Below are 288358 nucleotides of genomic sequence, written 5' to 3'. Positions count from 1 at the left end.
TTTATTATTTTATTTATGTATTATTTTTATTTTTTGTCTTTCTTTCTTTCTTATTAAATTGTCTTTATCTCAACCCACATGTTCTTGCACTTTTTTTCTTTTTTGTATTTCCTCCCCCATCCCATTTGGGGAAGAATGGCTGCGTGGTTCTTAGCTGCCTGATGCATTAAACTACAACTACATGTATTCAGATCATTTTAGGAACGTAGCAGAAAGTATCTTCAGCTTTTTATAAAAAATAATAATATGGAAAAAAGACTCTGTGACAGAGAAAAGCACTTAATATCACTGTTTTCTAATGTGTTACTTTCCCATTGTTCTTGGGAGAGAAACCCTGAAGTCCAACCTGTTCAGCTATTTCCAGAGAAAGATCTACTTTCTGAAGTTTGGAGATAAAAGAAATGAAATGCAAAATATCTTGTGACTGTATAGGCCTGAAAAATATTTGTATGCTGTTTGTGTTACATTTCGCAACAAATACCGTCCTTCTCTCTGCCTCCTATTCCCCACCAGCTTGTTACTATTACCTGAACCACAACCACAAAATCCTCATAGGAATAAATTTCTCCCTCAGGGAAGGATATGAGGCTAAATTCCTTTATGCTTCTAAAGAACTTCAAAGTCCCCAGATTTAAAGTTCTAGTAAAGAACAACATTGTCTTCTCCTTAGAGCAAAGTAAAAATTGGGGTTATCTACAGCTGAGGATGAATCCCATGAGTCTGAAACGCAGAAGAAATATCAGCACAGAGGAAAGAATACATAAAGAATACTCAGGTCTGCAAAGTCATCATTCAGCTCCTACAGCTCCTTGTTTTATATCAAGTGGAACAAATCTGCACGATGGAGTTTATTCTGGGTCAGCATCATTCTGCTTTGTGCATATATGTTCCACATTGCTTACGTTTTACATTTAGCTTTGCAATAGTTTCTTGTTAAAAAGTAAAACCACTTCTATAGGACTGCTTGGAAACCAGTTCTGCAGCCTGTGCAAAATCTATTTGCAGTTGCGCCATAAATTGAGGCTTTGGGCTCTGCTTTTAAAACGAGACCTTAGATCTCACTCATATATATGTTCTGCATCCTCTGCAGCTATTTATCTTCACGTTTTAGCATTTTCACTCACATCACAGAAATGGCCTAATGACACCAGAAGCATATTCCATAGTATCTGAACATATTAAATATAACTGGGAAAACCTTACATGCCATAAAATGATTCTGGAGCTTCCAGAAGAGTTCAGGCTGTATAGTGGAAGAATGTTGTACTTTTTCCACCGGTTTCATGTGATGGGTATGAGCCCTGTTCCGATGGGGGCTCAGATCAGCTAAATGGTAGTGCTTGACCTGCCTGTCCTCCATCTCCACATTGCTGTTCTAGCAGTGCCAGTCAGTTAAAACTTATTTTTTGTGATGTCATATTCAGAGAAGGAAAAAAAAAAAAAATCTTCCTTATGGGAGTTCTTATGAGGAGTTCGGGAAAACCTTGATTCTATTAAGTCTCTGTGGTTTAGACTCAAGTTCCCCTTGCTGTATAATTGATGTAATTTTGTTTTAAGACTCTATTGTTAACTTTATGATTCACTTTTAGAGTCTGGGCTGTAATAGCAAATTTAATGATATATGTATTATAAATGCTTTAAACAAAGACAGAAATGAACAAATTATCTTTCTTAAACCATCTCTTATTAAACTGTAAGATCTCTATTTCTCATTTACACTAATGCACTTTTATACTCCACCAGTTGTGGTAATGAGATATGAGTTGTGCATGAATTACGTTTATATCATTTTTAGAAGAAATAAACGAGTGATCAAGTTTTCTTTTCTCCTTGGACTTTGAGGTAGAGACATTCATGCTGTGATTGGTCAAGTTTTCCTTTTTTAGAGAGGAATAGACATAGACAGACCTTATTACTTATTTGCTTTTTAATCTCAAAAACGCGTCAGCTCACCCAATTATTAAAATACAATACTGTGATATGCCCACCATTATCACTAATTGATAAAATGTCAAACAGCCAGTCTGCATAAAAGGAGTGACTACTGTGTGTTTTCAATGACTAAAGAACTGTACTGAAAAGCAACTGTATTTCCCTTCTGTCTGGGCAGATAAAAATGAGGCTATTTTTTTCCAGCTTGGACTTCCAAATGTGCTCATGCCCATAAGTGAGCAGATATGTAAGAATGAATCAGCACTGTGAAAAATCTCAGGCAGGGTTACTCCTTGTTAGAAAAGTGGGAGAGGGTGGATAATAACTTGATGTAAATATTGCCTCTTTCTTTCTGTGGCTCTGTTGCAACTTCAGAAATTCTTGTTGTGGTGCAGGGTTACAACTGTGTGAAATAGTAATCTGGACTCTTTACCCTGTGTATTTCTTGCTTTTATGAAGGAAGGTGGACTGTTTGGAGAGAGTGCTTGTCACCTTGATGAAAAACAACAAAAGTATTTTAAGTCTGACAAACCCTTGCAATGGTTCATGGTATTAATTTTAGACCTAAGATGAAATGCTTTACTTGCTGCTGGTGGTGTCTGTCCATCTCAGTGGACTATAGAGAAAAACTACTCAGCCAGTTTAGACTCAACACTCAAAATACAAGTTTAAAAGTAAGGCCAGATGAATTCCCACCACCACCAATAATCAGCTCGTCTTACTAGCTACACATGGTCTACTGCCAAGGTATTGCACTGATACTTCTGAAGAAGTCAAAGACATGAAGAGAAAGATACTCTAATAGAGAATCTTGTTCAGTGTAGGTGAGGAAGGAAGAGTGAAGATGCAGACCACTGCAAGAGGAAATGGAGAGGAGAGGCTTAAGCTTGACTGGGTACTGGCAGATCTCCCACTAAAGGCAGAATCGGATATGGAGAGAGGGTGTCTTAAAAAAAAAATATATATATATATTTTTAAAAAGGATTTGTTAACATTTCTATGATTATTTGGAATACTTTTAAAAATAGGATGACCACAGTTAAGAAATTTCCCAAGTACCTCTGTGTGTCTTAATTTTTCCTGAGGTTTCGCCCTAAAATGTTCAACTGAAAATGCCACTGGCATTTTGAAGGAGCACATACAAGAGACTGTGGTGAAGGGTTAGGAGCTCATGATCAGACAGGGTGACTGTGAACATTGATATTTTAGGGAAAGCTGCCAGGAAGTCAGTTGAAGCTTAGACATGTCCTCTATAGGCTTGCAGCTAGTCATAGTGACAACTTTCTTTCTAGACCAACTTGAAAGCATCTGGGAGTCAGGGAGCTGATTCTGTTCACAGTAATGTTCTGGGCACAGAGTGGCGCTTCACAGGACTGTGACACACATTGAGACATTGATTGGAACATGACCAAATACACTGGGAATAGGAAAAAAATAATTGAATATTTTAATCAGGTGTCTTTGTTTGGACACTTTTACTGAAGGGACTCTCTCCTGGTGCAGCAGTAGTAGTGCTGAGGTTTGCAGGGAAAGTCTGTCCAGATGCCTCTGTGCTTACAGATGGCCTGTCTCAACCACTGAACTTAAGAATTTACTTCTTCCCCTTAGCTGGGTACAGTGTTAATGTAATAACTTCCAGCTTCCACTGATGAAACCATTTTTGTGGCTGGTTCATCACCTATTAAATGGCATTAAAAGGATTAATTCTAGACCCAATAATTTGTTGTTTTGTACTGTTATCATTTCAATTAACACATTTTAATGCTTTTGTAAGGAAGCATTGTTTTACTCACGAACATCATAATTATGGAGTAAAGTAGTTGAACAAATGCCCACCATTTTGTGTGATTGAGCCTTACTTTTAATACTATTTTCCTACCCAATAAGTCCTCCCTTTATAACATCTCTCTTCAGACGACTGGAGAAGAAGAAAAGGAACATTATTGCATCTGTCTGTACAGGGGGGTTAGAGTTTTCTTTTTTTTTTTTTTTAATGAAAAAAGCATTAAGTCTTTACTTATTCACAGTTCCCATTCTTAAGTACTGTCCAACTTATTTTCTTTAACTCTTTTTTTTTTTTCAGCAAAACTGTGCGTGTAGTCAAATAAGACTAATTATTTTCAACAATTCCAAAAAGAAAAATCATTATTGATTATATAAAATGCAATCACGTTGTGCTGAATGCAAACCCGTTTTCTCAGAGAAATTTGTTCACAATCGGATTTTATGTCCTGTTGGTGTAGTTAATATTTTTAAAATGTTTCATAAAGTAAGATTTGCATACATCAGTGATTAGAATATCACCACATTTTTTAGCAGTATGTTAATTTCCAGTGAAGATAAGTACTTGGGCATCTTTGTAAAACACGTCAAAACAAAAGACAAAGAATTTTATGTAGAATATAGTGAGTTCTGGCTGGTAGGTTGTATTATGAAACAGGAGAGAATTAACTTTAGTAAACATATATTTAAAAAAAAAAAAAAAGACTTAGTAAGACCCAAACAACAAAACTTTTATTAAATTATTTTCCAATCTCCGTTCCATTCCCCTTTTAGTTTTTTTTCCCTCAGACATGGGAGTCATTTACTGCCATTCCACTCTTGGACAAATGGAAGGTCATTTGCATTGGTGTCAATTCAGAAAAGCATTTGAATATGCAAATTAAAACTGGAATTGTGTGAAAAAGGATGTTCATGTCTCTTTCATATTCAAACAATAACATCTAAACATTAATCAACTCTGTGTGCTTTTATTACCAAAACCAATTACATGATACTGAATTAAGTAGCCCTGAAAAGAAATTTAGATATGTTTCAATAAATGCATTCTGTAACAGTAATATGTTAGAATTATTGAAAACCATTGTATGCTATTTGTCACACAGGATTATATCCAATTTACTAGAAGTTTCACTGTTCTCACAGTAGAAAATGTGTATGGGAGTAATGCCATGTGAGCTGGCATGTTGAACTGTCCTTTTAAGAGCTGCTACTGAAAATGCATGAGTTTTAATAAGACTTTTTTTTTTTTTTTTTTTAACAGTAACAGGTCAGGAAGTGGGTGGACAGCTCTACTGTGACATTTTCAATTTATAAGAAAAATTATGTAAACAGTTTATTATGTCTGGTCATTTAGTTTGAGAGTTAGCAAAAAGTGCATCTTGGTTAAATTTCTAAAAAAAAAAAAAAGAAAAGAAAAAAAATAACCCACCACCACCAAAACAAAACCAAATTGATACACTTGAGACTGCCTAAGAGATTCATGTTGTGTATACCCTCATCTGAGGGCCTGATCCCAAGGCCAATGAAGATAATAGGAGGCTTTTTTCATAATTTTCATAGAGAATGTATTTGCAGATCCGCAGAACATCTCTGATAATCAGTTCTCATCCTATTTCTAAGCAAACCCTGTTAACGTAAAAATAACTCCTCAGGGACCCTGCTTAGCTGTGTAGTGCTGAAGTTAGACCACGAACAAAAATATTAGGTGTAAATGAATCTCCTGTGCAATGTTATTACTTTCATGTCACAGTAAACAATATGATGTGATACTACTAAAAAGAGAATTAAGCAGAGTATGAACCTGTAACTGAAAAGTATAATTAAAGAAATAGATATAGTTGGGCAAAGACAAAACTCACTCCAAACTTGACTCATCACCTGTCTTGGGACCAGCTTCTGCACCCACATCCAATAAGTCAGAGTCATAACATAGAGTCAGTCATAACAACCCATCCTGGATCAAACCTTGACTACCCTTAATCCAGTATGAACAAGGAACAAGGTAAATAGCTCTGTGTGTGCTGGAACTTATGAGCCCGTATGAAATATATGTCTCATGGCTCATTTCCAGGTCCATTTTAAGTTTTCTTGGAAGCTGGAATATTTACAAGTTTTTTCCCCATGCAAAGTCTCTAGGGATTAATGTTGATGCAGCTCTTCTCCCAAGTAAAGCACTTAACAAGGGCCTGCCCTTGGCCTGATGGCCTATTTTCATAAAAGTCACAAGATTTTTATGTCTCTGTTAACTTTGTTGAAGTTGGATAACTAGTTCAGAAGTTATTTGGGGATAACAGGCAGGCATTCACGTATACAGAGACTGAGAATTTCACAGTCTAATTTCTTAGAAAAACAGACTAAAAGTGATCCCCAAAGAACTTAAAAATTAACAGAGAAGGGTAATTTTATCATAAGTAAAATCTTTCTTTTTTTTTTTTTCTCTTTTTTTTTCTTATTTCTTTGTTTTCTTTCGTTGTTGTTGTTATTTTAGGATATTTTTGTATCAAACTTTGTCACTAGCTTCCATCAAACTAGTAGCTTATGGTGAGCAACACCATTCTTTGCTGCCTGCCTTAGCTATAACATCAAAAAACTGCAACCATAGCTTTTGTAGTCTTGCTCCATGTATACACCTGTATGGGTTAGTCTGACTGTCTAATAACTTTTAACCTACCAATTTAACTGTTCCCACCAAATTTCAGTAGGTGAAAGATATCTCAAGAGTAATATCAATACCTAATTCTGACTCATATTACCTCTTATTATCCTGACAACCCCATCCCAATGTGTGACATCAGCTTTCCAAGAGCCAAAGGTACCAAAGAATTCCTGTTGCTTCACTGGTAATCCATGTTGTTCATGGATCTGCTAGAATAGATCCTGCTGGAAGACAAAGGATTTTTTTCCCTTATTTTTAAAATGTTTTAGAGCTCCTCACAATCTTTGGGTCTGTGCATTCCCCAGGAACACCCTGTGGCTTGTAAATCCTAGCCTACCCACTATCCAGAGGAAAGCAGCTAACCAGCAGAATATCCATCTCTCAGTCATTTTAGTTCACAGTGCTTAACTTCTCTGACAGACATCAGTTAGCAGAAGACATCAAAAAGAAGTATGATGATGAAGGAAAACCCAAATAGCTATTTTATGACAGAACTATCATGCAGATAGTTCCACTTTTCTTTGTTTCAAGCCTGAAAGTGGTGGCTGTTGGTTTCTGAGTCCACGGTTTATTTCTTCTCTCCTCATCTCATTGTGTTCTATATCCTTAGCTCACATTGGCTTTTCTAAACTTGACAAATTGCCAGATCATACCAGATTAAACTTTTCATTGATTTCACACTCCAGCAGGAAAGCATTTAGTGACCTTTCTCAATCAGTCTTCCCTGGCTGAAAAATGATTTTATTTATAGGATTTGTTAGTCTCTAGCCATTACAACTACCCAGAGCAAGGCACTTAGTGAAATGCCTTGGGTGGTTAGCACATATTTTCTATATGATTTAGGTAGAAAGGAGGAGGAAAAATGCCCACATAGACCAAGGTGGAATGAACTGCCACGGCAAAGAAACCACACTTAATCCCAGTTTTCATGTTCCTAATAAACATAGACTTCTAAGGCCACTGGCATAGATATGGAAGTCAGTTCTATGTCAATATTTGTCGTAATGAAAAAAAGCTGTAGACCCTAAAGGCTGTTTCAGGGGAAAATAGGATGACGCATTGCTATGTCCACCTAGTTTTGGCCAACCTAAATACTTGCAACAGTTGTGAAGGGTAGAATTTTGTCTTCTATACCCCTATCTTGAGAATGTGCCTCGGATACAAAGCCCCAAAATGGCCTCAATTGGTTTGTTACCATACCTAGACATGGATGGCAAAGACAGCAGGCACTGTGACAACATCAAATATCCACATTGATAAGTCCTCAGGCTTCTCAAGAGAAAGCAGAAAGACTCGTACCAGTGTGGCTCAGACCTGGACTTATCAAACCAGAAATCCCCCAAGGAAAGTGCCAAGTCTGTAGAGACAGAGTGCTTGAAGTAACCGTTCACCTGGGTTTGGTCTTTCTAGATTGATAAGAAGCTAAATAGCAGTATGTGAGGAATATATGATCCCCACATAAATGGGGAGAAAGTTTTGTAATAGCCAGTCATGGCAGCAAACCACATTTAAAAATATAAAATCAGTGGAGATGTATCAGCACTTACCCTACAGTAAACAACTAAAATGAGTTAGATATGTCCTAAGGATGCTAATTTCTTCCACTGACTACAAAGTGGTTCCTGTGCAACTGTCTCAGATGGACTTGCATTACAAACACTTGAAATCAGGTAAAATGAATCTGACCTCAAGCATCTCATTGCAAGCATCTATAACAATCACAGATGATTTTATCTGTGTTTACAAAAAAACCCTAAAGCACCTTGGGTAGTATCTGGGGTGCACATTAACAGAAGGAACAAAGCTACAAACAGAGGGAAGGCTTGTACTAATAGCCTAGATCAATGCTCTATGATTGTCCTTTGTCAGGACAATAACGTCTCTTTGCAGAAGCAATCTGTCAGCTGAAATGCGACATTGTCACATAAAACTCAAAGGACATAACAAAATAAGACAAACATCACTACCATCGGGCTGCGTTAGACACGGAGAAAGAATATTCTTGTTTTCAAGCCTGGAAACAAATAAACAAACAAAAAATAATACAGAGAATTTATACTTTGCTTTCCAAAGAAACATATTTCCAAACAAGTTGATGATAGCTAGAAATAGACTCCATATGACATGTTTTCTTCTATAATAGCACTATGGTGAGTTACTTCTTGAAGGGTCTGAAAGTCAAACCATACCTTTATTTCATGTAATGATATTGGTTTTTTTTCTTTGATTTTTCTATGTGATTCTATTTCTTTGATTTTTCTATGTGTTCAACACAAAATATTTTCTGATACAGAGGATGTCTCTGGTAGTTTATATTTGCAAGAAATCAACCTTATGTGGCTGTTTAGCTGTCATCTTACTTAAATTGTTCTGTTCACATGTGCTGGCAATCTGAAACACTGGGAGTGCAAGGAACTCTGTGGCATTGGCCCTCTTCTACAACTTTCCTGATTTCTGCAGAAAGAAAGAGGGAATTGTTTCACCTCAAAATATCTATGTTAAATGAATTAAAGATATATCTGGAATTTGCCTTTAAGTAGAACCATGAGAAAAGAGAAGTGTATAAATCCCTTGGAAAGCAGTATAAAAAGTAAAATAATGGTTATAGATATGGAAATGACAACTTTTGGGTTAATTCATGTAATTAAACATGTTATTTATTTGATAAACAGCGTTCAAAAGTACCTCAGAGTGAAGGTATTTTTAATGCTACACATCTCTGGCATACAAAAATGACAAGAGAGAATCCCAGGGCTAGAAGCTGAAGTGACATGAAGTGATGCAAGACATCAGCTATACTTTTTTTTTTTTTTTTTTGTAATTAACCTTTACAACTTTTTATATAGGAAAAGAGTGAGCTTTCTATCATTCTCTAATTCTACAAAGTCAAGAGTAGGTATCAGCCTAGAAGAAGAAAAACAAATTGGAAGATAATGTGATGGACATTTTGAGGATGCCTCATCCCTGTTAGTGTTCAAGGCCGGGTTGGATGGGGCTTTGGGCAACCTGGACTTGTGGGAGGTATCTCTGCCCATGGCAGGGAGTTGGAACTAGGTGATCAGTGAAGCATTATTTTACACAGTAATTCTCTCATCTTGATGCTAAATCCTTTTCTCTGATCTGAGCACCTGACTCTACCTGACATTTAAGTGAGATGCATACCCACAACTGAAGGTGGGCTTTGGCTCTTTTAAACCAGGTTTGTCTTTGATTTATAGAGAACAGAGTGCAGAGAAGGCAAAAATTCAAAGGGATGATTTATGGACTACTCTCAACTGTTTTCTGCACTGACAAGTTTTCCTTTGACTTTCTTTGACTTTCTTTGTAAAGCTTACATAAAAAAATCCACAGATTATTTTTTTTTTTTTAACCGAAACCATCTTAGTTTTTTCTTTTAAGCAGTTCCAGCAATTTCTGTGTGCAGTTTGTTATGTAAAACAATTTTTTTTTAAAGTGGTTTGCATAGTGGTTTACATTGAGAGATTATCATGGGTATTCTGAAGATTATACTTTAAGTGTAAAGCAAGTCTTCTAAATAAACCAGGTAATTTTATAAAGTGTCTTGCTGCTAGATTTATGTATAAACTTCAGAGGCAACTCTCAGTTTTGCTTTTTACTTAAAATTCCCATTTTGTTGATGGAACCTAATTTTGGAATGACATCCAGGTAACAATATAATAATCCATTCTCACCGCAACAATCTTGCACTAAACTGACGGGATACAGTGATTTAATAATAGCATGGTTTGAGCACTTACATTATGCATTTATTTTTGAAGTGTGTGGACGTGTTCTCATCTGATTTCCTTGAAGGAGTTCCAACATTTTTTCTTATCGCATAAATATTTATAATAGATGCACTGAAATAGTCTTCAGAAAATACAAAGCCAGATGCTAATAGAAAAATTTTACACAGATGAAGGAAAAAAATATTGTTTTATTTTAAGTGTAGACGAATAACTTTTAATGTTTTATTCATAAGTGGAATTTCTGAGAACTTCTTATTTAACCCTCCTCCACTTCACAGATAATGATAAACTGTATAACCGGGGGCCAACACTGCAAACTGATAAGCACTGCAAGAACAACATTTAGAGCTCTGAACCCCGTCTGACTTAGTGGGAATAAGTTTCAGAAATTGAAAGAGCTCATTTCTGCCCTCAGATGGATATTCCAAAAGCCATTTGAAATCACTGCAGTTGATCAGACTCCAGACATTAATACTGCATGAACTCTCTCCGTTCAAATGATATTTTGCGTAACAAGAAATAAATCAAGAGACCAAGCCAGAAGTCTAAGCAAAATGAGTACTTTGATAAAAGGAGTACTTGATGAAGACTATCGTGAGCTGCTAATTACATAATGCTCTTAATATATCTGAGCCTTGGTGCTATGGAGTGGGAGGATAGAAAGAACTACAGTGTATCTGGGTGTTAGTCCCTTCTTGGAAAGGTTATCATTTGGAAACCCTTCTCTCTCCACAAAGAAAAAGCTACTCCACAGCACCCCACTTCTCTCATTTCAGCCTGTCTCAGAGCCAGAAGAGGCAGTGCCTGATTGTATGTACATGAATGCACATTTTACCTTGTTGCTAAGCTATAGAAAAGAAAGGAAAATCGTGCCACTTCCCTCTCCTGTAGTCCAGGAAAAAGCGACTTCCTACACCGACTTCTTTATTATAAAGCAAGACCAGTAGTCCAGAGGCCAGCTCCTGCTCTCTGACATCGAACTAGGCTATTACCAGAAGAAAAAGCACAGTGCAGGTGTCAAGGAAGTCACGTTACATTCTGGTAACTGTGAAGGCAGCTGTGGGCATCCCTGTCAGAGCCTATTACTTTCTACCTGGGCTGTCCACCAGTCAGCTGCGTTTTCCACAATTCATTTTTAACAGTTCTACTCTTGCTGCTGTGATTCATGGTCAAATGCTCGTGAGAGTAACTTTAGCGGAGTGCTTTTTTTTTCTTCTTTTTTTTTTTCCATATATATATATATATATATATATATATATATATGTATTTATTTCACAACTAGAAACACTGCATGAATGAATACATGGATGAAACAAAAATATGGTTTTCATAGACCTAAAAAACATTGGATATTTTCCCTCTCCAAGTCTGCAAGAGCAGAAGCTCTCAGTGAGCCACAAAATTACCACGCCCTGGTGGCTGGCTCACCTGCATATGTTGTTAGCACATTGGTCCAGTCTGTCTTGTTGCTAGCAATACCATATTTATGCATTTTTTAACTGTGCTGCTCCTTGTGTTCCTTTCAAGATACACTGCTAGAGGGATCTGTGAAACACAGATCTGCTGTATGGAAACATTTTTGCATGTTTTATGTATATGATACATGTGTATGTGATGCGTAGCTATAACCTTTTATATGTAATCTTGGTCTTATTTTATTTATATGAAGTATTTATATATATATATTATATATATAATGTATTTCTTGAGGGCCACAAAGATGAGCAGAGGGATGGAGCACCTCTTGTGACAAAAGACTGAGAGATCTGGGGCTGTTCAGCTTGAAGAAGAGAAGGCTCCAGGGTGAACTTATTGCAAATTTTCAGTACTTAAAGGGGGCTTATAAAAAAGATGGAGAGCAACTTTTTGCTCAGTCAGATAGGCAGGAAAAGGAGGAATAGTTTTAAACTAAAAGAGTTGATGTCTAGTTTAGAGGTTAGGAGGAAATTCTCTGATAATGGTGGTTGTGGCTGTCCCATCCCTGGAAGTGTTCAAAGCCAGGTTGGACAAGGCCCTGGGCAAACTGATCTAGTGGGAGGTGTCCTTGCCTATGGCAGGGAGGTTGGAACCAGATGGATTTTAAGGTCCCTTCTAACCCAAAGCCATTCTATGATTCCCCAATTCTATGATATAATAATACATCCAAGATGAATAAAATTCATATAGTTTATATATAAATATGTGCAACATATATATTTCTATCTCTAAGTTATATCTACAGCATATGATTCTCATTCTCTTGGTTGGTTTCACATTTGGTATGGCAGTGCTGAATTCTTGGAGCCAGAACTTCTCCTCCCGGATAGGCACAGTAGCTGACACAACAACCCATGAGCATTCTTGTATGAGGTCAAGTAAGTCATTGAACAATCCAGTTTTATGTCTGAGGAGGCCATTTCCACAAAGGGAATTTTATCCTAAATGGAAATGTCAACTAAAGAGCCTGCAGAGAACAGAAAACAGCAAATTGCTGAGCAGCAACCCCCATCCAAATCCTGTGTCTCCTTCTTGTTAGCCTGGCCCAGCCTCAGGGTCCCAAACCACCAAATATCCTTAGAATTTAATTTTAGCTTAGTATCTGAATATCAAGGCAGAAGCTGTGTTGATCACAGATTTATAATCAAAGCCAGCTTTGCAGGCTAATTCTCTATTGCAATCTAGCCATACTGGCTTCAAAACGTATCCCTTTCCCATGATGTGGTTGTGTACACTACTGAAAAAATGACAGCAAAATAAAACCATCAAATTAACATCTGTACCCTAAACTTGGCTGTGGGCATGGATTCTTGCTGGATTTGCACTGTCCCCTTGCCCAGCGTCAATGAGTCAGCAGAATTCCTTAAGAGAAATCTTGCGTTTCCTGGTACAGTGAGTCAGCAGAATGTGCTGACCTCCAGTTCAGTGAAAATGAAGGGAAAAAAAAAAAAAAATCGGTAGGAGGAGGAATGTTTAAAAATAGAGCTTTTTTCCTAGGCAACTCAATTGTGGCTCTGGCACTCTGATTTGTTGCCAATCAACAAATGTGAATCCTCATATTTATAAACCCTTCTGTATACAAAATCCCTTTGCCATCAGATTCATCCCTGGTACACATTGCAAGGGGAGGAAGTGCTGTCATGTTACCTTGTAGCTTCTAAAGGTCAATGGGCTCCTTTTGAGACTCAGTGAACTGATGTCTTTTGGGGAAGCTGTGTCTGAATCACTGCCTTCAATTCAGCAGGGACATAGGCTAAGTGGAGGGAATCCAGAATAGCATGGAGAGCACTACATGGGAAAATAGCTGTACACAGAGTGGTCATTGTTACTGATGTTCAGCATAATATGACAAGCTTCACCAAAACAGTAGCATTGAAAACTTGTACGTGGGCTGCAGCTTTACTGCTTTAAAAAGAGTACAAAAAGTCTCTGCTTACAGCATGGAGAAAGCTTTTAAAGATTTTTAAGGATAGTTTTGATGTTTAGTACTGAAGCAAAAGTAGCCTCTGTTACTATGTTGTGAGGTATGCTACCTTTCTGCTTCTTTAGCATCTATGTTTTCAGTTATCACCCATGTCTTTAGAGAGATTTAAGGTTGCCCCATCCCATCTTGTATTAGTCTTTCATTTAGTCTGTGCAGAAAGAGATGAATGCTAGACTTTCGCCTGAGTCTGAGGTTTAACTATTTAAAAGGTAATTCTTGGATTTGGGATGATTTTGACATATCAGACAATTCCTTGTGTTGAGGACCTCACAATATAGGGCCTGCAAAGAATTGGTTTGGTGCAGTCCTGAGAAGGGTTTGGACAATCTTTTTCCCCCGGGAGGAAAACTAGAAGACTCCAAATCTATTAGCAAAAAATATCATTTTGATATGGGTATGCAGCTCAATGACAGATGGCAGTGAGTGGTCTCACCTACTCACAGTGGATTACCTTGGCAAACCTCAGTGGAGCTCCTGATAGTCAATTAAAAATGCCTTCCATAAAATCAATAATAAATAAATAAATAAATAGATAAAATAAATGAGATGATCTCTTTGCATTGCTCCTGGTTTTCTCTGTACACTCGTGAGAAAAGCTTCTAAGATGTAGTCCTGAGATTATAAACCAAACTTAAATTGCATCTTTCCCAGTGAAACTTCCAGTTTATTTCCACTGAACACACACCCATGGCATCCAAACATAGCCACTCAGGTGCTAAATCACTGACAGCTCAGTTTTCAGTGCAGCTTTTTTCATTTGTTTGCTCTTGGCTTTCAATACTGCTGCATTCAATTTCTTTTTCTGTGCAAGCATCACTTATTCCCATCTGTTACCTACCTCCCCTCTCTGCACAGTACCCTTAATATGATAGGTGTTTTCCAAACATGTATGAATACCTAGATTTTTTCCTTTAGAGCTTCATCAAGCAAAATGTCAAATAATAATAAAATCAGATTTTGGAGAATAAGTAGTCATTTCACCCAATTTAAAGTCCCTGCCTCCCATGTTCAAAGTCTGTCAGTGGTGAGCAGAGACAAAAATCCAGGAGAACTTCTATTGTATAGAAATATCACCAGCATGGAGGTTTCTCTTCTGCAGAATCTCAAAATCCCAAGCCAATCCCAAAGGCAAGAGTTTTGCCAGCACTGTGATAACACCGCCTTTGAAGCTGAAGTCAGCATCAGCACCCACATGATGTAGATAGGAAGGAAAAGTTACTTTTCACGTGCCAGGCTCAGAGAGAGCTTAGAAACACAGTCTGCATTTCCAAAGTGGCACTAAGTCAGGGTGGTAAGGCTCACACTAAGAATAGTTAGGTTCAGAGCAGACATACAGGGGAGGAGAGGATTTAATCCCTCACTCTAAGGCACAACACCCACTCCAGAGATGTTCATTCACCTCTCCAGTTGGACAGGGGACTCTACATCTGCATACCACTGGCAATGAGGTTCTGGAAGGAGCATGACAATTCGATGATGACGGTGTTACACTTGTGAGCATTTAACCCTCTTATTTCCCCAATCTTCTTATCTCTCATCCTCCCAGACAGGAATTTCAGACAGGCCTCTACATTCCCAACAAATTGGCACCATGTCCCTGGCCTGCCTTGTGCCTTGCAAGTCTCATTACCCGTTGGAAACAGCTTGCTCTCAATTTGCTTCGCTCCAGTGCAATCTATGCTGCCAGATGGAAACAGCTTTGAAATTTACCTTTTCAAATCTCAGCTTCATATTTCTCTTTTGATGTTTCTTGTCAGGTTTTCCAGTTGTCCTCGCCTCTCTCGGCTTGCCACGGCTCTGTCTCTCCAGGCTGTGCTTTCCCCGGGCTTACGGATCTCTGAGCATCCTAACTTGCAAAGGCATTTCTGCCACAGGGTGGCTGTCGCTGGAGCACTAATTTGCACTGCTGCCAACAACGATGTGTGTCAGGCTCAGCGGCTGTGTCAGAGCTGGACAGCCACTGGAAAAAAAGACAGAAATGTTCTGACAAAGAAGCTTTTGAGGCTGCAGGAAGTTACAGTTGTTTGAATACTCATGTGAAGCTGAGGATCATGCAACGAACATGGAGCAACAGCTGGGAAAGCGCGAGCAGACTCAAAGTCTGCAAACCAAATCATTCAAGTAGGTCTGAAGATTGCATTGTGCCTCCAGGAATAGCCAAACTTAATAGCAAGCCGATCCTGATTCAAACCTCTTGCTTTGTCACTGTCTTTGGTATTCGTTTGTTAGGGTATTCGTTTGTTAGTCCTCAAAGCAGCACTTCTTTTTGTTACTTCATTATTGAATTGGAACCACACTCACAGGACTCAACTCAGACACCTGAAGAAGGTCCCTACTGAATTGTTTGTGCTACGTCAGTGCAAGGAGTAAATGGATGGTATTTCAACCTGTTTTTAATACATCAGGAAAGGCCCTGATGCCCTCTCACTCATACACAGTTGCTAGATACAGTATAGCATAATATAATCTGTAAGATTATCTGTAAGATTATCTGTAAGATTATATTATTCCCAAATATATTTATGTAGACATATATAGGTATGTATATATATATATGTATGTCTGCACTTGTTAGGGGGAATGTTTCCACAGCCTTGCACAGGATTCTTGCTTTCTCTGAACAATCAGCTACCACAGTTCATGTTTAAAAGACACCTCTCCAGGACTGGGAAAAGCAAGCAAGAAGTCTTCAGAATATTCTCTTAACCAAGCCCACCAAATGTGCTGGGACAAGTAAATGAATGCTAATAAATTGTTAACTTTGCTGCTGCAAATCAATCCTGCGTACTTGAAAAGCTCACCCAGAATAGGCTGCATAGTCTTAACAAATTTGGAAATATATAAACAGTCCAATTAAAAAAAAAAAAAAAAAAGAATCTTAATCAGCAAAAGTGGCTTAACAGGCTTCCAGGAGAGCTCCAAATGAAAAGCTTCTCCAATTTTCTGGTCCCCCACCTGCACACATCTAATATCATTAAGCAGAATGTGAGACCTGCTAAAACATGCTTCCTTGACACTGAACTCACTGAACTCACAAGTGCTAAAAGGATAAACATGAGCAAATTCCCACTTATCAAACTCTAGTTTCCCTCCTTTGTATGGTCCTGATGGCAGATTTTTTCCCTCCTTTATATATGTCATTCTGTGTTACAACCTCCGCAAGAAAGAGTAAATTTGGAAAAGAAATCTGGATTGTCAAAATGAAGGCACGAAGAAAAGAAATTATTATTTCATCCCTACCCCCATCCTCACACTCTCCTCCCTGTGCTGGGTACAGTCATGGTATTTGAATTTGGGACTGAACACGTGGGCTGGGGAATGGGAAGATCTTGAATTGCTTTGTACGGTTCCAGTTCTTTACCATTGTTTAGATCCAACTGGCTTTCCACTGAGGCTGCAGCAGTAGTGCCAGAAGAGCTGCCAGACCCCTCCAGTCTCTTTTGTTTGTTTCTATGCCTGCCTCTGAAAGGCTTGCTGAAAAATGTATGCTATTATTTGATAAAAAGAGCTTTCTGGCAAACATTAAGCTCCATCATTTTCAGTACAATGTAGGTATGAATTCTATCACCATACCTGGGATATGTTGCAGAGACTTATAAGTTTAAGAAACTTCAGCTGGGACACTGGGACATGAGCTTTAATTGATCTGTCTGGGAATGGATCTGCTTCTGATGTTTCTTAACTCCCTACATTGCCAAAGATTGCCTGAGTAAAGCTGTAGGGTTGCTAAACATGTCTATCTCCTGGTGAAGATGAGAGTTTTAGGTTAGAATCCCCAGGGATTCTTGGCCATCAAAGGAATTATTTGGATTGCAGTTTTTTGCTTTTGTAACATAAAAGAAGGTAAAGGTTTTAACCTGCCCAGGTTGGATTTACCTCTCGCTAACCTTGGTAGAAATCATATGAAAACACAAAAGCATTTTAAAAAAATTCTGTGGGAATCAGTGACTAAACTTTGAACGGAAAGGGCTAGAAAGGACAAGAAGAAAACAATGTGATCTTTTCTAGTTCTGATTTCTGTTACAGATGTTAATCATATTGAAACTCAATGTGAAACACAGTGGTCTGACACAGACTGTAGCCTGAGGTGATATGGTACATACACAAAGAAGTCTGAGTTCTGTATAATTCAGTATCAGGTAACCAGCATGGGGATACTTCATACTACCACTTAGGGAGAGGAACGGTTTATTGTGTTAAAATAATTGCTGAACTTGTTCCTGCCGGCTCCTTTTAGGTTCCCTGAAGTAATCTTTGCTCAAACACACTTGAGCAAAGAGATTATACAGTAAGCTTTCTTCTGTTAAAGTCTAACACTGTAAATAACATGGTCCACTCTAATTAGCTTTTGTAAACACACATCCAGCAGGCAAGTAAGCAACAGAAACAATCAGTGAGCAATGTAGCAATCCACTGCTACAGGCAACACATTTTGAATTATTTGCCCAAATTATGGCATTACAGTAATTTTGCACAGTATGAATTGCAATCACCCCTTTCCTCAGTACTCTAACCGAATGACAGATTTTCCAGGTGACTCACTGGCAGCAAGATGCACACTCATGCACCAAGTCTGCTCTTGGATAGAGAGACTCAGAGTGTGGACTTTCCAGCATGACATTATCAAGCTGTGAAAATATTTCCAAGCAAATATTTGGGCTGATGATCATGATCATGATGATTTGGTTGATGATCAGCCCAGCATTTTTCAAGCAGACACATGCTTCTTCTTTCCTTTCCTTTTTTTTTTTTTTTTCTTTTTTTTTTTTTTTTTTTTTACCTCCTAGGGATCTCAGTCTTGTACAGGTGACCCCAAAGTACTTTTATGCCAATCCTATTATTTTTAGCTTTGCCAGTGAAGTAGGTAGCCATCAAAGCTGGGGCTTCTAAAAAGACAGCTCTCTTAGCCAAATTTTTGAGTCTTTGCTCTTGAGAGGCAAAACTGCAGATATCCCCTCATTTGTAAGCATTTAAAGTTCCATCATGCAAAATCTTCTATAATTATTTTATTCAGAGTGAGTAATAACAAATCAAGTTTTCCAGCTTCTGAACCATGTCCAAAAATAATACCATTCTGTTTGGTGAGATACCTGAGGGTATGATAACGCATTTTTTCCCTTCTAAAGTTAAGTGCACTTTTAAGAATCAATTTAACAACCCCTTTTTTTTTTTTTTCTTTTTTTAACTTCAAAGTTTTTCATGTTTTCCCTCTTCCACAGCATGTAGCACTCTCAAAGGCAGAACTGCTACTGCCCAAAACACCTTTCTGGAGGAGAATAATCCCAGCTAAAGGCCAAAAAGGATTGAAGTTAGTGCCTGGTGCAGTGACAGTGGAAATCCTCCCTATGGCCTAGATTATAAGAGCCTGATCCTAAATAAGCTGAACTGGGGGAAGAAAGATAAGGAGGCAAAATCCAAGAGGCCAGTAAAAAATAAAAATAAAAAATTGTTTTATATTGGAAGAAAACATTTTGTCTGTGTAAGTTAAAGAAGTATATTTATATGATTATAACTGCTGAGTTGGATCCTTCTTAGAGCCCTTCCCTCATTATGGCAAAGACAACCAAGGAAAAAATCTCAGCTTGCTAATTATTAAAACTGTCTTCATTTCAGAAGAGAGATCCTTTAGCTTGGTTTGGCAATAACTAGAAATATTGCCTTTTCTTAATTTGCAGACATAATAATTTATTTAAGTTCTTTCTCCAGTTTCTAAGGTAACCGCACTTCCAGCTCCCGTATGATATCCTAACTTGTCAGCTCCCTTAAGGCATGATCCCACAGCCCAGCTCCTTTCAGTTGTATCTTACTGATCTTACTGAAACTTCCTCCCCCCCCCCCCCCCCCCCCCCCCATAACCCTCAGTGAGTAGATCCTCTGCCACCTTTTCCCAAGCCCTCCAGCTCTCCTAAAGTTATAAACTATTTATCCAGAACCACACCATCTCACAGGACATGTATCTCAGAGCAACAGCCACCCTGTGCACCTCCTTGGTGGTCATCTGTCTTCTAGAGTGGTGATCATCTCAGGATTTATGCATTTTTAAGCCTTTGAAGCATTTTTCCTTGTTAGTCACAGAGTTTTAAGAAGATACGTCTCTCCCCAGTCAGGTCTATTATTTTTATAAATGGTTGAAGGTTCCCTTGGTTGCCTTTAGGCCTTAGCAGTCAGTGTGGTAGGCCCTTTGGAGAACAAAGGTCTTCAACTGTCTTGCAACTGAAATTGTTTAAAAGTTGAAAACAGTGCTAATTGTCTTTCTACATCTTTTTAGTTTTAAAGGAAACATCTCAAATTTCATTTATCTGGGAACACAGCTACTGACAAAAACTTGTAGTTAGTTAGCCAACATTTCTAACATTTATAAAGTTATTGCAATCCTCTTTAAATACTCCATATCTTGAGAGCATCTGTCACAAATCTTTTTTGGCTTCCTTCATCCTTTTAGCATCAACAGAGTCTGCCACACCCCCGAAGCCATCTGTATATCTTGTGTAAAACCTCTACAAGGACTTTTGTTTCCCTTGACCACCTACATCCCACAAATGGAAAACATCACTTTTCTTTCTTTCTTTTTTTTTTTTTTTTTCTCATTATCCCCCACAGTATAACCCCCACTGTGGGGGGAAATAGTCAGCAAACCTATTTGGTCACAGCCTGAGGAAAAGGGATGCCTTCCCAGCAGTCACGTGCCCTTATAAATGGTGGAGAATGGATACCTGAAGGACATCAGTGTCTGGTCTGAGAGTTAAAAGTGTGTGTGAAAAGGCTGCTGTGGCAGGTAGAAGTGACACCATCCTGGACTAGAGTCACAACCAAATCACTTCATCAGGATGCCACTCCATATTGCTAGCATGATATTTTAGCATTAAACTGAAGTAACCCTCAAAAGCAAAACTATCATCTTCTTATGATGATAGTTTACTTTCTGCTAGAGGTATGATCAAAAGGGTGATTCATTTGTTTTTGCTGAATCTCAGTTTAATTCCACTGCATTTTTTGGACTAAGAAAATAATTCTTATCTTCATTGCCACTCAGAACTTAAACCAAAACTTTCTCTGAGATTTAAAAAGGTTTCAATTACAATTTCCCTATAAACTTTTATGGGGCTATACTTCACTGACACACTCAGCAGCAAATCTGTAACCCTAAAATTTAAGAAAAAGCTGTCCCTGGGAGAGCCTTGTACCAGTTCACACACTCATGAAATTTAGTGCCATGAGGTGAGAACTATCAGTATGTTTGGCTCAAGTCTCAAAGCCCACTGAGCTCGGCAGGACATTCTCACAAATGTCTATACTTCTTTTCATTGCAGCTTGAGGTAAGTAACCAAAAAATTGGATTTGTCAGCCAATTGTTTGTCAGTTTGACCACTGTTGATTCTATATTTCAAATAAAGGGACTATAGCCAAGAAGAGAAGAGGAGAATTGAAACTATTCAAAAAAACTGATGTGATCATCATTAAGATATTTATTCTCTGATTCCTTGAGGTGAGAGATTAAGACACGTTTTACAAGTGACTACAGCCAAGCCAGAATGACCCACCAGTTATCCCTCAGACTGCATAGGCTTGTGGCAGGCAGCACGCCTATTCCAGTGCTGGCCCTCCCTGGAGCATGGTAGCTGCTCAGCAGAAAAGCAGCCACTAGAGAGCATGACGAGACCACTAACCTCTCTGTGTTTGATCTAGATTAGGATTTGAACCCCGTCTCCGGAGGTAAAAGGCTGATGCTGTAAAGCATCTTCATCACTGAGGCCTAAATACAAAGACAAAAAGCCAACACAAATGCACATCATCAAAGGCAAAATGAAAGAGCGTTGACCTTCAATCTCAGTGTATTAAATGAAAGATAGCATGAAACTGTCTAATCTCTATTGGGTCTTTCATATGAAAATATATAAATGTCTGCATTATACATGTATTTGGAATCAATGGAAAGCCTTCAATACAAGATACATATAAGTATTTATATGTTGTTAGCAAACCTCTGAACATCACTGCTTTATGGTTATTTCTTTTGTATAAAGCAGCCTACAAGTCTGAAAACAAAGGGACACAAATGGAAGATGTAAGACATTTGCTATTTTGCAAGACAAAAGCAAAGCTAAATGATGAGCCAGCAATATATATAGTTTATTTAAATCATTCTATAGAACTTTATGATAGCAAAAGGAGAAATAAGATGGTTTTAGAATAACATAAAGAGCGCCAGAGCTCTTATCTTTATCTCCTATTTTTCATCTATAAATCATATTGGGAGACTGTCTGAAATAAGTTGGAGGTTATAATTTACTTCCTACTGGGACAGTGTTTCCTACTATGAAACAGGAGAATTTGAAAGTTTGACACTTTATCTAAGGACAGAACAGAACAGGAAGAAAAGGAAGAAATTTCATTCATACTGTGAGAAGAGCTGTTCTTTCTAGCAGTGAAGATATGGACTGCACAATCCTGCTGTGCCAAGGTCTTCTATGAGGATATATTAATCTTGACTGCTTTTATTCAGGGAAAATATAGACAGAAGGACACCTCGGTGATGAGCCTGGCATCTGGGAACATCCACCAATGGGCACCAGAATGGCCCCAGGTCTGGTCATCATCAGCTCTCATCAGAAATGTTGAGTCAAAAGTGTGTCAATATTTCATGGGACTGCTCCAACAAGCAGCGTCAAATGGAAAATAAAGAAGTAGGAGAGATGCAGAAACAACAACAGCAAAGAATGAAACTGAATCCAGGTTTCAATCCATAATTCATGGTGGCAAGATAGGTGCATTTCCAAAGAACAGCAAACTATTGCTGCGTTCAACCTGGGTAGTTGACACCAAGAAAATATGATGTTGCCTTCTTGTAAAAATCAGGGTTATTTCAGTAATCTTGCCCAGAAGCTTCTTTTTCATCTGAGCTCCCACCTATTCCAAATTCTCATGTATTGTTTCAGTACAATATTAAGTTTAAAACTTGTTGGCTCCATAAGTATATCAAACCTCCAACCTCATTCCAGGCTTCTAGGACCAAGGCATGGTGGCATGCTTTAACACCTTTCTCTGTTATTTTCTTGGCTCAGATTCTCCCTTTAAGAAACTTTTAGGTCACCAACTTTTAGGAAACTTCCCTGGGTCACCAAGGCTCTCCAGCATCCAGGCTAGAGAGAGAGCAATCATTTGTGTTTTGCACATTTATACTGAATGAGAAAGGTTGGAATTTGACCAAAGGAAAGGATATTGTGACAGAAGATAAGATTCACACTGAGAAGTACGATGAACTTTATTTCTTTTGAGTAAAATCAATTATAATCCAGTGTAAAACAGTTTTAACCATTGACCACAAAGCCAAGTGCAGGACCTCCACAGCCAATCAAACAAAATATAAAACTAAAAGACTCTCATGGCCTCACATCACATGATATTCTAGAAATCATCCTCAGCAGTTTACATAAGGGATTAAATTTCTTTTTTATTTATTTATTTTTCTTTTAATAGTGAGTTAAATGTTGAGCCAAATGCTTGCTACCAGGAAAAAGAAGGGAAATAGTACTCTCTGAATTAGTAGACAGACAGCAGTGGCTACCAGATGTGTGTGTGCATACTTGGGCAGAAAAACATGCTGAGTGGCTGGTGCCATCTCACATACAGATGATTTGTGGAAAGGCTGTGGCTCTCTGTCCTTCTGCATGTTTTCTAACCAAACTGTGGTATTAGGTACAACATGAGTGGGCACAGTCCTGCAGAGATGGATGCTGTAGCAGCTTTAGTAGATGGAAGTGACTCTTGCCTCATAACTGTGATAGTTTAGCAGGCTATACATATGATAGACCTGCTCGTGACAGCAGTTAGCATATGCTATAAATGTTATAAGCATTGTTGCTATAGAGAGAGTACAATGTGATGATTTGGATAGTGATGGGCAGTCCTCCTGAGAAGCAGGTTGGTACTGCCACACAAGGAGATAACGGATTAAATCCTGTGTGTCCTGAGCATTTAGGAGAGCCCAAGTGTGGCATATGGACACAGCCATGTGAGCTTTGCTTCCCGAAGTAAGATCTGGAAGACTAGCAGATGTATTTCAATGTCTGCCAGCCCATCAATGAGAGCCTTGGAGGGCACAGAGTGAGCCAGGTATATTTGAGACACTAGCCGGGTTCTTGCTGGAGCATCCCTGGGACCAGATGGGGAGGACATCAGTCTTATTTGCTTTTTTTGGAAGTGTAGATACAAGAGTCTGTTTTTGTGTGAATAGGGTATACCTTGTGTTCACTTGACACTGGTAAACATGAGTGTACAAAACAGAGGGGAAGCAGGCTTAAAAAAAAAAAAAAAAAAAAAAGGGAAATCCTGACATGCCAATAAATCCGCATGGGAGGTGAAAATAATTATCAGACTACTTCATGAGCAATCACATTTTAATTGGGTTCAATCCCGGGAAACCAAGTTGAATAAAAAGATCATTTATAGGTTGGTAACTCCTTTTGCTTTCAGTGGAAACAATATAATTGCCACCACTCATTTCCATAAATAATGCAGAGAGATATATGAGCTGCACATGCTATTGCACAATTCAGTTAACCCCAGAAAGTGCATCTTTTATCTTACAGGACTTAGCTACCATTAAGAGATAAAGAGAGTAAGGAAAAGTACAGAAGCTTTGCTCTACACAGAAGATTTTTTGTGGGCGTTTATGTGTGTGAACCTGTGCTAGAAAGAAAGAAATAACAGGTGAGACTGGAAAGTGCACAAGAACATCAGCAAAATGGAAAACTCTCTGTGTGTGTGTGTGTGAATGAGAAACTAACGAAGCTAGGAAAGAAGAAAAAGATCACAAAAATATCTAACTGCTAACACCTAGGGAGTTTAATGCTGCTACTGCTGTAAGACTGATTCAAAGTTTCAAAGACACGCTGAATGGAGCTGTCTAAAGCCTTTTTATGCCAGCTGTCCAGAAATCATGGAACTGAAAAATCTGAGAGTGATGTCTGAGAAACTGTTGGATTTGTAAAAAATGATGCTAGGGAATTTTGGGGTGATTATTTGTTTGCTTGTCCACTTCTTCGAAAACGTAAATTTTGGTATTTTTACTCTGTTACTTTTTTGGGTTATGACAACCTGAATTGACACATTTGGCTCATCACACAGAGCTGAAATATTCTGTGTCAACTCAGTATCTGCAGCCCTCTGGACATCTACCTTCATGGAAGTTAAAGGTCACTGATTCTTACCATTGATAAATATTGCAGGTAAGTTTCTTGGCCTGAATCGCATTCACAGTACACTACACTACACTGACCTGCTTTGTTTGAACCCTGGAGCAATAAGATTATCCTGGAATTGTTGTCCATCTGGAAAGACAGAGCCTCAGAAAGGATTAAGAGCCTGAAGCATTCAAACCGAAACTCCTGTAAGGCACTCCAGCTGTCAAGGAAGCTGATCAGTGTTGGATCATGGTGGAACAACATGTTCTGACATTTCCAAAGCATATTTTAATTGCACGTTCTTCAACACACACACATTTATATATATGTATCTATTAATCAATGTTGTTTCAACTGAGGCTAAAAACAAATGTGCAACTACTTAGATGAATCTTCTGATTTAAACCAGTTCGAGTTGGGTTGAAATATAGAATCATGGAATGCTTTGGGCTTTCTTGTAGGTCCATTTTAGGTACTGGGAGGACACTGTAAAGTCTTATAATCCCGGAGCCTTCTCTTCTCCAGGCTGAACAACCCCAACTCCCTCAGCCTGTCTTCGTAGGAGTTGCTCCAGCTCCCTGATCATCTTTGTGCCCCTCCTCTGGATCCATTCTAATATGTCTGTGCCCTTCTTGTGCTGGGGGCCCCAGGGATGAATGCAGAGCTCCAGGTGGGGTCTCATGAAAGCAGAGTACAGGGGCAGAATCACCTCCCTCACCCAGCTGTCCACACTTCTTTTGATGCAGCCCAGGATACGGTTGGCTTTCTGGGTTGCAAGCACACCTTGCTGGCTCATGATGAGCTTCTCATCAACCAACACTCTCATGTCCTTCTCCTCAGGGCTGCTCTCAGTCCATTGTTCACCTAGCTTGTATTTGTGCTTCGGATTGCCCCAGCCCTGGTGCAGGACCTTGCACTTGGCTAACATGAAATGCATTAGCTGTCATGTTGGATAATATGAAATGTTCTGTCAGCATGTTGTTCACTCTGTTTATACATAATTTCAGATAATTTTTTTAGTCAGACAGTAATGAGGAAAAATCATGATGGATCAGTATCCTTTCTCCATTTTCTGTCCCCCTGTCCCAAATGAATCGATCACTAAGATCTATGTAGACAAAGAGATATCTTCTTAATAGGCATTTATGCATCTCAGAAAACTTTGTTTTGTCCTTTTTCAACATGGGAAATATGTTTGCTGAAGAGGCATTCAGGGATTTCCACGAAACAATATGAACAAAACACCATGAGGGTGTAAAAAAGTTTAAAAAGATTCACAAATCTTGATCTCAATCAGGGAGCAACTGCAATGTCTGTATGCATCTGCCAAGTGCTATTGCATTTGCTTATCATTATAAGTTGACCTCAAAAGGTCAAAAGAAAAGTGTTTGTTTGCTTTCTTTCAGGATGGAATGTTTTGTTTTGTTTTGTCTTGTTTTGTTTTTAAGTTTGGGAACAAAACGTCTGCATTGCACCTAATTCTTTAGCTTGATATTTCACCTCTAGTTACTATTATAATAATAATATAAAAGAGTAGATAATATGATGTGTAGTTGGCAATATTTTGTAATAGAAAGTCCAATAATTACATTCCTAATAATTGTAATCTATTTTAGAGTATCTCTGATTTAATTTAATATCAACAGTGTGATGTTTCTTTGTCAGACTGACAATGATCAATGCATTTGGCTTTTTTAATGCATTCACAGTGTGCACAGTATTGACTGGGATGAGATAAAGTGTGTGGATCAGAGTATTATAATTCTGTTTGATGTGCTGTTCAATTGTTATCAATCAAACATTCTACTTTATCTAGTCTTGATATCACAGAAATAGTAACTCTGGATGTTTTGATGTGTTACTGAAAAAGATAGGAGGTGTGCTTTATATCAGATTTTTTGTAGTATAATTACAAAGACAGAATTAGTGAGAGAATATATATCTGACTCTGTGTGTGTGTGTTACTGAGAGAGAAGGTTAAGTGCAATGATGCTGTTTCTTATTGATTCCTGTTGCATCTTTGATAGTTCATTTTTGTTTCCAGACAGAATTTACCCAAAGGAAGAGTTATAGCGGCCAGTGGTGGACCATGCCCAGTGATTCTCAAGGTCTGACTAATTGGTAAACTAACAACTATTGTGTTTTTGTGGTGGGTTAGTGAAGGTAGGTATATGAAGAGGAAAGAGGGAAGCAATAGTTGTTAAATAATGGCTTCCCTTGTTAGATGTGCCATACAACTTGAAGCCCCCTACACATGGGGAGGGATTTATCTCACATAATGTAAGTATCAAAAATATTAGTATGGACCTCTGAGCAGGTTACTGTAGTCACCCTTTGCAGACAATGGAGAGCTTGTTTTCAGTTAAAAAAATAATGTTTCAGTTTAACAAATCTTAAAATAGTTGTTAGCATGTAGTCAGATGGATTGTTTCCTAATTTCCATTGACTGTGTCTTCAACAGCTGCAAGGAAAGCCTCAGCAGCTAGCTCTGATATAGTCGAGTCTTCACAATCAACTAAGAGGAATCCCATGCCTAACGTTTGCCAGGAGATCCAGGAGAAGCCAGGGGGCCTAGTGAGTGTGTGCAGAACACTCCAGGTCACGGTGAAGCCCAGTTTCACTCCATTATCTTGCCTGTCCTCAAACACAAACACATAGCATAAGCCAAAACCAGTTATGTTCAGATTTGTTTCATACCATGACACACGGGTGATGAAACACAGCCAGTGATCACCTTTTCATTGGACCTTGGCTTTCACTGCACTTGCTCTTTCACTGAGTGGGAAATCAGGGCCAATGCCCCCTATAAAAATAAAATATCCTCACAGGTGGTACCTCTCCTTGAAAAAAATGAAATAAAAGGAGCAGTAAAGCTGTCACACATTGCATTCTCCTCATTAAGCTACAGAAACAGCCCACATTCATCTATATAGAAGATATATTTGGAAAGCTGTTGAGTCAGACTTACAATTTAATTAAGGCAGAGACTAAATCAAAGGAGAACTATAATAAAATATTAGTTACAAGGTACGTACTCCTACTTCTTAATCACACTGCCAGATCTCAAGCACCACAATGTGACAGTGTTAAGAAATAACACAATGCTAAGGGTGAAAGATGGAGGAAGGCCCATCTACCACAGCCTGGATTAATCAGTATCTGGACTGAATAACTGTATATATTCTTGAGATTTCCCAACACATAGACTGCAATATTCCAGTTTGCTTACTTACAAATTACTCATAAGCATGTTAATCTACCCACGCAGAATTAATTAAAGATTAAATAAAGATTATAGAAGATTCTATCATTTTCTTATGATTTTACCTGGCTGGCAAATCTTCATAGCAATGAAAGGTTGGTAATGAAAGAAAAGCTAAAAAATTTCAAAGCCCTCAAAACTATCATGAATCTCTGGCTATCACCATTTTCTTTTTGATTCATTTGTTGTAAGCACCACTTTATTTGCCAGGACTCTTTCAAGAGAGTGAAAAGAAAAACCTTTGCACCCTGTGCCTTGTTCTTGGCACAAACAGTCCAGGAGGTTCCTACAGAGTATTGATGACAACTTTTTGACACAGGTGGTGGATAAGACAATGAGGAGAGGTGTTCTGCTGGACCTTTTACTAGCAATCAAAGAAGGACTGTTTGGAGATGTAAAGTTTGACAGCAGCTTTGGCTGCAGTAACCATGAGATGGTGGAGTTCATGATCCTGCGTGGAGGAAGCAGGGCAATATGTAGAATCGCAACCCTGGACTTCAGGAGAGCAAGCTTTGGCCTCTTCATAGACCTACTTGGAGGAATATCATTGGTTAAGAAACCAGAAGAAAGGGGGGGGGGGGTGAGGTGTCCAAGAGAAAGGGTTAATATTTAATCATCACTTCCTCCAAACTCAAAATCAGTGTTTGCCTTTGAGTAAGAAATCAAGCAAAGTGGTCTGGAGACCTGCATGGAGTAAAACTCAAACAGAAGAAGGAAGTATATGGAATGTGGAGAAAGGAATGGGGCACTTGGGAGGAACATAGGAACTTTGTCAGAGTATGCAGGGATGCGAAGAGGAAGGCTAATGCCCATTTGGAATTAAATCTGGCAATAGATGCCAAGGACAAGAAGAAGGGCTTTTTCAAATGCATCAGTAGCAAGAGGAAAACTTAGAAAAATGTGGGCACACTGCTGAATAGGGTGGGTACTTTTGTGGCAAAGGATACAGAGAAAGCAGAGTCAAAAAATGACTTTTTACTTCAATCATTACTGCTAAGGCTAGCCCTCAGGAATCTCAGACCCTGGAGACAAGAGAGAAAGTCTGGAGAAAGGAGGACTTCATCTTGGTTGAGGACTATTGGGTTAGAGATCATTGTCTATTAAAAAAAAAAAAAAAAGGCTAGAGAAAGAAAGAAAATGGCAAAATATTCTTCTCCCAGTGCAGCCTCATCAGTTTTCAGTGGAAGAAATCAGAAAGGAAAAAAAGTAACAATGTCAATATATCTCAGAGCCTTCTAGAAAGACGAAAGTCAATACCATCCCTTTTAAAACTTTCTAGAGGATGTGAGACTGGAGGATAGCACCTAGTAAAATTTGATCCCAATCTAACCTGAATTTTTGTTCCTCCTTTCCCATGTGTGTCTGCCCAATTTGAAAAGTGTGGTTTCTTATCCTGTAGCCGAGGAACATGTTTCTCCATGCCTCCACTCATATGCTCATATAGAATCACAGAATGGCTGAGGCTGGAAGGGACCTCTAGAGGTCATCTTGTCTAACACCCTTCCCATCCATGGAAAAAAAAAACAACAATGACAAACCAAAGTAAAGCAAAACAAAACAAAACAGAACAAACAAACAAACAAAAAAACAACCAAGACAACTAACCAACCAACCACAAAAACAAACAAACAAACCAAAAAAAGCAAACAAAAATAACCCCACAACAAGAGGAAAAAAAAAAAAAAGAAAAAAAAAGTTTTGTTTGTTTGTTTGTTTTTGTATTTAAATAAGACAACAAATCATACAATTGATTAGTTTGGAAGTGACCTCAGGAGGTCACCTGGTTCAGCCTCCTGACCAAAGCAGGGCCAGCCTCAGAGCTATGTTAAGCCAAGGTTACCTTAGGTCTCAAAGCTTAAATGGATGAGGCTCAGGGCCTTGAACAACTGAGTTTTGAATATCCTCAGGGATAACATCTTCTCCGTTAAGCCCAAGTGTTCTAGTGTTAAGCACCATCATTGTGGGGATTTTTTCATTATGTTAAAGCAAATTTTCCCTTGGTGTACCTCATGTCTATTGCTTCTTTTTTTACATTCTACAAAAAATTAAAGCAGTGTCAGTTTATACAGTTAAAATAACCACCAGTTAGCTTTGTATCTATTACCTGCCTGCAAAATTCAGGTTACATATTACACTTGTTATCACTCAAAACGAACTCTTGCATAAGCGTAGGATATAAAGACTTATTCACACCTTTTGCATGTTTTGGTACCTCTTTTCTGAGTGTATCTTACATAGCCACTTTTCAGTTAAGGTTAAAGGCATCTCTACTATACAAGTAAATGATTTACCTGCAATATGGTATTCAAGTACCATAATTAAAAACAATAGAAACTCTTAATGAATGTATCCAACCTGTCAAAAACAGTAGTACCTAAATTAATTTCTTCATGACTACACAGCACATTTACTGAAATTAATTTAGGCATAATGACAGGTGATGATTTATTGGTTTGATATTTATTTAAGCCTTTCCTTATTGTAAACATATCCCCTGGATCATAAAAATATAACTCTGTTAGAACATTAAAAAAACTCACTTGCCATTGAATACTTTCTTTTGCTTACCAAAGCTGACACACCTCTCCCTTCTGTTCCAATGACATTTTGTATTCAAACTTCTACTTGCTAGCTACAGACAAGAAGTTTCAATGAAGTAGGAGCAACTATGTCAAACAAATGGCTATTTTAAAGGTATTTTGTAAAGCAGCTTGTGAAGAAATGTACAGTGGTATTTGCCATTTATTTTCCTCTCTGAAAATATGTAACATTAATAAACCTTAACTGTATTGAAAATCTCCTAATGATGGAAACAACATATGGGAACAGTGAAAGATATACTAGAAACTATAGAATGACTTAAAATACTGGGGGGGGGGAGGGAATCAGCAAATCAGAAAACAAAATGAACATGATACCTATGTAGCTGCTGGTAGCTGGAAGCACTTTGGTAAATTATGCAACCTGCCTGCACATTGTTTTCCTTTATGTTTTCATCTTGTATTTTCCATAAACTGCTCACGTACTTTCATTACTTTTGGCTGGTGTGTTTATCTTTCTTCCTTTGTTCATTTTAAGATGTAACAGTGCGTTCATAAGGAGATGCTGATTGAAGGTCTGTGACAGGAATGCTCATCTCTGTGAACCAGAGAATAATCAAGCAACTAACCAAGTAAACAAGATCTCCTGCCAGAATTTCCGTGCAACACAAGTCATTTGACACATCTTTCTTACATGCATATTTCCAATTTGTGTATGTATATATGCACTGCTACCCCCCAGAACTCAGGAACTCAGTAACATTTATACAGTACAGTCAATGAAAGAAAAAGACAGAATACCAACATCATCGTTTTTGTGTGTGTTTTTTTTTTTTGTTTTGTTTTTTTACATTTACTATCCTATTTTTCATTTAACAAAGCTGTAAAGTTTCATGCATAAGACAAGTTTTGTACTCCTGCAATTCATCTATCTATAAACTTTATAGAAGGTCTTGTCTAAGGCACACTTGCTGCAAAAGAAAAAGGCAGGGGGAGGTCTGGAAGAACTCATTCTTTAAAGACGCTTTTTATTATCTTCTAGAAAAGCTACTAGTACCTATTTCCATGAACTTGAATATTTGCTACATTTTTATAGGGTGCCATGTTGCTTTCCATTGCTAATCACCATCTCAAATGGATTCATTTGCTTATTTTTTTCTCATTAGGCATTATCATTAGGCAAAAACTTCCTCAAAAAAGAACTGCTGTGTTCTAACCTCTTTTGTCACACTTATTTCCAAGGACAAATGGGCACTTAGCCATCCACTGGCTGTGAAAAACAGTTAATGGAGAGGCACCAAACTAATTTTCTTTCAGGGAGAGCACTTTATGTAGCCAATTTGTTTTATTTTGCTGCCTGTATTAATGATCAATCATCTCTTAAACAACTTCTTTTTGACAAATGTGTTCACCTGAGTAACAGATGTTACACTGCAATGTTACATCACAGAAATATATGAGATATTGTGTAATACAATATAGTTGCCAAACAACAGACAAACCCAAATATTCACAAGCTTCGTAAGGCCACACTGAGACTAGAGGGCTGAAACTAGATAACAGAAAAATAATATCCATGACTAACATTAATTACCCAAACTAACTATGAGTACTGACATCTGTAAGAATATATGGCATCACATCAGCTATGGGCATAACATATGCTCTTTCAGGCTTCATCAGATGTCCTATTTTCACCACCATTTACAGAAGGCTAGCAATATGATATTACTGTCTCTCTTCCTATTAAAAAACAACCTCACTAAGACTGGAGAGTTAGGACTGCAGGTTGTCTGGCCAGTGAAGCCAATGTATAAGGCAGTGTCACAGTGTACTCTAATGGAGTGTTGTTTCATATATATATATACTTATCCAGCCATCACGACACTTAAAAGCAGGGCAGTCCTGTTTTCCAAGAACCTCAGTACAATGCATACACTTTGTTGCCAAAGGAAAATTCTGCTTCAGGACTTTGTATCTGAGACCAAAAGAGAAGGAAAATTCCGATACTGCTTGTAGAAATTTTGTACCAAGTATGAATGCACGGAGTGTCTGAAAGCTAAAAATATTCACCATAACTTAATCATGAGGAACTCTAACACAGGCTAAGATAAAAAGTTGTGAACTGGTGCCATTTTATGATTGCTTTAACACTGCCTTCAGTTCTCATTTAATATTCAACTTATTCTTTAACTATATCTCTGTAATAATAAACAATTCATCACAAGAATAAAACTTTTGCTTCTCTGCTTCTCTTCAGCACTTTGAACACATGGTAGTTAATAAACTTAGCAGCTTCTGCTGACGTAGACATTATTTTGTGCATTTTATAGAAGGAAATCAAAACCAAAATGTTGGGTCATGCTCTTCATCTTGAATTTTGTGTTACTCTGGCAGCACAAAGAGACTCCATTCAGTTTAACCACCTGACTCAGCAGTCTTTTTGCTCATGGGTAGGATGCAACACACCAGGGAAATATGCTCACCAGAGTTTAGGTGATGAATTAATCTCAAAGCTGGAATTAGGATTTAACAGTTTCAGGCTCATGATTTCATGATTAGGTCTCAAAATACATCTGCTTTAGTGCTTTTACCTCCTGTTGACTTTAACCTAACATGACAGTGAAAAACTTTTGTAAAGTAGTTCTCAGCACCATACAGGACTTGATTATTTTTAGTCTATTTTTTTCTTCCACTGAAAGTGCATGCAAATCCCAACAGGAATATTTAATGCTGCGGCAGGCCACTGAGCAGTGCTAGGAGCAAAGCAAGGACTGTCTGTTCTGACAGAGCATGTTCTTACAAATGAAACTCCCTGCTCTCTTCTTCCCATTAAAATAAAAACAAACTGCTAATTTTTTTCCCACTAACAGGTCTGATGTTTTTTGTAAAATTTTAGAGTCTGCTTACAAGAAGCATCTCAATTAATACATTTCTATGAGATGTTAAAGCTTTTATTCTAAATCCTATTATTGGTACATCCGTGAGCATATCTTTCACCCTAACAACATTGGGAAAACTTGCATTTTAAAGCTTGACAGTAGTGAATATTTCAAAAAACAAACAACTTCACTTAATTGGTTCAATTAATAAACACTTTGTCACGTCATGCACCATCTTTCTAGTGTCCTCTACTGAAATTCTGAAAGGACTGTTGTGTGACAGCAGTGCCTACTAAATCCCATATGCTCAAATGTATGACAGAGCTGCTGCTTCACAGAGCCAAGTGCTAGTAAAACCCTCTGTTCCAAGCCACTGACAAATGGTAAATCACACCAACCAGAACTTACTCACTTGTGTTCCCCATTGCTTAGGTCTGCTCTGCTTATATTACACACTCCTTCGGAATGGATTGTGTTTTGTGCCTTGGCAATGTGTTGCTCAAGGGACTTCAGAGCAAAGACCAAGTCTTGTAGGCTCTGTGGTAGCACAATTAGTAATATTAAGGGCAGAGACAAGAAGTATGTCTTAAGCTTCTTCAGGACTCTATCAGGTAGACACCACCTCTTCCATTTTGCTTGCGTACCAAGGGACTTATTCTATACACAAGCACAGATACCTCTCTAGGGAATAGTAACAGTTCAGGCCACATCTGGCACAGACCATTCCAATATTTTCTTGTTGTTGTTGTTTTCCTTCTTCCTGAAGGGTATGGACATTACCAAAGGAGCAGCAGGACTTTTAAAATGGCTCCCCTTCTGAAGCTGCTGTAACTAACTCTGCATGCTATCACTCTTTCTAGCTCTTACATCTGAATGGTTTAATGATTTTCCCTAACTCCTAACCAACTTGTCATCCATATGAAAGGCTTAGTCTGCCACAGCAATTATAAGTTTGATAAAATAATTTCAGCTTTTGAACTGTCTCAAATATGTTAACATAAATTTGGAGCAAAGTGGAGGGAGAAACTGTTTCTCTGCAGGTTGTCCAGGTTTGGTTATCCTGCTATCATTTCCTATTGAAAGAACCACAAAAGAAGCAATTGGCAATCTCTTTCTGAAGGACACTTTACCACAGAAAAGAAACAGTGAAATGATTGCAATTAGTAAATCAAATCAGCATGTCAGAGTAAGTAGTCATATGAACAAACACACAGACAGCAAGCCATTTATTCAGATACTCATATGCCAGTTTTACAAAATTTGTAAAGAAATGGAGCCTCCCAACAAAATCAGGTTGGATGTTTATTTATTTTTTTGGTTATAATCTTACTGGATGGGAAATCATTTGATGTAAGTGCTATTACAGTTAATGAGAGAAAGAGAGTAGTTAATTTCATGCACATTTTATTGGGAATTCACTCCATCCATGAAATAATTTCACATAACAGTAGGTGGAATACAAACAAGCTAAATTGATAGTATGTGCATGGTGAAGAAGACCAATTAAAACCAGAAGGGAATATTTTGTAAAAATAATACTTTGACAGTATAATAGAAGTATTGTAGTTCCAGTTCAAGTGAAAACACATGCAATCTAGACTCTTATCTAATCAGAAAGCCTAATCCCCAATAGTAAACACACACAGCAGGTTGGACACTACAGCCCTTTCTATTAATTTTGAAATTACGTTAAAAAACAAGGAAACAGCTCTGCTCTTGGTGGTTGTATGTGGACACCCCTGTTTGCTTCTACCTTGGGTTCCTGTGCACTCCAAAGACCTAACCAGCAGAGCAAAACTAATGCCTTCACATCAGCCAGCTGTAGTAACCCATGCTGTGTATTTAAGGAGTGCAACTCTCTATAACATTTAGCCACAGTAAGGATAGGAGAACCACTTACTAGTTGTACTAGAAAGGAGTTCTTACAGGTCCCATGTGTATATAATCTAAGTGATAGCTGTGCCAAGCATCAGCATGCAATCTACTGGAGCATGGGCTTGGGTCCTCAGCCATGAAAGGCATATTCTGAATTGATTGTGGAGACCAGTAAGGGGAGGTAAGCTCATGCGACCTTGAGGCTTGTAGTTTTAAAAAGGGCAGTGAACTATAACTTTAATTTCAGAAGTCTTGAAGGCAGATGATAGTGTAGTTTATCACCTGGTTGTTAATCTGCTTCACCTTTTTCATATTGCCATCACAGAGACGTGCATGTAAAACATATTGTCCTGTTTTGGGCTGGAATAGAGTTAATTTTCTTCATAGCAGCTGATATGATGCTGTGTTTTGGATTTAGGATGGAAATAATGCAGTGGTAACACACTGATATTTTATTTGTTGCTGAGCAAAAAAAAAGTCCTCTGTCAAGGACTTTTCTGCTCCTTGTGCTGCCTGGCCGGTGAGGGGTTTGTGGGTGCACAAGAAGCAGGGAGGGGATATGAGGACAGCTGACCCCAACTGACCAGAGGGATATTCCATACTGCACGGCATCATGCTCAGCAATAAAACTGGGGGGAGTTGGCTGGGGAGGCTGCTGTTGCCTGGGGGCTAATTGGGCATCGGTCAGCTGGTGGTGAGCAATTGTGTTTTGCTTCACTTGTTTTTTTATTCTTTTTTTTTTCTTCTTCTTCTTTTTTATTATTAAACTGTTCTTATCTCAACACATGAGTTCTCTCACTTTTTCACCTTTTTTGATTCTCTTCCCATTCCACTTCTGAGGAGTGAGTGAATAGCTGTGTGGTTCTAAGCTGCCTGCCAGGTTAAAACATAAGAGATATGTATGTATGCTGAGGTGCCTAATGACAACACTCTAGCACTATTTTTTTTTTTATATGAATTTGCTTGTCTCAAAATATTATTGCCTTAACCTACTACACTCAAAATGCTCCACACCATTTCAAGCAAGCTGATACTGTAAACAATTTGTATGTTTACATCTCTCACCAAGCAGAGGCTTAATTTCTTTGGAATTATTCTTACTGCCCTTAAAGGAAGATCAAACAGCTATGACAGACATATCCAAGCTCCTTTATGCTCATTGTTCCATTGTCATACACTCCCTGTTCCATTATAGCCATTTCTTCAGGTTAGTAACATTTTCTTCTCTCTACGAGTTCATGATGGATTGATTGGACTGTAGTTCGTATAAACAGGAAATACCAGCCAAAATTTTCTATGTCTTATGTTCAGAAGTTGTTTGAGTACTTATTAATGAGCCTTTCTAACAAACTCATTTCTGTGACCAGTTAAAACACGTAAGCCTAATGGAAGATGTGAGTTTAAAGGAAGACTTTGAAAAGTAAGAAAAAACTAGTAGACTGGTGTATAAAAAGAAAAGGCTGACAGAGCAGCAGGCAGGCTACACAACTATCAGGACTTTTGTTGGGAAATTTTGTTAAGAAAAAAAAAAAAGAGAAGAGAAAGATTTGTCCAAGAAACAGAGAATGTGGGTGGGGGGGGGGGGGGGGGGGGGGAAGGATTTAAAAAAAAAAAAAGAGCAATAGCATCTGGTGGCAAGCTGATGGAAAAGAAATATTGGAGATGACTGTGTTTTCAAGGGTGACAAGGCTGAATGATGAGGGAGATTTTCAAAGGAGTAATAAATGGAGAAGGATGAATACATACATGTTTGTTTAATTTTGCACATAAAGGAGATAGATGAGTCAGGATAGGTGCAGGCATGAGAATATGGGACATGGACCAGTGACAAAGTCATAAACATCATCCCAAAACTCCAAACAGACTCAAGCTATTTTATAACAGAGTATCCAGTACTGCGGGTTTTAGGACATAACATCTACTTATCCTCCTGATAGCTTCTCTGGTAATTTGGAAATGCTACCTGACTATGTGAGAATACATCGTCACACAGACAAAAGGCCAAATAGCAAGTGTTGGCGACAATAGAGTTTGAGAACAGAAGAAATGATTGGTAACAGGATGTTTTTTAGGCTGAAGCAGATATAGAACTAATCTGAATAGTGGCAATGAATGTAAATTGGAAGATGACAGCTGAAAATCAAATTATATTCCTCATTAAATAACTATTTATGAAGAAGTTAAAGAGTGAAAAGTGAGTTGTGCACCTTAATTCTGCTCTTTGTGTAGTTGTGCAGTCACACAATACTGGTTCCAAACCAGTTGTGCTTCACTCTTCACCCCATTTACAAATAAAAGGACAGAGTGTACAGAGTGAAATGAAGTAGTTTTGCTGTACAATTAAAATAAAGACATTAAAGACATTAAGTCTTGTGCCATTTACCAGAATTAGCAGATAGGTTTGAGATACTTGGAAATGTAGAATTTTTATTTATATTTACCTATCTATTTAAATATTTTTATTATTTTTATGTATTTTTTCTTTTACTGTATAACTGCAGCACGCCTGGGTTTAGAGCTCTGTGTAATGCTGCTTTACTAGTTGTCCTGAAACTAATAATACATGTTTCACAGTTTCCACTAATACTTGGAAAAAAAACTGCTCTGCCTTCAGGTATTGGCAAATAAAAAAGCTTTCTACTTAATCTTGAGATGTGAATGAGTGTGAATTTTAAAATGCCAGCTGGGTTTATGGCTGATCAAATTATTACTTCAACCTGTAAATCTTATCAGGGATTGAAATTTAGATGAGCTTGTCCACAGCTTCCCCAACCTTAATTATAATTTTGTGATTAAAAGAGAGAATGGAAGGCAACAGCAAATGGTTATGTGGAGAGACAAAAGAAAATCAGAATAATATCTATTTCATTGACAAAAATCTCCTCAATATAGTCGGTAAGTCTAGAAGAAGCTTAATTTGGAATGCAGGTATTTCAAAACAGTAACTTTCCTCAGGAGACTGTATTTTGCAGGACCTCAAAGGAATTGTAGTATCATTTTAGTATTCTTCTGCTTACAAAAAGTTATTCAGCATAGAAATGATCAATGTATTGAAAGAACAGCAGAAGAACGTGTCAGCTTTCTAATTGCATAAATACTCCAGAAGCTTATTAGAAGAAAATCATTGAAGGAATAAATGAGCTGTCTGTGTCGTTATGAACCTTTTGTGTTAGGGTGAGGTGAAAAACGGAAACACCCCACTGCAGTTGTGAAAGTCCAGAATCAATATCTCTGTCTGGCTTTCAGAAAAATAGTATTAATAATGACTAGATTTATCAGCAAAGTGAGAGTCTTTGATTATGAACCCGTTAAAAGACGTGGATCTCCATATCATTTTTTTTAATTTACTTTTAAAATAGAAATGTATTTTTAAGCAAATACTTGTGCTTCTGTTAGTCAAGTACAATTCAGAAGAGTGATTTTATCAATATTTACTTCAACTTTCCTTTTTCCAGAAGTCAGAAAACACATAATAGCAGGAAACCACTACTCATGTCAATTAAAAGAAATAAAGGATGAATGAAGGTAACAGAATAAGCAAGATCTTGTCTCAAACAACATGTTTCAGTCTTATGGGCTTCTGTAGTTGCTTGTGTTGTAATGTTCTGAAACATAACTGTACAATTACCTATAGGCATCCCCAGGCATGTCAAAGGCTGTCAGTATGTACAGTTAGAGTTAAAAAGTTAAGAATCTGTCAGAGGGGATGCAGAGACCTTTGTCTCTCCACAAAAACACTCCTTCTTTCTTATTAAATTTCATATGTTTTGTACACTTCTTGAAGAAATTACTGGTGAAGTCTCCATAGATGTGAGCAAAGAAAATTCGTACCTTCTAGTTGGCTATATTATTCTATACTTCTCCGAGAAGCTGTGGATACCCCATCCCTGGAATTGTTCAAGGCCAGGCTGGATGGGGCTTTGAGCGACCTTGTATAGTGGGGCAGAGGAGTTGGAATTAGGTGATCTTTAAGGTTCCTTCCAACCCAAGCCATTCTAGGATCCTGTGACCTATAAATATACGTATTTCAAGTTCAAAATCTTAGCAAGAACACTGTACCAACAAACCTGTTCAGCAGGAGCTCAGGTCAGGCAGGACTGATGAATTTTACTTTGAAGGACAAAATTAGTTCAAAAATGCCCAGTAATGGCAAGGTGTTACTATCAAGTGACGTGAGTTTTACTGAATAGCTGTATATCACTGAAGTATGCATCATGGCAAACAAAAGTCACTGCCCACATACTCTGGATGCAACTGAATTTTTGGTGTAGAAGAACAAAATTTACAGTGATAGGAGCACTCTGCTGCAGTTAATAGGAATTAGGAATAAGGTATAAACCTAGGTTTTCCTTCTGTCTTCAGGTAGATATATGGAAGGCCTTCTCTGCTCAAAGGATATTGGTATCTGAGACTATAGATTTGCAGGATACCTATGGAACTGCCATACTGAAATATCTTTGTGTTCTACCATTACTCGAGAGAACAAGTACATGTAAGAAATGACTGATATTGCACAGCACTCATATATTTTGCAGGATGGATAAAGAAAAACTTATTAGACCATAGGTCCAACTCTTCTGAACACGAAGCCTTGAGCCTGTTTCTCCCTTTATAACCTGGACATAACCCCTGTTCACATTTTTGCAGGGAGCTACACCTCTCCTAGTTCAAGGATATTTTTACAATAGGCAAAGATAAATTACCAATGTGAAACTTGCATTTGAAGGTCACAGCTTTTCAAGGCATTCTTGGACTTAAACTAAGCATTCAACTCTCTCCACAAGTTCCTCAGCTTTCCAGATTGGCAAAATTATATAACACTTGATTCAGTTTTAAAAGCAGCCTCATAACAAATTTAAGAATGACTTGCATTTTATATTTGCACGTATCTCCTATGGGGTGAACATGTTTCATCGTGGTTATAGTTAATGGGGTAGTAGTTGGAACCCGTGAGGAAAATACCTGCTTGTTTTAGCATTCTTTTTAGGAGGGATCTGAATTTAAAGGTTGTAGTGTTTATTTGACAAAGAGGGTCACAGAAGGCACAGAAGGACCTTTTTTTTTTTTTTCCAGGCATATTGCTCCCAGGTGCTGAATCTGTGCTGACTGGATGTATATGTATTCTGCAGCAGTATTTCACTTTCAAAGGCTTTATTCATATTATTCTTCCCCCAGCACACACTACTAAGTCTCGGTTGTGGTATTTGGTTTTGAATTTGGTTACCATTCTTGTCATTTAATATTGCAAGTGTTCAGTGAATGAAATAGTGATGACAACAAAAATCACTAGCTTGACACATAACAAGGAATCAGTTTTGACTTTGCCTCCTACAGAGCTATACTTCTCCATTTTGGTTGTACTTTCTCCTCAAACTTCATATTATCAGCTAGTGACTGTTCCCTTGCCAATGAAACTGTTTGTGTCAAACTGTCTCCTTAGTTATTACCTGCTGCTGTACGTTGCCTTCTCTGTCTTAATGACTGATACAGACAACTAAATATGTCTGCTAAATTAGGGTTTCTTTCAGCACTATAGCACTGGCTTTTGCTTTTGGGACCAAACACTTTCAGTGTAAGCTCTGCTGTTAGCTGTGTTAGATTCTTGCAGCCAACCTTTCCTGGATATCACTGTGTTGTGTCAGGCAGACAGTGAATCTGTATTTTTCATTACTCCCAGGAAATCAGATATGCATGATGCTTACATACACTGATTTCTTCTTTCAATGAAAGAAACTATATATAAAAACAACTAGACAACGTTATTACTGGGAAACTCTCTGAACCCTTTAAAAAAATATCTAAAATAAGTGAAAATGGAAGAGACTATCCTCACAACAGACAAAGAGGAAACCACAAGGATGCTACACTTTCTTCTGGAAATCTGTATTACAGGACCACTTCTCCTTACACATGAGCACCTTCACTGATGTCAGTAAAGCTAATTGGATAAATAAAGATCATTCATTACATGTGAATAAGAGTTGCAGGGTTTACATACCGGTTAAGATTCTAGCATCCCAGATTGGTTTTCATGATAGGTAAAGTATGTAGCTGTCAACTCAAGTGTGAGTGAGAAACAATAAACCGCCTCATTAACACCAACCATTTTGTTTCCACTGGTGTTTATGAATTTTATGAAAATTGGCAGCTGGGTAAGAATAATAAGTCTAATTCTCTTAATAAGTGTGGAATTAAGGGGTGGAATTAGGGGTGTCCTTACTTCAGCAGGGCTGTTGTACCAGATGACCTCCAGAATCCCTTCCAACCTCATCTGTTCTGTGATTCTGTGAAAAAGGGCCCTGCCTCATCTAGAGAACATCTTGTGCAGATTACAGAAGGTCAAAACCTTTGTAGGACAAGACTCATGCCAACATTCTTGAAAATGAAGCATGTCATGATTTAAGATCTCAAAATGTTGTAATTTCAGAACCAAGGAAAGAATAGAAAGGAAAATATGTTTTATTTGGTTTTAAAGATATATGTTCATAGTTACAGCTGTTAGTATAGAACTCTCTTGAAGAAGAAGAGGTATGAAGACAATTCAGGAAATTATTTGCATGCCAAAAAGTTGTTCCGTTCTTCTCACCAGCAGTCAGTGTAGAATCTTCAAGAGAAAATAATGCTATAACAATTTTTAAGCCATCTTCTTCACTTGTAAACCTAGTTCAATGTTTATAAGGCATTTTTCAATAAAATAATTGAGATTATTTTAATGCAGTCTTAAGTCTCCCCGTCTGGACGCCTACCTGGGCAGCCTGCTCTAAGTAACCTGCTTTGACAGGGGGGTTGGACCCGATGATCTCTCGAGGTCCCTTCCAACCCCTACAATTCTGTGATTCTGTGAAATACCACAATTCAACTTATTAAAATGAAACCCCTCCTCTCCTTTAATATATCCTCTCAATATACCTAAATACAATTTAGGTGTATTGAGACCAATTCATCAAAGGAGGGAGGGAAATGTGTAGGATTTAGAGGAAAATGCTCACTCAGAAACGCACTCATAGCCATTCTGGGTGCTCGTGTGGCTCTGCTGAAGGCTCCCCAGGGGAGTTGTGGTCCTCAAGGAAGCAGCCGATAGCAGCTGATCCCTTGGGGTCTGGGGGACTGTGTTTTCTCATGGGAGAACTCAAACCACTCTTCTGTTTGCTGCTTCATTCTGACATTGGCCTGGTCTCTTGTGCCCACAACAGTGTTTATCTCAGCCAGCGTGACAATAGACAAGAAAAAATTACAGAAATATCTGAAAAGTTCAGAGTGCAGCTCCTGATGAGAGCAAGCCACTGCACAGGCATGAATGCCACTGCCATGGTGAGGGAAGAAAATGCAGAAAATGGTAACTCTAGTAAGAAGATGTTGCCTTAAGATGAGAAGGACTGGCATTTTGTATTGGATTTACTTTGGATAAGAAGACAGCAAAAATAACAATAAGAAATTTGAGAAAAGCGCAGGAGCTAATGCCCCAAACTTTTGAGTTAATTCCAGCTTTTTTCTCAGGAATATTTTCTTTGATTTAGCTCCCTAAATCCTATCTCTGCCTTCTCATCATTGCCAAAGTAGATACTCTGAGTCTTACCTCAGTTGCTCAAGTTCTTCTGCAACACAAATACAAACATACGTAAGACTAATCTGTAGATCAATCCAACATTATATCATTCCTACCAGCACTTTTGATTTAATATCACAAAGTTAAAAAATAAATTAAAATCTGCCAGACCAGACATACTAAATTTATTTAAAAAGAAATATATATATATATATATATATTTCAGTAAATCATTTCAACTACTCTTCAGTCTCCAAAAGAAGACAAGTCAAGCTAGAATATCATTTTAGAAACGGTAAGTCTTTGCAGTCACCAAGCAGCTAAGGTATCAATTTCATGTCTCATATTGTTATTTATTAAGTTTACTCTTAGAAACATTTTGACATAGCTTTGGAAGTAATGTTGCTGACAATACTGTTGTGTTTTTTTTTTTTTTTTCCCCCCACTTAAAGTATTTTCATGACAATGTAATAGTCTTTTTTTTTTTTCAGTAAAATTTAAGATTTTTACCCAGGAAAATCCAAGATGAAATATTATTTGCTTTGACACATTTCAGCTGTTGTTCAAATTTCATAAGACCATGGAGATGCAGAACTTGTGGAAAAAGAAACTCGCAAAAGAAAGGATATTGGTAGCTTGTCCAGCAGGGACCCAGTATTGACCAACATCCATGAAATGCTAATACTGCAAGAAGCAGTATATATGCTGCTACTTATAACAAAATGCCAGTTATTTTAGAATTCTGCCTAATTTTGAAATATTAAATCTATTTAGGATTCCTGAAGAGCTAAAATTTGACCATTAGCCCATTTTAAAGAGATGTTTTCACTAAGGACAGAAAGTCTTATTCTCTTTAGGATATGAAACCTGTCAAAGCAACATTTCCGTACTACATCTGTCAGCTATATTTCAGTATAAAAAAGATGCAGCAACACAGATTCCAAGTTAAATAGCTGACTTCAGTGTCAAACCTCTCTCCAGGTTTCTGGGAGAAGCAATTCTGAAAGTTATATAAAACAAATATTCCTAATTTTAGCATTATCATGGTCAGTAGAGCAGGTTCCTTGAAGCATTTTACCCCAGAAAGCTACTAAAGCTTCACAAAGTGAGCAACCGGTCGTCACAGGTGCTATATTGAGTTTTACCCTGCCCTAAAAAAAAAAAAAAAAAAAAAAAAAGAGCTGTAAAAGGGATGTTTTTACACACTTGGCAAGCTTCTTATGGGTGTTCCAGAGATGCACAGACAGAGACAAGCTGTACTATATCACAGGTAGGATATCCCACTCAGTAACGCAGAGATACACCATGAAGTGATTTATGATAGAAAAGCCAAAACTTGCAATGAAATGAAAAGTAATGACATTTAGTTGTCAGTTCTAATCATCTCCTTTTCCCCTCTCCTGAGTGGTACCATTTGGGAAGGCAGACTTCGTTTGCTAGAAGCTAGTCTAGACTCGAAATCAACCAGTCTTGTACCCTGCTATTTCCAGGAAATAAATGGCATGAGAGAAGCTTGCAAATGGGGTGTGCAGCACTTCTTTCTTCTTCCAGACCAATAATAACTATGCAGGAAGGGGAGGAAGCAACTGAAATCATAATGGGTATCCGTGGGTGCAAGAAAGTAAGAGGGAAAGTAAGAGGAAAGCAGAGAGTGCTCTCCAATTTCTCCCTGTAATGCTGAGGATTACTCAGGTATATCCTTAAAAAGCAAACAAACAAACAGTCTACCTCTCAGCAGTTCTATTACCAAACTTACCTGCTATTAGGTAAAAAAGTCCAGTGAAGCCCATTACAACTAACCTACCACTGTTTATCCAGCCTTTATCCAACAAAGCCAACGGTCAATTGTATTCACAGACAATTTACGTGATTTGTAGATTAGCTGTCCTATAAGGGAGGGGCTTCAAAGGTGACTCTAAACAGAGGGCTTTCTGCTCACCATGCTTTCCAACTTGAGAAGGTACTCAGTTTGTCTGTTACGTAATGTAACAAAGAGTTACTTTTCTTATTTTAGTGATAACATTTTAAGCATTCCTGAGCTGATCATTCCGTACGTCCTATAGGGAGAACTTACTGTCCTTGACTTGAATTCACCAAAGAATTCACGTATTTCAGTAGTCAGTCTTATTTTCCAGAGAGACTATGTCTGTCTTTTTATCTTTCTTATATGACTAGGTAGCAGTGTTTGAATCATAACCTCTTCCATATTTTGTCTATCCTTAAGATTAGACTTATCCAACATGCCCCCAGAACTTGCAGATTTCAGGGCCACCCAAGGGCATGTTGTTAGAGATGCATAGCAGGTCAGCACACCTGCAAAAAAGCATGTGTTTGGTTTGCCCACTGGCTGCCTGCTAGGAACAGAAGAAGGACACCAAGGCTACAATTACTAATTTGCTAAATATAGAGTTTGCTTGTTCTAGGCCTCAAGGCTGCAGTCACCTGTGTTATAATGGCACGGCTCCAAGATGTAAAAATATTAACAATTTTCAAGGCTTAATTTGCCAGGCAGATGAAATTATTGGTGATTAAGTTCATTTTCATAACTTCTGTTTTTGATTAATTAGTATTAAGATGTATTTGCTTGGCAGTATTTACTGGACCATCTGTACTTTATTTAATATCTTTTATTGATTTAGTTGGAAGACTGATGTTGTCTGCATGGTCAAATTCCTAGCTCACCTCCAATGCTTGTGTCTAATCTGACATTCTATTTTATAATTGGAACAACAGTTATTACAAACAAATTAGAGAACCAAGATAGGGTCAAAGCTTTTGTTAACCATCATTAACTATTACTGCTTTTACACTGTGTGCCTTCATATGGATTAGTAATCATCTGCTTTAGGATTAGGCCTGTTTAGGATTAGGGCCTGCTTTAGGATTTCAGAGACTTGTGGAGTGTTCCTCCCACAGTACTTTTTTTTTTTTTTTTTACTTTTTTCTCTGAAATTCTTGAGAAATTTCAGAGCATTGGTAAGATAAACCATTATCTAATAAAAGTTGTATTTTTAAGCCAGGACTCATCATTTTAAGGATCTTTTAACCTTGTCAAAGTTCAAGCACTCTTCTCTTGTACCTCTTTTGTTAAAAGAAAGAAGCCAACTTATTTTAAGTAGTAATGATTTTTCACTGGTGAAGTCTAGGTTTTTGAAACTTACGGTTCCTAGCCAGAAGAGACATTGTTCATCATGTGTTTTCTGTATCTACCCTTCAGCCTTGTCATACTGTATTCATTGTGGTTTGGTTTTGACAAGTTTGACACTCAGCTCTCGAATGAATCTTGGAGAGCAAAGGACAAGCTGCTTTCTAGTTTTAATTAGGCTACATACAACACAGCTTACTGCAATTTGACTCTGTGTAAGCTTTTGCTGTTATACTAGAAACCTTGTTATGGAAAACAAGAAACATTTTACATGCAAAACTGAGAATTCATTGCTTGCTTATTAAAAAAAAAAAAAAGCAATCTAATAAAAGCAGAGCAAACACTTGTTATTGGCCTAGTGATACTGACACTCAGAGACCAAATTATCTACAAATTATCTAATTAGTCCAGGAAAGTCTTAATATAATATAATTAAGATTATTATACACATTTTCCTAACACCACCCTTCCGTGAAGTTATGCTCAATCTTTCATTGTTCTTCCGGGTCCTACAGTCAATGGCTGAAATTTTCTGTGAGAAAAATGGAAGTTGGGTGGGTTGCACCAAGTCCTCAGTGCAAAAAATTATTTGCCAAAAGACTGTGATCTAGATGCTGGGAGCTTCTTTCTTCTCAACCTAGTGTGGAATTAAAGCAATTTTTATGCTTCTAATGTGTTCTGCATCCTGTCTTTCTTCATTGGTCAACAGTTCCACATTACCTCTGTATTTACTTTATATTGCATGTTTTGTGTATTTGGATATTTTATCTTTGAAAATCTTGTTATTCCTAAAAAGTTTTCTTAGTTCCTAAAGTTGCATTCCCTTAGCAGTCAGTAACTGAACACTGCTAGGTTGTTTATAACTTTAGGGCGTCTGGTGTTACACATTGTTTGTTCTTTCAAAGCCCATATTCTTTCTTTACACTTGCACTCCTCTGTACCACATCATTATTCTAGAGTCATAAATAGTTCATTCTAAAGAGATCAAGTATCTGTTAACACTGTCACATGTAATATGTCAAAATCATTTTAGCAATAGGCTTTACAATGCAGTTACACAAACCAAAGCTAAGACAAATGTGGCAAAAGTTACTTGCTCACCAGGAATTGCAAAAATCTAAACCAAAGCTTGAAGGATAGCCTAGATAAGCCCAGGCACAGCAAGAATGACAAACTCCAGTGCAGAAGCCTTGCAGTGTGCTGAAACCATACTTGCAACTTGGTATGACTCTGTGAATGTGAATGGCCAAATGCAGGAAAACAATAGCTCAGACCATGCCTGTTTGCACTGCGCAAGGACTATTGCTTGCATTTTTATGTCCAGCACCAGGAACGTAAAGGCACTACAAGATGAGACATATACTGTATTGAGAACAGAGGGGAGAGATATACATCTGAGCACATTGCGATTAGGTAATTTTTTAGTCAACATGGGCTGATCTCTGTATTAAGGGTATGTAAGGGCTTTAATTCAGCAAGATTTATGTTCAAATTTTCCTAATCTCTCCATGTCTACATATTTCATATACATGCTATCTAAACTTGGCAGGTGAGTGCAGGCATCCCCCGTGGTCTCAGGGCAGACTCAGATCGCTGGTATCTGAGACAATATTCTCTTGCTGCATATGCTAATAGGCTAATGGGTTTGTTATCTGTATGAACAGAGAAAACAGTTTAAAAGTTGTCATTATGTTGGCCCTCAAAGGTCATGAAGATGACTGGGCTGTGAAGTTGTGCCAGTGAAACAGGAACATAATATTTAGTGTTACTGTGGTGCTGTGACATAATGTTCTTTTGACAACATAATGTTCTTTTTCCAGCCAGTACTGCTCCACATGGCCTGGACTGGTTTATTGTTTAAAAAAATGTGGCCCTGAAAAGGTTAGAGAGAACTTTGCTATTGACTAAGTTCTCATCATGCTGCCTGAGGATATATGTGGGTGAAAATTACTGTTTAATTTGAGTCCAAGAGCCAAATTTCTTTCATATTATTAAAAAAAAAAAAAAAAAAAAAACATACAGAGGAACACTTAATATAAGAAAAACAGGATAGATACTTTATGGTCTCTGTTGCCTGTAATTCCAGCTGGTAGCAGTTGCAATTAAAAAAAAAATATATATATATATTTTTGGATAAAACCGTTTTGTTTTTGTTTTTGTTTTTGTGTGTTTTTTTTTTTTCAAATTATATCTTTTTATTCATTGACTTTTCAATACCATTCCAATACTTCCTAAAAATGTGTAGGAGTTGAAGTATAGTTTCTCATTCAAAATTTCTTGTATACGAGCTTCAGTGATCTCTGTTTATCACTCATGCTCAGTAGGTTTTGATTCTGAACATGAAAGCCACAAAAAAAAAAAAAAAAGTAACTTCATGCCATTCATGCTATAAAATGGCAATTATATTCATCATTATTACTTGGACTAAATATATATCTGTACCCTGTAAATCTACTTAACATCTGTGGATTTTGCAACATGCTGTAATTGAATTCACATTTTCTGGCATCTGTTAATAACCGTTCCTGCTCTTAGTATTACAGTGAAGGAAAATGCTTGTAAGTGGATGCACAATACAGCAAAGTGACAGTCTCCTCTGCCTCCTGTGATACAGATATTTCAGGCAATCTAGATGCTTCAGCAGGCATTTAGGGCTCAGTAGCCGAGGCCACTGTAAAATGATCCAAGCGTATCTTTGCATATCTTTTTTTTTTTTCTTCTTTTTTTCCCCAAGACTTCTACTGAGTTTCACTCTTCCAGAGCTTACTGATTTCTGTGACAGAACCCGACGTGGTTCCAGGGGTTTCCAGAGGGAGCAAGTTTAATCTGGAAGGTAAGACAAGTTCAGTGATGCAGACTGGTTCACTGATAAATGCTTCCAAGGTCAGAATGGCCTAAGTGACACTGGTGACTTTGTCAATTTAACACAAATGTCCACTCTTCCTTCATTTACTGAAGTAGCAAGAGAGATACCAAAAATGCGAAACTAAAAATAGAGTATATGTAGATAAATTGTTCCGATATTTAATAAGTGAATAAGTAGGGTTCTGGAAAATAGTATCTAACATGAAATCATATATTCAAAGTAGATATTGTATGGCCTAACATTATATTTGGCAGAACCCAGAAAATGTTCTGCATCATGCCATCTCTTAATTAATTCAGGTTTCCGGCTTGAATGCTTTGCCCTTTATGAATTGTATGGTAGTTTTGACACTCCTGGGGCACTATTTCCAGTTCTTTGCAAGTGTCCAAAGTTTCAGAGGGACAAGGCAACAGACAGGCAATTCCCAAAACATTTCTACCAGCATGTTCATGTACACAAGCTGCAGGACAAAAACTGGTGTGTCTGAATTTCATGTGTCTGAATTTCCATTTCCCCTGCTGGAGTACCTACATCATTGGTAGGTAAATATACTAGTAAAGTATCACAGTCTGAAAAATTAAGAAAAAAAGGTAACTGTAAATGATTTCATTGATAACCACACATGTGCTGCAACACAGTTAATAGCAACTGCAAGCTCAATTTTTACAGTTTCAATACAAATTCCGAAGTCAACCAGGAAAAAAAAAAAAAAAAAAGAAGAAAAAAAAAAGAAGAAAAGAAACGAATAAGAAGGGAAGGGAAGGGAAGGGAAGGGAAGGGAAGGGAAGGGAAGGGAAGAGAAGAGAGAGAAGAGAAGAGAAGAGAAGAGAAGAGAAGAGAAGAGAAGAGAAGAGAAGAGAAGAGGGAAGAGAAGAAGAGAAGAAGAGAAAGGAGAAGAGAAGAGAAGAGAAGAAGAGAAGAGAAGAGAAGAGAAGAGAAGAGAAGAGAAGAGAAGAGAAGAGAAGAGAAGAGAAGAGAAGAGAAGAAAGAATTCCAGTCCTAAAAGTTTCACAGAAGACTTGCTTTAAAAAGAAAGAAATGTGAAGGCAGTGGTCAGTTCTTAACCCAGCATCTCTTATTTATAGTCCTCAACTTCATTCCAGCAGCTTGTTTTATCTACCTTGTTATCTCTCATTTTATTTGAAGATTAAGCTTGTTGAAATAAATATTTTTCTCTTCGTGACCTCAACACTAACTGATACTTAGGGTCTTTCCTCTTCTCAAAAACTCTGTATATCATTTAAGAAGACAAAGAAGTATCAGGTGGTGAATATTTATGTAATTTATCCTGTTTGTTTTTTAATTTTTCCAGCACACCCATTCAGGGTAATGGTAATAGTTGTGAACCCCTCCTTTTTTACCAATCCTGCTCATATTTCTCATCTGAGCTTCAACTTTCAATTCCTGTAAATAGCTCAGTGATCATATTTTCCTATCAACCCCCCCTCCTGGAGCCAATGCTGTACTTAATGACTGCATTTCCCAACATTTCCAATAACAAGATTTTTATAGACAAAAATAAAATGATAACAAAAGGTACAAAAGGCTACAAGGTGGTTTCACATTGATATGTGGCTCAGGAGAAGGATGAACGAACTCAGAAAAGCTGTTTATGAATTATATGTTGGGCTAAAACATGTGTTAGGTACACATTTATGTCTCTTTTTCTAATACCCTTTACACCCCCACCTTCTATAAGGTATAAATTCAGATGTGAAGAGAAGTTTTACCTATTTCCTACTTTTACCTGATAAATAAATCTCTGTATGTCCCTTTATCTTCACCTGTGTTAATGCATACCATTAGTTACTCCTCATGGTCTCCGCAATTTTTATCTATGTGACATACACATTCAACAATATTTTCGTATTGTTTGATTTGAGGTGCTTTGTTCAAAATAAAGCAAGCTTGAGCAATATCAGAATTAATATCGAATCAGCAGTCGCAGGATTGCATGAATTCAGAAGTCATCTCCCAGATAGAACCAAAGCTCTGCAAGTCATCACCTTAACTTAGAAAAAAAGGAGTCAGGTTGGCAGGAGAATTTGTCAGTAATGGCAATGGCTGTAAAATGTAGAGTTTAAACCCTTGCATTCAGTTCTGGTAAAATCATATTTATTATACCTATCTACAAAGGTTACATGGGTTCCATTGGGCATCAGGACAAAATTAGATTTGATATTACAGCTAAGAGTATCTCCCAGAAGGCAAATGTTGTGACAACGAACTGTGAAAGGGCAAACTCTAAATGCTGATAGAAAAGGTTAACAGCATGCTGAAGAATGTAATACAAAAGGAACACCCTACACTCTACAAATCTGACATAGAAAGTGTGTAAGAACCAATTCCAGAGACAACGAATACCAAGAGAAAAAAGGAAACCCATATCATTAAGCAGAAAAATGAGCACATTTTCTGAGGCTAAAGAAGCCTTCTTAAAAAACATATGGGAATCTTGTGTAAATAACAAAATATAAGACAGATCTTGTCCAAATAAGACAGATGCCAGGTCTGGTGTAAATCGGAAATAAAGAAAGCCAAGAGAAGTTTGGAATAGTGGTGAAGTAAATGATAATAACACCAAGATGTTATCCATAACAGGAAGAGAGAGAGAGAGAGAGAGAGAGAGAGAGAGAGAAAAAAAGGACCCAATAAAATAATGTCAAGAGAAGAGTCATAACTGAGATTAAAGTAAAAGCAAAGGAACTTAATGTTATTTTTAACCAATCTTTACAGCAGATAAAGAACAGGGAAATTTTCAAACCAAAGGCTTTTTTGTATCCTTCTTGTATAACTTTAAACTAAAGTCTCTGAAGGGAAAAGTTAAAAAAAAAAAACTTACAAGTTCTCAACTTCAATAAATAGGCTGTCATAGCCTATTTCATCTGGGATCAGAATGAAATGAAGTGTGAAAAAGGTGACATACCTATGGGTCTGCTACTTCTCTCCTATGAAGGAACTTCTCTCCAATGTAGGAGAAGCAGTGTTTTATGTTCCTTGGTCTCCCCCTTTCACTGTTTTTTCTTTTATCTTGATGGCTTTTACCTCATATTTCTGGGGCTTTAACCAATTTCCTCCACCTCTAGAAACCAATAGGGTATTCATAGTGCCTCGAATTGTGCCAGGGGAGGTTTAAGTGGGAAATTAGGAGATATTTCTTCTCAGGAGTAGCAGCCAGGCATTGGAATGGGTTGCCCAGGGAGGTGGTAGACTCACCGTCCCTGGGGGTGTTTAAGGAAAGGTTGAATGTGGTGCTTAGGGACATGATTTAGTGGGTGATACTGGTGGTAGGGGGATGGTTGGACTATATGATCTTGGACGTCTTTTCCAAACTTAATATTTCTATGATTCTATGATTCATTGTAATCTCCCACCTTTCCCATTCCTCTCCTTCCTATCCATCTTCCCACGGTGCTTTCTGTAGGTTTTAAGTCTTTCCTTTCTAATAATCCTCTGCGTTTGTTATTTCACTTGTGGTTTCTTCCTGTTCTTCAGCTGGAAATCTGCATTGGTTATTTAAGTATGTAAACTCTTAAGGACAGGGAATGTGTATCTTTTTAGGAATGCTGCCTGGCAAAAGAAAGTGGTAGATGGTGATACTGTAGGTGGGTAAAGAAACACTATGAGTATTAAATAAATTTACAAGTGCTGAGAATGCAGTTGACTTCACACATTTTTTTTTTCACATTTTAGGTAGGTGAGAATCATTTTCCAGCTTTATCCATCCAGAAGTTGGGCATCAGATTTCATCTTCTTCACTATTCAAGAAAGAGAGAGAGGTTATTTCTGAAAACAATTGACCGAATCCTAAAAGACATAATGGTAAGGTGAAAAAGGGACAAGTAGTCTTCTGGAAGTGCCTATTTCTGTTAACTTTAAAAGCTTAGGTGGACATCTCAGAGTATGAGTGTGTTTTGTTGAGCTCACTGTTTTGTTGGGCAAGGTTGATTTAGCTTGTTGTTGTGACAATGCATAGTGCAGAGGCTCATGGGAACGAAGGGTAAAGTCAACAGAATTCTTTATTCTTCATGTTGATTTTTAATGAAGCTGTTAAAATAAATAACCTAATTAGTTTGAGCTGTCACTAAAATTAGAATGACTCCAAATGGAAAGAGAAGCGGTTTGGGTTTGAGGAAGATTTACTGATTGAGTGTGAACCATTTACTTATTCTTAATTTAAAACAAGAAAAAAAATATGCTTTTTCCTTCATTTCATAGATATCAGGGATCAAATTCAGAGTTGAGAAGTACCCTTGTGGGAAACAAATGAAGTGACAGCAGAGTGGGAGGAATAAGAGTTGTTATCCAAAATGTTCCTGACACCATCACACCCCTTCAAGTGTTTGTTAAATAATATATTAATAGTACATACAGCCTGGGAAAACGTCATTCTGAACAGATGCTGTGGAGAAGGCAAATGTTGTGATCACTGTGGTAACGCAACAGGCTGTGCTTTAACCACCGGACTGGCAGCAAAGCCTAAGAGCCAACTGCTATTAGAAATGGTTTAGTATTACTTTCTGTCTGCAGCCTTAGGTTCTTTATGGTTCCAAGTGCAGCTTTATGAAGAACACAAGTTCAGAAAACACTGCTGATGTTATATGTAACAATCATGAGTTCACTGTCTTGCCATCTTTCTTTTGCTCTCTCTCTGCAGAGATCTGCTCTGGCAGGCTGTGAGGTTATCTTTCAAAATGGATGAAACCTTAACCCCTCAAAGTCCTTGAAAACCTTAATATATGGTCTCAAGGAAATGCCAGTAATGATCTGCATTTAGCTCGTGTGCCTGTCTTTATAAAAAATGTTGGTCTAGATGTAATATGTGAAATACTAAAGCTGACTTTGAAAAGCCATCAGTCTGAGGTGTGAGATTTCCTTACCCACTAGAAAAGGGCATCATGCTTCACTGTGCATTAATGACTTGTTAAAAGTTTGGACGAACACAACAATTGTTAAAAGCATTCTGGCAATGTGGGTAAGACTATTTGTGCCAGATCCACAGGAATTAGCATCTTCAAGTGTAATGAAGAATTGCCAGTTCCTCTTTTTGCTTGGTTCAAATGTGTGGTTGAGGAAGTACAAATGATACCAACAGATGGATCAGAACAATTAAAATCAAGGTGTTAGAAATGTTTGGATTTGTCTTGTGTAGGCAATCTTAGAGTTCAGGTGTTGTTGAGAGCTGAAATTTTCTGCCATCAAAGCAGAAGACAGTCTGTCAGTGTATGAACCAAGGCATACAGGCAAGAGAAATGATTAGAGGCTGTCTGTAGCCTTCAGGTTCTCTCTTTCCTTCTTTTCACTTCTATAAATTTTGCTAATACATCTGTTTTGGATTTAGTAAACCTATAGCCCTTCTCTGGCTTGAATTAAATGTGATTTTCAGTGTCACTGTAATAATCTAAAATCAGGGCACTTCATACCTCCAAGTGTGGTGTTTAGGGACTGGAAGGTATCCAACTCTTGCATCTATCACTGTTGAATATTCAAGGGATATTCATATAAACTACACAAGCTACTTTGGAAAATGGAAATGTGGTGGCCAGGGCAAGTTTCTTCCAGTGAAAATTGATAATCAGAGCAATATTCTGACACTCAGTAAGATAGCGGGAAGCACACCTCAACCAGAGGTGTGATGTCACTTAATTTATAATTTTAGAATTCAGCAGTAAAAACAGGCCAGGAAAGCCTATGTAGGTGAAAATGGGCCTATTCTTTTAAGAGATGTAGCCAATCTAAAGAGACAGTTTGCTGCATGGACTTCAATGCATGATTGAAAAGATTGTTTCAGGAAATCTTCATAAGAATTTTTTAATCTGACAGTGGTGGGTTAACCTTGGCTAAGGGCCAAACTTCCACCCAGCCACTCTCTCACCCCCCTTCTTTAACAGGACAGGAGGACAAAACAAGATAGAAACGGACATTGGCAGGGTGAAGACAGGGAGATAACTTACCAGTTACCATCATGGGAAAAACACTTTCAACCTCAGGAAAATTAACCTGATTTATTGTCAGTTAAAATAGATTTGGTTGGTAAGAAAGAAAAAGTAAAATTTCCACAACACCTGCCTCTTCCCCAGGCCCAGCTTCACCACCTCACTCCCACACCCTCTCTCCCAGCAGCACAGGGATGGGATGGGATGGGATGGGATGGGATGGGATGGGATGGGATGGGATGGGGGCTGCACTCAGCTCCCCCAGCCCCTCTTGGCCATCCCTTCCTCCTGCTCCAACGGGGACCCTGCCCTGGGCTGCAGCCCTTCAGGAACACCCTGCTCACACGGGGGCTCCCCACAGCCACAGCTCCCTCAGGAAATGTCTCCCTGCTGCGGTGTGGGCCCTCCCCGGGCTGCAGGGTGGAGATCTGCTCCAGCGGGGGCTCTGCAGGGCTGCCGGGGGAATCCCTGCTGCCTGTGGGCCTGGAGCCCCTCCTGCCCTCCTCCTCCTGGGGCCTGGGCCCTCTGCTGCTTCTTCCTCACTGTGGCCTACTCCTCGGCCTGTGCCCGCTCTGCCCTTTTGGAAATCTGTTTTCCCCAAGGCTCTGCCAGCTTGGTACTGAGCTCAGCTCTGCACTGCCATGGAGCTCTTGGAGCCATCTGGAACTGGCTGGAACCCTGCAGCCCCTGCCAGCACCTGGGCAAGAGCACCCTGAACAATAACTTTAAATATATGGTTTCATAGGTACTAAAATAAGTATTTGAAAACATCTTTCCATTCACTGATTATTGCAGCACTGTTAATTCTATTTTAATCCTGAATCATCAGGAGATTCAAGGTCAGTATCTACTTCAAAAACTACACGGATGTGAACCTTCTTGCTTCTTGTTCATGGCGACACATTTACATCACTTACAGGTCAATCCCTGCCCACCTGAGATCTACCTTGCCCAGCCCCAGCTCCCTGCTGCTTTCCTGCCAGTCCTTCTCTATCCAATTAGTTCCCAGCTTGATGCTTCTGTTGGACCATCACTTCTACAATGCTAGCTCCAATTTTCAACCTTGTCTTGAAAGCAGACCTCAAACCAGGCCTCTTTTCCCATAAGGTACAAAACAATCGAGCCCTGTGTCATCTGGATGCTTTAGTTCAAGGGATAGCATTGTAAAGCAAGTGCTTAGCACTTGCATTTAGTTACTTTTTTTTTTTTTTTTTTAAACAGATCAAATGCCTGAGTCCATAAGAACATCTTCATTTCATCCCATTCCTTCCCTTGTATAACAGAAAAACACCTTAAGGCAGAAAATACTCTCAGATCCACTTGACAATAACAGAGGTTTTATCTCCATAGAAGGAATAAAATGTCAGTAGATAGATTGGAGAGCAAAATATGATTTAATAGCCTAAATCAAAGCTTAGTGATGCCAGTGAAAATATCCCTGTGAAAACACTGCAAAAGAAAAAGCAAGTAGATATGAAGACCATCAAATCAAAGGTTTCAGATATCAAATTTAGGTGATTTCTTTGGAGAGAGCATAGCATAAAGTTGAATACACCTCCACACATAAACAAACACCCTCACAGTCTTACATAAGCTTGTTTTAGTCCCAAAACAAGGAAAAAGAGGCAAATCTTAAAACTGCACTTTAAGCTCTAGTTGGAATTTTGCTTATCTTTTTTTTTACATCTGCACTCCTTCACTGTGTTCAAGGTTTTCCCTTTTCTTGCCTGTTGATGTGCAATTTTTCTGTCTGAGACTATTCATACAGAGAACACAAAAGAAGGATTTCTTGACCCTGACTTGAGAGAAAAAGTCAGTAATGTATTGAGGAAGGGAGTTAAACATTTCATGAACAGGAGAGAGAAAGCTGGCTGCAGCTTATACTCTGCAGAATGACCATTGCCTCTGAACATTCCTTGGACATGGTAGAAACCAGGAACAACTCAGTCATGCGTTGGTAGTAACTCTGCTTTCTGCTAACCTCCCTGACAATATAATAATTCTCCGTGAGGGAACACAGGCTGCTAAGAGGTGTTTAGACTTAACCGTAAGGTTTAGGTCATTTTTTCCACAGCAAAGCACAGTGTAGTGTGTTCTACAATCACTTGTCAGAGCTGTCAGTTACCCTGTCACTTTTGATTGCCTCTCTGTGAGTCCCAGAGTTGCTTGACATGGTTTCAGTCAAAGAAGTCTGGTGACAAACATATCAATCGCCTCACTAGAAACCTGGCAGGCCAACCACAGTGTAAAGCATATTCTTTATAGTCTCAGATTAAAAGACATAAACAGCAAACCATTTGAAAAATGAGCCTCTGTGCCTGAAATAATGCAAAAGATTTGTTAGCGTTTAAAGCACAGTCATTATAAAAACACTGGTTTGTTCCCAAAATGTTTAGTCACTTTAATGGTAGCTGCCACTAATTGAAATATTTTACATTCCATCTGCTTGGTATTCAAGCTGAGAGAGAGTGGAAATGAGAGTGCCAAGACAGTGCAGCATTCAACCTTTCCTCCCAAAATACTACCCTAATATAATGAATATTTCTCTTCAACGTTCTCTGTAATCACATTTTTTCTTCCCCTGCATTGAACTTCATTTGAACTTCATACAATTGTAGAATGATAGAATATCTTGAGTTGGAAGGGACCCATGAAGATCATCGAGTACAACTCCTGGGTCTGTACAGGACCACCCCAAAATCAGACTATGTGTCTGAGAGCATTGTCCAAAGGCTTTTTGAACTCTGTCGGGCTTGGTGCCGTGACCAATTCCCTGGGGAACCTGTCCCAGTGCCTGATCACCTCTGTGTGCAGAACCTTTCCCTAACACCCCGCTTGACCCTCCCCTGTCCCAACTCCATGCCATTCCCTCGGGTCCTGTCGCTGTCCCCAGAGAGCAGAGCTCAGCGCCTGCCCCTCCGCTTCCCTCGTGAGGGAGCTGCAGGCCACCATGAGGCCTCCCCTCAGCCTGCTCTGCTCTAGGCCAAACAAACCAAGGGAATTCAGATAATAAAAGATTTTGGAGTGTATGTATATGTTACCAACAGAGAGCACCAACTCTTATTTTTAATATCTAACATTTCATTTTTCTTAGAAGCCAGGGATGTTCCCAGAAAGGCAGTCCTCTCACATCTAACCACTGCCCCAGAAGTTTTCTGTATAGTGGTGGCAGTTTGACATAGGTGTTAGGGAGAACCTTTCTGACTTTAAGGAGACTCTTGTCTTTGGTCCCATTGTAAATTAAATATTTCAAGTGCCTTCACATACTCATCATCAACTGCTTATGGGTTCACTCATGCCTGTTAACTGAAGTTTAATGGAGTGTATGTTTGACTATCTCCACATCTGTCTTCTAGTGGTCTTTGAAATAGTGAGGATTTGAGTGAGTTAAATGCCCATTCCTAGCCTTGTTACAGAATTCTTTTGCATGTGTGCATTTTAATGTGAGGTAATAGTCTGTCCAGGGTGTACATCTGAAAGATCTTTAGCTTTTGTCTCTATGTAACTTTCCTTTGTCCTATGATTTTTCCATTGTCATTTCTGTGACTGATGGAGTTGCAAGTACCAATACCTAACACCATCTTGACATCAGATATTGTACAAAGCTGCTGTTAATGAATACCTTTTGTGACAGTGTTTCTACATTAAGAGATAGTCTGCCATAGATTTTCTTTGATGTTTGCAGCTTTCTTTAACAGAGCCTCAGTCATTTCAGCTGTTAATTCAGTGTTGACATTTGAATGGCTGTGGTATGGTGATGATATGTTGTGAGTGAATTCTCATCACTGGGTAAATTGTACAAACTGCCAGCCAGTAAGCTGCAGTTTGCTGTCTGAAACAAAACAGGATGGTGAACAAACCAGGGCTGGTGAAAAAGCCTCACTGCTCTCTCTGAGATGGTTGTTCTGACACTGTCAGACAAGTTGCTTACTGTGTAGAAAACGGAGTTATAGAATGGAATATTGAAGCAGTGAAAGAAGCTATTAGTCAAAGTATTTGTTTCTGCTTTGTTCTGTGTTCTGCTGGGTGCACAGTGCCTGGATATTACCTCTTTCTTTTGTTTTGCCTGCCTTTCATAGCTCTTATCAAAGCTGGAGACGATCATGAAAATTATGGGAGGAGAAGATAGAGCAGGCACAGAAGTAAAATTTGTCTGTGTCCTCTCATTGCTTTTGAGAGAATCCTTACACATCTCCAGTGCTCTCTTATGAACCCATAGTTTTTGTACTTCAGTAATATAAACAGACCTTGGTGGGTAGCTAAGATATAACTTTTTGTAAAATTTTCCTACTTGGAGTATTGTTGCTGTGCATTTGACTGTTCTAGTTGAACTATCTATCTTTAATACTCAAGATATGGTAAGGCAATTGCCCTCCTAATGAAAGAGCTTCCAATGATTAGCTCTTGCCAATGCCTGTTAATGGTCTCAAGCACCCCTATTTTGCATTGAACGATTGAGTTTTGCATTGTGATAGTTATTTCTTTGGCCTTTCAGTAGATACCCTTCTGCTTATCCAGCTTGTGTACCCACCCTTTAATGATTCTGAAAGGACTTGTTTTCTTCCATTAATTTCCTTCAGATCATTATTCCAAGTAAATAGTGAACTGAGCAATAAGTAATTTACAGGACTCCTAGAAGACAGTTAGAACTTTTCTGGTAGCCAATTAGCAGCTCAACTGCAAAAAATTCATAATGGATTCTTTGGGCTCAGTGAGTTTCCTCTTTCTGTAACTTTTTTTCTTTTTTTTCCTATTTCTGTCTGAATAGTTTATGTTTTGTGCTGGTACGTTAGTGCCATTCACAAGTTTTAGTTGCAACTAGATGTTTGTATGTTAACAGCATTTTAAGTCTTTTTTTTTTTTTTTTAAATTAACTTTCATTATTTCTTTGGTATTATCACAGTAATTATATGATTGGTCATGATATGATATTAGTATGACTCGATTGCCATATTGCTCCTTGTTCTGATACTGAACTGAGGTATTCTTTGTACTGGGCTCACAAATGATGTCTCTAACATTGAGCTTGTCATGATGCTTATCTTCACATTTACTGTCGATCTAAACTTCACAGAGCAGGGTGGCTTTTCTGTTGCTTTTCTAATGCGTTAATATCATTCAGATTAATGTAAAATGATTTCCTCAAAATTACTGTTTGCTTTCTTCCTATAACATGCTTTTTATTCAGTCTTGAGTGCTAAAAAATTCAAAATAATATTAATGGCAGGCACATGTAGCGTTTTTTCCTGCACTGTTCCCCAAACCTTCTTTTGCAGTTTGGTGCTCCTTTGGGTTTCTGTTGCTGCTATCATTTAGCCTTATTCAGGTTTCCACTCTTAGGACAGGTAAATTATCTCCGCCTGTTCCATTTTAACAAGTCATTTGAAATTTGAGCTCTATTTCCTCTATTCCTGCTTTTGCAAAAAACAGCATGGGTTTCAGAAAAGGTGACTTGATTCTAAACATTTGTACTCAAATCTTTTCTTCTTTCTACTAAACAGTCCGAAATCTGGTGATATATTGATATCTTTTCTTCAGTTCTCTTAAGAATCATTGGGATTTGACTGCAGCCATCACTTTTCACCCCCATCAGGCAAGGCTGTGTTATAGACCACAAGAGCCTTATGGACCTATCTGACATCTGAGGTCCTGATGTTCTGAGGTCTGCACCCTAGAGACATCCCATATACATCCTGGGGCATACACCAAACTCTCAGAGCCTGTGCCTATTTGCACAGGAATGAGAAACTGTTGCGCATGATGAGGCAGAGTCTGGGCAGTCCTTGGGTTGGGCAGTTTGGACATCAGGATTCTGGTGAAACACAGTGGTATGTGCCCACAGATGAGACCTTTTTTCCTTCCATTGCTGAAGAGGGACACAGTACCATTCAAGCAGGCACTGCTACTCACAACAGAGCTGATTGTTGGACATCTAGGTCCCTCTGAAACCTGCTGCATTGGATTTTCCCAAGGTTTCTATTTCCACTGGATTAAGGGTTTGTCCCATCCCATGCCACTCTCCTCCCAGTGGTGGTGGTCTAGTTAGACCATGTAAATGCTTCTGGGGCAAGGATGTTTTTCTCTTTATTGTTTTTTGTCCTCTGCTAGAGAAATGAATTGTCTGTAAAATTACACAGACTTCATTGTGTGAGGTACAAACTGTTCCTATTCACAAGGTTTTCTCTAAAACAAAGAATATGAGATTTTTTCTTTTTCTTTAACATGAGCTGAAATTGTGAGTATGCCACAAGCCTTAGGGTTGTTGTCCATGGCCAAAATCTATGGTTTAATCTAGTTATGGCTCATAGAAGCATTCCAGAACAGAATTAAAGTCCTTTGCTGGTGAAATCTTTAATTTATTTTATTCTTTTTTATTTAATTTTTTTCAACTACTAGTGGCAGAAGACAACATCCAGAAAGACAGGTGGCAGCATCCGTCTCAAGATAGAGATAATAGGAATAAAGAATATTTGCTGAGGAACAGGGGAGTGAAAAAATACTATAATGACATCATGATTCTTTCTTGTGGGGATATTACAATCATTACATTTTTACCTGTACAAATAAGTAGTATCCCCTGGTCCTCCGGTCTTGGTATTAAATAATGATAAGGCAGGGAAAATACATGAAAATAATGAAGCTATTTTAGCTGCTTAAAATTGGAAACTGAGGTCTAGAAGCAAGAAGCAATTTGGACTCAGAAATTGAATGACATAACACAACTGAAACTCCTGGGGGCAAATCCAACCACAATAAGAGCCATGTATTTAAAAAGCTCTTTACAAGCATTGACCTAACATTGGATTTGTTAAAATCCATGTTCCAGCTGACATTAAGTGTATTTTAATAGCAAATTTAGTTTTAATGAATCAAACTCTCCACTAGATACCTGATCTTTGATGGAGAAATAGAAATGGTAAAGGAGTGGGGTTGGATGATGGGAAAGATCTGAAAGCCTGTTTTGCAGAGGGTTAGAATGGACGAGCTCAAATTTTATTCTAGTCAGGGAATCAAAGATATCAGATTCCAGAAATATGCTTTCATTCTCAGGTCATATAAAAGTTTTTCTATAGTAACTGCTTAAATATTTACACTGCTTTGAAAAGTTTTATGTGTATGATACTGTCTATTATAATGAATGAAATGCCTTTCTCCTTTTCTTTTTTCTTCACTTTTTTTCCAGGGGATTTAAGTTTAACATTGAAAATATGTGCTTAAAGTTCCTTTCAACTGCAATTTATTTTACAGTATCTCATATATGTACTCAAATTTCTCTTAGTAGAAATCTTTCTTCTTTTTATAAAATATGCCTGGAGTTGGAAGAAACTTCTGGCCATAAAGATCACTTTTTCTTTCCTTTCTCCTCATTCTCATGCTCTCTGTATATCACTGCCTGTCTTTCTCATCTTTTTGAAGGCTTACTGCTTCTTTTAAAGCTGCTTTTGTTCTTTAAGCAGTACAGGACTCCACTGCTTCTGGCACTTTTTATTTATATATTTATTTATTTAGGAGCCTATTCTCTAGATTAGATTGCTTTCAGCAAATATTTCATGTGAAATAATAGTGCACAATTAAACTGATGTCAGATTAAGATAATGGCCCTCACTGTGAGTGCTGTTCTTCCTCTTTTCTTTTGTCGTCTTTGTTTCTTACTCTAAACATCCTTACAATCAGCAATTAGCAATTTTGATATTGCCAAATCTCTCTCTTTTTTTCTCATTTGGCCTGGTACATTGCATCATCCATTCGTCAATCCAAAGTTATTCTCTTGACTGTTACCTATGGTGCATTAGATATTCAATGTCATCTTCTGTCTCCCCAGGTAGCTAAGCTGAATGTGAAGTTTAGTTGTTGCATTTGATACAATTCTGACCTAGCTATTAAAAGATAACAATGGCATCTGTCTGCTTGCTGGTTCTGATGAGGTAGATTCACAATGCAAAAATTGCCTCCTAGAGCAATTTCTTTTCACTCCTTTTTTTCCTATTTGTCTTTCTCTCTTGTTTCTGGCTTTGTGCTCCTGCTTTCTGACGCTTACACTGCTGCTTAGCTTCTCCTCATCTCACACACGTCCTTAATGCATCTTTGTCCCATGTTCTGGTCCAGTATTATGTGCACTTCAACACTAGTACATTTTCTTTAGCAACTATGCATCAGTGTCTTCCTCTGTCTCTCACTGAAAGTCAATGAAGTGAACATTTCACAGTCAGTGCTTTCTAATGGTTTTCCAAAGCCTCCAGGTCACAGTCAGCCTCCCGCTTGGATTTCTTCAGCAAATTCTTTGTAGGTTTTGAGGAAATGAGGGAAGGCCACTTCATTATCCAGGAGCTTACTGAAGGGTAGGTTAATATAAATAAGTGTCTCAAGGATATCTATCTGTCAAGAAGTTGTGATGGCCCTGGAAGAAGGTGGCAATGTGATTAGCCATCTCTTCACCTACATTTGTCAAAAGTTACTGGAAAACATGGAAGGAGTCAAAGCTAAGGTCAAAACTGGGGAAATTGCTACCAAAGTTCAATTACCTTATCAATCTGGGCTGCATATCCATGGCTGTGGACTTCTAAGTTCACATATCATGAAGCCAAAGGTAACATTATTCTTTAACTGTCACTATTCCCTCACGGCTCTTACTGACTAGTGGGATCAGCTCCCATCTATAACTATTCTGTGGCATGCATCTGCATTACTCGTGTTTTATTCCCTGCTATATGGCACTCACACTAGCTGCCCAAGTTTGAGCTGACACCTAAATTTAGATCCCATATGTGGTCTGCCACTTCCTGTAAAGAAATATTTGTCTACAGCAGGTAAGAGCAAATTGCACTGAGCAGAGGATAGTCCTAGTATGATTCTTACTTTAAATATCTATATCCTATATTCTTCTCTATAGAAATTCAATAGATCTGATAAGGAATCACCAATTATCTTACTATAGCAATCTTCCACTGATTCAAGATATGAAAAACAAGACAAGAATATTTTCTGAGGGACATCCTCAAAGCCTTGGAAGTCCTTCAGAGTCGTTGGAAGCACCCTGGGAAACTTTGATGTTCAGAAGCTAGAAGAAATGCCAGTTTTTCATATATCTCTGAGGTTGCTCCATCCATTGTGCAGTCCTAACTAAGCAATTTCCATAATTCAGCCTTCCTGAGATTCATGTCCCATTTGCAAACAAGCAGATTCTTCCAGCTTCTGCTTGGGAGGATCTTTCCTTTAAACATATAAAATTTGAAACTCTGTTGTTCCTATCAGCAGAAGAATAGTTACAATTGGTACTGAGATGAGACTGAGCTGCTCAGTCTGCTCCTTTTCCTATCACAGTTCCTGTGCAACTCTCCTTATCTTCCAGACTTCCAACTCTATTTTCACTTTCCTGTTCTGGTCCATTGCCAAGACACATTGCTTTTCCAGCTCCCTGGCTGCACTGACTGACTTGATCAAGAGATTCTACTTCAAAAGATTGTGAGAAAGGTCTGAGGACTTCACCTCCTATAACAGTTACAGATCTTGATCAAATCTTTAGTTGTACCTCAGACTTTCAACTTAAGAATTCTTCTCCAGGAAAATTTGACATCACTTGGTGAAATGGTGAAATTAATAATTTTTTTCACACTTTTGCATTACTGCCTGTGCTACTGGCCTTATGTATTTAAAAAAAAAAAAAAAGTTTCATCTAGTGCTCATTGTGAAAAGAATTTTGTCCTCTTCTGTTTATCTGTGAATGATTCCTTAAACAGCAAAATTATTTTGAAATTTCTATGAAAAATAAGTTTTGTATCTGTTATAAGTAAGATGAAGAATATGCCTTTTTGGGGGAGGGTGTGGGGGTGGCTGAGGTGGAATCTGTTCCCTAATCTTAACCACATTGCTGCTAGGAGAATTATATTTAGAGAATTAAATCCCATGCAGAAAAGCTCAGGGATCTCTCTGCTCAGGGAACAATTATCATTATGTAAACAATATGATATTAAGCACAATTTATGGCATTAAAAAGGGCAAGCAATTCACCCTGAAATAATTAAAATGTGGTGACTTCTAAGAGTGCAGATATATGATTGCCTCCCACTACTCAGACCTTAAAATGTTTACTTGATTTTATTGTACAGTGGAAAAGCAGAAACGGCGGTCTGGAAAACTTTCTGTATTTCTCACACAGGTCCTCTTTCAGCTGCAGCATTCTTAACTCGCTTTCCACTTCATATACCAATTCTTATCCTCACCATATTCAACTAGTAGCTGGATAGTTCCTGAAGCCCATGACCTTTCCTTTCTCACATCTCTGTGTGAGACTGACCACACTGTGACACTACCTTTCTTCCACTCTGTCTCTCAGACGTATCTTGAAGATTTTTTTCTCTGCCTCCCCCCCCCTCCCCCCCCTCCCCGCTCCTTTTTTCCCCCCTGGAACCACTTCTCAACTATGGAGCTGCAAGCTAGAGAAGGTAAAGTGGTCCTCTCAGAGCCAAGTTGGTCAAGCTATTTCTAAGGATTTCTTAAAAATCCTAGGGAAGCAAAGTCTCAATATGGGAAAAGTTCTGTTTCTCCAGAGCAGAACAGTCAACTTGAGAAGTGACACCCCAAACAATGGGGTGTAATTCATGATTTTAAGTACCATTGTTGAAGAAAAGGAAAGCCACATAAACAGAGTGCAAGAAAATCAAATGGAAGGGACGATACCAAAACATTATGCTCAACTACAGAACAGAAACATCACTACAGTCAATTCCAAGGAGAGCCAAACCACTGAATTCTGCAGAAAATCTAGAATGAAATGAATCACTCCTCCTTTGGTTGTCCAGCAAGCAAATATACCATAGAATGTTTGACTGAACGAAGTTGTTACCAGTAACCTAAAAAGTAGAATTCACTTTCCCAAATTTTTATTGCCAAAAAAAAATAATAAATAAAAATGAGGTGCTTAAGTGTAAAGTTCATCACTTAGGCTTTGTCTGACTTCAATGAAGTGAGATAGTCACCTCCAAATACTGAATTATGTTTTATGATAGATACCTAGTTTAGCATGAGATGAATTCCCCCTAGAATGATAATGTTAGGTCAGCTGTATTCCACTCCATGATTGCTGTTTCTAGAATTCACAGTAAAACTAAATGATCGGTTTGTTTGTTGAATCATATAGCAGTGACGTTCACAAATATTTAGCCAATAATTTAATGATGAGCAAAAACATTTATTCAATAAAAAACGTACAGTAGTATTTTAAATGTCATGTGCTGTGAGACTGGAGTATGTATTTAAGATTTTTTTATGCAGTTGTACTTAAAATATAGTCTACAAACGAAGCATAACCTTCAACTCTCCCTTTACAAGTTCTGTGTTGTGAAACACTTGTCAAATTAGTAAGTCTCCAGTTAATTAAAATTAAACATACACCAAAATATTTTCTAATTTGCAGTTCTACTCCTTAAATCAGTATTTCTGAGCAGTTTGAACTATGTGGTTTAATTAACAGGGAATAGGGCTCTTCAGTTTGGCCCTGTATTACATCTTGGATAAAATAATGTTTCTAATCCTGCATTAATTTACTCCCTACCATGACTAGCACAGTTCAAAGACAAAAATTAATATTTTCAGGGCTTAGCTCTGCACAGTTATCTAGGCTCCTATCTTTTAATCTTGATATCCACCCACGCCACAGTTCCTCAAGCAAGAAGATTAGGAAAATAGGACAGTGAATGCACTATCACTGTACTGTAATGCATATGAAAGTTATTGGAGGATAATACGGTACTTTATCTAACCTCAGTCTACTCTGAAGTATGCTCTTCAAGTCACATTTAAATGTCACACTAGACATTCTATTATTTTGGCCTTGCACAGTCCTTGACAGCAACTGAAAATGGCTTGTGACTTTTGGTATCCACCTTTCTCAGAGAGAAGTGAACTGCAACATAAGGGCCAGGGAGGAGTTTTCCTATTGCTACCCACCTCACCCCTCTCAAGTCAGTCCTTACATGTGTCATCTTGGTTGGATGTGGTACGAGCATGTGGTTAGAAAAATGTCACTGCAGTTGAATATGAGTATAAACACTGGTTTTAATTTTCACATTATCTCTTGTTGGGAAGATACTGATCTGCACCTATAGATGCTGTGCTGCCAGCAAAAATGGTGTGCCTTATGGAATGGCTGGCACCACCCCACCCCCCCCACTCCACCCCCCTGCCGTTTGTCACAACTGGCCAGTCACAATTTTAGGAAAAAGAGAGTAAAACTCCCCTGGGTTGACAGTGCAGTGGTGATAGATTTCTGCCGTCTCTCTACTGGAACAATTAAAGCATGTGGTTTATCGGAGACAGAAAGGTAAGATGCCCAGTAGCTGGTTCTTCTCAGGACTTGCTCTCTAAACTACTTTTTTTCAGAAGATTCTTCCTTCTCAGGGGAAAGTGTGTCACCTGTGTGACTGTCCCTGCGACAGTTGTAGGCTGCTAACACACTAGCACGTATCTGGGCAGTGTTTGGTGTAGGCAGTGGAAAAAAAAATAATATATATATATATGTTTTTTCACTTCAGAAGAATAATGACTGTTTTTATACCTTCATTGCTGGCACTGACATAGTTGCATCTTGTTGCTGTTGTCTGGGTGGAGTATAGTTCAGATGCTCAGTCTCATTAAATTTAATGATGGCTCCCTAAGATTCTTCTTCCTACTATTCCACTTGGTGAAATGCTTAATTAAAGTCAAGTTCTCATTATTGTTTGATTCTTTGAAGTTGGTATTCTACTGAGATATGTCTCTATTATCAAATAAAAAATTAACATTTGTGCCTGTATGCTTCATTAAAGAACTGATATAGAAATGTAAACCCTTTGCCTGCCAAATTGCTTGTGCACATTCTATCGCATTAAAGAAATAGACTTAGATGGTATTTAGAAAAAGAGTGAAAAAAGGAAAAGTGCTACCGACAAGATTTGTTGGTATCAGACAACAAGTGTGGACTTTATTTTGTGATTTTTTTTTCATTTGGACACATGGCCATTGTTGCACCTTAAGAAGAAATGGAGGAAACAACATATGCAACAGTCCATTAGCATACTCTTAATTCAACCCATTCATAAAGTGAAAAGGGAGATAAAGCTGTTTCACTGATGTTTTGAGCTCTCTTTAGAGCACCACATCAGGCACAATATCTCATGAGGGATGACTAATGTGCAGGTACTCAGTTACTTTGCAGTTAAACATGGGTGTCTAGAGCCATTTGCTCTGCCACATTTTTCTGATTTCCAGCTCCTGCTCCAGAAAGGTCTGGCTTAAGCCTTATGGTATATCTGCCAGGCCCCTGAGGATCTCTCAGATACCATGGGGTATTTCAAATAGCACTATGCATTTACATTCAGTTTACTGAACTAGGTCCTCATACAAACAACTTTTAAAGCACAACTGGTGTGTTGTTTATATTTTGTTTATTTATTTATTGAGACATGGGGGCAGGAATATCATGCCCTAGAGAAGATGTAGGCGCACTAATTCCAGGTCTTGTTCCTGGATGATAACAGTCCGCTCAAAACCAATCTTTTTCAATGTAAGGTTAAGACTGTATTACTGGTTAAGCATCACTTTAAATTTATCTATACCGAATGTCATCTGTTGTTCTATTGCTTAGTTATTGTCTTGTAATAGCTTTCTTAAGCTCTCAACCACCTTATTTTTCTTACCATAAATAAATTAGTATCACCAGCAAACCAGATTAATTAATTATTCACAGTTTTCCAGTTCATATGTGAATACATAGAAAAGCACAAGTCCCTGGACTGGGGACCTCACGATACTGCAAGTCTAATTGCTTACTGCTGTCCCCCTTTCCTATCATTTAACAGATTGTTTCACCTGACAAAGAACTTCCATCTTATACCATAGCAGCTTAATTTTGGTAAGATTTGGTTAATTTCCTCAATGTCTTTCTCTGACTTTTTGTTAAATATCTTTTTTGGGGGAGTAAAAAAAAAAAATAAAAATGAACCCACATACTTGTTGATTCATCAAATAACCCCAGAAAGTATACAAGGTATGAATTTTTTTCAAAAGGCTGCGTTGCTACACCCACACTATTTTCCAATTTATCTATTAATTCTGCTTTTTATTACAGGTTCTACTGGACATCAGATTGTTACCCTGCAGTTCCTAGAATCTCCCTTGGAAGATCTATTGGTTTCACATTAACCATCTTCCAGTTCTCTGGAGCTTTTACACTTCCAGTTTGTTGATCATATCAAGCTTATTCAATTTGCTTTGTAATAATCCCATCAGTCTCCTTATACATGAAAATTCATGTAATATTTTTGTTGTGAAAAGAATATTAAGCTATACAAGATAGGATCAGCCATTAGATTCTGTTTATTGTTTCATTTTTACAGTAATTACAGTACTTCAGTGAGGAAAAGAAAAAACTTATTTTTAATGAAAATCTCCATTGACATAATCTCAGTGAGACTTTATTCTCAGTAGTTGTGAATTGTTTCTAGCTCATGGGCTACTTTTAAAATCAATTAGCATAAAATGGTATTTTCTCCTTTCATTCGCTACTCAGTGTTCAGCTTTGTCTTTTAATCAGAGAGAAAAAATGACAATGGATCCCATTAATAATATTAATTGCAAAAGCATAAAAAGCTGGTACAAAGAAAGACACATTCAAATATGTTTTAATTTGACTACTGTAACATTATCTTTTTCCTGTACAATAGCACATAGCCTGCTAACAAGTAAATGTTAATTTCACAACTAAACAAGACCCTTTCTATTTAAAACTATGAAATCATGTCTTTATTAAATCTGTTAGCACTGTACTTGCATTGGGCAACAGCATCAGAAAATGGGAAAATAATAACATTTTTTTCAAGTAGGGTAAACAACTTAGTCTTTCACAGTTGAAGTACATGATACTTTTGAAGATCAGTGCTTTCTCAACTTAACAGGTGTACCCAATGATATGGTATTAACTCTTACTCCAATTTGCTACTCTTACAAATGTGGAGAACCACCAGTACCATGATCGTTGATCACTGTGGAAATTTGACACACTAAACATGATTTTGGAAATCAAGCCAGATTCTGGTTTTGGCAATGTTTGCTAAGAAGATTTTTTTTAAGAAAGAGATGTGAAATTAAAATGAAACTTACTGAAAGACACCTAGAAGAATATTACTTTAAAAAAAAAAAATTCACCCATATTGTCTAGGTCAAAGCTGGGTTTTTGATATTTAGTCAACATTCTATGTTTTTAGTTTGGCATTGTGCTCTTTTTTGTCCGTATAGGTAGCCATGCTACAGATGTCATTTCATGAAATAAATAGTTTATAGTCTTTTATATTTTTTTTGAGAAATTAAATATCTTTTAATAAAGAATCTGTAAAATACACTGGAGAAAGTAATATAAATATATATTATCAGGTTATGTGTTACAAGGCTCATCTGCTTATACATGAAATAGACAGACTGAAATACCAGGCCTGCCAGTTGGCTACCAAAGGGACCAGGAGGTCCAAGCCAGCTACTGGAGACACTGTAAGGTCTGGGGATAGATTGAGAGACCCTTTTGCATATGTGGCATCTATGTGCATGAGGCAACAGGAGACCAGAGGATACAAGGGCCAGTTAGTAGGTAGACCTGGGTGTCTGCCTGTTACTGGAGGGCTCCACAGTGTGTGTCTGCATGTATTTGCATTCAGATGCACAAGCAGCTGGTGTGGAGATGCAGCCTCAGGGACTCTCGTGCTGAGAGTCTGAAGAGACTGGAGAGACTGGGACCCAGAGGCAGATACTGCCTCTTCATCCCAATCAGCTGGAAAAGACAACAAGATGAGGCAATTAGTGCTGCTTTTGTTTGTCCAAGCATTGACTGCATAAACTTGTGTTGATCTACGGAGACAGACATGTATAGATGTGTTTTATGTGCGTACTCTATATATGTGTAACTACTGAGAACACATGTTCAGGCTTGGACCTGTGGGCCTGAAGCTGCAGAAGTCTCATCTTTATCAGCCTATCACATTGAGCACTCCTAACTTATATATTGAACATGTTTCTTTGTTTTAAAATACTGTAAAAATAAATGGTTACTTCATTGGAAGACATTTTTACATCAGATTATAACTTTCATCAGAGAAGTCCAAAAATACAGGTATGTCCAAAAGACAGGTGAAACACATGTTATGGATTGCTTATATATCGCTTAGAAAATAAACATCGAGTCTAAACTATTCTTTGTGATTTTATTGTTTGTGTGTCAGCAGCCATATCCTAAAAAAATGGCAAATCTCATCCTAAATTGGGTTAGAGAGAGATAAAGTGAATTGTTATCTGATGTATCTCTCCTTCTCTCCTAAGATTGTAGAGGAGGCTGGACACTCAACTGTTAACTAATTGGACTTAGGTAAAATGAGTTCTTCCCAAAACAGCAGAAAAGTATCACAGTCTTTAAAAACTTTTCCTTCACTCTCCAATTTCCCAAACCAGTGATTTAAATAATGTCTAAGACTAGATTAGTACCAAAAGGTACTATCCTGTAGTGATACACTGCTGCATAAAGGATACCTTAACCTGTTCTCTCTTCCAGACCAGTGAACTGTCATAATGGCTAAATGTCTATTTAAGGTCCATATCAGGTAAGAAAGAATCCCACAGGCCTGAGCTGTCAGAGTGAATATTATATAAAAAAAATGTTTAATACTCACAAGAAAAGGGCTTGGATAAAAACATAATTCTTACATAAATGGTCATTTGGTGCATATGATGTCTTGGTGAATAAATAAACTCAATAATACTTTGTAAATGGCTAAAAAATTAAATTGCAATGGAAATTGCCAGAGAAACTTTTTTTTCTAAACAGAAACTTAAAAAAAAAAAACAACAGGTAACTGGTTTACTTTTAACATTGCAGAAAACTTAAGTCTTTGAATAACAGTTCAAATGATCTTTCACAAATCATCTTTGTAGCCCTCCTCCGGACTCACTTTAACAGATCCACATCTTTCTTGTGCTGGGGGCCCCAGACCTGGATGCAGTCTCCAAGTGGGGCGTCACAAGGGCAGAGCAGATGGGGACAATCACCTCCCTCCCCCGCTGGCCACTCCTCTGTTGATGCAGCCCAGGACACAGTTGGCCTTCTGGGCTGCAAGCATGCACTGCTGGCTCATGTCAAGCTTTTTGTTCACCAGCACTGGCAAGTTTTTCTCTGCTGGTCTGCTCAATAAGTTCTTCTCCCAGTCTGTGCTCCTGTCTGGGATTGCCCCACCCCAGGTGCAGTACCTTGCACTTGGACTTATTAAGTCTTGTGCAGTTCCCATAGACCCACTTCTCCAGCCTGTCCAGGTCCCTTTGGATGTCATCCCTTCCTTCTTTGGTATCAATTGCACCACTCAGCTTGGTGCCATCTGCAAAGTTGCTGAGGGTGCTCTCAATCTCATCATCTATGTCATTATGAAGATAAGAGCTTTCAGGTCTTATTCAAGAGATAGTAGATGCATTGCAATGGATGCAATGAAGATGCGTTATACATACCAGATGGAAATCTGATGAAGTAGGAAGGTTATCTGTGCTTTTCCTCTTAAAGCACTGTTTTAGGATGTGTGTGTTCCTGAATAACAGTAATTGAGCTCAGCCTCAATGTTGTGATGGCCTCTCATTCCCTATTTCAAATACGTCTCTCTGGGAATCCTTACCCCTAAAATATATACAACAAAGCAGACAAGAGAGAAAACAGATGTGAGAGAGGAAGCATCATAGAAATAGGAAGGTGACCTAAGTGAATTTCTGGTCACATAAGAAGTCTACTGCTAGTTGAAGATTTGGAATATGTGATCTAGACCATCAAATCTGCTATCTGAAAAGCAATTCTTCTCTGAACAATTACTAGTTTCAGTCTCATTTGTCTCTCCTCCATTAATACACACATCCACCTACAGGACACTGACAAGTATTATACTATGGAAGAAAGAAGTTATTGAGGAGAGAGGGTATTTTGGAAAGAAAATAAAGACTAAAACATGTAACTGATCTAATAAATTATCCATGTAGCAAAGGACATGAAAGGATCTAAAGGAAGTCAATTCCCTCCACAGATTATTGTGCTCTTCTGCAGTTTAGCATCCTTTGTATTTCACCAGAATGAAAATGCCAAAAGCCTACAACATTAGAGTGATAGGTAAAGAGGATTTAGTGTGAAGTGGTGCCAGAGAGGAAGATAGCTTCCCTTATCCAGCAAGTTGTCTCTCCAGCATGGTTTCACTTCTAGTTTCAAACTACACTAGCACAACCCCCCAGTAATACTCAAACATCTTTTGTTGCAGAATGACCAAAAGCAAGCTAATGGTGGGTACCAGTCTCAGTGTCATCCCAGATGGAAAAGGAAACAGATGTACATTGTCTGTGCCCTGGTAAGTCAAGCTGCTTATGCACATTCTGCTGAAGCAGAAGGGTTGCACCTTGCTATTAATTCCTGCATAGGCTCAGGCCCATTCCTAATGATATGTTGGCCCTATCTCATGTTGAATGCAATTTTGAAACCAACTTACTGTAAAATTCCACCTAATCTTTCACAGCAATATGTTGTCCTGGAAACTTGAATCAATCTAGTCATTAATAACTTTCTTCATGTGGGAATTTGAATGCAATATTCTTCCAGATTGAACGAAGTCACAGGTTACCCATCTGACAATAATATCAAAGAAGACTAGAATATATGCTTCATCAGTGGTCTGAAAATGTCATTTAAATATCATGTAAGAAACACAACATATGAAAACAATATGCCTCATATCCAAATAACTAGGTATCATAAGATGATTATATAATTTTGTATCTTTAATATATGCTCGTAACTATGTATTATATGACAATTATATGTTTTATATTTGTGTATGTTATATGTTTCTATGTCTTTTATACAAAATTAATACATAATTTTATATCATGATACAAGCACTTGACAAGAGTTTACTGACAATGATAGTTTGGCTTGAAAAATCTCAGTCAGTTTACATGAAAAAGAAGTATCTTCCATTCTTAAAATAAATTATATTGAAAAAATAATAAAAGTTTATTTTAATTACCTATATCTATTCATCCTCATCTTGGTTATATGGTGGCAAGTAAAAATCCCAAGAAAAGAAACATTTTCAAAGAAAGTAGGTAGCTAGTAACATTCAAAGTTGAAAACGATTTTTTGAGTCTTTGTGCAATGAAAACATGCCCATCGAAAATACTCAGACACCTCTCAGATAAACATCTGGGCTTTTTGATGGTAACATACACAACTTCTGATTCTTTATTACTGCTGTCTGTCATCACAACAGATGACTGAATATTTTTTATTGAAACTGAAGAAAATGAATTTTTGATCACTGATATATTTTTAAATATCTAACCTCTGTGGAAAAAAAAAAAAAAAAAAAAAAAAGATTAAAAATGAACTTATTCAGAACTCTGAATATTGCTGGGTGGAAGACAAAATTTTTATTAAAACTTTGCCATGTGGCTTGCTGGTGTCATTTTTTTATTTGCCTTCCTTCCTCTATTTTCCTTCTATATCCAGATTTACTTACCCATACATGTCTTCCATATGGTACCTCTGGCTGTGGGATTTTCCTTGCATATTGAAATAGCTCAATAAGAATAGGAGAAGAAAAGCACAGTGGACAAATTGGGTACCCTGATCCAAACTAAATTAAAATTCCTGAGGGAACCATGTTCGAACTGCAAATCCCATTATATCAGAATTTTTGGGTTTCAGCCAGATCTTTTGAAATAGTCTTCAGTTATTCACTATTTCTAAACCAAAATCAATATTTTTTAAAAAGGAAAAAAAGCACTTATCTGACCAGCCCTAGTTACTATAATAGTAACTTCCATAGCCAAACAGATATAAAAACATTGAGAATCAGAAAGCCTGGTTTTATTTTTAATTTTGCCAGCCACAGCTGGATATGGGGTACGTATTTCACATTGTCTCCACTTTTACTTCCATATTCAGCCTGTGTCTCCTGAATTGGACTCCCCTTTTCCTCTGGGTGTATATGAAAGGATGCAAGCTTCATTTCACAAAGCTGTGGATTTTGAAGAGGAAACACTAATTCAGTCTGAGCTTCTGCCTACCACAAACAATAGCTTTCAATAGCTTTTCACCATGGAATTTTTGTTTCTACTCCATCACTGTCTAAATGAAGTATGCATCTAGGGAGTTACCGGAATAGAAAGTCTCTTTTTTGTGTTTGTTTTAGTTTTTATTTTTTTGGGGGGGATGTCATTTCCTACTCAGGGCTTACAGCTAAGCCTTAAATCTAAAATTATATTGTCTGGTATCAGCTTCTAAACATTGGATCTTATTAACTTTTCTCTTCTAGATTAAGGGGAACTGTAGCATCAGAAATATCCACCCCCATAGATACTTCCGGGCTTTGATTAAATCTGCTGTTAAGTTTTTTTGCTTTAAACAAACTACATCCAGCTTTCTGAATGCTCCACTGAAACAAAAACAAACAAACAAAAGTAAAAGTCTCAGACCTCTAATTATCCTTGCAGCCTTTTTCTGAGTTTTCCAATCTAGCATCATTCTTACTGCAGGCTGGCAGTCAGTGCTGCACTATGTATCCAAAATTTCTCTCAGGTAACAGTTCCAGTCATCAGGAACAGACAGAACAGGATGTCCATTTATGACAGGCAATTTACATTTAAATAAGTCACCAGGCACCAAAGTTAGTTGAATATGGATATGGTTCAAAAAGGTGTATCACAATGAGCTCCAATCCCAGTGGCAGAGTGCAGAGGGAATAAGTATTACAAAAAGATGTGGTTGTTGCCAGAGTTGCGCATACCTGGGATCTAAGCAGGGCACAGAAGAAGAAAATGAAGCTGCAGGATTAATTCTTATCATTTTTCCCCCTAAACTTTCCCTGTTAATAGACAGTTTTTTGGGCTGGTGGTTAGAGGAAGAAAATAAGAATTAGGCTTTGTTCTAGTTCTGTTATCGACAGATGCCTCGCCTACCTTGCCTGTAAGTACACAGAGACACTACAAGGTGGATATGTTGAATTAATAGATAAAATGTGGTGTTACTTCATACAGAAAGGATGTGTATAAGTGTGTATAAAGAGATACAAGGGACTGAGTTCCTTAAAGAGTTACTGTCAGAGGGACTTTTGGACTCTAATTCCTCTAACTACAGGTGTTAGAGCGGCACCAAGAAATAGAGGATGTTATCCTGGAAAATGCAATGCTTTCCTAGGCTTCACTGAGGAAAATCAGTTCTTTATTAATCTTTCCTCTAAACTGTTGAGAAGGCACATTCTGATTCTGCCCACTAAAGTGAATTTAAAATCCATAAAAGCCTCCTAGTAAGAGCGGGGGAGGGACACAAAGATGATCAGAGGGCTGGAGTACCTCTCCTATAAAGAAAGGATGAGAAAGTAGTTGGGGTTATTTAGCCTAGGAAGGAAAGGCTCCCTCAGAGGGACAATCCCTAGTCCTGCTGGCCACACTATTTCAGATGCCGGCCAGGATGCCATTGGCCTTCTTGGCCACCTGGGCACACGGCTGGCTCATGTTCAACCAGCACCCTCAGATCCTTTTCTGCTGGGCAGCTTTCCAGCCACACTTCCGCAAACCTATATAAGTGCATGGGGTAATTATGACCTAAGTGCAGCACCGAGCATTTAGCCTTGTTGAATGCCATGTGACTGGACTTGGTCTATGGATCTAGCCTATGGATCTATCCCTCTGCAGAGCCTTCCTAAAATGTTTCAGTCAGCCCTGTAACCACTTTCAAGGGTAACACTGCATTATTGATGTTGTACCCCAAAAATATGGGGTGAATCACTGAAATATCTCTGAAGTTTCACTGCAGTAAAGGACAATGTGATTAAAAAAAAAAAAAAAACCTCAGCACTAACAGTATAAAAGGGTAACAGTTAATATTATTGCAATCAGTGTTACATTCTACAATCTCCAGTGACTATGCTAACATATTTTGAAAGCATTCTGGATAATGCCAGGCTTTACCTACAAAGATGCACAACAGTCCATCCTTGTTGGAGACAATATAACAGTTCTGGGACCATCCCTTGCATGATATTGATAGTTCATTCCTACCCACATGAATGGAGGAAGATAAGCACTTTCAGGTGGATGTAACAACAGCTGGTTGTCTATGCTGATGGATGCTTACAGTCACAGTGGGAGTCATGCTGCTGCTAGGGCATCATGCACTGCTCAAACAATTGTTTGCCTGCCTCTGACAGAAAAGCAGTGAGCCAGAAAGAAATGCACCTAGATGTTTCAGTTTCTACTCCAATGTACCCTCCTGGGAACTGTATTTCATTAAAGCACTGTATCCTAAAGACTGGCTCCCTCTAGTGTGAGCTGTCAATAATCGAATACTGTAATTTGAAACACTGTGTTTCAATTAGTTTTCTTGAATTCAGCATTTTTAGATACTTGTCTGATATTTCAGTAGTTACTAATCTTGCACTGAGTAAAACATCAGTGATCTGCTTTAGCGGTTAATGTAATACATACATATTATATTCAACTAAATGATTTCTACTTCTCAGTAGGGATTTGATTTCTAGATCTTACTTCCAACTGGAAGGCGCATGGTATTTTAATAGGAATACACCTACATACAACCGCAGCATCTGTCCACAGTTTATAGACTGCAAATAAGACACTCAGAACTGACATCATTTGTATTCTCAATATTCTCTTGATCACCGAAAAAGGGAAGGTTTAGATTAGATATAAGGAAGAAATTCTTTACTCAGAGGGTGGTAAGACACTGGAACAAGTTGCCCAGAGAAGCTGTGGATGTCCCATACCTGGAGGTGTTCAAGGTCTGTTTGGATGTGGCTTTGAGCAACATGGTCTGGCAGGAGGTGTCCCAGCCCATGACAGGGGGGTTGGAACTGGGTGATCTTTAAGGTACCTTCCAACCCAAACCATTCTATGATTCTGTGATTCTAATATATTATCTAAATAAATAAGAGCTGTAACTGTATGACTGTAAGTAGCAGTGGTTTCCCCACCCAGATGCTCTGACTTCCTGTAATTTTTGTTCAGGAGAGGTACTACTGCCTCTGGTACTAAGTGTAGATCTCGTTTATGATTGTCAAGAGGACTGTCGACAGGTGGTGGAAAACTATTAAGCAAATGGAAATTATCAAATGCCTTCACAGCAGCTATTGCAGATGATGTGATAGCTTCTGAGGACAGTTAATATAGAGCTTTACGTTGACTTTATCTCCTTCATGACTAATCTATCTAAAAAAAAGAAAGAGCTTGAAATGATGTAACTAGAGGGAAGCAATCCTTCTTCTTCAAGGCACAGAATGTTAATGGTTAGAATAGTAATGAGTTTTGATTGGACCGTGTTGTCTATCCCATACATTAAAATGTAAAATGGAGGAAATCCCCAGACTTCTGTAAAGAGTAATAAGGGTACAAACAAATTAGCCAACAACATGAAGAACCTATGGATTTCTCTACCTTTTGAGTGCTTTAGTGATCCAAGCAGAACTGAATATTATGACAAAAAAGTTCTCATGCTTTGCACACAGATCTGCTAGCAGTGTTGCACATACTCCAATAGCATGAAGCACCTCCATTAGCAAGACAACCAATACCAATAATTACTCTTCCTGGAGCAGTCATAACACATTTTCATAATCCTGACTGTGACAGTAATCATCTGACAGAAGGTCATAAGTTTGGCTTAATGTTAGGTGGAAGCAATGTAAAATTTAAATAACACATCCCAGTACCTACCTTACAACTGTATAAATTAGAACTACATACTACTTTGCCTCAGTATCACCTCTTTTTCATTCAGTCAGGTCAAATAAACCCAGCCTCTGATCAGCCACACAGGCAAGATAGAATGGCCATGATCCCACACCTGTTGTCTTGGAAGAATCCCTTGCACTCTGTTACAGTAATTTTTCAGTTCATTTCTGAAACTCAGACGATGTGTTAAACTTATTAAATTTATTAAGCCATGACAGTTTGTTAAGTCCTGGCTAGTCTAAATGGACTACATTACGCCTGAATATGGTAAATGAGATGATTTAGAGATTTATGTGGAAAGTTTTGGCTAAAAGAGGAATGTTGGTATGGGTCTTAAGGATGTTATTACTCACTGAAAGAGTTGTGCCAATGGATGGTCCAATGTGTGTCTATAATTTAAGCCTAATTCTTTTTGTATTGTTAATAGTGTTATCTATAAAATAGTATGGGAAACTATATCGTAATCATGTTAGACAGAACGGGTAAGAGTATGAGATTAGCATGCATGAGAAACACCTGAGGGAGTGCAGACCAACTAGTTAGGCTAAGAGGAAACTCTAGGAGTAGACATTATGAGAAGAATGAGAAAAAGCTGAGTCAAGACTTTCTATGGGCAAAAAGTTAGAAGAAACCACTTAATTGTCAAGCAGACATAAGCATAATCTTTGCTTTATTTAGATTGCAAGAAAATAGTATAATCATATACAATTACATTTTTATAGATTAAAATGTTTCATAGTATTGATTGCAGTAATAAAAGATAGTTTTGGCACTCCAGATATGTTCTTTTGTCCTTGTCACACACTTCTTGAAACTCAGTTGTTGAACTTAAGGTAAGTTAGATAAGATTTCTGCACTAAAAGAAGTAATTTTCCGCAGAAATTTTTCTTTTCATTTGGTATCTGTATGCCTTTGCATACGTTTCTTATAGGTCACAGCAGCACCAGCATTTGCTATGTCATATCAGCACGGCATAATTTTTATTTACTTACATTGCATGGTTATATTGATAAGTAAATTCTTTTCACCTTGTTTTCATAGAGACACAATCTCTCTGTGTACATTTTTATTCAGCTCTTGTGCTTTCCCAGATAATATCAGGAAGTAAACAAATCTAAACACAGCTATAAAGAAAAAAAAGAATACAGTTATTTCCTCCTTGTGGGTTCTTTTCCTTCAGTGGTAATAAACAAAATATTTCCAGTACAGCTGCATCCATACCATAGAAGCTTTGCTGCTATTCTATTACCAGTAAAGTGCTTCTGCTGTCCATATCAACTTAGTGTTGAAAGCATACATTTATGTGCCCTGTTTTAATTCCCTGTATACCTTGACTTTATTTAAGAAATAATGGAAAAATCATTCTCTGCATCTTGTAGAGCAAAATACAGAACAGGAAATCCCCATGAGGAAAGGAAAAAATAACGGAACTAAAGAATTGCTTTTAAGGATGTAACAAGCAAGGTAACATTGCTGAGGAGGTATAAAGCATATCTTTCTTGATTTCAGAGGTTACCAAAATTCAGCAAGAGGACATGGAACAAAAAAGAAACCAGAAACAAATGAACAAGTCTGAAAGAAAAACCCTGGCTTATCAAATTGTTTCACTGCAGCATAAGAATAGCATGGTCTTGTGGTCTGAGAAACAGTAATGAGCAGGGAACTCCTACGATCTCATGCTGTCTCTAAGTGCAACATCCTTCACTTCTGTGTTGCCCAAGTGGAGATAATAATTAATTGGGTCCAAAGCTCGAGAACTTCTTCTACAGTCTTATTTGTAGTGCTCAGATACACGGGTAATGAACCCACCAAGGAAGTGGTCACGCTAATTGACAGGAGGACACCTGCAAGCTGGAAGCCAACAGTTGCTTTGTAGAGAACAGATAAATTCCTCATCCAGACAGTGCTTATGACAAAGTTTACAAGTTCTGCCTCACAAGTTCTGCTCTGGACTTTCATATGTAAGTAACAGGTTTTTATGTTCTAAAATTACAGAATGCTGATCACACATTTTCCCCTTCTAAATTATTGAAAGCCAGGCCATACATTCAGACATCTCACATGCTTATAGCAGCTGTCCTCATGTGTGGGCTCCATGTGATTTAGGAATCTGATCCCAGCCTAACCGCACTGTGATTAACTAGGTGTGAAAGTGCCTCGACGGCCATCTCATCTGACATATGACTTCAGGCTCTGCTAGTAAGTCACAGCTCTTCTTCTGGGAACACTATAGCTGTGTATCCTTCAGAGAGCAGCAACACATGAATGCCAGAGGTCTAGAGAGTAAATTAGACCAGATGTCATGTATGGAGCTAGATTTTCAGAATCAGTAAGTTCTTTTAAATGTACTCTGATCATGCAGAATTCTTTAAAATTTAACATATGTATCATTTTAAGTCTCTTTTATAGAGTCAGAGAAGTGCAAAAGGACCTTATTGTAAAAAGCATCAGGTTTGAGAACTACATACAAGTATGTAAATTAAATGCAACAAAACCAAATCACATAAGCAATAGGGTGGAAAGAAATTTGAGCATATCAGATACCTCACCAGTGGAAAGGGACCTGTCAGATATCTCCTGATGTCTTGGATGCTCCTGTTACAAACTAGAATAGTCCAAAGACAACTCAGAAAAACAGTTCTCTTGATTTTTATTTTTTTTCCCTGATCCTGCTCCCATCCTCTGCTTTGTTTCTCCTGTCCTTTTGCCAATAAAATATGTTGCCGTTCTGAAAGAGTTGGTGTTTCTGTTTGTTCTTGTATTGAGCAGGGGTGGATGAAACAGAAAGGATAGGGCTGGGCAGAGAGCAGGGACCAGGGCCTATTTTGCAGGTTGCTTTTTTGGCGGTAGGAAAGGCAGGACACCCACAGAGCTCTGTTTTGTAGTGCAGGATGGCCAAGTCTGATTTCTAATGTTTCCTCCTCCACATGTTTGCCTTTTTCAAAGGCTCTTTTTTTGTCTTTTATGTATAAGACACCAAGACCATATTATATAAGGTGGGAATAGGTTCCTCCACCCCCTCAGGTTTTGAGGTTTTTGTATTGGATTTTATTTCTTATTTCAGCAGTATTTAATGGTCTCTAGCTTCTTCAAAAGAATTGAAGGCTTCTGTCACTCTTAAACAGAAAAAAAAAAAAAGGAAACAAGTAAAAAAAGCTCTTTGCGTAAGTGGAAAAACACAACAAAGCTTGCAAAGAATGGAGAGCAAAATTTCTTCGTGTTTGCTTAGTTGAGAAAATCTAAACTGAAAGCAGCTTTTATCGATTCAATAATAAGCATGCTCTGTATCCAATCCCATTTATGACCAAATTCTTGTTTTTATGTCTGTAAATCTAATAAAATTCTGAAGAAGGGCAGAATATAACAGTAGGTTAACTAAAAGTTTTATTTTCTACAGCTACAAATACATTTGGGAAGGCTAAACGGTGAAGAAAGATCTTCCTAAACTGTTATGACCTGAGGAAGTTAAGGGCAGATGTACACATACAGCCAACACCATATAACCTTCTATAATGCTATTTGAATAATGTTCTAATAACATTTGCAGCATATGAACTTCATGCCCATTGTCCACTGAACATTTATTCCTCCTCTGTAGATAGAACAAGGCTATCAAGAACATATATATATATATAGCTGTATAGAACGACAGAACTGTTCTATAGAGAAAACTATATCTAGAACAAGACAAGTCTGCTGATACCAAAACAGACATATGTAACAACTACGTAACAGCTGTAAAAAAGCCATTTTTCATTTTTTCTTCACATAACTAAACAAGCCCTGTTTCAGTAAGTGTTTCAGCTCAAGAACGATTCTGAGATGGACTTTTCATTGTTAAACAAGCGAAAATTTTTCCTGCTTCCCTGCAGGGAGATATTCTTAACTATGCTTTGCAAGAAACGAAAGAAGAGATTCCAGTGATGAGAAAATCCTGAGACATTAGAGATGAAGAAGGTGCTACCCATGTTTACCTGATTTTCAAAATAATTAATGAAGTCACTCAAGTTAAAGGGAGAATTTACATTAATTTTATTGGGGATTTATAGTTCACCACTATTGGTTCAGTAGTTTTTATGTCTCCCTGTGTGACAGAAGCACCTCCAAACTTTATTGCAGTACAGATGAAGAAGCTGTCACTGAAAGTATCCCCTTCTATAGGGAAGACAAAGAAATAGATTAACGATATGAGCTGAGATGTGTTGCCTTTAGAGAGAACCTCCAAATGAAATCTCAAGTGTAAGCCCAGTTGAAAGCTAAGAAACTGGGGTCCAGATCTGAGTGTGCCCAGCTTTCGGCATGTTGTGCTGTTTACACACTGGGAACATTTACCAAACTTCTGAAATAAAAAATTATCATCATAAAAGTGTATAGTTCTGCAACAACAGTCTGGCACAAGAAAAGCAAACAGCTCTGGTCACAAGAACACTTTCTGCTACTTTTATAGTGTTCATCATTTTTTCTTCATTACTGGTACCCTGTTAGAATGTTTAAAATAACTCTGCTGTCCTTTTTGTCCTTTGATTTTCTTTTGGCTAAGGTTGTCACCTTTCTATTACTGCTTTCTGTACACAGCATAACTCATCATAGCTGGGCTGTTTGCTTGCTTTTTTATGAGCATTGACATTACTGTCAACTTCATGCTAAGGACAGAATTTGCTTGAAAGAGATCCATGCTTTTTGGCACAAGGAAGACCACAGCATCCTGATCAAATCATGCTCCCCTAATTCACGAAATCTGTTTGCAAATGTCAGTGCTTGAAAGACCCTTGCAGGAAACACAATGTGACCATCAGAATTGGGAATCTATAGATGTATACTGTCATATTTTATTAGTGAGACAAAGGTGCTAGAATTTACAGTATCATAACCTCTCACTGATGAGACTGAACTTGGTGATGAATGAAGATCATAAATTTTTGCATACAACATAGATTTACAGATCAACAGCAATAAAATAAATGAAGTACAAACTTTGTACTGTGGGATTTATCCCTGCAATCCCTTCTCATCTTCTGAGATTTTTCATAAAACTAAGATTTCTTTTTATTGGACACAGAAAACGATCAGACTCAGAGAAGTTACATGAGGGTTCCAGAGATTAAAATTCATGGGTTTTTTTTGTTTTGTTTTGTTTTGTTTTGTTTTTTTACACCACAAACAAAGATGAATTCAAATCAGAATCAAAATGCAAATATTTGTTTTTATCTTACTCATACACCTTCTCTTGCCTGAATGAGATTCATTGTATTATTGCTTTTACGTGTTAATGTGCTCAGCATGTGTAAGACAGAAGAAACAGCAGTTTTGTCCCAAGGATCTCGCAACCAGTTCAGCCATGTCTGTATGCAAAAAAAAAGAATACTGTAGTGTTATAAATAAACAGTGGTTAATTACTTAAGCTGTAAGTAACTTTTAAACAACAAAGGAACATATTGAACACTAGCAGTAAATATACTATAAGACATTCCCTACTGGAATAAATCTGCTTACTGTAGATTAAGTTGTAGCCTCAAACTACCTGATAATTCAGCTATAATGTTTCCAGATTGACAAATTTTAATATTAAGTGTGTGTGAAATTTCAGCCAGAGGTAAAGCAAAGTTTCAAGACTAGAAAGTTGCTGCTAGCTAAAGAAAAAAAAAGTATGGAAACTAAAATAGGTTCTGGAAGTATTGGATGTTTTTTGCCTTGAGCATAAGCAGAAAGCAAAGAGGAAAAACAGAAAACCAAGAAGTGATATAAAGGAATTCTAGTGATAATGAAGGAATTATTGGGTCAATCATTTTGCCCTGCTTCAGATCAGGGGCTCAGAAACCTGCAATGGTCATTTAAGTATGTGCTATACACAGGTTATTTAGCTTAAGTTAGTGGTGCAGGATGAAATTCTGGCTTCATTGAATCCACAGCAAAACTCCCATCTACACCATTTATATTACACTACAATAATACCTCTCTTCCTCAAAATAGCTTATGAATTCACCAGTCCATCTGTGAGTGTTTTACAATAGGAATCATATATCTCTGAAATGATAGCTCTACGTTTTTCTTGTCAAGGTCTGCCAAGATATTCTTGCATGTCAGTGAGACATCAGCACTTTAAAGTCTTCTGTAGTTTTCAGCCAAAGGCATAAGGCCAAAATATACTCTTAAATGGCTACTACTATTTAAAAAGCTCCAGAAAGGTTGAGTCATTTCAAAATCCAACTGGAAAATGGAGTATGGAAACAGGCAAGGTATTTTTTCTATTAAGTAATGATCCAGTGTTTAGAGCATTTACACTAAGCATCCTCTACCTGAGAGGACTTGAATTCATGCTCCATCCCTCTGAGGCAGAAAGCATCAGAGGGCACTTTGAGTTAAGAACCTCTCAACTTATCACTTCCTCCGTTAACATCTGACCTATTTTATGTATCATATTCAGATATTCACTAGAACAGGGAAAGGAACCCCAGTAACCCCCTTTCTAGCTGTATGTCCAGATCTGGTTGTGTTGCTGTCACTACTCAAACTGCATTTTATGCTTGGGCACCAGGGAGCAAAAGCTAACAGAGATCTACCAAGATTTTGTAGTGTCAGTGTTTCCTAAATATTAGCATTAAATATTTTCAAGCATCTCTGTGACTCTAGACCTCTAACACATTATGGTAGATGAGTATGTATGGCACCTGGATACAGATGGTGTATTTAGAAATGGTGTGGAGTGACAAATCTGAGATCACAAAGGAAATCCTTGCCAACTAAAGAATTAATTTTATGATTTGTAAGCCCAGAACTTGAAACTTGGATGCTGAACAGTCAAGTAAGCAGCAAAAGCACTGAGCAGCACTACTGCTTCATCTGCCTGGTATATCCCTCTGTTGGGCTTTCTGGAAGTCTTAACTGGCCATGTCTTCATGTCTGTTTTTTATATGGATATGAAAATCAAACTCTTGCTACCTGTCTAAAGCTCTCTTTTAGCTGATGGATGGGAACAAGTTATCTACGCTAATTCGAATAAACCCACTGATAATTTTTGAAACTACTGATCACAAATACTTGCTAAGTAGCCTTCAAACTCTTGAGGTTGATAAGTTTGGATGGTGTTTTCAGGCAGGGCACAAAAAATGACTATCAGGAAAAAAAAAAAAAAAGCCTCTTTTTCATGATTTTCCATCTTGTTCTGTAACTAGATGAAACCATATAGAAGACCCAACATTTGGGGCTTCATTGCCATTCATATGTTACAGATAGATCTCACCATGACACCCAAAGCCAAATTTTAGTTATGCTATATTGGTAGCGCCTAGCAGCCACTGGGCTGTGGATGGAAGTGAACACAGCATGAGTCATCTTGGAGGAGAGGGAAGTGCTGTGTTGTGAGTGGGAGGAAGCATTTGGATGAGCTGGCAGAAGCTGTGACTGCCGCAGGATGCAATGATCAGTCATTACTCCTGAACTCACTAGCAGCAGTGGCTGGAAATAATTCTTGACTTCCCTGGCCCGGTGACTGTACCCTCTCTGGTAAATGTGGATGTCTTGATGGTCTTCTTTGAGTTAGTTAACTCCTGACCGTGACTTTGAATATGATCAGGTTAGGATAACCTCTGATGTGGCAGGTTTTATGGCACCCACGTAAGCCCTATGGCCAGTCAAGATCTCTTTGAATGCCTAAATGAACATCTATTAATATCAATTGCATGGACATGCTGTACAGATAGTATTCGTGTGGACTGACAGTCTCTGATCATGTCCATCAGAAATGCTTTCTCTGCAAGTGTAGATGTAGATCAGCACAGTGTGATAACCATATATATTTGTTGCTGTTTTAGGTAAGACCTTGCTACACAGCATGATGGTGACAAGAATCCCCTCAAATGCTTCCAGATGCAGGTTTGTGCCCAGTAATTATATGCCCACCACACATATTTTATGAAATAGAAGAGTGTATCTTCAACAATTCTGACACTGAAGAGAGGAAAACGGGCCTGCCATTGAGGCACCTTGGTTCAACTGCTAGGTCATAAGAGGGTTCAGGTTTGCACCTATTCCCATGCCATGCTTTATTGTGGCAACATTTGGTAGCAGGAAGGCTGCAGGGGTGGCCTCTTTGAGCAATCCAGCAGCTGCCTCATGTCAGAGAAGAGTCAGCTCCAGCTGGCTCCAAAAGGGACCAGCCGCTGGCCAGGGCCGAACCAGTGATTGATATTGGTGGTGCCCCTGGGAGAGCAGATTTAAGAAAGGGAAGGAAAAAAAAAAAAAAAAAAAAAAAAAAAACTACTGTGCCACAGCAGCTGGGAGAGAGCAGTGAGAAAACTTAGAGAGAAGCAGCCCTGCAGCCCCCAAGGTGAGTGCAGCAGGAAGGCAGGAGGTGCTCCAGGCACGCAGCAGCAGTTTCCCTGCAGCCTGTGGAGAGGCCCCTGGTGGAGCAGGCTGTCCCCCTGCAGCCCACGGGTCCCACATGGAGCAGATCTCCACGCTGCAGCCCATGGAGGAGCCCCCAGTGGAGCAGGTGGATGTGGCCTGGAGGAGGCTGCGGCCCATGGAGAGCACCCGCAGGAGCAGGCCCCGGGCCGGAGCTGCAGCCCGTGGAGAGGAGCCCACGCAGGAGCAGGGGGTCTGGGGGGAGCTGCCGCCTGTGGGGGACCCGTGCTGGAGCAGTTTGCTCCTGGGGAATGGACCCCGTGGGACGGAGCCATGTGGGAGCAGTTGTTGAAGAGCTGCTGCCTGTGGGCAGCCCCCGCAGGCTCAGTTTGGAAGGACGGCATCCCGTTGGAGGGACCCCAAGGGGAGCAGGGGCAGAGAGGGACAGTGAAGGAGCCATGGAGACGAAGTGTCAGGGACTGACCGCAGCCCCAATCCCCATTCCCCTGCACCTTTTGGGGGAAGGAGGTGGGAGAGGGTGGATAGGGGAAGGTGTTTTTAGTTTACTTGTAGTTTCTCAGTGCTCTAGTCTACTAGTGACAGGCAATAAATTATATTAATCTCCCTATGTTGAGTCTATTTTTCCCATGATGATAAGCATTGAGTGATCTCCCTGTCGTTATCTCAACCCTTGAGCCCTTCATTCCATTACATTCCCCTCCCTCCCCTCATTTTCTTTTGAGGAGGGGGAGTGAGAGAGCTGTTCTGATGGAATTCAGCTGCACATATGACACACATTTCCTTCCTTTGGCTGCACCTTCGCATCCCACGGGGTCTAGGACATCTCCTTTGAAGGTGGTGAAATCAGGAACCCTGGAAGCATCAGAAATAAGCAGTTCCCTCAGTTCAGGCCCTGAGAAAGCAGCAGAAATGCTGCTTTCATCCCTCTTGGCAGCTTGTCAGAATTAGAATCAAATGACCTTAAATGTGTTTATCTTTTTATTATGCAATTAGCCACATTACAGGGTCCTGTGATTTCTTTTTGTGACTTAATCCTTACAAGTGAATTGCAGAGCTCTCCTAGCAATAGACTCAATAGAAACTTGGGAATAGTAATAACTATAAGCCTCCTGAGCTTTCCAGTCTCACAAATTAATGTATGTTTTAATTAGCTATTGGTACTTAATTCACTACTGGAGGCAGTTCATTTAAACCATTGCAAAATCATTTTAAAGGTATTTCCATTTTTTCTTGAGAAAATGAAATCAGTTCTTAAAATATCTAGAAAGTTCATGCTTTTTACTCACATGTTCACAATGAGTTTCAGAGGGAAGGGGAAGAGAAAGAGTTTTCTTTTTACCTACTTTTTTTTAGTGCAGTACTAAATAAATTCAGTGCTTAACAGCCCCACCTCCTGGTGGAAAAGCAATGATAAAACCAAAATTGGATTTCTGCTGGGGACATATATTTTCTGACTTTTTTTGCTAGCTCTAGCTTACACAGTGGAAATGTGTATCTTTTTAACCTTTGCATTACAGTTCTGTAGCATGTTTAAAGCTTTTTTTTTTTTTTTTGACTGTTACCCTGTATTCCCTCATTCTTTCTCAGTTCACAGAGATAATCTATTTTAATCATAGATGTTGCTTGTCTCCTTAACGTCTCCTTTAAAATAGTTGAGAAATCCATTCTGTGTTCTTCTATGCCTCCCCATAGACAAATCCAAAGCTAGAAATCAGGAAAAAAAAAAAAAAAGAAAAAAAAAAAAAGAACAGCAGGATCTGGGAACTGGGAACTCCTGAAACTAATCTTGTGGAGCGTGTTTTCAGGATTTGAAGCACTAGACCACAGAGAATTCCAAGATGGTGTAAATTCTGCAGAATAAATCATTAGGTGTCAGAAAACCACTATGCACTCTCATAGATGAGGCTGTGTGTGCCCTTAGGAAGGACATTTCCCTTTTGGCTCTCTCCCCTGTGCTGGATTTTCTGTTCATTTTGTTTCAGAATAGCCTTGCAATTGCAACTACTGATACCTTTTATTCCCTTTCATCGATTCCTTGACTCCAAAGGTGGACTTACAGAAATTATATGAACCCCAAATAGTTAATATTGAGAAGACTGCCAACATTTTGGGAGATGAAACTAACCTATACTCATTCCTTGGAAGCATCATGAGGACAACAAAAGGGTCAGTGACTTCATTGCTAAACAGAGCATGCAAGGAAGGAGTGTGGCATGCACATGAAGAGGGGCTGGATGCTTCACAATGAGAGACAGCTTCAATATAAATCATGGGGAAGCTTGCTTCAGATCTGCCACATTTATTTTTCTGATTCTGTCTCTGCTTCAACCTCTGTGCCATCTTTAGGCTTGCCAGCACCTCTCCCCCAGCTACCTGTCAGCCCAAATCTTCCACAACTTCAGGATTCCCACCACTGCTGCTGGCCCTGCAGCATCTCACAGAGGGGAGACTGTGTTTTGCAGTGAACTGCCTTTTGAGCAGGACTTCTGAGATAATGAAACCTCACTTTGCCTCACATAGCTTGCTAGGCGGTTGGGGGTTGGTTGGGGTGAGCAGTGGCAACAGGGCATATCTTTCCTAGAATTAAATGTAAATTAGACCATATTAATGAGTGCATTTTAAAGCACCACAGGGACCAGGAATAATGTGCTTCTTACTGGCATTAGTGTATTTATAGAGAAAGCTGTCCAGCAAATAGGTGTTTTAGTTTCCTCAATTGTCTGTAGGGTTAAAATGCCTCTACTAATACTTTCCAACAACATTCCTTTAAATACTAGTCAACATAAAGCCTGAAGCTATTGACCCCTGTTGCAACACAACACATTAACATGCAAGGGAAATCTTCTCTGCCCATTTCTGAAAGGGGCAAAGCAGCTCTGGCCCAGCATTTGGCCCCGCAGAATCATTATTCCATTTGCAAGCTTAACAAAGCGCTGCATTAAATTTCAGGAACTATTGATTGCTCTCTAGGTGGTTATGCAAAATCAATTGTGGGGTTTTGTTTTAGGGAAGAGAATAGGAGAGGAAAAAGGTTTTGACAGGAAACATGCCAGTATTTAAAAGAAGAAGCATGTGGTTGAGAGGCATAGGAATGTCATGGGGTCACAACTTCAAAGATCGAAGCTCCATCCAGGTAAGTCCTATCTGTTGCTCAAATATCTCATCACAGGTTTCTTGAGGCTGTCTTGAAGGGTCTCCTGGCTTTGTTCACCTCCTTTTCATTGCACAGAGAGCTCTCTATGGTTTGCAGTTTACTATAGTTTAACAAATAAATTAAGTCACTAGGGAGAAGGGGAACGAGGATATCTGTGCATATACCTTGAGGTTACATTGAATCTTTTATCGTACTTAAAAGGTTGCCTACAGAAGGGAATAAATAGGAAGGTTATTTGGATGAGGATTTCAGTCTTTCCACTTTCCATGCGCATAAGCATACAAAACATTTTGGTGCTTAAATAATTTGTTAAAAATGGGCTACACTGATTCACTTCTCACAGAATCAAAGCCATAAAACATCCCACATCATCTGCTTTACCTACAACATTTACCACCAGTAGATAAAACAAAATGAAGCCCATGGATACACTTCAGCCCATACTGATGGAGAATATAAGCCATTTAGGACTGAAATAACAGTTAATGTTGATTACCTCCCAATGAGCATAACAAAACTTGTAAAAATTATACACCTTGGAAGAGTCATAAAAGATATTTAGGAAAAGGCACTGTAAATTAAGGTTGTACCTTCTCATCTATTGCTGGACTGTTCAGAGAGCTTGTAGTATCACTTCCATTCTGTACTTAGCCATATGTATAAAAAGGAGTTTGTTTTTCCAGGCTGTCAGGGAAAAGCCTCTGAGAGAGCACTAAATTCACACACAACCACTATGTCAGTGTCTGGAGCTGGTATGGGATAATAGTGGCACGACTCGAGAATTTAAGGAATGGAACCAAAGGCTGTATATAACTGAAGCACAAGAAAATGTGAAAGAAAAAAGAGCAATTACCAATATAGCTCATGTCTTAGAGCCTCTAGAACACAACTGGGAGAATTATTTATAACTAATAAACTGCTTTTTTTTTTTTATAGCATGTGTACAATCTTGCAGAGGAAACAATAATTAGTAAATTGTTCATTAGTAGCTCATTGCAATATTAGAAATTTGAACCGTATTGGATTACTACATGAAAAGCATTGGGATTACTATGGGAACCCCACCAAACTCAAAATTCAATCAAAGGAATTGCTATGTGAGTGAATTCTGCAACAAATGAACAATTCATGCATTTTATGGTTCTGTGCTATATACCTTTTAAGTAGCTGCTTTCCAACATTCACTTGTTTGGGCTTGCTATTCCATTCACAGTTGTTTGGTTTTTTTTTTGGTACATGTTCAAGTGGAATGTTGACCTACTGTAATTTTCCACTGAGAATATACATACTAAATTAATAAATATCAATATTTAATTAAAATCAATATTGATAAATGTTAATAAAGTAATTATAAAGCTGGTAAACAAGAATGAAAAGCACATTCAAAGTCAATTAATTCAAAGTGGAGAAAGTATTAGGAAAGATTAGGAGACTAGTGATGCCAGTATATCATTTTGGGATGTCTTTATTTTCCTTTTTACCTCTTCATTTCCATTGGCATGGAGCACACCACTGCTAGCAGAGTGCCTGGTGTGACAGCAGTTTTATCCCTGCAATGTTCCCTGGTCTCAGCTGACATCAGAGTAATTAGTGATATAATTACGGTTCGTCATAGACAGATGTTTCTCAGTGTGTAACTATGTCTTAATGATGAGTCTTTTCCAGCAGTCACCCACTTCTAAGCTGGAAATGTTACAGGTTTTTTTAGAGGATTCCCAAAATTCCAACAGTCTGTAAATCTAATCAGAAGGGTGGTGCTGTTGGTAGAGAAACTAATCGGCTTCCATCATGGAGAACAGACCAAGAGTTTTTGCTATGAAGTCCCATGGAAGCATGATCAAAGCCTGAGTTCTGCTTTCCTTCTAGTCTTTTTTTTTTTTTTTTTTTTTTCCATTTTTAAGATTACTTAATGACCCCTCCAGAGTTTCACAGTGTGAAAGATAGCACCATATTAAATTAAGCAATGTCTTGATGGTTTTAAGGAGTTTGGACATACTGGGTGAAAATTTCACCCTCTTTTCACAACTGGGCTGGAGGTTTTTCTTGGGTTTGAGAAGCAAATAATTTAGATAAAATGATCTTTCTTCAAACTGCTATGTATCAGATAAAAGATTCTTCAAGCTGTTTCAAGCTGCTCTGTGTCAAACCAAGTAATTATGAAGTTGTAAGAACTGACCATCTACCTACACAGTTGCTTTCCTCACAGGCTGTGAGAGGAAGAATCTTTTCATTCAGGAATTCCACATGCATTTTTCCACCTTGTTACTTCACATTAGTTCAATTTATTAACTAAATATTTAAGATTTTTATTAGTACTGAAGAGAGGAATCTTTCTCAATATGACCCTCTTCCATAACACTATAGAGAGAGAGGGAGTGGCTGCAGACTAAGTAGACAGACATCAAGGGTAGCAAATAGTGGGGAGAGGGAAGTATATTTGTGAAAGGCTGTTTGTAGCTCCACCTTCAGTACACATGTAAGGAATGGTTTATTCAAGCAAGAAATATCTCCTCTCACCACAGACAGTCTGAAAGCTTTTGCTGCTGCACTTGCTTCCATGTATGTGGTAGTGAACTCTTAGCAGCAGTTTCCACCTGCTTCTCAATCCAGCCCTGCCAGCATTAATTGTGGCCACGGCCAAACTTAGCTTTCCCAGGTCTCTCCTTCATCCCAGGTCATAGTCCAAGAAGAGTTGTTTTAATTTCACCTGTTGATAGGGGGTCCAAAATGCAGTGGATCCCCAGGCTGAGAAGCCTGGCTGTAGCCCTGTGCATCCTCTGACACGCAGCCAGTAGCTGAAACAAAAGGAATATAGACAATGAATACAAACTGAGAAGTGTATGTCTTCAAGAGAACTGCATCGGTATGCCCTGTTGCAAATGTAGACGAGCAAAGGAATGAAAGTGCTCTGTTACACAGCTTTTCCATAGCTATACTTTGAGGCTCAGCTAACTTGTTAAGCTGCACTGTTTGGATCTAAAGAGATATAAGTACTTAATTCTACTGCAAAATGATTTGTTTTAGGTTCCAAATTCAACCAGCAACTTTTGAAATTTGATCTGTGGAATCTTGCATTAGGAAAGGCAAGTAGCAGAATTTAGGTATAGTCAAGAGCTTTTGAATACATGAACAGAATGTGATTTAATTTCAGTTGAAATGAAAAGGACTCATTCAAAGTAAACAAAGAGAATTTCTTTGAGTTGGAGGCAACAGACCTGTGGAACTCTTTGCCAAAACAAGAGAACTAGAGAAGTGTGGAAGAGAGATCTATAAAGGATTCCTAAATGGAAAATCATGTCACGTTGAGGAAATCCCCTCAGCTGAAAACGGTTCCAGGCTGGGAGAATCAGAATTAATAGGTCTGCTGCTGTGGTCAAAGGAAGGAGGTGTTAAAGGAGTTGTAAAGGAAATTAAGTCATATAGTGACATAGAAGGATGGGGAAAAGACTGTTTTCAGTAGAATCAGAACTGTGTAACTGCAGTCATGCCCTTTATCAGCTCTCCCCTTCACACTTTGATATTTTGAAGGCTTTGGGACTTTTTTTTTCTTCCAGTTCTTGTATTTGCTTTGGTAGGATGCAGAATGTTGTGTGCCTTGTAGTCTGCATGAGTGAACATATTAAATCTGGTGGGCCACTTTATTCAAAAGCAGCTCTCATATATTTGCCTGTGATTGCCTGGATGGCACTCACCAGTGTGTGAGGTCAGTGCTCCTCCACTACAGCTGAGCCTGTAACCAGCAGGTGATGGATCCATCTGTCACTCCAGTTGCTGATGAGGGTCAGTAAGAAAGCAGCAGGAGGATTTCACCCCAGATGGCAGAATTCCCCAAATTACTTTTTTCCTTGGATACATGGATGTTTTAAATCTTGGCTCTCACCCTCTGGTTTTACAGCTTACTCAAGTTAATTTCAAGACCTTCCTTTTTTTTTTTTAGCTCTGAAGAAACTTTCCTTTCATAAACACACTCTAACAGAGAAAGTCATACTCCATTGTCTTGGCCTGAAGAATGCAGGTGTGTTGAAGCAGCTGCTGCTGTTTTTGCTAATGGCCAACTTCCATAGTTCTTGTTTGCATTTTGATTCATTATTCATATGGAGAGAAAGGAATTAACTCAAAATATTAAGAATCAGCTTATGCTTTTAACTGCCTTTTTTTTTTAAAAACTCTGCAAAATAGCTATTGTTATCTTAAATAAATTTCTCATTATTGACAATGATACTCAAAAATTAGAGAAGTTGATATATGTTCCTGTCCTGTTATTAAGAGAAATCTGTTATATTCTTTTTCCTTCCTACTGACTGAGAAGAGTAGCCATGAAGGTTAGCACTACATAGAAAATAGCCAAGCACACAAACATTGCAGCAGAGACAGAAAGATAACTTCTGCTGAACTTTTTTTCACCTGACTGTTAATCCTTCTTTCAAACTCCCAGGGAATCAGTAGGTACTTACTCTTGGAACAAATGCCACAAAGATTATGAGGATAAATGGGGGGTGTAAAATGCCCCCAAATAATTCTTTTCAAACCTTCCTAGAATTTCAGTGTGGTTGAATTAAATTTAAATAGACTTTCTGGATGATGAACAGAAAGGGCGCAATACCCTCTACAGTGCAGTAGAGCATGTTCTCTCACTAACATAAAAGAATAGCTCTTTGAAATGTCAGAGGCTACCCACAAACTTTTAGACAGTTCCAGACAGAAATACCTCTCTACATCAAATATTATTATTTTTGCTTCACTTATTGATACTGTCCAAATACATAATACAAGGATGACATGACTGGAAGAATTTGAAAGATACTTATATCGGTGTAATCTTAATGGCCTGGGTAAAAAAAAATAGGATGACCTCAAATCACCTCTCTAATCTACCGCAGGTATAATGCTCTGATGCAACAATAGAAAAGAAAAAAAAAAAAAAAAGAAAAAAAAAAGTATATATATGAGCAAACTGAGATCAGTGAGAGTTCTGTAATCGGCTATTAATGACTACGAGTAGTGTCCAAGATGGTGAACTCAGGCTAGAAGTGAGAGTATTAGTATTATTAGTAATGGTGTAGTAAGTAGTATTCAAGGTACATCACCTAACAAGCCACTTTTGAATGCTTCATGGAACCTGCAGCACATTACAGCTGTAGGTATGCATATTTATGGGTATTATTTTCGCAGTGTTAGTTGTTATTTACTGGAGTGTGATGTTATTTCTGGATGACTTGTTCCTTGAGCATCATCTGACTGATCTAGTACCAAAAAAGCATCCTGTGTTCCTGTGTTTCATACTTATAGCAAGTAAGCAATACTTCTTATAGCTAGATGCTCCCAATTTCTTCAGAGAAATAAACAGTTTTCTTTAGCTAGAGACATTTTTTTTTTTTTCCCCTCATGGTTGCTTTACAAGATCAGGATCATTTTGCAGAGAGGTCAAGGATCTCAGCTTGGTTCTCCTATCAGATGTTATTTAGGAAGGTGAAGGCTGGTCTCTCTGATATTGGTGTAAATCAAGACTGTCATTGCCCATTCACCTTCTGTATACTGAAGCAGCTTTCCAAGGTCGCATAGAAAGTGTGGAGCAAAATCAAAAATTTAATGCAAAACTAATTTTTAACCCCATTTCAAGCTCAGAAACACTAAACACGCACTTCTCTCCTCAAGGTTTTTCCAAACTTCAGGTCAATAGCTTGAGTTATTTCAGAAATACAACCTGAATTAGTATTCCTACTGCTTCTTTTTATTTCCTTTTTTCTTCCTGCTAGATGCAAGCAAATAAAATTCAACTTTTGCAAAAATATTTATTGTAAGGAGAAAACTTTGAGGAAAAGTAAAGAGAATTTTAACAGACAGCATTAAACCTAACTAGACATGTTTTCAAGTAAATTATTTGTAAGTTTATTAACTTCTGTGCAAGTTCCCTAGTGGTTCTAGTCCACACAAAACATATCTTCTAAGTAACTTTTGGACCAGCCTAATTATAATCTTCAGTTAGTTTTACCTTTCAAAACTTCTTTTTTTGATGTTGTTTTTGTTTTTAGATGAGTGTAACAAAGTGCAGTTCTCTCATATGAATCATGGATGAAAACCTGGCAACAATCATAGCTATTCAAATAATACCACAAATTCACTAGAAGGTAATTATGGATAGCACTGTTCTCTCATAAAAAAAAAAAAAAAAAAAAAAAAAAAAAAAAAGCTGTCAAATAGCCAAGATTTTAAGCAAGACATGGTATCTTTCACTAGCCCAGCTAGTACAGTTGGCCAAAAACCAAACCAAACAACAAAAAAATATATATTAAAAACCTATTAAGGCCCACAGCTCTTTTTTTGTGTCAGCTCTTCAGGTTATGTCAGTAACTTCCAAACCATTATGGCAATGATGTCACAGCCAAACTGGCCTAAGGATATTACCTGGCCAAGGATAATTATTGACATTGTAATGTAGTGCTCTGTATTCCAGCCTGGTGAAGGTAAGAAGTCTTATAAGAAAAATTATTCTGTTCTTGGTACTCTGGGGCCAGCTGGGGTTGATGCCAGTGACACAAGTAACTACTGTCATAAAGCAAAGAAAAGATTTGGAAGTGTGTGCATAGAAGAAAAACAGGAGTGCTAAAGAGATTTCCTTTCCCTTTTTCTTTCCTCTCTCTTGAAAGCAAAGAGCCCTAGAGAAACATTGAAGATCTACCATAAATCCATGTAAGCAAACTTTGATCTACATAGAAAAGAATTTGTATTTGTTAATGCACTTCCATGAGCCTAGCATCTGTCTCCAAAGCTTATCACTTATTTGTGTGTAGCTGAACTGACATAACTATTTCATTATTCAATTGTACCGTTTAAATATGTGGGTTGATCTCTTCTAAAAAAATCTTTCAAATATTCAAAACTGGGGGCACAGGAGCATTATTCTCTCCAAGTGATGTGAGAAAATTAGATTCAGTCCTATGAGCTTGCTTGCTTGCTTTGAATGAAACTCCACTGTAAATAAAAGCATCAAGTTTGTTGAAAGAGTGTTTTTGCTGCAGGTGGGGGCTGTTTTGTGGTTGTTGCTGAACACACGTAGGCAGGAGAACTCATACTGCAGTGCAGTAAAACCTCAAAAGCCATTAGAATACAATTGTGACAGCATGAGAAGACAGCAATAAACTCCAGGATTTTTCCCAGAAAATAAATAAATAAATAAATAAATAAAAATATGAAAATGGAACAGTTCCCAATATGACATAAATGACCTTTGCTTTTCCTTATTTACTTATGTATTTTGCATAGAATCAATGAAAGACATTGTTTTAACTCAATTATCCTCATAAAGATGCATCCCAGCAGTGCTTTATAACCTTTCTAATGAATACCTTCACCTGTCATTACAAAATCTGAGTCTGTCAAAGATTTTCCATCCCTATTGTAAATTTAAATTCTAGTTTCACCCATAGATTTTTCTGCTTTTCCTGTGAATCACACCAGCTTATTTATTGTGACTAACACAGTACTTTATTTTTGTGCTAATAAGTGAGCTTTTGCAAGACATGGCAGAAGCCTGGAGAGGGAAAAAGAAGCAAAAGAATGCTTCCTGAATGGAAGTTGGTATTAATCTGCGGACAGCTATGAAGGAACCTGAGGTGACTGCTATGCTTCAGTTTTTCGCAGCTCTGTGTCAAGCATAGACGTACACTAACGAAGCAGAAAGAAGGAATGATATGTTTTCTTGCCCTTCCCACTTGCTCCTGCACCTGCATAATTCCTCTTGCTATTGTTAACTCTGTCTTTTAAAATCACAGTATAGTTTGCAGGTGCCCTAAAGCTTGCTTGAATGATGTATAAGAGTGAGGCTGAGGCTGTTGTACAGAGCAATCTGTATTCCTAGCTAACCTGTGCCCATCCAAACAGACAAAAAGAAAACTCACTACAGCCAAATGTCAACCTAGGAAGAGGAATGAAAGTCAGAGCATAAGAGGGTGGAATTACATCCTGAAAAGTCACTGCTTCTGACAAGGATTTAGGCATTGTAATGCAGAAGTTGCTCAGCAGTATCTCCAAACTGGATGCATAGATAGTAGGTTTTTAAACAGATTGTGACAGAGGAGGAATAGAGACCATTCTTTCATTTGTTTGTTTATTTATGACTTCCATATATCTCATAGGTTATACCAAGAGAAGAACACTGCATCCAGATGTGGTAGCTAGACTGGGAAAAACTGAAATAGTTACAAAAAATGTTATAGAAATAATTAGAGGCCTGGAGTACATGCATTCCTATGGGAGACCTGAAGAACTGAATCTGTTCTGCTTATCAGAAAGATGACTGAGAGATGAATTGATTACAAAGTGTGTTAATGAGGGTAAAATAGAGCTCTTTTGACTAGTAGAGAAAAACCTAAGAAAAATTAATGACTACAAACTTCAGCCACACAAATTGAAATTGTAAATTTGGCACATTTTTCTGAGGTCAATTAGGCAATAGTTTATAACTCCCGAACGAGGTGCTACACTCACTGATTATGGTTGGATGATACACTAAATCTGTCTGTAGGGATACTAGTTGCACATGAAAACACCATAGTATGTGATCACTGAGCCAGGATATGATCTCTCTCTTTAAATTTATTTTAGTGTCTGTCCACCTCCCTGCTTTCTGAATCTCTGTTCATTTTTCCTAACAGTCCCTGTACTGGGATATCATTAGAATTGCTTAAAATACAAAATTGGAGGGCCATATTTGAGATTTCTCCTCAAACAAGTCAAATTTTTTTTTTTTGAACTTTGGAAATTCTCTTCCAGTTATACCTTTGCATTAGACTTTTGATTTAATCTTTGTTATTGGTACAAAAGCAAAGCCATGGCTTAGAATAATCACCCTTGTCCAAGCTGCAAGCCAGCGCCTTGGACACTTCCTTTGTCCCTCCAGTTCCATTTCTTCTCACCTAAACCAGACAAGGATGGAAATACTGGATTTTGGGTCATATGCAAGTTCTCCACTGGTATTACGCTCAGTGATGAGGTATACTATGCCAGGGATTTAGAAGTCCATTGTCAAATAGCATAACTCTCAGGCTCTGTCCTGAGCATTTACATTTAATAATTGCTAATAGGCTCTCCTTTATAGTGAACCAACAGAACCTTTCTGAAACAAAACATGCTTGTGTGGTCTTTAGGAATACTTCTCACAAGCAATATTTCTTAATGTGTATTGAGGATGAGACTAGGATTTACCTCACTGAACACATAATCTTCCAGCATTATCCCAGTAGTTTTTCCACCTTCCAGGATCATTACATGTTCTCATGCCACACTCCAGGGCAAAGAAAGAGACAACATTTGGTTTTATCCTATAAATACATCATTCTCACGGGATCCATCCTACATTATTTTTGACACTTTGTATTTAAAAATAATAATAAAAAAAAAATCAAACAACAACAAAACCCTGCAATACTAACAAGGAATAGTTGTGGCTTAGAGCAATGGGGACCTGTGGATCCTGGAATTTGTTCCAAGGATTATTGGATGAAGATCTGAAAGGAGGTCCTCACTATAGAGGACCAGCCCCAACCAGGTGCTGAAAACACTCTGTAGTACATGTAGTACAAATGGCCTGTCAGCCAGAGATTATTCCCCAGAGTGGACACATTTAAGAGCATATGTATAGCAACCTGTGCTTTGCTGTAAACAGGAAGATTTGGAACAGGCTACACCTATGACCAATACTGTGAATTGAGTCTGCAGGACAGGCAAGGTTGTTAGTAGCCCTGTGGTACTGTAGGAACTGTCAAGCCAACACTATAGTAAGTGAACCCTAAATAGAAAAAAACGATATTGAAGCTGGACATCACAATCATTTGTGTGAGACCAGTTTGTTTCTTACAAGAAAGGAATATCATCTAGATCTCCATGAAAAAAGAAAACCACCGAAATGATTACATGATTTATCACCAGTAAGGACTGCAGTGACTTGATCAGGATGGATGACGCTCAGGCTTTTTTGTAATTTTTTTTCAACCTCTTGCCAGTTCTTACCCAATTTTGGGCACTCAGCCAGATCCTATGTGCTTTGCCATCCTTGACCAATATGGCAGAGATAATAAACCTGAATAAAGTATTAGATAGCAATGTTGCATTCCCAGACATATCCCCAAATGGTAAGCTCTTATACTGGTTCTCCTTCAGATGCTTTCATGTCCAAGAAATCAGCATTTCCTTTGGATTCATTTGCTGTAACTCTGACAGCACGTAGTTACTGAGTTTCCCTTGATGTAATAAAATCCTGGACAGAAAAGAGCTGACAGCGTTGTGAAGTCAGCCAGAGGTAGAGTTGCTTATGAAATGATAGAGGTGTCACTAGAAGTGTCATGATTTCTGCAAACAGAATTTAAAGGAGCCAGGATGCCAGAACCTGCAAGTCCAAGCCAAAAGGACTATGGAGGAAAGCACTGAATTATATCAAGGAAGTGCAAGCTTTATTTCTTGAATCCTCCATACGCAAAATTTCAAATTATAGAAAACAACTATGAAAATTTTCCAGAAAAAGAATAGCTAGGGCTTCCTGTGGTTGCACAGTTCATATGGGTAAGTAAATGAACTGCTGCTGGTGAGAAGGTGTGGGAGGGGGTAGTTCCACTACATTTTCCCAGAGCCACCCTTTTGCCACCTGTTCCATTTTTATCTTGCAATTACTGTGCAGGAAAAAAAAAAAAAAAAAAAAAAAAGCATTCAAATGTGAAATGTGACTGCAGTAAGGAAGCTGGGGTCAGATTTGACTTTGCCATTGAGGACCCTACCTCTACTACCAAGCCACAGCTGCTGAGGCAGTAAGTTGGGAGGGTGCAATGAGGTATGAGGTTGCCTTTGAACAAGCCACAGCAGTAAAAGCCAAGTCAACAGGCCAACGGAAGGAACCGCTAAGTATTCAGGGTAGCATAGTGACACCATTGATCTCAAAGCACCAGGTCCATACAGGCTCCTTGGCATGGCTTGAGACCCAGCTGTAGAAGACACTGCTGCCATGAACTTAGCCAGATCAGCTGGTGTCAGCTGCAGTAAACCACTCTCCAGTGACCTACAATACTTGCAGTACAATGTAGTGAAGCCTTTCTTCCTGCTGACAAAGACATGGATGGGCAGAGAATATGCAGCCTGCCAACTACGTGGTGGGTAACCACATGCAAACAAAGCCTGTTTTCACCTTCTGTGCACTCTCTGTCCAGAGACAGCATAGGCTAAAACTAATATCTGTGAAATTCTGCAGAGTTATTATCTTGGAACTACTAACGGGCACAATGGAGGGAATTAAAGGTTACGGGATTACAAATTATCAAAGTAATCCTCTTTCTATTCTAAGCCATACTTTCATGTTGGTCACCTAACACATGATATGATGGGTAAGCCAGCACAGATATCTAGGAACGTTACTTTTAACTTTCTTCACCATCAGTCTTTCCTCATTAGTGGCAAAGATCCATCCATCATATCATGTTCTGATATCTTCAAATCAAGTTAGGAAGACTTTTTGAAAGAAACATTTTTGCAAGACATCTCTCTCCGAGGTGCACAGATAGGTAAATGAAACACTATGAAAAAAAAAAAAAAAAAAAAAAAAAGGATAACCCTACTCCTGCCTTTTAGTCTTATACTAAACATACCTTTAGCTTTTATTGTAGACCATGCAATATTTGATGTGTGCCTTTGAAACTTCATAGAAAAAATCAGAATCATGATTTAACTACTCAGAATAACACAAGCCCCAAATGAATCAGCGTATCCCAAATATCAGTATCTAAATAAAACCAGTGAGATATAGAATCATAGAATCGTTAAGGTTGGAAAAGACCTCCAAGATCATCTGGTCCAACCATGCCCCTACCACCAATGTCACCCACTAAACCATGTCCCTAAGCACCATGTCCAACCTTTCCTTGAACAACCCCAGGGATGGTGACTCCACCACCTCTCTGGGCAACCTGTCCCAATGCCTGACTGCTCCTTCTGAGAAGAAATGTCTCTTTCTAATTGCCACACCCCAAACTCGTCATGTGGAAAACTAAGTGGAGGAAACCAAGTAATGAGCAAAAAGAAGTTTTACTGTAAATACAAAAATTAAAGAGCGACATTACATCTACTTGAATTCCTCCTTTTAATATCTCACCTTTTGACTAACACAATCTATACAGACACTAACATGGCCTAGACAGACTACATACAGTGAAGCTCATGTTAGGGCAGGTAAATGACTCTGTAATAAGATATAGTCCTCATCCAAGATGAATATCTGCTTGCTTCAATATGAATGCTGACTGAATGTTATTTCAGCCCTATATTTGTTTCATTTCTAGGAAATCTTTCCACAGCTTCAAAGCCACATGTGTGACCTTGCACAGACTGTACTGTTAATGAAATCATTATTCTTGTCATAGCAGCTGATCCCTAGCTTACAAATATTTTGCTTTGATAAGTTCAGAGTCATCCATGAAAATGACAGTATGACATAGAAACCCAGTAGCTGTTTATCAAAAAATAATAGAAGAAAAAAAAAAGAAATAATAAAATAAGAGAAAAGAAAATAAGAGAAAATAAGAGAAAAGGAAAGAAAAGGAAAGAAAAGGAAAGAGAAAAGAAAAAAGGGAAGGGAAGGGAAGGGAAGGGAAGGGAAGGGAAGGGAAGGGAAGGGAAGGGAAGGGAAGGGAAGGGAAGGGAAGGGAAGGGAAGGGAAGGGAAGGGAAGGGAAGGGAAGGGAAGGGAAGGGAAGGGAAGGGAAGGGAAGGGAAGGGAAGGGAAGGGAAGGGAAGGGAAGGGAAGGGAAGGGAAGGGAAGGGAAGGGAAGGGAAGGGAAGGGAAGGGAAGGGAGGGAAAGGAAAGGCAAGGAAAGGCAAGGCAAGGCAGGGAAGGGAAGGGAAAGGCAAGGCAATGCAAGGCAAGGCAAGGCAAGGCAAGGCATGGAAAGGAAAGGGAATGGAAAGGAATGGAAAGGAAAGGAAAGGAAAGGAAAGGAAAGGAAAGGAAAGGAAAGGAAAGGAAAGGAAAGGAAAGGAAAGGAAAGGAAAGGAAAGGAAAGGAAAGGAAAGGAAAGGAAAGGAAAGGAAAGGAAAGGAAAGGAAAGGAAAGGAAAGGAAAGGAAAGGAAAAAAGAAAAAATAATCATAGTTCAAAAGAAAAGAAAATGCTCTGCTGATGTTCAGACAGGGTAGCTGGAGTCTTCTATTTATGAAGAATCTGCAGTAAGCTTGGATGCCTCCAGAACCGGCAGTGCATTTTCATGGGCCTGTCTTTCTTATTAGGGTTGTGTGGTTATTTGTAGGGCAGCAGCTGAGACTGGAAATCTAGTTTTTGTGAAATGGTGTAGCAAGGTTGAAAGTGTTGCATTTAAGCTGTTTGGTCAGAAGGGCTAATGGAAAACTGGATTTTCAACAACCCATTTAGAGGGAGGAGGTATCTTCTTCAAAACTGAAGCATAAAAAGTGTCAAAAGATGCAATAATTGAAACTTCTCTATTTCTAAATGTTGCCAGAGTACTTCATGATAACTATAATTCAGTTGCATCATGTCACCTTTATTTGCCAAACCACTTCTCATAATTCACCGAAGCTGAGAACATCCAGGTGATGCTGTCTGATTTTTTGATAAAGACCCTATGATCCATCATTCAAGATATACAATAACCTGTTAATATACAGAAAGGAGGTATGGAAATATGTAAGCTATGCTACCAGTGAAATACCCTGGAAATGTTCCCATACTGAAACATTTCAGGGCTCTGCACTTTTTCAGTATTTTATTTTTTTATAGTCAAAACAAATAACCAAAAAAAAAAAAATGACTGCTAATGTCATAGCAGGCAAAGGGCCTGAAAGCAGAGGTGCAGAAAGGTGAAGGGGTCTGCCCCAGAGACTGAGTTTATTTTCAGGAACTGGTCATTGCTTAGCACACTGTTGTGCTTCACAAGCACTAAGACTGGAAGCAAAGTCAAGGGAGACACCAGTGCAGGCTGTCAGAATGGAACAGTATTCATGTCATCAGGCTATGCTTAAATAATTCCAATGTGTGCTGTTACACCAAGTTACATGTACTGACCCTTATTTTCAGCTCTGTTTCATGTACATGATACCATTGAAATTAAGGAATTGAACTGCTCTGCTTTAGAGAATTAAGCCTATTTTCTTCATTAAAAAATAAAATAAAAAAAAAATGTAATTGGTAACTCTGTTGCTTTAAGCACATGGATAAACCTTTGTCTTTTCCTTGGGGAAAATAAAAACCAGTGTTTTCTTCTAAGTGCCTACAGTCATCTGGGAGAGAGAATCAGAGATCAGCTGTCATTACAGAGAATGTCAGAGGAGTTTGTGGCACCAAGCCATAGTGAGGAGGTTAAAAAAAAAAACTTCAATCAAGCAACAGTTTTGTTCACATTGTTAGAGTGAGATGAATCTTAGAATTAGGGGGACATTATGATCCTTGGGGAAAAGGTGTAAAGATCTAGATTACACTAATAAAAGTACCTACTGTAGCATCATATACACAGCAGAGCTGGCACAGAAATGTAATGGACTATGAGGGGAAAGAGGAATCGTGATCCAGCTGGGGTTATTTCCCCCCTTCTATCCTCGCATTTACCCCCACCTGCTTCCAAGATGAGAACAACAAGAATTTAGAGGGAAAGAATATGATTTTTTACAGTCCCAGCCAAGAAAGCTGGGAAATGTAGAGGTCACTGTGATGAGCCAGCAGAAACAGGATAGAGAAAAACTCCAGTGTCTCACCAGAGCACCCTCACCTCAGCTGTGGATGTTGCTTTCCCTCTGTCGTTTTTCTTCCCACTTAACAGCCATGTTAAATTGCTTACCCCATAGCCATTTCCTCTGCTCAGCCTTTTACATCCACATTCACATTTTTATTTTTTTGTTCACTTATTCCTGCCCCAACAAAACCCTGTCCTAAAATGTTAAAACTGACAGCCAAGTGATAAAATAAAAGGTCATCTGTGATGCAAACAAGGTGTTTTGCCAAACTTCTCTTAGATCATAATGTTTGTCTGCTGCATTACCTTCCCCAGCTCTGCTTCCGTCTTGACTAGCCAGACAATAAACTCCCTGTAAAATAGGCTCTCTCTTCTGTTTGTATAGAGCTGGATCTGGCTTGGAGCCTCAGATGCAGGTCTTTATACAAAGGGAGTTGCTAAGCTACAAAGTTTATCTGGTTCCTTAAATTTCAGTAGTCTTTAAGAAAAATATCTTGCTTGGGACTGATAAGACGTGGAGTCAGGTTCCCACTCTCCTTTATCAAGGGCCAGCTATGGGCAGAGGGCACCCACCACACAGTAAATCACAGCAGCCTCTTCTACACCGTGAGAAAAGGTGACATTCTGGAAACCAACCAAATGCCCCCTTATAAAGGTGTCAGGGGCAAAAAGCTGCACAATTATTTTCCCTTTTTCCCCCACAATACACATTTTCAACATACAACACAGTTCCACTGGAAGTGGACAAGACCAATAATTTAACCACAGATAAGGAGGGAGTGTATATTCTTTCAGATAATATGACAAAGGATAGCTAAGGCAAAGAAAACAGCTAAGATGAAGAAAGGCAGATGAAACCCCATGATACAAAGCTCAAGAAAAACAGTAACTATTAAGATTTAGAATAAGAACATTACTCAGGCAGATTATCATATAGCTGTCTCCTGCGAGATTTATTTCATCTTATTCTGAAGTATTTGGCACTGGTTGTAGTCCATGACTGGATAAATGAGCTGACAAATGTTATTTCTGACATTGTGGTAAATCTTATGTTTCACAAGCAGGGCAGCTGGCAGGGTTTGAGACAGTCTGCTAGATTAGACTTTGTTCACATAAATCATTGCAAAGAGGCTGTACTATAAAGTATTGCTATATTACACCTCTACTGTTATGCCAAGCTTCTGGAACTGTGTTTTGTTTTGTTTTGTTTTCTTTTGCCTAAGGACAGAATGCTGAACTCCAATGAATCTTGCATAAATTGAATGTGGGCATGATCCAAGCTATTAGGCAGATTTCTTTACTGAAAACATGGTAGAATGCTTGTCTCAAATCTTAATCTCAGCATCCCATTCGTGCTGGGCCAGACTTTCAAAGACACGGGTGAGGTGCATGCTAAAGAATAGCACCAGCACTGAGTTATCTGACAATAAATTATGAACAGCTTTCTGGCCAAGAAAAAGTGTATTTTATTGTAAAATATTAATTTAATTCAGCTACTTTCTATACCTGGGTTTCCACATGCTGTTTTTCATAACTGAGGTTCTTTTTCCTCTTTATTTTTTTCCAAACTTTTCATTTTTCTTGTTAAAACTTCAATTTTTTTTTGTCTCTTTACCATTTTCCACTCTTCCTACACTGGATTTTCTCCTGAAATTTACATTATAGTATGCCAGCTTCTTTGCTGCAACATATTTTTAGATCTTCATCATCAATGAGTTCTTTGCTAGTTTCCAACTCTGTGTTTGAAAAGGCATTTGAGGATTCTTCTTTTCTTTTCCACACTTGGTATAAAGGCTAAAAAGCACGGGGTCTGATCAGGAAGAAAGGTCAGTCGCTAATAGGGAAGGTTGCATTACAAATACACTTCTGTGCCGTACTGTCACACCAATTGTGGCAAAGGACACACCAGCATGTTGAGCACCACTCTTATTCTGAGGGAATGTTCCCTCTTGCTATAGAATCTTCCTATGCAAATGAGACTTCCTTGATGGTACAAAACAATTTCACAAAGACATAGGGACTGATAAGCATTTAAAAAAAAAAAAAAAAAAAGTTGGAAAATAGCTGGAGGACTGTTAAAGTTTCAATGGCTTCCCATGGAGGATGTAGACATTAAGAAATTTAGGGCATAGGATCATTTCATAGTGGATGTAGCAGAGGATGGGGAGATGAGATCTGGATTTCTTTTTGTTTTATTTGCTTGTTTTTGTTTTATTCTGTCAGCCAGCTGCTGTTTAGTTTTGGGTTGACTGAGAAACTTGCTGTGCCTTGGTTTTCCTATCCTAATTACTGTTTTCTGACAAGTTACCTAGAGCTATGATATTTCCAGAGCAAAACAAAAGAAAGGGAAATGGTGATTTGAATTCAGGATGTATTTTTATAGCTGTATGAGTTACTCTAAGCATTTCACCTTCAGTTTGGAGTTAGAAAGATGATAGAATAATTAAAGAAAATTCTGTTGAACTTAAATATTTTTTCCCTAGACTTCCAACCAAAATTACCTGTATCTGTAATCCAAGCTCATACTAGTCAATTTTTCAACATAGATCAACCCAGCAAAGAAATCTCCGAATTCAATAGCAAAATTTTTAGTACTTACAATATCATATACTCTTTTACCAGAAGTGGAAATTGGAAGGGGAGAGCTAGAGCGGCTGTAGTCCTGGTTCACCTTCCATTGCTATGGTGTAATGTGTTCAGAAACATGATATATGAGCAGCCAAGTTAGTGTGCAGCCCTGCTAAAATTTCATGCTTCAAAGTCCTCTCTGTTTTCTTCTTAGACTACAAGATGTTCTCATTGCTGATATATCAGCAACCTCCTCATATATTTTGCAGCACTTCATATTTACCAGATGTTCTTCAAGAATACATAGTGATGGATGGATAGATGGGTGGAAGGAAGGAAGGAAGGTAGGTGAAGGCTAGTTAAATAGAAAAGAATAAAAAATACTGGAACTCAGAACCAGCTTCCCAGGCCTAGTTCTGCAAAACACATGATTTTTACATGTAATTTTCCTTGATATCAGCAGCACTAGCCCAATGCCTTCACATATGTCTGCATGATGTCAGGGTAAGAAGCATGCACAAATTCTCCAGCAGTTATCTTCACGGTTTTGTAACTTTTCTAACAAATTATATTAAAGCACAGGTGTTAATCCAACTGCAAGAAATTATGTGAGAGTAGTGATCACATCCACATCTGGAACATTTCTGGCCAACCGCAGATGCACATGTTTAAATTTCAGCACACATGGGCTAGCTCTGACAGCTACAAGGGAGCATCGGTGAGAGCTGACAGCATGCATAAGTGACTGCTAAGTAGGGGGCACATGGAGAGTGCATGCAGGTTTGGCTAAGTGAATGACTGGTTGATGTCTATTTGCTTCATTTGGCTTTTGATCCTCCTCCTCCTCCATTCCTTTGCTTTGTTGAAAAATTACTATGGAAAAGGCATTCTGCAAGAACATTTAAAAAGTTATAGGAAAATTCTGGGGAAAGTAAACACTTTTGCTAGTTTGTAGGTGATTTGAAGAGTCCTGTTAAGTAGTAAATAAAAAAAATTATCATCATGGGAATCAGGCATTGTTAATGAGATTATTACTGAAGGCCTGGACAGAAAACTGTACTGTCCCAGACTTCTTAGATGTTCAGGGATTTAAAGGTTTTTTATTTCCTTATTTTGCCTTATGTTGGAATATCTGTGCTATTTCTCTTTTAAAATGCATTTGTAATCAAAAATGTGAATTTTCCACAGGCTAGAGAAATAGGTCATGAAAAGCTGGTCTATTTGTAAATGAAAGGTTTTGTTTGTTTGTATTTTTGTTTTGAAATAAAATTTAATTCTCATCACAGTCTATGCATGATGCTAACTCCATCACTTACCAAAAAGTCTGGCATAAGTAGAGTACCAGGACAAGTGGAAAATATTTCCCTGAGTTATAATAATATATTTTTTCTCAATTAAATTCAGAGTATAAAGATTTTCTTTATGTGCCTTTAAGAATCGTGTTATGGAAATTAAATTGAGTAAAGATGAAATGTGGGAAAGACTAATGAACACTTAAAATATTTGTAAATATATATGTTTATATTTAATTTTCATAGCAGTACCCTAAACAAAGAACATCAGGGGTTTCACCCCTCTAAGTGCAGCCCTTGAAAAGACATTTGTTTCACAATCACAATTCCTAATTTTGTTCCTCTCGTGGGCACAGATACACAGTGCTTCCCTTTTAAAGGTGTAACAGATTTCCTTTTTTGAGTCTGGCATGCTGTGGACAAGAGATGTGTGCAGAACCACATCTTACTGGTATTGTATATTCTCTTCTGTGCTCCTACTTAGTACCATGGTGAACCTGCTTGCAATGGTGTCCTTGGTGCAATGTGTACTGATTCCTAAAGAGCAGGAAGTGCTTTCGAAAATCTCAGTTACGGATGTTGGGGATTGGGAGGGCAGGATCTGAGAACTGCAGCAGGTAAAAAGGGAAAGTTTTAATGGAGCAGATACATGGGAATATCTCCCTTATCTCCATTTTGCCTGAGAATTTCATATCTGTTCCCCTGCATAAGATAAGGATAAATACAATTTTTAATATAGCAAGCAGCAGTTCACAAGATGTGGGAGTAAAAAGATCTTAAAGGAAAGATATATAAGACTTACTTGTATACACAATGTATCTTCTATGTATCTTCTATGTGCCTATATATGTACTGAGGAATAGATATATTACCAGCTTCTTTGCTCATTGAAAACACCATTTAATGAGCAACACTGAGTACACTACAGGCCACGGACATTCATACAGAGACTCCTACAATGAGCCTTAAGCTTCTGGGTGAGCAAAGCAGTGGGAACCAAACTTATTCACCTGTCCCTATTGCATCCAGCTCCATCATTGTTTTTTTGTGGACCACAACAGGAGCCGTGTAGAACTGCAATGTGCTCATGCCTTATGACAAAGCATGGACAATCTCCTGGTATGGGCATGTCTTCATCTCCCTGGATCCATGGCTAAGAATGGCTGAGCTACCACACACTTCTCAAAACACGCTATATATATATAAGCCAACGGTAACAATAAAACAAACAGGAAAAAAAAAATCTAAGGTTTAGAAACTCCATGGTTTTGCCTGCAGTCTTTCCTAAGACTTACTTGTCTATCTTTATGGCAATGATGCCATCATCTGTGGCACTCAGTAAAGAATCTTGAAGATGGATGCAGTGCTGTATGGCTACTCAAATCCTAGCAAAAGTCCAAGTATATCAATAACCTGTTATGTGGGTAGATAAGAAATTATAAGGGAAGGGCAGAGACTGTGAGGAAAGAGATGAGTCTGAAAGTAAAGATAAAAAGCCTCTGGGTAATTTTTTAATTAGTCTTATTTTATGCATAATTCATAATACCTTTTCTGATATACTGAATATATTCAGTTAGGACTATTGATGTTTCTCCATGGAAAGCATACAATTATAACAATGTTCATATTTCATCATTACAACTAATGTACAAGCACAGTTTCTGGTCATTGTTTTTCTTCTTTTATTTCTATTGACATCAGAAAGATTGTCACTCAAGACTAAAGAGCTAATGGTATGCAATAAAAAATTTATAAAAGTCACATGATCAGAAATATATGGAATTCACACATTTCACAGTCCCTTCTTTTCATTGTTCCTATTTTGAAAAATTGGATTTTAAAATATGTTAAGAAACTGCTTCATCCACTATACACTGGCTGTATGCAGACAAAACTGTGAGGAAAAGAACTGTTAACTCTAAAAAACCTTACTTCTTGCATTACCTGACAAAAAAAAAAAAAAAAAAAAAAAATCAAATTGGAAAGTCTGCACGTAGTCTGTGTAAAAATAATAAGAAACCAAGGACTGAAAACTAACAACTTTCTTGACACATGTTGGGTTTATAGTAATAAAGTTCTACACATGACTAACTTTCATCTTCTGTTTTACATATGATATAATCAATCGAGAATATTTTCCACTTATGATAATGAAACATACCTCTGGATATAAATGATGTGAGACTGAAAAATAAAATTAAATGGAAAGGGAGGAGTGGATGAGTCAGGAGATTTGTATTAGTGAAATGAAACGATGTTCTGCACACAGCAGGTAAAATTACTGCATAAGGCAAATACACAGCAATGGAGGTGAGGCGAGATATGTGCTCCTTGACTGGGAGGGGATTGCTCTATTACCTTAATGTTAGCCTTCTCTGCAGCAACTCACAATAGCTTTCTAAGGGCACAGGCAGGCACACAGTTACTATACTCCAAAGCCTTCACCTTGTGTAACACTGGTTCACAACTGACTACCTGTAAGTAATAACAGATAAGTTTGCAGGCAGACTGCAGCATGGTTCCAAGAAATGTGAACTGTCCATTTATTTCAGCTGTCTAAGGAAATGTGTCAACACTGGAAATAATTTCATTTCCCATGGAGAAAAGTGGCTTTTCAATTTGCACAAATAACTACAAGCAAACATCATTCTGAGTGACTGTTAGAGAATCTATCACCATATATTTTCCATTTTCAAAACTGAATGGAAAAAGTCCATTAACTTTTTCAAAGCCAAAAATGGAGAAGCATAGATTTAAGAACTCAGGGGATGGAAACAGCAATGACATCATATAGGGGATCCATAAAGTCCTTCGTGAGCAGTGTACTGATTAAGTGACTCATGCAATCAGAGTTTATTTCATATTATTTTTCTTAGGAAATGGCATCTTCTAGTTTACCCCAAATCTAACTGTGACTTGAAATGAAGAGATAGACTTGATCAGTGAAATGCACACTGTGTCAGTACAGTCTTGGTGTGTATGATGTCCACAATACAGTCACAAACTGTTGGGGCAGCAGGTAAAGGGTGGATCTAAAATCTGGGCTGACAGAAGGCAATATGGGATAGGCAGACCTGCAAGTGGTATTCTCACTCTTCTAGGTTTTTGTCTTAACCTGAGGGAGCACATCAGAAATAATTCAAGAAGTGCCAGTATGGAAGACTTTGAGAGAGAACCTCCAGTAATCTATGTAAAGTGCTATCACTTATCTACCTGCCTCATCTCTGTAGGAGGATAATACTCTCTAAATCATTTCAGTTCATAGTCCAACAGCCAGAAGATGCGGCTTAAGTCTCTGAAGAAGGTGTATTTTTACTGAGACACCAAACAATGAACTGAGATGGTTGGAGCTTAAGCATTTTCTCAGCACCTTCAAATTTGGGTCTAGAGAGGTCACTGTCCTGAGACTCTAAATGAGGTGCTATCATAGTCTGATTCATTTTCACTTATACTAAGTGAAATTATAATTAAATTAAATAAATAAGTAATATTATATTTTAATTAAATTAAATTATACTAAATATTCCACAGTAAAAATAAATAAAGCAACCAGAAAACTTAGTGGTGAAAAAATCATTCTACAAATCAAGCCTGGAGTGGAATTAGGAAGCACAAACAAAGGGGGAAAGGAGGAACTGAGGGGAATACAGAAGTTATCTGACATGACTGATGACTTTCAAAAAGCAAAATGAGTCAAACAAAAATCCTTTATCATCTGACCTTAATGAAGCCAATAATAAGGATGATAAAATACGTAAACAACTACTAAGTAAGAAGAAAATTAGGGAGGCCAAGATTAATTTCATAGAATAAATAGCTAATGGTGTGAAAACAAATGAAAATCAGGAAGTCTGTGAGAGATCAATAATTCCACTGAATCACCAGGGGCTAAAGGGATCTATGAAGGAATATAAGCACATTGATGAGAGGCTTAGGAGCCTTTTTGTATTTGTTTCATGAAGGAGACTGCTGGATAAATACTTACCTTGAACTTGATCTTTCCTGGCATGGAAAAGGAAATATTTTTGAATATTGAAATGGCAGGAGAAGAAATAGCAACTTAAGTGATAAAATCCACCAGACCCAAACAACACACCTCAGAATTCTTAGGGAGTGTGAGTACAGAAAGTAAATAAATAAATAGATAGATAGATAAATAAATAAACTCTATGAAAAAATGTGCAGTCTATCTTCGAAACAGTCACTCTTCCAAAGCCAAAGAAAGCAGTAAATGTCATATGTAAACAAGTGCAGCCAGAATAATAAATGTCTGCAGGGTATCTCAAGAGAGGGCCCAGCCAGCTTGACCCTTGCAGGAGAAAATTGCATCACCCTAATCCCTTGGACTCCTTTTTTATATGTCATTAATGTAATAGATAGAGGAAATATCACTATAGCAACATATATATTAAAACTTAACTCTTAGTGTTTTGAAAGATCTTTGAAAAATATTTGAAAGCAGGAACAAGCTACAGGATCCATAGGGGAACAGTAGGGATGGATGCTACTGTGCTTATGACTGTCTAAATCCAGAGTGACTATTTAGGGTTCCCTCATTTCTGTTGATGAAAACTGACGTGGATTTCATGGCTAGTGTGACTGACTAGTCAACACTGAGGTTGGGCTAGACCACACATGTGCTGCACACATGGATGTCACATCTGCACTAGGACTTCTGTGGGAACATGAAGTCAAGCATGTTTGGAAATCTTTGAACTCTCTGTGCTTATCCAGCATTTCTTTTCAGGACCTCTATATATCCCTGGGAGTTAGCAAAGCCACAGCTCTGACAGATTTTGGGACTTGCAGGATATGGTATTTTACTAAATGGTAATAATGAAAATCTTACAGTATTTTTAGTCATGTCAGGTATATTTATTCTCCCAAGCAATGTTCATTGAGAAGAGAAAGAGAAAGAGAAAGAGAAAGAGAAAGAGAAAGAGAAAGAGAAAGAGAAAGAGAAAGAGAAAGAGAAAGAGAAAGAGAAAGAGAAAGAGAAAGAGAAAGAGAAAGAGAAAGAGAAAGAGAGAGAGAGAGAGGAGAGGAGAGGAGAGGAGAGGAGAGGAGAGGAGAGGAGAGGAGAGGAGAGGAGAGGAGAGGAGAGGAGAGGAGAGGAGAGGAGAGGAGAGGAGAGGAGAGGAGAGGAGAGGAGAGGAGAGGAGAGGAGAGGAGAGGAGAGGAGAGGAGAGGAGAGGAGAGGAGAGGAGAGGAGAGGAGAGGAGAGGAGAGGAGAGGAGAGGAGAGGAGAGGAGAGGAGAGGAGAAGGAGAAGGGAAGGGAAGGGAAGGGAAGGGAAGGGAAGGGAAGGGAAGGGAAGGGAAGGGAAGGGAAGGGAAGGGAAGGGAAGGGAAGGGAAGGGAAGGGAAGGGAAGGGAAGGGAAGGGAAGGGAAGGGGAAGGGAAGGGAAGGGAAGGGAAGGGAAGGGAAGGGAAAGGGAAAGGGAAAGGGAAGGAAAGGAAAAGGAAAGGAAAAGGAAAGGAAAGGAAAAGAAAAGGAATGGGAAGGGAAAGGAAAGGAAAGGAAAACAGCGGAAAGGAGCGGAAAGGAATGGGAAGGGAAAGGAAAGGAAAGGAAAGGAAAGGAAAGGAAAGGAAAGGAAAGGAAAGGAAAGGAAAGGGAAAGGAAAAAAGAAAAGAAAAGAAAAGAAAAGAAAAGAAAAGAAAAGAAAAGAAAAGAAAAGAAAAGAAAAGAAAAGAAAAGAAAAGAAAAAAGAAAAGAAAAGAAAAGAAAAAAGAGAGAGAAGAGAAGAGAAGAGAAGAGAAGAGAAGAGAAGCGAAGCGAAGAGAAGAGAAGTGAAGCGAAGCGAAGCGAAGAGAAGAAAAGAGAAGCGAAGCGAAGCGAAGCAAAGCGAAGCGAAGAGAAGAAAAAGGGAAGAGAAGAGAAGAGAAGAGAAGAGAAGAGAAGAGAAGAGAAGAGAAGAAAAGAAAAGAAAAGCAAAGAAAAGCAAAGAAAAGAAAAGAAAAGAAAAGAAAAGAAAAGAAAAGAAAAGAAAAGAAAAGAAAAGAGAAAAGAAAAGAAAAGAAAAAGATATGATATTCAGAGGTGTTTCGTCTAAAGAGCAGTACAAATACAGGTTCAGTCTTAGGCTAAACAATATAAGTGTCTGTCTTAGCCATAGCACACCAAGACTTTTCAAAGTCTTCAAAGTTTACAGAAATGATCACAGGATGTAGGACTGAGATCTGCTTAAACAAGCACAAAAAGTGACATGCAGTAGGAAACTTCATGGTCCCCAGTGGCCAGGCACGGGTTTGTTATCTGACTGTTATTTGATCAGGTTAATAATTAGTGACCGAGTCTGACTTTTGAGTTTGTTCTTCTAAATCAATTATCTGCCTTGACAAGTAGTCTGCAGTCAAGTTTTTTTGTTGTTGCTTTGTTTTGTTTTGTTTTGCTCTGGCAAGGGCTGCAACTAAATTGTAATTCTGAGGAACTGGCACAGGAACACCAATAGATTTTTATGCAGATACTTTCAAAGCTCCTTGAAATCTACCCAGCAAGCTTCTTCAGCAGCAAAACCACAATATCTCCAGCTAAGCTATATGGAAGAAACTCAAACCGACAACCAAGAAGATTTCACTGAATGAAAGACAGAATGATGTAGGTTGGAAGGCACCTCTGAAGGTCACAGTCCAACACCTCTGATCAAGCAAGGACGCCTAGGTTTCTGAGGACAATGTTCAGGTGGTTTTGGGTGTCTTCAAGGAGGGAGACTCCACAGCCTCTCTGGGCAGCTTCCTCAGAGCTTTCTGGCTCTGCAATATGGTGCAATATCCAGCCCATAACTGGTAATTCTCATATTATAGTCTCTTTAGTTTCACTGCTTTCTGAAGGTCTTTTCTGAGGTGACACTGACCTCACTGTTCTTTAGATTGCAGGGTTACTTCTGTACTCTTAAATTAAATGGACCATGGCTGTTCTCTGGCACTGACACATTCCGGTTTGTATCCATGCAGCTAAACTTATTGACCCCGAAGAAGGTTTGCATCCAAATTGATGACTGGTAATGATCCCTGGTCTACAGAAGCTTCCCAGACACAGTCTGATAAAATGCAAGTTGGCATAGGACAACACTTCATTGCAGGCAATAGTGATAGTTTATCAATATAGGGGATGATATGTCAGAACTTCTTTAATGTTTAATACCCCTTTTAATTTACTTATATAGATGGAGTTGGGAAATACTCTGTGATCTGATGAAAAGAAATGCCAGGTAAACCAGGATCACCTGGCCAGTGAGCAAACCTGCCAAGAAAAAAGATGCGAAATCTAGTTAAATTTTCTTAAAAACTGACAAATAGGAATTCTGTAAATCTCTTCTCAAATACAAATGTGGATGTCTGAGTGAGACCTGTCAGTCTTACACAGAGAATACTCATCTCATACCAAACTCTTTCATGAGTAACTGTTTTTCAGAATAGTATTGCTGAAGAGACTACTAGCAGAGATACAAACTGAAGCTAAAGGTGAGAAGTGTGGGTAAAGACACTCACAGAAATGTTCAAAGGAGTGGTGAAAGAAAACAGGATCCACTGGCATTGAGGGATGATGTTGTATAGTAACATGAAGTACTTGCAGAATCACTGGAGAAGGATGAAAAGAGAAGGAGAAATCTGAGGTCAGGCAGTGGGAGAAGTGGACTGAGAGGACAGTGAGGGATGAAATATCTGCATAACCTCGGAAATGAAGGATATTTTTCTTCTATTTTGCCTATGAATAAGATTAGTAAATTTAATGCACTGTGCAAATACCCACCAAGCATAAATCAAATTATATGAAAAATGATATAAAGCTCCAGCGGTATAAAAAGTAGTTAATTGTGGAAGGGCAGACAGTGGTCCAGCTCCTTACCATATATTTTTTTTTATAATTCCTGTAACTAACTAGAAAGTAGTAACCACACAAATATTCCAGAAGGACTGCAAATATCGTGTTTTTCTTTGTAATTCCCAAGTCTAAACTGCCTCATAATATGATTGTGTATTATTAAATAATGATTGCTTTATACTGCAACAATGGCAGTAGCACTATTTACATATGAATTTTTCCCTTTTGCTAAAATGTCTCTAGACCCTCACTGTGTGGTTAGAGATAACAGAGGCAAGCAAGGTATTCCTGGAAGCAAAGTGTAGTTCATTTCTCTACATGTAGCCTTTTTTTCCATTATCTCTAACAAACTTACGTTGATCTCACTTGCCTGCAGTCTGTGCTGTATTTGTTCATTCTGTAGCCTCTTTATATGCACAATTACAGTCCCACAGAGATTGGATGTTTTACTGAAGATATTAAATGTTACCAGCAATCTCTATTAGTGTAAGAGACCACAGAGAGCTCCAAAGTGCCTTACATTAAGGCATTAAGTGCATTACTCCAATAGATGAGGTTGAAGTTTTCTGACTTGGCTGCTTACAGAGTGGCATCTACAGAGATGGACCTGATTTTCATGTCCTACCTGAAAATCCTCCTCTCTTCAGCGTTGTCTTCCATGGGCCAGGGTCAAATCCCAACCACATACTGGAGGATTTTCACACCCTGCACACCCACTCTGGTTTGCAGTAGCCCTTCTGGAAAGCAGGTTTTCTAATTTCCTAAACACCTAATCATTTAGGTATCTGAATATGGATGTTATGCCTCCATGTAGGTATCCAAATTTGAAAATTGTACTTCAAAGGAATCTATGGATTAATTCATTTATTATTTAGCTTTCTGTCTGAGCAGATCAGTGAAGCTGTCATACAATTATTTTAGAAATTGCACTGCATTTTTTCCAGATTTTATAAAATTATCTAAAAAATGATAGTATATACTGATCACTGAGCTGTTAAGGGATGTGCAAATTCAAAATCTTGTTCTCATGGTGGAAGTGGAAAAGGTTAACCCATGTTGTTTAGCAAAGAATTCATTAAATATTGAAAAGATCACAGCTGATAAAAAACTGTTTGGGGAGCCATGTTTCTGATTAAATCAGAGTATGTCTGTAAACAGGCTAACAAAAATTTGATCAGCATTAACTCATGAGTTTAATGTCAGATACGTAGGATGGACTTCATCTCATTTAACTCTAGAAGTCCACACCAACAAAAATGTCTATCTGAATTTGAAATAACTTAAAATCTTGATTTAGTCAGTGAAGAAACAGAGCACTTTTGCAGCAAAATTTATGTGTTCATTTTCAGACCTCTCCTTTTGGATGAGGTGTGCAAGCAGTAGAGATGACCAGGACAAGTGCAGATGTTTACTGTTGGTCAGTTGAGCCTTATACCAATAAACAAGTTGAGCCTTATACCAATAAACAAGTTGAGCCTTATACCAATGAAAAAGTCTATTCACGCAACCTCACCACAGACATCAAATTCAGTAATACACACAAGGATGCACATCCCCCTGTTTTCACGCTGTATACATAAACAGAGAAAAGTAATCTATTCCAACAGGTGATGCAGAGCTAGAGCCTAAAGTGTATGTATTCACTACCACCAATGAGTCAATCCATCTTCATACAGATGTTGAGATTCAAAGAAAGATGTTCTAACTTAAGCACATACAGATGTCTACAATTAGATGGTATGACTGCTTCCAGAGATGGGAGTTTCAAAGCAAGGATCCCCATTAGATGCCACCTCATTTTTTTTAAGCATTAGCTGAAATTCTACAGGGATATTAATTCCAGATGTTTAAAAATATTTCAGCCTATTTAGTTTTAGGTATTATGAAATATTAAAGTAGATTAATATTAAACTTACATATGTATATGGAAGTTTGCAGTGCTGTCTCTAAAGATAGGGCATTTTTAAGTATTTTTTTTCTCTCTTTTTTGAGGTATGATGTGGAGAAATATGAAACTAGCACTGGAAACGGATCAAAATTCAGACTAGAAAAGAAATCTGCAGTACATGCACATTGCACCAATACTTTCTAGCACGCAGCAGTAATTGTTTTCCAAAGTACATTTTCTCTCTTGCAATTTTCTTACCTAGAAAATAAACAGTCATTTAGAAGTTTATTTAAAAAAAAAAAAATCACCAAAAACATACACATGCAAATTTCATTTCTTTTGTTCTGACAATCTCATCTGCTTAGGTCCCAGACTGCCACTGGCCATTGCTGTTTTCTTCCTTGTTAAATCATTGGGACACAAATCTGAATGTTGTGTAGTATTGCCTCTGCTAGAAAAATCTATTAAAGACATTAAAGTGGTGAGTTCCTCTCTGCAATAAAGGTATAAGCAGCAGGTATAGGTGTGAGAAGATTCAGAGAACAAATGTGTATGGCTTAAGTCCAAGATCACATTTGATATAAAATAAGAACTTTAAATAAAGTTTTCTCTGGACAGTTTCATTTTCTAAGGACTCTACCGCAGGTCAATGGTCTACTGAAATCACTTTGTCTCCCCAAAGACAGAGTTTATGTCTGAAATGAGCCCCTGTATATATTGATTTACATTTTTTTTTATCACTTCGTCTTTGTTTAATTTTTACTACACAAACGGCATTTTGATAGGAAAAAAAAAAAAGATGTACTTTGGTCAAGAGGTTTGCAAAGAACACTGCCATGTTCATGTGCCCTTCACTGAAGAAGCATAAAAAAAGTAGACATATTATATGGATTCTAGGTCTGTTGTGTACATATATTATTTTCCTACTACATTTTCCTACTTTTTTTCTTGTGCATTTAATTCCTTTTTTTTTTTTTTTAATATATATATATATATATATAATATTTGCTGCCAGGATTAAAATGAGGCTGGTTTCTTCCAGATTGGAAATTTTATCCTTTTGGTACACTGCTATTAGATTTCACAGATTTCATTACAGTTCTCATTAAAGAATATATAATAATGAAAATGTGAAGGATTCAGATGACCAGCTCACTGGATTCTCTAGAGGGCGATTGGGACTTTGGAAATTTCACTTTAGCAAGTGTAAATTGCTCCTCTGAAGAGGGAACTTGGATGATCTGTAATGACGGAGTGTCAGCAATGGAAACTAAAAGATGATCAACTCAGTAAAACTGGGAAAGTTTCTACAAACCTCTGGTCACAAGTAGTGTTCTTCAGGCTTTGACAGCAGGAGCAATGCTTGTTTACCTCTTCTTATATGACAGAAACAGGAAGATGGAATGCATTCTCTGCATGCTGGTGGAGGACACTAAACTGGAGGGAGGGAGGTCGGTCTCCCAGGTCACTGGCAAAGTGAGGCAAGTTGAATGGATATCCACCAAGATGGTCAGGAGGCTGGAGCACATGACATGAGAAGGAACATACAGTTCTTTACAACCTAAATTACTCTGTTATTCTGGGATTCTAAGTGATCTGCAAGTGGCATTTCTCTCTCTGTTTCTTGTCAAAGGTTTGCTTTCAATGTTTCTCTTCCCAAATAATGAAAGAAAATAAAAGTAAGAAAGAAAATAAAAGTAAGAGAGAAAGAATGTAGCCCATGTGTGAATAAGAAACTCAAATACCGTGTAGGGAGATTGCTCTCTTGAACTAGGTACATAGTACAACATGATAAATATACCTGTAATGACATGCTAATTTCCCATTCATATAAGTGTTAGTGCTGCAGAGCCGTAAGCATTTGCATTCTCCCTCCCTGTGGATATTCAGGAACTCGGGCAGGAGTAGCTAATGCTAACCTGAGGGTTAGGACAGTATGCTGGCACTAAGAGAAACTAGAACTGAGTGAGAGTATGGGGTTCATGTGGAAAGAGTTTGGTAGCAGAGGGACTGCAGAGGTAGCCTTGCTGAAAAGAGTCCAGAAGTCCCATGTCAAAGGAGAGTCAGCTCCAGCCAGCTTCAAAAGGGACCAGCTACTGGCCAGACCTGAGCCACTGAGCAACATTTGTTGTGCCTGTATGAGAGGAAATTTAAGAAAGGGGGAAAAAACCTGCTGTGCCACAGCAGCTGGGAGAGAGCAGTGAGAAAACTTAGAGAGAAGCAGCCCTGCAGCCCCCAAGGTGAGTGCAGCAGGAAGGCAGGAGGTGCTCCAGGCATGCAGCAGCAGTTCCCCTGGGGCCTGTGGAGAGGCCCCTGGTGGAGCAGGCTGTCCCCCTGCAGCCCATGGGTCCCACATGGAGCAGATCTCCACGCTGCAGCCCATGGAGGAGCCCCCAGTGGAGCAGGTGGATGTGGCCTGGAGGAGGCTGCGGCCCATGGAGAGCCCCCGCAGGAGCAGGCCCCGGGCCGGAGCTGCAGCCTGTGGAGAGGAGCCCATGCAGGAGCAGGGGGTCTGGGGGGAGCTGCCGCCCGTGGGGGACCCGTGCTGCAGCAGTTTGCTCCTGGGGGATGGACCCCGTGGGACGGAGCCATGTGGGAGCAGTTGTTGAAGAGCTGCTGCCTGTGGGCAGCCCCCGCAGGCTCAGTTTGGGAAGGACGGCATCCCATGGGAGGGCCCCCACATGGAGCAGGGGCAGAGAGGGACCGTGAAGGAGCGTCGGAGACGAAGCATCAGGGACTGAGGGCAGCCCCCGTTCCCTCTTTCCCCGTGCCACTTGGGGAGAAGAGGTGGAAGAGGGTTGGGGGGGGGGAGGTAATTTACTTTTATTCTCTCACTGTTCTAGTCTGTTATTAATATACAATAAATTACATTAATCTCCCTTATGCTAAGTCTATTTTTTCCATTATGGTAATTGTTGAGTGATCTCCCTGTCCTTATCTCAGCCCTTATACCCTTTTCCATTGTATTTTCTTCCCAACTTCCTCTGGGGAGGGGGAACGAGAGAGTGGTTGTGGTGGAGTTCAGCTGCCCAGCAGGGTCATGCCACCAGAGCAAGCCTAACTAATTCTACTGATATACAACACGTTGCCTGGCTCTATTAGCTTCTCCTTGTCTTTGGCATCATGTCCATGGCATTAGAAAGACATCACTTAATCGTACCTGTCTGCAAGCTAGGATGACAAGTCACTTTCACAGAGAAATTGCAGTATTTATTGGCGTTTTCTATAGAAAGTAGCGTGGTTAAGTCATCTCTCTTAAATTTCCTGAAATTTGGCACCCCAGAAAGGAGAAGCTGTACTATTTTTACTCCTTCCTATATTGAGTTGAAGCCCTATGTACATTTTTATAGCTCCATTTTCATACAGTGGCATCCTCTCAAAAGTACATAACACTGTGTATTGACAGAAACTCATGACTGTGGGACAATCAGACTGAAAAAATAAAACTGGAAACCAGGCCCAAGGTCCTTTTTACAATTCATGTTTCTAAATTAAGAATGAAAATATATTAATAATTTCTTATGTATCTCAATGCAGCCTTCTGCACAGCTGATATTCATTTTGCCTGAGTGTTCATGTCCACAGATGATGTGGGACATTGGAACACTAGGACCAAGAAGTCTAAGCCCTGAACTACTTATAGGCTTTTTTCTGGCACACAAAAACTTTCCCTTGATATAGTTTATACTTACCAGTCCTCAAGGCAGAAGCAATTAATTGAGGATAATTTAGGAGACATTTCTTCTCAGAAAGAGTGGTCAGGCATTGGAATGGATCGCCCAGGAAAAGTGGTCGAGTCACTGTCCCTGGGGCTGATCAGGGAAAGGTTGGATGTGGTACATAGGGTTTAGTGGGTGACATTGGTGGTAGGGGGACAGTTGGACCAGATGATCTTGGAGGTCTTTTCCAACCTTAATTTTTCTATGATTCTATGGTTATATTCCCTTTCTGTACAGGAAGAACTCCAATAGGTTCATGTATATGGACGAATGCTTGAGGGTACAATGTAAAGCACTCAAAAAAAGGAAACTTCAGAGTCAATATGGCCTTGGAAGTAATGATTTGCGCATAAGCATTACAACACCATGTACCTAATTGTATATTATTTTGCTGCCTTGTCCTTGGATTGAGCTAAATTCACACAGCAGAAGCATTTGCTGGGTTTGTTGAAAGTATATCTTTTGCTTGTTACAATGAAAAGACAATTTTAATAAGATGACAAGTTGAACTAAGGAACTGGACCTTACCCTTCCCTCTGCTGTAGATATCATGAGATACCATACAAGACTACCTCGGAAATCATTGTTCCTCTTTTAATGGGAAGGTGCCAAACAGAAGACCCCAAGGCTAATTTGCACAAATGCTGAGTGCTCACAGCTGCTGCAAAATTAATTTGAAGCCGCGCTTTTAGCAGAGAAACAAACAAAATCATGTAAAAAACTCTGACAAAGTATTAAATTATTTTTTTTTTTGGGTGGGGGGCGGGGGGGGGAGGTTAACAGTCCTAAGGAAGATGGGTGACAGTTGTGCTTCTTACTTTACCAGTCCCTTTGAACTGTCCACAGCACTGCGGAGCAGTGCCCATTGTGGAGGGCATCTGAGCTGACCAGTGATTTGCAGAATAGCTTCAGCTGAGCCAGTGAGTAGTTTTACTTGGGTCCCCCTTCTTTCCATAATTTTCTTTTGGCTTATAGTAATACTCCTGCTCTTTGCCTCTCATGATATGAACAACCACTTGACAGTACCAAGTTAGCCTTCAGATACACAGACTGGCCCACTTGCACCAGGATTAGAAAAGAGGTCTTCAAGAGGGTTACCAAACTGCTCTGAGCTCATCTGAGCTCCTGAGCACTGTGGTGTGGTCTCTAGAAATGGGTGTAACACTGCAGAGAGGTATTTGAATACTCTAGACCTGTGAATCACCCTATTGCAGCTGAGATGCTGGTCCCTACTAGGGATAGATTTTTTAAAAAGAGTGAGCAAAAGAGTAGGCAGGGCCTACTGCCTGAAGGCAGTAAAATCCTTTCTTTCTGCCTCAAATTCTCTCTGGCAGTATTCTGCTTAAAACCCTGTTGGCATAAAAATAAAGGGTGATCACTAACGTTTTATTTTTTCCTGCCACTTTCTGATTTTCCTTCAGAATAATGCATATTCAGTTTAGGATTTCTGTGTCATCAGAATGGTGTATTTTTAAAATGACCATTAAAAGCTCAGCAAGAATTTGTGTCCTATTTGACCTTAGAGGGGCTGCCAGACAGTGGAGTGGAATTTAGATTTTCATCCTTTAGTGTCTTATGTTTGATTTTTCCTGTGCTTTTTCTACCTTTCTTCTTTCACTGTAAAAATCAAGTTTCTCTCTCCAGAAAATAATGAAGACACACTGTTATCACCTTGTTAATAGTGATGCACCTTGCTTTTAATGTTGCTGTATGCATTGACCATTTGTGACACAATCCACTTTCATGAGATGCTGTCAAATCTGTAAAGCTTTAGGAGTCCATGAGTGCATTGTACAGGGAATGTATAAAAATGGAACTTAGCACAATACACTATTTGATGATCACATTCATGTGATGATCACCACAGTGCAGTGAGGAAGCTCAAGGATTTGTCAGCTAAATTTTGGGGAGCATGTTAACATTAGCTTTAATGTGGTCCAACTCTGTTGCCAGCACTGTGGCACCTCTTTCCCATGCCCTCCAAACTGAACTTCCATAGTCCTCATTGCCTTCAAACTGTTGATTGTGCCATCTTGCTGAATCACAGGAAATTTATTTGATTTTCTTTTTCTTTTAAACTTTTAATTTTCCTTCAATCAACAAAGTGATGAAGATCACTCTGAAGGGAGACAAATATTAAATCTGAAGCAGGGCATGAGGTGGAAATCCACAGAGGAGAGGGAATGTGCAACCTGTTCTTCTTGTCTTTATATCAGGCGAAGTACAACATGAAATTACATATGTATATCCAGTGCAATAGCCTAAAAAAGGATATATTTCATGGCTGAGGTAAGAGGGGTCACAAATGTTCTTTCAGTGAATGAGCCCTGTAGCTGTCTGTAGGTGTGGATGAAGAAATAGTTACTAGAAAACAACAAACTTGAAAGAGGAAAGCAAAGCACTTAGAAGATTTTGTACCAAAGTCTCCATGGGCTGACAAGCTCAGCACACTAGTAGTCCTGTTGAATTTGCAAGAACTGATAAACTCACAGCACCAAGAATCTGTTGAATCTGTACAAGGATATAAACACACATTAATATCAACTGCAGGTTTTGTAACTCAGGCCACATACAAGAAAGGGTGGAAGCCATATATACAGTTGAAGACTACAGGATTATTTATATATACACCTGGTAAAGCAAAGGACCTTCTGACAGACTTGAACACTTGCCTAGAAGTTAAGATGAGTAAGCAGCTTGTGTTGTTTTCCCAGCTGTTTCTCCAACTGGGTAACTATACGGGAATATGCAAGTGAACTGACTGAATGACTAAGTGAATGTGTGAATCTGCTACCAGTAATAACAGATTAATGAATAGCAGGTATTGTAAAAAATATTGATTACAGTCTATGCATTTTCCCCCTACAGACAAAAACATATGCTTTATTCTCTATTAGGAAAAAGGGACCTTACAGGAGAAATAGGCAATGTGTCCATTTTGCATTACTGTACCTGCAGTGACAAAAATATGTTCATGGATACATGAAAATGGTAATATAAGCAGTTTTGGAAAAGGTAGATGTTTTTCTTGGATATGTGGCAGGTAAATCACAGAAGTAGGAACAGAATTCAGAAATCCTCACTCACTGTTTCCTGCTTATGTCATCACAATGAAGAAACATGAAAAGCAAGGGAGTGGACTAGGTTTCATCAGGGAAAAGTATATCTTGGCAACAGCTACCCCTAAAGAACTCTCATGGGAAGGTTTTGCAATTTCTAATATCCCTTGCTGCATCTCTGAATTGTTAATGTATCAAACAGTTGTTGCTCACATGGGACATAGAGCTCCCAATTTCATTTTGGTATTTTCTCTTTCACCCCACAAGGGTGGCAATTCTTACAGACTTCCATGAAGAATTCACTGGCCTCAGTTCATGGAAAGAACATTTAAAAGTACAAATATATACAGTTGATGGATTTTATAGGCTATCATTTACAAATGAAGGAAACTTTTGAATTTGTGAATAGAGAGAATCCTCTTAGGACAAAACAGGTTTTAGTAATTGGGAAATGCAGCTGGGATCATAACAACAAACTAATAAAGAGAAGGCAAGGAACCTTAGTGTATCATTGTGTCAAGATCTGGATCTACTGTCATATGTGAGATTAAAGAGTGTGTCTGTGAACCCATCTGTGAACCCCTCCTGTGCAACTGCCAGGAGAGAGCCTGTTTTATACATGGCCCCAGTGACCACTTCACAGCTACACAGCCTCCCCACCAAGATGTCATGAGAAGAGCAGCTGACACTTCCTGGCACTCATCTAGGACCATTCATGGAGCCTTTGGGTGCTCCAGCATGAGTAACCATTTTTTTCCTTATAGCTGAGGATAATTCTGTTTTTCCTTTATTCATATTTACTTTCCCAGGATCTTAAACACAATGGCACTTCCTTCAATTACTCACAGCTGCCTAATCAGCCTTGACTTTAAAAATTCTACTTTCCTTCTACTGCCAAAGGAAAATGAACAACTAGTCTCTTCTTGCATCATTGGTCAAGCATCAGAGACTACACCTCTACCCAATTTTCAAATAATGCTTCTCCTTTAATTTGTTTCCCTACATCTAAACTGCAGCAGAGCTCTCCGAACTTGAGGATACAAAAATTTTTGGTAAAACCAGTCATAACATCTGTTTCAAATTAGTTCCTAGTTAGTTCTGAAGTCAAGTTAGGAAAAAGCTCAGCTGAAATGCAGAAGCCCAGTGGTCCTGATAAAACTGCAACAGTCAGGGTCTTTTAAACTCCCACTTCTTCTCCACTACTCCCCAAAAGTTTGGCTGCTTTAATATGAAACTGAAATAGAAAATTGGAAGTGAGGCAAAGTAACATTGTTCCTAATGGTTCACCCACCCTTGTTCTCAACTGATTTTATTAATTAACTGAAAAAAATTCATCTGCGCTTGACTGATTTCTTCCAACTGAGGGACAAATGTGTGTGGATTTCATAATTACATAATACATTTCATAATGGTCAGATAGACTTGTGCATGAGCAAAGCCTTGCTTGCAGGACCCACCTTCCTACAGTGATAGACCGTGGTGGCACAAACAGAAGCTGTGAGCTCAGTGCCTACACACAGAGTGGAAAGACTGAAGGGAAAAGATAAAATCTAAACTATTCAAACTGAGCAGAAGCAAGGACTAAGACAATTACTGTTAAGAAGAGGCACGCAGACAGTGTCACTGAGCACTTATATATTATTAAAAAAACAAAACAAAACAAAACAAAACTGCAGTTATCAAACTACTAGTTCTTTCTGGTCCGTGAGCTCAGTACTGGGTTAAAAGTGCAATGGAGATGGAAGGATAATGGCTGGAGTATGTTGCCAAAAATGGAAAATGTCTGCAAGGTGCCAAGGGTGAGGTGGCAGCACACACACAGCCGCATGCCTTCAGCCAGCGCAGCCAGGCTGTGCTTTTGGCAGTGCGGACAGAGGACAGCCTCCTCTCAGTCCTTCCCCTGTGCTGCAATGACCTGCAGACTGCAAAATGGTGGTTTCCCCATGCAGGGGAAATTTGGAGACAGGAGCTTGTGAGAAAGCACAAAGCTGGATGGGCAAGAGAAGGGCAAGTTTTGTCTCCTCTTTGCTGTAAAGCGCCAGAAAAAGTCTTGCCCAGATGAAGAGGTCATCCCCTTCATGACCTGTTCTAAACCCAGAGGTTTAGAAATGGTGCCGAAGCTAAAACTGATATTCCAAAGCTTCATGAGTTATCACCATGTCTTTCCTTGTGCTCCTGTCCCAAACCTCTGCTTCTGCCTTTGTAAAGTGGACTGATACTTAGCACAGTGGTATCTTGTGCTTGAAAATATATTCATCAGTCTATCAAAGCATCTTCTGATTCTGAGCAGACAGGTGTTAAAATGACATCACCCCCCACCAAAAAAAAACAAATAAAATAAAAAAAAAACACCATATAAAGGCCTGAGGAAAACATTGCACTAGCAGGAATTGAGAGCTCTCTGAACCATGAGTTTTCTCTTAAGTCAAGCCCACTGACAATTTTTACCTTAGAAGCCGCACTCTGCACAGCTCAGGCTTTACCTTTGATCAGAAAAAAAAAAAAAAAAAAAAAAAAAGGGTTTCAGGGGAATGGAGGATGCCTCAGAAGCTGCTGTCTGTAACCATGAATTAACTTCTCAATAGTGCTATTGATAGGCTCAACAAATTCACATACCAGGAACAATGCAATGGCTGCTGGCAAGAGCATGTATGTTCATTTATGCTGGATTTCCCAGCTGTAAATAAGCATCTGGTCAATCAGGCTGGGAACTGATATCTCCTTTGTGCCACTGGATGCAGAAAATTGGAGCACTTTCAGCCTGCTTGGACAGCCTGCCCAACAAGGCTTAGGCTGACATTTGGTCTAGAGGTATCAATATGGGGGGCTGTTTTCATCCTAGAACTTCTACAAAGGACAAAGACAATGACAGTCTTGTCCTCAAATACAAATGAGTGAAGCAAACAGCAATTTACAGGTGGTTGAGAAAATACAGATGCACTCTATTCTTAGCTGCCGGTGAAGGACTCTCACACCTAACTCCCTGTGTGGCTGTAAGCCCATCAGAGCAGATTTACGGTGCTATCTAGACATCTAAAAAGCAAGGTGCCAAGGGACAGCTATTACAACATTCAAATGAGTTTCTCCTTTAACTTGCAGGAAATTTATGTTCTTACCTGGATGGAGATTTTTTGCAAATCATCCAGACATCTTTAAGGCAATTAAACACATCAGAGTCCTGCAGAAAGGTTCTATTTTAAAAACAGATCATAGAATCATAGAATCATAGAACCATAGAATCATAGAATGGCTTGGGTTGGAAGGGACCTTAAAGATCATCTAGTTCCATCCCCCCTGACATAGGCAAGGACTCCACCCAATAGATCGAGTTGCCTAGGACCCCATCCAGCCTAGTCTTGAACACCTCCAAGGATGGAGCATCCACAGCTTCTCTGGGCAATCCATTCCAGTGCCTTACCACCCTCTGAGCAAAGAATTTTCTCCTAACATTTAATCTAAATCTCCCCTCTCTTAGTTTAAAACCATTCCCTCTTATCCTGTCATTATCTGGCTGAGTAAAAAGGCATATTTTATATAAAAGATATAAAAATATATTTTTATTAGATTCCTTTAAGTATTGAAAGGCTGCAGTGAGGCTCCCCGGAGCATTCTCCAGGCTGAAGAGCCACAGCTTTCTCAGCCTTTCCTCACAGGAGAGATGCTCCAGCCCTCTGATCATCTTTCATATTCCTCTGGATATACTCTAACAGGTCCTCGTCCTTCTTGTGCTGGGGGCCCCAGCCATGGATGCAGCACTCCAAGTGAGACCTCAGAAGGGCAGAGCAGAGGGGGACCATCACCTCTCTCCCCTGCTGGCCACTCCTCTGATGATGCAGCCCTGGACACAGCTGGCCTTCTGGGCTGCAAACACACACTGCTGGTTCATGTCATGTTTTCGTCTACCAGAACTCCCAAGTCTTTCTCTGCTGGGCTGCTCTGAATGAGTCCTTCTCCCAGTCTGTACTCATCTCTGGGACTGTCCCAACCCAGAGTAGGTCACAGCCCCTCTTGGCTGCTCCTTCCTTCTCACACATGACCCATTCATAGGTTGAGGTAAGTACAGGAAGATCACTCAACAGTTACCATCATGGAGAAAATATAATCAGCATAAGGGAGATTAATGCAATTTATTACCTATTAGTAAGAAGTTACAGCAGTGAGAAACTACGTGTAAACTAAAAACACCTTCCTCCATCCACACTCTTCCACTTCCCCCTGAAAGGCGAAGGGGAATGGGGAATGGGGGCTGCGGTCAGTCCCTGACACTTCGTCTCCGACGCTCCTTCACGGTCCCTCTCTGCCCCCTCCCATGGGATGCCGTCCTTCCCAAACTGAGCCTGCGGGGGCTGCCCACAGGCAGCAGCTCTTCAACAACTGCTCCCACATGGCTCCGTCCCACGGGGTCCATCCCCCAGGAGCAAACTGCTGCAGCACGGGTCCCCCACAGGCGGCAGCTCCCCCCAGACCCCCTGCTCCTGCGTGGGCTCCTCTCCACGGGCTGCAGCTCCGGCCCGGGGCCTGCTCCTGCGGGGGCTCTCCATGGGCCGCAGCCTCCTCCAGGCCACATCCACCTGCTCCACCGGGGGCTCCTCCACGGGCTGCAGCGTGGAGATCTGCTCCATGTGGGACCCATGGGCTGCAGGGGGACAGCCTGCTCCACCAGGGGCCTCTCCACAGGCTGCAGGGGAACTGCTGCTGCGTGCCTGGAGCACCTCCTGCCTTCCTGCTGCACTCACCTTGAGGGCTGTATGGATGGTTCTCACTCCTCTTTTGCAGCTGCTGTTGTGCTGCATTCTTTCCTTCTCTTAAATCTGCACTGAGAGAGGCACAACCAGCATTGTTTATTGGCTCATCTTTGGCTAGTGATGGGTCCATTTCTGAGCTGGCTATTCTCTGAAATGGGGTAGCTTCTGAGCTCTTCTTACAGAGGACATCCTTACAGTGTCCCCCTCCCCTGCTCCCTCTTCTCTTCTTCACCCCCCCCCCCCCGCCACCCCCCCCCCCAAAAAAAGGGGGGGGGGGGAGAGAAAAAAATAACAACAACAAAAAAAACCACCTTGCCGTATAAACCAAATACAGGCACCTGCCCACTGCGTGGGGTCACTATGGGCATGCAGTGGGAAAGTGGAGCAGAGAGTGCAGCTCACCAAGGCAGAGCTGTCTGTGAGCAGTGACATCTGCCATAACCACACAGACTCACTCCAGATTGGAGCTCCTGTGTTTGCAGAGGGTGAACTGCTTAAGCTAGCTATCTCACTGTTTGAAATGCCATCCCTCTGTAGTGGTGTCAGTGGGATTTTTCTTCCTCTCTTCTTGCTAACTCAACACAGAAACCCCCAGATTCCATAGGGAATGGAGGATATTCCTTCCTGTTTTTACCTTCGACAAGTGCCAGGGTCAAACACAGTCAGCAGTACAGGCAGTGTCACAAAAATAAAATAAGTTGATAGAGATGTTTAAGACAGTTCTTCACAAAGGCAGAATGTCGCTGAAGGTTCTGCATTACTCTTGGACCTGTCAGTCAGTTCATGCAATTGCACGACCCATAAAATGTCCATCTCCACAGCACACCTTCCTCCAGGCTGGTTCTGACATAACTCCTATTTATTAAGAGGATGATTTGCTTGAATGCCTGATATTACTCAGGCTTTCCAGTGTACATCCCACCTGAAGCCATTATCCTCTACCTGAGCCTTCCTAATCACTATTCCACAGCAATCAATTAGGAGGTGACTAACAAGCAATTAGGACTTCAGGAGAGTGGATAAACACTCCAAACACTTAAAATCTGGCTTTGTGTAAGTATGCTTTGCAATCAAGAATGAAATCAAAGAACTATAAAACGTTCCAAACACAGAATTAGTTCTCAAACAGAGCAGTGCAAGATAGATGAGCATGGTCTTTTGCTGGCACACAGGAAGCTATGATCCCTGCCCAGAGGCACTTTCCAGGAATGACAGTAATTTACTGAAAGAGAAATGTTGTTGTGAATGCATACACATGGTGGTTTAAACACAAGAGATTCTTAGCACTGAAGCAACAGGGAATCTAGCTTAAGCTGTCCAGAACAGTTGAAGCCCTGAGTTAATGCCACAGTGGCTGTCCAGTCTCCATCACTATTTTAAAGGTGTTGGGTGTACCTCGGTCTAAACCAGCTGCAAGTGGTACAGCTCTGAGGCCATGACATACAACTTTTCAGTTTTCCTGGGATGTAGCAGGTGAACCCATCCATCTGTGAGAGGGGTGAAAGACATGCTCCTCCTCAGAGACAGGCTGAGCGTGGTACTTTATTTGTCAAAAAAATGCAGGTCTGAGCTGAAGGTAGTGATTCACAAATTCAACCCAAATTCTGCCAAGTAACATTAGTTGGGGAAAACAGTGACAATGAAAGTGAAATAGTTGTTTCTGAGCCTGCTGATTTTCCAAAAGGCAGCATTTTATTTATTTATTTATTTTTAATTTAGCAGTGATCTTTCAAGACACAGTGGGCCTAACTTTTTTTCTGAAGGAAAAACTGAATTTAAAAAGAAAAAAAAAATGTTCAATCTCTTTTATCATGATTATTACATTGTTTTAGAGAGCGAATCAATGATGTAATCACTTGCATATTGCTATCATTTTCATTCTTTTCCCTCTTTTTGTTGCTGTTGTTTGTTTCTTTGTTCATTTGTTTTTTTGTTTGTTTGTTTGTTTGTTTGTTTGTTTTTCAATAATGAGTACCCTTTTGGACTAGAGGAAAGGGACTGTCCTTGGGGCAAAGCTTCCATATCAGTGGAAGTGGCTGTCCCTACATGCATCAATAAACAGGAGCAGGACACAGAATAAATATTTGTGCATGGTGAGTTTGCTTTTTGTTTTGTTTTGTGTTGTCTTGTGTTGTTATGTTTTGTTTTGTTTTTCTTGAGTGCCCCAGTAAACTGGCCCTTCTGGCAGCAAATTGCTTATAGAAGGCAGATACCACAGGAAAGCTTGATGCAAAGCAAGCATCAAGGAAATTTGAGGCAATGTGTCAGCCAGAGGAATGGAGAGCTTGTTTCAAGTATGAGAAAAGGTCTGGCACAGAGAAGGTCCCAGGTGGAAGAGAGAGAGAGTGACCAGGGGAGGAAGAAATTATGTTTTCCAAACTTTCTAAAGAGGTAAAGCAGTGACAATACTGGTTTTGATATTGAAATGAAATGGAAATTGTCTGTATACACAATATTTTCACAAAGTATAGGTGGTGCTGGATATCATCTAACAACAATTTCTCCTCTATCCAGTGGTTAGTAGTAATAGACCAAAGCTTGTGTCTGTAGCAATAATTTCACAATAGCCAGACTCAGAACTGGGAGTTTTCATCTTGACTGATTATTAGAAGAGATTTGCCAAAAACCCCACAGAAAATTGCAAGAGGATACTGCAAATGGAGAATATCAGTTTGGAGGGTTCAAAAGACCCAGAGCCATGGCAGCAAGTCCTTATGAAGGGATATTCTGTTTGATTACTCACTGAAGAAAACTGTGGTCTGAAATCCAAGAAGACTTTAAATTCAATAAGAGGATTAATGGGTACTAGAGACTTCATCCCTAGATTTCTTTGCAAAAAAAAACAAGTTCCTAGCCTCCACAAATCAGAAAGAGGAACAAGTTCATGGGATTTGTATCTGCCTTAGTGCATGTGGCTGAACTGCAGGTGCTTTTCCTCATACAGGACAGGTAACTATGTGTGCAGTGTCAACACAAGGTTGACAACTGCGGTGATTAACTGCCAGTCCCACAATATATTGTATTTCCTGAAGCCCTAATTCCTAATGATTTTTTCTCCTTCCTTTTTATAATAAAAGGAACCTCTTGAATAGAGAAGGGTGCTGTAAAGTGTCAAGGTCAGAAGATAAATTAAAATCTCAATATTATTTTTCATCCAGTTTCAAAATGCCTTGCTAACCAAAACAGTCTTATATTTTCCCAATGCCTGATTGAATCCTGGATGCCAGAAGGCAGGACAAGAAAGGGATGAGCCGTCACACAGAATGACCTCAGAGCGCTTATAAATAAGGAGTAGCTTCCTGCAACAGGCTACTGATGAGAGCAGAACCAGCAATAGTGCTTTCCCCAATTCCTACTCCCCACTTCCCTCCTCCAAGGCAGTGTCAGGCATTACTTAGTTCTGCTCCTGCCTGCCCTCTTCTCTAAATCAAAGTCACTTTGGGAGCAAGGGATTGAAAAGATTTAATCATCTTTCCTCCCTATGTGTAGCTAACAGGAGGCTCTGACAGTCCAGACACTTTCCTCATTGGAAAAGGCACTTAGCCTTGCCCTGTGCCTCTTCACCCACCTAGAAGATGTAAGCAGTGAACTCCAGCATGACCAGTGATTGTATTATTATTATCAGTATTTTCCTCTCAGACTATTAGACAGATGTCTCCTATCCATCAGTTTTTGGTCCTAAAACACATGGGCCACTTGAACTAGAAGAATCAAAATGATTGCTAGAACTCAGAAAAGTAAACCAAAAGTCAAGAGGTTATTCTGAGCTTTGATTCAGCTTTATGCTATTACAGTCATGTTCCTTTTTGTTCACTCAAAGCACAGGACAAAATTTGTTTGCCAATATGTGGGCAGTGGCATTAAGATATGTCCTGAGATTAATGGGCTAGTGACGTGAAGACTCACCATTTTCTGTTTGCTGATAGCATGCAAAGAATAGCTAAACACTTCTAATTGCACTAAACCACTGGCTTAGCCACCTTAAAATGGGTCATTTGGGTGTAGCCTTTAGTGTGAAACTGTGGATTTACTGGCAAATGTGCTGTTGTAGCAAGGATCATGTAAATGTAAAACTTAGTTACCTTTCAGATATTCATTTGTATTTCATGCAATGCTGATAAGAAAATGCAGTTAATAAGTCAGCAAACATTCAATTTTCTATGCCTGTCTGTGTCTAGGTTTACCTTGCTACCAGGCTGTGTTTCCATCTTATTTTTGGATTAAAAAATAAAAAATAAAGAAATAAAATTGATTCTGATAGTAGACATATTGGTTGGTAAATATGTCCACTAAGCACTCTTGCTTAAACTACTTTTCAAACACTTAAAATAGGATTTCCCGATGTTGGAACATCAGATTTCAACAAGTCCATTCGTTTCACAACTCCCATGGGAAAGAAAAGAACAGCCCCAGATTCATCCCAGCTAACTGCAGGCACCAGCCAGGGGTGCCCACACAAGGGAGCTATCAGTGTAAATCTCCCATACGTTATGGAGAGACAGACAGGTACCTGCAAGACAGCAGCATTGTCTATCTATCATAGTTGTGCTGGACCTCATCTCTCTCTCCGTGAAAGAAAATGAGGCCATTTCACCTCCTGTCTTACATTAAATCACCAAGTTAAATGCCTACTAACTGTAATGAACCTGTTCCAAGGAAAGTGGACTTGATGGACACAGCAAGAAATGTTTTAAGGCTATAGCTACTGTCCTAATAAATTAAACAAAGTGAGGAAATGTCAGTGGGTACCAGACCCAGACTGCTATGAATTGTTCAGAATAGCAGAGTTTTGCTCTGGACTTGTATCACTTCCTCCAGGACCTAGTGGAGGGCAGAAACTCCTCTCAGCAACTAGTCTGTATGCAGTCACCCTTCACAAAGCAAGAAAAGTTAATAGTATGGACATGGGCTGTTTTGTGCTGGTCAGACAGGGTACCTAAAGATAATTTTATATGCAGGTAGTTTACTATGCTACATGTATCTGTACTGAATACTCTGGGGCTTAGATATGTCTCAGCTGCATCCAGACATCCCCTAACCAATGCCAGATGCAGATATTTTCGACCTTCTTTTTTGTTGAAATACCACTGCCCATAAATCAATACCATAACAGCATCTCATTTGAAAAATGGGGGCAGCACTTTGAGATTTTTCCGTTGCCACGTCACCGGGTTACAATCTGCTTGTGATTTAAATGTTCTGATTGTTTTTATTCAATCCAAACAATTTACGTCTCTCTCTGTGACCTTGCCAACATAAACATGTCAGGGATGAGGAAAGGTCACAATCTGACAGACCTGTTTGCATGGGCATAGGAAACGGCTTCCAACCAGACAAACCTGACTCAGAGAATCGTTTGCTTTTAATCAAATAGAAGTCTGTACTGGAAAATGGAGTTTGATGCTTAATAAATTGCCTGAAATAGAAAGGAAAATACAGAGGAATGCCCTGTTCCATTCTTCAAGGAATACTATTGCCAATGCATCATCGTCCAAGGAACATCAGTTGTCCTAAGGACCTCTGAGGCTACCACACAATAGAAAATGCAAACTAACAATGAATGAAATCTTTTCTTTTTTTTTTTTTTTCTTTTTGTATGTATGTATAGGTTCACTTTGTCCACAATGAACATATTTAGAAAAAGAAGATCTCACTTCCAAATACTGTAAAATGATGTTTACTGTGTCCCTGTGCCTTATGCAAGTTGACGTATGAATGTAAGTTAAAAATGAGTTCTGACATTGAGCTTAGTGGGAGTAAGGTCATGAACATCCTAGACTTTTAGGAACACTAAGAAAGTCAACGGGTTGAATATTGATTTATTTATTTAATTATTTTCTGATGCCACAGTTTCTGTGAGCTGTTGCTTATACATAAAAGATCAAACTCCAAGAGTATTCAAGACTGAAGCTTCCATTCACATCAGGTAGGGTCTTCCACTCTGAAAACTATATCTTAATTAAAAATCACTTGAAAAACACGTCCAAAATGGCAGATCATTTTTGAAAATAATGACTTTACTGTTTGTCCAATTATTCCATGTAAAATAAGAATGGAAATTAGCATATTCCTTCTGTTACTCTCAAATATCTAAAGTTTATCTCTTTCCCCATATCATACTTAGTAATTTCATGTTCAGGTTGCTGGATTTATTTGGATTTATTTTAAGATTATTCAGTAATGTTCACTAGAATCATATATAAATAAATATATATATATATATAAAGTCTTCTATGGCTACTGAAACTGCACAGGTTTCTCTGACATTTCAAAAGAAAACAAAAATCAAAATTGTAATGGCATTTTTGATATTGAGATTATCAGTCGGTTTTGTAGTCCTTTCATTTATTTTTCCTCAAAATTCTCTATTGACCTATTCAGGCCATTACAATTAAAATGTAATTATTATTTTTTTATTATGAATAATGTTCTTGTAGCCATAACTGTCTACAATTCTGAAGATGATATTTTCTTTCCTGAGAATTTGCTCATTTTTCCCAGAAGTATTGGTTGAAATAACAAAAAGATACTCTTTTTTTTTGTAAACCTTGTTTTTTTGTTGTTTTTGTAGTAAGCTATCTCGTCAGCAGCTAAAATATCAGAGAATTTCAAGCAGACCTCATTTCGTATGTAAATTAATTTGAGACTGATCTTCATTTATTTCAAGTCATTTTTTAATAAAAATCTGGAGAAGAACTGAAGCAGAATCTTAATGTGTCATCTCTAGGCTTCAAATAGCTTTTAATTTATGCCTGTCAAGCAGCCTACAAAGTAAGCAAAGTATAATCATGTATTTTATTTGCATTCTGAATTGCATAATAGTCTTACTACTGTAATGGACTTCATTGTATTTTACATAATGATTGTTAATACAGAAACAAAAGTAATAAAACACAGAGGTAGTTTTGGGGAATCAGGAGCAGAACCAAGTTCTTTCCCATCCCCAGCCGTGTGCTGGAATCACAGTACTACAATTATGTCCTCATTTGTATTTTTTGTTTGTTTGTTTGTTTGCTTGCTTGCTTTTTTTCTAGCCCTCAAGGCCCCTTTTTGGAAGGATGGGGAGAATGCCCTTATTGAATAAAGTCCGCAAACCAAACTTCCAAACCCTTAAGGTGGAGGAGAAAATGCAAGATGAACCGCCCTGGTTCTGTGCCAAATCCTCTAATCATTAGACTTCTACAGAAAGGGAGGCAAAGGGGACCATGATGGGCACCACTGTCAGTTCATTAGTAATGAAAAGTGAGAAACAACCTCTTCTGAGAGTCCTAGCTGGGCTGAGGCACTTACTAATTGGAAAGGTGTCCATAACATTCAGGAACCTCTGGGCTTTGGTCCATGGACTCACAGACTTCATAATCTTATTTCCAATGTTTTTTTTACCATGATGTAAAAATGCTTAAAAATTTCCAAAGATACTAGATAATTTAACAGCTTCTGTGCCTGGGTACAGCCACTTCCAGAAATAAAAATCCTTCTATTTACCTTATATCAATCAGATTCAGCCAATTCAACATAGTAACTCACTGCTGCTGCAAAGACAAGTATGGAAATACAGACAGCTGTGATCTTTGGTGGCTTCTGAGGAAAGGAAAAGCTCTCTCACAGTACTTGCAGGTAAATTTATGCTGGGAACCAACTCAGTTCAAGCCCATCACCACTTCTTGATGATATGGGTCTGAGACATACCCCATCTGGTTTGTCAACATTTTTCACCCACTTAATAGAAACTTTCTATACATGCACAAGGTTGTAGGCCTCATAAGACAGCCTACAGATGTACAAAGAGGCATTTCAGGCCTGAATTACTTCTTGGCCTCAGTTCAAGAATTCCTAACTTCCATGGCTGAAACTCTGCAAGGGTTCAGATTAAATGATTGAATCAATCCACTCAAAGTAAGGCTAGCTTCAAATTTGCATGAGGATGCTCAGGGCCTTGTTCAGTCAAGGTCTGAATATCCCCAGGGATGGAACCTCTGCAGTTCCCAGAGTTACCAGTGATCAGGAAAATAAGTGGGGTTCATGAGGAGAGGCTGACTAGAGAAATCAGGTAAATGGGGCAAAGAGAGAAGGTTTAAGTGCTGCTTGCCAAGAGAAGCAGCCATTTGTACCAGCACTCTGAGATCCTGAAAGGGCTGTCAAAAGAAGAATGATAGCAGTGGAGGACGTGGGGACTAATCCTGCCCATCACTAGGCCCTGAGCCAAATTTTTCGGATGAAAAGCTTGATCACAAGGTAAGCTTTGCAAAGCTTTCATGCTTCTCACTCTCACAATAATGCTTCAATTATCAGAATCTTAATTACCAAAACAAACTACAGGAAAAAAAAATCCACTGTTCCATTTTTAGCTGCAGCCAGCTGCAGCTGGGCATGAGAATAATAGCAATGATTAGTTGCCCATGGAAATTACAATGATGTTTGTGAATAAACTTCCCCAAGTTTACATTGGAAGATTATTAAAAACAATATGGTCAGTTGCTTAGTGGGGCCACGCATTCAGAGGTTCCCCACAGGTGGCTTCCAAGACTCTCAGCCCTATTTTTAAAAAGCAATAATGTTGTTGCCTCTCATCATCTGTCTGCTAATCCTTTAGGCTTATACAAGCTCTTCAGACATAGCCAATGATCTTCACTTTTCTACTTATCCTCTTTATGGCACATAGATTTCATTTGGTATTTCAGGGAATATTTCCAACAGGCATCCAAACACAGCTGAAATGTTATTCAAATCTTTCCCTCCTGCAATACAGAGAATAACTATCCACCCAGCACATCATTGTCATTTAGATTGCTAGTGAGACTTCAAACGGCTCGGTCTGTGGAGAAGCTCACATTAATGTGTAAAGCAGAGGACTTCGGGGAGACTATTTTAATGTGGCACAACCAATTAATTAACAGCAGAATGACCTTAACAATTTACATTACACTGGGATAATTGAGTGCATGAGATCTTTCCTCTGAAGTGATATAAGAGCATAGCTGAGGTGCACTGAGTGACAGCACAAATGCAGAGACATCACCACAAACTGATCTACAGGTGAAAGGTACATCAGAACAGCTGCTAATGTGAAGTCATACCTGGATCATTAAAATAATCCCAAAGGCTGTGTGAGTACATATTTCAACAGCAGAATGGCTTACTTTAGATTATTTTATGACTGGGTCTAAAAGGCGTAAGCTGTTTTCTACAGCTATTTTTGGAATAACTCTTGTGCTGTAGCTATCCCAAAATAAAAATCTCCATCATGATACAAACCGAACTCTGCATCACACCCCTTTAGTCATTTTCGAACACTGCTGTCAGGCAATCAGCACTCTTTCTTTCACTTCTCTCAAGGTACAGCTGCTCGGAAACTTGGTCCCGCTCTCTCAGCCTCACTTACATCTCCAAGAAACTCCTCCAGGAAGCCTTGACCAGATGCTGAGGAAAATGATGTAAAAGAGCTTTGTCAAAATAAAAGATCGCTTATTTACTAAAACAGCTGTCAGAAGAGATGGTTAACCCACAAGCTAAGCTGCATCAAGTCTAACTACAGTTCACAATCTCCTCACAAATAGAGGATGCTCCTGTTTAACAAGCCAGGCTTGTTGCCTGGGGCTTCCTTGTCCTCCTCTGTCCCTCTTGGTCTTGATCCTGCAACATCATCCTCAAACAACATTTTTAACTGCCCTTCTTACTCCCCTACACCAACTCCTACTTCCCTCCAAACTGTCTATATAAATGGTTTGTAAAAATTCACTTATTTTTTGATCTTAGATTCCAACAACAGAAAGAAAAGCATGCCTGTGCACTTGGCTGCAGCCAGATAAATAGGCACTTCCCCTAAACCTCCTTTGTTCCTTTAAGGTCTCCTGATATTTTCTTTGAAGATATTTCAACTCTCTCCTTGTTTCATTTCTGACTGCTCTTACCAACAGCCGTTTGTCTTTAGTTCTGTGTAGCAAGATAAACAGTACCAAGTAGATAAATTGAAGGATGTACACAGTAGTTAAATATAAAACAGTCACCTCTATCATCCATACACTCTTTTACAAGATCCTATTACAAAACCTGGCTCTGGGATGAAATAATTATGATACTTTGAAAACAAAATAATTATTTGAGATTAAATCACTTTTATTGTGCAATTAAAGTGCCATATGGGAGAGGTTCTGCCTTCAGAACAGCTAGAAGTCATCCAAAAAGTTGTAAAGAGGCTGGTCCATGTCCCTTACTGAGACATGAGGAGAGATCTTGGGAACAAGCCTAATTCATTTGAATTTTGCAGCCTCAGGTAGCAGTTCAAATGTGATGAATTAAAATCTGGTTCAGATATATTACCACTCCCTTTAAGCTCCTCTGGGAGAAAAGTCATGATTCCTTATTGCAATGTTTCCACATTCCAGGTTGCTTTAAGACACTAATGACAGAAAACAACCTGACATATATTTCTGACTGGTAAAAAGTGAGTAGGAGTCTGACAAGACTAATAAGAATAAGAATAGAAATCCGGGGGGGGGGGGGGGGGGGAAGCAGGGGGGGGAGGAAAGAGAGAGGAGCTGACATACGAAATGAATAAGCTTTACTGTCCATTTCTAAGAAAAATGAGAAGAAACAGCACCAGTGTTACCACAGGTAGGTAAGGGTGAAACCAGGAGAAATAATGTAAAAGCACCCCATCCTCGCACCCAGATTAGCTAATTTCAGTGCTAACTGTTCTTCCTAGGCTTTGTACTTTGCTGCAGACGTTGACTATGCAGGGGGATCAGAGCAAAACGCTCTGGCATGGCATTTCTGAGGGTTGGCTGTGAACATTTGGGGCTGGTTCATGATGGGAAGGAGCTATCTTGCATCAAAGCAGCTGTGTCCTGCTATGCATCTGTTTCAGTCCAATTAGTCTGCTTTTGCTTATATTTCCTAGGTAAATATCTGAGATTCTTCTAGACCTATTTTTATCTTCCAGTATCTTAACTGAAGAGACAATTAAAACTAATCACCATAAATCTGGACAGTTGCTTCTATATCTTATTAGATGTGTAATGGCAGAAATTATAAAGGGTTTTCCCTGTCGTTTGGCAGACATTTGGGTGAAACCTTGTAGGCTGTGCCAGTGCATGGCTTAAGGAACATATAATGCAAATGTAATTTGTTTGGATTCACCTATGTACATTGAGCACATGGCATCAGACATGATGAGGTGGTAGCATAGCTTCTTCAAAAGCAAGTCCCAGAACCTGTCATCAGTTTTTTTATCTCTTTCCCAGTGCTGTAAGCTATTTAAAACTACTTTTCAAAATTTTCCAATCTTGTTCCACAAAAGCCAACAATTTATATTACATGCTTCCAATTCATTATTGCAGACAATTTTTATTATTATTTTTTTTCATATATGTTCATCTATCAAGTAGGTTTTTTAGGAAGAGATTCTAAAATTTCATGTTTGCTAAAAGTTTTCTGCTCAATATAGCATCTTCTTATGGCATACTTGGTAGTTCTTAAGTCTTTTTTTCTTTTTTCCTGTGTCTCAAAAATTTTTTAAAAAAGAAGGATCAAAATCAGTCATATTCTACGTAAACTTGCATAAAGGGAAGATCAAATGAAACCTTTGCAAGGAAATTTTTAAAGAGTTCTGCTTTATCATATTTTCCCCACTGACTAGACTTTTTTTTTTAATCCCATGTTTACCTTTTCCTATGTTAAATATTTTGAAAGAATGATGTCTTTAGTAGAATATTATTCCAAGTGCTAGCTGAAAAATTTACATCAAAACTACTCAGAAAATACTAGGAGAAAATTTGGATTACCAAGGATTATTATTTTTTTAATATATATATATATTTAGTAGTGTCTGATTTCTGCAGAACATTCTGGCTTTTTATTGGAAATGGAGCACAACTCAGAATGCTTCCCTTGGTTCTAAAAATCTGCTGTAGTGACTCATGGTGGTTGTAGTTTAAATGTACTAGTCTCCTTTCTGGACAAGTTTATCTGACAGCATCCCAGTTTCCATAGTCAAGGATGTGCTGCCAATGTAACGCGAGCTGGTTCTGCAGATGTGGATTAGGGCTGTAGCATGTATCTGAGGAAGAAGGGGAAGATTGCATCAAAGAGTTTCCAGAGCAAACATGGTCTTCTTCCCCACCCACTGTCCTTATTCCTATAAAATTCCCGTCCCAGATTGGTTTTTCAGTGGTTGGTTTGTCCATGTGGTGAAGAGCAACTGAAAAGGAAGAACATGAATCATCTGCCACAGTCATTATGAGATGGGGATTTCCAGAGTTCAGCACAAAAGACAGAGACAGAGACAAAGAGAGCAGTATTAGATCAGCCTGGAAAGTTCTCACCTCCATGCTTGAGTTTGTCAGAGAACTCATCCATGGTGTCTAAAATGAGCTTAGGTGCTGGCTATAGGCATCTGCATTGAATGCTAAGAACAGGTCAGCTCAGTGTCTGCACAAGTCATTGACAAACTGACTCTGACAGGGATGCCTGGAGCCAGCTGAGTTGCCCTTGGGATTCCCACCTGGCCTCCTGCATGTCAGAAGTGTGCATATCTCCTGTTGATCCAGTGCTGTAACAACCAACTCCCAGTAATGTTTCAGATATACTTGTGTGTCCAGTGACCTATGGCTTATACTTAGCAGATTAATTAAGCCGTAGATGCATATCACCTCTAATGGAGCTTGGGCAGCTATCACTTGTACACATGGATGTGAAGGTTTAGGTGCCTTAACTTCAACCAACTGACACCTTGAGCCGATGACTGTCAGAGTGCTGAGGGCACTAGCAAGCATAAATGCCCCTGACCAGCCTCACTCAGGGCCTTCACCCTTATCCTTTACCTATGGGTCCAGGGTCTCCATTTCACCTCAGTCCTGGACCTTCAGTCCCTGCTTGCTACCCAACCGTAGAGGTACCAGTCTCTAACCTGTCCCTGTCCCTGACTCCTGGGTGGATCTCAGAGCTACACTGTAGGTAACCTGCCTCCTGGATACCCCTCAGGAGTATGCTGTACCTTGTTCCTAGCCCTGACTATAGTGCTGTCTCTTGGATGGACTCAGGAACCCAGTCTTGTTCTAGCCCACTCTCCAGTCCTGTTCCTCAATCCATCACCTTCTGCTCATGATTGAAAACCTTGCATGGCTCCTGGCTCTGGTTGATCACTTACCATGTCTGGGGCTGCCAGTTAGTGTTGTCTGCAAACTTACTGAGAGTGCACTCAATTCCCTCGTCCAAATCATCAATAAAGATATTAAAGAGAATGGGCCCCAACACTGACCCCTGGGAAACACCATTGGTGACCAGTCACCAGCTGGATTTCACTCCATTCACCACCACTCTCTGAGCCTGGCCGTCCAGCCATTTTTTAACCCAGCAAAGGGTGTACCTGTCCAAGCCGTGGGCTGCCAGATTCTCCAGGGGAATGCTGGAGACTGTGTCAAAGGCCTTGCTGAAATCTAGGTAGACTACATCAACAGGCTTTACCCTCATCCACCAGGTGGGTCACCCAGTCATAGAAGGAGATGAGGTTGGTCAGGAAGGACTTGCCTTTCATGAACCCATGCTGACTGGGCCTGATCCCCCCCAGTGATCCCCATGGGCGTCACGTTAGCAAGTCTCCAGTCATCTGGGACCTCTCTGGATGACCATGACGGCTGATAGATGATGGAGAGCAGCCCAGCAATCACATCTGCCAACTCCTTCCGCACCCTTGGGTGGATCCCATCTGGCCCCATGGACTTGTGCCAGTCCAGATGGAGTAGCAGGTCTCTTAACTCTTTCCACCTGAATCATGGTGGGTTTCTTCTTATCCCCGTCCCAGACTTCCAGCTCAGGAGGCTGAGTACCCCTGTTGGTAAGTGGTCTGACTATTAAAGACAGATGCAAAGAAGACATTGAGAATCTCAGCCTTTTCCTTATCCTCAGTAGGATATTTATAATATGGAGTACAGAGCAGGATCACAAACGCAAGTGAAGATCTCCTCCCATAAAGTAACTGAAAGAGGGCCCAAATCGTGTGTGAGAAGCTTTATAACTCTTCTTCAAAGTATTGCTTTCTGAAAGATTGCACTGAAAACTTTCAAAACATCAGGCAGAAAATAATCTGTCTAAGACTGCAGAAAAGAAGGAACAACATGTCTGAAGAAAGAAAATGGTTTAGCACTTGTTGGGTCTGCATATCTTTATGAACACTCGGTGCCAACATGTTCTATTCTGCTATTCACATGACATGAGAGGAAAAAACTCTTTCACAATGTGGTAGCACACCAAGGTTAGTTTAAGTGTTCCAGTATGGGAAGAAGGGTAGGCTTTAGAAAACTACCTGGCAGGAGGAGACATGGAAAGTTCAGCTGTTATTAAAGTACAACAGAACTGTGAGGAGTCATTATCAGTTTTCTTTTCCTGACATGCATGAGCTTAGTCTTCTAATATTGAAAAACCATTGCCCTCTGGGAAGGAAAACAAACAACTTACTTTGTTCTAGCATTTGTTAAATCATAAGTTAGACAGTAACAGAGCATGTGTAAGAAAAATAAGGCACAACAACCTCCACATATGGTTATGTGAGCTCACATATGAGCCTGAGAGAGTACTAAAGAACTGGTGGTTAGCACAATGATAGGGTTCCTGTGATCCTCAGTGAGATAGAATTTTTAAATTATGTATAAGACATGAAAAGCATCTGAAACAGGACACCCTCTTGGGCTATTAAAACTTTATATTTTGAAAATTCACATTACTTCATCGACAGAAGGTGTTCATGGAGTTGTTCTGAAGAAGTGACCTGTAGTTTTCTGTTAGTTCTGAATCTATTGTGACTTACTGCAATCAGGAGGATGAAGCAGTCATTTCAGAAAAACAAATAGTGCCACAGCAATGGGGTGAAGATGTAGTCCATTTTCTTCAGTAAAATACTTCCTTGAACTATTGACTTTTCCAGATGCTGCCAGTGCATCTGAGAGGCAAGTTATAGTTCAAAACATTATAGATTCTAATCAAATGTGTTTAGCTTTCATCCTCATCCTTGGCAATTATGTTAGAGGTATAGATATCCCAAGAAACCTCTGTTTTGGAGGCAAGTAAATTATAAATATAATGCTGTGTACACACAAGCTGTTCTTATCCCATACTTTAAACTCCTTCTACCTGTTCTGCTTCATACTGAGGAAACTGTTGAGAAGACTGAGGGTATCTCTAAATAGGAGAGTCTTTTTGGTAGCTCTGTCAGGGAAATAATTAAATACATTCTGTGTATTATAATGCTCAAGAGCTTTGCTTTTATAACACAGTTGTAAGTTCTTTAGCCCCATGTAGGGCTCAAACCCAGGGTATATGCCTACTGAAGCAATTTAAAGAAACAAAAAGATGGAGGATTGTACTATTGAAAAAAAAAATAATAATAATAAGAGGTTACGTATTGCATTCTAAAATATAGATAAATACACAGGATACAAAAATATATACTGTATGATATTTTGTTCTGGAGATGGAAGTTATTTAGTTATTTATAACTATTGATAGCAATAGTTATTTATAACAGTTGTTATGGAGGAAGAAGAGAAACAGAAGGCATAGAATGGCACACAGCAAAAACACCTATAGACTGACCTCTAAGAAATAGCCTAATAATAATGTCTGTTAGTCAAAGAGAAACGTGCCCATGGTAGGCAACACTTCATTTCAGTCATTGAAAACTGGACAAAACAAAACAAGGAGTCAATCCTGTATAAGCAGAGAGATGGACGAGGTTACTGAATTACAAAACTTTCCCTTCACTCTTATCTCTGGCTCAAAAATATGATGGACGTGCAGGAGTGAAGCTATAGAACAATAAACACTAAGTTTCATTGTCTTCTAAAGGATGCATGTGGGATTTATTTTGTATTTGGCAACTGGAAACAGAAACTCTTTTATTCAAAGAAAGGAAATAAAGAGCATGGATGATTTCTTGATTGCAGCTGAGTCAGAAAAGTCTCTAGATTTCAGTCAAAACAGATCTGTTAAAGTCACTGCAATAACTCCTGCCACAATTGGTAAAAGCCTGGTGACAAATCCAGCCCATCTCTGCCAGTCTGAATTTCGTCCTTAGATATACTTGTAGGATTCTATTTCCTACTTTAGTCATGGAGGCTGATAACATGATGGATTTCAGGATTTATCCATGTAAGCTCAAACTGCACATCATTACTGGCTAAAGAAAAAGAGAAACTTCAATCAGCAGCTGCAGAGAAATGCTAGAATAATTTGGTCTGAACCAGTGTTTCTGCCACTTAAAATTCAATCATCAAGGTTTCTTTAATCTTTTAGGGTAGCGGACTTTATGTTTGCCTAACTGTTCCTTGTTTTTTCTGGGTTTCTCTGTCCCTGCCCATTAGATGGTGTGATTGGTGTAGATGGGAGATATTGTTCCAGCCTTGGAAAGGGAGTGGGAAGCTGCCCTGAGGGAGACCCTGAAGATACTTCCACCATGGTGGATGGCACACCAAGGTGTCACCAAACATTAACTGCCATAAGGAAGACACCAGAAAGAGGCAAAGTCAAGTAAAGGGTGTTCCAGATCAATCAGCCCATTCATAGACATAGCTCCAAGCAGCAACAACAGAGTTCAGGAAAGAGAGGAGCATGAAAGTGCTCCTTAAGAAGAAATATAGCTATATGTCATGAAGCAGTCAACCAAGATATCCCCTTTCTCCTGCTTTCTTTGTGTGGCACTTCTTCAGCCAGGCACTTCCCACTCTTCTGTGTTTCCATGCGTTCATAAGGGCAGGCAACCTTCCTCTTCTAGTTGTTCCTCTTAACACAAAGAGGCCTTTTACTCTATTGGTGGCCTCATTTCTCTGAATAGAGAAACATCACTTTTTTTTTTTTTTTTTTAGAAGTGTAACATATAAATGCAAGAAACTCACTCAATTCTCCCTGTACAGTCAGTTAATCCTCACAACCCATTTCCTAGCACTAAAGTGCTAACGTGTAGATTTCACCTTTGTCTCATCATGCTGTGGAGGGCCTGTATAAGTTCAAATCTCATTTAGCCAAAAAGTTTCTTGAGTGCATTCTCTGCCTTGACAATGGGGATCCTAGACATCAGCCCTCCTCCTCTAAGTGGGATATTTTAACTGTGACATTGATAATAATCTTTTTTTTTTTTCTTTTTTTTCTTTTCTTTTTAATCCGCTGACTTGAAATTCTGACTGGTGCTTTTAGGATCCCAGAGCTGTACAGAAACCACTTTTTTTTTCAGCCTAGATCATTTTGCACATTTATTGCTCATCCAACCAAAAGGATTATTATTCTGCATTAGAAATACTCATCTAAGTATCACTATCTTTATTGCAGTGAAATCAAAGGCCTAGTACAATATAGCTTCAACCTTCAGAAATATTGTGGGACAAGCAAACAACCCTGGTGAGCAAATGCATATTTTAGGGAGGGCATTGTAGGTATATGATATCCCTGTTGTTTTCACTATGTTTAATGTCATGAACTATACATGCTGTACAATCTCCAGACCATCCACCATTCCTCTGGCTGCACTTACTTTTAAGGGAAAAAACATAAAGGTCATTCCATTTTTCTGAGGCAGCTACTCTAATATAAATGCAAAATTTGTGAGGATGCCCAGCAGGTTTTCCAATGTACAAAGGATTCAGAGAATTAAGCAATTTCAAATAAAATACATCAAAATCATCTTGGTAATCCCGACTAAATGTATCTGTGAATCAAGTGCTTAGGTGAGTGAAGTCTGCATGACAAGGGGCAGAGTGAATGACGTTGTGGTATCCCCCTACAACTCCTAATAAGGACGTCCTCAATCCAAGACACAGTCACGGGAATTTGGGAAAGAGTGGTGTCACTCTGGGCAGGTCTGTTTCATGCTCTTGTTCAAGCAGCCCTTCTTTGTATAGATAATTACACTCCCAGAGGGTCACACAAAGGTTGTCTCAGTTCCTATGTGATGAGGGGCTCCCACGACATCTGAGGATGTAGCTTCAAATTCTGCTTTGCATCAGAAAAAATAGGAGTTTGAAGACAAATATCCCTTATTTCAGATGAGTATCCAAACCACTATATCTCTGCTAGGAATATTTTTGAAAACCTCCCTCATTTTTACAAGAAATGCAAACAAATCTTTTCTTGGTAGCTTTTATGACCAGCACTGAGTTAAATACCAGCACAGTTCTTTGGTTCTACTTCAGGATCCTGCCTTGGGACATACTTGCCATATATTTCTCTGATATTTCCTCACTTACAATTTACTCCTTTTCTGGTGGTTTGTACCAAAAGTATTCCTTATTTCGGTGGTTTGTACCATACTTCCTCAAATTCCTCTACTAGAAAGAGAATCTAGAGTTGTTCCTTTGGGATCTTTTCTTCACTTCTTTTAACATCACACAAGTGCATGCTGCTGACCACCATCTCTCATGACTCTTAATACTAGTGTCTCTTGAAGGATAAAGATCTTCTAAAGCTGGCAGAGCCTCACTGTTCCCAGGTCTTATCACTGCTATCTTCTTTTTCTGCATTTGTGGACTCACACTGTAACCATAGTATGAATAGACATCAGGTTGTTGGAGTGAGAATTTCCCTGTGTGCTTTGGTCTCACCACACCATCAGCTTCTGATGAGTGATGAGAAAGCAGAGTAACATTCACCACATGATCCTGGGGTGAGCGAGGACTCATTTATTGGGTATCCATTTCATCCATATACATACTTAGTGAGAAACATCATTCAACACTAAAAAGCAGGAGGCAGAATGGAAGTTCTATTCTAGATTAAGATTTACCCTAGTGTGTCATTTCCTAGGCTTCTTCAGCTGCTGTACAACCGAGAGCCAGGCTGAAACACAGATACACGTCATAGGCATTCCTTGATGTCACATTTTTGGATATGTGGAAAAATGACTCTGCTAGCTATTCTGCAAAAAAGCAGCAAAAGCTCTGCAATGACCTAACTCTGAAGCACACTTTTGTTTGGTTACAGACGTCACCTACATTAGAAGTCCCATTCCACAGTGTCCGAGTATGAGTTTCAGAGCACAGATTGTCAGTAATTTCATCAATCATTCAGTGATGTCAGTGTCAGAGTTTTATAGCTTCAGGCATCTGGAGTTCAGCATAGCACAGATACCCCATGGCTATATAAAAATAAATTGGAAGCAAGCTGGCAAGGTGGAATAGATTTACTCTTTGGGTGAAAATAGTGCTTCCCAGGAGAGTGCAGCTAAGCAAGATGCTTAACCATATTTCTATACTGAGAAGACCAGAACTGGTGTCAGTGAGGCTGTCTTGAGAACAAATAAGTTCAGAAGAGCTAAAGGATTCCACATTTCCATTCAGCTGCCTTTGTACAGCCATTCCCAAGGAGCCCTTACAGCAAATGAGAGGTAGGAAAGGGAGGTCCAGTTCAATGTCCATACAGTCTACTACACTCCTTCCCTAAGATACAGTTAGAAATAAAATGCATATAGGCACCCATTGCACCCTGAGGGGTGAATCTTCTGGAGATTGGTCTGCTTTCAGGGATGGGTGGCTGTGCTTGATCTGGCCTGATGCCAAATGCAGAAATGGGGAGAAGTAGTTGGACTTTTGCCAGCCTCCCTCACTGCTGAGTCAAGAGAGTCTCAGTGGAATGAAAATGTGACCTGGTGTGTTCAGCTCATACAAAATACTGAGGTCTGCAAAAATATGAAGCATTATAAGAGTAAATGTACAAGCGTCTAAGACTCCGAACTATTGAAATAATGAAAGATGAATAGCTACATTTCAACAGTTAATAGCCCATCATGGATAAAAAAGAATTCCTCCCTATGCTGCAGAAATTGTTAAAATTGAGCTGCTAGAAGCTGACCATGTCTCTTTAAAAAGAAATTCTTAACTTGTCCCGTTCCCATACTGCTGTATGTACAATATAGGAATTTAAATTAACACAGACTAAATAAAGTTTTGAAATATAAAGGTGAATATGAGTCAAGAACACATTATGCATAAAGTTTACAAATAGTGTTGACAAGTGTCATCACATCTAAATAGTATCTACAGCACTCTTCAGGAAATTACTAATGCTGTTTGACTGCCTCTTTTCTTTAGTGGAATACATATCAGTCAAATAGAAATACCTAAATAGCTATATTCTCTACAGTTATAAAACATCATTACTTGCTTTATATTGCTTTACTTTTTATAATATTGTACTTTATTTTTATTAGGAGACAACATTAGAAAGCAATACATGAACACACCTAGCAAGTGATCTTTTCAAACTTTCTTGCTTAGTTACATTTCTTAAATCTCTGGTCATGCTTCTCTTATCTGTTTCTGGATGGTCTGATGCTTCTTGTCTTGCAATCCCCCTTACTAGTGCCTGGCCCTTGATGACACCAACAACCCTTTACTGGCCCTAACACCCGGGGACTCCCCCACCCTTGCCCATGGCTCAGGACTCCATTTCAGCCCATTCTAGGGCCATCAGTCCCTGTCCCAGCAATGCCATAAGATGCCAGTCTCCAGCTCCATGGGCTGATGTCTCAGCCCATCTCCATCCCCATGGAGATGCCCAATGACCTGGGCTGGGGCTGGCTCTGGTTGCCCCCTGCTCTGCCCTGCTCCTTGGCTGGGGTGGCAGGGCAGGGTCTGGCAGACAGGGTTTGCCCCACCAAGGGACTGCCCATGGACCCAGATAGTCCCCAGACCACACTGTACCTTTACAACTGGACAGTGTCTAGCTATGGTCTTACCAGTATTCAATAGAGAGGGAGGATTATTTCACAAGCCTTAAAAGACTACCTTTCTGCTTATACACCACAGCATTTGTTTTTTTCCTGCAGCAGCATGACATTGTTGGCTCAATTTCAATAAACTCCAGATCATTTCTTGCAGAACTGCTATTTAAGCAACCATTTCCCATCATGTGGTAATGTAGCTGATTATTTCTGCCTATATACGGTACTTTCCATTATCTTCCAGTGAACTTCATCTTCTGTTGTTTTCTTTGTTTTTCTAGATCACATCTTGAATTAGCCAAAATTATTTTAAAACCAGTTTGTGCCCTTTAACTACTGATACTCCTGGTGCTTAGTAATGACAGCACTTATTCCAGCATCCTGGCTTTTACCCCTGGTAGATATTTTAAAGTGTAAATAATGCAATGCCATTGAAGTTAAAGAAAGTCAGTGACCTATGATCACAGACAAAATGGTCCACCAGGATAAGTTTCTTAAGACTAACTGGCAAAAATATACATAGCTGAATGATCAGGGGGAACATTTATGGTACCAAGCGGTCTGGGAAAATGCTCAGATCAATTACAGAGAAAAACTTTCATTTTCTTTCCTGAATTTGTGGCACTAAATCTTCAGTAGTTTGCCATCATTTTGATAAGATTCTGTCAGTTTCTGTAAAAATTAGGAAAGCTCTTGACCACTAAATACTTACTCTTCTCTTCTATAATTCCTGCGGATATCTCAAAAGAGGTCAACTGCTATATAAAGGCCATTTCTTACCCCAGTGATCACAACTGCTCCCACACATACTTCTCTCATTTTCTAAAATTCCATATAGTTCTTTACTATATCTAAGCATTGCCTCCCATCATGTGCTGGAAATCTACCAGAATCAGAAATATTTTGTTATATGTTTGTAGAAAGACTTGTGTAATGGCATTGTAGCCTCAAGATGTTATTATAATACAAAGGAAAAAAAAAAAAAAAAAAAAAAAAAGATATGCAATAACTTAGAACTATCAAAAGAAAAAGAAAAAAAAAAGTGGGGTTTCTTTTTAGAGGCATCTCTAATATAGCATGATGTGAACCTTATTGGAATCGACACTTGGGATCAACAGGCTGTGGTACCACAGTGCTCTGATACTGCTAAAATAAAATATCTGAGCTGTTGCAGGCTGAAAACTTCCACTGCAAATGTTTTGAATAGAGAAATGCCAGAAAACTTCCAGCAGGTTATAGTATAGTATGGAGCTTCCTCCTAACAAAGCATTGGCATTTAAGAATTTTAGCTCCTGGTATGTTTCCAAAGTGAATCATCCTGTTTACATCCTCGTAAAACTGAGAGTGGCCATAACCATCCTCTGTGTGAATTATATTTCTGTTGCCATTATGAATAATATTAATCACAATAACAGTACTTGTGGTTTGACTCTCAGATGAAGCTATTTACCTTGGTTTTAGAGCCCTATGGGTGTAATAGGCATTATCCATGACTGTTTCATGGAAAAGACTTTGGATGTTCTGTAGATCCATGCATTACCTGACAATGAGATGATATGCTCCTTGGCTCTTAGAAACCTTACAAATTTGAAAACACAATATATGCAGGTTTTAAGGCTGACATCACCTCTTCTAGTTATGTGAGAGAAGATCAAATTAATCTAATGTGTAGAGCAGACCACCTACAGCACAGTTTTTCCTTCTTCTAAATCACCAAGAACCTGACATTGCTACCGAAAGGAAAACAGATTTCCAGGTTTGATCTGGTACAGCAAATCCTACAACACTAGAAAATGACAGGTTTTGGTGATTTAAAAAAATACAATACAAATCAGATAGACTGCTCAAAAAAGAATCTGTTATCCTCCCCTTATGCCAAGGAAGATGTTTGTGAATGTAAAAACAAGATAATAGAATGGAGAAACAAGTGTTATGCTAATCCCATACATATTAATGGTATAATTTTGGAGAATGACTAAAGATTGCCATGAGTCAACAATTCCTCCTAAACATTTTGTCTAAGAACACCTACCATTCCCAGCTTGACTGGCAATGAATAGATTAACATGTTTCAGTTATGATGGGTGCTCAGTTTGAAATAAGTCCCTGTTAATATCAGCACAGCAGGCAGCAGCGCTCTGTCTGTGATATGGCAAAGTCCCTTAAAGGGTTATTTTACATACTCTCCATTTTGTAGGGCAAGAAACCAAAAATAAAATGAGAGAGTATAGGCAAGGTTTATGTTGGGAAAAGCATTGCCAAACCCAGCCAAATTAAACCTTGTGCTTATCTGCAGGCCAGCAAAACATGGGGTCCTACACATTTGCATATGCAAAGTATCAGATGAAACAACATTTCAGAAACATGAGCCAGGTTCTTTCTGAAACTTGCCTGGCATCCTGCCAGCTTGGTAGAGAGCTGCTTCAAAACTCAGTCTAGAGACTCTGCAGCTAAAACGACAGAGTGACAGGCTTTTTTTGGCCCAGACTCTCAGCATTTCTGTAGCTTTCATCATCCTTCAAACTCTGTCAATCCTGGAAGCATGGAAGTCCAGCCTAAGCAATTGGCACAGGGATTCCAGGTCCCCTGGTTTGTGAAAGGAACAGGCTGCAAAGCAAGGAGTTTCCAAGACCAGAAAAGTTGGGTTCATTTTTTTTTTTTATTTAAAAATTGAACGGAATTATTTTCCATCAAGTAGAAGAAGAAGGAGAAGAAACAAAAAGGAATTTCCTTTTCATTGGAAACATCAGTGTTTCTAGCTCTTGTTCCCATTCCAAGGTTTAATACACGCACATAAGCACATGCATACACAACCCTACCAGACTTTCCCCCCTTTGATCTGGCTGACAGGGGGATTTCCTCTTAGGATATGTCTTATACTGCAGTAGCTGCAGGATACTGATCTGGATGGTCTTAAAATCTCATACAATATAACAGCTCCCTATTTGCAGCCTAATTAGATTTATTGTATATATCCACAGGAAACATCTCCATCCTGTAGCAAGAAAAACACTTTGAGATCTGCTTGTGAAAGCCTCTACATACAGCTAAGAATTATTCTTCCAAGCGTAAAAGTTATACAGAATAACCTCATGTGTTCTTTTTTTAGATTTAGCTTCTCTTGAACGTCTCAAATTCAAGTCTCTTTTTCAGTATTAATATCAATAGTAGCTTTGCCCATCAGGCTATCACTCCTACCACTTGCTGCTTCAGATAGCAAATCAAGAACAAAATGCTTGTGAGTGGTCTGACTGCCACAGATTACAAAGATTTTGCTTGTAGTGCATTGAGAGGAGAATTTAATAATCCATTTCCTTTTAACTTCTCTTGCAATTAACATGCAAGTCAAAGGTCTTTTGTATTAAAAGAAAAAAAATATTTTTCGAAGGAATCCCATGAAGCATCAAGAGCTGTCTACTACTTTGTAAAATGTATTATTCTTTCAGCAATGCAGGTGCCCTGGGGATTCACCAGTCTTAACAGCATTACATGAGAGTTGTGGTGGGTGTAGAGGAGAGAAATGAACTCAGAAAGAGCCTGTTTCCGAAACATGGTTGGAAGAGGATGTTAGGATGGAGGGAAACTTTTGGGTAGCCCCAAGAGCAATGCAAAGAACAGCAGTTCTATTTTGGGAAGGGTATTATTTTTTTCTCAAATTATTGAAATGGCACTTGATTTTCAATTAGAATAAATGCCCTCCTTTCTCAAGGGAAAAAAAAATAGTCTTCTTTTCTAATCAATCTTGTTTGATCTAAGGATACTGTCGGTTTTTAGGTTTTATTCTGAAAAAAAAAAAAAAAACAGCAACAAAACAAAACAAAACCTACAAACCCACTATCATCTGCAACCAAAATTTAAAAGAATTATTTATAAATGAAAAACTGAAATTCACTGTTTAAAAAAAAAATCCTAAGAGCTGAAAATTTCCATCATGTTAATGCCTTTCTGAAGGTTAATTTTCAGGGAAACTGCAACAATTACAAGAATAGGCAAACCAGTATTCTTTCAGTAGAAAGTAACATGGCAAGTATATTCCTGATAGCACTAGTGGCCACAAAAACATAAATAAAAGACTAGAAATGGTCACAGCTGTTAATCCATTCTAAAGACTGGAATAGGAACTGGGTGAATGAGGAAGAAGTTGGCCTAGGACGGGTGGGGGGAGGGGGGTGGGGGGTGGGGAGGAACACAGCTCCATCCTTTGGTTTAAAGGCAAATTACTCGTCTCCGGTCCCTCCTCTCCATCCATAAAATCTGTGTGCTTAGACCACCTTCAGACCCTTGCATGTGGGTATGCATACCTGTGGAGAGACAGAGAGAAGAATTTTGTTTGCATATGATGGATTTGTTGCTTCATAACTTGGATAAACTGTAATATGCACAGGAAAATAAAAAGAAAAACTAAAACTAAACAAAATATAATTTTTAAAAACACAAACATTAAAATTCATTATATTTCTACCTCTTAGTTCTATAACTCTGCCTACTTTTTTTCCCTGCCATATGGTATTATTGAGGTATGCAATAATTTATCTACATTGCCTGCAAATTTTAAAATATTTAATTGATATTTTCACTGCACTGAGAAAAATTATCTGCAAATCCCAGCAAATGCTGATTATTTCCATCATCTGTTAAGCTTTGTGTCTTCGTCCTCTTTCTCTATGATCTTTCAGTTCATGATGCCTTGTTTTTTTCTTTCACTGTGACTTTCATTAATCAGTCTGAGTGCGTTTACTAGCTAGTTATGATGTTTAATCCATTCCTTTATGCCCCTTGCTTGCTTTCATACAGACATCATATTGAGGTATGCATTCATTTGAGAAAAAAATGACAGACAGTTTTTAAAAAAGGAGACTCAATCAATACCAGAAGGTGTTTTTTCTATTTTTTTTATTTTTATTATTTTTATTAGAAAGTCTAAGCTGTTGCCAAGGAGAAAAGACAAAATAAATAATTAGAGGGGAAAAAAAAAAGGAAAAAAAAAGCAAGTAAGGAGGAAATGCAAAGTATTTTCCCCATAATCTGTCAATTCCACTGTTACTGAAATTTATATATTTTGTATGTACCTGAGAGGATAGATAGGCTATATGTTGATTGTTCATTTTTTTTCTTTTCTTTTTTGTTTTTTCTCTTCTTTTGTTTTGTTTTCTTTTGTTTTCTTTTGTTTTGTTTTGTTTTCTTTTGTTTTCTTTTGTTTTGTTTTGTTTTCTTTTCTTCCTTTTCTTTCCTTCCTTTTCCTTTTCCTTTCCTTTCCTTTTCCTTTCCTTTCCTTTCCTTTCCTTTCCTTTCCTTTCCTTTCCTTTCTGCTCCTTTCCTTTCCTTTCCTTTCCTTTCCTTTCCCTTTCCTTTCCTTTCCTTTTCCATTCCCTTTCCTTTCCTTTTTTCTTCTTTTCTTTTCTTTTCTTCTTTTCTTTTCTTTTCTTTTCTTTTCTTTTCTTTTTTCTTTTCTTTTCTTTTCTTTTCTTTTCTTTTCTTTTCTTTTCTTTTCTTTTCTTTCCTTTTCTTTTCTTTTCTTTTTTTTTTCTCTTCTCTTCTCTTCTCTTCTCTTCTCTTCTCTTCTCTTCTCTTCTCTTCTCTTCTCTTCTCTTCTCTTCTCTTTTCTTCTCTTTTCTTTTTTCTTCTTGCTTTGCTTTGCTTTGCTTTGCTTTGCTTTGCTTTTCGCTTTGCTTTTCGCTTTGCTTTTCCTTACTTTGCTTTTCATTATTTTGTGAAAACTATTCAAATAAACAAGATATATAGTAACAAAAGTGTTTTTTCATAATGTATTAAATATTGAGGCTACCTTTATTGGAGAACACTGGAGTGCTTTACTGAGCCCAGTGCCAGTCTTGCAATTCCGGAGACATAAATAATCCCACTAAACTCAATGAGATCATTATTTGCATGATTAAATATCATAACATTAAGCTGCACATAAATGTTACTGCTGTAGGTAGAGAGGGGGAAGAAAGAGAGGAGTGTGACATAAACTTTCAGGTGACAGAAGAGGGATGAATTTCGCCTGATTTCATCCTTCAAAAGCCTTCCAGTGACAGTATTATTTTTAAATGGCTTTTAGTGATTTTGTGACACTGCCAAGTCATTTAGCTCTATTAAAAAAAAAAAAAAAGTTCAATAGCAACAGAGATCAAATAATGTGCAGTACTAATCAAGGTCCAACTGAGCCCTCTCAGGACTCGCAGGGCTCAGGAAGGATGTGTGAAATTCCCTTGTTTCACCCCCAGCTCATCCACCTGGTAGTGGCAACAAGGGCTTTGGAAGACCCATACCTCTCCTGCATCCTTCCTTGACACTCTGCAGGTCCCAGAACATTGCTGCTGCAGGTCTCTACACTCAGAAAGCTCTTGTGCCCTCTTGATAGTCTTGCACAAAGACATCCAGTACTTCTGAGGCTGAGATTCAGAAATATACACAAGAAATGCACACAGAGGCTGTTACCTAAATGCACTGCACTTACTTTACCGTCACCACTGAGGAGGGAGTAGGCTTGCAAAACCCACAGATGGCACAGAGTTAGGGTGGACTGCTGGCATGGAGGAGGGCAGGTTTAGTACTCAATGCAATCTAAGCAAATTGGGAATACAGGCTGGAAAAAGTAAATGAACTTTAGTAAAGTTAAATGCAAGGTACTTCACGTAGGCAGTTATGCACATATGGAGCAAGTAACACCTGCCCAGGCCTTGAGGACAACAAAGAAGCTTCAGTAAGTCATCAGTTGTGGATAAGCCTGTGATTGGAAGAAAGCAGACATCTCACATGGCGTATAAATAGAAGTGCAGCTCATAAACCATTGTAATTTTTCCAGTGCGGAACTTAGTTGAGTTGTGGGCATCTCAGACTGGAACAAAGAAAACCAAATAATTAAACAAGTGTACAGAAAACAGAACGAACTGAAAAGAATCATCAGAGACCTAGAAATATGACCTGTGAGGAAAAAATTATGTCAGAAATGAGGTTGTTTAGCCTAAGAAAAGAGAAGGGGAAGAGGGAAGGGATGGAAGAGGCATTCATTAAATATGCCTAGACTGCTGCCAGGATAATCTGTTCTGCCTGTCCATGGTGGACAAGACGGGAAGTGATGCGCTTAGTGAGTGCTGCGAAGAATATTCAGGTTAGATATTATGAAAATGATAAGGATGGAGAAGCATAGAAATAGACTGCCTGGGGAGATACAGAGCCTTCACTGCAGAAACAATGGTAAGGGTAGAGCTCAGTCTGCTATGGGGCCCAAGGACCCTTCCAGCACTGTGATTCAGTGATTATAGCAATATTATACAACTGAGAGCTGATTCATCTTATGTCTTTGGAATGGATGTCTCTGTAAGCTGTGTTACATATTTGTCTCCTCTTCCTTTGATTTTGTGTGATTTGTGTTGAGCAACCAGAATGAGCAAGATGGTTGTTGCTGTGCTCTGGGGTAATACCATTAATAATTACGATTTCTTTTACCATGTTATGACTTCCCCACTTACAGGAACATTTTCATCTTTAAGTAGTGCTGCTTTCCCTGGGATTTATCTAGGAGTAAGGATGTGTGTCTCTATTTTTATTGCAAAACTAGTATTAACCCTTTCCAAGTTAGCAGCATGCCAGAGGGTCATGTTGACCTACAGGAAAAACCTATCCCTGTTCACAAAATCACCACTTGTTCCTTATCTGGGCTCTCTAGAACAAGAATTTCCTCTGCTTATATCTGTGCAAAACTGCCTCACACATGGGACGCAGACTTGGCTGGAGTCCTCAGATCCATTGTAGTGCAAGTACAGAAACAATCAGTTAAATCCTTCCTAAATCTCCGTGCCTTCCTTACGATAATAATAAAAGGTGAGCTACGTGATGACAGTCGGAGGGCTGCTTGTGGAGGATCAGGCACACTGGAAGAGGAGCACCACACGGCATGGTCACACACCCGGGCTCCCAGCAGAAACTAGGGCTACAAGCTGGGTAACACGGCTCCCGTCCCATGCCGGGTGAGAAATCAGACACTTAAAAGGGATCTGCACTACCCATAACAGCCAGAATAAAACAATCTAATTTCACCATGCTGTACTTGAAGCTGCTGACAGCTAGTCGCTTAAAAAATAAAAATAAAATATGTGGAGGGAGTGAAATTCAGGTCTCACTTCTTAAGTGTTACTCTGAACTTCCAGGCAGTGCCTCTGTCCACACAAACCCTCACTGCTGACAGAAGGCAGCTACCCTTTTATCTCAAAGAATTCAGCAGAAATCATTATTGTCTTTTGAAATAAAAAGAAAATTCCTCTCCTGGATTTGCAGTAGTCTAAGGTGTCGATTTTTTTCTGTTTCAGCTGCTCCTACTGGTAGTGTTTCTGCTCCAAAAACTGCATTTCCCCCAGGGCAGGCTTCAGCCACTTTAATAAGATTTATTCTGGGAACAGAAAAGGTGGAAGAGGTAAAGACTGATACCTCCTACTGCACTTCTCCAGGCTGTGCACGAAGCATTCAGGTTTGCTGGCACCAGCAGAGCCAACACGCAGAGGAACAGGGACAATTTCACCTGGCAACATGGGGGGGGGGGGGGGGGGGGGGGGGAGGAGTGCCTCTAACTGCAGCCTGTGTGCATGGGACAGTTTTTATTCTTCATTCAATATTTTTAACGTAAATGCTGAGGATGGGAGCCATGATACACACACTCAGTTGACCCGGGGTGGTTACTGCCACAGTCCTGGCAGGGATAGCACCTTTCTCGGAGGTGCTGAGCTCACCCAGACAGAGGTGAAGATGGTTCCCAAGGCTCCCCCACCCTGGACAAGAGCAGTAATTCCCAGACAGGGCCTGAGCCTGCTCCCACTCGGCTGCCAGGGCAGAGGGATGCCCGGCTTCAGCACCAGCCCTTACTGACAGGCGAACAAATCCTCTAGGCACCGCGGGACGGAGCAGGGCACCTCCAAGAAGTGCAATTTAAACAAACCTCAGCCACGAGCAGAGGGCTAGCTGAGCACCCATCCTACCTTGGGGTCCCCCAGATCCTCCTCCCGCACCCCGCACCCCGCACCCCCATCACTCCCCCTCCCGGAGCCGCGGCTGCGGCTGCTTTAACCGGGCGGGTGGGGGGGGGGATGCGGGCAGCCCCACCGATGTCGTGGGCATCAGCTGACCGAGCCGGGCTCTGCCTCCTCCCGGGCCGCCTTCCCGCAGCACCACTCCGGCGGCGGCGGCGGTGGCCGCCGGTCCCCGCGGCTCCCGGGGCAGCAGCACCGGCCGCCAGCTGCCCGCCGCAGCGCTCCCTGCCGAGCCTGCCCCTCGTCCCTTTCTCCTCCTCCTCCTCCTCCTCCCTGCAGCCGGGGGAAGCCCCGGAGACGAAGCCCTCCTTGCCTTGTGCCGCCGAGAAGTTGGGATGCTCCCAGCGCTCTTCGCAGGGCTCTGAGTTTAGGGCGGGATTTTCACTCCTCGCTCTTCAGCTTTTTTAGTTTTCTCTCTCTCTTTTTTTTTTTTTTTTTTTTTTTAATTTTCCCCTCTATTTTTCCGCCTCTTTTTTTCCCACTTTTTTTTCTCCCTCTTTTTTTTTTTTTTTTTTCCTTTTTTTTTTCCTCGTTACCAAGCAAACCGAGCCTCTGCGATGGATGGCAGCCCCGAAACCCCCCCGGGCAGAGGCTCCCCCCTCTGAGCCGGGGCTGCGAGCCCGGCAGGGCATGCCCCGCCGCCGGGGGGATGCGGGCGGGCAGCCCCCGGCCGGCGGCTCCGACGCCGTGACCGAGGATGCCCGCGACCCCGCCGCCTCTGCCCCCCTGCTCGCACTCGCAGGGTTCCCTCTGACCGCAGCCGCGGGGATTACAGCATCTCCCGGGGACCAGACCTCGGAGAGGAACCCCGGCATTCCCCAAAAGCGGAGCTGCCCGCTGTGAACGGCTCTCGGCAAGGCGGCTCCCCATCGCCCCTCCGCGCCTCCAGCCTCGGGATGGGGCCGAGGATCGCCCGCCGGGCAGCGGGGCTGCTCCCGTAGATGCTCCTCTCCTCCCTCCTCCTCTCCGGACCCTCGGCTCGGCTCTCTTCCTGCTCGCCGCCCCCGGGGGGGCTCGCACCCAGCCCGCCGGGGCTCCGGGGCTGCTCCGCAGCCGGGCTCCGCGGGATGCGGCTCCGCGGGGAGCCGCGGGAGCGGGCGAGGGGCGAGGGCCGCAAGCGCTGAGCCGGACCCCAGCGGCAGAGCAGCCCCTCCGCCAGCCCAGAAACCGGCCCCGGAGACCTGCCTATAAATGTGATCCCCCCACCACCACCCTTTCCATCCCCTCCCTCCTCTCCCGCGGCTCCATCCCTCTCCCCCGGGTCCCCCCCCTCCGTGTCCCCCCCTCCTTCCTTCCAACCCCCACCCCCCGCCGGTGCTCTGCCCCCCGCCAGTCACCGCCATGGAGCTCTCGGAGGTGCGGTGCCTGAGCGACAGCGATGAACTTTACACCATCAACAGGACCCCCCCCGGCAGCAGCAGACCCCAGCGCCTGCTGTGGCAGACGGCCGTGCGCCACATCACCGAGCAGCGCTTCATCCAGGAGCACAGCAGCAGCAGCGGCGGCAGCAGCAGCGGTGGGGGCAAGGGCTTCAGCTCCGAGGAGACCTGCTGCCCCAACCACCACCCTCACCACCACCACCACCACCACCATCACCTCCGGCGACAGTCGGCCGGCCGGAGTTTGGGCGGCGAGCGCCACAACAACGGGGGCACCAAAGTCTTCCCGGAGCGCACGAGCAGCAGCGGGGACCTGGGCTTCCTGCCCCTGGACTGTGCCCCCAGTAACTCCGATTTCTTCCTCAACTGGGGCTACACCTACCGCGGGGTGATCTTCCCCACGCTCCGCAACTCCTTCAAGTCCAGGGACTTGGAGCGCCTTTATCAGCGCTACTTCTTGGGCCAGCGGCGCAAATCCGAGGTGGTCATGAACATCCTGGATGTGCTGACCAAGCTGACCCTGCTGTTCCTCCACCTGACTCTGGCCTCTGCTCCCATGGACCCCATTAAGGGCATTCTCTTGGGCTTCTTCACTGGCATCGAGGTGGTGATCTGTGCCTTAGTGGTGGTCAGGAAGGACACAACCTCATACACCTACCTGCAGTACAGCGGTGTGGTCACCTGGGTGGCCATGGCCACACAGATCCTGGCGGCTGGCCTGGGCTGTGGCCTCCTTGGGGATGGCATTGGCTATGTGCTCTTCACGCTTTTTGCAACCTACAGCATGCTCCCGCTGCCACTCACCTGGGCCATCTTGGCTGGGCTGGTCACCTCCGTCCTGCAGCTCGTCATGCAGCTGGTTATCCCCAGGTTGGCCGTGACTTCCCTCAACCAGGTACTGTGGTGAGGAATGGGTGGGAACTTTCCTCTTTCCCCATCACCCTGGGTGAGAGGAGGTGTGGGGAGTCCCAAGAGATCCTTTCCCCTTTACTGAGGTACTCAGAGGCTCACTGCCTAGGGGGGAGTCCATAGGCAAAAGGCAAATTTCTCTCCCTCCCTCTCGCTCCCCCACTGCCTATCACTCCCTTGCCCTGTGAGAGAAGCAGGGGATTGAGTTTTCACCTCAGGCTGTGAAGGGGGATGTTTCCTGGTCACCCTGTTCCCTCTGCTTATGCATTCACTTCACTGTTGTCCCTTGGAACAGCTTTTTGGGACAAGGCAGGAGGATGGGACATTTGTCACTTCCCTCCCTTACTTCCAGCAGTGGTGCATAGGATGAGATAGGAAAGATAACTCTGTCTTGTCCAAGCTCTCCCACTGCTCATTTCTCATTTACTTGATCATGCCTTTTAACTCTGGATCTCCTGGGACGACTTTCATGTGTGAGCACAGCTTGATCCGGGCTATGGGAAAGGAGCAGGGCACATTGCCCTTTTGCAAGGAGAGCAAAGCGATACTCCAACCAAATCAGGGGAAAGGTCCCCTTGGAGGTTGGGTGTGAGCTCCTGGGTTGTCTTTGGAGGGCACTGACAAACCTGTTTTGCTGTTGGTCATGGGACAAATGTTGTGCTGCATCCTTAGAAGTGATGTATAGTACAGGTAACCAGTTATACTGGGGACTGGTGGTGCAGTGCAAACAGTTGAGAGGCACTGGGCAAGACAAGTCCTGTTAAAATTGGGACTGACCTGACTTTACACTCACCTGGCTTCTTCCACAGGAAAGCTAGGACACAGTGAACCCCTGCAAAGCAAGAAAACGTTGTCTTTCTAGGGCAACTTAATCCTGGGGTTCTTGCTGCTCCCCTTCCCCCCACCTCTTCCTAGACTGTCACAGCTCTGTGCTACCAATATTTCACAGCAGATTATCATCTCCATTTGGCTAGCTCCAGGGAATCGGTGAGGAGGGGGTGGAGGTACTGGCAGATAATCCCCAAGGGAGGGAGGGTGCAGAGGAATGTGCTGCTGGTGGCATATTGTTTACATCACTGCCGGGATGTGCAGCTGGGAAGTGGCTGATCTTTCACCTGTAAGTGTTGATGATGATGGCTTATGGGACACATCTACATCCCTCACCCCCCGGCACTTCTGTAACCCCTGTCTGTGCCTTTCCTCCACACACATGAGCTGTGGGGCTGCCTGACCTCACTTCCCAGTGGCCAGGCTCACCCTGATTCGGGGGAAGCTGACCCAGTGTGCTGTGCCTCGATGAGCTCTGTGGATGTAAAGCAATTAGACTGGGCAGAGTTGTTGCTCAGCTCTTGGTAACGTGCTGATTAATGAACTGCAGCTGTGTGCTGTGTCCCACTCTCATGCACTGCCGGTGTTAGTGCTGGGTCAAAAGCTGTGTGAGTTATGCTCATTTCTTAATGCACTTCCACGTCCTATCCCGGAGCTGTGAGTAAAGGACTGCTGTCTCATTATGCGCAGGTATCACGGCTATTTAGCTGGTCCTCCCACCCCCACACTCATTTCCCACAGACATCCTTAACAAAGACATTTCCTGGGAGAGATACTAATATCTTCATTTCGCAGCCCAGTACCTTTCCAGCTGTGTGAACGAACCGCCTTTGAGTGGTGCACAAAGAGAGATTACCAGCCAGATGATTGTCTTCATGAACTCCGTATACATAATCTCCTTAGCAGGATCCGCGGGGATTGCCACACTTCACTGTCCATTTACACCAGCCCCCTCCCGGAGTCCAATTATCTCCCCCTAATTACGCTCCTCTTTCGGCCCTTTGCCTTCACTCCGCTATGGGAGAGGCCGGATCCTTCCTCACCCCTCGGCTTTTTGTGCAAGGGGCACAAAACCCCCGGCAGGAGATGAGCGGGAGGAGATGAGATGCGCGGGAGATGCGCGGGAGATGCGCGGCGCCCCCCGGGCGCTGTCCGCCAGCGCGGTGCTGAAGCTGCCCGGGGGCTCCCTCCAGCGGCCCGGTGGGAGCCTGCCCGGCGGCTTTCAAGAGTTGGCGATTGAGGGCTCGTACTGCTGATGAAGGGTAGCATGTAACTACAGGTGAATGCAGACCGTGTCATCAGAGTTATATATATCGCAAGTATTTGGGACAATGCACATTTCTTGATCTCACAGGCAAAGTACTTTTATCACAAGGCTTATTTCCCAAGTAAAATACTGCATCTTCCCTTCAGAGAAGCCTTACAAGTCTAAATAACCCATGCGATTATGTAGCAATACCTGTGACCATCTTTCTATGCCTCGGGATGTGGGGAGTTGGTTACGCTAAACTAGATCTGGGAATTAAAGTATGCAGTTTGAAAGAAAAACCAGGGGGTAGAATTCAGATCATGAGTCTAAATAACGGGTTTCCCACTGACTTTGATGAGCCCAGGATTTCATGCAGAGAAAACATTGAACTCAATTCTGAACACAAAGAATTGTATATCTTGGAGTCAGCTTGTTACTGCACCCACTAGTATGCAAGGGGACAGTTGTCCAGATCCTCTTTTCAGCCACACAGGTATAAATCTGTTATAAATCTCCCTAAGCTGATAAAATTGCAACAGTTTATACAAGAGGAAAAGCAAGTACTTTGACCTGTTTTCCCTTAATCTCTTAATTAATTTTAGGTCTCATTGATAAATACATTCACAAGCAGTTTAAATCATTTGTAATGCTGAACACAATCACACAGTACTGCCTCATTCAGCTTTTTGCTGAATTCAACAAAATATTCATTTTTATGAATGCTCACAGTCCACCATTTTCTCTTGCAGTAACACTTAAGAGATTATCTGATGTTTTCCTCCCTTACATCACCAAAATTAATCTGAACTAACATCCTAGGTAAAAGTGGAGGAGAAAAAACACCTCATAACTACATTTTTTTGTTGTTGTTTAAGAAAAGAGCAAACATAGAATCACTGGTTCCTATTTTGCTAACTGCTCAGTGTTTCTGGGGAGATGCGAACAGCCTGAAACCCAGCTGACCCCAGCGCAAAATGTTGAGCAATGTGCTGCTGCTCAACCTGGGAAGAGACAGGAAAAAAGGTCCTGACATCATGATTTAGGTAAAGGCAATGCTGATACTGACTTAAGTATTAATTCTCTCAGGAATCAAATGAGAAATACAAGATCTTACTGATAAACAAGTGCATTGATTTTTTGTGCCTGATCAGATATTTTGCTGGGGGTCATATTTACTTCTGACATTCTCCCAAAGGAACATTTCATTTTTATTACTTTCTTTCTAACTTTTTTCTTGGTCATAATGTGATATAAGAACCAAAATTTCTAAGACCATATATGTGTTCCAGGCATATGGGGAAGAATAAACAACTCAAAGCTCCTTAGTGTTATATAACATAGGCAGATAATAATATAGACATGGGTTTTGACAAGCTCAGAATTATGTAAGCATACACTGGATTTTAAGCCTCTGCCCATGCATCCCTCATTCATATGAGTGAATTCCTTTGGAGTCAGTAAGCTTACTCCTTTAAGTCATCTGCATAATGGATGTCTTGAAGGATCAAGTTTGAAATTATGCATATTAAATCAAACTTTAAAAATATATTTAGAAATAACCTTAAAGTAGGTAATACCAAGACAGGGGAAACTCATTCTTTTCCCTTGGATAGCGTCTGTCTTTCCAAGTCTATGCAGTTCTGTGAATTAGTGCAGTGATTTTTGCATCATTTTTTCCCCAAAAACTCATTCTCAGGGTTGCTTATTACTAAAAGAGGAAAAGGCAGAATTCATGAAGCCACAAAGAGTCCTATAGTGATGAATCTGTATAATTATACAATGGCAAATGACAGCTTTTTTAATGCATATATCGGCTATATGACTTCTAAAATCTGATCATAGATATCAGCATATGAGTAATTATCGAGCACACTCATCTCTTCAAAATTTCTGCCAAATGCTTGTGGAATATCTTTTAAAACTGTAATGTATAAGGGTATTTTAAAGTTGGCTACCATTTGAGAATCAGAATCTAATCTCACTACCTTTATCCCTATAGTTGCTTTCATACTATTATTTACAATTCATTTTTTTTGCCATAGTCAGCTGTGGGTGATTTATAACCTGATTCTATGATTTTAGACTGGATTATATGATCTAGTTTCCTTTTATATCCTGTAACATCACCTGACCAGTATCAGTGGGTCACAGCATAATTAGATTAGAATTGGATACACTTTTCTCTGAAGCAGCTGCATCATTGTTGTGCTAAGTAGGGCAAATGTATTAGTTATATTTACAATTTGATGATTAATTACCTTCAGAGAGTTCCTCCAAAATGGAGGAACTCAGGCAGAAACATGAATGAAACTTGCTTTTATCAGTAAATTTTAGTTTACAAAGTAGTCAGTGCACTTGTTCTCAATGAAAGTTACTTTGCTGGATTTGACGGATTTGATTTTTGTGCCATCAGAACACCTCTGAGTTGTTTTTATATTTTTGTTTATTGTTTGCTTACAGTTTCTCATGGTCCAGAAAGAGACATAAGCTCTAAACCAGCAGCATCTAATACAAAATAATTGCACGCTGGAGTAGTGCAGTTACAGCTGACACTTAACAACAGATCATGCTGGAATGTTCCTTATTATTCTGTACAGAAACTGAAGGGGATACACATCTCCATTCCACCCTCTTACTGCACCTTTCAATCCTGTCAATGATGTGACCTGTGCAGAAAATAGAAGGGGCAAAATGAGAACCATTTAATGGATTATTCTCTTTCCAAAGGACAGAGAAATTGAGGAGTGGTAGGATTTCTTCCTCCAATTTCCTTTTTTCAGGAACATCTGGCTAAGCATAAGAAAAGCTAGAGTATTTTATGTAGAAAGTGAATTTTAGTAAACAGAAAGGAAATAGGTTTTTGAAATTATGTTTAAGGTAATGGAAATTCCAAACATGAAAACCCTTACTCAGCTGGTGCCTAGTACCCCATCCCTGCAGGCAGCTTGCTAACATCCCATTTCTTTAAGCACAGTGTTCTCGCACTTGTCCACAGTTCTGTTTCTGAGCATCTGGTGAAGTGCCTCAACCACTTAGTGTTAAAGTCACCTTTCAGCCAAGCCAGAATCCAAACACTGTTCCAGTGGAAACACATTTCATGGTTGTAAGTGTCTTCCTTATGTTTTAGAGACAGATAAGAAGGGGCTTTTGCTCTCCTTCTATGTAACAAATGTGGTTCCAGGGATGTGGCAGGCCAAGGTTTAAATCTCTGTTACTCCAATGGGGATTGGAATCCACTACTCCTTACCTCAGAGAGTTTCCAAAGAAAACCTTTACCCACTCCATGGAAAGCTGTTCTTCTAGGAAGATAAAAGTTTAAGATTCGGTGTGCCAATAAATAAATAAATAAATAAATAAATAAATAAATAAATCTTGAATCTGTAGCCAACTGATTAAGAAATTCTTCTTTTCTGATGTCCTTGCTGAACATTGTAGTGTTTTATATAATGCTATTAAATCTTTCCCTCAAGCACATGTCCCAAGTGACAGACTCTACGCTGTGGTTCCCTCTCTCTGACCCGATGAATCTTTCCCAGAGAATTTCTCTGCTTTCTTTTCTGCTGCTCCTCCAGCTCCCCAAAACCAAGCAGAGCCTAGAGGGAAGGTAGTCCTTAGGGAGGCAGGAAATATTGAATGACGGTGAGCCTCCAGTCATTGAGCTGTTGTTATACAGATTTATAGATGTTTTAAAAGACAATGGTAGGCCCAGTTCAGTATTCAAACAAAGAGATACAGTACTCTTGGTGGTGAGGAGTGGGGAAGGGGACGTGGGGCTGAAAATCCCAAGTGTAGGGGAAAAACCTCATAGTGAAACTCTAAATCATAAGGAAATAATAGCTTTAAGACATATTCCCTGTCTTTCATAGTTCCCTCCTAGCTACTTCTCCTCTTGCTCACCGTGCTGGCTATTTTATACTCAATCTCAGCCATAGGTTATCATGTGTCATATAAGGACCCATTAGAGGATGGTGGCACTCAACATACATTTCTGTCTTAAATTCTTGCAGTCATGTGTTTGCAAATTACGTGCACGACATCCCTTATTGTGGCTTCTGGGGTGGTTTTTTGTTTTTTGTTTTTTGTTTTTGTTAATTTGTTTCATCTCTAACTTCTCTTTCAGAGAAAAACTCTGTTTCATTTGCTCTGTTCTTGGTGCAGTGCAGCTTGTACCCACCCCCAGCACAGCAGAGATAGTAGAGTTGCAATCTGGCCCAAGAAGGGAGATGAATGCAAATCATTGTTACTGGTGCAGTGAATTTTGATCATTCTGGTGCTAGCCTTGCTCATTCAAACCAGGGATAAAAGAGACCTGGCTGGCCAAAAGGGATCAATCACAGAAAGTACTGAGTTCTTGCACAGCATTTCTTGGTACTAAGGATCTTACTAAGAAACCTTACTGGGACCTGACTGACACAGAAACTCTCAACACCTTGATTTAGGGACTTGATTTAAAGCCCACAGAGTGTAATGAAAGGAATCCCACAGACATTAGGAGCTTTAGGTAAACAAAGAAAATAATTTCTCAGAACCCTGTTTCGGGAAAACATTGCTCTGAATCTGCATTTCTTCTGGAGGAGAGCACAAACGTGGACATCCAGGTCCTCCAGGAATATCTTGGAGTGAACTCTGTCACTCTTATCTCTCCAAACACCCAAGTCTGCAGACAGAGATATAAGTGAGGTACTGCATTATCTAGAACAAAAATTATTAGGAAATGTACATAGGGTGAACTGCAAAGCCAGGCAGTCATTGGCTGACAGAGTAAGATTTCCTCATGCAAGTTTTGCTTACAAGCAACTATTTTAAGAAGTGCTGCTACTTCATTTACCAGCTTCTGCTGCTGCAAGGTTTCACGCAGTTAGCCTTAGAAGAGAGAGGAAGGCTGCCAAGTCCATTAATTAACCAGTGCTGCAGTCTGAGAAATGGCTGGAGCATATTATCATAAAAAAATACAGTCTGAGAAATGGCTGGAGCATATTATCGTAAAAAAATAAAGTAAAATGAACTCAAACGATTTTTTTTCAGTACCCCAACAAATAATTGTGTATCTCCTGAATAGTCTGATGCTGGTGTTATCATTTTGTAAGATGGTCTTAGCTTTAATCTAAGGAACAATTGTCCCTGTTATAGATGAAAGAATATTTGAATGAGTTGAGTTATTCAATTCTTCTACCTATTCAGTTTTGGTTTTCAAATTTGACTTGATCATTACAGTTTTTGATTTATTTGTTTTTTTAATATCTTTGCCTTTGTTTCTAACAGTGCAGTCCCTTAAAAATAAAATGCAGAAATCACTCCATTGAAATCAATGGAAGCTTTCAACAAAGGCAGAATCCTAATTAGGAAAAAAAAATGTTTATTTCTTTGGAGGGATGCAATCTCCAGGTATTTTGCTATTTCTCCTTTGTTCACACTCCTCTGCTTTGTTTACCTGGGAGCTACTCAAGAATGGAGTGATCTGTTCTCTTCTGCTCACCTTAGGTCTACCATGGTAGAAACTTCATCAATAAATCCAGAGGTATCATCATGATGCAAATAAGAAATAATAACCAGGAAAATCAATCAGTGCAGAATAACTATGTGATATTATATTAGGCACCAAGTAAGGAGTAAGGATCTTAGTTAAAGAAATAAATTAGATTTTATGGCAGTTACTTAGATAACTGAACAAGGTCTAGATATACACATTCTTTTATTGTGTGATTCTCTGTCATACATTAAAGTATCTCTAATGTTTATTAGTATTAATATTTTCCCTGTGCATACTAGATAGGGTTATAATTGATGTGGAAATCATCCCACACATGCTCAGCGCAGTTCTAATGTAATGTGCCAGACATGCATATTCTTTTAAAGGAAGGAGTTGTACGCATCACAGATTTCAGCTAGGGACTGGGGGTGAGGATCATTCCCATTTCATCACTAAATTTATTAATGGTCTGTGCTGACCTACACACATCACTTTATGTTTCTGTGCTTCAGTTGATTTGAAAATTTGCCTTTCTCAGTTGCTAAAATATGTGACTAATACATTCAATTGCTTTGAGATTTTTGTGCAAAACATGCCCATCACCTTCCGTGATGTAAAAAGAAGACTACTGACTTGTCAGCCACGCACATTTTGTTAAAAAATGAATGTGCTGAAAGTAGTGGTAATAGTTTCATTATAACTCAGCTTTTTTAAAAAAGAAGCCTGGTTCTGTATAATTCTCTTCTACTTCAGCCAGATCATAAATGACTCCGTGATCTCTTTACATTAGTCCATACAGTAAAAGCCATACAGTTTATACAGGTCTGTGTATGGGTTACAGAGTAAGCGTCCTCCTCAGATGTCCTTCTCATGACCCCATGACTCTTGCTTTCACATCCAAACAGTGAAGCAGTTTCAGTGATTGGAATGAAGTACATTCCCACCTGGATTAATTTGTTGCCTTAATAGAGATCTTTCCTAACATGGATCCATAGATTCAAACTCCCTCACATGGAACTGAAGGAAAACGAGAGATCAAATCGTGATCCTTGTGCAAATGCTGTCAGCTCTTGGGCCGGAAGCAATTCCTCCTTCCTGCGTGCTGTGTGAAATTGGCTGGAGTTTCTAGGTCTCTGGATGAGCTCTTTGCTGCCCAAAAATAATTAGCCAAAGTTAGGACACATTAGTTAGGACACAATTAGCCAAAGTTAGGACACATTTCAGAATTCAGTCAATCCTGCTCTCCTAAGGCTGTAGCTATACTAACCCTATCTATCTACCCTAATCTGTCTAATACAAAAATGATAATACCCCATATTTAAAGTTCTAAAGTTTCCAACCACTTCATAGATTTGCATATATTCATATTAGATAGATACAAATACGCAGCAAAGGCAATGATGTGGAATTTCATGATTTATTCTTTTTTGTTGTTTTTGTTTTGTAACTTGCTTTCTGGTTCAGTAATTACATTTGCAAGTCAAAATAATATTTACTATGTTCCTAAAGTTTGTGTATATTTAAAGGGAGTTTGTAGGTGTAATTTAAAAATGGAAAATACACACGCCATTAATTAAGAGACGTTTGTCATAATTACTATCATTAAAAACTCAAACTATAATCTAGAAATCAGACTGTCTTCTTCTGGCTTATATGGATTCAGCAGTTGCAGATTTACAAAGAACTTTCAAATTCCCTAGTCAGAACATAGAATCCTTTAACGTATAGTGAAAATCCAAAGAATCTCAAAAAAAAATAAATAAATAAAATAAAATGCTAGAGCATCCTACAATTAAGGAAAGGAAAGATCATAAATCATAAAGACATACATACAAAAATTCTCACAGACCTTATAGGAACTTTGTGGTCTACAAAATCTGGAAGGATAGACAGTCATAGCAATTATTCACTGGATAGTCATCTGGCATATAGCCTATTTTTCATATGTGATCTAGGGACCTAAGAGTACAGGGTGGTAGTCAGTGGGATTTTTGACCTTCTGTAAGCTAAGGGGCTTAAGAGAAATGGACATACTGGAGTGAGTCCAGAGAAAGGCAACTGGTGAAGGGACTAGAAAACAAGACATATGAGGAGTGGCTGATGGAACTGGGGTTGTTTAGTGTGGAGCAAAAAAAGAAGGCTGAGGGAAGAACTCATCACTGTCTACAACTACTTGAAAGGAGATTGTAGTGAGGTGGTTTTTGGTCTCTTTTCTCAAGTGACAAGTGATAGAACATGAGGAAACGATCTGAGATTGCACTAAGGGAGATTTAGAATATTGAGAAGAATTTCCTCATGGAGAGCATGTTTAAATGTTGGAACAGGCTGCCCAGGGAGGTGATGGAGTCACAATCCCTGGAGGTATTTAAGAGACGTGTGGATGTGGTGTTTAGGGACATAGCTTAGATGATGGATGGTAGTGTTTGGTAGGTGATGGCTGGACTTGATGATCTTAAGGGACTTTTTCAACCTAAATGATCCTCTCATTCTAAGATGATTAAAAGACTGGAACTTCTGACCAATGAGGTGAGGCTGAGAGAGTTGGAACTGTTCATTCTGGACAAAACACACAGCTAGGGCAGGGCATGGTTCCTGTGCTCACAGTACGAGACCTTCTTTAGCATACATGCCATGCCTTCTGCATCCACTTCAGTCCATTGCAGCCTCAAATCCTGCACTGAGACATAGCTGCAGGCTTGTATCATGTCATCATGTGGCATGGTACATCACTTCTTCATGGAATATGGTCTATGGGCTTATCACCATCCCCACCCGGTGATATCATGCAGCCCTGGAGCACAAGCTTATAGCAAACATCAGGCACATGTACAATTAGTGAATCTTTCAGGGAATGATTCTGTCTTCACCCACTAGATCCTTGTGGTATGAGTAACATTGCAGGTGGAAAAGTTTGAAGAATATCAGTAAATACATGCCCTTTCTATCCATCGATAAAAAGAGCTTCTTTACCAGTGGCAACCGTTCCTTTTCCCTCACTGGTTGAATTGTTACATAAGTGTTAGGAGGTATAAGAGATGCCTAGCTGTGAACTGTGGTTTCATTGCAGCTTCCTCAGCAACCTTAGCTACCAATGTAAGCTGGAGGCAGGTTTACCCTTAGGCGGTCAGGACCATATTTGAGCAATTGACACTATCCTTCTTTTAAAAAGACAGTAACTAGCCTTCTCCCAGCAAAGCACTGATGATCTTTAAACATACTGATTTCAGAGTAGAGGATTACTCTAGAGAAGAGAAAGTTGAAGGGAAGCTGTGACAGCTTTCAAGTATGGGGGAAGCAGCTACAGAAAGGAAGAAAATAATTGTTCTTAGTTTCATCTATAGCTAACAAGAGAGATGATGGTCTTAAGTTACTAAAAAGAATATTTGCATTAGATGGTAGGAGAAACTTTACAACAACAAAGATATGTAGGTAACCACAATTTGCCTGGGAGGCTTCATCCTGAAATATAATTGAGCAGTTTAGAGAGGCATTTTGTTAGGATTCATTTAGGTAACACCTAGGACCTGGAGCATGACTTAAATGACCTGTCAAGGTCCTTTCATAGAATCATAGAAACATTAAGGTTGGAAAAGACCTTCATGCCCTACTTTCTATAATTAAATGATACTGGCTCTTACTTATGGCTCTGATGTGAATTGTTCTCACCTCTCAGTTTCCAAAGAAGCAAACCATTTTGTATTTCTAATTATCCCTTCACTGAAGCTGACAGATTAGTCTGATCTAGTTTCATTTATGTAGCCTGAAATTCCACAATTTCAGGAATTTATACCTGTGGTTATCTAAGGACATGGTGGATCAACCATTAATTTAAAATTAACCAATAATATTGCTGATAGTGCAAGAAAATATCAGAATCTAATCATCTCTTCCAAGAGAAGAGTCTGTATTCATGTCTGGGATTGCCCTCACACAGACAGCACCTTGCTCTTGGACTTTTTGAACCTCATTAGGTTCACATGGGCCAACTTCTCAAGCTTGTCCACATCCCTTTGGATGACATCCCTTCCTTCTGTTGTATCAACTGCACCACTCAGCTTGGTGTCTTCTGCAAACTTGATAAGGGTGCACACGATCCCATTGTCTACGTCATTGTTATTAAATAGTACTGGTCCCAGGACAGGTCTCTGAGGGACAACTCTCATCACCAGCCTCCACCAGGACATACAGGCATTGACCACCACTCTCTGGGTGCGAGCTTCAAGCCAATTCCTTATCCACTGAATGATCTACCCTTCAAATCAATGTCCCTCCAATTTGGAGATCAGGTCGAAACCCCCCACCTGGATGAGAGCGTGTGAGTGTGGTGTTTCTTGTAGCATCTTCTTGTAGCATCTGCTTGTTTCTCTATGTATGACACTCAAGATGGGCTCATCAGATCTAAGGCTGTTTTATGTTTCCGGAGTAGCAGAGCACATCTCCTAGGGCTGAGAATCCTACCCCTGACAGAAAGCAGAGAATTGGGCATTTACTTTTGAACAGACACAAAATGCTCCTTTTCTTCTCCAATAAAGGTCCTTAGCAATTGTCATTCAGGGAACATGGTGGATAATGTTCTCTTCAATGGCAATAAACTCTGACCTTGCCAGGATAATCATGTTTTTCATGTTGTGAAAGGCAATACACTCATTCAGCAAAAAGCCTTTATTTCCAGACTACAAAACCAGCATCAGAAATTCAGATCAACTATAAAGAAATCTTCAATAAAATATTTTTAGTCTGCCATTTCGACTCCTGCCCGATACAGGAATTGCTTAGTAATGATGAATACTCTGCAAATTCATGCTGAGTTTTCTGTTCAGAATAGAAGATGGCATAAAGCACATGTGGAATACAGACACTCTTGTTTTTCTTAGTGGAATTAGGGTGGTAGAGTAGAAGTAGGTCAACTCATACTTATTTTTAATTGTTATCATAATTTTGAAGACAGACACAACAGTTTGTTGATAAGAATGCACTTTTCTGAAACATCTGGATGATCCCATTCAAACCCAATGTTACTGCTGAGATGCTGCAAGCCCTGGAGCGAGTTGGCTAGTGAGGTACCACTGCTTGCAACTGCAAGTCCTGCAGATGAGCAGTGCCTTCCTCTGTAATCCAGCGAGTTTTTATTGAATACTGAGGTCAACATCACCCTCTATCTCCTAGAGCAGGAATTTTTCAAACAGCAATGAAAATGACTCTTCCATTTCAGTTTCAATTTGAGTTCAGAGGAAACTGGAAGCTGAGAGTGACCGTAACCACATTTTTCATCCCTCATCAAAACGTTTTTATTGCATACATTTCAAAAATAGTGTACACCCCTCTGGAAACTCCAGAACCTCTCTGATGTTTCCAACCTGATGTCAGGAACAGTGGGACTTTGGTCCAGTCATTCTTTTGTTCAACTGAATCTATTCAAAACAAGAAATATTTGAAGAAAACACAGATGAGCTGGTGAACAAAAATCCAAAGTGAAATCTTCCTCTGGGAGACTGTGAAAAGAAAGCTATGCAGACTGATAGCTTTTCAGGTCTCCGAGGAAATATTTTGTGTAGTGGACAACTCTGATGGCAGAATCTTCCATTTCAATTTCAGAGACAGAGCTCTGCTACCTCATCCTGCATTGACCATCAGAACTGGGTCATTAGGCTTGTTTGAATGGGTACAGTGCAGAGTGAATGTGCCCAGCATACTTCTAGGCTTGAGATGGGAAGTTTGCGTATGAACAGACAACCACTGGTCTCTGCTGGCTTGTGAATGCTTATGTCACACTCTGCTGTGAATCATAACCCTGTTCCTTGAGCAGATTGTGCCATGCAGCACCAAGAGCCATTTACTTGAAGGAGCCCATGGTCCTTCACAAAGGCCCTGTGTGTGTTTGGAGTCCTGGGGCTGACTTCCATGCAGAACTTCAGAGCTTAAAGTGAAATTTAAGTATGCTCAAAATGAGCATCAGTAATGCTCTATTCCTATAAAGCCTGCCCTGGTGTTGCCCACAAGATACCTGAATCTTAAGTATCTCCGAGTGACCACATTTTCCCTTCTAGATTCCTCTGCAGTTGTACCAGTCTGAAAAAGGTATTTGCACACCTGCAAGGCTGAGCTGCCCAGAAATGCAGTAGTTGTGCCTCTTTGCTCCTACCTACCTACCTACCTACCTACAAAAAAAAAAATAAAAAAATAAAAAAAATCTTTAACACATGTACTCACACAATTGGTTTGATTTGTATTAGTGTGGGGTTTTTGTTGCTTTTTTGTTTGTTTGTTTGTTTTTCTATAAAAGCCCTTCATAAAAATTTTCTGGTTCTCCAAATTTGTCTTACCTGTCTCTAGACATGACTCCCAAGTATGTGTGTATATATATATATATATATGTTTATATTTAAATAGCATCTGGGATGAGGTGTTCAGATTGACTGGTTCTACTTTTTTGATTAATATTTTTCTCTTTGAGAAAAAAATATTTGGCATGACTTAGAGATTTTCACTATTTTTTTATAATACAGAGGAATATGTCAGAAGGCAAAAAAGAAGTTCAAAATGCATGAAAATGATATTTATGATACAATTATGTTGTCTGTTTATTGCAAGAAGATGTTAGTTTTATGTTTACATAATGATTAATTGAGCTGATGTGGATGTTCATGAGGAGGGCAACATGAAGAAGACATTTAAACATGTTCTTGTTTTTCTCCATAATTTAATACAGTTTTCACATGTGGTTACTGTACAGCATCTGAAGTCCACTTAATATCAACAGCTAACATGTTTGTAGAGCATGAAAAAAAAATAAGAAAACAAATCAAATTGTTAACAAGAAGGAAACATTAGTGATTTCCTAGGGTATCTGAAATGTTTTGTTTCACTTGTGTTCTGATAGTTAGCAAACCAAGATTGTTGGAGGAAACTGCTTAAAAAACATCAGAGTTGATAGGCATATCTCCATCAAACAGACCGGGCTTTTTATCAAGCATTAAACATAAATATCTTACCCTAGCACTGACTGTCTCCTTTCCCCTTGTGCCTTTTCATAGACTTGACTGCTGCACTGTCTGGCATCCAAAAAAACATCAACCAGTTGGGATGAACACTTTCTAAAACTGTTTGTGTTTGGTTTCCTTCTTTAAGGTTCGGAACTAATGTTCTCCTGTTTTCCTGAAATTTCAGTAACAAAAATCCACTTCGTCAGCTAATTCTTGACTTAAATTCTGTGGTGTGTTTTTTTCCATGAAACACAACATTGTCAGCCTTAGTGTTCCTACCCCTTCATGTCCAAGGCTACAACTTCTTTTCAAGTACTCATCTGCTGAGTACTCCTAGGAGAGCAATGTTTACATATCATGACTGCTGCTATATTGATCTATACAGTAGCTACATGAGCTAAACACTCACTCATATCAAACACTGCTTTGTTCAAGCAAATACTCCTTTGAAACCCATAAGTTCATACGTGAGCAGGTTAAGAGTGACCTTGCTCCCAAGTGGCTGCTTTTAAACAAAGCCTGAACAATTCATGGTTACACATTGGATCAAACCTTGTATTACTTATACAGAGCTATGCTGATTTAAACCATTTGTGAGGCATCTTCTGTTAGTTTATATTATATCCATCAAGATTTAATACTCTCCAGCAGCTCTCATTGGTTTCAGCAGAATTCATTATTTAAGATCAGAGACAGTGGTTATTTTGTCTTGTATAATTTATTTAATATTCCATGAACAGTTCAGTCTCTATTTCTCATGCTTACACAAGCAGCAAAAACAAAGGCATGTCTTGTATTGTCAAGCAAGGAGTATTTGGCCCACTGTAAATATCAGGGTTTAATGTTAATCCCATCCTTGTTTTACACCAGAATAGTCCACTGCCTTCAAAGGAACTAGTACTACCTAATCACACCAGTGTCAATTCAGAATGAATCCTGCACTATACATCTCCTTTGGTAGCAAAGTGGCAAAAAAAAAAAAAAATGATAATAATAAGCTTTAATCCTTTATTATTTGTCTATGGCATATTCTGCCAGGCAAAGGACTGAGTCAACTTTTTCCCACAGCACTCTTTGTACTTTTGATGTCAGTCTGACTTCTAGCTCACCACACTGAAGCATTCACCATGACTAATAGCAAAACAACACCCACAGGTTTCACAAAGGAAAATGTTTGTCCTTGCCTAACTCTGTGAGATAAAGTTTTAATCCGTTGGTCTGGAATGCTGTAACTTTTCATGGCCTTTGTCCAGTACATTTCCATTTGCTCCCATGTCCCTTCCTTATTTTTTATCCATGATAGTTCTTAAGTGAGAGTTAAAAAATGGAAGTAAAAGAGGCTTTTAAAGAGAGTATTGGATAATACTAGATGGTTTTCAACAAAATTCCCATTTAAGCTTGGAAAAGAGAGATTCAGTCCTGCTACTGTACCTGAGCTGTGTTCAGTTCAACTCCAGATAACAAAGGCTCCTGGACCCTTTTACCCCATCCTAAACTATCCTAAAGTTTTCCTTGCAGGCTCATCCATATCTTCACAGTCTGTATTTCCTGCGGCCTCTGCAAGACTCCCTGAGGACATATCACCATTGGTTATTAATGCAGTTAAGGATGCTTGAAATCCCGTATTCTCCTAAGTTTAGTCAGTGCAAAGTGGCACACCAGAATACAGTCCACCACCTTCATGCTACCTAAGATTTCTCCAAAGTAAGGGCAGGACTCAGGTGCTTCAATCTGCCATGTTTACAACCCAATATCAGCATCAGGGATAGCTGAGAACCTTGTTTGTTTGTTTGTTTGTTTGTTTATTTTTTCTCTTCTTAATGCTTTGCTAGGAGAGGATATTGCTGAGGTCCATCTCTTCTTGTTTTTCGTAGTCATCATAGTCAACAACAAAAGGAGATAGTGACAGCAAGAATAAGCACAAGGAATATTAATTGCATTCATTGTGGCTTTCAGGTCCTTTTCATGCACACAAATATATATATATATATATATATTAAAATGCAAGCAAAGCACTCATGATAGGAAATTTGAAGAGAGGAATTGTTTTCCTTATCATTTCTGAGCTAGAAGGCCTACGACGTGACCTGAAATTCTGAAAGTTGATGTTTGTGGTCTCGTACATAAATCAGCTGTAGATTCATTGTGCTAACTCCCTCTCTAACAACACCTTTGCAAAATGACCGCCAGTTACAGATGTAGTTGTGAGGAAACTTTAGTCTTCTGTTAAAAATGCTGATAATTAAGTGTAAATAGCTTTTGTTTCCAGTACTCTTTTGGCTTTTTAGGCTAATAGTTTAAAAAAGGAGCAGCTGTGGGGGGTTGTTTGTTTGTTTGCCAGCAGGTATAACTGATTAACACAAACATCTGATCAGCAGAGCTTCCAGTCAGAGTAGAAGCAAGCTTTGAAGAACACATTTGAATAATTCGGAAAATAACACTGAAGATGATGATACCCTCATTTATTTTTCATTACCGGTATTTTCAGTACAATTTTAGTTAAATCAGTTTACTTTTTAAAAAGTATTAGGCTTACTCTTACCCGGACTAGACTGCTTTTCATAAGAGTGTATTTATTCTTTAATAAAGGATCTGAAAGGGTTTTAAAATCATTACCTTTTGCAGATTTTTATTTCCATTGCAGAACCAAAAAGGAGAAAAAAAAAATGATTTGCAAAATCTTCTTTCCTCCACCTATGGCCTCATCTTGATAATTCAGAGGAAAACACATACAACCTGACCTAACATAGCTAGGCAAGCTTCTCTTGTGCAGGCTGCTATAATTCTGCAAACTTCACTGAATCAGGGTCACCTGCACACAAATCATGGCAATTGCCAGTTCCATCGGGAAGAGATGTGGAGTACATACTGCAGGTAATTGCTGGGATGCACATACGTTTGATCAGATGAAAACAGCAACAAAGTGTGTCAGAAAAGATGAACTGCTGTCAGCTCTCCAAACATAATTATTGCTCACTCAGTTTTGACATCCTACTTCGGATAAGAGCCATTATCTACAAAATAAAAACAGCTGTGCAGAGCACCACCACAAACCCATTTAGTAGAAATATAGACTACCTAATTCTGTTTTCCTTAAAATCTAGTTAAACTCTTTCCAATGCTGCAAAGCAGCTTTTATGATTATTTTTTCCTACCATTCCTCCTAATCAGTTGCATAATCTATTAAAGGAAGTACTAGGAGTTCTGCCCTTTACTATCTTGCATTAGATTAGAGAGAACTACTGAGAAAAAATGGGGAAATTTTCCAAAAGTGGCTTTCATTTTAGAGGTCCAGTTTTGGGGCGTCCAGACTCACCCTTATACTCAATGAAGATCTCAAACATTTCCAGATTGGGTATCAGCTAGAAGTTTTTTGTCAGTGAGAAGTTAGCTATGATGTCTGAAATCTGGTCTCTAAATACTGGTGCATCTGCAGTGGGAGATAGTTATCTAGAATTTGGCTGTCCATCTATGTAAATCAAGGGTAAAAAATAAATAAAAAAAAAATCTGCATTTGGTAAGGAGTGGTCCACAAAAAACAGGAATGATTTTTCATTCTTAATATCTATGATGTTTTGCGTGTGCTTCCCCATTTCAGATGAAATTATTATAAATCTTTGTTTAGATGTTGTCACTTTTATTAAGAACAATTTATTTTTCTTGTGACTTTAAATGGGACGTGGCTTCTATTAAATGTAATTACTTGGTATTTGTTTTGAAGACTAAATGCACAGCCTGCAAGGAAGATCAACTTCTGCATAAAAAGATGTGTAAGGAAAAGTCAGACAGTCTGATCTTCATGAGTCTGAAATAGGAAAGTGCAGAAAGGGAAAATCCACAGCTGCTTTGCATTCCCTTCCAAGCAGTGAGCAATCTAATACCATCACTTCAGCAGTTTCCTAACCTCCCCTCTATGATTGTCATGGGCTGCTTCCTGTGTGTTTCTCTACTATACAGGCACTTGTGCTGTGCCTTATCAGTTTTGTTTGTTTGTTTGGGAAAGGCGGGGAGAGGGGGAAGGGCGGTGGTGTTACAGGATCTACTCTTGGTTAGACTGCCCAGGTAATTTAAAGTAATTCTGTAGTGCATGTACCGTGGTTTCAAGTTTACATATATTTTGAAAAGAAAATGGAGATTCCTATCTGAACTTTTTATGTTTACCTAAACACACTAAATGAGGTGACATTTTTGGACAATAAAATGATGACATCTGGAAGGTTTGGCATTAGATTTCTTCTTTTAATTACACTGCAATGCAGCTGTCTTGAGAGCAGAAGGAGAAGATACCTACCCAGCAGACAAAATACTGAATAGGGGAGGTTATTCACCAGAAAGAGCAAGACCGTTCATTCTAAACAGCATCCTGTGTGCAAAATGATGACAAGAAAGTGCTGTGAACAGGAGATATGATCACCAGATATCATTGTGTTGCTTAAGATCAGTTCCTAGATGAGGGTCAGAGAGAGGGTTCAGCAAACTATCCTGTAGCCATAGAAAACTGTTCCTAATGAAGAAAATTTACCCACCTCTGTCTGTTCACATGTACATATAGGATACGACCCTAGTATGACACTGTCGCAGACATGTCTACTCAATTTAATATCCATAAAAAGAAAGGTACCAAAAGGTTATCAGCAGTCCCAGAATAGATGTTTGCTGCTGTTGTAAAGGTTTTGTCTGAATCCTAAATTTTAGCCTGACTCAAGTGGAGTTGGATGTGATGTGCTGAAAATATTTTGATATTTGTGGCTGTTCAATGGCACTAGCAGGGTTATGTATTTTCTTGACTGCCTCTGTACATCACTCAAGTTATGTCAGCTCTTACGTGTCTGATATGATATGATTTTCCTGGAAGATCTGTTGTACCACACTATGTTGCAAAACTTGGTTGATAGCTATCTGCCAAATTGTATGGTTTGAGCTACCGGTGAACTATTTACTCAGACATTCAATTTTCTGCGTTTCTAATGGATTCAATGAGATGGAAAGAGCAAGAAGGAAATAGCTATTTCTCTAACAGCAAATTAAACCTCTTATTCTGAATATTAAAGGTATGTATTTCTGAATTCTATCTTCAACTAGAATAATTGATTTTACACAAATGTGTCATTTTTCAAAAGGAAAATGGTCTTTGTTTTCTAAATCATTAGCAGTGCAGGAACAATAGGTATGTTAAGATACTCTGAAATAGCATGGAGAGGACCATGGCTGAGACCAGTTATTCCCATTGTGGACGATCTATTCATTCCTTGGGGTACACACTATATTTTGTTAGACAGGGCTAACCAGCCTTGGAGGCTACAGATTTCATGCATCTTAAGGGCCAGACTGTGCTCCTAAGTACATCATGAAGTCCTCTAGTGCCAGTTTTGGAAGCAAGAAGACCAAGATTCTTAAAAGAGCTTTGCACTCCTGGAGGCCTGAAAGAAGGTCTGAGTTTTTGAAGAATCAACTGATGTTCCTATGGGAGCTGTGCACAGCTGAACCATAAAACTCAGGTCTAAATGAAAAGGCTTTATATCCAGGAGGCTGTATTTATACAAATAGCTGCTTTCACATTTAGCAAACCAGGGTGAAGCACCCCTCTTAATCAGCACGGTCTCTGCTTGACTAAATTTACTATCAGTAAACAACACCCCTTTCTCTCTTCCCGTCTTCTCAGATATATGCTATATTCCTAACTTTCAGTAAATTATGTATATTTGGATCAGATAAAAGACAACACTCGCTCCAGCTGTGAGCAGCAATAAAAGAGCTGTTGTACAATTGGACAATGTAGAGGATCAGGAACAGATGAGCTTTCTGGAATATCAAGGCAGCAGTTTGGGCACTTTTGTGGGACAGGTATGTCTCCAATAGACTTTGATGAAGAAGTACTCATAATCTAAAACAAACACACATTGTCATTTAGCAGAGTCCCAGGAGAAGTCAGATGGAGTGAACATGGGAAATAAGAAAACTCTTTACAAGGTGGTTTAACAATAAAGCAGCAATGATTTTGGTTAATGAGTTGGCAGCAGTGCCAGCTATGAATACTCACGTGCTTCCTCTCCCTGTGGAGGCTGTGCTGTGAACTCAATCAGACAACTGCTCTAGATACGAAAATCACTGCCAACGCCAAGTGTTTGTTTTTTAAGTTGGCTAAGTTCCCTGATACAGTTCACAGTAGGGTCCCACAAATAATTGATCTGGCACGATAAAGAGGAAGCTGTGTTGAGGGATCAAGGTGGGCAAGAGGCGCACAGAGATACAGGTACTTACTAGTTTTGCTGCCAAGAGCTTTGATTCATAAAATCATGGTCTCAGCTGGAGATAGAGGCTTGCTACAGCCCAGCAGTGAGAGAGTGCTGGAGTCTGTGCTGCCAGATGTTCTTGTTCTAAACAAAGTAGAGCATTTTGGTCTCAAATCCCACACTTCTCATGCAACCCTCAGCTCATTTCTGGTGATCAGTTCTTATAAAAACATAAATTATTTCCCCTCTATGTAACCTAGGAAAGGGGATAGATGGAGAAGGGAAAATGGGGAGGTTTCTGAGACATGTTAGGTACAAAATCCAACCTTGTGGCAAGCTGCTATTTTTAGTTAAACAACTAATTATGAATCAAAATGCTTTTCCAAACCTAATTAACCAATAATAATTACCATAGCAACCAGTTCTTTATGTGGCACATTCTGAAAACACTCTTAAAGTAGCACAACAGCTTTACTTTCCTAGTTTTCCCAAAACAGCCAAGAACCACTCTCATCTGCTATTGAAGCCAATCCTAAACCAGAAAAGCAAATAGGAAAAGAATTAAATAATTTCCCACAGGCTCATTTCAGGAATTAATGAAATTCCTGCTCTTTAGTGTTAATCTTTCTTGAGAATGTCCAGCTAAAGATTATGTAGAAAATAATTTATTTAATTTTCAGCTGTGTTTTGGTGAGATTAGCCGCAACACTGTTTTGTTTCTATACAGAAGAAAAAAAAAACATCTGCTAAGAAGCTTAATAATAGGTTTATTTCTGCAGAGCATGCTAGTTTTATTTGTTTGTTGGTTTCTTCTTTCTGCACTTGGGGTGATAACACAGAAAATTCAGCATTCCCCCATATTTCAGATTTTTTTCTAGTTTTTTTCAGCTTTCTTTCCTCCATCTCCAATGTGCTTTTTGCATAAATGTATGATACCTTTGGCTGAACTATTCATGATAAAGATTCTCTGCAGTAGTGACTCTCTTTTAGTGTTAGCTGACTGTCAACGTATTTCCAATCTTTGGATTTGTTGAATATTGACTATTTACTGCACCTTAGGTTAAGAGCTCCTTGGAAGTGCTGAGCTTAGTTAGGCACTATGCATTGCAGAAATGTCTATTACTGGCAGGTCTCAGAAAGCACTGAATTAGGAAACTCTACAGCAGACCTTATTGATTTGCATTCCCTGATGGACAAATGCACTTTTTCAAAGAGGAAACACATGGCAGAATTAAAAAAACACCATCAGTTATGATTTTTGAAGATCTAAAACTTTTTGACACTTGCAAACTCCTCCCTAACTCACTCTCTGATTATAAACTCCTGGAAATAGTCATAAACTCCAAATCAAGACAAACTCAACTAGTTTCTCTTAACAGAAATGCCTACTAAATGCTGTTTTTATGCATAACTCAGCTCTGCTCTCAACAGCTCAGACAAACTCCCTCACCAGTACCCTTCTGAATTTCCAGTTTCCTGAACTACATTCAATTCTGTTGTGACAATCTTTCTGTGTCTGGGATTCACGAACCACTTCACAACAGTCTTTTGAGCTCCTTCACTGTCTTTTTAATGATTTCTCCTTTCCCTGTTCCCTTACTTTACAATACTGTACATACTTTGATTAATACTTCCACCTGACCAGCTGTGTCCATTGCCTTTTAATTGTTTCTTTGCCTGAGATCTGGTTGTTCCCGAATTCACTCTAAATATTATCATGTTTTCAGCTACCCCAGCAAAACCCTTTTCATACAATGAATGACAAATATAGATGAATTGGTCAGAATCCATGTGTACTGTCAAATTTAAATTTAAACTTGTCTGACCTGTACTTTCTCCTTTCATTGCCTTTGGTTTTTTTTCACTTCAACTTTGCAAAGTACCCTAAGGTGCCTCTATGAAGGATACTTTATAAATGTAAATTTGATTTGACAAGTGATTTCTCTGTGAACTAAACTTTTAATTACCTCCTCTGAGAAATGTGGAAAGCAAAGTTTTGGAGTAATATTTTTTATGGCTATTTCTAACCATCTGCATGATCTTGTCAAGTAACTTTCTTTAGCTGTATTCATCCTGCTTTCAATCATGTGCAACTGCAGGTTCAGCATGGACAGTGCAGGTCCTGTTACACAAATATTCCCAAGCAGCATGGTGATGGATACTTTTTTGTCTGCAATTTTTAAATATACAAGAAGCAGACCTCCCAGAGCTCTATTTAACATCAAAATGTATCACTCATGGCTTTTCAGATTACCTGATATTTCTGCTATAGCTACTTATTGAGTTCTGTGCAAGGTAAAAATGGACTAAAGGACTTTTAAATGTGAAAACATTTTCCTTTCTTTCACCCTATACCTCAGCTTTCCTACTGTGTGAGCATTGATTATCTTCAGGTCAGTCAAAAAGATCTGCATGCATCTTATAAAATCATAGTGTACCCTGGACTGTGGCTCTGATATGCAAAAGAAAATCCTGCAAGACTTCTGGAATTGACCACTGTAAACAGCAAGAGAAAGGAGTGACAATGAAAGACTCAAGTCTTTTATGGATTTTATTTTTATTTTTTAATCATTATTATCATTTTTATTAAGAAGAGACACAGATTGACATCTTTGCAAGGCAGAGCACTTGCCTCTTTAAATTTGTTTCAGTCAGATGACTATGTGTAAGAAAAGCAAATTCTGCCTCTGAATAAGCTGCAGTTTTACCTGTAGCATGTTTTCCATAATTCCCTTTGTCCAAATCAAGTTATATACTCATGAAATCTAATTGAAGGCCAAATTCTACTGCATTTGCTCTAAGGAGATCTGCTGAAGTGAGTGGCACTAGTCTTGAGTATTAGCAGAGACAGGTGACTGAACTGGGCTCATGTGGATGTTACAATTGAATTTGCAAGTAAATAAGAATGCCCTGACACTAGACTTCTGTTTGTTTGTTTGTTTTTGTCACCCTAAACCCTAGCTTTCCTAGTGTGTGTGCACAGATTATCTTCAGGCTGGTCAAAATGATATGAAATGTTGACTTCTTCAGCCACCCACAGCTGACTTCAGTTGTGCTGAACAATGCAATCCAAACTGGTCTTATCTCATGTCAACCCATCATACACTTACTAGCAGCCTGTGACAGAAAGGAGTTATCTCATGGGTTGAATTACTGTATTTTCTGTTTTATAGTGGAGCAAAGATGGAAAGTGTTGAGTGGAAACTGGCTTGTCTCAGGCATATTATCTCCAGACAACCAGGGTAAGGTGGAAGAAAGGGAAAAAGCAGTAGAGAGGTGGAATTGTGACAAACACAGTGAGGCTAGATAGTCTTGAATTCCTCCCTTTTTTAAAGGAAAGGCTGAGAGGAGGTATGATATAAGTCAGTAAAATCAGGTAAGTTAAAAGGAAGATGAATTGGGAATGATTAGTTACTGTTTCTCATATTATAAACATGATGTGGCACTCAAAGAAATGATAGGGCTGCAAATTAAAGAAAAATAAAGTAAGCATATTTATCACAAAGTGCCTAATTATATTGTAGAAATCTTTGTCATCAGATGTCATAAGGGCCAAAAGTATAATTAGCTTCAGAAAGATATCAGAGAAAAATGCACATGGTAGATCTACCGGGGGCTGTTGAGCAGATGGATGGAGTATGCCACCTCCAGCTCAAAGGTGCTGTAAACCACAGGATCCTGGAAGCTAGGAAGATGTGAAGATCATGCTAAACAAGCCCTATTTCTCAAAAGCTTTGTCTAGACGTCTATTATTGGCAAAGGTTAAACAGAACTTCAGCTGGAGCCAGGATATGCATTCTTATTTAATCAAGGAATATAAATTGTAAATGAATTCCCTGTACTATCCTAGAACAATGCTCCAGATCCAGAAATATAGGAATGCATAAAGCTGAAGTTTCTGCCAAATGCATTTAGTCTGATATCAAATCTCACTTCTGTAACCCACATGAATGTGAGGAACGAGACTTGCAATCCTTAGGCACAGCATCACAATGAGATTAGGGAGTTTTGCTAAATGTTTTCTATTGGAAGAAGCAAGATGGATTTCAGGGCAAGTGATTATAAGATAACGTTACAAAAATACAACTTCTAGACCACGAACAAAACATTTTCTTCTTATTCAACGACTGCATGGATTTTACAAAACAAAACAAAACAACAACAACAAAAAATAACCCCTACTACACCTGCACCTTCTACAAGGAATGACTGTAGATTTTACATAGGCATCAGTGAAGAAAAGGTTTGTGTACACAGGCACAGGCTATGGAAGCACTTGATTATGCTTTCAGCTTACCTTGTTGGATGGTTCAGGATTCAGATTGTGCAAGCTTGTGCTTTGGCATCAGCTGAAAATGAATTTATTTAATTTGGTCAATAATAACAGAATAACTATTATTACTGATAGTAATTCTTAGCTAAATGACACTCTTTGTTTTCCTTAATATGGCTTTGCTCTCAAACTAAACCATGAAACAAATCACAAAGTTGCTTCTACAGAAAAGGCAGAGCACAAACAAATTGTTAATTATGTTTGTAATCATTTTTGACTATAGGCCTGTGAGTCAGTTCTTGGAAACATCATTTGTGGTTCAACTAAAGTTTAATGCCCCCAAATACTGTATATTTCTTCCTCGAGGCAGAGAGAATTTTATATGTTTGATGCCTTTAATTAAGATCCAGGGGATTCTTCTATGCAAACTTTCCTAACCATTTAGTTTTACAGCCAACGTGACTGCAGAGCAGTCATTCTCTCTCCTTCTATTTTTTTAAACAGATTTTTTTTTTCTGTTGCCTGATAAAATCCTGCTTGTTGTTCCTTGCAGATAGCGGCTCAAGCAGTGTTATTTATGTGTATGAACACTGCAGGAATCTTCATTAGCTACCTATCAGACAGAGCACAACGTCAAGCCTTCTTGGAGACCAGAAGATGTGTAGAAGCCAGACTGAGGCTTGAGACAGAAAACCAGCGCCAGGTATTGGAGAAACATTCTTATTTTTGTATTAACTGGAATTGATTATTGAACAAGACCAAGCTGCTGGCTCATTTGTAACCTTCCTGATTCCAGTGTGATGCCACCTGATTTGTGCAGGTTAAGTGAGATGATTGCTGTTATTTTGCTGTTGTGTATCGATCTGATATGACATTTTAAAGATTTTCTTTGAGAAACCGGGTGAATAGTGAATGGCTGTTCATTGTCATTTCCCCACACAAGAAGAAGGGGCCATCATGTGAAGCAATAGCTCACAGGTATTAAAAAAAACTTTTCTTTACACAAGTGGGATTAAACTGCAAAACTGGATGTTTCAGCATGTTTTGGATATGAAAAGTACATATCAGTTGAACTAAGTTCATGGAAGAAAACTCTACCTGGGCAGAGAAAATCCTAAAACATCACCTTTGGCTCACAGATATGTTTTTGGAGCTGTGATGCCACAGCAGGGAAGTATCACTAAATGTTTTCTCTGTTCTTAAGCTCTTCTCAGGTATCTTTTGGTCACTGTGTGCAGTAGCATACTTGACTAGGTGAACATTTCGTCAAAGCTGATGCAATTGTTCTTAGGTACATCATCATTTCCAAAATAAAACTGAGGCATCCATTAAAAGGAAGTTCGCTACATATTAATTTGTAACAAGGCAGCAGAAATTATATGTAGTGTTATGCATATTTTGCATTCCCACTGAAATATCAGAAGAAGGTTCACATGCTATTTTAGAACTTGCATTGAGATCAAAATACAGCCAAAATATATACAAAATATATAGTGTTACACTGCTCATTCTTTCTCAAAAGAATTCATGTTGTCCTCCTGTATGGATATGTGTATTGCTTTGCAATTTTATTTAATACGTTAAACTATGCTCTCATAAAGATATCTAGGAAAACGTCATGTTTTAGACTTTACATGAGAACTGAAGCAATGCCTGTGCAGGGTGATGTCAGTTATCTACATCAGAAAGTCTCTCCAGCTGTTGCTGACTAGGAAGGCTTTGAGGGAGAGCTGGATTCTCTCTAGGATGCTCTGTTCTCATTTTAACGGTAGGACTAGGACTACATTTTTGTGGCTTATGGATTTTGTGGCCTTTTTTTTTTTAATCTCTCTTCTTGTCTAATCTTTTGTAAACTAACTTTTTGTAAGGTTTACTTTCATCATTGTTTCCTAGAGTTCATTGTAAAATTATTTAGAAAACACCATCAGAAAATTCCCCTGCTCCAGATGATTCTGAGGATTTTCCATTAGAATTATTTTATTTTCTCAGGCAAAATGAAATTTCTATGAAGAAAATATTTTTTCCTGAGAAATTCAATTTTGTTGAAATGTTTTTTCCTATTAGGAAAATGAAGACAAGATACTTCCATTTCAAAGCGTTTTAAAAACAAACACACACACACACACACACAGGTTTCTTTCAGTGTGGGTGAAAGTAGGGGTTGAATCTGAAATATTTGCTTCTAATCAGTGCTGGACTGTGCATTTTGTCTTGGCCCAGTGTCTTGCAAGGTTTTGGGGCTGAGTTGTTCCCTGAGGGCACAACTTCCTGCAGTCACTTTTCTGTGGTTGAGACTCACCTATAACCAAAGTAGTGTGCTATAGGCATCATATGACTGGAAATGCATAAGAGAAAATATAGTCTGGCCAAGGACAACACCAAAAACAGAAAACACAGACGTCTGGACACTAAATCAAAGAGATCTTCTAAAACTCAATTTAATGATAAACTAATCCCAAAATTAGGAACAAAACATTTTGATATATTTTCAATAACTCTGTTAGAACGTTTTATTATGCACATCTCTTTATAAATATATTTTGCATATTACGTAATTTAATGTATTTATACTGTATATTCCATATTCCATATTATTCCATATTCAATATAACATATATTCCAATATTCCATATTCAATATTCCATATTATGCTTTATATAGTAATGCAAATGAAAAGCTGAAAAGTACATATATTATATTGATACATTTTAAATGTATATAGAATCATAAAACCATAGAATCGTTAAAGTTGGAAAATACCTCCAAAATCACCTGGTCCAACTACCCCCCTACTATCAATGTTACGCACTAAACCATGTTCCTAAGTAACACATCCAACCTTTCCTTAAACATCCCCAGGGACGGTGACACCACCACCTCCCTGGGTAACCCATTCCAATGCCTAACCACTCTTTCTGAGAAGAAATTTCTCCTACTTTTCATCCTGAAAATATTGTATAATATGCAATATATATACACGTATATGTTACAGATAATATACATACACATATATGTATTTTATATACAAAATATCCTCATTTGTATTTGGGACAACAACAATAATGAAATATTCAAATTTCTTGAGGAATGGACACTCTTTTTCCCTCAGATTTCTGTTTTTTCCCTTTGATTCTGAAATAGTGGCTCATTTAAGCAATTTTTAAATGTATCCTTTAAGATGACTGTCAATGTCACACATTGGGTGGCTGCTTTTTTTTGAGCAGCTTGATCATGCTCACTTGATCAGTATCCATGGGCAGTAATCCAAAGACTGCTAGCATTTTTTCTTTATCTTCCAGACATATTTATTTTATGATACAGGGTATCTGTAGTTCTTCTAACACGTGACTATAAAAATTATATTATTTGTACATGTACATTTTAGAAAGGATTAAATCCTGATGAAGTTTAATAAATTAATTCTATGGCTTTCCAGTGAACATATGTGATATAGGAAGAGGGGTGGGGAGAGTGCACAGGCCAATAGCTGTGATGTGGCTTATGAAATTTTCTACAGATATGGATAAGGAGCTAAAAATGTGGTAAGTAAATAAAAGTATAGTTATTTGTGCAATTCTTCCAGATAATAATTCCAGGAGTCATAATATAACTTTAAAGTAAGAAAAAAATAAATAAAAAGCAGAAGGTATAAATTAAATATTTCCTCCTTATTCAATAACTGCATGGGCTTTTTAAAAAAATATATATATCTACTTAAAAACTAGATGGCTAAAATTGTAGCTAATATTCAATAAGGAATGTGCTAAAGAGGTGAAACAATAAGAAAACAAATATTCTCTTTTCATTTTGAAGAGACTATTTTCTTTTGACATGTGTTATGAACTATCTTCATTATTGTTTTCAATAGGTCCTCAAAAGTAGATGTTCTCAAAGTTATACACTAGTTTTCCCATAACTGCAAGAAACTCCATCCTTAATATGACTGAAAACCTGAATTCCATTCCACTTTGATTTATTTCTCCTCTGCTTCTCATATGCTGTCTAAACTTAAGGTTTCTTACAGGAAGGTCAAGCTTTTTGTGGCTTTCAGTGGTGGTACTGTTTCCTTTTTTGGTAATAGGTGGCATAATTAAAATCTCTCAAGTTTTGTTTCCACCCAACATGTCATACATGACATGTCATATGAAGTATGACAGGTTGCAAGATAAGTCCCATATGGTCTGGTTTTGTACTAACTTGGTTTAAAACAGAAGACCAGCTAAGCAGAAAAAAACATGAGTCAAAAAAACAAACAAACAAAAGGAATGTTATGCCATTTCATAAGTATTTGCATAGGAAGACTCTTTTTTTTTTTTTTTTTTTTTTTTTTTTCCCCAGTTGTAAAGCTTATATAAATACTTCAGGTATACTTATGTTCATTACTGTACATTGAGAAAACTAAAAAATCATTTCTGTGCTCTCAAAATGACCCCTCAATATGCCTTATATTTATCATCTCTAATTATCCGTCATTCTAATAACTCTAAAAGCTATTGTTATCATTATTGAGCATTACATAATGCCTAAAAGATTCAGTTATGGAAAGTCATCGGTTTTGTGGCAAATATTTTATACTTTATATTTTAGAGGCAAGAGAGAGGTACCATTATACACATGAAGGTGTACAAGAAATTAGAACTGCTCAGTAGGGACCTGCTTGGATTTAATGGAATTTTAAGAATTCCCTAATGTACGTGCAGATTTCCTGGAATACAAATATAAAGTTTGTAATATATTACCTTTTGAAGTGGTGGAAAGCAAGAGATGATATTCTGTATTTCCCGATGATTTTCATCTTGAGAAGCTGAATTATTTTTCAGTGGAAATAGTCTCATTCTTTCATTTGTCATTATTTTTTTTTGTGGACTGCATTGAAAATAGAAGTTAAAACCACCAAAATCATAGTTTGTCCAACTATGGGGAAATAATGCTTTTTGTTTGTTTGCTTGTTTGTGCACTCTGAGCTGAAATTTTGACAGATGTGATTTTTATTTTTTATTTTTTTTCCCCCACTGTCATTTTCCATCAGCCTGCAATCTCTTTCTTTTTTAGGGTTTCAGTACTTATGGACTCCTGGCTCTGTTTCAATATGGCTATGTTTTTGTTTTTTTTTCCAGTTTGATGGTCAAAGTAATTTTGCTCTGGAGAAAAGTCTATGTGCCACATTATGCCCTCAACCTTATTGCTGTAATTCTGGATTCACCCCATTGATTCACCCATTGTTCATAGAAAATATCCTCAGGTACAAGTTTAGCTTTCAGGTTGATTCACTTACTGCACAGGAGGAAGAGGGTGAAGTGTAGTCCTGTATGAAAGGAAAGATTCATAAAGAGAATTATTTCAAAGCTCTTAAGTGACTTAAATTCTAGCTTCCATGTTTCAAAAACTCTATACAATTAAGCATTTAAATCTTTTCTGTTCCATCCTTCCTTTCCCATCACTCCATCAATTGTTGTTATTCTCAACAAGACTTTTCAGTAAATTTTTCAGAAGTGTTTCAGAAAGTTCAGAGTTTCAGTCATATTTTCAAGATTAACTACTTCACTAAGGATCTGGTTTTTGTTTTGGTTTGGTTTTGAATTTTTAAGCAATTGAGGTTGTTAATAAAAACATATTAGCAGTTTCAACAGTAATGTGTTTCCTAAATCTAGTCACTATTATAATAAAGTGAATTGTACCATGGATGCAAAAGAGAATTACTCCAGAAGCCATTGCTAACAATGTTTATGCACTTAACAGTACAGTACTATCTGTGTGACACCATTTGGAAATCTCAGCACTCCGTGAAACTGAGGGAACATATGTGTACACTTCTTTCTCTATTTTCATTTCAAAATTATAATTTTGGTGAAGATCTAAAACATCTTACAGCTTGGCTTAGTTAAATGAGACTTCACTGCCAATGACTACCAGAAAGATTATACCATAGAAAGACAGAAGGATTAGAGAAACAACATAAAGGAGGCAGAAAGATAACAAGATATTATGTTGTATAAACAGTCTTAGTTTACCAGCTATGGACTAAACCATTAATATAAATATTTTCTAATGAAATGTAGTTACCTGCTTGTGTTTAAGATACATAGTTATATCAAACAGCCAAAAATGGCATCCATAAAATATCCTCCAATTTTGTTTTCACCACATGGTAATTATGTATAAATGAGGAATGTGAGGTTCTCAGTTTTGTTGAATCAATTCTTCTTCAATGACATCATCACTTACCATTACCTGTTTAAAAATTTGGTTCAATATTTTTATTTGGTACCTCTTCATTTCAAAAATGTTTACACTCTGCAGTGTTTTGTTAACAACCAGTTCAAAAACATTGTCTTCCTTTTTATCTTGATTTTATTGTAAAGGCACAGCAGGTGATTCTGATTTCATTATACCTAGGCAATGAAAATGGAAAGTATAACTTATTTTCTTAATTAGCTACTGTAAAACTTTCAAAAACAAGGAATATATCATTTTCCTCATTTTAAAAATGTTATGAAGTTGCCCTCAATGAAGAACAGAAACCTACATGACATTTCATTTTCATTTCTATTTCTCTTCAAAACAAAATCCCTAATTTCACATGAATGATGTATTAAATCCACTCATACATTGAAATGATGTCTTTAGAATGATTTGAATTTGTAAGGCCTCTATGATGTCCTTATTTGCTCTTTATCCAACAATTCGTATTTGTCTGAAATCTGTCTAACATTTTAAACTGTCATATATTGTCGTTCATTTGTAAATAATTTCTCAGACAACAGTCTACCTCTTCCTCCACCACACATACATACATACAGCAAGCTATATCTATCTGAAAACAACTATTAAGCAAGGAGGTGAATATTTTGACTTAACAAAATTTCCTATGACTAAAAATGTAAATGGAGTTGTAACTGATACAAGAACATCACAGAAGTTAACTTGCTAATTAGCTTTAAAACTCATTCCAGCACATACCTCTAACATTAGAGGTTTTGTAATAAGATCTCAGTCATAGAATCATTAAGGTTGGTAAAGACCTTCAAGACCACCTGGTCCAACCATCACCCTACCACCAATGTCACCCACTAAACCATGTCCCTAAGCACCATGTCCAACCTTTCCTTAAACACCCCTAGGGACAGTAACTCCACCACCTCCCTGGGCAACCTGTTCCTATGCCTGACTACTCTTTCTGAGAAGAAATGTCTCCTCATTTCCAACCTAAACCTCCCCTGGTGCAACCTGAGGCTATTCCCTCTAGTCCTATCACTAGTTACCTGTGAGAAGAGGCTGTCCCCAGCTCCCCACAGCCTCCTTTGAGGCAGTTGTAGAGAGCAATAAGGTCTCCCCTGAGCCTCCTCTTCTCCAGACTAAACAACCCCAGTTCCCTCAGCCGCTTCTCATAGGACTTGTGTTCCAGGCCCTTCACCAGCTTCGTAGCCCTTCTCTGGATATGCTCCAGGGCCTCGATGTCCTTCTGGTATTGAGGGGCCCAAAACTGAACACAGTACTTGAGGTGTGGCCTCACCAGAGCAGAGTACAGGGGGACAATCACCTCCCTGGTCCTGCTGGCTACAGTATTCCTGATACAAGCCAGGACGCCGTTGGCCTTCTTGGCCACCAGGGCACACTGCCGGCTCATGTTCAGGTGAGCATCAGCCAGCACCCCCAGATCTTTTTCCTCTGCACAGCTTTCAAGCCACTTTGCCCTAAGCCTGTAGCATTGCATGGGGTTGTTGTGGCCGAAGTGCAGGACCCGGCACTTAGCCATGTTGAACCTCATCCCATTGGCCTCTGCCCATCGACCCATCCTGTCCAGGTCCCTCTGCAGGGCCTTCCTACCCTCTGGCAGACTGACACTTCCCTCCAACTTGGTGTTGGCTGCAAACTTACTGAGGGTGCACTCAATTCCCTCATCCAAGTCGTCAATAAAGATATTAAAGAGGATGGGCCCTAACCCCTGGGGAACACCACTGGTGACTGGTAGCCAGCTGGATTTCACCCCATTCACCACCACTCTCTGGGCCTAGCCGTCCAGCCAGTTTTTAACCCAGCAAAGATTGTACCTGTCCGATCCATGGGCTGTCAGCCTCTCCAGGAGAATACTGTGGGAGAACATGTCAAAGCCCTTACTGAAGTATAGGTAGACTACATCAGAAGCTTTTCCCTCATCCACCAGGCAGGTCACCCGGTCATAGAAGGAGAAGAGGTTGGTCAGGCAGGACAGAGTGCACCTTCAGCAAGTTTGCTGACAACACAAAGCTTGGAGGAGTGACTGATACACCAGAGGGCTGTGCTGCCATTCAGAGCGACCTCGATGGGCAGGAGCATTTTGCAGTGAGGAACCTCATGAAGTTCAACAAAGACAAATGCAGGGTCCTGCACCTAGGGAGGAATAACCTCATGCACCAGTACAAGTTGGGAGATGACCTGTTGGAAAGCAGCCCTTTGGAGAAGGACCTGACAGTCTTGGTGGACAGCAGGCTGACCAGCAATGTCAGCATGTCAGCAATGTGCCCGTGCGGCCAAGAAAGCCAATGGTATCCTGTGGTGGATTAGGAAGAGTGTTGTCAGCAGATCAAGGGAGGTGATCCTGCCCCTTCATTCATCCCTGGTAAAGCCTCACCTGGAGAGCTGTGTTCAGTTCTGGGCTCCCCAGGACAAGAGGGACATGGAATTACTGGAGCAAGTCCAGAGGAGGGCTACCAAGATGATTAAGGGACTGGAACTTCTCTCATACAAGGAGAGGCTAAGAGGGCTGGGCCTGTTTAGCCTGGAGAAGAAAGACTGAGAGGGGATCCTATCAGTGTGTAGAAATACCTGAACGGAGGGTGTCAAGAGGATGGGGACGGACTGTTTTCTGTGGTGCCCAGTGATGGGAAAGGAAGCAATGGTCTCAAACTGCAGCACAGGAAGTTCCAGCTGAATATGAGGAAACATTTTTTTACTGTGACGGTGACAGAGCACTGGAACAGGTTGCCCAGAGAGGTTGTGGAGTCTCCTTCTCTGGACATATTCAAAACCCACACGGATGCCATCCTGTGCAATGTGTCCTAGGTGACCCTGCTTGGCAGGGGGATTGGACTAGATGATCTTCAGAGGTCCCTTCCAACCTCAGCCATTCTGTGGTTCTGTGATTCTGTGAAAACATTACCTTTCTGAAAGATTTTATTTGCATAATTTCTGGTAGAGTTAGAGCACATGATGCTGTTTTATGAAAGAAGGATTTTCTCTGCAGTTGTTCAAGATGACAGGTGAAATCAATTCATATCTTTGTGACGCTTACTTTCATCCTCCTGTGAGGTGTTTCTTCTTGTTCTCATGGCAGCAGATTCTGCATCATTCATGAAAAGAAAACTCTCTACCTGGTGTGCAAAGAGCTCACCAGCAAAGCTGCACTGACACAGCTGTGCTAAACTATTAATGGAGGCTAAGACAAAAATCAGAAAGAAATCATCCATATTTTTAACCCCTGAGAAGCCAAATAAACTAATTTATTCTACTCTAACACTACATTGTTACCTACAGTGAAGTTACCCTGTGCTAAAAGGTTCTAGAACCACAATGCAATAGTCTCTTTATCTGATTTTTTGCATCCCTCTCCAATATGTTCTTTACAAAGCAGACCCCTTTCTCTGCAGGCATCTTCTGAAATTTCACCAAAACAAAGTCCTTTTATACGAAAATAAAACCCCTTCTCAATGTCTTCCTAAGCGTTATTTATGGCTTCTTGGGTGTCTGGCACACTGTCAGAGACTGACCTGAAGGTTGGAAGAAGGAGCAATTAAGACAGAGGATGACTGGGGGAACAACCACTGTCTGCCTCTTGTCTTGCAAGGATTACTCAGGAGAGAAGGTCCAAGCTGGCATCATACTTGATCCACCACACTTCTGGGGATGCTTCCAGTCAAGCTGGGGTTAAGACAGGCTTCTGCAGGCATAATTCTCAATTTTGTCAGATTTATGGGGAATAATAAGAAGAAAATTTTATTCATTAAATGATCTAAAAAGAAGAGTCCCTTATAAAAATACCCTAGCAGACTTCTCTTCCCTGTAAGTCCTACCACTGCTTTACTGGCAAACTACATTACAGCTGATCTCTTTCTCATAGAGTATTCCACAAATTCAATTAAAGCTCATTTTGAAAATTAAAACAGCTTGGTTATTATTTCATGTGATTTCTGTGATGTATTTGAACTCAAACATTCTAATGGACCATTTGACTAGGCAAGCAGAGGGTTGGTTTCTGGGTAGGAACTCACTTCCTCCTGTTCATATGCGGCTTTTAGGACAGAAGAAGAAGAGCACATCCCTTAGTCTCCAGAAGTCTGCTGCTGGCCTATTTAGTCTTTCCTGTTCTTTGTGGAACAACATTAATCTTGTCTAAATCTCTTCTCCATTAGAAAATTGTTCTGCCTGACCATTTGTTTCCCTTCTACCTCTGCTTCCTGAGGACTATTTCGCACTTGCCTCTGCAATAGTCTCTATTTCCCATAGCTTTAACGGGCCCCCTGCAAACTGATGAATTCTGTGTTTGTTTGTTTTTTTAAAGAAGCTTACATGTTTTATCAAGCTATTACAGATCTAGATTTTAATCAACCATCAGTACTTTGCAACCTTTAAAGTCAGAACAGATTGGGCTGAGATTGGAACGGACACTTTAAGAGGGTTAAGCACTATAAAGTCATCTTCTCTGATATCGGTGCTAAGAGTATGAAAGTCCATCTAAACTGCTATGAGGATAAAGTTCAGATTTGGTTTGAAAAACAATAATCTGAAGTTTAGAGGTCCCATGAGTTTTAAACTAGTTTTAAATGCTTCATAAATAAAAATTGTGATCACAGTAATTGAGCTTTTATTTTCAGAGAGTAGACAACAACCTTCCAATTAAAAATTCAGGGGAAACCTCTGGTTAGACATTGCATTTAAGCCAGTTTTCTTCTGTATAGGAAACTCAGAGTGTTGAATGTGAGATGCTCAGAAAGGTTTCCCAGTTCTTCAGACTTTTTTTAATAGTGGTGCCTTTCTCTAAAGATCCCTGATCTCAATAGAAATTTGTTCTTGGAATTGCTCTTTTGGTATTTAGAGGGTCATACTTGGTATAAAAACTTAGGGGATAATCCAACGGCTGAAGGGATATGCAGACTTTACATTGTTGTTCTTAATTCATATTGTGATTCAGAAGCTGACCTAGGTCCCTTAACAGATTTTTTATTACTTATATAAAATAAAATAAAATAAAATAAAATAAAATAAAATAAAATAAAATAAAATAAAATCATACACACTTATTCAGACTTGAGAAGATAAGACTGAGAGGGAATCTTATGTTTACAAATATCTTAAGTGTGGGAGATGGAGGAATATAGACAACGTCTTTTCAGTGGTTTGTGGGGACAGGACAAGGGGCAATGGCCACAAAATGGGTCACAGGAAGTTCCACACGAACATGTGAAAGAACTTCTTCACAGTGAGGGTGACGGAGCACAGGAACAGGCTGCCCATGGAGGTTGTGGAGTCTCCTCCAGATATATTCAAGGCCTGTCTGGATGCCTACCTGGGCAACCTGCTCTAGGGAACCTGCTTTGGCAGGGGTGTTAGACCCGATGATCTTTCGAGGTCCCTTCCAACCCCTACAATTCTGTGATTCTGTGATTCTCTGATTATGTTTCTGTTGGTTCCAGGGAACACATTACAGGACCAGCACATTCATTCTCTACATCTTCTTGTCTCAAAATACCCCATCTGGTCACTTCCACTTTCAGTAGAAAACACATTTTGCATGTCAAACTTTAGGTGCTGTTCCTTCACGTTCTGCTTGTCCACACTCGAGAAATTTGCTGGTGATATTTGTTTCTTATCCTCAGAGTGCAAGACCCAGATTTTGCTTTCAAGTAGAATTGTAAGGTAAAATCAAGATAAAAATCATGCTTTGCCTTCTCTTCCATTACTTGTAAATCTGGACTAGTCACATGGACACAAATAGAGTAATGAGATTTACAACCAATGCTACAGAGTTCAGAATCAGACACTAAAGTACAATTTATGGAGGGAAAAATAACCCTGAAGAGTGGCAGGACTTCAGGCATGGGAGTTTTCCCTAGAAAATATTGGTGAGGAATAAAACTGCTTCCCATCTCTTTTGGATTCACTAGTGATAAAGCTACTTTTGAAAGTTTTTTTTTCTTTTTCTTTTAAATCTCTGAAGCTGTTCAATTACTGTGTTCATCAATAGTAAATGGGACTCATAGCTCACTGATCAGTATTTGGTGGCCTCTGACCTGTTTTCTCAGCTCCTTGCTAAGGAGAGAGGTGTCTAATAAAGGAAGAAAGGGGAAAAAAAAGAAAAAAAAAAGCCATTATCACAGCTACCACTGGCTCATGACCCATGCTGACTGCCTCAAGGAAGTGAACAAAGGTAAAATGAGTAAGGGGAATGAAATAGTTTAAGCCCCCTACAGCGATGAGACACTTCTGCCATCTGGTTTGCATTGCAGTCATCTCTGCTTAAATAAAGAACTCCAGGCTCCAAACTCATCAGGCTAGCACCTTTCCTGAGCTGTGAATAGACTTACCTGTTTTAAGGTCATTTTTATTTCTTGTTCAGGATCAGAACTTTACACTAACTTTCCTTAATACCCTGGAATGACTGCAGGAGTCTTTCAAAAGTGCTTATCATCATCATAATTAATAGGGATTCTGATGTCCTAATAATAATTTTAAATTCTTTGTAAATGAGCAGTATTAATTCTAAGCTAGCCAGAGACAAGTCACTGATGCAATTGTTAAGATCATTTAAGGTAAGATAAAAATTTTGGATTAAGGTTTATGAATAGGTTGAACATCTTTCATATCGTCAGTATTTAAGTACCCATCTACAAGTCTATTAAAAAGGATTTGATTTTCACAAAGTGACCATTGTTCCACCTCCTGAAACTTCCCAGGAGAAGTTTTATCTAGCTTGTGCTGTTTAAGATTGGGGTCTTGTAAGTCTCTCACAAGAGACGTTGTTTGGGTTCCTTGTTTTGACCAGAATGTCATCCTAGCTCTTTTTCATCTCTTTGTTCTGCAGAGATTTAGTCATATAAAGCTGAGAATAAATGGCATGTGAGCTTGTTTTCTGACATCTCCCATGTCATTATCTGCAATAACTTATACTGTTGAGAAAAGTATATTTTGTTGAAGTGGTCTAGTAATTTCTGAAATGGCAAATAAAGTAACAAAATGGGAAAAAAAAAATCTAAATAAATAGAAAGTACAAATAGTGCAGAAGAATTACATGATGATTCAACAGCAGCAAAGTCAAAACAGCCCTAGAAAAGTGAAAGTGTACCAGGGCATAGAACTACAGACATTAAAGTCAGATGGGGCCAACCTGATCTTTTAGAACAAAATTGACTTGTAGCAGCCATTTTACTCTCCCATTTTATTCATATAAAACAAGGAATAGCTTAAGATTATGCCATTATGGAATCCATCTGCAGAATATGTTTCTTTCTTCTGTTCTTAAGGCATGCCTTTGACTTTCCTGTCCAGACTAACTGGAATTTATGGAAACTAACATGTTAGATTACAGTACAATACTTTTGTTGAGTTATTTGTCATATTTCCATATAAATATTTTTATTCTGGATATTTTACCTCTCTGGAATCACCTAACACAGAAGAAGAAGAAAAACAAAACAGAACAAAACAAACAAACAAACAAAAAACATGAGATTTAGAAAAACAATTACAAAGCCATAAAATTTGCCTTGCAATGTACTGAGTATGTGTTTGGATTACTGCAGCCCTGGACAGTATCGCTTATAAACATAAAGTTTCATGTCAACAAGACAGCACAGTAATACATGTTGGTTTGTAACTCTTGCTTTTCTCAGTATGTCTTTGTTACATGATTGGTTTTCCCCTTGGAATATAAGTCTAACACGCTCTTCATCTAAGAAAATCATGTTAGGATCCAGAGGATCTGAGCTTATTAACCATTGCAGTATATACATACTGAATTCAGCACCTGTATTTTCTATTGCTTAAGTTAAAAGATAGCTCAGATGAAAAAGCAGTGTCAGGAGATCATTTTGTGATATAGCCAAGTAGATCTAATAGGTGGATGCTGATGTCAAGGAATGTAAACTTGCTCCCTGCAGCTCTTAGTTCCAGATGTGTTCCCCTCCACTCCTATGCAGGTTAGTTCTGTGTGTGTGACCTTATGGTGAGCTGACCATTGTGCCAGTACCACGCAGAGTAAACATTGGCTGCACTTAGGTTCAAGATTAATAATGTTACTTTTAAAAATATTTTTATTTTCTTTCTAAGTATTTTATGAAGGAATACTATTTTTCAGTTAAAAGATACAGCAGCTGAAGTAACGGGGACCATTCCAAAAAAATCTCTCAGCAGGAAGTTTTTCCACCACCTCCCAGCATGATACAAGATAAGCTAATTTTTTAAGAGTCCAAAATGATATTGAAAAGACATGAAAATACAAACTGGAAGCCCTAGAACCAGAATTCTATGGCTCAGGTTGCATAGGGCAAGCAGGCATTAAGATTGCAATATTCTTACATGTTCGGTGAGAAAGGAGCTTCCTTTGACACCTGACAATAAACTTTTAATCAACAAGCTCTGCCAGGATTTTGTAATGTGGCTTCAGGTACTTTTATCTTCCAACCATTCCTCACCCAAAAAAAGCAAAGGAACAGCAGTATCTTGCAATCCTTCCCTCTAGCATGTGCTACATTATACTGTCTCATGCTGTTCTGGGCAATGTTATTGAGGAAACAAATGGATAAAATGTTCTTACAAGAAGGTTGTGGAAGAAGCTTCTTCCTTCTCATGTCACCACAAACTTCATAATACTTCTCAGTTAACAACTAATTAGGCACCATTATAAAAAGTCATGACTCTTATGAACACTGGGTTATCAGTTTGGACGAGACCATAGATTGTATTGTTTCATAAAACAATAACTGAAAACAACAAAAAACAAAAGTCTCCAAAACCTCCTCTGTGATCTGGCCTTGTTTCTCTCTGAGAACAACAGATGCCTGAATGGAATATGCAGCCAAGGATGGGATAAGTGGGAATGGTAACTGCCTGAATTCCAATAAAATAAAGTTGAGATAGCTCATATCACATATTACAGCAGTAAGTAGAAAAACCTAATAGGCAACCTCATAACCCCATGAGTCTGAACATATCAGTTATTGCAGTTCTTTACATATTTTTAAATTACTTGCTATTGTCTTGATAACACACAAGAAAGAAAGGCTGCAAATAGACTGTCCATTGTGCACTAAGAAGGAAGGAATTTCTTGTTAGAGCTGTTCATCATAATGAAATGTGTTAATTCCCATTTTCTAGAGTGGCATCTCCAGTAATTACATTTATTCTGAACAGTGTCACTTTTTCAGTAGAAAACAATGCCATTTTATCTTCTTTCCTTAAATGTAACAAAAGCTTATGCGTTCCAGAAAGGCTAAAAACGTTGCTCTGAACAGCACTTTTCTCATTCGGTTAAGTTCAGCGATTAAGACTATAGTGCATCCATGGTATTAATTACAAGTATTGTTAAGGCCAAGCTTGACAGTTCTGGCAAAATGGTTCCTAAATAATCAGGATGGAAAATGTGGAATGTTTTCTTTAGAATCTCTGCCATATTTAACATTTTTTAAGTATGTCCATTCCATTTTTACAAAACTGCATTGAGAATAGCCAAAAGCAAGTCATACCCAAATCAAAATACTTCCACCCAGAAATATCTATGGGTTCATTCATCTGAAAGTACATGTAGAGGAGGAAGAATGAAACTTGAACTGTCCTTCAAGTAGTGCTTTTCATCCCTGAGTGAAGCCAACACTGATAAAGATTTTGAGAAACAATGGAAATTCCAGGATAGTATACACAAAATTTCAGCCTTTGCCCTTTACCACCTAAGGGGAGCTGGTACTGGGAGCTTATGCAGACATTAGACCCTGCTGGGGTGATGTCATTCCATATTCTGCAGGAAAACCTTGGGGAGTTTGGTCTTCCTATTGGCAACCCCCTGCAGGCACCAGATTGCTTGTTGATGTTTTGTGCCTGTTGGTATTTTGTTCCCTTTGATCAGCTCCAGTGGAAAGGTCTCCAGTTCTGTTTTTATTCACAAGACTTGAGACCTCTTGTGCTGGTTAATTGACTGTCCTAAAAACGGTTCTTACAGTGGTTATTTACTCATCAGGGACTTGTCCCACTTTGCTGTGAATGTGCCCAGCTACACTTGTGTCGTTGAAAGTATGGTTGATACCCCCTAATGAGGGACACAGGTATCACTGTGCACAGACAGCAGGGAAGTTGTTCAATAAAAAATGACTATTACAGTTGCATGAAACAAGAAGTGGGCATTAGAGGAAGTGTGACTGTTACAATCTTGGGACTTTAAATTGACATGTGTGACTCGTGAAGTTATCTTTCTTTATCACTAAAGTATTTACTTCGCTATTCCTAAATTTTCCTGAAGAAGTGGATAGAGTAGGAGTCAGCTCCAGATTTGGGACCTCTCCTAACTAACTGACTACATGAGCTTTACATCCCTGAGTTCCCACTACAGTCACCTGAGATCTAGTCAATACAGACAATGGAGCCCAGAGAAACCTACAGAGACACCAAAGTAGATTTATATCTGATCTGTTGAGTAACTCTGCAGACTCACCGGATATAATGGAATCTGAAGCATACCTGCACTGTACGCATCAAAGTTCAGTTGTTTGAATCCAGACGTGAATTATAACGTTTGTTATATTTAGTGGTTTCTGCCGGTATGTCTCTTTTAAATAGTTACTCTTTGGGTTAAACATTATTTTCATTATTTATTTATTCATTTCTTTATTTACTTTAAAATGTGACCACTCCACCTAAAAGACTAGAGTTGACCCATGTCATGAATGGTTAATAGGATAATAGATCGTTAGCTCTTTTGTAACATGCCTTTGCTGCTATCTTCTTCCATGATGTCATTTCTTTTGAACAAATATATCTCTGTCCCTTTTCAAACCACTTACCACTACTGCTGCTCACCTTTGAATTGTCTCTGCTTACCCAATTGCTCAACTAGCAAGCTTTCAGCAGAGCTAGATAATGTAGTTTTTCACCTTGGAGTTCATGACACTTCTTTATTAGGTCTTTCTCTGAAAAAGAGATTTTTTTATTGTTACTATTATTCATATCTTTCCATCTCTCTCCGAAAATGCCTTCTAGGAGAGACTTGAGTAGAAACGTGAGGACCTTTTAGTCTTTCAAGTAATACAGTACAGAAGACTATCATTTTTTTTTTGCAATTTTCTTCTCTGTGGTCTTTTACTATTCTTTTATATACAACCTCCACTTATTTCTTGCACTGTTCTGTGCCACAGTATCGGAATCTCTGAAAAGGGAATAATAATATTTAACTAGTTTGAAGTGGAGTTAGATGCAGAGGTTCCTTATAGGAAGGGAATGGTGACCTGACAAGCATATTCCTGGATAACTGAAGAGCTTTTTTAACAGTTAGATTGAAGAAAAGTGGTGTGAAAATCCTGTAAAGAAGGTACACATTCTAGACCATAAAATATTATCATCAGCTTTAAGAAAAGAAAGGATGAACTTGATCTAGACCCTAGAATCTCTCTCTCTCTGTCCAATTTTTGGAAGGCACCTGATTCAATATCCCCACCACATTGTCAGTCTAATGTTATTTAAGAGCAGATCAGAACAGCAAAGGACGATTTTGATGCCTGTACAAGGAAGAATATTCTGTCCTTTCATAGAAACAAAGAATCACAGAATGGTTTGGGCTGGAAACAATCTTAAAGGTCATCTAATTCCAACCCTCCTGTCATGGGCAGGGACACCTCCCACTAAATCAGGTTGCCCAAAGCCCCATCCAGCCTGGCCTTGAACACCTCCAGGGATGGGGCATCCCCAGCTTCTCTGGGCAACCTGTGCCAATGCCTCACCTCTCTCTGAGTAAAGAACTTCTTCCTAATGTCTAATCTAAATCTATCCTTTTTTAGTTTAAATACATTACTCCTTGTCCTATCACTATACTCCCTGACAAAAAGTCCCTCCCCAGATTTCCTGTAGGCCCCCTTTAGATACTGGAAAGCCACTATAAGGTCTCCCCAAGGCTTTCTCTTCTCCAGGCTGAACAAACTCAACTTCCTCAGCCTCTCTTCATAGGAGAGGTACTCCAGCCCTTTGATCATCCTCATGGCCCTCCTCTGGACTCGTTCTGAGTTCATGTCCTTCTTACACTGGGGTCCCCAGAGCTGAATGCACTACTCTGGGTGGGGTCTCATGAGAGCAGAGTAGAGACAGAGAATCACCTCCCTCAAACTGCTTGTGATGCTTCTTTTGATGCAGCCCAGGATACGGTTGACTTTCTGGGCTGCAAGTGTACATTGCCAGCTCATGTTGAGCTTCTAATCAACCAATACCCCCAAGTCCTTCTCCTCAGAGCTGCTCTCAATCTATTCTCTGCCCAGCCTGTATTTGTGTTTGGATTGCCCCAACCCAGATGCAGGACCTTGTACTTGCCCTTGTTGCACCTTATGAGGTTCGCACAGGCCCACCTCTCAAGCTTGCCAAGGTCCATCTGGATGGCATCCCTTCCTTCCATTGCATCAACTGCCCCACACAGCTTGGTGTCATCAGCAAACTTGCTGAGGGTGCACTCAATCCCACTGTCCAAGTCACCAACAAAAATGTTAAACAGCACCAGTCCCAATACTGACTCCCAAGGAACACTGCTTGTTACTGATCTCCACCTGGACATTGAACCATTGACTGTAACACTTTCAGCGTGACCATCCAGACAATTCCTTACCCACGGAGTGGTCCATACATCAGATCCATGTCTCTGCAACTTAGAGGTAAGGATATCATGTGGGAAAGTGTCAAATATTTTGCACAAGTCCCAGTAGATGATGTCAGTTGCTCTTCCCTTGTCCACTAATGTTGTAACCCCATCGTAGAAGGACACTGAGTTTATCAGTCATGATTTGCCCATAGTGAAGCCATGTTGACTGACACCTATCACCTCCTTATTTTCCATGTGCCTTAGGACAGTTTCCAGGAAGATCTGTTCCATGATTGTGTCAGGCACAGAGGCGAGACTGACTTGCCTGTAGTTCTCCAGGTCTTCCTTTATCTTTGTTTTAAAATAGGGGTTACATTTCCCTTCTTACAGTCAGTGCAAACTTCACCAGACTGCCACGACTTCTCAGATATGATAGACAGTGACTTAGTAACTTCATCCACCAGTTCCCTCAGTACCCACAGATGTATCTCATCAGGTCCCATGGGCTTGTGCACCTTAAGGTTCCTTAGCTGGTCTCAAACCTGATCTCCTACACTGGGCAGTTCTTCATTCTTCTAGTCTCTGCTTTTGCTTTGTGGGATTTAGGCTAATTGAGCTTTGAATATTTCAATACTGGATACTTGCTTGACTTGTGGCTGTATTGTCTCATAACTGTCACACACATGAATGCAGAAACCCTTATGTGTTATTTTCTTTTAGTATTTTTCCACAGCATGACAGAGGTAATACTGAATAGTGACAATGAGGTATATGTATGCTTCGAATCAGCATCCTGACAAGAGCTCTTCACATGACGCAGTATTAATAGAGGAGGACTGAAGTGGAGGCATACTAATTAACCTCTGTTTTAATGGGTCATTGCCAGATCTTACATGCAGCCAAAAACATTTAACTTACCATAATGAGTTGCATGAATTTTAGGGTATCAAATGTGCGGGACACATTTATCTTGGCTTAGTGAACACATGTCAAGTGAACTCTCCTTTATTTTAAATAAATGTTGTCAAGCCATTGCCTGATACCCTCTTAAGTGTATACAAACAAGCAGCATAAGTTTTTCCTGATGTGAAAAGAAGCATGTTCCTCATTTTTAGCCACACATCTGTTAAAAAGTGGTCTTTTAAAAATGTTTTGTTAACATACATTTCATAAGCATTTCAATACTAAACGGGATTTCTATTTAATTCCTACAAAGATAAGGTAGATTTTTTTTTTTTTTTTTTTTTACAGTGAAAAGATTTTATGTTATTATGAGGGTATCTTCAGAGGAATTCATCGAACACTTTAATCATATGGCTCTCTGAAAGACTGATATGATTTACTCAAAGGGTGGATTTTTTATATGGCCATATTGAGCAAAGTATTATAATAGTGAAGGAATAAGAGAATATATAGCCTAAATACCTTCTGTTATAGGAGGCTGAAGGACACGAAATATCAAAAATATTTCTGGTTCTTGGAAGATAATCAGCTGTTGTTCCCAAACACACTATCTTAAGAGACCATGAGATATTTGCTTGAAAGTGGAACTACCTCAGGGCCAGACATTTCTGTGAAAACTTAGGCTTGCAGGAGTGGAAAGGACCTCCTGAGGGACTGGTATGCTTCTTGTTGTCACAAGAAACACATGTAGTTTTTACACATCAGAAGTGGAGGGAAAGATAGTGAAATTCACAGGTCTGAAAGGCAGAAAAAAATCAAAACAATGTAGCTGTGCTAAAATTAGTACTATCTATATGGCGACATGGGGTAATTGAGGCAATTGTCCAACCTGGGCTTTTTACCAGAATAAAAGGTGTTTGACAGAATAAAGGGTGAGCTCACTGCATGGTAGCTCACTGCCTGCTCTGTATTAGTTATCCCTACCTCTCATCATTTTTTTTCCCCCTTCATAGAGGTAACCCTGGTTTAGTGAAGTTTTGCAGAACAGGTGGATTAAAGAATAGCAGAGTCCCTGTTCTCTCATCTTGTGCATCGGCATGCTATGCAGACAGGAGCCCAGAAGAAATCTGCTGTCTCTAAGGGGAACATTATGCACCTCTGCTCCAAGTGAAGCTATTAGCAATGTGTGCTTTGCCTTCTTGAGTAAAAGTACAGTTCACCTCAGCTGGGGTTACCATCTAGACAAACGAAGGTGTTTATCCACAATGTGTTATCATTGTAGCTGAGGATTATTTACTAACTATTAAAACTACTTAGAGTGGGAATTCTTCATACTTTTCACTGCAAAATATAAAAGTTAGAATCTGTCTTGCCTCCTAAAAATGCTGGGGATGGATTCCTTCATTTATTTTATTTTGTTTTGTTTTGTTTTGTTTTGTTTTATTTTATTTTATTTTATTTTATTTTACTTTATTTTATTTTATTTTATTTTATTATTTTGTTTTGTTTTGTTTTGCTTTGTTTTATTTTATTTTATTTTATTTTATTTTATTATTTTATTTTATTTAAGATGTTTCATCTACTGCTGCATTTCATTTATGACATTTAATCCTGCTGACATCAAAAAGAGAATTTTCATGAATGTGTTTGTCTTTTACCCACATTGCACCTTTGAAATGAGATGTAGATTTTTAAACCACTCAAATTTTTTTTTGAAAACTTTGGGGTTTTATTTGTGATATTTGAGAATCTCCAGTAAAGATTTCCAACTCTTGGAATAGAACAGAGTTTTAGCTGTGTGATACAATCTGAAAATGGAAATGTGAAAGAGCTGTACTCTCCAGTATAAACCCAAGCTTGCACTGGGCCATCCATGTCTTTTTGCCTTTTCCTTGTGGTCTTATATATTTTTCATACAGATCATGATGTCACACAGCAGTTCACTCAAGTCTTCATCTTTCAATGCATTGTATCATGCGTTTTGATTAGCAAGAGTATATATGCTCCATAACTTGCAAACACTTTCTTCCACTTCTCTTTAAACTGAATGAAGATTGCTCTGGTGAAATGTATGGGCATGGATGTATAAAACAAATTCTGCCAGTGACACTGGATGCTTCTGTAGGTACTCCAGCCACTAAATGCACTGAATGCTACATAGTTGAAGGCAGCTGTTGTGGCTGTGTAGTTCTCTTTAACTATTGTAACCTGATTAACATAAAAACTAGTTTATTGCCAAATCTGTCCCATAAAACATTTCTTATGTGTGCATTAGTTTATATTATCCCTGTTTTTAAGCTCTGACAATAGAATTAAAAATTGTTTAAATGTCGTCCTTTTCATTAGGTGAATGGTAGTAAGGTTCCTCTAGATATGTCTTGTTCCAGATTGATCTCTAGCTTTATTAATAATTAAACAGTTTATGAATGCAAAGCATACAGTCTGGAATTTTTGATAAATAAGCAACAATGAGAATTTGATCCTACTTGCTTTGGAGGACATTCAAATGTCCTGTTAATCAAGCTACCACTGCTAAAATGCAGTGCTTGATATGTCTGTAACTAATGTTCACTGAGAAGCTTGTAATGGACATAATGACTAGAATGGATACTTAAATAATCTACAGGTAAGCTTAAAACATTCAAGGAAAGAATTTGTGGGAAGGGTCCTTGTTCTAGACTCAGGTTATTAATGTGAATTATCACAAATTTTTAGAAGGGAGAATCACATCCGAAATTGCCAATTACCTAGCTATTCTAATAACACAGAGCTCAAACAGTTCCTGTGAAGTATTAATTCAGTATGATACTAATGGGCCTAACATTTGGGTTTCCTCTTTTTTTTTAGGAACGGCTGGTGCTTTCTGTCTTACCACGGTTTGTAGTTCTGGAAATGATAAATGATATGACCAATGTGGAAGATGAACATTTGCAACACCAGTTTCATAAGATCTACATTCATCGCTATGAGAATGTCAGGTGAGTGGTGGAGCCTCTCTAATATTTAAGGTCTTAGCTGCTGCTAAATGTCTCCTGTTTGAGAGTTCTTCTTACATTGTTTTATCCATTAATAAATTAGAAAATTAATGGACTTCTACATAATAGCTGAGCAGATAAACACTTAGGTGCCTTCTCTTACTCATCAGGATGGCTGGATGCTTTTGCCCTAGTGAGACCTGTTTGAACTGAACCTTTAGAGCTGTATCATTTGTGTATTTTATTTTACTTTTTTCACTTTAGTTGTGTGCTCAGGGTTACAACGAATGTGAAGCTGTGCCTGCATGTGGACACAGACTCTGTCACAACCTTCCTATTGACCCTATGGACTGAGAAATGAGAAGACTGTAAGACCCTCTCAGACATGCAGACATGTCATGTGTCTACTCTGATTAGTAAATATTTTCATTCAGTCCTTCTTATTATCACTTTCCTAATACCATTATCCCCCCTATTAAATTTTGCCTATCCTAAACTTAGGTTTAGTGGTAATAGTAATCCCAGAGCTGCTACTCACTTAATAAGTACTTGCTGTACATTTACATCAGGATGATCCGCTTCCATTCTATAATTTTACAGAATCTTTGAATTAAATGTGATCCCTCACAAACAGGATATTTAGATAAGTCCATAACATTTGCCATAAATTTGTCCCAAAACACATGGGCAAGTGATTGAACTGCCATCACTGAAGGAAGTGAAAATATGCGTCCTTGGATATGATGGGGTGTGATTAGCTAGAAAAGCATATACTTTGCCTTTTGATGAAATACAAATATAACTTTGTCTGGAACAGTTCAATAAATGCAATGTTGAACTTCTATGGAAGAGTAAATAGATTATCTGCTGCTTCTGAGGTTTTGCAGTACCTCATACATACTCTTTCATTAAATCTAGTGGAAGGTCTCAAGGACCTTTACAAAAGGTTTGCTTTGCACTAAATTAACATATCTTTCATTACCCTTTTTCATTCTCAGTAAGTGTTGCTGTAGAGGAATCAAAACAGAGAGAAGATGGACCTTCTATATGAATGGAAAAGAGTTTTAGTTAAGGATAAAAACTCTAAACATAATTTAGAGCACAAATGCTGGTCTGTTCCTATGCATGCTGCCACAGACAAGATCTTTTCAGTTTCTCAGTATTTTTCCCTAAATGTTGAGCACACAATACTACATGAACCAATGGGTTATCAACCCTTAAATTTAGTGTCCCATTATGTTTCTCTTGCTGTTTTGATAATGAAAACTGGAGAAATTGGTCATTTGAAAGTTGTATTTTTATCACTATCTAGGCTATTATTAATACTCATTCCTCTTTGGGTAGTTTGGTAATTTACTTTTTTTTTTTTTTTTTTTTTCACAAATAAAAATCCCACCCAGACTGTGAGCCTTTTACTTTATCCTCATCCAACTGAGTCTTGTATGGTACATAGCTGTGCAAAGCCTGAAGATCACTATAAAAAAAATGAAATCTTTGAAATCAAAGACACTGTAAAAACCCCCATATATAAAGATATATAAACCCACTCACAAAGAAACTATTAACAGACAGCTGGGTGACAAGTCTCTGTGTTTATATGGCCTTCTATGCTATGGGTTCACTATGCCACAGTCTTCTCACAGATAAATGGGGACAATAGTGCTTATTAAGTCTCAGCTCTGCCTTTCTGAATATTCTGAAAGCCCAAAATTACATAAACCTTTTTCATTCTTGGTGGTATTTCCGTAGTCCTTTTAATATTTTTATTTGATACTCCAGAATCTCCAAAAGTGTAGAGCAAAAGTAGAATGATTTCAAAATATTTCCTTACTTGTAATTTATTTCTCAGTAATTATCTTCTCAGAACACACCTCTAATAGACACTGAATAAACACAGAGCACACAGAACACATACAATGCACCAGATTGTAATTTATCACATGGAGTTACCAAAGGAAATAAACTGCATTATTAATATCTCTTCTCCTTTTTTTTTTTTTTGTTTTTTAGCATTCTTTTTGCAGATGTTAAAGGATTCACCAACCTCTCCACGACTCTGTCGGCCCAGGAATTGGTTCGAATGCTGAATGAACTCTTTGCCAGATTTGATCGACTAGCACATGTGAGTTAAGCACAGCTTATTTGCAAAGGGGCATGGAGTCAACTCTGTATTTGGGGACCTTGGGGAAGATACTATAACCACCATTCAGATTTTTCCCACTGGAACTTTATACAGCTACTGAGGTTGGAAGACACTGACAAATTCTATCAAAAATCATAGCAAGTGAAAGCTCAGATAGTTAGTTATCAGAGCTTTGGGCTTTTGTAATTCTGGAAATTGTCTACCACAGTTTCTACAGAAGTTTTGTAGTTCTGGTCCTTCCTGGATTTTATATTTTTTTAAGACCTTATCTTTATTTTGACTTTTCTTCTTAAAACTAAAGAAGGTTAGAAGACCAATTCATTTAAATCATGCATAATCGGCCATCACAGTCATTGAAAAGGTTAGTTGCTAGCAGGTTTTACAGCCTTTTGGTTGAATTCTATCTTACTCTACAATGAAATTAATTAAACAGAGTAATGGAATTTGTTATGTTAGACAAATCAGTTGCTACTTAATTCGTACTACATAATAGAAAAAAGCTAAGTGCAAAGCACAGAAATACAAGCACACTATAACCCATGCTCAACTTTGCTAGGCCTGTATTTTCTTTTCTTTCTTTTAAAGTTTATTTGGTCAAAGGCTGGTTTTGTTGCCACTATCTTTAGGTGTCAACATGTGAGTTGGCTAACTAATCTGCTACTGTAGCCAGTGAAGGTCTAGTCCTTGCACTTTCTCTCCCGATCTGTGAATTTGATTTTCTCTCCTACATGTCTTTTAGTTGACTAATCCGATTGTTTAGAGCAATCCTCTAAGGGGCAGAAGACACAGGGAAGAATTAGTGTGGAAGCTAAATGGATTTGGCAACAGTGGTTAAAGTGATCTAACCATTACTAATTAGATTTATTTAAAAAAATAATAATAAAAATAAAATAAAGGCTTTTGGTTATGTTCCTTGGTTGTGGTTTCTCTGGTTGTCACAGTACCTGTCTGGTGTCCTGAAAATAGAGATTCCTAACAACTCCAGAGAGGAACAGAAAATCTGACACAGCTCTGCATGGCTTTTGGCCTTTGTGTCCTAAATGTGGAGCTCTGCACTGTATGGAAAATCAAGATGTCTTACTCAGGGTTCTGGACACTCATGAATGGGTTGTCTGCCTAAAATATAGGTGCCTAAATCTTGCAGTGGGCTTAACATATGCCTTTGGAAAATTTTGGAAGTGGACATGGACTGATCTGTGACATGAATTTTAAGTACATGTGATTTACATGAACCTAAATTTTGCTCTGTTGATGTTATATGAATCTTTCAAACCTGTCAGAGGTGTTTCTCTCAGAAAAAAAAAATAATCCCTGTTTTTTCATCTGATGGTCCCAGAAGATAGAGAAATTCTCATGTGTCTTGGGAATCTATTCCATTGTCTTAACACTCTCGCTGCTAATTCGGTATGCCTGGCTTCTCATTTGATTTTTCCGGATCCGAATTACATCCATTGATTCTTGCTACGGCCTACTTTTCCTAGACAAAAGAGCCATCTTGTAGCCTCTGATTTTCTCCAGGAATACATCTGTGTCCTTTGATCAAGTCACGTTTCAGGTTTCTTTTTTGAAAAAAGAAACAGACCAAGCTCATTGTGAGTCTTTCTTTCCTCTGTAAAATTTATTCCTTCAAATGATTCTTGTAGCTGTTTTTCTGGGTTTGCCATTATTTTTTTTTCAGAATCTCTTTTAAAGCATAGGTACCAGCACTGAAAGCCATTTTCCTGGACCAGCTTCCACACAGATCATCACCTTCTCCCTATTCTCTCTTTCCTTGATCATTGTCCAAAGATCACAAGTTTCTGGATATACCGTGACCACAGTATTTTACTGAAAATTATTCTTTTATTTTTTAAGGTCGTGCTGTCTTGTTATAACACATATACCTGCATGGTGCTTGATTATTTCACCAGTCTTATTTCTCCTGCAAATATTATTAGCAATGGTTTCATACTTCTCTATAAATCTTTGACAGCCCTTTTGGAAAGAGATCCTTTCAAAAACTCATTTGAAGGATCTTCCCCTAATGAAGATTATACATTAGCACTTAGATTTCAGGTCTTTCACTTAAATAGTTCTTAATCAGCTTAAGTAGAGTCATCATAACCCTTAATAGCCACTGTTACTCAAACTCTTGTTTTGCTTAGAATTACCATCAAAGCAAAGAGGTCAATTGCAGAAAGCTTGAGGAAGTTTCTTTGGATTTTGAGGAAAATCCTTACAAATCTTTATTACTTCCAAATAAAAATCATATTCTATAATCTCATATAACGGATTGTTTGACCTGCTATATATTTTATATAAATCATATATTATTAAAAAAGACACTATTTCACAGCTTACTGAGCAACGTAGTTTAGCTTAGTTTCTTGTTTCTCTTATTCAGCCTTTGTTTTCCTTCTGCAATGCAGAAGCAATGCGAGGTCTTTTTTTTTTTTTTTTTTTTTTTTTTTTTTTTGAAATCTTCAGCTGGTTGCATCACGTAGTATGACATATGCTTATGAATATAATTAATAACAATTCCATAATATCTGTATCATTACCACAGAACACTTTAAATCAAAATTAGAACTCAGTTCAATATTCTTAGAAGAAAGAAATGTAATGTTGTGTTATATACAGCTACTTCCCCCTTCTAATTGCTCTATGATATTTGTGAAAGATTTGTAGTTATTAAAGATGAAAGAGGCAGTTGGAAAAGAAGAAAAACAAGTTGGCATAAAACAGAGATGAAGAAAAGGTTTCTCTGTATATCCATCTACTGTGAGGTCTAAACAGAAACTTAATTAATATTAATGTTTTCCTTAGGCAGAAATTCTGATGAGAGAATGGAAATAAGTTGACATTCAGCAAGATACTTTAAGCCTAAAAAATATCCAGCTTTTATGAAACAATACTTATTTCTGACATTTTTTTTTTCCTCTGCTTCTATGCAGTGCTAGATGTCAGCAAACACTATGATTTAAATAGTTTGTCATATTTATTAATGTATCTACACTATGAGTAGATTCGGTTTCAGATATGGCAGAGGAAAGAGTAAAACCCTAAAGAGAGGACACTTTTGTAAGTTTTGTCACAATAGCAGCTGAGATGTAGTCCAATGTCATTAAGATGTAAAGGTAAAATCAAGACACAACATTTTAATTTAGACACATGCACATGCTGCTAGATAAACACACAGTCATATTTGAAATTAGACCCATCCTTAAAACGAAGCATTGATGCTGAAACAGAAATCTTTACACAAAAGACTAAAATTAATATTTCATATAAGAATTTACTGATTAACCTGTAAGACACTTCATTTCTTCGCAATTTCATCAGCTTTCGTTTGATAAACCAGAATATCCATGCCTCTTACTTAGAGGAGCTGTAGATGCTAAGTGGAAGATTCACAGTTTAATGAGCTTTTTTTCTCTTTAAGTCAGTAGCCTAGTGTTAGTGGGAGAGTTATGTAATGTGAATCACAAGTTACTTACACGTGTTTAAGAATTGATTACCTTTTTTTTCTAAGAGAGGTGGTCTTTTTTCTGTAACACTGGTTGAATTCTGTCTGGGAGATTTCAGAAACCTGCTAAAAAGTTCACCACAAGGGAATTATTGGTCTTGCTTGTGAATAGAGTTTCCAGGGCTGGAAACCCATCTAACTAGTGAGATCTTCAGCCAAGAATGCATCGCATAACCCCTGTACATGACCTCACCACAAAGAGGGAAGAGTGGAGGGCATTAAAGGCTCCTTTGTCTCCTCAATAAAGACACTTGTTGCAGTGTTTTACTTTTCCTTGACACATTTTACTTCTGAGGTAGCAGTGCTTTGTTCTTTTGTGAAATGATCTTCAAGCATGTAACTCTCAGAACTCCCTAGAGTTCCTAAACAAAACTGTCTGTTTAAACGTATGGAGCAGTAAAAAAGGTGTGACTCTCCATTCTTATATGTTTCGGGTACTGTATTAAGAAACAAAGTTAACTGGATTGTGAGCATACATATTTGATATTTAATTAGTTATAAGGACATTATACAATTTTATAGTAACAGGGAGAAGTGAATATTCTTTTTGCAGTACTTAAGGTTTTTTCCCTCCTCACCAATGTCAATAATTAATTGTCTAATACCAGTGAATAAACAACACTACTAAACAATCTTATTACTAAAGTTATAGTATTTCAGATGCTAAAGAGTCCAGTGAATCATCAAAGGTTCTAGGCAGCCAATAAAGCAGTAGTCCATAAGATAGTTTTAGAAATGCTTGTCCCCATAATTAATCTACAGGTGTTTATGAAAAAGTCAGATGAAAATGACTGATTAAAGAAATAAATCACTGTGGAAGTGGTTGAAATTTTAGGAATAGAATCACTTAAGTCCAAACCAAAAAAAAAACACAAAACTTTGTTGACTAAATTGAGATTTGGATAAAATTCTGGATTTACAAGTGTACTATCGAGATATGTCCACCTTGCCCTTTATGCATCTGCAGTCTTAGAAATTCCTAAGAGGCACAGGCTATGCTCATTTCCATGCGGAACTGCATAGAATCCCAGAATGGTTGAGTTTGGAAGGAACCTCTGGAGATCATCTGGTCCAATCCCCCTGCTTAAGGAAGGACACCTAGAGATGATTGCCCAGGACCATGTCCAAGCAGCTTTTGAAGATCTCCAAGGACAGACACTCCACAACCTCTCTGGGCAGCCCGTTCAAGCACTCAATCACTCACATAGTAAAGAATTGCTTCCTGATGTTCAGACTGAACATCCTGTGTTCCAGTTTATGCCCATTGCCTCATGAGATTCAGTGGGCTCTGCCTTTGCAGGAAAGAAACACACTTTGAATCGTTGTAACAGGAGTGTCTGTACTTAAAAACAGTCATGGCACCACCTACTAATCAACACGGGTTAGGAAGAGTGGTTGCTCACCAAATACAGAAGTCACAGCCATTTCTTCCACAGCACGGCAAGGGACAGATGCATAGATATAATATATCAGAAAACTCATGCAGGAATGTTCTTTAGTTCCTTCCATGGAACAAGAGACCCCAAAACCATATTTTCTGTCAGCCTACAGAATTCCTAACCACCCAGCCATAGGTTAGTCTCCAAAAGAAGTCATTCCTTACGTGATCTGTTAAACTGGTGTCCAGTGTAAAAATATTTAAGTATTCCCTGGTGTAGTCGGAGGATACAAGATGGTGCATTGTCATGTATTTTCCTTCACTTATATAAAAAAAATAGAAACAGTCCTGGCAGCCATGACCCAAAACCTGATCCTCCTTTCTGCCTGAATCACCAGACTAGAGAATTTCCTTCCATCTGGCTTTGTCAAGGTCCTAGCTCTGTTTTCAAAAGTGGCAGAGCTGCAATAAGAGAAACCTGGATGGACTTCTTTCTCGAGCCCTCTCAAACCAGCCTGCTGATTAAGAGCTTTGGACTAGGCCCCATTCATGCTGAGAAAGGCCTTTTATCTAGGTATCCTGTACCTTTGGCAAACATTTCAGGAGTTGAGCTGTTGCATACAAAGGCCAAGTCCCTGCTTCCTCCTTCTCTGTCACTTTTAAAAGATATACATGTATAATCTCTTTGTTCTACAGTTCAGCCTCAATAATTTCTCAACCACAGTGTTCAAATTTTATCTTGAAATTAGAAAAATTGGTAATGTGGATTTTCTTATGGGCTGTTAAGTAGCCTATTCCCTTGAAAAGTAGGTGAAGTGATTAATTCACCACAGGCAGATTTAAAAATGTGGTGTAACATACAAAACACTCCCCCCCCCCCCCCCCCCCCCCCCCCCCCCCCCCCCCCCCCCCCCCCCCCCCCCCCCCCCCCCCCCCCCCCCCCCCCCCCCCCCCCCCCCCCCCCCCCCCCCCCCCCCCCCCAAAATTTAGCTGAAGGAAACAAGAAATATTAATGAAGTTTCTGTCAGCTTTGTTCAGTAACTTGATATTTGAGTAACTCATTCTTCAGTTCCACTTTATGACAGTTTACTTTGTTCCCTTTCCAGTCACTAAGGGTGTATTTAATAAGCTTAAACATAAATCATTCAAATGCATTAGGTAGTTATCTATGAAAGAGCTGCATATTTTCTTTTGCACTGAATTAAGTTGATTTTGAAAAAAAAAAAAATCTTATCAATTACCTCTGAATCCATCTAAAATTACTATTACTTATATCTGAGTGTTTGAGCCTGTTCAACATCCCCAGGCAAAAATTCTACTGATTTCAAATGATCTTGGCAGAATCAGGCCCCTTAATTTTTAACTTTTATCAAATGAGAGGCTACAAATAAGGAGGAAAAAAGCATCTATTTGTGACATGCTTTGAAATTAATTGATACCATCAGCAAATAGCACTACTGACTGATTTTGGGGAACGGTGCAAGATGATGGATACTGGTGTGAATGTCTGTACAATATCATCTGTCATGTACATGCCCAAGGAGAACTTCTGAAATTACTCGTGAGAAGGTGAAGGGGAGTAGAATAAAATAAAGAAAAGATCATGACAGCCTAAAAGGAGTATAAGAATTTAACACTGCCATGTAACAACTGCTGCATCAAAATTCTTGTATATCCATTTTCTCTTATTTAAGTCATTTACTCATTTTGCAGTTACTTCATACTTTTTTAGATTTTTCATCCATTTTTATTTAATGGTAACAGACAACTATTTGATAATGTCACAGTGAGATGTTGTTAGGAATTGGGTTTGAGTGAGCTTTAAAGTGTGAGGAAAGGTGATCCTTAACGCTGCTGCTATCATTTTCTACCACTAAAAAGCAGGTAGGCACAAACAAAACTATCTCGTATTTATCACTGCAGGGCTAGTCAAAGGACACACATTACCCAAATCTAGCCTTAATATACTAATTCAACCAAACTGGCAAAGCATCTAACTAAACTGTAGGTGTGATTCAGCTACAGAGTTATCAGAGGAGATCTCAGAAGACCACACAGTCCTCCACTGCCAAAGCAGATACTATCAGTCCTCTGTCCTTCCTTGCAGTTGTTGAACTATCTTTCACTAACTAAAACATTTCCAGTGATAAAAATCCATGGTTTACTTACAAAATAAGTATGGGGAATATAAAATATAAAGGGAAATATAAAAGGGGTAAGGACAATATAACCATACTGTAACTCATTTATCAGTAAGAACAGTTCAACTAACAAGACAAATTAGGAAGACAAGGAGTCATTTAAATATTCCTTGTGGATTCTGTTGCCAATAGAGACACCCTGCATGGTTCTTGCACCAATGCAGAAAGACATATGTCTTGTGTCATGTCTGTTAGTGCTGTGTGGGTGCCTCACATACCCAGGGGTCATTCCAATGCACCATAAGCTTATGTGCAGACAAATGAATTAAAGCCCAGCTGACTGCTTTAGCTGTGAGCTGAATCGCTATAGGTTTAATTGAATGCATTGCCTGTCTCCCTTTTGACTGTAATGGCAGCCTTGGCTGCTGGCTGACATATGGACACCTATATATAGTCATGTCGGTTTGGATAGCTCACTTCTGCAAATTACTTCTTCCTGAGCTTTGGCAAATGACTGTAGAGATGACATATCAAGGAAAAAAAAAAAAAAAAGTACACATTCATGTGCAGCTGAAATTATTTCCTGTGTCACATGCACTCACATTTACATACATCAAACCCTCATTAGCAGGTCTTGTTCATTAAGATTCTTCTTTCTTATTTTTATCAAAATCACACCTTTTTGTAGTGGTCTGTCTTGTTCTGGTTTTCAGTAAATGAGGAGACATAGCCATGACAGAGGTCTCATTTGACTTTAATAGAATCAGTGCTTCAACCAGTTTAAATGAGACATTATGATCCAAATCCAGGCATTTTTCCTGCTGCATACTGAGTTTTCTAACTGTGGAATTAGATGCTCACTTAATAGGTGAGTCCCATGTCTTCAGATAGGAAGGTACCACGGAATCTATGGTACTACTTGAGTAGTAACTAACAGGTACTACTTGAGTCATATCTTTCTTTCTTTCCTGAAAATTGAATATTTTCCCATTTATTTCTAATTATACTATGGAATCATCAGTTGTAATCTATGTGTAGTGGGTCTGAATGTTGTTGAGGTGCTGCCTTTTGTTTTACTGCACTTCAGTCAAATTAATATAATGTTATAAATGCATTTTCTACATTGTTGATGTAAAATCACATGACAATTAGAGTGTGGAATTCATTGAATGGCACTATTAGCAAAGACAAAGAACCACAGAATCTGTGTTTTATTATATCTTTATATCTTCGCCATTTTTCTAAGTTGGGAACACAGGAAAGTTTGAAGAGGAACACAGTTTAACATGCACTCAGTTGCGTCATTGAGTGCTCATTACTAGCTGATTAGCTGTAGTATTTCATAGTTTTATAGTACAAACAAAAATTTAGATGGAAATTGCTGTAAAGTCAAATCTCTCATTCTTTCCATTGAGCGGGAAATGTATAAAAATAATGTTTCAGTGGATTTTAGGATGTGAAATTTCAGTTGCAAGCCTGTGGAACATACTCATTGCTCATTTGTGTGGGTCTGCAGAGGGACTGAAGAGAAAGGAACAAGGAAAGAAGAGTTACATGTGAAATTTGTCATTTTAGAATCCTGACTCTAGTTTTGAATTTCTCAATGAAACTTTGGCATCTAGATATTGCACTCTTAGAGCCAGTGATAGTAGTAGCTGGAGATGAAGCCAAGGCTTCAGACACAGTCAGCTCCTACTGATGGTTTAAGGAGATTTCAGGCTGAATCAGTTTACTTTGTCCCTGTGACCAGACCAAATTTTACCTTCACTGGTATGTGTTAAGCTTCAGCTGACTTCAGCAAAAGCTTTGGGTACAAAGATTTTGGGTGAAAGCATTTGGGTACAAAGATTTGGGTATGAAATCATGCTATGTGCAAGTGTGGCCTCACCTGACTACTGTGTACAGTTTTGAGTGCTACAATATAAGAAGGATAAAAAAACTATTAAAGAGTGTCCAAAGAAGGGCAATAAAAGACTCAATGATCATTATGGATCCCTTTCAACTTGGGTTATTCTGTGATCCTAAGATTGTAAGTGTTTAGGGTTTTTTTGCCACTTTGGATTTTTAAACACTTGCCTGAGATTCAGTACAAATTTTTATTCTTCCTAGGCAAAATCTTGAATAATAACTTAGACTCCCATTCATTTGGCCAGTACTCAGTTTCTGAGGATTGTCAGCATTCATGTTTGCTCCTGTGTCCTACTTAAAGTTGTCTTTTCCCCAGTAGGACTAGCGTATCCCTGCTCCCCTTTGATTAGTGCAGCTTTCACCACAGGTTGGTGGAGAGAAAGAGAAGAAAAAAGCTGAAATATACACCACAGGCAAAATTTGCTATTTTCTACTGATTCAGATTTAGAAATTATCTTGCTTTCCAGTAATGACCGGTCTTCATTTTAATGTCCTCTCATTGGAGCCTTTACTGATTGAAAGTTAATCTTGCATTTCAATGATCTTCCCATCATGAAAATGCGTCCCTGACTCAACTTGCAGTACGTCCTGCCCCTATGCACTTGCAGTTGTGTCCTCCAATTGTTATGGTCCCTGTTCTTCGGCATTGATTATCACCTGTGGATGCCGGGCCAGCAGAATACTTTGGGCATGATTACAGCTTATTTTGGGCTTACTTGTTCTGCTTGTCTGGGAACTGCAAAAGTTTTGGCAACTCACTAGGAAAGGATCTTCTAAAATAATGATCTAATCACACCACAATATGTTCTTTCAGTCTATAAGGATACAGTTAATAAGTATTTAAGGAATAAAACTCAATATTTGCTTCCAGGGTAAAGAATATTTCCAGCTGGATGCCAAGTAAATATCATTTCTCCACAGTACAAGCCTAAGACAAGACACCTTTGATATTTTTGTGATGCAGATACTTGATCAGCTCCTATAGCTGTTGGGAATGCGACAGTGGAAAACAGGTGGGAAGGCATTATCAGTAGGACAAAAGAGGTTTCTCTCCTTTATTTCCAGTGCAAAAAGGGGCAGAAAGAATGCCCTGGAGGAATATAATCTAAAATGTGTTATTCATTATCTCAGCTGGTATTTCTGAATCCTTGGCATAGCTTCCAGTCTAACTCTGCTGAGACCTTTCTCACCATCAGCAAGTCCACCTCTGCCTGACATAACACAGAAATGGCTATTATCCTTTTTACTGAAAAAGTAAAGGTGATTTATTTCAAGAAAAAAATAAATCAAGATCATACTAGTTGCAAACAGGAAACATCCCTTACATTACTTTTCAGTACTATTTCCAACAAGTTTCAAATTCATCTTAAAATTATAAGAACACAACTGCAAATCTTTTCTTTCTCTTTTGATATATTTACATCTAGGAACATCATTGTCTTAGAATAAAAATCCTGGGGGACTGTTACTACTGTGTGTCTGGGCTCCCAGAACCTCGCCAGGACCATGCACACTGCTGCGTTGAAATGGGGCTCAGCATGATCAAAACTATCAGGTAATATGATTTTTTTCTTCTTTTTTCATTCGTACTGACAATGTCTTGTACTTCCTATCTAAGAATGTTATTACTAGACAATTAGTTCTTTTGGTGGTTCAGAGATCTCAGGGTTATCACTGTGAAAAGAACAAGACTTTTTCAATCCATACAAGGCACCATATGTGTGGAAACAGATACTAAATGCTACCTTGTCTATAAGCTAGTTTCCAAGGTAAGGTGTTGACACCAGTGTCTATTTAGTTTTAATTATTTTTTATTGTATTAAAAGGATTACAGCAAACAATTTAGTCTGCTCATCCTCAACCTCCTCTTAAAAATGGCAACAGTATAAAGTGAGAACTGTTAAGATCTGTGAAACTTATTGCTCTCAAAGCACACACAGCTACTGTGCTACATGGTCTGCAGCAGCTAGTCCAATCATTTACCATGACATCTTCAAAAGAGGTTTTCTCAGTCTTTTTTATCCACTTTATCAATTTTTCTGACATTCCCTTTTCCAAATCCTTCTTCTGTTGCTGTATTCCCTAAAACAGTGTTTCCTATCCTGAACATTCTCCTCTTCTCATGGATGTTTTGCCATGCAATATCTTTGTCTGCTTCTTTTCCAGACCGCTTTCCTCCTTTAATCTGAGTGTGTTTCATTATGTACATTAGAAAGTTAGGGTGTACTGCAGCTACTTTACTGAGATCTTAATAGAGAAAGAATTTGGCAAAAAATAATAAATGGAAAATGTAACTGAGTAATGATTATGCAACAATGATCTCTAAGGTTGGATTCAAATATCACAGACTAAATGTTGCACAAAGTAATCAATATTTTGCTTCTGGAATCCCCACAGTGAAAGTGAAACATGAATTAGAGAAAAAACGTTGATAAAAAAAGTATTGTTAAAATATTTAGAGATGCATATTAAATCAGTTGCATTTGTTTGTTAATATCATCCACAATGAACCCATTGTAAGTCATTCTTCTTTTCTGAGTTTCTCTGAATTTCCTTATATGTGGAAGTCTCTAAAATGCTAGTGTCCTGTTATGAAGCAGGTCTCAAAGACTGTACTCCAACAGAAATAGTACTGTAGTTTTCATATCTTAAATAATATGTGCACCCTACAGGAGCTGTGAAACCAAAGCCTAGTAGGACTTTGGTCATCCCAGGCTAATTCAGTTCAGATTGTCTTCACTTTGTTTGATAAAGATAGTATTTCTGGCCATCCGATAAGGTTTTCCCATGGGTTTTCCGTTCAGATTACAAAAGTGGTATCTTACTTATCTTAATGTGCAGCCATATAGTAAACAGGGAGGACCAATCCTGCTATAGGATATTACAAATACTTCAGTCTGTCAAACTCAGTCAATACATCTGAGAGAACTTAGAATTACCAATGGTCCATTAATTAGAACTGAAATTGATAGAACTCGTTCAGTTAAAATGAAAAAACTTATTTGAAAAACTGGGTTTCTGTTATATTGATCTGTGCATATTTGATCTATGACCTGTTTAAAATGACATTTTTATGATTGTAATGTATTCAATCTTTATCTGAAGTTTTTATGAAACAAATATTTGGTATGTTAAAAATAGTCGGAAATGACCCAAGATATAAGAAACTATCTTTCAGATTTTCACAATTATATTCAAATTGTATAGGTGAAATCACAGCCTTCTTGCAAGGCAGAGAAAGTTTACAGGAAACATCTAAACATTTAAAGAGTACTGATAAAGACGACATGAACCATTGTTTCTTCTCCATCTTGCAGAGCTCTGTGTTACTTCTTAAATCTCAACTATGTTTTAGTTCAAGCACTTAGCCTAGCTTAAGAACTTGATATTAAAACACCAGCAACAAAACAACCCACCACCACCCCCTCAAAAAAAATTACATTTATGCTATGATATCCCAGCTAAATTGGGATTTAGGCACTTAAATGGAGAAAAATCCATGTAGTTCTAGATCTTTTGATTCTTCTAGCAGTAAATTCTTTGCACAGTTAATATAGAAGGTATCTTTAAGTTAGGCAGACCAGATTTTCTTCTGTAGATCCTCCAAGATCTTATTCTCTTCATTGACACTATGTACATAGAATTATTAAGGTTGGAAAAGACCTCCAAGATCATTTGGTCCAACAATCACCCTACTACCAATGTCACCCACTAAACCATGTCCCTAAGTACCACGTCCAACCTTTCCTTGAACACCCCAGGGACGGTGACTCCACCAACTCCCTAGGACACCTGTTCCAATGCCTAGTTGATGATGTTGCAAGTATCAGTACCTCACTTTAGGTGAGGCAGTGCCCAGAAGTCCACCATCTCAAGATACCACCACAGAATTTTCCTTCTAGTCTTCTTGATGATTACACAGTCAGCAGAAATTAAACAAGAATGTAAAATCATTAATTACACAAACTGTAAAACAAATCTGCTTGGACAGGTTGATTCATAAGGGACTTCTAGGTGTTTTAATATGACTCATATCCATACAGCTAAACTGTTTATTCATTGTTAATTAAGGCTCTTCAACTTGATCTTAAGGATGCTAAATTTGAGTCCTAAGGGCTTTAAATTTGAGTTTTGCTGCTCCACTTCTCTCTTTGCAAATGCTCAGGGCTCAGCCAAATAATCTAAGACACAGCTTTCTCTGTAATGTTTTATGCATCACTGTTTCTTGTTACAAAGCTTATACAAGAAAAACTTTTCTTGATACTTCAAATGTCATGTATTTTGCTCTCTTAACCATTGAGCTCAATTGAAATATTACTTTAATCCATGGGAATGTTCCACAAAATCTGATTTTTAATCTAAAGCAAGGAAGCTTTGCCCCATCACATTTGTTCATGACCAAGAATCCTAACTCTGGCTGTCTTGCAAGCCCCAACCTTCTGGAAAATGTCCTAGGCTTCAATTGAAAGGGCAAATGAAAATAAAAAGAACAAGCTCTTCTTTATGAAGATTCATTTATGTCCATTTATTCAGATGGTTCTCACATCTTTTTACATGCTGTGCAAGTCTTCCTGCATTTAAATGTATTTTATTAATGCCTGTCTATTGTGACAGTTTGTAAAAATAAGATAGTAGAGGAATGTTTAGTCATCAGATGATAATGTTTCATTTTCACAGCTATCACCCAAGCTAAATGGATGTCAGAGATAACACTGAGGGGAACTAAATCTGTAATTGCTCTTATCTATTAAAAATAGTCAGTCATTTTATCTTTATCTTTATTGATATATGAGAAGGGGAAGATCTGTAAGAAGAAAGCAGTCATCAGCATTTTCATTGCCTGTTAGTGAAGTTTAAAAACTGTGTTGGAATGCCAGATGGATGGGATTATGGATGGGATATGTGATAAAATTCAAGACAAGAATATCTACTTGTTGACAGTCAATTATGGAGTACAACTCTAAGACCTAACAGTAAAATGAGGTTAGATTTGTTGAAACAATCTCTTCTTCAAATATATTAAAATGGATGTAAAATAGATAAGAGAAAGAGAACATAAAAGTAATTCTAAAATGAGATAATTTCTAAATATCACATTATGCTCCAGTCAGATATTAGTATGCTTGTTCATTACAATTTTCTATTCTTTCAGTTGAGCTGTTAAAAGAGGAAATATATTGTAAAGCACAATGAGAGGCCAAGGGAAGTTCAGCAGAAAAGTGAGGTAAAGGAGAAGGTGGGGAAACAGGAAAAGGAAAGGAATAGAAAAAACGTTGTTGAGACAACTGAAGGAAATAACTATAAAGAAGAGGAGAGCGTACTTCCAAAGTGGAAATTATAGATGATAGTATGTTAATGTCAAGACTGAGATGATAATATGAATCTTGGTGTTATGTATTCATTTTAAAGAGCTTTTTAAGCATTTTTATAAGAATGTAGGAAAAAAGCCATGCAAATAATTTGTGAAGCAGAACTACCTTTAAAATAAAAGAATCACACAGTCTGTCATAGATCTGTTTAGATTAAATTATTATTAATAATAATATTAAATAATAATATTAATAGGAATAAGTTATTTGCTAGGGGTTCATTAATATGGGCAGAAAACACTGGATTTAAAGATTGGCAACAATATTATTGAAAGAAGTGGTGGCTTTTCTGTCCCTCAGTGTTTTCAGATCAAAACTTTATTTTTTCTGGAAGAAATACTTCCATTAGACACAAGCTACTGGAACATAAAAGAACAAATACAAGTGGGTAAAATGTACTGTTCTGTGTCACACAGTATATCAGGATGGACGACTGTACCTTCTATTCTTCAGGTTGGGGCACAGTGGCAGTGTAGGTGACAAGAACTGCTTCCAGGTTAAAGACTGTTTTCTTCACCACCATCTTCTCAAACGTCTTTATTACTAAAATCCCAAGACTGTGTATGGAGTCCTCAAGGACTCATTCACATAGTATAATGATGGAAATCCAACTATAATATCCACATAATGGTGGAAAATCAAGCAAATCTTTTTGCTGGTATATTTATTTGGTAAGTCAAGGAGTTGCGAGTGGTTTCTTCTCTTGGATTATTTCCCACTAAATTACCAGCTGAAAGAGCAATTATTATGACAGAAAAAATAGTCCCTGCATGCAATGTAGACTAAACTCCAGAAACCATCTATAATAACTTGATAAGTTGTTAATTAATATAAATTCATGAGAAAAATAAATAAATAAACAAATAAATAAAAGAGAAACTATATTTTAGGTGATCTCAGTGGTTGACCTGCTAGGTTTTCAGCTTTTTACACACACACAAAAAAAATGCTTTTAACTTCATCTGTCCGGTATTAAAATAAAATCATAAAGTGATTAATGGGGGCTAAATAAGTTACTTATGCAACGAAGAAGCCAGGAACTGCTTTCCTAATCCATGACTTATTATGTAATTAATCCATTAACGTATTCCTTCCACTGATTCTTTCTTGTATAATATACAAGGCTCAACCTATGTTGGAGCTAGCCCTGATTCACAGAAAACAGAACAATGTTTCTCAAAACCAAAAACTATTGTACACCTTCATTTCTGTATGGTGGTGGAAAGAGGCTTTGCAAGATATTCACAAGTTCTCAGTTCACAAGTTCAGTGCATTTCAGACACAAATCACATCACCACTTTCATGTGTCCATTTCAGCCACTGACAATGAATGAACAGAGCATCAGGACAGTATATCTTTCCCTGCTTTTGCTATTGGGTGCCTATATTAATCAAACTGTGTCATGACCAATAGCTTGTATACTTCCGAGTCCCCTTTTCTTTGAATGTACTACCAAATACAATCAAAGCTATTGGCAAGTTATCATAGGAGTGTATATTATATAGCTGTTATCACATAATTTTCAAATGACAAAGCAGATTTCTAATAAATTTATAGTCCCTCATGTTTCTTTCCTGCCTCTCAGAGAAGGCAGACATAAAAAAGAGGAATACGGCAGTAGTTTAACTCTGTCCATGTTGCTATAGTATCATTCTGAGCTCAGAGCAAGTCATTTACAATCATGAAGTCTGATAATATGAAACTTCTTCAGATAACAGTTGTTACTGGCACTGGAATCCAGCCCTAATTCCAAGGTAGACCCACCCTTTTAAACTGTCTTCATGGGATAATATCTGCCTTAAATTGTAAATTCAGTGCTTGGAAAGTCAATCTACAAAGTGTTATATCCTGTGAGTCATAGTACCTTAGCTGTATTCTTTGAACCTTTAGTTTAGTGCACCCTGTTACCTAGCTTTTTTAATGTCTGGTTTGCAAGGATGACACAGCTCTAAGAATCACACCAAAGAGAGCACTCACCTCAGATAACCTCCTACTGTCTCATGTCAGTACCAAAAAGCATTTGAGTTCTTTTAGGAAAATGCCACAAATCTGTTAGGTCCAACCAAAAATTTTTCTATGTGATTGAACCTTAGGATCAGAGGACAGTTCAGTTTGGAGAGGACTACAGGAGACTGATTGCTAGTCCCACTTTCTGCTCAAAGCAGGGTCACCTATAACCCTTGTTTAGTTTAGAAAGCACAGTCTTCCTATTCCTGTTAAAAGTGCATTAAGACAGTAATGGCTATGTCTTGACAGATATCACACACTAACTCCTGAACCTGCAGGAGAGCTAGTCGGCCAGGAAGAAAACATGCTGGGGCTGTTTTAAATATCTCAGTTGGTAGACAGAGCCTTGCACAGTTACACTGATTAGCACAGGTGTGGATGGTGTGTCACTGTCTGAACCTGCAAGGCATGAGTTCCAGGACATTCCGTTTTCTGGCAGCGTCAGAAAAGGTTGAAAAGCAGATCTGTGACTTTTTGCTTACCTTCTATATGCAAATAGGAGAGCCTCAGATTAGAAGCACAAATAAATAAATAAATAAATAAATAAATCCATCAATGGAGCTGACCAGAGGGAAATGCCAAGATCTAAGTAAAATCAATGAATTTTTTATCACCAACTTGACTGAAATGAGATATGGCATGAATAGCATCAAATTCAAACCAAAATTTCAATGTCCTGAATAAGATATCTCATAGCTTGTTAGGTTGCTTTGTAGAGTATCAATAATTCAGCTTCATGTATAGGCCTTTTGAAAATATTTGCAGAAAACCTTTAAAACAGTTGAAGCAAATACTTTTTTTTGCTTTTTGCTTTTTTTTTTTTTAATCAGAAACTTAATTGATATTTGAATAAATTTAAGAGTCAGAAGAACTAGAGGATGCGGAACATGAACATATGCAAAGAGAAAAACTTATTTCAATATCTATTATGCAGTTATTATGAGAAGTTTTTTTCTTTCTTCTGAATAAATGAGAACTAGCTCTACTGAGTAAGATAACCCAACTTTTGTAGTCTCAAAACTTTAATTGCTTTTGTCCTGTAGCACTGTATAAACAAGACTACACAGTAAGTGACAGTCTGGCTGTTAGGGAGTTGGATTTGGCTATGGAGACAACTCAGGTGAAGTCCCCTTCTTTATGTAATTCAGAAATGCTTCAACCCACATTAAAAATAAATAAATAAATAAATAAATAAATAAAGTGGCTTTTTACATACTAATCAATCACCTCTCCTTTCAACCACAACTATTTCTTCTTTATTCACATTAAAACCTTACAACAAAAGTTTGCAGGAATATAACATCTCCACAAATGTTCTCAACAGCTCTGTTCTTGGTCTTGCAAATAGCAAAGCAACAGAAGCAGGACCAAACCTCCATCATGGTTTGATTCATGTTCTGGACAGTCTGTTTAAATATATCTCCGACTGCCTGTGGCTCAATTCAATCAGGTCCCTTTATGCAATTAGTTTCCTACCTATCAATGTAAGAGCATACTGCTGTGAACGGCAAGTAAGAGAAGGACATGACGATAGGGCCCTGCAGGTGCACCAACACCAGAGCAGACAGAAACAAACAACAGCCCTCAGTCAAAGGATGCAGGCAGGCAGCCAAATCCCCACTGACCACAGGTGAAGAGCTGAGATCAACTATCACCTCGGCAGCACACATGGAAAAGTTGCTGGGAAGCTGTGAAAGACAACAGATGAGACAAGAGGGGATAGGGCCTCACATAGACAGTGTCATGCAGGAGGCAGCATGGACAGCAGAGCTACGTGAAGCTTTGAACAAATGCAAAAGTCCTATGTGGCTGATTGAAGTTTTCTCAGGATATCATTTTTTTTATGAAAAAAAGGAAATGTTAAAATCCAACAACTATTAGTCAACATTCAGGAAACAGAGGGATGTATTACTCAGTTGCACCATTGTTTATACCAGGTCTCTCTAATGAGACGTGTGCATTAATTCCCATACAATGTACAGATATAGGGATATAATTTACAGTATTTAAAATAAATGACATTATTTACTAATAATTAAGTACTATCGTATTTAAAATTTAACAGTCTAAAAGAGAGTATATATATGTAGAGAAAGAGTATACATATATACACACGCTATTAGCCTATTTTAATAAACTTGAGGTCCTCTTATTGTGTGCATTTTCCATTTAAAATCTTTTTGCTCAATTACTTCTCTGAATCCAATTAGCTTATTATTTCAAGATAGAGAAATCAGACATAAAATGAGAAATAATTATTTTGGCTTGAACCAAAAAAAAAGGCAGACTGGGGAAACTATTGCGTGGGGAATTGTGTGATAATACCTCTGACAGTTATGAGTGTTAGTTTAGACGTTTTTGTAGTATATCTATAAAAAATTCTCTACAACACATTAAAAATTGCAGTGTTCTTAATTCTCTTAATTGTTCTCATAATACTTAAGGCACTTCTTCAACGTGAAAGATTTGTTTTCAAGTCCTGTCTTCCAGAGTTAGGTGATTGTGTTAAATTTTCATATTTCAAGCCTTCTTGATTGCAAAACAAAGAAATATGTAGATGAAAACTATACACACAGACTATCTAAACATGGATAAATTCCTTCCCAAAGCTTCTTCTTTTATTAGCTTGTAATTAACTTTGTGTAAATCTGTTTCTTTAAATACCTGAAATATGTTAGCTTCCTGATATGATGAAAAGGTCTTCTCTGGTACACAAGTAACTGCATTGGGACATCATATGCATGCTTTTCTCCAAGGTTTTGGATTATGCAGGAAAGGGAAATAAAGATTAATTGTTTATTTTCAATTCCTCACATTTTTGTGTGACTGATTTCTCTCCATTTTAAAACTGTTATTTCATTATTTGTTTCACACACTGAATTGGTCCCCCTGTTGCAATAACAAAAGGCCAAGTATTGAATTCAGTAAGCAATTTTCTCCTCTAGAGAGGGTCTGTCAAGGTCATGACTGAGGCATCTGAAGCAATGGTAGTTAGCTCCAGAGTTATGAAACAGAGCTGTTTATTCTTTATCTTCTCTGTTGTGTGACCTTGCTGCCCTTCTTTTGACTTCGGTGACTGGGACTCTTTACAGAGAAATAGCTGTCTTGTTTGTAGACCAACAGTAACACGCTTTTCCGAACCTGAGCAAGCTATTCAAATATTAATGAACACTAGCTCTAACAGTATTTTCTGTGCAAATAATTGTTGTCACTCAGGTAGGACTGGAAAATCTTTCTCTTTGTCACCTCAATGGATCAATCATCTTAGTTGTGAGTTTCTTATGGTGATGTGCTGGACTATCCCAACACAGACTTGGAAGAAGCAGTCCTAGGTTTAAGATACTTTTAAAGTGACTGTAGCTGTGAATATGTGTTTTCTTGTATCAGAAAAGGAAGATATTGTTTTAAAACAATGAAATTCCCCTTATAGCCCACAGATATATTAACTGAAACTGTGTTGGGACAAAGTCCCTCTTCTGAGGCTGTTGACAAATGTTTCTGTGTTTCTATTTTTGAGCAGTGAAATGGTCTTTACCATCACATTGAATGGAAACAACTTATTTTCCAATCATATCATTATCATAACAAAGCAAATAATATTCTGGCCAAATCTACTGCAAATAATTCACCTTTGGACAAAGAGTAACTCTAGAAAGTTTTAGTCCAATAAATAAATAAATAAATAAATAAATCAAATTTTGAAGATTATTCAAAAATAGAATAGAATATAAAAGTATATACACATTTGATTATAGTAGGTTTTTTTCATGTTGTTGATTGCTCTTTTATAATTCTAAGCTAATGGACTGAATGAGTTCAACAAATCCTTTCATTCAGACATGTTTTTCTCTCCCTATCTTTCCCTTTCTGTCTGATAGGAGTAATATGTGTGCCACTGAATCATGCATACAATTAAGCACTTAATGATAATCCGGCTTTTACAGTCATTTTATCACTACCTGTACTTGCCTACCTAAAAAAATAGCTCTTCATTTTGCAGACTAAGTGGTTGTTTATACCAAATTGATATTGTATTTTACATTGTATTTTTTTTCTAAAAGATATGAAAAATGTGGCATATACTTTCATGAGTCTGGTTTTTGTTTGTTTGTTTGTTTTTGTTTTGTTTAACAGATACGTTAGGTCAAGAACGAAGCATGACATTGACATGAGAATAGGGATACATTCAGGATCAGTTCTGTGTGGAGTGCTGGGCCTGCGAAAGTGGCAGTTTGATGTCTGGTCATGGGATGTGGATATTGCAAACAAACTTGAGTCTGGTGGAATTCCTGGGTAAGGCAACATGTATTTCCCACAGTCAGAAAACATTGTCAACACCGTACACTATTCACATTTCCAACAGATTAAGTGTCTTTCCATTATTCCATCAGCTATGACTTCTTGGGTTTCTTTGTTTATTTTTTATTTTATTTTATTTCTATTTTGTGATTGGCAAGGATTTGTGAAGCAGAAACATTGTAGAAATGGTCCACTTGCAGGAGTTTTGGCAAAGACAAAAATATTTTTTTTTTCCTTTTTCAGCTAAGATTTCATGACGATGGTCAATGGTTGTATTCAGATGATCTGGTACACAGGGATAGCTCAAATTTCCCAGTTAGGTGTTGACCATTCCTGAGTTTCTCCAAGCTTCATTCTGCTGCTGTGAGGCACAGTAATGTAATTTACTTTATTTCATAATGCACAAAGTATGGGAAGAGTTATGTCTTCATAGGTTGATATGGCTAATAGCAAGGAGTTATGGATAGCAGGCTCATAGAATCATAGAATACCCCAAGTTGGAAGGGACCCAGAAGGATCACCGAGTCTAACCCCTGGCTCCACACAGGACCCCCAAAAATCAGAGCATGTGTCTGAGAGTGTTGTCCAAATGCTCCTTGAACCCTGTCAGGCTCGGTGCTGTGATCGCTGCCCTGGGGAGCCTGTCCCAGTGTCTGACCATCCTCTCGGTAAAGAGCCTGTTCCTAATACCCAGCCTCACTCTCCCCTGTCACAGCTGCATGCCATTCTTCAAGTCCTATGGAACTCTTCTAAGTAATTTAATGCTTTGGTAGATGTTTTGAGGTATTTATGCACAGCTATTTATGTATGTGAAAATACAAAGCTCTCCATCCACCTGCTTAGTTTTTCATCTGTGGTGGCTAATTCACCTGGAGGATAAAATATTATTTTTGCCTGACATGAACTTTATCTCACTGCAGTTTGGAAATTGCAGACCCTAAATTTGAAGCAATAGTAGTGGTTGTGGGAATCCTCTATGCACTTTCAGTTATCTCTTCCATTGATGAAACATATAGATAAAGATCCCATACAATGATGCAACTTCTGGCAACAGAAATGTGGGCTTCATCCACTGTTCCCCATAGTAGACCACTAGGCTAATATGTATTATTAGAAGCAGCAGAAAATGAAACTATTCATTCTCTGAAAACAAGTTCTATGCTCTGCATGTGTCACCAGTGTATAAAACTACAGAAAAAAAGAAAAAAAAGAAAAAGAAAAAAAAACTTTCCCTGATGCTTATCCCGTGAGAGCTCCAGATGACTAAGAAAGGTCATAAGCTGCTTTGTTAACATGAGCAAAACAATTATCTACCATTCATCATCCATGCCAGCAAAAAGTGTAGTTTATTGCTGTTAATTCATACAAGTAATACAGCTATTAATGAATAACCCAGAGAACGCACCACCTTGCTGGTGTCAATAAAATGCCCAACTAAGTTGCAGTCTATTGGAGCAAAGTAATTTCCACTCTTGCATATCCATTTGCTAACAGAATAAAACCTGTACGTGACAGCAGTTCACTAAGTCTCTCAAAGCAGTGATTTACATCAGACTGAAGTCTGATTTCCTGGTGCACAGAGTAGATTTCCTAGAGCAGTTAAGGTCACTTCAGCCTCTTCTTACTTCTCCCCCTATAAGACTGAACAATGTTATTTAAGAAACATTCTTCTGCCAGGTTCCCATCTTCTAATTTTCTTCTCCTGGTACATCTAAGTATTAATCTTTTGTATTGAATTGTCATAAAACTTAGCTAATAATTAATATTCCAGGATGCATCATTGACAGGTATTATTTAAAGCTTTAGGCCTGATATGTTTTCAACAGTAGGATAGATGATACTTTTTGGCTTCGGTGCTCAGTTTCACAATTTGCTGAATTTGTATGAAATTAGGGGACTCTCCATTATATATTTTATTTTATTTTATTTTATTTATTTATTTATTTTATTTTGTTTTGTTATTTTATTTATTTTTATTTTATTTTATTTTGTTTTCTTTTTTTTTTTTCTTTTGTTTTATTTTTAAGTAAGTTGTAGAAAAGGTGAAACCCAAAGTATTTTTAATCTAGCAACTCTTTATTAGTATTTGGTCCACTTAAGAGTATTACATCAATAGCCGGTTCCATACTCTAGTTAAAGCTGTTATCATTTCCATTATAAAATCCATATTTCAGGACTTTATAATACAATCTTCTGAAATTATATTAGGTTGAAACTCACTACACAGATAGTCACCCTGGCAACTAATGTATCATTTTCTTTTTCACCCCTCCCCCCCCCCTTTTTTTTAATTAGTAGTTTACTTCAATCGATTTAGCCTATTGTAAGAGATAGGAAATGCATTATCTTTCTAAGATATATAATCTGTTTTTAAAGTCCAGGGCAAAATTTGCTTATATTTGAGAAAGGGTATTCTTTTTCTTTTTTTTTTTTTTTTTTTTTTTTTTCTTTTTCTTTTTTTTTCTGTCGGTTTTACTGAGATTTGATTACAAGTGTACTAATCTCTGTGAACATCATAACAGCATGACTTCAGATAGTGAAAGTTGTACAGAACCTACATTGACTTCAGTGAGAAGCTGAAACAAGTTAAAAAATGGCTAAGCTATAATTTTTTGATCTTTTAATTGTAGACTGGTGTTTAATATTCCACATAGGCCCAGTTTGTGCCAGGTTCTGATACTCCTGGGTTTTTCACTATGATTAAAGACAATCAGCAATTGATTCTTCTGGCAATACCTGCACCTTATACAGGTGTTCACAACCCTTTCAATCCAGTAATATTTTGTTCTTATAGTAGTATAGAGGCATTCTTTTTAGTTCCAGAAAAAAAAGTTCCCAGGGGATGTACTAGGACCATTTCCTTCAGTCAAGCCAACCAATTTGCAGTGCCTGAGAAAAATGCCTCAGCACATGCCATCAAGAAATGATGAATTTTAGCTAACTCTGAATTTTAGAAATCTGTCTGCAAGCCTGACTTTCAAAAAGTGCTATGAATCCAAAGTTTAAAAACTGAGACAGTTTTAAAGTAAAGAGACAGTACATTTATTTTTCAGTTAGCTAAATATCTAATGAATATCTCCTCATGTTGCATTTATGATGTTGTTTTGTAAAGTATTGCATGGCTAACCATGCAATATAATATAATAACTGTGCAAACCATGTGTTTCAGAGGTGTCTTCAATTTATCCAACATATAGGTGGCTGAAGATTTCTTAAAACTAGAAATAAGAAACTTTTTTTTTTTTAATTTACCTTATTTCTGTCCTTCTCAAGTAATCATAACTATGATGAAGAAAATCAACACCAAACACCTCCTGGTTTCGTTTTAAGACATTCAAAGACCTATTACATTTTTGCAAAATTTCTGCTGTTCATATGTCATCTCTTGGATTCATTAGATCCACTTTTGCAAAAGCTTTTAACTCACCACTTAGTCGTACCAGAAATTATCACCTCACCTGTCTAGTACATGATCAGTTTGCATAATTATTCCCTAATTCACTTCAGATACAATGACTGCTAATTTAAATAGTCTAAGCTACCTCAGCTAACTGAAGAAAATTAAAGCACTTTCACACAAGCTGCTCTAATATATAACATTTATTTTCCTCTGACCATCTACACGAAGTGGTAATTTTGATTTATTTTGAATAACATTTCACTCAGGAAGATCTCTTATTAAACTATTACTGTGAACAAAGGCATCAGATATTAATATCAAATTGTTTTTCCTGGGACAAGATTTTGTGCATTCATGAGATCATATTGATGAGAATGTGCTTTGACAGTATTTATCCCCAAATCATCGTTTGTTGAATACATTATTTCATTTTCTTTATAGAAATCACCATAAACAACTCTAACACTTTTATTTATCTATCATATAAAAATGGTGCAGAGTCCATAAAACTCCTTGCTACCTAGTTATACTAGAGCACAATCAGTATTTGCTACTACTTATTTCACTTATACAGGAGAATCCACATCTCCAAGGCCACTCTGGACTGCCTCAATGGGGATTATAAAGTTGAAGAAGGGCATGGCAAAGAACGCAATGAATTCTTGAGAAAACATAACATTGAGACGTATTTAATTAAACAGCCTGAGGAGAGTCTGTTGGCTTTGCCTGAAGATATTGTGAAAGAGGCTGTCAGCTCCTCCGACAGGAGAAACAGTGGGGCAACATTTACCGAAGGATCATGGAGCCCTGAACTTCCATTTGATAACATAGTGGGAAAACAGAACGTAAGTCAAACTTCCTTTAGTATCATTGAGTATGAATGCGTGCTTGAGTGCATTTAAATAATGGAAGCCTCAGAGAAAACAAATTCATCTTTAACCTTTTCTCTAACATATACTGTAAGAGCAGATGATTAAACAAATTGTTTCAGGGCAGAAATATGCGTAAATTGGGGAAATTCCAGGAGCACAGGTATTTTCTTTCTTCTCCTTTTTTTTTTTTTCTTTTTTCTCCAACTGAAATGTAATACTATACAACTTAGTTTTAATTGAACCAGTCCTTAAAGAAGTACATTAAAAGTTAATCTAATTTAACCAGACTAGCTGGGATATTCTAGTCAAAGTATGAATCTCACTGCACAGCTTCATTGTACTGCCATCAAAGTAAAAGGATATGTGTGTGGACATTCTGACAGAGGAAAAAACATAGTGTAAGTTATTGATATGTAAGGGAAAGAAAACAGATCTACCTAAAAAAAAAAAAAAATAATAAAAAAATAAAAAAAAGCACCTTGTTAAAGCATTTTGTCCTTTTTTCCTTTCCTTTCCTTTCCTTTCCTTTCCTTTCCTTTCCTTTCCTTTCTTTCCTTTCCTTTCCTTTCCTTTCCTTTCCTTTCCTTTCCTTTCCTTTCCTTTCCTTTCCTCCCCTTCCCTCCCCTCTTGTCCTCTCTTCTCCTCCTCTCCTCTCCTCTCCTCCTCCTCTCCTCTCCTCTCCTCTCCTCTCCTCCTCTCCTCTCCTCTCCTCTCCTTTTCCTCTCCTTTCCTCTCCTTTCCTTAAAAAAAAATAAAAAAAATTGAAAGACTGATTCTAAGACTTAAATAAGGTTCAATAGCAAGTGAGTTAGAGCCTAAAGTCATGACTAGTTTGACAGAAATATGAAACAATGAAAACTGTTCCCAATCAGACCTTTTCCAAAAGCATTACAACACTAACTGCTAGCACCTTAGGAACCAGCAATTCTTATACAGTCACAGAAATTACTTGTGAAGTCTGCTTACTTAAAGGAGTTGAAGCTGGAAAGGTTAAAATGCCCTCAGACACCTCTGTTTTCACTGCATTTGAAAGATTGATGAGTCTTTATGAAACAAGGTCGACTACGTTTACATTATATTTTTTCTGAGTGATCTGTAATGACATGATATATCCTTTCTTCTGCTGCACATCCTTAGTCCTACTTGTCTTCACAGTCTGTTGAACTTCAAGCACTGTGTGCAGGTCTTTCTGTCAACTGTCTTCTGCTTCTTGCAAATCTGGTCTGAAGTGAGAAGCCTTCACAATCAATCAGTCCATGGTGGTGTCTTCATCTCTTCAAAGTGAATTGAAGTTTTCTGTGATATAAAACACCTGCTTTATTTATGTTCTGTACATCCATGTATCTGTATGTACACTGCCTTTTAGTATTCTCTGTATTTTGTTGAGCTCCCTCTAGTTTCTCATTTCATTAGGAACAGAGGTATGAATGCATGCTGCTGTACCTACCTTCTGATGTCTCTCTTTCTCCTTTCACTTTAAGACATTACCATTTCTGTAGTCAAAAAAAATCTATGTAGAATAGGCTATCATTTCACTGTTATTTTTTTCAGCTAAATCTGACCCTGATACTAACAAAAAAGATAAATAAAATAGAGGGTTATTTTTTCCATTCTACTATTGAAAAAACTCTCACCTAATGAACTAGTAAAAAGTTGATGAAAATCATTGAAATAAGCATAGCTAAACTGTTGTCTTACAAAGATGTTTGTCTTATGGCAACAAATGATCCATATCTAGAATTGTTTTTCACTTTTTTTTTAAGAATAGGATAGAATAGAATAGAATAGAACAGAACAGAACAGAACAGAACAGAACAGAACTGATTCTGTACTGGAAGCAACTAGAATTTTATATTACACAGTTTTACAATAAACTTTTGGGTGAACATTAGCTTTAAAAAATCTACTATTTCAGGTGTGACTATATTATGTAATTTTTAATTTTAAAGTTGAGAGAATAGTCATTACTGCTCACAAATAATGTATTTCAGCTCAAAAATCAGATAAATTTAAATCATACTAGGATATAGTAGCTTTTTTTCAGAGGCATGTCAGCCTTGGACAAGATAACTGTTTAATAACTGTAATTATGCAGCCTAAAAGGCACTGATAGCAACAGATGTTGAGAATCCAAGTAGCAGCAACCTAACAATGTCACTCGATACATTTGAATATTTGCCAATAACACTTAAAAGATTTCATTACCTCATATAAGTTATTACAAAATTTGAGTAACTCTATTCACGTTTAGCTTACTTTTAGCTGTAGTTATGTTGAGAAGTATATGAAATGGCAGACTGTCTGGTGAGCTCTCTTGCCCAAACTCAAATTCACTGTCATGCATATTCTTTACCCCAGCCTCACTTAGTATGAGGCAACCTGAGGGCAGCCTAAGTCAGTGAATTGAAAGTGTCTTGATATGAGTGAGGAACAGAATAACCACTCTTTATTTACACATTCATAGACATTTAACAAAAGATGTAAGGATCTACAGTGCTGTCACAACCACGTGCCTTAGCTGTGGTTGTGAGGTAAGCCAAGGATGCAAGTGTCTGCTTGGAAATTCAGACCATGGCTGATATGGAAGGAGCTTTCTGTTTTTGAAATAGGTGTCTGGGTTTCTTTTCTAAAGCAGGGAAAGCCAGACAGCAGTTATTTTATGTTAAGAGAACAGAGTTGGATTTCTTCTTTGGGCCTTCCAGAGGGCCTTCCAAAATATGGTGATTAGATGTGGTATTAGAGGCACCTAATGGGGCTGTAATGATGTGAATTAGATAAAAGTAAATTAAAATGTCTGTGTTTTAGTAAGCATATCTTAGTAATGGCTGCAATGACTTAGCAGTTATAAAAATAAAAAAAAAAATAAAAAAATGAAGGAAGGAAGGAAGAAGGAAGGAAGGAAGGAAAGAAGGAAAGAAGGAAAGAAAGAAAAAAGAAAGAAAGAAAGAAAAAAGAAAGAAAGAAAGAAAGAAAGAAAGAAAGAAAGAAAGAAAGAAAGACATAAAAAAAAAAAAAAAACCAGCAATAAAGAAAACAAAAACATAATGAATTCCAAGCCAGCGAAGTATAAACAGGATAGAATTCAGTTCAAAACCAAAGCACCTCCATTTTTGTCTACTGACTGTCTCAGGTATCAATATCCCACAGAGCTCAGTTCCTAACTGTAAAGGTCTACTGCTCTTTGAGGTACTCCAGGATGCCATCCACATGCATGGATGTGATACAAGGGATTTATAAAAGACGTGATCATCTGGACTATCTGATAAAACCAGGCAAGAGACTGTGATGTCTCGTATACTGCTAATCACCCAAGCTGAAACAATTGAATGTCCCAACTAGTGCATTATCTGAACAGTTCACTAGGCTTCACCATGTGGAGTAAGATCTTCATACAGCTTCTTAACTGTGGCTATCTATTGCAGTTTGAGATACCCTAGCACACTTCAGCTGGTTCCCACCCAGACCAACAGTGTGTGGGACTTCAGTAGGTCCTGCGTCAAATCTCCTAGCTCTAGATTGCTTTCCAGGATAACCTAGGACATCTCAGCTGACAATTCAATTACTGCACTTGATTGGGCAACTGAACGTATCCAGGGTATGTACTGTTACTAATAGATGCTTAGACACCAAACACCTAGGCATATTCACTTAAATGTCTTCCTCCTGAACCAAATCCTACCTGCTCCCCCATCCCCCCCCAATCTATCTAAACATGTGAGCTTGTATTTCCCCATTTACCTCTAAGATCTGGTGTTTGATATATGATGATGATGATGATGATGATGATGATGATGATGATGATAATAATAATAATAATAACAATAATAATAATAAAAATAATAATAATGTAAAGCTTACCTAGAGTTTTATAAATATCATTGGTTATAAATTTCCCTTCTTTCTCAACTCAGGATGATTGGATTTATTAAATAACAGCTTTATGGGAAGGAGGAAAAAACTAATCCTAGCTACCTTTTTTATTTTATTTTTTTGTAAAATATTTCTAAATAGGATGGATTAGTAGGGTGGATTTCTCTATTTCTTTGTTTGCTTTTAATTCATTCTATTGTTTATACTCAGATTCAAGTTTGGTGGGGGGGTTGCCTAAAAGAACTCTGTACATGTTTTGTACAACAAATGGTTATCATCAGCATCAGGAAAGCTCAAAAGACTATTGTAGGATTCACAACTATTATTCGCACAGCTGTTCATAAAAGTGTAGAAGAGGTAGCAAGGAGAACCAATATTTCTTTACCTAGGGAAAGCACAGTCTTAAAAATACAGAATGAAGACAGGGCTGCAGAGACAAAGTATGGTTAGAAGATATTCTTGGCCAATAATTTGCATGATATTTTGCTTTATTGTTATTACTAATTACTGGGAAGCATTTGTCTTAAGTGCGTGTATGGGTATAAGGGAGATGTTCTACTAAACTCAAATATGAATTTTCTTGTTTTCCTCTGAAAATAAATACAACTTCAGAGTCAATTTTGCACCAGTACTATTGACTGTTGCCATGCTCTTGACATTATGGCATGTTCATCTGCTACAAATTGTAAACCAGTTCATACATTCAGCAAGAAAACTGTTCTTCATATTAATCAAATTTTAAAAGATAATTTGAAGAAAAAATAGTCACTTAACAGAATGAATTGAGAACATCCACTTTATGTAAATAAAACACAGTACCCAACTAAAACATTAGGGACCTTCTCCACCCTCATTTCCAATGCAGATATAGTAATATGAGTTCTCAGAAATTAATGCACACAACAGCATTTGATATGATCCTGTCCTTTAACAGTGACTTCAGATCCTCTTTTGAGATTTCATCCCCAGAAACTGATAATAACTTTCCTGCAATACCCAGTTTAAAAGAGATAGGAATAGCTAAATTAAGCAGTGCTTTAATGTGTAGCAATACAGTATTGACTCAATGGATTGTTTCCCTGGGTTTTGGCTCTAATCTTGGAGCTATCAAATTAATTATCAACTTAATTAAGATATGGTTTGAGGCATATCTGAAATATTATTATAAAAAGAGAAACTTTAGTATCAGTTTCCTTGATTTTTTTTCCCAAAATGTTGATGATACTGTTTTTCTGGAGGGATGATGGGGAAACTGGAGTAGAGACTTGCCAAACATTTATGATTGAAGCCTTTTGTCTACTAAAGCAAGCAAGAAGATCGCTTTTCACTTCAATAGGCAGATGATTTCAGTCGTGATATCCTTTTCTGCCTATATATTGGACTCTTAATTACATCTTTAAAAAATGAAATATGAGAAAACTAGACATTATCCATGACTATGGAGTCCCTGGACTTTATTTTAGGACTGCAAAGAAAGTTGTAAATTAGTGTTTGACAGCAAGTACCAGAGACCCTTATCTGTGTTTTAATGCGATCTCCAAGTTTCATTAAAAGTTAACTGCTGACTATACTTTAAGAATGAGGGAAACCTCCTTATCTCATTATCTATACATAATCCTGTGATCCAAAAGAATTGGCTTTCCAGAGAAATGCAGTGATAAATCCATCCCAACTTCCTTTTCACAACAATGACTTGTAAGAAATAGTGAGGATCTTTTCCAGCAAGGAGCTATAGGATAAATTTCCTAAAGCAAAAGTATATTGTTTTTCCATAATTTGTATTTTATGCTGTGATGTATGAAGGTTTATATCCTTTCCATTCATTAACATGTCTCAACACTTGGGAATATCACAGGTAGTAGAGATTATTTTCCCATTCAGCCTGCGCCTTCCCTGTAGTTTGTGTCACAAAATGGTACCATAAAACTGGATTGAGTTATTTTTATGAAAGCAAACTCTACTTCTTTCCTGAAGGTGAAACATCCTTTGTACTACCTCCACTAACTTTCATTTGCAAAGCCGTGCAAGGGACTTTTTTTTTTTTTTGATATGTCAATGAAATATCAAAGGAATAAAGCAATTGAGATAATATATTTATATATTTAAATAATATGAATTACAGTTACATTAAATCATATAGCATAACTGTAATCCTGACTGGCTAAAATATACCAGTAGTGAAGAAGAACATATTATCCGAAAAGCCATGCTGAAGTAACCATAAATGCACCTTCTTCACTCCTGCCCAATTGATCTGTTCCTTAACTACACACATCCAGTAACTTTAAGACCAAGAAAAACATTGTTACTCCTGTTTTGTTTGTGTCTTCTGTTTCTGTAGCTTCCATTCTAAGTTGTGAAAACACACCATTGAGTTCAATACTCCGTTGTGATTTTGGTGTGTACTCAACTTATGCATGCTCTAATGATTGTGTGTCAGAATCTGGAAAGGAGATTGTATTCCTAATATTCAGTACAACAGCAAACCTCGTAGTCTGTTTAAACCAGACATTAAAGTACTCCCCTTAATCTACTGTATGTGTTTAGTGGAACAGACATATTATTTTACAATTCTGTAGATTTCATCAAATGAATTGCATGGAATGCTGTAATGGTTTGCAATGCAACATGATCTAAAACATTGCATTTTAACACAAGGGGACCAGCAGGTTTATTCTGTTTGCATGTGCTTTCCCCTAGACTCTGGCTGCCCTAACAAGAAATTCAATAAATCTGCTTCCAAACCATCTTGCACAAGCTTTGCATGTCCAGTCTGGGCCTGAGGAAATTAACAAGCGAATAGAGCACACCATCGACTTACGGAGTGGCGATAAATTGAGAAGAGAGCATATCAAGCCTTTTTCACTGATGTTTAAAGACTCCAGCCTGGAGCACAAGGTAGCTGGGTCTTGGTAGCTGAATTATTTGCTACGCAAATTGTAATAAATGTCCACTGAAATAGAGAAGCTCTAGGTTCTAGCTTGCATTGTTTCTTTTCTGGTTTTGTTCTTCTTTTTCATTTTGTTTCAGTTTTCAGAAGATGGGACTGAACTAGAGGTCATAATGGACACTGTCATGATGCGGGTGTTACAGTGCTGCAGTGATTATATTTCGTTGCTGGAAAATGCCTACATTGAGCAAACTCTTCTTCTGAAAACAACAAAAGCTACTTTGCGGGTTTCATTTGCTGTCTAGTACAAGCAGTTTTCTGTCATATGACAGGTTGCTTTGGCACAAATGGTGACTGAGCATATTAATATACTGACACTTCTATTCAAAATATCTATATTTATATAGATATGTGCCTTTCATTTACTAATAGAATCCATCTGGTCTCCTCTAGTCAGTCCCTGTTTATTTCAAGTCAAAATTAATGTCAACTCTTTGTTGTAAACACCCCTTTTTAACATCTGTTTTTAAGAGGTAAATGTTGTTCTTGTTTTTTTTGCTTCTCAGCAGCAATATGGTCTCACTAACTTCTATTTCAGCCCACATCCATATATAAGCTTTAAGTTAAAAAGAGAAAGGCAATGGGAGAACTTTACTTGCAAGCTGAGTGGGAGAGGTGTTGCACAGATCTCAAATGATTTCATTGACTTGCATGCTATTGAAAGGCAGCAACAGCAGGCCTATGATATAATGTGCACTTAGACTGAAAAGAAAAACAAAAAGTAGTTGCTAGTATGAAGGCTTACATCACCATCACTTTTCCACTGGACAACAGACTGTTTTGCTTGACTTATAGGAGACTAGTCTTCAGGTGGTATTAATGGTGAGAGCTTCGTGAAAACTGCTGGAAAAGAAAAAAAAAATCTGCTTGAAGTGTATCAAAGTCCTTATTTTAAAAGCAAGCTTATAGAAGGAAAAATAATTGTTTGCTTAAAAAAGGGAAAGATTCGATTTCCCCATGAAGATATTTAAGATACTGAGACACAAGGTAAAATCCCAAAAGATGCTACTGCTGCAAAAGAATGCAGTTATTATGCAAAGCTGTCAGGAACCCAGATCTCAACAATAGCTAAAGAAAGGACTGTGCGTGAAACCACACCTCTCTTAGCAGGACAAAAGCAGTCAGTGAAGAAAGTTTCCCCACTTGTCTTGTGAGACTGTACCAGAAAAGAAGCCAAAATTGTCAGGGACATAAATCTTGGTAAGAGGAATAATATGACTCTGTGGTATAGTGGTTGGAAGCTTGGTGGGGTTCTCCAGATCACATGCTCTGGTCCAAGACCTGTTTGTGAATGCTATATGAAAAAGACATTAACACTAGTATTAGGCTTTGGAGCAGGAAGTTAAATTCAGGATTTCTGATATCCTGTTAATTAGCATTTAAAGATCTAAAAGTCATGAGCAATCTTTAATCTTTTAAAGACCCAAGGTAAAAAGATAAGATGGAAAAGTCTGGATATAACAGCAATAATCAAGGTGGGGGATGGTGTATTAGAATTTTTTGTGTGTGTAAAAGAAGAAACAGCCTGGTCACAAACAACTTGCAGAGTAAAGCAGACTACTGAATTAAGAACCTCACATTACATTGCTATTTAATAAAAACAAGTCCTGAACATAGGCTGGAGCAAATGGACACTGCCCAGAATTAGATTCTATGTTCAGAATCCTAACTCTCTCGTGATTTTAGACTTCATAATTAACATCCTTATGGAAAATCTAGGCAGTCAGGTCAGAATTCCATTAAAATGCAATTTAGGCAAGGGGGATAGGATGAGCAAAACCATGCCCTAATCTATGACATTTCATAGGTCAGATTTTAAATATTAATGAAGTGTTTAATTACTTCTGGATATCAAAAAGTCTATTAGAAAGCCAACATTTTTATCCGTTTTGATACATTTTCTTCTCAGTGTAACATTTCCAACGCCACCCTATGTTAACAGACTTGGAAAGTAGTTCTTTCATTTAATATTTCCTTTCATTCAATATTTCCTTAGGTATTTCCTATTTTTTTTTCTGGCCTCTGAATTGGGCTGATTTTTTTTAGCACTGCACAGAAATAAGTGTTGTTTTTATTTTTTAAATGTCAACACTGTTTTAGTTGCTCTAGTTCACCCACCTCCAATAGTTAGATAGTTGCCAGCCAGCAAACTTCTCGCTTGTGTTGAGTGTGCAAAGACACCATGAGTGTGTTCAGAGAAAGTTGAGGATTGCATCAGGATGTAAAGGGATGATGTGGGTTAAGGAAAGATGAATTGCAATGTACTCTTCATTATAGGCAGGTATCTGTAACAGGCACCTGCATATAACAGGGGACGATGTGGAAAATGTCATTCCCTTTCTTCCTTGTTAGCCCGTACAGTAGTTACAGGTTGTCCTGATGGCCTTAGTGTTAAACTATAGAATACAAACAATCATGAAAAAAACAATAGGGGAAATGTTTTCCTACAGAAGGTAGCTATTTACTCCATGTTGTCTTATGTTACTATTGCTATCAGTTTCTCCTTTTCTCCTCTTGCCCATTCAGGAAGCAAAACAAGCTCAGATTAGAAGGCCCCCTCTGTTCTCTCTGTTAGAAAGAACCTATGAAAGGTTCTCTCTAACCTTTCAGTCTGGAATTATGCTTTCTTCTAGTCATTAACATTTTGCAACTGCTTACCATGACCTTCTACATCAGCCTCATGAGGTGTTCCCTGCAGTGTTGCTGAGCAAAGAGAGAGTATAAGTCTGTTGGTCTCCCATCTCACACTGCCATTTCCATTTGCTGCCAGTCACCTTCAGCTCAGCACAGAAGCAGCTGTAAGTCAGACATAATTCTGAAATAAACGAACTTCTCTTATGTAAAATATTGCACCCTTACATTTAGACATCACACTTTTGGGCAGCACTTGTATCTGCCTAATACTTATTTCTTTTACCTGCAAATACTTCTCACTGCAGACCTCACAGTTATTCAGTAGGTAGAAGAACCGGTACCCATACTGGATCTCCCCACCAAGCATTGTTACATTAATGGTGTTCAGTCAATATTAAGTTAATGTTCTGTGCCTGAAACCACAGAGAAGTGAGTAACCATATGAACAATACTCTATATTTCTTTCTCCTGCATTTGTAACAGGACTGCTATGCATTGGGATCATAAGCCTTTTTGGGTGGCTTGAATGGATCTCAAATGTCATGCTGGACTTCTGCTAGATTTTTCACCTGCCTGTGTTTCTTATTCTTTCTTATTCTTATTCTTATTCTTACTCTTATTCTTATTCTTATTCTTATTCTTATTCTTATTCTTATTCTTATTCTTATTCTTATTCTTATTCTTTTATTCTTTTATTCTTTTATTCTTTTATTCTTATTCTCATTGCAAAGCAATTGTAGACAGCAGATTTACACTAGTGTATATATATATATATATATTTTTTTTTTTTTTATTTTTATTTTTTTTTTCTGGAAACAGCATGCCCAGAACTACCATGAGAGCTAGCACAGGTCCCAGTTTGCAACAGTTTAAATCATTTGTATACGACAGCAATTTAAGCCAGTGATACATCTTCCCATTCCTCTCTTATCTCATTGCTTTTATGTCCTTCTTGTTGATAGCATAAATGTAGGTTCCACAGCAAGCTGCAATGATTGCATTAGTGAAGGGGTTATATCCCTCAGGCAATACGCATATTTCCACATGAACTTTGTAAGAATACATTTTTCAGAGGATTTGTGCAATATCCCCACTTGGTATATTTTATAGATTCTTTCCCCAAATGGACTAGTCATTATTAACCTGTATTTTACTCATTAGCACTTGATGGCTCGTTTAGAGACTAATTCACTCTCAATTTTACTAGAGGTAATTTTCACAAATAGGATGTAGACAGATAGAGCAAAAGAGTCATCACTGTAGAATAATTCTAATGGTAGCATGAAAATACACTAAAGGTTTTCAAACATGTAATCGCTCATGGGGAAAATCTCCTTCTACTTTAGTTGATTTCCACATATTAAAAGATGTCATTAAGACACTCTACCATGATAACAATGACTTGGTAACATCAGTAGCATGTATTTTCAGAGAAGATAAATCATAGAAACGGGGTAAGGAATTTTGCATTCTGGTAGGGTTTTTGCTAAGGAGAGTTTCCAGTGTAAAGATTTGTATAAAGATATCCTAAGCCCTCATGTGTGTTTGTACTGAGATCATAAATAAGACTGGGCTTAGAGGTGGAGTGTCTGTGTATTTTCTGTGAGATGAGCACACTTAAAATATCAAAAGAGCTTTGAATTTCTCAGTACAGGTTATCTTAGGTCAAAATTAGACCTAAATATTTGAATTTCTCTGTATAAAAGGTTCAGATGGGTGAGAAGTTAAATGACTAGAAAACAAACCTTGCACTTCCTTCATCCCATATCCTCGCAGAAATAAGCCTCACCTCTTTCCTTTGATTCAGAAACTTCCAGTGCAGAGCCAAGAAGCTCTGGAAGAAACACTTGGCAAATTCTGAGCCTGTTTAGCATCTTCTTTTCTGTTATTGATTTACAACAGGGTCTGTGTAGACTCTTTGTTCTTCTCAGAAGTTCATCCATCCCTTTTCCCGCCTTGAGTTTCCATCTTCTTCCGTGCCTGCCCAGCAGAAATTGTAGAAGCTTTTCCAGCAGCACAAACATCATCGCTCTGAAGGCAAAAACAAAACAAAACAAAAAAACACTGTCTCCCCTTTCATCCAAAAGAGGAACAATGAGCATAAAGCCAACTATCTTCCTATCCAGTGTGCAAACGCTCTAGGTGAACATATAAAGCCTATCGCATGTCCAGCACTCACCTTCCAAGGAGCTCTGGGAAAAACTGAGAGGTGGTGAATCACAGAATCACAGCATAGTTAAGGTTGGAAGGGATCTCTGGAGTCCAACCTACCCGCTCAAGAAGGGTCCCATGGAGCACATTTCCCAGGGTTATGTCCAGATAGCTGTTGAATATCTCCAGGGAAGGAGACTCCACAACCTCTCTGGGCAACCTATCAGTGCTCAGTCACTCTCATAATAAAGTTTTTCCTCAAAAAATGAGCAACATAAACTTGGCAGAGAAAACTTGGCCTTATTTATTTGAGCCAAATTTCAGCTAGCTGGCTGGGCATGGATAAACAGTGCCATCCAACAGCCCAAAGCTCAAGACAAATGGCTCAAGTCCCTTAGGAATCAAGGAGGAGCTCCCGCTGCACAATAAACAAGTCATGCCAGTGCGTGTAGGCCTGTGTGACTTTGCAGCTACAGCTTTGATTACAGAGTACGTCTCATCACGACTCTTTCTACCACTCTACTTGGCTCCAGCAGGCTACGTGCCTTTCCATATTTACGGAAGAGTCTTGAGGCTTAATTTATCCTTAATGACTTCTCCAAGTCATAAAAGGATAGGCTGTTAGAGAAATGCTACGTTTATCATGGGTGTTTGTGCTGCTTCAGAGACAATAAAAATTTCTCATCACAACTTTGTTACTGATTAGACCACAGCATTCATCCTTTGACATAACGCTTGACACAGTGAGCAATTCCATGTCTGTATTTCATTCAATTAATTTGCTATAATTTTCCTAAGTAATATTTAGGATTTAATGTTATATTTTAAGAAATGTGTCTTTCTCCCTTTGGTTCTCTTTGTGCCACAACCAAAAAAGACTGGGTCCATTATTCAAGCAGACTGATGCAGTTCTGTTTTCCTGCACATGAAATTGGGGTCAGTGCCTCTGTGCTTTCAGCAGCAGAATGAAGTGTAGATGCCTTTGAGCACCATCAAAAATCATGTCAAAACAGTACTGCTTCTGAAAACAGCAGACACAGGGTATAATCATGGCAGAGGAGGATCCAAAATGAAAGGCGTCAACAAACAAACACATCTCTTACTCAAAGCAAATGGGAGCAGGAAAGAGAAGCCCTTTTCCTGTTTCAGAAGCTTGAGTCTGTATAGTCTGTATGAGTATAGCCTAAGTCTAGACAGGATCTTCCTTCAAGAACAGTTTAGCAGTAAAATGCAGGAGTACGCATATGAACCCTCTCAATGCATGTTGCTGATACAGTTCTTAATTGCTTTTTATTTTTCTCAATTATAAAACTCTTCAGGCATTTATAACTGCAATTTGCCTTATTTTCAAACTCCTGGAGAAATATCCTGATATCAGATATTTCTTTGATTCTGGTTTACTTTTCTTCTGCATATGTAACTCTCAGATCCCTCAAAAGAGTTTAAATAAAATGGATTTACTGTTCAGAGGAAGAAAAATGACTGAGACAAGCTCCTATGGGATTGATCATTAGGTGAAGAAAATTTGTTGTCATCTGTATAGGATAAATACGTCTATGGACCAATCTTCATCTGCCATAAATGATTAGAGTTTCATTAAATTAGCAGTGTTAATACCAGCTGAAGATTTAGGCAACATTTCTACTTAATCTGATTCACTGCAATTTACTGACCCACTATGATTTATTGATGTATCTGTTAGCCAATTCTGGCTAACTCCAATAGAATGGGAGCCTGCTAGCATTTTTAGTGGTCCAATATGCTGGGGAAAAAATACCTTTACAATAAATTATAGTAATAATGCACTTCAAATGATCTTTTACATAATAATATCCTCATTTTCTCCTTGGAGAATGCCCACATTGACAAGTTTCTGTACAGCCTCTGGAAATGTCAGGGTGCAGACATAACAACCTACATCCTAGCTACAGAATGTCCCAAATTGGGTGCATTTAAAATAATTAAAAAAGAAAGCAGAAAGGTATCAATATGGAAAGCCCAGGGACACCTCTGTAATATAACGCACGCAGACAGGTTACTTTTGTGTTTGCTTTCAGGTGAAGAAACCCACAATTCCTTTGGTGAAGCAGTTATGTTTTTAGTACTGTATTCAGCAGCAGAACCCTCTAGTATCTATTCATTCATTTTAGGCAAATAAATTGGAAAAAGAGACAGCCAACAAAACCATTTCATAGTACAAATGAAAATTAGAGACTTATGTTCAATAAGTATTTTACCAGTGTATTTGTGATTTATTTGTTGTGCTTGGATTTTAAAAATAAATTCAGAATTATTGACTTATTAGCTCTTCCCCCAAACCTCTCATATGCATCAGTCTTTATGAAATCACTGGGTTAACAGCTAATTTGCTCTTCTTTTTTTTTCTTTTTATTCCAGTATTCTCAAATGCGGGATGAAGTATTCAAATCAAACTTGGTATGCGCATTTATTGTTCTTGTGTTTATCACCGCTATCCAAAGCTTACTTCCTTCTTCCAGGTAAATACAGAAATATATTACTGTATATCTGAAGGCACTCTTGGGGAAATAATGGGATAACATTGCTAGCAGATGTGGAATGAGCCAATAAACTGCTTGTTCCCCAAACTCTTTGGAAATATTTTTGCCCTTCCTCCTACGCACCACCCCCCCCCCCCCCCCCCCAATTATCTGCTTTTGTATCACATTCTCTGAAACTTCACATTTTCATGTGAGAGACAGTAGTATCTACTGACATTATAATATTATGTTTTTAAGCAGAACTCCCACTGAGATAAGTGTGAACTTCGTCTTACAAAAATTTGACATGGCATGGTCTGGTGCTTTCTGCATTCAAATAAAACATGATCCAGACTTAAAACTGTTTTTACAAAGTAACAATCAGTGATTGTTTTGGTTTTGTTCCTTACATGCTACATTAGAAAGTTGTACTGTTGTGCTTTGTTGCTAAAGATATTTATTACCTAGCTGGGGAAAGCAATATTTTGCCCTTAAGAAGCAGCAGCAGTAAATGATCTGGTAGACCTTTTCCCACTTCTGCTTCTGTCTGGGACTGACCAAACAACAAGTTCCTATCAAAATGAAGAAACTGACACAGCTGTGACCTATATGTTCACATGTGTAACATAGTCAAGCCCACCAATTGGCCTTTCAGTCTACTACTTAACAAAACAAGATTATATATAAGGAGTACAGTCAGTTTTCTAACATCATAGCAAAGCCAGCAGAACATCAACTGTCGCTAAAGCAAGCCTCTAATCCCATTTGATCTTTGAACAAGTGCCCAAATGGAAATGCCCAGATGAGCATAATTGTCAAGTGGTTTCTACCACTCAGATGAACCTTAGCTTATGGCTTCCTGGACAATGACCTTGAAAATGCAGTACTTGTATATGAAATAACAAGCTTATGTTATAATCATCCAGCAATATTTCTTGGATCATGTTTAGAAGGCCTTGTTCACCATGTTTATGTCCCCGAATAACAAAACAGTGATTGGATGCAGGTCGGTAATTGCATTCTGCAGCAGTGGTGTACCATGTATTCCATAGTTGTTCCTTGATGGGAATGTACCCAGAGTAGTGACTGACCTTGTGCTGTTCCTTATGTGCTATATTACTCTAATAGTAGTAAGTTTGTTTGCTTGTCTAAAGTCTTTCTCCCAATGCACATTCAAAATTTTTCACTTCTGGTAGCTGTTATTTTTGCTTTTTCTCAGTATGTGATTTATGGGTCTTATTAATGGAACCTGTTTTCTAAAATTATTTCTGCTGCTATATCAATCACTACTATACCAGCAAAAATACATGACATTTTTTCTATCTGCACAAATTCATCTCTGTTAATTCTCATGACAGTATCTAGTGCCACTGGAATTAGAGAAGGAGTCATATAGCTGCTATGCCTGCAGCTGTCTCTCATTCTGGTTTCCCATATTGCACAGTAATTTGTGTTTTCCCCTGCACTTCACAAATTCTTTGGACCTTTTTGTCACTGAATATTAAACAGGCTGTAAATATAATAAATGGGAAAAAAAAGTTTAGATATTTCCTATATTATTTCCTACCAGATAAGATAAGCAGAGGTTTTTAAACAAAATTGTGGAACCTTGGCCCCAGGATTGCCTCAGAAGTTGGTTAATAGAACCTGGGAAGATATCTGGGGAAAGACTAACTACCACTATCCCTTTGAGAAAGAGGATTTGAGTAAGTTATCAGGTACTTCATGGCAGTTCTGATGTCCTTTCAGAAGACCACTGTAAAGATTTAAGAAGCCAAATTTTCGGCTTCATTTTTTCAAGTTCTGATACTTTACTTCAGAAATATGTTTCAGTCTTCAGTCTTAATAAAGCATAGTTGTTAAATGAGGAGTGTTCAAAAGGTGAGCAAGGCCAAAAAAAAAAAAAAAAAAAAAAAAAAAAGATGAAAAAGATGAGGGGATCTGAACAAGAAGATTTATTTAAATGTATTGAATGAGGAAATAAGTTCCGATAAATTCAGATTTCTAAAATTTCTGTTCAAAAACCAATTCCACTTATGAGTATAAGCACATGAACAAGGTATCACTAAGTTAGGCAGGATTTGGATTCAGAGAATCTTAAACACTTATGTTTATACCTCTAGTAGATATCAGAGAAGTACCATAGGAGGAGAGCATGGATATCATTTACACGGAAAAACTAACAAACTGTATAATTCACACCCCTCATGGTAACTTACCCTATCAACATATTTTAGAGCTTTTCGATTTATGCTTTGGTGCTTTGTTGAACAGGGATGGAATTATGTGTTTGTTTAAGTACGTTTGAATATTTTGCTAAGCTGAGTCTTTTGGGAATTTCTGGAAACACAGTAAAAGAAACATTATTTAAATCATCATAAAGGATATCTTACTAAGGATCTTCAGAGAATTTCCCATGTAGGTTGCCTAGGTCTGTGTGCTAAAAAAGGTAATCATAGAATCACAGAATTGCTTGAGTTGGATGACCTTAAAGATCATCTAGTTCCAACCCCCTGCCATGGGCAGGGATGCCACCCAGTAGATCAAGTTGCCCAGGGCCTCATCCAGCACTTCATCAAGCAATTGCAAAAAGAACAAAGACTAACTTTACTTAACAGAAAAGTTAACTTATCTTTCTGTTATTATAACTCTTGTGTAAGGGAGTTGCAGAATTTTATCTCAGTTTATATATGTCTCCTGCAGGATAAATATTGGATTCATTCATACTTTCCCCTGATAGGATAGTGTCCTGGTTTCAGTTAGGACAGAGTTAATTTTCCTCCTAGTAGCTGGCAGGGTGCTATGTTTTGGATTAGGATGAGAAAAGCGCTGATAACATGCTGATGTTTTAATTGTTGTAGAGCAGTGCTTACACCAAGCCAAGGACTTTTCAGCCTCTCTCTGTCCTGCTAGCGAGCAGGCTAGGGATGCAGCAGAAGCTGGGAGGGGACAGACCCAGGACAGCTGACCCAAACTGGCCAAAGGGGTATTCCATACCATCTGATGTCATGCTGAACAATATATAGGGGTGGCTAGCCGGGGTGGAGGTGTGGCCGGCTGCTCGGGGATAGGCTGGGCATCGGTCAACGGGTGGTGAGCAATTGCATTGTGCATCACTTATTTCGTACACATTATTACTATTAATACTATTATTATTATTATTATTGTTGTTATTCTTTTCCCTGTCTTAATAAACTGTCTTTATCTCAACTCACAGGCTTCACTTTCCCGTTTCTCTCCCCCATCCCGGAGAGGGAGGGGGGAGGGTGAGCGAACGGCTGTGTGGTGTTTGACTGCCAGCCGGGCTAAACCACAACAGATAGGTACCTCACAGAATTTAAGAATCTTTGCAGTAGCTTTCATGCTTTGAAATATTGAGTCGTTACTCTAAGTGACATAAATTAATGCCATATTTCTATTGTAATTATCCTCTATGAAGCCATTAAGTTGCATTGCCAACTTTGCAGTGATTCATCTTTTCCATCTGAAAGGCTTGGGAGTTTGATTCATCTCCTGCAATAAACTTTCTATATGCTCACATGGGCAACAGGTCATACTAGAGCAGACTTCTGTGCTACTCTTATTTCTGACAGTTTTTCACTGGGTTGTTCTTGTGAGGGGAGAAAAACAGTTTTCAAATTGTTCATTTAAAACATCTGCATCCTTTGTTTTACATAAATTTTCCTTCTGGCTCCACAACTCTTGATTTACGACTGTGAACCAGAAAGAGGGAAGGCAAAAAACTCCATTTCAAACTCTATTCTGACATTAGGGGACCCCTGGAAAAGAAAATCATTTGGCCTTAAATTGCTTCTTCAATGAAAAGGGGATCTATCCCATGCACTTCTGAGAGAAGTTCTTAGACAGAAACATATTATGTCTTGTTCCTTTTCTTATAACCTCTGTTATATCTTCTGCTGTACTTGATCCTATCAGCATGCTGCCAATATAATCTTTACACAGATACTGGGCTGATTCTCTGGGACTTCTTAGGTGTGCACAGTTTAATTTTGTTTTTATCATAAGCAGACTTGGATGAGACAAACATCAATATGTAACAGAATAGCTACAACAGAAGAATTCTTGTTCCCTACATATGTATTATAAATAAATACAAAGCCATGGTTTCTCAGGTGCCTAGGCAGGTTGCATTGCATTTTGGATTGATATCCCAGTCTTAGGTCCCTAGCTGCTCCCTGTATTGTACCATAATACAATAACATTTGGTCTTAAATGTGTAGTGCGACAGTCCAAAATAAGAACTCATGTTTAGTGTCCTCAGGTTTGACATCTTGAGTCTTGACCTCAAACTTTTTGAAAGCTTTATTTTGATTTCATTTAAAGCTGGGTCAGTTTAGGTCTGCTGTATTGGACACATATGCATGAATAGGCTGTCTATCTGCATCTGAGTTATTAATAAAAACTCTCAGTTCCAAAAAGGATCTCAGTCATTTACCTACTGCAAAATATTGTTGTAGCGTAGGAAGCCAAAAGAGTTTATTTCACATAACTTTTGAAACCCAGAGTCCATGTCCTGGGTTCAAAATATAACCACTAGAGAACCAGTCAGTCAGTGGACCTCAAGGTGCCTTTCGGCTGAATAAATATGAGACCGCTATGCAGTGAGATGAATATCCTAACTACACAGCTCTCTTGATGAGCTCTCTTGACTCTCTTGACTAGTTCTCCATGACTATTGTGCAGCTTTTTCCTGGCTTTATTGTCTCTTCCTTGACTACATTGCTGTCTCTTAAACTCGTCTCTGATGATGGGCTTCGGGTCCCTGGGTGCCCTGAGCAGGAGGACCATGATGACGGTGGGAATGACAAACTCCCTACCGACCCTGAACGTGCGCAGGATTTGCTGTTCCACCTGGATCCATACAAGTCCATGGGTCCGGATGGGATCCATCTCAGGGTGCTTAAAGAGCTGGCTGATGTCATCGCAGGACCTCTTTCAATTATTTTTCAATGATCTTGGGAATCTGGAGAGGTCCCAGTAGACTGGAAGCTGGTAAATATTGTCCCAGTTTTCAAGAAGGGTAAGAAAGAAGACCCTAGCAATTACAGGCCTGTCAGTCTCACGTCAGTGCCTGATAAAATTATGGAGAAGAAGATTCTTGAAGCTACTGAGGTGCACCTGGGGGACAATGCAGTCATTGGTCCCAGCCAACGTGGGTTCATGAGGGGTAGGTCCTGCCTAACAAATTTGATTTCCTTTTATGATAAGATCACCCATCTAGTTGACCAAGGGAAACCAGCTGATGTGATATTTTTGGACTTCAGCAAGGCTTTTGACACGGTTTCCCATAGGATCCTACTGGACAAAATGTCCAGCATACAACTTAACAAAACCATCATACAATGGGTGAGCAATTGGCTGACGGGCAGGGCTCAAAGTGTTGTGGTTAATGGGGCCACATCTGGCTGGTGGATGGTCACTAGTGGGGTCCCTCAAGGCTCCATTTTAGGGCCAGTCCTCTTCAATGTCTTTATAAATGATGTGGATGTAGGACTAGAAGGTGTTTTGAGCAAATTTGCCGACGACACCAAACTTGGAGGAATTGTGGACTCTGATGAGGGTGGAAAGGCCTTGCAGAGAGATCTGGACAGACTGGAGAGCTGGGCGATCACCAATCACATGAAGTTTAACAAAGGCAAGTGCCGGGTCCTGCACGTGGGACGGGGCAACCCTGGCTATACGTACAGACTGGGCAATGAGACGCTGGAGAGCAGCCCTGCAGAGAGGGATCTGGGGGTTGTGGTTGACAGCAAGTTGAATATGAGCCAGCAGTGTGCCCTGACAGCCAGGAAGGCCAACCGTATCCTGGGATGCATCAAGCACGGCATCACTAGTCAGTCGAGGGAGGTGATTGTCCCACTCTACTGTGCACTGGTGCGGCCTCACCTCGAAGTACTGTGTGCAGTTCTGGGCACCACAGTACAAAAAGGACATTAAACTGTTGGAGAGTGTCCAGAGGAGGGCGATGAAGATGGTGAAGGGCCTAGAGGGGAAGACGTATGAGGAGCGGCTGAGGGCACTGGGCCTGTTCAGCCTGGAGAAGAGGAGGCTGAGGGGGGACCACATCGCGGTCTACAACTTTCTCATGAAGGGAAGTGGAGAGGCAGGTGACCTATTCACTGTAAACACCAGTGATAGGACCAGCGGGAATGGTGTTAAGCTGAGGCGGGGGAAGTTTAGGCTGGACATCAGGAAGAGGTTCTTCACTGAGAGGGTGATCGGACACTGGAACAGGCTCCCCAGGGACGTAGTCACTGCACCAAGCCTGTCTGAATTTAAAAAGCGATTGAACTGTGCACTTAGTCACATGGTCTAAGCTTTGGGCAGACCTGTGCAGTGCCAAGAGTTGGACTAGATGATCCTTATGGGTCCCTTCCAACTCGGGATATTCTATGATTCTATGATTCTACATTGTTGTCTCTTAAACATATTAGTGTTTTTGTATATTTTTTTTTCACAGTATAGTCTTCTTTCATGGAGACTGTACTACTTCTTATCTCTCTATATAGTAGTGAGAGAAAAACTAGAATATTTAGTGTCCATGAACTATCAGTTCCATGAAGAAAAGGCTTCTGTCTCCAGGATTGTTGATTTCACACATACCTCCTTTTTCCTATACTCTATTCATGAGGATATCCTGAGTGTATCCATGAACATATTTTGCTCTTACAGTAAGCATCAGTGGCCTTCTGTGTATTTTCACAGACAGAAGCTGTTCTCAAAGCATTGTCACATAGCCTGCTTGGTGTCATTGGGACTTTCAGTGAATCTTGAGATTTTTGTGACGAAACTTTTAGTTGTACAGGATGAAATCTGTGGCTTCTGCTCCAGTCTTTGTTTCTTCATTATTCACTCTTCCCAAATGCAATTTGTTTTCTCTGGCTACATTGTTCTTTCCTTCAAAATTCTGAATGAGCTTGCTGAAGGAATGAAACTTTTCTGGGAAGCTCCACTGTGTTCTGTGTTCATCACATGCAAATATTTGGAAAGTCTTGTAGGACTGAAATGCTGAAACAAATGTAAGATAACATTGTGTACTAATAGTACATCATGAGAAGAGTTTCAAAACTAATATTACCACATGGAAGCTCTCAAGGGACATTAATGTGTAAATCATTTTATTTCAGGTCATTAGGGAACAGAGTTTCCATTTTGGTATTTTTCGTATACTATTTCAAAATGTTTTGTAACATAATTTGGTACTACAAAAAAACTATCATCTTATGCATATAACACTTTTTCTGTTTATTATCTATTGAGCTATTCTTTTTTTTTCTGGACTCCTACACATAGAAACCATAGCTTAGATCCAGTTCAGAATTTGCTCTGCTAAATCCAAATCTGAATAGCCTGAAACTGAGGACAATTCCAGGTAAGTTGAAATATAGCCCACTCGGATTCAGGGAGTGGATATGGCTGATCTAAACATACTGACAAACTAGGATAGAAAAGCTGTGGTGATATTTTCACTGCTGTTTCCACTTACACCCTTAAATTTGTCTTGCAATAAGGCCCAGGCATAGGGGTAGTATTGTACCTTACTCAACAAGATGAGGGATAGTGGATGTGTAGTCAAATCTGAATCTTCATGTTTTCAATAAGATAAAACATACTCTTACAAAGGCTTAAAGAACCAGAGTACATCTCACCTGCACTTTGCTACCTGGAATTGCAGAAGTCTCCCTGGAATGCTCTGATCTCTTTCAAATCTCTTTCAAAGATTTTTTTCCTGTGAGAAATTACAATTATGTCACTGTAGAGTACTAGCATGTATACAACTAGGTTACTAGAAATTTTAATTACTTAATTACTCTGTATTGCAAAAAGGCAAGGGAAAGGAGTGTGAAGAGATGGGAACTTTACAGAAGCAGTGGAGTTACTTTTAATTTGCATGGGTTTAATTGAAATAAAAATCTTTGGGAAAAGAGATATGAAAGGACAATAACTGGCAGAAACAGGGACAATAAACTTGATTTATGAAGTGCTGAGTGCTTTGTTCTCAGTGAATTAAAACAATTTACCACATTTCTCAGGCATGTCAGTTACTTGATTGACTTCATGTCCCAGATTTAAGCAAGAAAAAAAGGAACAAATTTAGAAAAATATAATGAAAGATTGACAAGAAGAAATTCTGGTTTTAATGGTTTACTCAAAGGAATTTAATTGTCTATTCAATGTACATATTTAACAATACTTGGATAAAGATCACATTCACATGAATGAAGTGTTTACGGTATGCCAAATTACATGTTTTATTTTAAAATTTTTCGACCACAGAACATATTTTCATATGATTTATATTTTGAATGTCTTCCATGAAAACAGTAGATCAGTTTGTTTGTTTTAAAATTGATGACATTCTTAGCCGCAGTTGACCCACTATTAATTAAAATCAGGAAAATCTTGCATATCTGTAATTACCATTTTCTGACATGCCAGAAATCAGGCTGCATTGTTTTACTGGTCATTTCTGAGTTTACAGTTTGAGACCAAAAATGTAGTACAATTTCAAGATACCTGTGTTGTGCTGTATACAAAATATCACTCTTCCAAACTGCCCACAGAAAGCTAGCCTACTGGGGTTGGGAAGCAGTTCATACACAGGTGGAGTCAGAATCCTACAGTGTGAATAGATTTGCTCCAAAAGCAACTTAAGGGACAACTGAATGCTGAAAGAAGGGATGCTCTGATTGTTCAGACCCTAGGTAGACAGACAGAGGCACTGGCAACAATTTCCCTGGCTTATTTCTTCAACAGCAGTTTCTCAGCAAGAAAACAAGTGAAATAGTAACAGACCTATGGAACATGCCTCTGCTTCTCTCTCTCTCTCCCTCTCTCTCTCTCTCTCTCTCTCTCTCTCTCTCTCTCTTTTTTTTCCCCCCCGGAGTAATTGTCTCAGATTTATGAAAACTGATTTTTCCTAGGGTTAACTGTTTGCACATTTATTTTTATTAGCAGTAGTATTGTGATGTGGTTTAATGCTGGGTTCTCTTATTTTTCTTTCCAGGGTGATACCAATGGTCATTCAATTTTCTATTCTGATTATGCTGCACTCTGCTCTTGTGCTAATCACCACAGCAGAGGATTACAAATGTTTACCCTTAATGCTCCGGAAAACTTGCTGCTGGATTAATGAGACCTACTTGGCCAGGAATGTCATTATATTTGCATCTATTCTGATTAATTTTCTTGGAGCCATCATAAATATCGTAAGCTTCGTAGGGAAACAGGGTCTATTATACAGGAAAATATGATTTATGAATTATTAAGCTTGCTAAAGGACTTGCTAACTAATGTGTTTATAAGCCAGCTATAATTTAAATATAAAAGGCAAAGTACCACAGCTTCAGGAAATTCAGACTGTTGCTTAAACTATGTATTTCTGAAATACATAATTATTTCTCCCTCATAAGGATCATCCATTTTTAAAACCCTTCTGCCATTTTCTGTTCAATATATCCACAGTTTGAGGATAATTCACAATTTTCTGACATTCTGATATACTTTCTTAAGGACTGTTAGTCCATAGTGCTTATAGGTATTAAATTCCTCATCTCACAGTTCTATCAATTACATTACTAAAAAATGAGAAGGGTCAACAAAACTAGAAAATACCTATAGGAAAAGGATAGAGAAGGTGAAGTTGGGCCAGTAACCTCAGCATAGGAGAAAAGTTTAAAAGCCTAAAGGGGTTTTAACAACTCCCTTCACTCCAGATTCACTTTAGCTGAAGTATCAAGCTATGGTCATGGTCACTTTCAGCTTTCTTTATAGTCAGTGCAGAAAAACAGGTATCCTCAAAGATGTCTTTTAATCATACTGGTCCCAATAAAGAGATTTTCCACTCTCCACTGTCCACACTAGGAATATGGTCTGACTGGGCTCCTAATGTACGTCTCCACTAAGTCCCAGGTATGACAAATCTAGACCAAATTTTATCAGCATATCTGTGAGAAAAGGCATATACCAAATTTTGTTTCACAACTGTGCTTAGATAAAATTATTGCTAATTGAATACTGTCAGCCTGGCCGACATGTCATTTTCACCATGTCACATGCTAAAAGAGTAACACAGGTGCAAATACAATAAAGCTCTGATTATCCAGATGTCTTTAGAAATAAGAGACAGCTTTGCATGAATTAGGCAGATAATAGTATCGGACTACCTGGCAGGTATTGAAACCTGAGCCAAGAAGACAGTAAATATCTCACTGATAGATTAAAAATAACATTTTTATCACACCTCCTTCTTCTAAGGAACCTTTTGGGTATAGATGTAGCTGTGCTTTTTCATCTGAACTTTGTTCTTCATAGATATTTGTTACTTTAAGATTAGACCAAGAAAGCATTTAGTGACAATAGAAATAATAGCAACTATAACAGCACAGGTTGCCAATATACTAGAACTCAACATGTGTCTTGGTTTCTTTGTGATACCATGCAGTCACTGATAGGGTAGTCGTTTGGAGAAAGAATAATGTCACCACTGAGAAAATATAAATACGGTCGATGACAGGAAGTTCAATAGGGCTGAAAACTTCCTAAAGATAAGGACAGTGCTACATTATAGTATGGATCACTAAGGTGTGTTGTAGAATATAGAGGTTTTAAAATCATGTTTGACAAGTATCATGTTTGACAAATTGGAAAGATTTTGGTATAATGAATCTTGCTCTTGGAACAAGGTGACCATACCCAATTTTCTATCAATACGATGATAACAAGATTTTCTTCATGGTTTGTCGCGGATTATTTTTGAAGATTGTGCCCACTGTAATCTTGTGTGATGGCTAATCCAAAAATAGTCATAAGAAATGTAATTGGTTTTACTCTTATGCCAGTGGGCTTCCATAAGGCAAGAAATAGTTACATTTATTGTCTTATATTCAGAATTGCAGTGACTTGGGGCACTGAGACCTCACCTCTACAAGAAACCACAGCATGTATGTAATATATCATTAATATATATGGAAAGGAATCCTGCCTTAATAATAGTTTATTTTTATCTACTTCCTGCACATCACTAAAAAAGTGAATTCTATGAAGTAGGTACCACAGCAGCCACTTCTTTCCATATGGTGGACTGCAGCACTATAGGGACCTATGTGGATTTAAGAGCAGGTAATGCAGCTCAGCCTTGCAGTTATGTGCATACATTGAGTTCAAATTCAGCCAGCTGGAGGGAAGTAAGGTTTGGGTACCTTCTAACAAAAGTCTTTGGTTTCACTAGATGGGCAAATTAGTCTAGCGATTCTCTATATCGAGTACATTCTTATTATTAAAACATTAGAAAAAAAGATTATGATCCTGAATATCTTTTAAAGAGGCACTCAGAGATGGCACTCTGCCTTGTAGAGAGGTGCTATACACCTCATGAACTTGCAGAAGTTACCATTATCTGCTGTCATGCAGGACTGTATAGACAACCTAGAAAATGTTGCTGCACTTCAGAGATGACCGAGTTGCTGAAAGAACAAACAAGAGAGTTCCAAGTTCAAAATTCATTAGAATTTAATTTTAAGTAATTGGGCTTCATTAAACAAACTATCTAACTTTTAGAAAGAGGGACAAGGGAACTAGCTTGTACATATCAGGTTAATGAAATGACCTAGTATAAACATCCAGATTGGATTAATATATGTGACGGGAAACTCCATCTGCTTTGACTGTCAAAACATGAAAACATTAATGATTTTTTTTCCTGTGTTCTAAGACCATGATATATTACGATTCAACACTGGTGTCTTATTTATACTTAATACAGCCAGTTTGAAATACCATTAAAATGAATTCAGGTCATAGCAGTTAAAATGCTGTATTTTCTGAAATTCTCCTAGATACTATTATCAAAAACATTGTATCATGAACCATTTTTCATTCCCTTACATTCTAGATGTCTCACTTACAATTCTGGGACCATGTTATTCTTTGACACATGGCATGATGTCATGGGATTTTTTCCCACCCCTAGAAGGATAACACCATCCATAACAGCATAGCAGGAAAAACCTGCCTTCAAGCAAGTGTACACATATAGTTTGATTTTATGCTCACAATATAATTATGTTGTCTATAATTCATAGTAAAACATAGACATTATCACATGGTAGTTCTTAAGAGTCCAATGTCAGTCCTCTGAAACTCCTGGAGGAGCTCATCTTTCACCTTTGGGAACAGGATTGAATAGGAAGGCTACACAGACGCTAAATGCCTGTAGTGTGAATAGCTTTCCCATTTCCTTTTCATTCCCACTTTTCTGTCTTCATGTTGTCCATTTAGCCCTTGCTGGCAGTTAGGAAGCTGGTATGGAGAGGAGCAGGTCAGCCAGTTCCACCCCTGAACCAAGCCAGACAGCCACACAAGCACTTAGTCACTAGCGCACAATGTAGCCCCGATTTATTTATTTTTCTCTTTTTTCCTTTATTCACAGCTATGGTGTGATTTTGACAAACCAGTGCCCCTGAAGAATCAGACGTTCAACAATTCATCTGCACCTTTTACAGACATCTGTTCCTATCCTGAGGTATTTCTGAGGGTACTTTTGAATCTGAGGCACAGCTCCACAGAAGTTACATGGCAACTACTAACTAAAATCAATGACCTGTGTAATGGTGGTGGAGTCAGGTGCCTTAATAGGACTGTGAAGTTGAACCTTGTCATCTATCAATAGGCTGGCAGAAAAAGTAGAGATGGATTACAGAATGAATCAATCTTATGGCCTAATAGAACATTACAACCAGAATCTTTATGTATCCTAAGGTTTTTATTGTTCTTGCTGTTCAGCCTGTATATATGTAGACAGAGTTCAGCAGACAGCTGAAATGTGAGTAGACATGAGACACTGAGATGTGACAAGACCTGCATTTTGGTACAAGTAAAGATTATTATTTTTTTCTTCAATAGAAGTCATTAAGAAAAATGGAAGCCCCCTCTGGCTAGTAATATCCTTGTTCATGTATGAAATCAATGACAAGTCATTATTAAATGCTTTACCAAACTAAGTCCTCCAGCTTCCTTTCTGTAAGCATCAGAATCTCATATGCCCAAATTTCTAGCTTTTTCTGCCTGTCTTGTGTATTTAAAAATAATTGGAAACTCATCCAGCAACGATTCAGTGCATCACCTCAATAAAACATACTACTTAATTCTTAGGAAGCTAATGGAGGAGACTAATATTTTTTATATCAACAAATAAATAAACACAACAAAAAACTGCAGAGATTTTAAATTTCCATTTGAAACAAACAAAAATGTCCTCTCTATGATGAGCAAGCAGATAGCAAAATCAATGGTTTGGTTATGTGCATGTTGCTTAGAATGTCATATGGCAGTGTCATGATATTGCCACAAATTGCAGAGGAGCACTCTTTCCCACAGAGGAACTGTACTAAAGAAAAAACTGTAGTCAGAAATTTGAGTGCTGCAGTCTCTCCTAAGACGGTATGATAGGAGTTAATTTAAACTACATTTGGACCATGTGTGTTGAGGTTGCTATTTCAAATCTGAATAGCTTATGGCCATGATTGTTTTTCTATATCCAGTATCAGCTGCATGGTTTGCATTTGACAGATGACTAACCATTGAGAAAAATGAGACAGTGATGAGATTAGAAAATGAAGTCTGAATAAAACTTCCGGGCATCACATTTTAAGAGAATAGTGAAACTGAGCTTTACTTGTAATATTAAAAATAATTAAATACATAAATAAATAAATAAATAATTGTAATAAACACCCAAACCTATGGCTTTATCCTCTCTTCAGGTAGCATGGGAAAAGGATAAAGCAGGAGTATGATTCTCCTGTCCTAATTAATGTGAATCCTGTGAAAGTTTAGAACCAAAGGAATAGAAAGGATTCTCACTGTTGACTTTTCATTAGCCAGCTATTATATACAGCATTTCTCACTTTCCTCTTTTCATTATACAGGATGCCCTTTCCATTCTAATACTATGAAAATGCAACAAAGGTGCAAAAGAGCATTTCTGCTAATATGGAGGTGTCATGCAAAATAAGAGAAGTTTTAATTGAACATTCTATATGAGCACTTTGTTTCTATAGTAGTCTGTATGCTAAGACTTACAAGAGCACCAAATTCGAGATCAATAGTTTTTGATACTTCTGATCACTGGATCATTTATGCAGATATCAATGAAGTGAATGTATAATCACTAATCACTAAAAGTAATTGACTGTCATTTTCTCTTCAGTATTTTGTCTTCACTGGTGTGCTGGCAATGGTGACTTGTGCAGTCTTTCTTCGTCTCAACTCTGTCCTGAAACTGGCAGTACTTCTCATCATGATTGCGATCTATTCTCTGCTGACTGAGACCATTTATGCTTCACTTTTTCTGCAATATGACAACTTTAACCACAATGGAGAGTAAGTGTTCACAGTTTCCTTTCGGAACTGTTTTTTAACATGGTAAAAGGTCAAGTCTTACCAGAGAGTACACATATTGGATAACATAATAGTAAAGAATAGGCTTGGTTACAAGAGGCAATGGCTAATCTAACAAGATTTATAATATGATTTTTTTTTTCTCAGGCCTTTTTATTTAAGTACTCATTTCATGAGGAAAATTAAATATTGAGCAGGGATTATCTCTTAAATCTCCCATAGTCCATCCATGTTGCAAAAATATGTTATAGTGCATATACACCACTTGTTTCTAGTCCTGAATACTCCAGAAGTACTGATTTAAACTTTTACCTCCAATTAAGAAACCAGGAGTAAACAGTTGATATTTTAGGGGCAGGGTTTTACCCATATAAATCTCAAAATATAACATACAGTTGCTAGAGATATAAGGAATACAGGGATGATCTCATTTTGTAGACTCTCTTGTCAGAAAGAGGAGCTGAAGAGCCAGTGGGAGGACAGAAGATCCATCACGATTTGCAGCTAGAGCTGCTCCAAGTGTTAAATAACTCTGAACATAGAGTAGCAGTGATTTAGCTCATTCAGAAAAACATCTTTAATCTTTGGTACTCGACAAGCTTGTGCTGCTTCTTGTGCTTTTAAGTGCATGCCAACAAAACCTGTAACTGAAAAACTGCAAAAGCACAGAAAAGCATGCATTTGCAGTGCAAGTAGTTCTCACAACAGACACATCTTTACACACAATAAGGCTCTGCACACATATCTTTCCTTACTAGCTTCCTACAGTACCAAAATACTAATGACTTAAGATGCAATTCCTTTTTCTAATCCTAGTTATGCTCTTACTGTCTAATCATATAACATATAGTATACTCATGACAGAGCCCAGCAAATAAAACAAATGACAGGAAGGAAATAATACTCTGACCAAGAGCATTAACTAGAAGTAGATATCATGGTCATTATCTGATGATGTCATGATCGTATTTTTATTTCCACTAATTAAGCACGGCAAAGAAAGTTTATCCTTGCATGAAAATCTTCAGATTCAGAATAGTTTCTATTTCCCGTGGCAATAAAACTCTCCAGGGACTTTACCACAGAGGAAGAAACAGCCAGGAATATACTTCAGCGCAACCAACAGTCCAGGAGAACAGTTCATCTCAGCTGAGATGCTCCACACTCAGGAAAAGGACTTGAGCTTCACCTCTGACATTAGGAAGCACAAGGTTCACGGCCCTGTTTTCAGCAGCTTCTCTGTTTTCTTAGCTATACTAAATAGTTGAATAAAAGGTATTGCAACTTAATACAAAACTCATCTGTCTCATATATTTGGGGCTATAACTACTTTACTACAATATCCAATGATAGAGGCATTTGTAACTATTATCTTTGAGGTTGCTGCCCTCAGCCAGTGTATCAGAGTCCTTCCAGAATGAAATCCTGGGGAGGCCATATTTCTTACAACTGCAAAATGGGAAAACACTTGAATTCAAAGTATTTACATTCTTCATCAAACCCACAAGGTCAGTTCAGTTACCTCACTCCCAAGCAAGTTTCTATTTGGTTTAGTCTTGTCAAGGTCCACTTTTCTGTGTGCTGTAGTTGTCATGGGAGTCCTCTGACAAGTATCATCTATCTTTTTTTCAAAATTACTGTGGTAAATAGATTCAGGGTCTGGGCTGTGCATTACTTAAGGTTGGACTGGATGATCTTAGAGGTCTTTTCCAACCTAAATGATTCTATGATTATTCTTATATCTCAAGGTAGACAGAAGCGTGTCCCAAAGTCTCTTCCACCTTTCACTCATTGTTTACTCCAATATGGACTTTTTTTCACAACTTCACGCTTTAAGCAACTTTTAGCCATTTCCTCATCTTCATTTATCTACCTTCAACAAAATAATTGTCAAGTATCTGTTTCCATTCAGCTCCAAATTTTCCTTCTCCCTTTTGTTTTATTATAAATTTGGCCCTACCAATTCCCCAACCTCTCCATTTATGTCTTTCCCCCCTGAGAAACATGTCTCTTTAAAACCCTCTGGCATTGTAGAGATAATGGCTTTTTCAGTTTTGTCATCTTTCAACATAATTGCAATTCCTCCCTGTATTTGAAACCTACTTAAACTGTTCTGGGCTCTTTTCACCATATTTCGTCACACTTTCTCCATTGTTCCACACACAGCATCTCTGATTCCATTCAGCAGAAAATAGACACATACTTTCTTAACTCATCTTCTTTGTTTCCCTACTATCTACAAGCGTTTCCTTTACTTCCCAGCATAGGCAAACAATTCTATGCTCTCCTCTTTGTGTCTCAGTAAAATCAATATAGGGATATTTAAATTTCAGCAACAGCCTTGGGGTCCATCTTTTATGTCTAGGCCCATTTGTTGGGCTCTTACTGTCACACTCTGGAAGTTTCCCTGTACTAGATTCAACCTAAACCTTTCCCTATGCAGCTACAACCTCCTGTACGTGGCAAGGGTTGTTGTGTTCATTGTTGTTTATAAAGCTCCCAGGAAAGCGGAATGACTGGCACACAGCTTGCATATCACATTTGAAAGAGAAAGATCATCACCTTCTGTGTACTTACTGTAGGCTACAATTTAGTTATTTAATACATTTGTTTCCAAACAGCAAGCACTCTAATTACATGCCTGTCCTCTTGAACTAATTATTTCTAAGTTAAATGTTCAAATACAGAGGACTTTTTAATGAACAAGAAAAAGTACCAGGGAATTACAGAATGAAATTTCTGCATGATTACAACAAGCACTGACAAATCAATAACTGTATTTTATTTTATTTTTCCAGAACAGACTTCCTGGGTACAAAGGAGGCATCTTTACTACTGATGGCAATGTTCCTTTTAGCCGTATTTTATCATGGTCAACAGGTAATGCAAACATTTGCCTCAACCATTCCCTGTATCACTTGCAATTGCAGGATGTGACAATAATTACTTTCAAAATACCAACTGGCTTTTTATCCACTTGAGCATATGACCTTTAACAATTTAATAAGCCATATGCAGAATCTGATTAAAGAAAGCCTACATCTGACACTGCCTAGCATTCTTAAAGAACACGTGCGATATTATATTCAGCAATAGGCAAGTTATATTGTAGTTGTTTATAGAAGTTGAACAAACAAATGGGACTTCATTTATCTTAGGTATTTGTGCAATTCCAGTGTCATCTGATTACTTCAGTGCACTTGAGCAGGCATAAAACTAAAATGAAGAAAGGGAATAACAAATCAGTAAATAAAACTCCCTTGAAATGACTTAATATGTTGATAGAAGAAAAACACTGCATTTGAGGAACTGAGTAAAATTTGAGGTTACAGAGGTCTAAGCACCAACACTGACTTCTTTGGGTCATGGACCGCTTGCAGGAATGCTTTCACCTTGTCCTAGATCATAACAAGGACTTAGATGCCTCAGTGTTTTAGGACTGATACTTGAGGAGGAATCAAGGAACTACTGTATCAAAATAATAGTTAATCAACCAACACATTCACTAAAATACATCTAAATCAGGGTGTTTTCTTTGCAGTGCTTCTGATTGACAACCTCTATGGCACTGCATATCAAGCATGCTGACTGCAGGCAGTTTCTGTTCACATAAAGACAAACAGAACTACTACATTAAAGGAAGCATCAATGATAATTGCCCTTAGACATGGTCCTGCATATTCAACTTGCTTAAAGATTTTCCCTTGAAGAGGGTTAGGCTGATTAATACCAGCATTTGTAGATCCTAATTGGAGTGAGGCAATAAGAGAAGGCTAGGAAATTCTTAGCATAAGCAAAGATAAAACTCTTAGGGTTGGCAATCTTCTAAAGTGAGAGTAAGCATTTAAAAAGAAACACTGATTAAGATAGAGTAAGAATTAAGACAGCAATGCTCTTCAGGATCAAAATCTGAGTGTGTAAACATTTGTATTTTACAAAAATCCGAGTGAGGGTATTTGAAACTGTTCTCCAGCCTGGAGGCCTGTTGGTACAGCACAGCCTTTTTCCAGCCTGTTAATCTTCCTTGTCCCATAAAACAGAGTGGCTATACCCAAACTGCCCTTGGAAATGGTCCCTGACATGTGCTTACCTCTGCATGTTCTCCCAAATGATTCATAGGGCTAATCTATCAGTTTAACAAAATCCAAAAACAGTGCCTGAGAACATTTTCTTGCACTGTTTTATTTACTATTATAAAGTTAGCCTAAAAGTATCTGTATAAATACAAACTATGAAATATATATATATTAAAAGAATTATAAAAAGAATTATAATAATCCAGAGCACATTAGAAAAACCTCTTCAATTGTATGAACTGATGGAGAATTCATTAAATCTGATAAAGCTGTCCTCCAGCACAGCTTTACTTTTTAAAAACTGCAGAATTAGAATAACTCAAGATATGCCTCATTCTAGGTGTTTTTGCAAAAGAGATTACTTTTGTAAGATCAAGCTTATGGGCATTTAATTTCTGAACAGCTAATTCTCTGCTATTCTTTATCTAGTGTGATTTAAAGTTAATCCCCACATTTGCAGACAGACTTTTAAATTAGATTCTTATCAAGAAAAGGTTGTGTGAGTATGTCTAATCAAAGTCAGTTTCTTCTTACAATCTTGCCTGTATTTCAGCCAAAAAATAGAGACAGTCTCTTGTGCTAAACCCGTAATTATATATAGTTCTATCACTGATTTATGACATCAGGCCAAATAGAATAATTCCTCATTAGAAAGCCAATTTCATCTAGAAACATATTCTTAAGATGAGTAGTACACATTTTACGACAGTATTTCTGCAAGCTAAACTTGAAAAAAAGTTCATGAAAGAAGTATTGTGGACTATTTTGAGGTTAGACATTCTGTACTTAAAATGTGTTTATGTACTGCTTTATCATTTTAATGAGTTAAATAGAACATAAAAAATCCTTCAAAATCTTACCAAAATACAATATCACATACAGTCTTCTCTATTGGAAATACATCTCTCATGAAAAGACACAAAAATAAGTAACCTATTAAACCTGAGTGCAACCTACCACCATGTTTTTTTTTTAAAAATAAATAAATAAAAAAAAAGGTTTTAACAAATGCAGAAGAAATAAAACTGCCCACAGAAGGCTCAGTCCTCCCTCTCCCTCCACTCCAATTTCCAATTAGACCTAAGAAATTAGACCTAAGAAGAGACCTTATGAAACAGAGGTCAAAGACTGTCTCTGGTTTCTGTTAGGTTGCAGATGGGTGTTCTGGCGCCGGCAAGTGTTGACAGATTGCTCCTCTGCTTCTGGAGCTATTTGGTACAAAGGACAACTTGAGCTTTGACAGGGTTGGCACAGGCAGCTTTGTACACAATAACCTCTGGATGTCAGAGCTGTAGCTTTACTCTCCAAAGACTTTTGGGAAGGGAGGAAGGACTGACATCCCTCCAAGGCAAACTATTTGCAAAAACCATGACCACCTTAACCTTATTCATGCTTGGGAAAACAAGGAAGAATGAGGAAATAGGATGAGGAGATTGTTACAATTGAAAGAGAAAAAGAGACGAAGATACATATCTAATTCTGATACTATGCTACAGGTCTCTTCATTAATTTTTCTATGCACAGATTTTAAATTAGTGAGTAAAGGCTATTTGCTTGTTTTATTTGAAGTTAGACAATTTTCAGTGGTTGAATGTGCCCTTTTGTTATGCAAACCCTTTCCTTTCTCATTCTTAAATGAAAAAATATTCTGTCTCTCAAACACTGATCCTTACCTTGTCCTTTCCTTGCATATGGAAATTGTCCGGAGAAAGATTGGGTTGTTTAGCAATACCGGACATAGGGAATGCTAGGCTTGCTGTATAATGCATCTGCTCTATTCTCTTCACTCACTATTGAAATTAGGAGTGCATATGGGGAATATATGGCAGGACAAGAAAACTTGAACATTTCAAGATCAGACGGTTGCAGTCAGATATTTTTATTTCTATTCTGTACTCGTATTTCTAAACCCAAAATTCTACCCTACAATTTTGTTAGTTTTAGCAAGTATCAGAACTTAGCAGAACATCTTCCTAAAACTATTTTCAAACCTCATATGTAGGACATCCTCTTACCTCTGAACTATCAACGTCATCTCAGCAATTGAAGATCCAAGAAAAATATTTTATGCTACAATAAGATTATAAATAACCAAAATGAAATTATCTAAAATATAAACTGTTGCTATTCTGAGTTAGGTTTAGAGATGTGGAAAAAAAAAAAAAAAACTCAGCTGTGAAAAAAATGCATTATAGCCTTTTGAAAACCTTTCATTGTAGTGGTTTTAAATATCTGAAGCATCAAAGACCTTAGAATCCATCAGCAGCTCCTGCTCCAAGCCAATCTGTAAAATACCTTAAGATCTTCTTGCAAAATTATAGTCAGTGTTGCCTTCACAGTCAGCTGGTAGAGATAAAAGTCAGATATGATCATGTATGGGCTCTCTCTTTTAGCACAAATGCAAAGTGAACAACAAGGAAACTCCAAATGTCAGGAAAAATGCTTTAAATATATATTTTCCTGACACAGGATTATTTTTATCTTAATTTTTTTTTTTTTTTGGGGGGGGCAGTTAATCTAACAGTCACAAGATGGAAGATCAAAATATTAGAATTAGAAAAGAGACTGATTGTTTTTAAAGGTGGCAATAGCATTTAGAGAAAATGTAAATCACTACTAAAATGCATACAAGCTTTGAAAGATTATATCAAGTCAGGCTCATTTTTAGCTTTTAGGAAGAAAAGCTTCCTCTAGTACAGTCAAACTGTAAGCCCCCTTGCAAGGTGCCTTTGTATATTCTTCAAAACTGTTTGCCATTGGTCACTGCTAACAATGAAAAACATGGACCAGATGAGTCACTAGTCAATGCCTGAACCCCGTCTTAGCCATTCCCACCCACTGCAGGATTCCCCTTGTTATGTGAATTATATCGCAGCCACGTACTTATCCCAATACCTTTTGGCAATCCATTTGATGTCTCTCCCAAATAGAATATGCATTTATTTACTGATGCTATATAACCCTCTGCTGAATATTTGATTATTATCTCTGTTTAAAGCATCTCAAGTCTTAAAAATACATCTTCTCTTTCAGTTTGCATCACAGAAAGGTATATTTCCATCAGGCTGTAGTTTAATAAATCAGCTTTTGTACAGGCCTTGTGCAAGCTAAAGTATCACCTGCCTTCAAATCTGAAAGCTCTCCTTCAGTGCCATGCACTCAAAAGTCCTGGCAGTTGTGGTCTTGTCCATGTATTAAGACATGCCTCTCAGGCAAAAAATGTGATGTTTCTGCATGCTCTCCAGCTAGCAGACAGCTTCCATTTTTATATATACAAATATACATGTATAAATATGCAATAAATATATATATATGTATTTATATATAAACTGTGCTGTGCAGGAGTATTACTTTTGCTCTATATACATGCAGCACTGAAAGTGATCTAATTTGGTTAGAACTTATCAGGCACTGCCACTTTGTGGGTTTGAAATTCTTACTGTGCAAACCCTGGATCCCCAGTACAACAGGGACTGAGTACTCAAGGGAATGCCAATAGCATATCTTTCACTATCTTTTAAAAGATTTAAAAAACATACAAGTGCATGTCCCCACAACAGAAATATCTCATTTTGGTACCACAGACTTGAAAGTCCTCCTTGACATTGTGTTGGACTTTTGGATTTAGTTTTGCTGAAAGATGCTCATCTGTAAGAAGTAAAACACCTTACTTTGAAAAGTATTTGGAATCATATTTGTTATTTCCTCATGAAATCCATTTCATTAAATATATATATATATATACATGAAAAGGAGAACATATTTATTTCATACTAATATCTTCCAATTACTAATCTCCTGTCTGATTCCATTATGTTTTTATTTAAATAACAGTAAGGTGTTCAAAAGGAAAATAACTTTCGGAAAATTTCTAGCCACTGACCGTAACAGTAATGACAAATATTGTTAGTCCCAATATTTCTCTGAGGCACTCACAATACACAAGGCAAATAAAGGATACTTTTTTCTGGCAATGAAATCAAATTCTTTCTGAGTCAAAGATCTTCATCAATGCTGAAGAAATTACATGGCAGGAGCAGCCTTCCAGAATGACAATACAACAGCTACTCTTATCTTGTTGGGTTTTATTTTTGCACTTCCTTTATTTCTGAAATTACAGCTTGAATACACGGCAAGGCTGGATTTTCTCTGGCGTGTTCAAGCAAAAGAAGAAATCAATGAAATGAAGGAGTTAAGGGAGCACAATGAAAATATGCTACGGAATATTTTACCCAGTCATGTTGCCCGTCACTTCCTGGAGAAGGACCGGGATAATGAAGTAGGTATCAATATTATCTCTGAAAATTTTGTTTAATTAGCAAAAGAAAAACAGATCTGTTCAGGAATTGTTTTTACACCATTCTCAATAGTACTCAATACAAAAATACCGCCTGTATTTGACATCTGGTCCATATTTTAAAAATAAATAAATAAATAATGAATTTTTAAAAAATCATGTTTTAATGTTAGGGAAATTGGGAAATTACTATTCTGTGTTCTGCACTTCTAGGTCTGCATATGGAGTGCTGTTTCCATCCAGCTTTAGGGTCCCCAGTAGACCTACCACACATAGACCTACCAGAACAATTTCAGCTTAGGGCCACTAAAATTATTAGTATTTTCAGACACCACGACATATGACAAGAGGCTGAGAGAACTGGGTTTGTTCAACCTTAAAGAGGAAAAGGATGAAGGAGGATCTTATTGTTGTCTTCAACTACCTACTGGTTGGTTATAGAAAAGACAAAGACAAACCCTTCTCAGATGAAGGACAAGATGCAATGGACACAAGCTGCAGGAAGAAAAATCCCAGTTAGATGAAAGAAAAATTTTGCCTAGGGATCTGGTCAGATATTACATCAAAGTCTCACAGAGGATGTAAAATTTTCAGCTTTTCAGTTTGGCAAAGGCCATGAGAAACCTGATCAAATTGTTCCTGCTTCTAATGGGACCCTTCAAAGGTCCCTCCCAACTTCTGAGTCTATGAAAATCAAATATTCCTAAAAAAAGTTAGATATTTAACAAAATACCCATGAAACTTTAAGATAGCCCAGTATTGCAGAAGTATTATTAAAGCCCTGCCAATTATTATGCAAGCAATCCGTGCAACAGGCAGCAGTAGACCCAAGCCTCCTGTATATCCAGACCCAAGAGAACATCTTTGCCATTTCATATTGCTTTGCTTTGAATTGCCTTTTCTGTGCAATTAACAAAGCACCCATTTCAGAAACACAGTTTGTAGCTTTGTTTCTAAAGCATATTTGCAATACACATAGAAAAGCTTTGTAAGTGTAAGCTAATTGTGCTGAAGGTCTGTCAAATCTAGGGAAAACTGGTAAAAAGTCTGCTGGTGATGGAGTTTCTGCATATTTCTAAAACAGAATTTGGAGAGGGATTGCTGAAGAGATATGGGAAAGATCAGCATTTGATTCCGAAAACAGCAGGAAATCACTTAATCTTTATCTGAAATAAGGCAAATGCATATTTTAGTACTGTCCGTGAATAGAGACAAATTATAAAATTGGGATTTTCTCATTTAATGTTGGAATTATATTTAACAATGAAGACATAACAAATGCTTCAAGATTAAAGTTGCCAACTCTGCCATACTAAGATTCATTGTGTAGTAAAATGGATTCAGGTCTCCCTCTTTCTGTTTCTACATTTTGAAAATAGATGTAAGCAGCCAAATTACACTACACAATGAGGAATCATTGTGTTCTGAATATGTGATTTCAAATAACACCAAGAGAAAGGTGACATAGTGAGAACCTGCAAGGAAAGGAACTATAGGAATCATGTTTTTGAGGAATACCCACTCTGTGGGTATTAAATGGTCATAAAAACACAACTTTGCATGTGAGAAAATGGATGTGCAAAAGCAACTTGGTTAAAACACTTCATTGCAAGTGGAGCAGACCTGATACCAACCATGAGAGTGTTTTGTCATATCTGCATTATGGATTCTCAGGGAATATGTGTCCTCTCTTACACATCAATTCACATATGCTCACATGCACAATAATCTTCAGAAGCAAGCAGATGCCCCACGGATCATTGCTGATGCTTCAATAATTTGCCATTGAATTCATTGCCACCACTTTCGCATTTTGTAGGGCAATTTCCCAGACTGACTATACTTGTGGATGATTTATGTGTGACTTGGCTGGCTGTAAAATCTACCACATTTCAGTACAATCTATTCTGCTGTTCAAGTCTGGCCATTAAGTTAATTTCTCTGCTCTCAAAACATGAATTCCCAAATGTGTACTGTAAGCATTTTCTCATGGATATATTATTTTTGTCTTGATGCTTCTTACCAAAAATAGAAAAACCGAACAGATGAAGACTGAACCAATTGTTTTCTATCTTCAAGATCCGAGGAAAGTGTATGTCTGATTGCATATGTGCTTCAAGTGCATATTGTCTCCTTTTCCATAAGGCTCAATGAACTAGCCTGTGTATTACTTTTTTTCTATATCTGTGGAAGGGAACAGAAATATCCTTAGAGTATGACTTCCATGACCCTGTAGATGTTCTTCAGTGGAGGAAAGTGTAAGGGTAAAATGGTAATCAATCTCTCTTTTTTTTTTTTTTTTTCCCCTGAATAAGAGACTGGCAGTGAACTTGGAAACTAGTAGAGTTTTTCTATTTTCACCGGAGGACACACTACTAAAAAGTCTAGATGAGCAGTAGCATTAAGAGCATACCGAAGTGCAGGGCAGGGGTTCAGGATGCTTTTATAGGGAGAAGCAGAATGATGAAAGAATAAGAGCCTGAGGTGTTCACATTAAGTGTATGGGGTCCAGTCCTTTTATAATGAGGGTAAAGCAGTAACATTTCCTAAAGCACAATAACAAAAACATTGAGAAGCAACTGCTCCATACCAGCATATCAAGAGAAGTCCCAGAACAGAAACAAAAGTACCCAGACATTGGGCAACACCATGCCAGTTTTTGACCTTGCACTGCCAGGACACTGAAAGAGCCAATGGCTAGAAGTTGAAATTAAAAAAAAATAAAAAATAAAAGACAAATAAAAGAGAACGTGTGCAGCTGTGGTATGTTATCCACTAGGAAAGCATACCAGGAACTGTGCAGAATAAGTCCCTGGCATTTTTTAATTTAAAAAAAAAAAAAAATTGGGCTCAAAGAACTGACTGTATTTCACATGTATTTTCACAAGAATCAATACATATATAAATCTTTCATTCAATATCAGAGTGAAACATACATGTAGCATAAGTGAAAGCTTATGCCAGGGGATACTTTATCCTTATAGCCTCCTGCGTCTGGTCCCTTATAAACTACTTTCTATCCCCAGTAACTCCGTTATAACCCTCACTTCTGTTTCTCCCTCTTTCCAAACCCTAATAACAGGAACCTCTCCAAGATCCAGGCAAACAGATGGCTCCATAGTCACCTTAGGAGAACCACAGGTTACCAGAGAGTAGACAAACTTGTAAAGATATGCAGTAATCTAAAGTATAAACTATCCACTTGAAAATGAGTTAATTGATAGAATCCTTACAAAGAATTCATATTAAACATTTAAAATGACTCCACCTGATCCCTGTTATCCCTGTTAATCAACTAATCTAGAAATATATTGGTGACTCTAAACATACAAGACAGACTTAAAAATCTCAAAAATAATAAACATTAGGTTCCTTTTACTTCCCTAACAGTGTTTGATTCTCTGGTACCTGTACATGCAAATTAATTCCTCATTCCTTCAAGTGATTCCCCATATAAATTAAAATCAGAAATTCTACTCTTTTTTTTTTTTTTTTCCTGGTGTAGTTTCCTGACCTCAGAAGCAAAAAGAGAGGTTTTCCAATAAAGGTCAAACCCTGCATAAAATCCATAATAAAAATATGAAAGCTGTCAGCCTGCTCCTGTTGAACCTGGCTAGTCACTTACACAATATATTAATGCTAACCTCAGTTATGAAGGTACTATTCATGGAAAAAATAAGAAATATATTTTACTTGCAGACAAGAACTTTCTCTTCCCTATATTCCCATTCCAACTTGTTTTTCTTCATTGTTCTTTTAGGAATTGTACTCTCAGTCTTATGATGCTGTTGGTGTGATGTTTGCTTCTATTCCTGGATTTGCTGACTTCTATTCCCAGACTGAGATGAATAACCAAGGAGTAGAATGTCTGCGCTTGCTGAATGAGATCATTGCAGACTTTGATGAGGTAATACCAGCGATTAGAGAAAATCTGGTAGTGCTTAGAGTTCCCAAACACCAAATACGTTGTCCTAAATTATCAAATTTACTATTTTTCTTCCAATCATTTTCTGATATTTTTTTTAACTCCAGTTGCTGTTACAATTGTCTATTTTGCTTTTTAATTTTGACTTGCCAAACTTTGGTCTGAATGACTAGTGAATTAGAGACTGAAATCAATAGTTACTTGAATATAAACGTATGCAGTTAAAACTGGTCTGCTCCAGCATACCTAAAAGTAGAACATGCCTTTATTCTGCAGAAGGAAGGGTGAAGATATTTACAGCAGTTCTGGGAAATAATGATCTAAATACTGGAATTTATAAAGGTATTCTTTTGAAGACAATAGGTGAATGGACTCAATAAACATTAAAGGTAAAACAGTGTCAAGTAAAATGTGAAGCACACAGCTCTTAATCTGTTGTTGGGTAATGAATGAAAGGTGGTGGCATTTTTACTGATGTCACTTGTCTGATCAGGTAAGTAATACATTGGTTAAGCTGCTTGCTTTGTTAAGGAATTCACAGGTGGAGAGGAAAAAAAAGCTTGGAAAGGACATAAAAAGAAAGAAGTATTTATTTAGGTATCCTGTCCTTCAAGAAGGTGAACAAGTGAGATTGGATCTATGTTCTGGACTGGAATATTCCATATGGGAAAGAGATTTAAAGAGAAAATGGGAAAAACACATTCTTTTTAGAATTTTTCTGAGAAACACAAAATTGGCACTAACCTGGATTGTAGGGGACTGGGCACGTGTATAGCAAGTAATCTTTGAGGAACAGTAAAAAATTCTACCCTAGAATCTCATGTTTTGTTTATCCAATTTTTTTTTTTTTTTAATTCTTTTCTGTTTTGTGATAGAGTGTCAAATGGAGAAGTGAAGAGTGTCTTGTCGGGTTGATATTAAGACACCTTCCAAGAAAGCAGAAGGAATGAGTTAATTCCCTCAAAATGAGCTGGATCTGGATTTCACATCCCACATGAGCGATGTAACCATGGAATAATTTTCTTAAACAGAATAGGGAAAAGCTCTACTTAGGTAGTGCTTTGCAAAAATGAGAAAAGCTTTCACCACTGTTTGTTTCTTTTTATTTTTTTGGCTCTCAACTCAAAAGGCATTATCAGAATACAAATTATTAAATTTGAGTTTTTGAGAGACGACGAGAAGGGATACCAGGATTCTGTCCATAGATTAAGCATACAGATTTTTTTTCCAGGCACTGACAGAATGTGGACATCTCCAGGGCTTAGACTACAGCTGAATGAAAAATTGAGAATGTGTCCCTTTTTTTCTTTTCTTTTTTTTTTTTTTTTTTCATAATTAGTATCTCAGTCCTACTTTACGTACCTGTCTCCCTTTGAGGATCTAGTCTAAGGGTGTTTTTTTTTTTTTTTTATTGTTTTGTTTTGCTTTGCTTTGAACTACAGACATCTCCAAGGGCTTCAGAGGAAGCTACTGGAGGTAAAGATGAACACTAGGAGAGTTCATAGAGTGGTAGCTCATGAAAACTGGATGAGGGTCAAATGTACCAAATTGTGAGAGACAATGAAATTGAGGGTTAATTCATACAGCTGAGCAAATACTAGAATTGCCAACAGGAAATAGAAGAATTCACAGATGCATCCTTGTGCATTTCAGTAGAAAACTAACTTTCTCTCCTATGAGAAGAGCTCTGTCACCTGCTAAACTCCTGCTCTGCTTTCCCTATAGGTATAAATACCTCATTCTTATCTCTGAGATCTTGCACAGCTGTCAGCTTGCTTCATGATTAATAGTTTTGTTTTTCTTTCCAGATCTGATTAAAATGATTATGGCTCAAACTTAATGCAAAGCCTATTGCTATGAATTAATTTAAGATATCTTTTCATGCATGTTCATATAATCTTCACAGCAAAATTTCATTGCTACTGAGGTGATTACCGAAGACAACATTTTCATCAAAAACCCTAACATGATAATGCATTCAGGTCCCCAACACCTGTTCTGTAATTAATAAAGTACCTAATTAGGGACTGCATTATGTCCCAGACATGTTCAGTTGAATAATAGATATGTTCTTGGTATGGGTAGTAAATGAAATTATGTGATCCCTTGCTGACTGCTAACCTATTTCCAGCGTAGTCATGCCATTAGTTTACTCTGTAAGCAATCTGGAAGGTGACAGAACCACTGTGAAGTGAGCAATCCTAGCCATGGAAATGGAACCAGAAGTCATTTCAGGTCCAGTGTTTCAGGGACAGTAATATTTCCACATAACTATTGACTGACATTACATGATGTCACTATGCCTTGCTTATCATTATGTTTCTTGCCAAGATTGTCTGTCTCAACACAGGCCTAGAAACAAAATGCAGACTTGCAGCTTAAGAACAAAGTAGATATACGGAAGAACATCTGTTCTTCATAGAAGAACATTGTACCTTAGCATCATGTGAACAACACTGTAGAGACACCCAAATGTAGAATTCTTATGACAGGAGTCTAAGACATTGGTGCTTAATGCCATTTGATATTTCTGAGGTGATATGAGACAACCACATGGGACTGACAGGTCCCATACTGCACCATCAGAAAACTCATACTGTCCTGGAGCAAGCTGTTGGATGTTTTACCAGGAAACATGGTCTAAATAACACTAGATATCTGTGTGTGGACAACTGAATTGAGTTCCTAATCTCAAAACAGATTCTACACTGTGAACCCCCACCTTACCTTTTACAAGTAATAGTAAAAGGGATGTTTTATCCATAGTGCTAGGAATATATTTCTGAATGAAAGCAGTGGTAAAAATCCAAATTGACCTGGTCTGAAAAATGTGATAGGGACATGGGTGGGGATCTGGGTTATTTTTACTTCATTTTAGAGGCATTTATTTGTTACAATAAAACAGAAAGCTTACTATCCAGATCTGTTATTTTGTTTTGCACTTAGCGGATCTGTGTTAGGGAGTCAAAAACAGTCAAACAAAAAGTAGTGAACAGTGGCCTTACAGAATCTGCCACCAGCAGCTGTGCAGGGTAGGAGTCCCCAGACAACTCAGGATGTGACTGACTCTTTCTTAGGGAGCCTGGGGAACCTGGTCCAAAAGTCAGTATTGGGGAGTAGGTGACTGAGTCTTCTCAAAGCACAGTCATTACTTAGGATTTTTTTTCCCCTGAAGGCCCCCAAATTTGTTGATTTCCAACTTGTCCAGGCATCTTGTTGACTGAGGCAGAATGGGAGATGTTTCAGGAGATATTGGGTTCTGGACTGACAAAAGGACACTTTTTTTTTTTTTTTTTGGCACATAACATCATTACATGATACAATTATTTCCTATTTTGTACCCAGGCCCAGAGGTGCTGAAGGGAATATTTCACACTTAAACAAACATGAACATTACAAATCTGTTTTTATAATTACTCATTTTTATAATTACTCATAAGTGTCTGTATTCTTAAGACACATACAGGGCTAAACTCCCATTCTTAGAAACGTTGTTACCAAAAATTAATACCAGAACATTTCTCGTGAAAATTCTGAGTCTTGATAGACTTTTTTTCTGTAAAGTAATAGTCTTTCTAGTCATTTAATCTATCGTTTGTGTATCTTAGTGATGGTACAGTTGGGATTTGTTCTTTAATAAGAGCTTTCTAGTTCATGGGTTCTTTTTCCCTCCCTTTTCCTTTATCCTGCAGTGATTTGCATGGTGTTTATAAAAACAGGTTCTAATATACTATGTTGTCACAAACGTTTTTTGGCAGCCTGCAGGATCCTGCTTTCAGACTTCGCTGATTACTTTGCAGTTGTGTGGAATGTCCTGAAGCATTCCTTTTCTACTACTTCGTACACGTTCTACTGCAATAATATACCACAGGGTCTGACCTTGGCTGTACATGAACTGAATGATTAAGCTTCAGTCTCTTTTCAGATACCAACCACATTACAGTGATTGAAAATGTTTCCTGGACTATCTTGGTAAATTAGCAAGCCTACTTAAAGTGCTGTAACAAATAACTGTTGCCTTAAGCCTGAGTGGGAATACCTTTCCCCAATAACAAATTCCATCATCCTGTCATACTGTGAAGAAAGTAATGGGTAAATAAACCATTACTTGAAGAAGGAAATATGTTGTTTAATAAACAAGATAAAGCAAGAAAAAAAATAGAGATTTAGAAATAATAATGAATGAGAAGAAATAAAATATGTTTATTTCTTTTAAATTTCCTGAGAGCCCATAATTTTTTTCCTCCTTAAAAATAACCATTTTAGATATTCATCATACATTTTCTGTTACTGTGCTCTCTGCTGTTGTTTCCAGTGAGCATGTGAAATGAAAACATAGTCTGTTTTTAATCAAGACCGTTTTCTCTCCTTGCCCACACACCTGGTGCTCTCAGGCTGCTGACAAAAGCATGGCAAAGAGAGACATTCTTTTTCTTTAAGGGAGCAGTTGGAAGAGCTGCCCATGTAGGAGGGAAATGCAGATAATGGGCTTTTCTGGCAGTTTAAAGAAAATGAGAAGCGGGTCAAGTTTTTGGACTTTCCTGACTTGGAAGGGATCCATTAACCATATGGCTTTGTGTCCCTTGTGCGATGCTGTGTAGCCTCCCATTAGAGACAGATGGTGTTGTATCTGTACATGAACAGCAACGCTTCCAAGCCCCCGACACTGTGGCTGACGTATGCTGTGGTTACTTCAATGGCCAGGGATATTTCATGTTGTGCCTTTGGTATGTTCTTCCCTTTGAATAAAATATTCCCTTTAGTTTTTAATTGACAGGAAACTGAAACCCACAAGATGGAAAAAGAATGTATGACACTGTATAAAAGAAGGGGGAAAACTTCATTAATTTTTTGCCTGACCACAGTTTTGTGGTTTTTTTTGAAATTTTGGATTTTTTTAAATTTAAATCCCAACTTTAGAACTGAAAGTTTCAAATTCATTGCCTGGGAACAGTGGTTTGGTTGTTTTTTTGTTGTTGTGATTTTTTGGTTGGTTGGTTGGTTGGTTTTGGTTGGTGGTTTTGGTTGTTGTTTTCCAGGACTGCATAACCATATTGATGCCTGAATTTATTAGATACCACACTGCATGTCTTGAAGTTTTCTAGGGTGTTTTGGTATTACCTTCAGTAATACACATCTTTAAAGCCTGTGATGAGGTGACACATGCCCACTTTCCACATAAAGTTCTGCTGTCATTGGTAGAGTTCACAATCTGAAGTCTGCCTAGGTCTCTCAAGGAACGTAAGGCTCTGATCCCAGCTTAATGCAAAATCCTTATTTAAACTGTGAAGATGGGCTTGAAATAGGGACCTGATTGACATTCCCACTCTACTCAGGGCTTTAGTCGGTAGACAATATTTATTCTTTCTCTTCCAGATTTTTAATCTGGCACGGTATTTTTTTGCTTGTTTGTTATTTATTTATTTATTTATTGTTATTACTCCTACTTAGCATCAATACAGGTGTTTACTAATTCCTATTGGTTCCATGATGTTTTTGTAGAAGAGGTAAACACATAACAAAAGTGCAGATGGAACAACCCAATGACAACATGCTGGCATCAGGCATGGTAGTAAATAGGGAGAAACGTGCCATGCATGAGGACTTGATCTCTCATAGAAATTCTTCGGAGGCATCTACCTCTATCCACTGACTGTGTAAGATGCTTAAATGGTTAATTGGCTGAATTCCCTTTAATACTGGCCTCATCACCTGAAACGTTGCCATAAGAGCACTTAATTTAAGCAAACTGAATTCCCCCCAAAGAGATTTAGGAATACTTTAATGTGATTGGGTGTTCTTATATACAAGCACACATACACAGAATGTTTGTCTTCATTAATTTTCTGTGATTATATCTCAGCAAATGCGGGATTCATCTGCATTTTTGTTAGGCTGGAATATGCATGTCTTATATTATCCATTCCAAAATGTACCAAACAGCTTTACAGAGCACAGCAGGCTTTATCTTGAATGCACTCTAAATAGATGATGTTGCAAAGAGCCACAGCTCAGTGTGTCCCAGAACATTGAGCAAACTGTGTGCCATGACCGGAAGAAACCATGAACACAAAGATTTATTTCTATATCTGTACAAGCATTTTGCAATAAAAATTACACTTTCTTTGTTTTTGTTTGTTTGTTGTTTGTTTTACATGTGTATTAGTTACTAGGTGAAGAGCGATTTCAAGATATTGAAAAAATTAAAACAATTGGCAGCACATACATGGCCGTGTCAGGATTATCACCTGAAAAACAGGTAAGAGAATAGTCTACTTTAAGAAGCAAAGTTTTTTTGTGTGATCCCAACATTCATATTAGAAAATATTAGTGTTATCTTTTTGATGTTCATAGAGCTGTGTATGCTAAAAAAAAAATAGACATTTGGGGCTTCTGGCAGACAACAGTTGCACTTCTTGATGAATTGAAATGCCATCTTGTGCTCTGAACAAGAACCATATGGATTCTTTCTTCAAATTTAAGTTTATCAGAGAGAAAAAAATCTCCTTTCAATCACACTGATGTGAATCTAGAGCAGGTCTATCTATATCTTCGGACATACTCTAAAGTTACTACTGTAACTCAGAGCAGAATCTGACTGGAAATCTGCAATAAATTATGAAAAGAAAGGATCTGTTAACTAGCAGCATGCTTATGTAAGTGCAAGGTTGCATTTAAACATTTATTACAAGGATGTAACTGTGTATTTTTAGACAGAATGATAAACTATACATCAAAATAAAGCTGACATGTCAGAGCATCATAAAACCAGAAGTCTGCACACTGCCCTCACCTACAGAGGTGCAAACCAACCTGTGCAAAAAAATCAGCCACAGAAGACACATACACTGTCATAGCCATGAACCTCAGATGAGCCAGATGAGAGAAATCCATTCATAGTTACATGCAATAATATGCCTGAAAATGGGGTCTCCAAAGGAATAAAATGAGTTTCTAAAATACATCCAGCAAGAAGTTGGCTTCTGTTGAAATCTGTCTTGCTTGGCAACCGGTGCCTCCCCACGAGGAAGAACACCACAGAAGAGGGGTGTGCTGCCCCAGATCAACAGGAGAGTGGGAATCAGATCTGCCTACGTTGATTGCAACTGCCAAGAAAACAGCAACTAGATTAGACTGAGCTTTATAAACTAGAAAATTTCCATTGTTTGTTTAGAATACATTATAAAACATGTGGAGTGTAACTAGCTGAGCATCTCCCACCTACAGAGTAACAAGTGATTCTGACAGCTAGAAATCCACAAAACTAGGCATGCATGAGATTTTTTTTGTTTGTTTGTTCCAGCTTAAATTGCTTCTGTGCAGAGATGAGCAAAGAACTGAACATCAGAGACACAGCTACATAGCTCCTAACTAATTCTTTAGGCTTGATGAGGGTAAAAATTCAAAAGGAGAAAATCTTCACTGCATTTCCAATACTGATTAATTCATCCTTTTTTAAACAACAAAAGCCTAATGAAATTTATATCTATGTTTTAAATATACTTATCTTCATACATATATGTATATGACTGCATCAATATCTAAGAGGTGAGGGTTGCTGAGGGAAGATGACATGCCCTGAACTGAATAAAGCTGAGGACAAGGAATGTAAACAGAAGAGGGTGAAGCTAGGGAGATTCTTATGATCTGGCTCAAATACTGAGGATGATCAAAATGTCAGAGGGCTGCACTGCGTGATCGGAGGTGGGGCTTGCAATGCTTCCTTCCTATGGACTGGAAATTTGTTTAATGAAAGAATTACCCGGCTTCATAATAGATGAGGTGACATTATAACATTATCAGGACAATCTCAATCCTCTTTATACTTCTTTTCTCAGCATTAGATATATGCATATGCATTGTTAATTCCCATTTTTGCCTTTTGGATTATTGGTAGGAAATGGATTTCTTTGGTACTTCACAGAATCATAGAAAGGTTTGGGTTGGAAGGGTCCTTAAAGATCACCCAGTTCCAACCCCCCTGCCATGGGCAGGGACACCTCCCACCAGACCAGGTTGCCCAAAGCCCCAACCAGCCTGGTCTTGAACACCTCCAGGGATGGGGCATCCCCAGCTTCTCTGGGCAGCCTGTTCCAGTGCCTCACCACCCTCTGAGAGAAGAATTTTCTCCTAAGATCCAATCTAAATATACACTCTTAGCTTAAAATCATTCCCCTTTGTCTTATCGCTATCTGCCCTTATAAAAGCCATGTACTTCACAGCGAGCCTTCTTGTATCCAGGTATACAAGTGTTGTAATATAAGTGGGAAGCACTACTTTAACTTTAATAATACCCTATCTGCCTTTGATCTAACACATTTAGACTGTTCTCACAAATTCCAAATCTATAAGATACTTGGCACTTGGTGGGGATGGGTGGGAGCTGTTCTACAGGCAAATGCAAAACAATTCTAACATTATTTTTAATGACTCCTCAGCAATGTGAAGACAAATGGGGGCATTTGTGTGCTCTGGCTGACTTCTCCATAGCTTTGAATGAAAGTATACAGGAGATCAACAAGCATTCTTTTAACAACTTTGAGCTCCGCATTGGTAAGCGTACAAGTACAAGCATGAAAATTAAAATGTGGTTTAAATTAAAAAGGGGAATAGTAGCTTACCCTAAACTCTATGCACAGTTTTTGTGCACAAAGCCTTTTGACTTTGCACAAAAACTGAATTCCAGTTCTGACCTGATCTGTCCCAGTGGCAGCACCTCTAAACTTCTGCTAAGGGTAAACTATTATCCTGGATGAAATCAATAGGGTGGGACATGAATGTAGGGATGACCTGAATGTATGCAACAAAGCAGGAACAAATTTGATGACTATTTATGCTGACTGGATCACCGGCCAAAACCAACTCCACTCAGAAAAAACATGTCCTTTACAGACAATCTTACCCTTAGAAAAGCTGAAGTGTATTCGTTAATCACAGCATGGAGGAGCATCATCACTGTCTGTGCTAACTCAGAGTGCTTCCCAATAGTTTTGAGCCATGGAAAACTCCAGCTCCCAGGATTTTTCAGGGAACATTCATCCATGTCCAGTAAATGTGGATCCCTTGCAAAGCTTTTATCCATCATGAATGCAACTGTATTTGGAGACCATGTCTATAAACAATTTATACATATATACGTATTTGCGTATATATATATATATAAAGTCTTTTAAGAAAATCTAAAAATGTAAGATCTTTTTCCCAAAGTGCCTTTCACTACCAGTAAACTTATTCTTAAAACTTCACTGTAGGAAAAAAAAAAAGTCACCTTTATATTATTTCTTGCATTGAATTTATGCAACAATATCATAAGATATAGTCTTCCAATAACTTCACAGGAATACTTTAGTATTTTCGCTTCATGGAACATAAGGATGTCATTTCTGGACTGCATAGCACTGACAGGGTTGCCTTCAACAATTGCAGATCCAGAAAGATCTTTCCTACTACTTAAGAATAATTTTGCAGGAATTTTGGCAATAGTATGTCGAATACAGATGACATGTAAGTACTGCAGTTCCACTGTGATGGACGCCCTGTCAAATAGTTCTGAGGATATAACTTTTGTTCTCTACCTTTCCTGAACTTTTTTTCTTACTTTCTTTTTATATGCACCTTTTCCTTAAACTTAGAGATAAGTATATGTGAACCAGGTTTCATACAATTCTGAAGTACAAACATGGTTTTCAGTCATTTTCATCTAACTGGTTGTTCTCTCTCTCCCTTTCTCTCTTTTTTGTAATAGGGATTAGCCATGGCTCTGTCGTAGCAGGAGTTATCGGTGCTAAGAAACCGCAATATGATATCTGGGGCAAAACGGTTAATTTAGCAAGTCGAATGGACAGCACAGGAGTTAGTGACAGAATACAAGTGCCTGAAGAAACATATCTGATCCTGAAGGACCGAGGATTTGCCTTCGACTACCGAGGAGAGATTTATGTCAAAGGTATCAGTGAACAGGAAGGAAAAATCAAAACATATTTTCTTCTAGGAAGAGTTCAACCAAATCCTTTAATCTTACAACCAAGAAAACTGACTGGACAGTATTCATTAGCAGCTGTTGTATTAGGACTTGTACAGTCTCTTAACAGGCAAAAACAGAAGCAAATCCTTAATGAGAACAATAATTCTGGAATCATAAAGGGACATTATAACCGGAGGACTTTGCTCACTCCCGGTGGATCTGAGGCAGCAGCCCAGGCAGAGGGGGCCGACAAAACTGAATTGCCATAATCAACATTTTGTTTGTGTTCTTTTTTTTTTCTTTTTCTTTCTTTTTTTGTATTTCTTTTATATATGAAAATAAATATACAAATAAAAAGGGTTTAATTTTTTTTAGAATAAGCGTGATTATCTTCTGGTGTGACATTTTTATGAGATTCCAGTTCATCCATTTTTACAAATGCTGCCAGTATCTCTCTCCATTTACTATGATTCACCTCTGAATGTCCAGCCATAGGAGCTGTAGACCTCTGCTCAGCTGTGCTGGTTACCCACAGAAAAGGTCAAGAATAAATCCCTGACTTGGGGGGATTTAGAACATAAATTGTATAAATCATGGGAAACTGAGACAACACACTTGTCATGTGGAAGCAAAGGCAAAAGGAGATTGAGTAGGTTCTTCTCACTTGTAGTTGTCTTCAAGAAGAGTGATATCCATCTAAGTTAGTTGTCTGGTCTCCATAACAACCAGTGAAAAGCTAGTCAATACAGCCAATGGATTTATGTATGTTATCTGCCCAAATGTGAGGCTGTGGGACATAGAAGGGAGAGATTTTACCCCAAACCCACTGACTCCGTTGAGTCACTGGCTATGGGCTGTTAACAGAGACTGAAGTGTCTTGCCCACAA

General features: G+C 38.4%; 1 protein-coding gene and 1 long non-coding RNA gene across 4 annotated transcripts in view; one reads left to right on the top strand and one right to left on the bottom strand.

Moving 5' to 3' along the window:
* Nucleotides 1-15726, bottom strand: part of LOC121064936 — a 23666-nt gene extending 7940 nt beyond the window's left edge. The window contains exon 1 of one of the 2 annotated variants that reach the window (XR_005816812.1): nucleotides 15290-15726. This is a non-coding gene — a long non-coding RNA (uncharacterized LOC121064936). The remainder of the gene's footprint in view (nucleotides 1-15289) is intronic. The other variant, XR_005816813.1, reaches the window with a different exon arrangement.
* Nucleotides 15727-159826: 144100 nt separating this feature from the next.
* Nucleotides 159827-287806, top strand: ADCY8 (adenylate cyclase 8). 2 transcript variants are annotated; one of them, XM_040547185.1, is made up of 18 exons: nucleotides 159827-161935; nucleotides 187539-187688; nucleotides 209535-209665; nucleotides 211673-211784; nucleotides 222165-222292; nucleotides 232249-232407; nucleotides 236388-236658; nucleotides 243256-243453; nucleotides 250688-250788; nucleotides 259817-260018; nucleotides 263240-263332; nucleotides 265019-265191; nucleotides 268008-268089; nucleotides 273406-273564; nucleotides 277343-277489; nucleotides 283674-283766; nucleotides 285946-286060; nucleotides 287253-287805. In XM_040547185.1, exons 1-18 carry the CDS (start codon nucleotides 161003-161005, stop codon nucleotides 287738-287740), a joined length of 3735 nt encoding a protein of 1244 aa, XP_040403119.1. In that variant the 5' UTR covers nucleotides 159827-161002; the 3' UTR covers nucleotides 287741-287805. The 2 variants fall into 2 exon arrangements, with proteins under 2 accessions (XP_040403119.1, XP_040403120.1); XM_040547186.1 differs by lacking the exon at nucleotides 243256-243453 and having other exon boundaries at nucleotides 287253-287806.
* Nucleotides 287807-288358: the final 552 nt, after the last annotated feature.

Source organism: Cygnus olor, chromosome 2, assembly GCF_009769625.2.
Source record: "Cygnus olor isolate bCygOlo1 chromosome 2, bCygOlo1.pri.v2, whole genome shotgun sequence".
Lineage (NCBI taxonomy): Eukaryota > Metazoa > Chordata > Aves > Anseriformes > Anatidae > Cygnus > Cygnus olor.
The sequence above is the reverse complement of the archived record's forward strand: the minus strand, read 5'-3'. Positions and strand labels throughout refer to the sequence as shown.

Excerpts from the sequence above, each read along its gene's own strand:
- ADCY8 (XM_040547185.1), top strand. The coding sequence starts at position 161,003 with ATGGAGCTCTCGGAGGTGCGGTGCCTGAGCGACAGCGATGAACTTTAC. Across the intron at positions 161,936-187,538 it reads CCGTGACTTCCCTCAACCAG|ATAGCGGCTCAAGCAGTGTT; the intron begins GTACTGTGGTGA and ends TGTTCCTTGCAG. Across the intron at positions 236,659-243,255 it reads ACATAGTGGGAAAACAGAAC|ACTCTGGCTGCCCTAACAAG; the intron begins GTAAGTCAAACT and ends GCTTTCCCCTAG.